Genomic DNA, 288,358 nt, shown 5'->3' with positions numbered 1-288,358 from the left:
GATTCCTCAAAAATTTTTAAATAGAGATACCATATGATCTAGAAATTCCACTGCTGAATATTTATCCAAATCCTAAAAACACACTTTGAAAAGATATTTATACTCCTGTTTATTGTAGCAATATTTACTATAGCCAAGATAGGGAGGCAACCCAAGTGTCCATCGATAGATGAATGAAAAAAGAAGAAGAAGATATTGGATATATATATATATTGGATATATATATATATTACCAAGAAGATATTGGATATTGGATACATATATATTACCGAGCCATAAAAAAGAATAAAATCTTGCCATTTGCAACAACATGGGTGTACCCTGAGGGTATTATGCTAATTGAAATAAGTCAGACAGGGAAAGACTAAGGCCATGTGATTGCATTAATATGTGGAATCTAAAAAATGAAACAAATGAACAACAGCAGAAGAATTCTAAATACAGAGCACAACGGGTGGTTGCCAGAGGGGAGGTAAGGACGGAGATTAGCAAATGGAGGGAATTACGAGGTACAAACTTCCAGTTATAAAAGGAAGAAGGCACAGAGATGAACAGTACACCATAGGGAATGTGGTTTATATTTGTTAACAACATTGTATGGTGACAAATGGTGACTACACTTACCAGAGTGAGCACTGAATAATGTATAGAATTTTCAAATAAATATTTTTTACACCTGAAACTAATATATTGCGTGTCAATTATACTTCAATGAAAAAAGTTTGCTCAAAATTGAGAGTCCTGTTATTCTGTTCTGTTCTCTCATGGCTGCATGTTATGGCTGCTAAAAATAGGAAATCTTGATTTGCAATGCAAACTTCAGTTTTTTTTTTAAATGCCCCAAGTTAACCAATGTATGACAAAAAATCACCCAGGTCAAGCAGTGCAATTGTCTGATGCAAGATGTAGACTGCAGTAGGACATGTGCTAGAAGTCAAGGACCAACAGAACTGCTTGTGAAACAGTAGTTTGTCATGTCTTATGTTTGGGAATTTTGCCTTATCCCTGACCAAAAAGCTAATACCAAAGAAAGCTGTACTATCTTATGATTTTGCCATGGCATATCTCTTAAAAATTTCATAAATGTACATGTACATGCATACACATTCATATGTATTTTACCAAATGCATACCCATGTTGCTGTTGAGACTGGGTCAGGGTAGGTGCAACTTCATATGGTCACTTGGGCCCTAGTATTTGATGCCTGATCCTTTGCCAAAGTTTTCCTCTCCTCCATGGTAAATTTCCCTAGGTAGGGATTTGGTGGGTATTGTTAACCTTGCCTAGTAGCTGGCTTTAATCAGGACTGTTTAATTATACGAGACATGATTCAATGTTCATCTCTGAAGGTAGAAATCTGGATTTCAGAAGCTTTGGTTCCAGAAGAACCTGGATTCATTAACTAGTTTTACTCACACTTTCCCAGAGAATTTTTTGTGCCATGCACTACACATATTTATGTGTGAGTAATGGAAGAAGAGGAATCACCATTTTTACATGCATATATAAAAATGCTATTACTGGCTGAGTCAAAATGACTTGTTTGTCATCAAATTTCCATTCTGATGACCTAGCTAAAACAAATAAAATATGTTCCAATGTGACTGGATGTCCCTAATGGCTAACATTTAAATAAAATTTCCCATCACTAGGACCTGTATAAACACATTCACTCACACACACACACACACACACACACACACACACTGATTTTAAATTACATCTTATTGTACTCTAAGCTCCACTGAGGACAACGATTTGCACATTGCTGCATTCTGACCTCTAACACAGTTTCTAGTACATTGTATATATTCAGTAAAAGTTTGTTAAATTAATAAATTAAATATGCTTAGGATAATATAAAAAATAATTCATAGATATATTCTGAAGCAGTGCCTACATAAAATTTTGTTGGAAAAAAGACTTGGCCATTCATTGATACATGGTCTATAGTCACTTTCTCATTATAACAGCAGGTTCCAGCACTTGCAACACAGACAGAATGGCCCTCAAAGCCTAATGAATCTACTATTGGGCCCTTTAAAGAAACCCATATCCCAGAGGCATACTCTTTATATTTACATGAATAAACATAAATTAAATAAATATTGTTATTGACTACTATTTTTTTCATTTCTGGCAGTACAGTAATACCAGACACAGATTAAAAACAAATAGAAAGATGCAGAACAAGATAAAATTATGGGAAGATATTATATTTATTTGAAAGGCAAAAATTAATTATAAAATAATTACAATTATAAAATAGTTTATTGATAGTGACCTAATTAATTAATTAATTTGAAATATGTTTTTGAGTTCATACTGTTCACCAGACTTTGTACTTGGTAGTACATATTTTTTTAAAGCTTATAAAAGATCACAATTTGTCTTTTTACCTTCTTTCCATCATCTTCTTTAGCCTACACAATTGCAACCACTCTTCAAGTACCTCTGATTGTATCCTTGTTCGGAGCATACACTTTACAACTAACCAGGTCATTTCCCTGCCTTTTGGTGGTTACCCCTTTTACTTGGAATAAAACCCACCATCCTCACTGTGCTTTGAACAGTCTTTTACAATGTTGTCTCAGTCCAAGATTCTCTCAAAGTATATGTCCAGTGGTAAGGGTCATGGGCTCTAAACTCACCCAGTTTGTACTCAAATCTTGACTCCACCTCTAAACAAACTATATAAATTTGGACATGTTACTTGTTCCTTCTCTGTCTTCATTTCTTCATCTATAAAATGGGAATAGAAATTATGCTTATGTAATCAGTTGTTGAAAATCAAATAAGATAATTTATGTAATGTGTAGAGAAAATTTCTTGAAACACAGTGAGCACTCAATAAAATTAGTCTGTGATTAACAACAATTTCAAGTCTTCCTAATTCATATCCCCCACCCCAGGTTTGCTTCTGTAATACTGAACAAACTAAGCCTATGAACAGGATAGCTCTTTCCTTAAAATGCTCCCTTTGGCATCCCCACTCCTGTCCCACTGTGGCTTGGCTATGTCCTACTTTGACTTCAGGTATCTGTCCAGCATTCTAAAGGATCTGATATGTAACTCTGTAAGTTAACCAGTTAGCCTGCCCCAGTTTCATGGTTGCTGGCAGAAGACATGAGATTCCTATATCAGAACAAAAGACTTTATTACTCATGGTAATAGAGGAAACAGTTTTAGTATTTGCTCCGGTTCTCTGAGCCCAATTCTCACAAGATGATGCAAAGAGGGTCTAATGACACATGCAATATGTAGATCACCTTACAGGACAGCAACCTTGAGCTTAGAGAAGCTGCCTTTTATAATGGTCAGTAAGCATGTCTGTCTTTGCTAGCAAAAGAGACTATATGTTCCAAGACTGTAAACAAATCTGCAGTTTGCTCTGGAATGAAACACTGTATCTCTATCTTCCAAGGCTATTTACTGTACAACATCAGTGAAAAGATAGTTGCGAACAAAGGCAGTCACTGCCTCTACTAGCAAGAAGTTTAGAAATGCAAGAGAGCCAAGGGACAGTTGTGTTCTGACAGTCTCAATAGAACTATTCTGTTTTTCCTCAAGATAGTTATTGACCCATGTTGACCATCAACTACTTGAAGACAGATTCTCTATATTTTCCACCACTTATCCCAGTGCCTAGCATAGTCCCTTGCACATAGGAGGCATTCAAAAATGTTTTTGAGCAAATTAGAGAGTCTAGTGTAAATGACGTTATTTTTATTCCTACCATTACTACCATAACCAGTAGGAGAATAAAATTTAAAAATACATCTCATTCATATGAGCAACAACTTATAAATACTTCAGCATTGTGCATACTTCATGAAAAATGTGCACTAAGTATATATAGAAATCTACAAAATGACTTTAGTGAGATAAAGATTTTGGTATATAAAGCTACATGCATAAAGATAGAGCAGCACAGGCTCTGAATTGCAATGAGAAAACATGTATTTTATTTGCATCTTTGCAACTTAAAAAGATACATGCTCTCAGATTAAAAGGGGAAATCTTCACAACTTTTTATGCATCTATTCAACAATAATTTATTGATGCCTTAAATGAGTGCCAGGCCTTTTTCCAATAGGTATTGTCCCTATTAACCAACTCCCATTGTTAAGAGTATCTCCTTACAGCAAACTTGAAATTGATAAAATAAAAGCAATTTTTATTTCTAAGCTTGGTGACCATATAGGAAAAATGTTCATGTCTTCATAATAATGTATTTCTACATAATAATGTATATATTGTGTATTGTGTGATATAAGCTATCCTATATATTATATGAATAGTATCTTATTCACATAATTAAATACCATTTTACTCTTGAAAAGAAAGGGCAATCCAAAATATAAAAATTTGATATTTGTTCTCAAAGCTACCCAAACCAGATAGAAAGCTCAAAAATGGTACAAGTTTGAATTATCACAATAAAGGTAAGAGCTATACACACCATTTTTTCCCTCAGTATGGATAGAGCTTCCTTGGGGAAAAATGTGACTAATTAATTATTTTACACCACACAACTAAACGATAATGTTCGGTATTGGTGTAATAACCAGACCCCTGGACAAGACAGTCTCATTATCACTCCCAATAAAATAGCACTTCAGTATTCTGCAAGACTTCCATTACTGTCAAGGATCGTTGGGTGGTGTTTACAAATAGTTAACCAGCCTTCCTCACAGCTGTTCAAAATTGAGGGCTCATGAACACTTATGCAAGCAGAGTAAAATCTTATAAGCACAGATGAGCAGGAAGAGCGGTGGTACACCGAATGCATAACAAATAAGAATTTTAATTCATCTCATCATGAAAACAATAAGAGATGAAGAAAGAGAGGACAGAGGCCTTGGATGCCCAGAATTAGAGACTTAACTCGGATCAACAGTGCCTGTCATACTTAATGAAGATTGTTTATAAACATAAATTTGGCATATTTTAGAGCTGAATGTAAGGAATAACTATTCAAGTGCTATTCTAGTTGTGTGGCTAATGTTCAGGGATATTTTTAATTTAATCATCACTTTGACAATGGGGAATCTAGGCCACAAGGCATTCAGATACTTGTATAATTAAAGTTTCTATGGGATACTTCCCCTGCCATGTTTTAGAAGATGTTTAATACTCTCCTAAGATTTGGTTACTCAATTTAAATTTGTATGTGAAATATACTGGCCCAAATCCTTAGGTAATGGTATGTTTCTATTTTAATCCATTGTAAAAAGAATGAAGTAGCAAAATCTCAATTATTATTTTGTGATTTTTAAGACTAAGTCCAACTTCCTCACTTTAGAGAAAACAGACATGTGGCAGTTCAGGTCTTCTGAAACTTAGTCTAGAGTTATTTCTACCATTCATCATTCTTTCAAAGTGAGGTCATTCTATAAGTGAGAATGTCACATTCTAGGAAATTAAATTTATCAACAGATACAGCATAAACAAACCCAATCTGCAGATGCTGCTTCTGAAAAGCAATGGACCTTGATATTTCTAAATTCTCAGTTTCTTTCCCTATTCTCATTTAATGGCGATGGCACATTCATACTGAGGAAGACTTAGCTAGATGAGATGGGATACTAAAATTTCATGTAGACCTTTGTTTTCAGACATGTGATTTAGAATTTAGTTTCTCTCTACCTAATAAGCAAATTTAGATTTGTTTCAAAATACAAACTTGCATTTTTATATATCTTCTTAGTTAAGTGTACATTGATCAGTGGCTTCCAAAGTAGTGACATAAAATAATAATTTGGGAGAGTTTCAAGCAACTATATTTTCATTCAAATATGAGCTCTATTTTGCAGATTTTTTTCAGTAACTGCATTTATTTTCTGTAATCCCATTGATGGTAAAATGGTAAGAATTAATAGGATATTTTTATAATTAAATTTATTTAAATTTTATTAGCCAGCAAAAATTCAATGAACCTCTCTATGATCCTCAGGTAAGCCTTGCAGTGTATGTAAACTATATAATCATTTTCTACTTTGAAATCTTCTTTATAGTTTATGCTGATCGCAAAGTTAACTCTAACCTGTTTAATACACTGAATTGGTGTAGCACCAGTTTTAATACCTCACATGTGGTCACTATTTTAATACCTTAAGAGTCTGAGTTCATGAAAATATTATTTGTCTTTACATTTCCTACAAAGTTTAAATTTATAATACATCTTTTTAGAGTGCCTGGGTGGCTCAGTCGCTTGGGCGTCCAACTTCAGCTCAGGTCATCATCTCACAGCACATGGGTTCAAGCCCCGCATTGGGCTCTGTGCTAACAGCTCAGAGCCTGGAGCCTGCTTTGGATTCTGTGTCTCCCTCTCTCTCTGCCCCTCTCCCTCCCTCTCTCTCTCTCTCAAAAATAAATAAAAACATTACAAAAATTTTTTAAAGAAATCTTTTTAACTGTTCATGCTTTTGCCTCACATATTCCTTGCCATTCTCCAGCAAAAAAATTCTGTTCCATACAGGCAAGTCGTTCTATTAACTCCTCACATTTAGATCATGCATTTGTCCAACAGATACTTATTGAAACAACATTGCTATGTATAACGTGACAACTATAGTAACAACTAAGTTATGAAAAATAACTTAGCAATCAACTAAACAAATATAAAAATACTAGTACATTATGATAGCATGTTAAGTACAGTATACACAAGTTATTTAATGGACACTGTGGGAAATGCATGAGTATGATATAATCACTGCCTGAAATAATGTTAATGCCCAGTGAAAATATTAACCACATTAGAATCATAAATAAATATAAAAATGTAGTTAAATTAATGGCTTGTTATTATTTATTTTTCTAAAGGTATAGCCTTTTCTTCTAACCCTTACTCCCATCTCTAGTTGCAGAGTTCTCAATGTATATAATGCTAACACTAATTCAAAGAAAACTGAAGTAGCTGTATAATTCCAGACAATGCAGACTTAGAATAAGGATTATTATAGCACTGCATAATGAAAAGGAATCAATTCTCCAGGAAGATATAACAATGCTAAAGGTATATGCACCTAACCACAGACCATCAAAATATATGAAGCAAAAACAGAACCACAAGAAGAAATTTAAAAATCCACTAGTGTATTGGAGATTTCAATGCCTTTCTGTAAGTAATTGTTGGGCCAACCAAAAGTTAATACACAAGCAGACAGAAAATCAGCAAAGTTATAGATTACCAGAGCAGCACTATTAATCAACTTGATCTAATTAATATTTATAGAATACTCCATCAAACAACAGCAAAATACATACTCTTTTGAAGCTCTCAGGAAACATTCACCAAGACAGAGTATATTCTGGGCCATAGAACAGATCTTAGCATATAAAGAGGAATAGAAATCATACAAAATTTGTTTTCATATAATAGAATCAAACTAGAAGTCAATAACAAAAAGATATCTGGAAAGTCCTCAAATACTAACCCAGTTCTCAATAACATACGGGTCAAAGAGAAAGCTCAAGAGAAATTTTATAAAAATATTTGAAGTAAATGTAAATGAAAGAACAACCTATACAAATTTGTGGGATGTAGTAAAAGCAGTGTGGAGAGGGAAATTTATACATTAGACATATACATGAGAAAAAAGTAAGGATCTAAAATCAATACTGAAGCTTCCATCTTAGTAAAAAAGAGAAATAAGTACAATGTATGTATGCCTAAGTCAACAAGAAGAAAAAATAATGATTAGAGCAGAAATATGTGAAATTGAAAGACAAAAATGATAGGGAAAATGAAATTAAAAGCTGAATATTTAAAAATATCAATAAAACTGATAAGGTCTAGCTTGATTAACCAACAAAGAGTGAGAAATAAAAACTATGTGCATAGAAAATGAGAAAATAAATCACTACTGATCCCGTGTACATTAAAAGTATAATGAGGGAATACTATGAACTCTATGTTCACAAATTTGATAATTTAGGTGAAACAGATAAATTCCTTGAAAGACACAAAATATAAAATTCACACAAGAAAATAATCCAATTAACCTATGTCTACTACATAAATTAAATCAATAATTAATAACCTTCCAAAAAAGAAAGCACCAGGTCCAGAGGATTTCACAGGGGAATTCTACCACACATTTATGGAATAAATAATATCATTTTTTTTCACAATTTCTTCCAGAAAATAGAAGCTATAGAGAATCCTTCCATACTTATTCTGAATCCAGCATTATTCTAATACTAAAGCCGGCAAAAACATTATAAGAAAACAAAACTACACAATAATATCTCATGAACATAGACATAACAATTTTCGACAAAATATTAGTAAATAGAAGCCAATAAAGAACTACACACAAGAAATGAGGATTCATTCCAGGTATTCAATGCTGGTGCAATATTTAAAAATCAAGCAATAGGAGGGGCGTCTGGGTGGCTCAGCTGGTTCAACATCTGACTCTTGGTTTTGGCTCAGGTCATGATCTCAAGGTTCATGGGTTCAAGCCCTGTGTCAGGCTCCACACTGTCAGTGCTTGGGATTCTCTCTTTCTCTTCCTCTCTCTGCCCCTTCCCCACTTGCTGTCTCTCTCTCTTACAATAAATAAGTAAACTTTAAAAAAGTCAATCAATAGAAAAAAGAAGAAAAATCCTATGTTCTATCCATTTTGGCAGGAAAAGTTGTGAAAATACAGCACCAATTCATAATAAAAACTCTCAATAAACCAGGAATAGAGAGGACTTCTTCAGCCTGATAAAGAACATCTAAAAAAAAAAAAAAAAAAAAAAAAACTAAAGCCAATATCCTACTTAATATAAAAACCTGGATTTGTTTTTACTTAAGATTGGACATAGCAAGGATGTTTTCTCTCACTACTCCTATTCAACATGGTATTGGAAGTCCTAGCTTTTGTGGTAAGACATGAACAGAAAGTGAAAGGCAAATAGACTTGAGAAGAAAAAAAGAACTGTCCTTATTTTCAGATAACATGATTGTCCATGTAGAAACCCCCCAAAAAATCTGAAAATAAATTCCTGGAATTAATAAGCAAGTATAATGAGGTAACAGAATAGAAGTTGATAAGCAGAAGACAATTTATTTTGTGTATAGGGGAAATGAACAATTGGAATTTGAATTTTTTTAAAAAAGCACCACTTACAACAGCACCAAAAATATGAAATCATTCAGTATAATAAAATATGTACATATTTATATCCATAAAAATATAAAACACTAATCATAGAAATTTTGAAATATACAAATGGGAAGATACTAGCCTTTCCTTAGATATTATACTTTCCAATTCATTTTTCTAAGGAAAATGTAATACTAGATTTTATAGGGCTAGGACTACAAATGAATTGGGGAATGATCCCAACACCATATGAGTAGATAATTCCTTGAAGAACAGTTCTTCATTTAGTGGGTGCTCTAGGCTAAGAGAAAGAAAGAAAGAAAGAAAGAAAGAAAGAAAGAAAGAAAGAAAGAAAGAAAAAGAGAGAAAGAAAGAGAGAAAGAAAGAAAGAAAGAAAGAAAGAAAGAAAGAAAGAAAGAAAGAAAGAAAGAGAAAGAAAGAGACAAAGAAAGAAAGAAAAGAATAGTGGTGATGGTTGTACAATTTTGTGCATATAGTAGGAAGCACTTATAAAAAAGTCAACATCAGATACTTGGAGAATAGACTTATCTACATGAATCTTAGGATAGAGGCACTGCTATGTATTTTTTCTGCTTTTTTAAAGTTTTCATTTTAATTCCAATTACTTAATATACAGTGTTATGTTAGTTTCAAGTGTACATTGTTTTTCTTAGTTTTTCTCATGATATATGTTTGAATATTTAAATTTTAATTGCAATTATTTACTCCAAGGACTAATTTTTAAGTTTATAGAGTGAGCTACTCTTTGTAGAAAAAAATTGGGAGATATTTCATGTTTCATGAATTAAAACTTTCAGTATTGTTAAGATGTTAATTACTCTCACCTTGAGCTATGGATTCAATATGCTAATCAAAATCTCAGCATGTATTTTGTAGATACTGACAAACTGATACTAAAAAGTTATGTGGAAATCAGAGGACATACAATAGCCAACACAACACTAAACAAGAACAAAGTTGGGGAATTATTGTTACCCAATTTCAAGAATCGCTATTAACCTATAATGGTTAAGGCAACGTGGCATTGGTGAAAGAAGAGCCACACGGATCAATGGAACAGAAAACAGGACCCAGATACAGCCCATACAAAGGTAACCAACTGAATTTTGACAAAGGTGCAAAGGCAATTCAATGAAGAGAGAATAGTTTTTTCAACAAGTGGTTCTGGAACAATTAGTCATACAAATACAAAACAAACAAACTAACAAACAAACCCTAGACACAGATCTTACACATATCAAAAATAAAAACTAAATGAATCACAGACCTAAATGTAAAATGGAAATTATAAACCTTATGGAATAAACCAGAGTAGAAAATCTAGGTGACTTAGGTTTTTGTGATGAGTTTTTAGATACTCATTACCAAAGCATGAGCCATGAAAAGAACATTACAGGTTTGACTTTATTAAAGTAAAAAGCTTCTTCCCTGAAAAAGACGCTATTAAGAAAATGCAGAGACAAGCCACAGAGTGGGAGAAAATATTTGAAAACATATATTTAATAAAGACTTGTATCTAAAAACATACAAAGAACTCTTAAAAATCAGCAAAAGGAAAACAAACCACCCAGTTCAGAAATGAGATTTGAACATACACCTCACCAAAGAAGATATCCAGATGGCAAATAAGCATATAAAAGGAGCCTCAACTTCATTTGTCATTGGGAAGAAAGGGTGGAATATATGAGGCACAGAATATTTTTATGGTGGTCAAACTATTCTGTATGATACTAAATAATGGTGAATATAAAACATGAGGCATGTGTCGAAACTCACAGAACTTTATTGCATAAAACCTACAACTTAACGTATGTAAATTAAAAAAAAAAACTAAGAAGTTGAAGAATTCCAAGATGGAATGCATACTGTGACAAAAAAAAATCTAAATGTATTACAACTGTGTGAAATAACCTCACTCAATGGGGTGGGGGAATAAATTGCTGCCCTAAACAATTTTAGAAATGAGTTCAGTCTGTAAGACTAAAGTCAAAAAAATATATAATCTAGTTGATAAAATTGTTTCATACAGGGGTTTGAGCTAACAATTCTGAAGCCACTATACATGTACACTAGAATTTGACAAGCAAGTAAGTGAATGGAAGAAGGTGGGCGCTAAGTTTCTCACTGTTGGAATGAGGTTTCAAATAGGCAAAGGGAAAGGCCAGAATAATCCACATGGCAATGAATTAGACAGAAATATCAGTATAAATCATGTTTAGCTTGATATATATATATATATATATATATATGTAGATATATATATATATGTAGATAGATATACATGAAAATATTTATAGATATGTGTATGTACATGAGGTAGTATGCACACATATATTTCTAGCTCTTGCAGATGAGAGAGCCTGGAAGCAACAACACCTCATTAATAGCAAGTACACCAAGTACTCTGCTCTTGATTTCTAATACCATTATCAATCAAAGGAACCAGGGATCCTTGGAGAAAGAACTCACTCTAGGACTGGAGCAGAAAAGTTACAAGATGAACATTTTCTACTGCATGGAAACAAGGAAATGCTAACACACGCTAACACATGCAAACACACACACACACACACACACACACACACACACACACACAGAGTTATGTTAAAGGGACATAAAAGCCAAGTAAGAGAGCTCCCAATGATCAAAAGGAGAAAAATGTAACCATCAAAATAGTGTTGGATTATAACTCAAAGTATAAAATAAACACCAATGAGTACTCTTTGGGACTGAGTATGTGTCTTCCCAAAATTCATATGTTGAAGCCTTGCCTCTCAATGTTATGATGTTTGGAAACGGGGATTGGGGAGATAACTAGCACTAGATGAGGTCATAAAGGTGGGGCCCTCGGAAGATGGGATTAGTGTTTTTATAAGCAGAGACACCAGAGAGCTCTACCCCTGTGTCCACCCAAAGAAGAGGTCATGTGAGCACACAGCAAGAAGGTGGTCACTTAAAGCCAAGAGAAGAGCTCTTAGAATGAAACCTACATTGTCAACATCTTGATTAATATTAATTATATTAATTAAACATATTATATGAATAAACACATACAAATAAACATATTAATTCAATACATGGCTGAAAGAATAAATGAATTAAAAAATTAGACAAATCTTCCCCACATAAAAATTAAAAATATGCATGTAAATACTCCCCCTCAAAGAAGTAAAGCATATTTCCCTACTCCTTAAATGTAAATTCTGTAGAGTGACTTCTTTATAAAGTATAAGACCGGGAAAAATTGTTCCCTTATAGGAGAAATATGACAAACATCACCTTAGCCAGATGATCAAGATTAACATCAATAGTGATGAGTCATATTGATAGTATCTATCCTTGATATGATGTGATGAGAATAACACTTTACCTCTGTGGTCCTCCTCCCCAAAGCCCATAACCTCAATCTAATCATGAGAAAAATGTCAGAGAAATCCTAATTGAATAGCATTCTACAAAATACCTGACTAGTACTTCTCAAAACTGTCAAAATCTTCAAAAATAAGAAAAGCCTGAGAAACTGTCACAGTAAAAGAGCCTAAGGAGACATGACAACTAAATGTAATATGATATCCTACATGGAGTCCTAGAACAGTAAATGGATATTAGGTAAAAACTATGAATATCTTAATAAAATGTGGACTTTAGTTAATAATAATATATTGATACTGATTCACTAATTGTGAAAATAAACTATACTAACGTAAGATATTAATAATGTAAATCTAAAACTATACTAAATTTAAAAAGTTTATTTAGGGGTGCCTGAGTGGCTCAGTTGGTTCAGCAACCAAGTCTTGATTTCAGCTCAGGTCACGAATTCACAGTTCATGGGTTCAAGCCTGGTGTTGCGCCCTGAGCTGACAGCATGGAGCCTGCTGGGGATTCTCTGTCTCCCTCTCTCTGACCCTCCCCTGCTCTCTCTCTCTCTCTCTCTCTCTCTCTCTCTCTCAAAAATAAATAAATAAACATTAAACATTTTTATTTAAAAATAATTTGGTAACACTGTCAATAGTCTGAGACTTCCCATTTATCTCTGTATCCTCTCTGTGATAAGAGTATACTTCTTGAACCACTGATGTTATAACCTGCTTTGGCTAATCAGACATGAGGGAAAGTAGTTAGGGACCCTATGACAAAACTCCTACAGAAAGCATCTATTGTTATGTATTTATCTTGCATGAAAATATCAATATCCCAAATAGAGACTCTTCTTTCAGCCTGGGTCCCAGAATGAATATATCTCATAGAACCGAGCTATAACTGATTCAATCTATATGTATCACTTGATGAGAATGAGAGATACGCCTTAATTGTAATAAGCTACTAAGATTCTCTCATGCTGTAGTATAACCTAGCAAAGATGACCAATTAAGAAACCTGAACTTGTGAATAGTATTCTGCTGAAACAAGCACACCAATATATGTGCCACTGGGTTTGGACTGGGAAGATGGTGAGAAAGTATTTACCGTTGATTAGACAGATGGCAACCCATTGTGCATGTGCACAGGTGAAACGTTACATAACCATTGCCTCTCATAACTTAGAGGATAGGTAATGTACTGGATGAGTTTTGTGGGTGAATAATTTGGAAAACAGAAAGCTGCACATGTGCTTGGCTGCATGTGATAAGGTACTTTAAGAAAGAGAGGAACTCAAAAATAATTGGCCAATTTACTAACAGGGATGAATGATGTAATTTTTTCTTAATTTCTCTCAGTAAAATATAATATTAGGAGATTTTAATGACAGAGGCCAATTAAAACTCAGACTCATGGCAAAGACTAATTTGGGGGGAGCTAAAACCTGTTGCTAAAACTCAGAAGTCATTAATGTGGCACTCAGTAAATCCCTCCACTTGGGTTAAATGTCTCAAGAAAAAAAGAGTGAGACTTTCCCATGGAATCCTGGCAAGTTTAAACTATTGGCAGTTAAATCTAGAGAGAAGGGCATCTTACAAGGAAGGGAAAAATAGTATATCCATAGACACTGGAAACTGACTGTAATCAAATAGTTAAAAATCTTAGTATGTTTTTGAAACAGTTGTGCCAGCACCCTAAATTAAATACTTTCCTTTGAGACTTGAGATTACCTTTGTGTACTTGTGTTGCCAGAGTTAGTAAATAAAAATACGAGATGCCTAGTTAAATTTGAATTTAGATAAAAAATATTTTTTTAGTATAACCATGTCCTCTACAATATTTGCAACATACTTATATTAAGATATTTATGGTTTATCAAAATTCAAATTTAACCAAGAGTCCATATTTTATCTGTTAACCCTATTTGGGGATCAAAACATCTATAGGCATAAAACAGACTGAAAAAATTTCTGAGCTCTCAAGGAGGGAATATTCTTTAATATCTTCTTTAGATGTAGCCAAGGAATAAAATGAAATACTGTCCTTGCACAGCCATCCAAGAGCCATCACAAATAAATGACTGAGGAGCTATTCCCAGGAAATAACACCCCATCAAGAAATGTCCTAATTCCCTCTGTTGCTATGTGATCTACACTAGCAGTGAGAGGATGGATTCACCCCATTGAGGCAAGTTTGCAATGTGACTGACTTTGATCAGTGACATGTGATTGCAAGCAACTTGTGACATTGATAAGCAGCAACCTAAAGCATAATCACTGGATGTGGAATTGCTCGTTTCCCTCTGCCACAAGATCAGCAACATTCCAGCAAGGAGCCTCTCCTTTAGCCTGGATTCCATGACAGAGGAAACACATGGAGCTAACATGGAATATAAACAACAAACTGATATTTTGGGGGAGGAAGAAGCAAGTCACTAGATTTTGGTTTTAGGGTTAATCTAACACAGGTACAAATGCATTCTGGGAAAGCATTCATTCATCTTCTTTCCTTCCTTCCTTCTTTTCTTCCTTTCTTCCTTTTCCTTTCATCCTCCCTCCATCTTCCTTTCTCTCTCTCTCCCTTTTTTTTCCTTCCTTCCTTCCTTCCTTCCTTCCTTCCTTCCTTCCTTCCTTCCTTCCTTCCTTCCTTCCTTTCCTCCCTTCCTTCCTTCCTTCCTTTCCTCCCTTCCTTCCTTTCCTCCCTCCCTTCCTTCCTTCCTTCCTTCCTTCCTTCCTTCCTTCCTTCCTTCCTTTTTTTTTCTCTTTCTTTCTTTCTTTTCTTTCTTTCTTTCTTTCTTTCTTTCTTTCTTTCTTTCTTTCTTTCTTTCTTTCTCTTTCTCCTTCCTTCCAGTCACAATGGACCTGTAGTTTATTACAGCTATAACAGTTAAATGGTTAACTAAATCCAGATTAAATGGTTTGTCCAAGATCATAGAGTAAGACAAAACTCAGATTCAGTTATTTATTTGGCTCTTAATGTGGGCTTGTTGCTGGTCAAGGCTCTACATATAAGAAAGTAAAATAGTCCCTGACTTCAAAAAACTGATCACTTTACTAGGAAGATAAGTTTTATGTGTATGTGTACATGCACACACAAACACACATAAACATACACACTCTCCATGTTGCTTGAGTTATTGCCCTCACATGGTTCATTACCCACCCCACTCCCTCAAGTGGCTGTGTCTGCTGTCGCTCATGCAAGCATGTCTTGGATGTCTCTTCTTTCACACTTAAACACCATCAGTATATTTTCTTTCTTCCCAAAAGAAGCTCTGCCACCTGTTTTATAGTAACCTATTTGTCATTTCTAATACAAAATAATGTGCCATGTTACAGTTTTATAAATGTAACTTGGGCCTGATATTACTAAGATTTTTGGCAAGATGCATCAATTTATCAAATAAAAGTGCAACAAAAAATAAAGTTTGTTCTAATCAAATCATTTTAGTTGTAAAAAAAAAATAAACATCCCTTGCAACAACACATTCCAATGAAAAGAAATGGGAAGTTTTTTAAAGGATTGAGAAAAAGTGGACTCATGGAAACTAACACATCTTCAAACAGCTACATTAGCCACATGTCTTTCTGATCCAGAAGGTCTTTTATTTCTGAGCATCCGTTGTTTGTTTGTTTGTTTTTTTTTTTTTTTTTTTTTTTTTTTTTTTTTTTTTTTTGTCTGCAGTTGAGATTTTTCCTTCCTACTCATTGTTGATTCATAATTTTGGAGGTGGTATAAATTTGCTATGATGCTGGTTCTAGCAAAAAAAAATGCGTAACTTGTTTAATCCAGAGCTCTTTGTCTTCTGACTAGTTTCTGTGACTCTTATTTCAGATGACTGAGGGGGAAACTGATTGACTACTGATTAGATTCCCTTAAATGGGATATCCACTCCATTCTATTACCTATAGCCATGGAGGCGGGGTCATCTTATACGTTGGATATCTCTTCAAAGAATTTAAAGAAGACAAGGTATGTTAGTAGAAAATAGGTATGGCAGGCAAATTAAACTGACATATCCAACACAAAGACATGGCTTCTGAAAGTAAAACACACATACACATGCATACATCAGGAGACAAAGTGACAAATGGATCATATTTTGGCTTTACTCTGCTTAACATACGTTCTAATATTGATTTTTTTATTAATTTAAATTTCACATGAGAGTCACTTGTGGAAATTTAGGAGGTAGTTGATGCAATTAGAGGCATTTTACTTATTACTTTTGCTTTGATCTGTTGGTGATTTGAAAATTCTTAATTTCTGCGTGGATTATGAGATAATTTTACTGCTTGAGTTTATCTATTTCTGTATAATTAGGATATAGGAATTTAGTTTATATCTTTCTGTTTAATTGAGTTAACAATGTCTGCTGAAAATACAATACTATTAGGTGATTTGAAGGAAAATCTATAATTAACTTTCTTATTAGGACTGATTGGATAAGAGTGACTTTTATCAGAGGCCTCTTGTCTTCTGAATTTCAGAATGAAATACTATCAATGAATTTAAAAAATGCACTGAAAAGAGTCTGCATTCATTGACAAAACCCCAAGGGTCTAATGAATACATTTAAATTAATGGTGAGCTTAAAAAGATAAAATTTATATGTATAACATTTTAAGAAATATTTTGCTTGTGAATAATGTGCATTTAAGAATAGGAATGCTGGAGCGCCTGGGTGGCTTAGTTGCTTAAGTGTCCAACTAGGAATTTTTAGGAAAAATTCTCAATTACTATAAAATGACCAGCAGATCAAAATGCTAGAGATAGGACAAACAAGTTTATGAGAAACTTGAAAATAATGATGTTCTCCTAAAGAAAAACTATTTTTGAGGACTTTGTTTTTCCTTTTTCTTTCTTATAAATCTCCAAGGTTTCCATTGAAATTTATATCATGTCAGAAGTGAAAAACAAAATGGAATAGCTATTTTTTCCACCTCATAACTTTCATGAGTAAAACATTCATCTTTCCTGCTAAAGAAAGGGAAGAAAAAAGACACTACCTTCATAATAATTCTTAACTTTTTCTTCATGGTACTTTGCATCAGAGAAGACAATAGATGGACTCTAATAGAAAAGATTAAGATAAGGGTTTCAAATATTTTGATATGTGATGAGAATAATCATTTATTCAAGTTTTATCACCCAACCCTAGGTAAACACAAAATACGTCAAGGCATAGTGCTGAGTTTGCTAAGTTTTCATTCTTGTTCCAAATGAATGGAAATCATAGAAAACATTTACAATATTGTCTCTTAGTCATAGATCTGTAGATAAAGCATACCAGAAAATATTTGTAGTTGGATGTTGTAATAGTAGACTACTGTAAATAAGCATATAAATAACACTATTTAAATGGCAAAAATATTCTATGAGCCAATTGGTTTGAGTCATTTAAATACCTTACACTGTGCCTGCTTCTTGGTAATTATACCAATTAGATTGGAGAATCATTTATCAGGGTGCCAATTAAGTGAATTCTACACTTCCTGGGACTTTAAAAAAAATCTAAATTAGACATACTAACAACTCCTATGTTTATGGGTACTTTAGTTGACTCTTGATCATGTAACATGGCGATAATGTAACCAGTGTTTCTTCTTACTCCATTTACTAAGGATATAGTTAGTTAGTTGGGGGCATACTTTATTCATTCAGTTCACTCTGCTGTTCGAATATCAAAGTGAAAAACTTTAACCAAAAAATATTGGCTTGGAATCTTACTATTAATTTTATTTAAAAACTTATTTCAATGAACATTTTCCTTTTATCTGAAACTTGAATTTAAAGGTTAATTAATTTAATGATTCCTGGATTAGTAGACATGTAATTATTGTTGATTGCAAATGTGTGATTTTTTTTAGTGACACATTTTTCAGAAGATGCAGAAGACTGAGTTAAGAATTAACTAACATTCAATAACAATAGAAAGGAACTTTTAAAATACTTATAATAAAATTATTGGTAAAGTCCTTTTAGCCAATAAAGACTCTATACTATTTTTTAAATTATGAAAGTTAAAGAACATTTCTAAAGTCTTTTCTACCATTTAATAGAGAAGGGAGATGTTACCCTATGAGTGGTTCTCTCTAATCAACCATTCAATATTAGGCAGGGTACAGCAAAAAATGTGGTAGGGTGCCGGGCCTTTAACAAATCACTTCTCCATTTATTTTTTAGAACATTTATAACATTTTAATTATATAATAATAAAAACATGAGAGATAAACAGTTCTGAGACAGAACCGTTTTTTGCTAAAATATCTCCAATCTATTTTTCTGTGGCTAGTATCCATATACATAAATGTTTTCACTAAGTCATATGAAATGTTAATGGTGGCCAAAGAAATACTAAAAAGTGTTTTAAGTGAAATATTTGTTGTGATGCTAAGTAACCAATTAAATGATTATCTTGTACATCAACTAGCTCTTTTTACAATCATGTAGATCAACACTATGAATGTCAATGTAGTAGGTTTTTTTGAGAGCATTATATTGTTAAAATGTATTCTGATAGTGTAGAGGAGTTCTTATACATTTGTTCAATAAATAAGACAGTATTCACAGGTTGGGGAGAAGTGAGAAGAAGAATTAAAATCTTGACTGAATTTGCAGAAGCATAAATGATGAGCAGGTAAGACAGATACCCTTTGAGTAGTAAGTGTTACATTAACTGAAAAATCATGTTTTATAAACCTTGTTGAAAGATCATGCTTCATAACTGATGGAATATCACAAAAAATAACTGTGGCACAGAGCCAGAATAATCAAATAAATTTCATATCTTGAAGTTAAGGTGTCAATAAACCAAGTCTAAATTATATATAAGCAAATTAGTTTACTTGCAAAAGTCAGAGATAACCTATAATTCTTAATTACAGTCCTTGTAACATTTCTTTTTATACATTTACTCTTATGAGTTGTGCCAACAAGAAAACACTTCGAAATTAATATACCTAATATCCATAAAGAAAGAAGACTTAGTATTTGATCAATTTAATGCAATGCACTTGAGGATCTACTATGTGTGAAATATTATCCTGAGGACTTTAGGAAGTGTAAATATGAACATAAAATACTTCCTACTCATGCAGTTTAAAACCCAAGAACTAGGATAGAAAAAGTTCACAGGTGAATGATTTATATTATAGAATGAGTATCACAGTACAAAACAGTTCAAGAGTTTACCGAATGCAACAATAATCTTAGGTTGTTAGAAGTAATCAAGAAAAATGCCCAAAGGAAGTGGGTCTCTGCTTATTCATCCATTTGTTCATAGCCAAGAGTAATTTGGAACATGATGAGAAATGCCTATGGTCCAGAATTGTCAAAGTGTAGTGCAAGTGGAGATAGATAGAAATGGGAAATAAGAAACGAAAGATTGAAGCTAACTTGGAGAACTCTGAAACTATGTTGAGAAGCACTAGCCAGAAAAAGCGACATTTCTTCTTCCACCATGGAATAGATTACAGGAGATATTTCTATGAGAGCAGACAATTCTTACGTTGAGAGAGGATATAGAAAACATGATGCAATCTTTAAGGAATTGATTAATCATCAGTCACTCACTGAAGGCCAATAATATGTCCGTTCTGTTGTAATTCTGAAATTTGTGTCCTCCACGGCAGCTACAGAAATGAAAAGTAAAGTCTTGGCCCTCAAACAGTACAAAAATGAGTGATAAAGACAAACAAGTGAGGAGACAGTTAAAATGTAGTATAAACAGTATTAGGATATGATCAGGAAACATGATGGTGTTTTGGTTATCTACTTCTGCATAAGAAGAAACCCCCAAATAATGATGTTGTGGAATAAATTGTTACTACCCCCAAATTCAAATGCTGAATTACTGATTCCCCAAATCTCAGAATGTGACTATGTTTGGAGATAGGGCCTCTAAGAGGCATTAATTAATTCATTAATTAATTAATTTAACTTAAGCTAAGTCATAAGGGGGGGCTCTAATGCAACAAAACAAGAGTCTTTATAAAAAGACATTAGGATACAGATCAACAGAGCAAAGACCATGTGAAGACACAGAGAAAGGTCATGGACAGAGGCCTTGGAAGAAACCAACCCTGCCGACAATTTGATGTCAGATTTCTAGTCTCCAAAACTGTAAGAAAATAAATTCCTGTCATTTAAACCACATAGTCTGTGTTACTTGGTTTTATGTCAGTCCCAGAAAACTAGTACACGTGGCTTTAAGACAGTAACATTCATTTAATTTGCTCTTGAATCTAGGGATGATCTCATCTAGGGATGAGATCAACTAGAAAGTTCTACCTTGTGACTTCTCATGTGGTTGTAGTCATATGGCTCCTCCCTCTTCCCACTCTCCCTAACTTCTCTCTCTCCCTCTTTCCCCCTTTTTTCCTCTCCCTGTGGTCTTTTCATGTGGTACTCTAAGAGTAGCCAGATTCCACCATGGCAGCTGAAGATTTCCATAGCAAGTGTCCTCCGAGAAACCAAAGCCGCATGGCCTTTTGTAACCTAGCCTCAGAAGTCACACAGATTCACTTCACTGAGATGTGTTTGTATAGGCAGTATGTGCAGATGTGTTTTAAAACTGCTTCTGTCTGTACTTTGACTAAAAAATGCTTACAGTGTTCTCACATGCAAAATACACTTACTCTTTCCCCGAATCCCACAGAAATCTCATCCATTATGGCATCGGGTTTGGGCTTGAGGTCCAGGATTTCACCATTCAAATCAGGTGTGAGTGTGGATGAGGTCTGTGAGCCAGTTCCTTGGTTATACAGCTCCTTGAAAACATTTCTGCTCAATCTGAAGCCATATGAAGTAAAGAGACAACTTATCTGTACCTTCCACTGTATATCTAACATATCATAATGGGGAGACAAGGACAAGATAATTGCAACCAATCTAAGAGTGGAAAAAGCAAAGGACACACACCAGTTACTGGTTCTCAGCCAATTCTGTAACCCAGCTTGGTTTATGCTGCCAGTTTCTTGATTAGGTCTCTGTCCTGTGTGGGGCTAACTCTCCATGGCTCTTGGGTCTGCCTTATAAGCTCGTAGTTCTACTTTCTGAATTCTCTTTACTCTTCCATAATATGTAGGCTTGTTTGGAGCCCAGTTGTTTTCTCAGCGTGCTTCTTGCTTGAATAAGTTTAGGGGTCAAGACGTGCCGTTTTCATTTTATTTATTTATTTTTATTTTAGAGAGAGAGAGAGCACATGCAAGTGGGGAAGAGGAACATGAGGAGAGAGGAGGAGGGGGGAGAGAGGGAGGGAGGGAGGGAGGGAGAGGGAGAGGGAGAGAGAGAGAGAGAGAGAGAGAGAGAGTCAGTCTCAAGCAGGCTCCCCATTCAGCACAAAGCCCGACACAAGGCTGTATCCCACCACCCTGGGATCATGACCTGAGCAGAAATCAAGAGTCAGATTCTCATTTCGCTAAGCCACCCAGACACCCCATACCTTTTTCATTTTTTAATCTCTCTCCACTTAGAGTCCAAACTGGCAGTGTTAGTCCATGTATAAATCTCTTCAAACTATTGGGTTTTCACCATTACACTACACAAAACCCACATTCAAAGTAAAGTATTGAATGGGTTGGCGCATCTGAAAGCTGAAATATCTGCTTCCAAGATGGGTCATTCACATAGCTGTTAAGGTGGTGCTGTATCAGCCAGAAATCTCAGCCATGACTGAGGGTTGGCAGCCTTGGGTTTCTCTCAACGTGGGCTAGTCTGTGTGGCCTGGACTTCCTTTGTTCAGTTTCAAGTGTGATAATTTCAAGAGGGAGAGAGCCAGATGAATGTTCTATCAGTCTTTATCACCTAATCTTAGAAGTCTCATAGCTTTGCTTCTGCCATATTCTATTAGTTGAGATAGTCAGAGAGTGCCACTCAGGTTCAGGGGGAAAGACACAGATAAATAATAAATTTAATAAGTAATAAATTATTAATTAATCTCAAACATTCTAAGGAGAGTTTTAGGCTTCATCTCATTTAATGTTAGCAACAATCCAAAGTGGTAGATATTATCTTTCTTTTTCATTGATGAAGTAACTGAGCCTTAGAAATACTATTTAATTACTAAAGTTCACACTATTATAGTAATTTCTAGGGTATGTTCAAATACTGATGGAACTAATCCTCTACAGATAGGGTGGTAAATGTGTTCTAGAAAAGATAAATAACTCCAGAAATTAAATTCCTGAGTTGGCAAAAGGGGATGTGGCCCACTACATAATCAGAGAGTCTGGCCATATTAACAAAGTTCAACAGTTTTAATAGGTGAGAAGACAATATATATGGGCATAGATAGAAATAACTGGTTAGATTTGGTTGTGATGAGATGAAGTATTTCATTTTATGATTGCTTCCATTTTCTGAGTGAAATAAGAAGCAACACCTTCAGCTGACGCATGGCTTTTGAAGTCTGATCATTGAACTACTATGAAACAATCAAGTTTAAGAATGCAGAATGGGGCTGGTAGGAGCATAGTTAGAGAGTCAGTGCATAGGATCCACTTGAGATTTACAGTATGAATTTATCTGAGAGTACTCAGCAGAGTTGAAGGTTTTTCTCCAGCCAAAGTTCACTATTAGGTTTAGATGCCAAACTGGAGGGGAATTGAGGTTTAACCAGGGTTTAAATTTCCCAGATAAGCATAAAGAAAGGAAAGGAGAAAAAAGACACTGGGGATATGTGTAAATAAATAATTTTAGTGACTGACCTCACAATTAAACTAAGGTAAAATGGGTACTAAAACATGAGATATGATTGACAGGAAAGAAGTGAAGGTCTGTGTGTAGTAGAATAATGTGTGGTAAAATAAACTCCAAGGTAAAATAAACACAGTAATTCAGCTTACCAAAGAGATCAATGAGTATCTGTAATGTCAGTTCCTGAACCTTTTTCCTTCCCTTATAATCCCTTTGCCCCTACTTCCAAATGAAAGAAAAAACTAATAAATATATTTGGCTTGAGCACTCTTGTTTCCTCTGTAGGCTAAAAGTATGATGGAATTAACATCCTGATGAGCAGACCTCAAACAAAGACTGATGGTAAATAGTATATAAATACTCCAAATCCCTCTCCCCTTGAGTGAGATAATTCTGAGACATGTTCTGCACCATTTTCCAGATTCCCCCAGTTGGATTAAGCCTCAGTTACCCAGGTGGGAAATTGCATGATAATACACATTTAATTGACTCTACTCCTTCCGTGTCTTACTTCCTCACTGTCCTGGTATTTCTTAGAATCATCTCTCAAACGAACTAATTAATCTCAAAATCTTGTCTCAAGGCATGCTTCTGGGGGTACCATACTAAGAAAACCCCTGTTATGCAGAAAATCTTTATTGAACACTCCCTTTAAGCCCCTAGAGCTCCTATCATAACACTTATCAAAATATTTTTGTCTTATTTGTCCTTTTCCACACTAGACTGTTGCCCCAAAACAGAAAGGTCTCCATCTCTGTAGAGCCTTTTCGTTGTACAGCTCTTTTTACCTAATAGGATTGAGCTACTTTTTAGTAAAGATAACTGAATGCTCAATAAAAACTGATAGTTCTGCTGACCAATGATTTGAAATATCTTTTTAATCCATAAAGACAAAATTAGATCAGGTTCAGTATATCATGAATGTTAATTATACCATGTTTTTGGCATTATAATTCTTTGAAAATTGATAACTCACAGTACTTCGAAGGTCAAATATTAAATTCTGACTAGCCAGAATATATCGTTACTTTTAGATTGTTACATTTGAAAAAGTTGAATAATATAATATCATCTCTTCAGATATATATATTTAACAAAGTTAGGGTGCTGTGACACTGAACATTTATCACTTCTCTCAAATCACTTTATTCTAGGAATTACTTTAATTTCAGCAACAAAGAAACAACCATAGGAAAATGTTTATTTTTTTACCTCATAAATACCTAATGTACAGGGTGCTGAATAAATATATATAGGAAAACTATTTTTGAGACAAGAAATTATCATTGTAAAATAAATTATTGTTGGAACTATATTAAAATGATTTTTAATTTGGGAAATAAAAGCACAGTAATAAGCTCTTTACTTTTTTTTTAATTGTGATTTGACTATCACTTAAGTAACTGCTATTTATACACCTGTTTGCTACTACTAATTACTTTATAGAAGTTCAATTACTATAATGGCTAAATATCACAATTATTGTGTAACTCCACAGAAAGCCACAGTAGCTGTGATAGGGATACATTTGTGAGGAATCTTATTTGTATTTGTAGATCTCAACAACTGCTCAAGTATCTGCTTTCTAGCAATTAGGCAGCTGCTACTTAAAATCAATAGTGGCAAACTCTGGTTGTGTTTGGTTTGAAAACTGAGTATGTTGTGTGGCATTCTGGTACTTTGCAGTGTATTAATGAAGCCACTTTGCTTCACACTGTCTCATCACCACTGCTTAACATCCTTTCTTCCTCAGCTGGCTATTACATTACTTCATCTGTTTTCATCTTTTGTCTTATTCACAGGCTTTAATTTTAAAGTTGTGAATTTTCCCTCTAAAGAGTTAATTCAACGCCTTAATAATGTATAGCTATGGAGTCTGACTTGGGTGAAAACATGTTAGGTAATTTAATACCAAAAGCTTTGTGTGAGATATTTGGAAGTTCTGTTTGCATTTCCTGAATAGTTGGGGGAATTAGTTTCATGGAGGACACAAGGCATACATGGTGAAAACTGGCAGGCAAGTGGATGTTAATTGAGAAGATAACTGCAACTGTAGTGGCTTCTGCACACGAAAAACAATCTATTTTGAGTAGTGACTTAAAACTTACTGTGTGCTAATAAATGAAATACATAAAAATAACCATTCATATCAAGTCTGCCATATTTATCACCTTTGAGATTTTATGGTTCATACTTAATGCCAGTCTTTTTTTTTTTTTTGCCTTGTTATGGTTTGTATGTAAGATTCCTTAGACTAGAGATGTGTTTTAGAAGTATAAGAAAAATTGGCTGAAAAACATAAATTTTGAAGTTAAACTAAATGCTAATGGAATACTGCTCTGAAGTTTCTAAAGATACCTTGCTGCTTCATAACTCCCCTCCCCACCATCCCCTGCCTCTCACCCACCCCAGAAAATTCTGCATTTCTTTCTAGTCCCTGCAAAAATCTCACCTCAACCTCCCAGGCAAAGTGGGATAGTCTACCCATCCTCTTTGATCCCACTGTATTTGGCCCATGGAATTATTTATGTTCTAAGGGGCTTCAGAAGGATGATAAACGCTCAATCTCATAACTTCCTATTTTTGTTAAGTATATATCTAAGGACATGATATTGTATTTCCATACCAATCCTCACTATTTTACATAGTTAAATTAAGTAAACAAATATTTTTAAGTGCAATGCTTTACACATATGTCTCATAAAACCTCCTATTTCATTTCACTTTAATTCAGGATGTTACATTGCTATGTTGCTGTACAGACTTTGGGCTGTATCCTCTTAGATCATTCTTGTCACTCTTTTTCTCTGTCACCTGAAGTTTCATTGTTCTGGATCTTCACTCCTGTCCCTAAGAAGCCCCCTTAAAAATGGGGAAAACTGGTGCACCTGGGTGGCTCGGTCCATTAAGCATCTGACTCTTCATTTCAGGTCATATCTCATAGTTTGGGAGTTCCAGCCCCACATCAGGCTCCATGTTGACACTGCAGAGCCTGCTTGAAATTCTCTCCCTCTCTTTCTGCCCCCACCCCAGTTGCACGCATGGGTGCATGTGCTCTCTCTCCCTCAAAATAAATAAACTTAAAAAAGAAAGTGAGAATTGTAATGAGAGGCAGAGAGCAATTTATTTCCTGTTATAAGCCCTGGAAGTACCCACTGTTGAAGTAGTTTGAGTTGACGCTATTTCAAAACCACAATCTTAAAGCCCAGTACAGCTTAGTGAGATGTCATCTGCTGATAGAAAAACCTTTAAAAACATACAGAATGTACAGACCCATCCTGTATTTCATTATGTCAATGTCTATAGTTTCCTTCTCTAATTCAAAATCAATAGGACATCAATAAAAGATGCTATTTGTTTGCTTCTCATTGTGTAAGAAATTACATTACAGTGGCCATTGTAAAACTAAATTTTATTTTACTGAGTCTAATAGTTACCTTGGCATTGGAAAGTTTAATGCTTTACAGGCATAGTCTACTCAAAATATGCTAATTCTTTACATCAATTTTAAAGGTGGAAATGCATACTTATCTTGGAGCAATGACTGTAATAAAAAAAATTGGTCATTCTAAATATTCTCCTATGCTCAAACTGTAGATCTGTGAAAAATATAGACTTGATTGACTAATATTGTATATTGTCCTTTAAAGGTCAATAGACTTGAGTTGAGTTGGACTAAGAAGGTTTCTGAGTTCAAAGATTAAAAGCCTTCCACTAACAATGTCATGATGATTAAACCAAAACACTTAAATCTGGGTTGTACATAGAAATAATTCAAATAGACAACCATAGAAATGAGAAGTAACTTTCAGGTGTTGGTTACCCAAACTGTCTCTACTCCCTACATTTATCAATAGTTGTACTTTGGAAAGTCTGTAATTTAGAAATGTGTCTATTTTTGTAATCAGCTTTTCCATGATGAAAAAAGAAAAGGCACAGACTGGTTTGCTAAGGTCCTTGAGTGCTGAGTGCTGTCATTCAAAAATGTGAATGTGAGCTTACCTCAGGTTGTGAGAAGCCCTAGGCACAAAACAATGACTCCCACTAGAAGATAAGCTGAAGCCTTCAGGAACTGGGGACTTGGTTTCAAAAAGTCAGAAAAACAAGGAAGGAAGCAGAATTACCATTCCAACTCAAGGTGTATTTATCCAGCTTGTCGGAAGTCATAGCTAGTCTCCTTATGACTTTAAAGAAAGTGAATATCCTCAAAAGTTTAAAATATTCCAAAAGTGTAAAGCATTAACTTTTACTTGTCTTGGTGTACACATGCACATGTCTTGGTGTGTGTGTGTGTGTGTGTGTGTGTGTGTGTGTGTGTGTGTGTGAATCTGATCTTACTGGAATGTAGATGGGTGTTTAGCTCTACTTTAACAGACCCTGACACCTGCTATTCTGATGAACTTTCCCTTTATCTCAATCCTTCACAGCATTAGGTTTCTTTGAAGTCTATGAACCTGGTTTGCAAGATGATGCTAGTTTGGGGGAGCTTCACATAATTGGGACACGAAGTTGGAGACAGAAGTTAAGCATTTAGTTAGAGATAGGTTGACAAAAATAAGAAATTGTCTGAGGAATAGCAGTGATTATTTCAGGGCCAATTTTTATTATGTGAATTTAAGTCTTGAACTGACTGTTAAGGATTGTGAGAACAGACTCATTCATTCATTCATTCATTCATTCACTCATTCATTCAACATTTGCTAAATATTAGGCACAGTGCTAGTCATCAGCAGTAGAAAGAAGAATAAGCTAGAATTCTATTCTCTAGAGGTCGAGAGCCAAGACTTGGTGGAGGTGGTTGGGTAAGGATGGAGAAAAAAACAATACCCAAACTTTTTATTGCACTTTTGTATTTTCATGCATATGATGAGGTAAGAAAAAAAACACCTTTTAAAAGATGTGGTCTGGCTAGACTAACATGTACACTGTGAAAATATCAGCAAGGTTAGCAACGGGAGTTTCTTGATAGAGGGAAGAGGATTAAAGGAATGAAGTCATGGAAGTTTTACATAATCTGGTGTATCTAGGAGTACCTACTACTAATTACTATGGTTGAAGCTTGGGAGGTTACAGTAATAGATAACACTGGACAGCTAAGTTCCTGCACACACGTGCTATACCTCCAAGTATGAGTGTATAGGCCTTCCCTGATACAAAAGGATCTTGTAGAAGTTACTATACCTCCCCTATTTCTTCATCTTCTAAATGTTTTGGACCATCGAAAGGTACTGGAGAATAAACATGCCAAATGATCCATATGAAAGACAAGTCTTGGGGCATGAGTGCCATCTTCCTGAATGAACCACACATGGCATGCTATTGATGGGAGGGCAGACAGGGCAAAAAGGAACAGCCAGTATGGAGGTAAGCACCAAAATAAGATATTGGTTTGGATTCCACCATTGTCATGGCTCCCATCCAATGACCTCATGTACCCCCTAGGCTAGCACCCGAAATATCCCTTGAGTTCTCTTGATGCTGCCCTCTCACTGCTCTTAGTCACAACTCATGCCTCTTCTCCAGGGTGCCAATATTCTAGAAGATCACTTCTCATTCTTCCACACTGTCCTCAGCCTTGGTGATATTCTTCGCCTTATCTCTCCTAGAGTGGGGGCTGGATTTCAGCGTAAAAAACTCTGATTCCTTCAGATTTCCCAATTTGGTTTTCAATCCCTAATTACTGACTATTTTCTTTCACTTAATTTCAGTCTTACCATCTCTGGGTTGCGAATGCTGTTAAATTACCCTTAAGTAAAACTAACAGTAAATTACTTAGCAGGCTAAAGGAAAGCATGATGATTAATATGCAAGATATTATATAGCTATCCTAGTAATGGAACACATTTATCCTGAAGATAATGATGACCCATTGAAATATTTAAAGAAGGAGGGGGGAAAAGCCAATGATTTGCTTCTTAGAAAGTTCCCTTTGCCTAAAGTGTAAAGGGTTAAGGGTAGATGGCAGTAAAGCCAGATTAGAGACTAAGAAATGTGGGCAAACTATTGCTCAGACCAAGGACAGAGTAGATAAGGTCCAAAATGAGAGCCGGAGCTGAAAGGATGGAGAGGAGGTTTACACTAAAGAGATGTTAAAGGAACTTGGAGACCTATTTTCTGAGAAATAAAAGGGAATGAATAACAATAACACACAAACGAATTAAGATGATGGCCCTCAGTCAGACATGGAATACAGAAAAAAAAAAGCCTATTTGAGCAAAAATTATTATGAGTTCAGTTTTGGACAAATTGAGCTTGTCCAGGAGAAGATAAATATATATTTATAGTTCAGCAGAGGAAATTCATATTTCGACATCATCTAAAATCATATAATAGTCAGTGCTCTGGGTGAGAATGAGATAAAGAATAGAAAACTTACAGATTAAGCAGCAAGCCAGTGACAGAACTTTTCCTCTTTCTTCTCTTACCTCCTATACAGAATTAGGAATGACATTAATGAAATCAACTTTTCCTTTCTTCCTCGATCTACTCCACTGGGATTTAGGAGGAAGATATTTTCTTGATCCAGTGGTATCTGTGAGGGATTCTAACTGAACACTTGCCAGATGGCTTAAAAAAAGAAATGTGATCAAATAAAATGTGGGGTTTGACCCGAATTCAAACTTTTATAGATCTATTGAGGTAGTCAAATATAAATTGACAATGTTAGGAGAGCTTCTATCAAAATAGAATATTTCTGCCTACTCTACCTATAATTTTATTCCCATTTGCAGTAGCGAAATGCCCAGGAATAATGCCAATGAAACATGTGTAGTGTATATTTGAAGAAAGTTATCAAAAAGAGAATTGAAGCAGAATTAAGAAATTAAAAAATACCAAGCTTTAGATAAAAGTGATTCATAAAGATAAATTCTCATTCATAATTACTTTATTTACTGTAATTTCATTTCAAATTTAAAAATATAATTTTTAGGAAATAGACATTATAATTTTAAATTTTATATATTAAAACCATGTATAAAATTAAAGGGATGTGCAAGACCTGTCAGATATTATATATTTACAAAACCATAATATTTAAATGATCATAACACAATTAGATGGACATAGATAAGTAATACAGAATATACACACATCATAGAAACACCACAAACCACTGAGCAAAGGAAGAATGATTTATTAAAATGGCTTTGGTAATCAGTTTGCTACTTAGAAAGTGAGGATTTCATCAACTTTATTTATTAACCAAAAATTCAAAGATGACTTTGGGGAGAAATAAATATAGTAATTCATTAAACCTGTTCAGCTAATAAGATTTTTATAAATGTAAATGTGTTATCATAATAAAAATAGATTTGAGGTACATATAACTAGAACCTTATTTTAAAGAAATGCAGAATGAAATAATATAACTTAAAAAGTCATAATAAGAGAGTATTAACATTATTAATATGTAGGGATCTCACAAATTAATTTAAGATGTCCTGTAATCTAACTAGATAAGCAGCCAATGGATATGACCTGATCTTTAACAAAAGAGGGCATACATATGGGAAATGTTCTACCATATCAGTGTTCAAAAGGCAAATAAAATCAAATATAAATTTTACTTCTCTGTAAATTAAACACATATGTAAAATTATAGTATAGAATGATAAATGTGTGGCCAAGTATAATGTAATAAAAAATTATCTCAGAAACAAGTCAGGACTATTGTGAAAATTTTAAATACTTAATGCAATTTGATCTGATAATTTCACTCCTGGGAATCTATTTTAAGAAATTATTCATAAATTCTAAAATAAAACAAAACAAAAAAATTGGCACAAATACTGATGACAGAATTGTTCTTAATAATGAGAAGTATAGCAGCTTGTGGTAGTTAACTTTATATCAACTTGACTGAGCCATGGGGTGCCCAGATATTTGATGAAACATTATTTCTGGGTGCGTCTGTGAAAGTGTTTCAAGATGAGATTAGCATTGAATCAGTAGACTGAGTAAAGCAGACTGTCCTTCCCAATTTGAGTGAACATCATCCAAACTGCTTAGGGCCTCACTAGAACTAAACTGGAGAGGAAGAAAGAATTCTTTCTCTGCCTGACTGAGCTGGGACATCAATCTTCTCCTTCCCTTGGACCAAGACTTATGCCATCAGTGTTCCTGGTTCTTGGACTTACAGATTTTGGACTAGAACTTACACAATTAGTTCTTCTGCTTTCTGGCCTTTGGTCTTGAACTCAAACCACTCCATCAGCTCTCTTGGGTTTCCAGCTTGCCAACCACAGACTGTGGGATTCTCAGCTTCCATAATCATGTGAGCCAATTCCTTATAATAAATGATCTATCTACCTACCTACCTACCTATCATCTATCATCCATCTATCTCTATTATCTATCCCATTGCTTCTGTTTCTCTGGAGAACCCTGATTAACATACAATCTAAATGTGTAAGATAGGATTATGATTAAATAATGCATAGTATATGTACTCTGTGAGCTCTTATGAAACCATTAAGTATTGTTTAAGAGGTATCAGCTCCTGGAAAAACCCTATTTCATTTTCATAAGTGAAAAGGAAAGATTTAAGGTTGCATATTCACTATAAAAAGAAAACACATAAATATAAAAAACAGGCAAGTGAAAATATGGTGGTGAAAATATGGGTAGTTTATTTGTTTTTTTTTCTTTTTCTTTTTTTAAAGATGTTTATTTATTTTTGAGAGAGAGAGAGAGAGAGAGAGAGAGAGAGCAAGCAGGGGAGGAGCACAGAGAGAGGTAGACAAGAAACAGAATCCCAAGCAGGCTCCATGCTGTCAGAGCAGAGCCCAACACAGGGCTTGAATTCACAGTGAGATCATGACGTGAGCTGAAATCAAAAGTCGGACGCTTAACCAACTGAGCCACCCAGGTGCCCTATGGTTAGTTTTTTTTTTTTTAATTAAAAAATTATTTCCAGATTCCCCAGTATGAGTGTATATTAATTTTAAAATGGAAAAAAATTAACCTTAACAGAGGAGATTTATTAACCAGGTAAAATTATTAAGTAAACTTGATCAAACACATATTTTTATGCCCTGAAGAGAACACTGGAATACACAGTGGGACTCACACATAAGTACACACACACATACTCTGTCTACTATCCCGATACACTCACTGAAAAAGAGAAAGTATTGGCCTATTTGACTGCTAATGCTTTCACAAGTTCTGTACTTAAACTTCATTTAAATGCAGCCACTTAAAGCAGGATGGGGAACATTTAAAGCTCAAATGACAAGAAATCACTTCTCTTGGCATAAAGTGGCTTCCAGGCAAGAAACACCCCAAAAGGGACCACTATGGCTCGTTATACACATTTCTTACTAGAATGTGCCCCAATTTGCTCCTTTGGTGAAAAATGGCGACATCCTTCCAAACAAACACTTACATTCCCATCCACACATAATTTTTCTCTCAAGCAAATAGATGTATTAAATATTACTAAGAAAATTTTTTTTAAAAGTGAGGGTTTTAGGATAAAAATAAAGTGGAAAAGCTATGGATATTTTTTGAGCATCATTCTGATCAGGAAAAGAAAAATCAATATGCAATATTCACCTATAAAATTTATATTACAAAATTAATTACTTTTCTAAGAAATATCAGTAATTTGTTTTATTGCATATTTATTATAAACAACCTCTAATGACTGAAACTGACTCCTTTCTCATTAATGTAGAACATGGGAATATGATTTTAAGATATTAATATGTGATTAACTTGTATGAATGCAGGTCTATATTACAATTTTCATAAAAATTATAGATAACGCAAAATACAAACCAGTTTGCCATTCTAGCTTTGTTACATTTGAATAACTACATATGTTTTCCCTCTATTGTTTAATGCTGGCACCAAGCCTCTGCTGTGCCAGAATCGTATCATCCCCATTGCCTCTAGGGAACCCAAATCGAGAGTAGTATCTCCTCATCAACCCTGGCTTATGAAGGACATTATGTTGGTACCATCCTCACTAGCTCATCTCCTATCGATTTACCAAATGGAGAGTCATTTAGGCTCTCTTTGGGAAAATAGGTTAGACAGTGAATAAATTCATTCTAGCATGCCCACCGCTCTAAATATTTTTATGTCTTCCACACTGTTCCTACAAGGAAGTTCCAATATCTCCATCCACTTACTAGAGGCCAACATTTTCTAAGCTTTTAGGAAGCCATGCCAGTGGCAAGTTAGGACAAGCTCTAGTTATCCTTGCCAGTATGTTAAATCTGAAGTCAACAGATTGTAGCCCATATTTACAAACTTTCCTCTGTACAGCCTTACATCCTTCATGCCACCAACACTCCCTTCCATTCATCTACCACCCTCAAAATCCATTCTTGGGACCTGTCAGTGCATATTTTCAAAATCTTAGAGCTCTTTTGGGAGAGTAATACCTTTCCTCCCAGAGGAGTTACAGTAGTTTATTGAATTTTATACTAGCTATTAGTCTAGAAGTGTTGAGGGGAGGTGGAGGGAAATCTTGAAGAAGGCACTTATCATCTTGGGAGGCACCTATCTTAGTACAGGCCTCTGCAAGGTCTCCAGGCAAGGGAAGGCTGTTATTATCTAGAAAGGAACATGGGCTACTTCTGTAGCCTTGGAGCATTCAAGAGTATCTGTAGATACAAGATTCTCAAGTGTATCCACACAAGTGTTCCCATCTCAGTTAGCTGGGGCCCATTCCTTTTGCACCTTTGTACCCATTCTTCAGCATAGGAGACATATCAATACTGGGAATCATGCCTTCTCTGTAATTCGGCTACTCTCACAATTAGATCCTGGGTCTGGTATTGGCCTGGTTTGCCCTCCAGTTGCAGGAAATGAGAGTCCCTTTAAACACCATGAAAGATACCCTTTGGCCTTTCCTCTCTGCAGAAGCTATCTGTGAGTCTCAAAGCTGTCTTTGAGTTCAGATGCTGAAGTGAGTTTGTCAATTTTATTTAGCACATCAGTGAAGTTTTAAAATAACTAAATACTGTCACAGTTTTTATAATTACCATAGCCATCATATATCTCAAATGTCAAAGACACTGCATATATCAGCACATCTTCTTCCATAGATATTTCATTTCAGTTTACCATTGGTGAGAGACTTATCAATGGTTATGCTACAGAACACCAAGGATTATCACCATCCCACCTATCACCAGTAATGCAGTCTTTCTGCTATTTGGCTAGCCAAGGACCCAACCATACAGTTCTGTCTGGAGATCCGTTTCCTAGAACCATTTATAACTCCCCTAGCAGGGTTCCTCTTGGAATCTGACTCTGAGAGGAAGACTTTGCATTCTTAGTTTGAGAGGTGCAAGAAAAACAAAGGAGTATAAAGATAACGTAGTGAACAAAACACAGCTTGTCAAGTTGTTACTAAGCACTAAGCATAATCTCCAGGGAATATCTAGGAAAAAGGTACTAAACACATTCTTCAGAATTATTCTGACCACTAAGTGAAGGAGCTAGAATATTTACATTCTTGAAGCCATCGGTAAAGGGCTGCTCTCAAGGAATTGTTAATTCCCAGACATTTCTGATCATCTGTGCACTGGCAAAAAAGGCTCTGGCAACAGAAGGTAGCCTTCCAACAAAGATGGCAAGGTTAATGATGAGAAGTCAGCTTGGTACTCACAGAAGAAATAAGGGATTTAAAAGGATCTGGGCAGAGGATTGACAATAATAAAAAATAAGTTTGATGTGGTTTTTAAAAATACTACGCTAAACATAGTCTTTAGTTTCTGAGTAAAATACACATTCTTTTGTAAACAAATCAGACAATTCTGCTACATTACTTCATATATCACTGATAGACCACAGTAATCACTATATATCAAATGGAAATACAAAAAAGGAGCAGAACACCCACATAGCCAGTTGTTGCAATAATTTATTTATTTAAAAGTATTTATTAAATGCTTTTCTAAGAGCTGTGTATACACAGGTGCACAACACAATCTACACTATCAGGTATATAATAGGTGATCAATTAGTGCAAACTCATTATTATTGATATAAATAAAGTACTTAGTATTAAGGTATTTTAAAGAAATTCTTTCAGATTAATGATTTTTCCCCCATGGGCTAATACTTAACCAATTATAACTAAATCAGTAATAATACTTAAATGCAACAATTAGGAAAACTTTAGTGTGGACATTCGCCATAAACTGACCCACAATTCAGAATATCCCATCACTGTAATGTTACTGGTGGTATTTAAACCAATACAAAATACCTGTATTCAATCTTTTAATAATTTAACAAAGCATTTGTCAGGAACATACTATGTGTTGGGCACAGATCCAGACACTGGGGAGACAGCAGTGAATAAAGTAGTGGAAAAAATCTTTGCCTTTCTAAACTTGAAGTTAGAAAGTTGTAGTTTCCTGGTGATTATACCTAAGTGCTCAAGTATCTGATGATTTCATTTTGTCTTCTAGTGTTGTTCTGAGCATTAATATAGAGAAATAATGATTTTATTATATTTTGCCTTTATTCTTCATTTATCCTAAATTTAAGGCGCAGCATTAAAAATATATGTGTATAGGTATTATCTTTGAATTTAATTTCAGGATAGTAGAGGGAACATTTCATAGTATTATATAAGGAGACATTAAATCTGATTGAGTTGATAACAACCTCATTAAATTACTCCCATTCTTAAAGTCAGGAAAGTGATAAGATCCTTGGGATCTATTATATGGATAGCATCCTGAAAGTTCCTGAAGATTCTAGAGTAAGTATCCTTGTATCTTCAAAAAGATGTAATGTCCACTAAAAATAAATAAGCTTTACTTTTAAAGTCATTTTGTCACCAGAGGGAAAAATATAGTATAAACATCTATAAAGTTTTTCAACTAGAAAATATCTATTCTCTCAGTTACACTTCAGAAATATCAATTCTCCATAGCTGTACAGTGTTGAAAGTATACAATGCTACATTTCCAATTCTTCCATTCTCCTTCTTCAGTTACAAAGAGAGTTTGGCACTTCCCAAGTCTCTCCCTATGGTCCAGTTCCCTTACATATGTCAAGATCCACACATATATTCCACAAATGGAGATCCCCATTTGTATATCCTGCAGTCATCCTGAATCCCAAACTGAATTCATTTCTAATTTCCATTCCCAAATTTACTTTATCTTTGTGGTAATGTGAATGGCGTGAGGACATCTACCAGGTGAACAGTGAGAAACTGAATAATCATCTAAGATATCTTCCTCTCACTCATGCTCAATCCATCTATATCCTAATCCCCTCTGAACTTCTCAGTCTATTCTAACTGATACTAACCTATTTTAGAGAGGCATCATTTCTAGCCTACATGAGAAAAGCCTCATGAGTTGTCTATCTGCCTTAGCACCATCTGATTTTTTACTATTTATTTCCTGTCCATTGTCCTCTCTCTAGTACCCAGATAATCAATCTAGAAAGCAACTCTGAATACGTCCACATTAAAATCTTCTCAATACCATCACATCACTCTTTGGATAGAGTTCAAAATGTAAAACAGTATCAGATTTAATTCTCCAGCCTCTGTTTTCTCGAACTCCAATTCTCTACTCATAAACCCCTACTTATCATTCAGGTTTCCTTTAAGGTGTCACTTGTATCATGTAATCCTCTCTGATCAGTTCTAGGACAGACACCCTTTGTATGTGTTCCCAAAGAATCCTATCCTACAGTCTTCATTGTACTCATCATAATACACAGCCATTAACAGTTTTTCTCTCTAGCTCTCTGTCTGGTATACCTCTGTCTCCTTCCTAATCACAAATATAGTTTTGGTTATAGTAGGTGCCCAAATATGTTAGTTTACTTAATAGATACAAAGAGAAAGAGAAGGAGTAAAGAGAGTAAAATTTTTAATTAAAAACTTTTTTATTGAGAAGTTTTAGGCTTACAGAAAAATTGAGCAGGGAGTATAAAGAATTGACATTTAGCCCCTCACGTTCATCCCACTTTCCCTTATTATTAATATCTTGCATTTATGTAGTACATTTGTTACAGTTGAGCTAAAATTGATGTATTATTATCAACTAAAGTGCATAGTTTACATTATGATTTATTTAATTTTATATTTTTCTTTGTTTCTGGTATTTCAGAATAAATTAGAAAATGGCATTATGTATTTTATAAATGTAAACTGAAATTTCTATAGATTTGAGCTAAAACATGGGCAAACACTGAAGTGTATCTAATATACTTAATTCATTAAGTATTTATTAAGTACCACAAATATGTAAACTACTGTGCTACATACTAATGACTCAAAGCTAAATAATATGTGGGCCCTTCCTTTACTGAACTCCCAGTTGTAAAAGAGAACATGAGTGCATAACCTAATAATCAGGTGGCAGGACATTAGGTGCTATGGTGACATACCTAGAATGCCACTTCAGTAAAGGAGAGTTTTAAAAATTAGACTTTTGGTGGAGAAAGTGATTAGGAAAGTTATCATAGAGAATATGATAATTTGATCTTAATGTTGAAATTCGATAGGATTTATCAGAAAAAAATTAAAGAAGTAAAAGCATCCAATTTGAAAAACAGCGTGTGTGGATTCATGAAGCCTCAACCCATAGGACATGTTTTGGTGGCTAAAGAAATGTAGAACAGATGTTACAAAGAAAGAAAGAGAGGAATAAATCAGTTAATGAAGGGCCTTTGTTTCTTTACTTTTTTTAAACATATATATATGTGTATATATATATATATATATATATATATATATATATATAAAGTTTTATTTATTTATTTGAGAGAGCAGGGGAGGGGCAGAGAGAGAGAGGGAAGGAGAGAATCCCAAGCAGGCTCTGCACTGTCAGCACAGAGCCTGATACAGGGCTCAAACTCACAAACTATGGGATTGTGACCTGAGCTGAAATCAAGAATCAGACTCTTAACCAACTGAGTCACTGAGGTGCCCTGAAGGGCCATTGTTTCTAAGCTAAAGTGCCTGACTTATCTTCAGAAATAGGAAGCTAGAATAGGATGTGGAGAAATGAGATTATCAGTTTTGTTTTATTAAAAAGTTCATTCTGTATTGCTAGAGTAAAATATGTTTAAAATATGAATTCATATAAATGTATGCATGCGACCAAAATGTTAAGGTAGTAGAATAAATATAAGATATATAAATCTCAAATCACTAGAGAACCAAAGACTAAAGAAACTTGGAGTAATTTAGCAAAAGCAGTGAGCTGGGGATAGAAGAATAGCGTGAAAGCTAAAGAGCATAAAATACACCATAAAACACAAGATTAATGTGTTAAACCTCACTACTTGAAAACTTTTAGATTGCAAAACAAAAGGCAACCAAAACACATGAAGACCTAAAACTCAAAAATACAGACAAAATAAAAATAATATACAAAAAATTAAAAGTAAAATCAATTTTATGTCAATGTTATGCAAATGATCATCATTACCACTTCCATTATTATAATCATCATTGAAATCCTTATTTATCATGTTGTCATATATTATTAACTTATCTGTTTTTAAAAGTTTATTTATTTGAGACAGAGTGTGCACAAGCAAGCAGGGGAGGGGCAGACGGGGAGGGGGAGAGAGAATCCCAAGCAGGCTCCATGCTGTCAGCGGAGAGCCTGATATGGGGCTCCATCTCAGGAACCATGAGATCCTGACTTGAGCCAAAATCAAGAGTCAGACAGTTACCTGACTAAGCCACCCAGGCGCCTCAGATATTATTTAAAGATGTATATTTCAAGATAATATAACATGGGTAGTCACCAAAAACATTTAGGAATCAAATAATGTATCACTGTTTTGTAGTGTAGCATATAATCTATCCAAGAGAATGTTCCATGTGTGCTTAAGAATATGTATTCTGCTGCTGCTGGATAGAATATTCTATAAATGTCTGTTATGTTCATCTGGTCTAATGTGTAGTTAAAGTCCAATGTATGTTTCCTTATTGATGTTCTGTCTGGCTGATGTATCTATTGATGAAAGTAGGGTATTTAAGTGCTCTATTATTATTGTTTTGCTGTCAAATTCTCTCTTTATGTCTGTTAATATTTGCTTTACATATTTAGGTGCTTCTACATTGGGCACATAAATATTTACAAACATTATAACCTCTTGTTGGATTAACCCCTTTATCATTATATAATGCCCCTCTTTGTCTCTTTTTGTAGTCTTTTTTTAAATCAATTTTGTTCGATATAAGGATAGTCACCTCAACTTTCTTTTGGTTTCCATTTGCATGCTATATATATTTTTTCATCCCCTTCACTTTTAGTCTATATGTATCCTTAACTCCTAAGTCTCTTGTACATATTAGAGTTGAATCTTGCTTTTTAACCATTCAGCCTCTCTGATACCTTTTGATTAAAGAATTTAGTCCACTGACATTTAAAGTATTGATAGGTATGAACTTACTATTACATTTTCATTAATTTTTTCTTGCTATGTTGCAATTTATTTGTTTTTTTTTCCTCTTTGTCTCTTTGTGTTTGATGATCTTCTATTTTAGTATGCTTAGATTCTTTTGTCTTTATCTTTTTGCATATCTACTATAGGTTTTTGCTTTGCAGTTATAGTAGGCATACATAAAATATATTTATAAAAGTCTACTTTAAGTTGATAAGAACTTCAGTTTGAACACACACTAAAGCTCTATATTTTTAGTCTCTTCCACAATAGGTTATTTTTTATTGTCACAGTTAACATTTTTTTTACCTTGCATACCATTAACAAATTATTGTAGTTATTTTTATGACTTTTGTCTTTTAATCTTCACACTAAATTTATAAGTGATTTTCCCAACCACCATTACAACATTAGATTATTCAGAATTTAACTATATATTTACCCTTCATACTTTCATATGTTTTCTTATTACTAATTACTAATTATCACCCTTTCATTTCAGCTTCAAAAGCTCTCTTTAACATTTCCTGTAAGACTGGTCTGGTGGTGATGAACTGCTTCAGCTTTTGATTGTCTGGAAAACTCCTTACCTTACCTTTAGTTCTGAAGGACAGCCTGGCCAAATAGAAAATTCTTGGTTGGCAGCTTTTTGTTTCATTTTTTTTTCTTTCAGCACTTTGAATACACCATGCCACTCCTTTATGGCCTGCAAAGTTTTTGCTGAAAGATTTATTAATGGTCATTTGGGGGTTCGCTTGTATGTAACAAGTTGTTTTTCTCACGTTGCTTTTAAGATTCTTTGTCTTTAATTACTGACAATTCATGTCAATATAATGTGTATCAGTGTGTAGGTCTCTTTGTATTCCTTTCATTTGGAACTCTCTGGGATTCCTGGATATGGATGTCTGTTTCTTTCCCCAGGTTAGTAAAGTTTTCACCCATTATTATTATTATTATTATTATTATTATTATTATTATTTATTACCATCATCATCTTAATAACCTTCCTGATCCTTTTCTCTCTCTCTTCTCTTTTAGAGGACCCTCCAATGTGAATACTGGTTCACTTGACGACATACCAGTATCCCCAAAGTCCCTTAAGATACATTCATGCTTTTTCATTCCTTTTAATTCCCCTTTCTGATTGGATGAATTCTACTTCCCTGTCTTCAAGTTTGCCGAACTGTCTTATGCTTGATTTAGTCTGCTGTTGAATCCCTCAGAGAATTTTTTAGTTCAATTACTATTTTACTCTGGTATGTGATTTCTTGATACTTTCTTATATTTTCTGTCTCTTTGTTGAAATCTCACTTTGTCTATGCAATATCCTCCTAACCTTGGTAAGCATCACTATCACCATTAATTTGAATTCCTTATCAAGTAAATCACTTATCATCATTTTATTAAGTTCTATTACTGGACTTTTATCTTGTTACTTTTTTAGAACATATTCCCGCTTCTACATGTCCTGTGACTTTTTGTGTTAGTTTCTGTGCATTATATAAAATAGTTCCCTCTTCCAGACCTGCAGGAGTGGTCTTGTGCAGGAGATGAACCTTATAGTACATAATGGCCCTAGCTCTTGGTTGTCTCTCAAACCTGTGTGATTGTCCAAGAAGACTTTTTGTTACTTAATGGCTCTCAGTAGTTGAGGGTGTGTCAAGACCTGTCAGTGTCACAAAGGGAAGGATCTCAGTCAGTCCTTAGATGCACATTGATAGAAAGGTGCATGTTCAGGCAGAAGGTTTTAGAGTGTGCAAGTAGATCTCTTTCAGGGAAAGATTGGAGCTGGCGTTTTTCTACTCCCTCTGCACTGAGGCCTGGGAAGATAGCCAATTAAGAACTGATTCTTTGTTTGCTATTGTCCCATGGGACTTGCAAAAGAAGCTCCTCTGGCCAAGAAGCCAGAGGATGAAGGGGTGTGCCCTTTGGCATTAGTTGCAAAAGCCAGTGTGCAGACATATATGTACAAACTTGTTTGAGACTGAAAGATGGCTGCTTCTGTCTGTTGCCTCTGCACTGAGCCCTAAAGAGACAGCACCCCAAACAGTCCTTGCAAGCCCATTAAAACTGCTTCTTTGTTTACTATGGTCTTGTGGATCTTGTGGACACAAGCGCCATTAGCTTTCAGAGTTATGCATTTTCAGATGTCATCCTTCAGGTGAAAGTCTTAAAAATCTGGACACTAGATACTGGGTGCAAACCCTTCACGCCTTAGGGAGAAGCCAGAAGTTGTGAGTTTTCCCCTGATTATATGTCATTATGCCAGGGATGAGGTTTATGGCAACAGTATGTCACAGCCTTTCTTACCTGTTTCAATGTGGATTTTTTTTCTTATTATTTTTAAAAACATCACAGTAAATTTAGAAAGATTGAAACCATATAAAAGCATCTTTTGATTGAAATCATATCAAGCATCTTTTCTCACCACAGTAGTATGAAACCATAAATCAGTATGAAGAAGAAAATGTAAAATTCACAAATATGTGGAGATGAAACAACTTGCTACTGAACAACCAGTAGGTCAAACAGGAGATCGAAAGATTACTACAAAATTGACATAAATGAAAACAGAAATACAACATATCAAAACTTAAGAGATGTAGCAAAAGTAGTTCTAAGAGGAACTATCATAGCAGTATATAGCTACATTAGAAAAAAGACCTCAAACAATCTACTTAACTCTACACAGACCAACAAAGTCCAAAAATAGTAGAAGGAAAGAAAGAAAGTTCAGAGCAGAAATAAATGAAATAGAGACAAAAAAGACAATATAAAAGATCAATCTTTATTGAAAATGATGAACTGTTTTTTTAATCATAAACAAAATAGAGAAATTTTTAGCTAGACTCAACAAAAAAAAAAACCAACAAACAAACAAACAAAGAAGAGAGAGAGAAGACTCAGATACTTAAACTTTATTAATGAAAGTGGAGTGCCTGGGTGGCTCAGTTGGTTAAGCATCTGACTTCAGCTCAGGTCATGATCTCATGGTTCATGAGTTCGAGCCCCACATCAGACTCTGTGCTGACAGCTCAGAGCCTGTAGCCTCCTTCAGATTCTGTGTCTGCCTCTCCCTCTTTGTCCTCTCCTGCTCATGCTCTTTCTTTCTCAAAAACAAATAAACATTAAAAAAAATTTTTTTTAAATCATTCATGAAAGAGGTGACATTACAACTGATACCACAGAAATACAAGGAATCATAAGAGACTGCTATGAACAATTATATACCAATATTTGAAAACCTAGGAGAAATTGATAAATTTCTAGAAACATACACCTACCAAGAAAAATCATTAAGAAAAACAGAACATGAATAGACCAATAAATAGTAAGATTGAATCAGTAATCAAAAACCTCCCCAAACACAAAGTCTAGGACCAGATGGCTTCACTGGTGAATTCTACCAAACATTCAAATAAATTTAATATCTATCCTTCTTAAATTCTTCCAAAAATTGAAGAAGAGGAAATATTTCTAAATTCATTTTTCGAGACCAGTATTACCCTCATGTCAAAACCAGACAAGGACACTATAATAAAATAAAATTATAAACCAATATACCTGATGAACACAGATGCAAAAATCCTCAATGAAATACTACCAAACCAAATTCAAGAATACATTTAAAAAGTCACACACCATGATCAAATGGCATTTATTCCAGGGATATAAGTGTGGTTTAACAACTGTAAATCAACCAACGTGATACACAACATTAACAAAATGAACAATAAAATTCATATGATCATCTCAATAAATGTAGAAAAAGCATTTGACAAAATTTACCATCCATTCATGATAAAAACTCAGTGAAGTGAGTATAGAGGGAACAGATCTCAACATAATAAAGCCATATATGACAAGCCCACAGCTATCATCATACTCAATGGTGTAAAACTGAAACTTTTTTCCTTTAAAATCAGGAATAAGAAAAAGATGCTCACTTTTATCACTTTTATTCAACACAATACTGGAAGTCTTAGCCAGAAGAATTAAGCAAATCAAATAAATAAAAGTCAACCAAATCAGAAAGAAGGAAAACGATCTCCATTTTAAGATGGCATGATATTATATATAGAAAACCCTGAAGACTACACACACACACACACACACACACACACACACACACACACACAAATTATTAGAACTAATAAGTGAATTCAGTAAAGTTTTAAGTTGCAAAATCAATACACAAAAGTTACTTGAGTTTCTATATACTAACAGTTAACTATCAGAAATAAAAAATTAAGAAAATAATCCCATTTACAATCACATGAAAAAGGATAAAATACCTAGGAATAAATTTAAGCAAAGAAGTGAAAAATCTTTATGCCCAAACTATAAGATCTTGATGAAAGAAACTAATGAAGTCACAAATAAATGGAAATATATCCTGTGTTCATGGATTGGAAGAATTAATATTGTTAAAATGTCCACACTACCAAAACAATCTACAGATTCAACACAATCCCTATAAAGATTCTGAAGATATTTTACAAAGAAATAGAAAAAAAAATTAATTTCTATGAAACTACAAAAGACCCCAAAGAGAATAATCTTGAGAATGAAGGATAAATCAGGAAGCATTTGCTTCCTGATTTCAAAATATATTACAAAGCTATATTATCAAAATATTGTTGTATTTGAATAAAAACAGACACACAGATCAATGGAACAGAATCAAAGTCTAGAAATAAACCTTTCCATATAGGGTAAATTAATTTATAACAAAGGAGCCAACAATATACAATGGGGAAGGAATAGTCTTTTAAAAGTTGTTGAGGGAAAATGGATACACACATGCAGAAGAATGTGACTGGACCCTATCTCACACCATACATAAAAAGTCAACTTAAAATGGATTAGACTTGAACATAAAATTTGAAACCATAAAACTCATAGAAGAAAACATAAGGAGTAAGCTCCTTAGTGTTGGTCTTGGCAATGATTTGTTTTGGATTGGATACTAAAGGCAAAGGTGAGAACACCTAAAATAAACAACCAGGACTGCATCATACTAAAAAGTTTCTGCACAGCAAAGGAAACCATCAACAAAATGAAAAAGCAAGCTAAATAATGGGAAAATTTTTTGAAAATAATATATCTAATAAAGGTTAAATATCCAAAATATATTTAAAAAACTCATATGGCTATTGTTGAGAGTGTTGCTATAAACATTGGGGTACAAGTGCCACTGTGCATCAGTACTCCTGTATCCCTTGGGTAAATTCCTAGCAGTGCTACTGCTGGGTCATAGGGTAGGTCTATTTTTAATTTTTTGAGGAACCTCCACACGGTTTTCCAGAGTGGCTGCACCCATATGTTTTCACTCTTATGTGGATCCTGAGAAACTTAACAGAAACCCATGGGGGAGGGGAAGAAAAAAAAAAGAGGTTAGAGTGGGAGAGAGCCAAAGCATAAGAAACTCTTAAAAACTGGGAACAAGCTGAGGGTTGATGGGAGGTGGGAGGGTGGGGAGGGTAGGTGATGGGCATTGAAGAGGGCATCTTTTGGGATGAGCACTGGGTGTTGTATGGAAACCAATTTGACAATAAATTTCATATAAAAAAAAAACTCATATGACTGAAAACCAAAAAAAATCTGATTAAAAAATTAATATAAGGATTGAACAGACATTATTCCAGAGAAGATGTACACATACAAATGGCCAACAGGTACATAAAAAGGTGCTTAAGACTCTTAAATAGAGGACAAACTGAAGGCTGCTAGAGAGGAGGTGGATGGGGGGATGGGTTAAATGGTGATGCGCATTAAGGTGGACACTTTTCGAGATATGCGCTGGGTATCGTTTGTAAAAGATGAATCACTGGGTTCTACTCCTGAAGCCAAGACTACACTGTATGTTAACTAACTTTAATTTCAATGAAAAAAAAAGGTGCTTGACATTACTAATCATCAGGGAAATGTAAATCAAATCCATAATGAAATATCACTCCACATCTGTTAGAATGTCTGTCATTACAAAGATAAGAGATAGTAAATGTTGGTGAGGATGTGCAGAAAGAGAACTGCCGTGCACTGTTGGTAGGAATGTAAATTGGTATAGCCACAGTGTGGAAACATACTTTCACAGTATGAAACAGTATGGAAGTTTCTCAAAAAATTAAATATAGAGCTACCAAATGATCCATCAATTTCACTATTGGGTTTATAACCAAAGGAAACAGTATCACTATCCCGAAGAGATATCTTCACCCCCATGTATACCACAGTATCATTTACCATAGCCAAGACATGGAAAAAACCCAAGTATCCACTGCCAGATGAATGAGTGAAGAAATATATATTATATGTTATATAAATGTTTATACAATATATAAATATTATTCAGCCATAATAAGGAAATACTGACATTTGCACCAGCATGGATGAAAATTAATAGCATTAGACGAAGTCAGAAAGAGAAAGACAAATAAAGTATGATCTCACTTATATGTGAGATCTAAAACAAAAACAAAAACAAAAACAACTCATAGTTAACAGAGAATAATAGATCAATGGTTGCCAGAGGTGGGAGGTGGGGGGGGGGGGGGGGAGGGGGTGGTGGGAGAAGTGGGTAAATGATGTCAAAAGTTTCAAACTTCTAGTTATAAGATAAATAAGTTTAGGGGATAGAATGTACAGCATGCTGATTACAAAGAAAGAAAAAAAATAATGTATCACTCAACTATAATAAAAAAGCATTAAAAATAAAAAAGATAAATGGGAAAACAATTATTTTTTGAGATTTTTCTCTATGATGATCAAATAATCCAAAATCAAATAAGGAAATTGAGAAAATGAATATAATTAATATTGTAGCTCCTAGGCAGAAAATAGATACTTTTTAAATATTCATAAGGCATATATAAATATTGATCATATCTTGAATCTCAAAAAATTCCCAAATGGAAAAGAATAAATCATACCAATTCTCTTTATCTCATTTCAGTGAAATAAAGATTCACTTTAATAATAAAAGCATTACTTAAAAAGTACATTAAACCACAAAAGAATCAAAAAATAGTAACTAACTTGAGTCAAAGAGGATATCAGCTTCTCAAGTCCGAATATACTAAAAAGCAGAGGATACAGACAAACATGTACTCCAGAGAAATTATACCTGCAGAGTAGGAAAAATAATAAGTGAACAAAGTGTTCTACTCATAGGAGTGTGGCAGTCAATTCTATGTGACTCTCTGGTAAATATATGCCTTTTCCCCGTTATTCAGTCAAATACCTGTTTAGATGCTGCTATCATTTTGTAAATGTAATTAAGGTCTCAGATCAGTGGACTTTAATATAGGAAAATATTCTGATTTGTCTGGCTTAATCACATGACCTCTTTAAATCTGATACAGAGGACAGGGACAATAGGTAAAGTTCCAAAGAATGGGGAAGGATTTAACACACTGGTGCAGATCTGAAGACATAAGGCCACATGGACAACCTCTATTAGTTGAGTGCAGCCACTAAGTGACAACCAAAAAGGACATAGTCCTATAACAGCAACGAACTGAATTCTGAAGATATAACAAGAATGAGCTTGGAAGCAGATTTTTTTTTTCTACCTTAGAGCCTCTAGGAAAAGACAGCCTGGCTGACATCTTGACTTTTGCCTCATGATACACTGAACAGAGAACACAGCAATATCATGCTAAACTTTTGATGTGCAGTGAGCTAATAAATGGGTATTATTTTAAGTTGTAAAGTTTGCTGTAATTTGTTCTACAGCAATAAATACTAATATGGTGATAGTAAAAGTACATTGAGATAATCCCTAAGAACCAGTAGAAAAGTTATAAAGATGAAAACATAACTTAATAAATAAAAAAATTAGAAACAAAGACATGTCTAAAGCTAGTTATTTGAAAACTATAATGAAATAAGTAAACCTGTAATGGATACCGCTGGAAAAGTGTGAGAACAGCAATTCGTAACATTACTCATGAAAAGAGAACCCCAGACACAGAAAAATTCTTTTTTAGATTACGTACATGAAATCATGCTCATGGAATTTAAACACTCAATGAAATAGCAAATTTTTGTTATAAAGTTAAATTATTATATAGACTAAAGAAATTTCTCTGTTTCATAACCCAGATAGTTTCATAGATGAGTTTGTATAAAATTTTAAGAATACACAATTTATTTGTTTATCAATTTCTTCCAAGGTACAGAGAAATAAGAGAAATTACCCAATTCATTTTATGAAGATAATATAATGTTGCTTCCCACTCCTAACAAATAGTAAATAAGCAGAGCAAAGCAGAAGTGACACAGATAAGTGGGCAAAGTTATTTTGTGGATATAAATACAAAAAGGACACATAGCGGTATCTCAAATTTAACAGAATATTAAATTAATAAAGTACTATTATTAAGAGAAACTTTCTGTGGGAATTCAAGGGCTTTACATTACTAGAAAATAGACTACCATAACCAATCATATTACATGGGCAAAGGGGAAAAAATTCAATGACCTTTATGACAGATGCCAAAAGACCTTCGATCAATTGCATCCAATTTCTGATAGAAAAGAAACATTTCCTTATTAAATACTACCATGATTTTTTTTTTCCTTTGACAAGGTAAAAGGGCAAACATTTAAGCTAACACCAATTGGAGTTGAACCAGTGAAGTCTTAGAAGATTTCCCCATTTTGAAAACAGTAAGAATAAAAATGACGTATAGGGGAACTTGGGTGGCTTAGTCGGTTAGGCGACTGACTTCGGCTCAGGTCATGATCTCATGGTTTGTGGGTTCGAGCCCCACGTTGGGCTCTATGCTGACAGCTCTGAGCCTGGAGCCTGCTTCGGATTCTGTGTCTCCCTCTTTCTCTGTTCCTACCCTGCTCATTCTCTGTCTCTCTCTGTCTCTCAAAAATAAATAAATGTTAAACAAAAATTTTTTAAAAATGATATATAGAGTAAATAGTGTCAAAAGGTGTATGGTTCAAACAGTAGCAGGAATATGATAAAATAATAACTTCTTTTAGTTTATAATTAGTACAAGATGAGTTATGTAATCTCTAGGGTAGTCATTACAAAATAGTTATAGAATATAACTATTCTTTATATATCAATTATTATATTAAATGTAAATAACCAAATTCATCAAGTAAAAGACTAAGATAAGATAGTCATAGTAAAAAATAACTGTCAACTATATATTGCTTATAAGAGACACACTTTATGTATAAGAACACAAAACAGTTGAAAGGAAGGTGATAGCATGAAACACTGACCAAGAGAAAGCTGGTGTTGGTATATTAATATAAGGCAAAATAGACTTCAAAGAAAAAGATAAGAAGGCCATATTAATATATAAAGGAGCGGGGAGACTGGGTGACTCAGTAGGTTGTGTCTGACTTTGGCTCAGGTCATGATCTCATGATTTGTGAGTTCAAGCCTCACATGGGCTCTCCACTATCAGTGTGGAGTCTGCTTGGGATCCTCTGTCTCCCACCACCTCTCTCTCTCTACCCTTCCCCCACTTGCATGCACACATGCAAACTCACACTCTCTCTCAAAAAAATAAACATTTAAAATATAAAGGAGTCAATACAAAATGGATATGTCACAATATCAAATCTATAATCATCTAATATCATAGATTCATAGATTCATATTGCACAACAAAAAGAAATCCACAAATAATATACTTCCCACTATAACTGATAGAATTGAGCAAAAAAAATCAGAAGGTATGAAAAATTAATTTTTTAAACATAAACTAATTAACATGTAGAGACTATTTCACCCAAGAACAACAATATTTATTCTTAAGTATTCATGTATAAAATTTACCCATATGCTAGGCCAAAACTAAAGCTACAACAAAACCTAAAAATTGAAATTATTCAGTTATGTTCTTTGATGAGAGTGAAATTAACCTAGAAATCAGTAATAAAAGTGAAATTAGAAAAAAACCTAACTTCATGATATCAAATAATGCATTTCTAAATACTTCAACATGCAAATGGAAAATAAAAGCAGAAATTGGACAATATTTTGAAGTGAACAGCAATGAATATATAACAAGACAGTATGTGCGTGGTATAATACGTCCACTTCTAGCCAAGCTGATATAACACCACCCTCTCTTCTTTAACAACTAGGAAATGGGGAGACAATATGAAGCAAATATTTTCAAACACTGGACAACAGATAGCGCAGGAATGTGATCCAAGAGAGGATTACAAACAAGGTGAGCCCTAAAATTACAGAAACCAACTACTCAGAAGCAGTTTCCAGCCTGCGGCAAAGAAGAAACCCAGATTTAAGGGCTTCCTGAATCAAGGAGCCAGTGAAGGGAGGTGGGGAGGCCCCATCAGTAATTTGTAGGGGGGGCACCTGGGTGGCACAGTCGGTTAAGCGTCCGACCTCAGCCAGGTCACGATCTCGCGGTCCGTGAGTTCGAGCCCCGTGTCGGGCTCTGGGCTGATGGCTCAGAGCCTGGAGCCTGTTTCCGATTCTGTGTCTCCCTCTCTCTCTGCCCCTCCCCCGTTCATGCTCTGTCTCTCTCTGTCCCAAAAAAATAAATAAATGTTGAAAAAAAAATAAAAAAAAAAAGAATTTGTAGGGAAGTTATATTCTCTTATTATATTTTAATTGTTATTGTTACTATACTGAAATAAATACAGATATAGAAATCAACATTTAGAAATTTATCCATGTATTTACTTTAGATACATGAGAAAGTAAAAAACAAACCCATTTGTTACACTAAAACTTTACTGATTTGCATGGTCTTGGTTCAAATGTGTGAAAAAAGTATTTGAGTTGGATATCATTTTTTACACATAAGTTTTTGTTCAGTTACAATTGAATAAAGTCAAAGATTGAGTATAATACTAATTGTCTATACTAATAAGCTATATGGATATACATTTTAAAAGAACAATTTACAGAAATTTGTATTTCCTTTTTCTGTATAATATTTCTTGTTATATTTATTGAAATGTAATTTTATGTATATTAAATATAAAAATAAATAATTTTAACTTGTGGATGTCTTTTCTCATTTTAGTTTTGTAGTAATTTACTTTTTTTTAACAAAAATATTGGTACCTGAGGTACCTGGCAGTGGGGGAAAACAACCAAAAACTTGGTTCTTCACCACAGAGACTTTGAAATGCACTGTCTTGGAAAGGGAATACATTTCTCTTGACCAAACTTTCTTAGTATTGTTTTATATCTAAAAATTATTTCACTACAGTAAATTCGTATTTCTGGTTGAGACTTTAGGGTGAACTTCCAAATTAATCATACTGAAGAATTTAAATATCAATGATGATATCAATATAAATCATTTAAATCAAAACTGTTTACTTAGAGTATGCTTTCAAAAAAAAATCTCTTCCACAAAACCAATGAAATCAATTGATTGTTTTGAATTATGGACAAGGCTACTGTTATGAAGAAGAGAATTTTTTGGATTTAATTTCCCAGTTGTTAAACTCAGTCATTCTCCTATCTTTGTTAGTAGACATAAATGACATACATGGAGAAAAATAGACACATAAAACTCGAAGAATACTGAAGCATTTGAGTATCTGGCTCATATGCTTCAAACCAGTGAGTGGCACTGCACTTGACTTTCCTATTCCCCTAACTACGTTAGTTCAGCCAATAACTCTCTTTGTCCTAGCTGATCTAAGGTATGTCTGTGACACATATAAACAGCCTTGAGAAATACAATAGACATGTTTTCCCCTTAGTCGTTCAGACACAAAGCATATTTTTTTCTTGTTCATATATTCACATATTCAGATAAAGTCTTTGGTTCTTCTATCTCCACTGCATAATGTTTACTGTTGAAAGGAAACTATGACGTAAGTCTGGAGTTCATTAATAAAATCAAGTTATATTCCATCTAAATCCCTATAGTTACCCCCCCAAAATACTAGTATAGAGTCAGGTTTTTTCTAGTTTTTCCAAATAGTCTTAGTAATGTTTTATGTCTAAATTTCAAAGAGTATTCTTGGAATTCTTCTATAAATGTTTATAGATTGGAGGGATGCATGGTTAATATCTGTTCTGAAAACTTTCATGATAGTAAGCTGATCTGTTCCTCAGTAAACTATAGGTCCCTCATTCTTCTCAGTAATCAGAATATGGCAGTTCTGACATCTGACAAAAATGCATTTGTTTCTTTTTTGGATTGTATAAACTCATTGGTTGTTGCCTAAATATAGATAATTCTTCATTCACTCTCTCACTTAGTAACATTTTGCTTGTGCCGTATTGGAATAAAGCATAACTTTCTCCCCAAGAGAGATCCCAGTATTCATCTGCAAAACACTGTGATGATTTCTTCAAAGAGGTAGTGTAGCATATTGGCTTTAGAGTCTGGTTCAGGAGCCAGACTCCCTAGGGTTGAATCCTGACTCTTCCACTTGCTTGCTGGGTGACACTGGGCTAGAAATATTACTACTATTACTACTACTACTATTACTAACACTACCACTAATAATGTTTACCACTACAGAGTAATTGTGCGCTAACAGAAGACAATATATGTAAAAAGTCTTAGTGCCTGGTACACAGTAAGCACTCAATACATGTTAACTTTTTATGCCAAATAGGATAAAGAAAGAAATGATCACATCTGCTCAACTGGTGTATATTGTGAGAGATGGACAGTTGGAAAAGGCTTAATGGAATCAGAGACCCTTGATTTTTTTTTCACTCAAGTACTAAGAGGATAATCCGTGCCACACGCTATTTTAAGCACTGGGGATACAGCACAGCAGATAGACTAAAAGTTGTCATGCTCTGAGCATATTCTAGTCCAGGAGATGGACAATAAAACGTAAAAAAACTAAATGATATAATATCAATAAGTAGAAAGTGTTATGAAGAAACTAAACAGGCTAAAGTTATAGAAAGTGAAGTGGTTATCAACTACTTTATAGACAGAATCATAAGGAAGACCTCTCTGGGGAGATGACATTGAGCAGAAACTTAAATGATATGATTAAAGCTTGTCAAGTTCTAGTAAGAGATTTTTCCAGATAGAAGAATAGAATTTGGCATGTTCAAGAAACAGCATGGAGTGGATTTGGAGGGATAGTGAGGGGCTAGATGACAGTCTATTTGGTGCTAGTAAAGACTGCATTTCATTCTGTGTTAGAAGTTCCTGAAGGGAGGGGGATGCAGTTTAAACAGTTGTGTGATATCATGAAAAGATCCATCTGGCTACCATGTGGAAAAGATGACAACAGAGAAAGAGCGAAAGCAGAGAAACCACTTAGGTGGGGTATTCCAGTAGTCCAGGACAGAGGAGATGATGCTTTGCACTTCAATGCAAAGATAGGGAGAATTTGCTCACAGCATGGATGCTCAAGGTGAGGAATGGAAAAGTCTTCCAGAATAGAAACAGCAAGTACAAATATATGGATACTAGAAATAACATAGTTATTCTGGAAAATTATATGTTAAAATCTTGCACACTTTAAATAATTGTCTTCTACACATCTTACGATAGAGTCCCTATAGGAAAATGTGATTTGTTCCTGTTTTTAACGTAGGAAAATATTGCTAGAATTTTTCTTACAGCTCTCTATGTCTAGACTTAACACCACACTGACAGTTTCTTAATGGAAACACTAATCAGCTGTGAGATCGGTGAGGATTTTATAATAATGCTTAATTAGAAGGAACAAAATTGGAACGAATATTCACATGCTTTGGGGAGGATAGTTTAGCCCCAGGAAGATTCTCTTTCTTTGCCTTGCAAAATATTCATGGAAATAAGTCATCCTTCCAAAAAGCTTGCCCAATAGTTTATTTTAGAAATGGGAATATAGGAAATAAAAGTAGATAGGAATAAGATCTTTCTTACCAAAAAAGATGCCTGATTATTGTACAAAAGCACACTTACTTGTAGGATTGATTGTTGTATCTAGAAGATCAATGTTTTAATTATTATTTTTTTTATTTTTCCAGGATTTTGAAGTTCTGATTTAAAATAAAGCAAACAAATTTTCAATGTAGGAAAAATTAGCAATAAAGTCATAAGCATTTCACACCATTCTTCATGCAAAAAATTTAACACCTCCCACTGGTATAAAATGTAGAAATATTTTCCCAATGTGAAGAAAATATTAGATGTGTTTTAAAATTACAATATGTGACCTTCTGGTTATTGTCAGGATTTGATTTGGCAAGGTCTCTCTATGTTCATAAACATGTTACCTGCACTCATTAAATAATTTATATTTTTATGGTAAATTTCCAAAAATAAGAAAAACTCCCAAATAAGAGTAACTCACTGAATATATATTATCATTTTCCCACTTGAAATATTTCATTAAAACATTATTAAAATAACCATTTTTGTGATACATTTTTTGAAAATAACATTTAGAAATTTTTTTAAATAAAAATACTACTTGATCTTTCATAAGCAACATTTCTTTGTTTAAAAAGAAACAGCTTTTAATATTTTATTGTAAAAGTACATTTCATATGTCGATTAGGACTACATTTATACAGATTAATCTTGAGTAAAAAGTAAACCACTTGCACATATTCTGAGAGCTGACTTTCATTACTAGATCCAGATGGAATAATTTAGATATTAACATAATAAAACAGGGTTTATAAATAACTCCACATGATTCACAAAAGGTCAAGTTTTTCAACTTACTAAGTCAATTATAATAAAGCCAGAACTTTTGTGTCCTTTGCTTTTATGATAGAGGCAAATTGATTAATATAAAACAAGTATAGAAAGGTATTTAATAATTTAAAAAATACCTTTTGGGTTATATCCAAGGGTCATTCAGTACAATCTACTCTCTCTTCTAAATTTATATCTCTATTTCTCATAATGAAAATTGATTATCAAAGTGATAACCATAAGCATCACAGTATTTTGAATCATCAGAAGAGGTTATATAATGTCCACTATCATTGTGTTTACTGAGACAGCAAAAAACACTAAGAGTTTAGTAAATATATTCTACAGCAGTGACTGAAATTTTACAAAGGGTCTGGTTAACCACAATATTTACTTTATTAGAATGGTATATTACCTAAGGATCCTAATTGAGCCGAATTTTATTAAACTCTTTCTGTAGAGTACTTGAAAGATGAAATGCACCATTAGAATGGTAACATATTACTTATCTTTTGTTTCAGACCTTGAAAGAAAAGTAATTCTCATAAAAATCACTCCTAACATGATAGTTTTTATCCTCCCCTCCTTAACCTGAGAAATTAGCATCAGATTCCACAATTTTCTGCAAATACTGATGACTACAACATTTTGAAAAAAATCTGTGCCTTCCCACACTTTCCTCAAAATACTGTGGCCTTCATTTTAAGCATTTTAGTGACTTAGCAAGCACACTTGTTCATCAAGGTGTTATCATCATTGTTCTACATTAATAAATACTTTATTATTAATTAATAATAATTTATTAATAAATAATAAATATTAATCTATTCAATCGGTGTTCATTAAAAGGCTTCCACTTACTTGACACTTTAGTAAACATTCACTAAGCAAGCTTAAACAGAAACATATATGATCTCATGGAGCTTATATTCCAGCGAGGACAACAAATGTCCATCAATGAATGATGCATAAACAATTATACAATTGCAACTCTGACAATGGTTACAAAGGAGAGGTGCTCAATGGTACAAAATTCTATTATAGGAAGATTTGATGTAGCCAGGAAATCCAGTAAGACTTCCCTAAAAAATAGTATACAAGATTTAGGTGAGAGATGAATAGAGGTAAACTTGACTAACGGGAAGAAAAAACATTCTTGGTAGAGATAATTGCATATGCAAAATCCTCATGGTGGGAGGGAGCATGACTAATCAAGAAATTGAAAGAAGTCCATGGTGATGGCTCTGCGGAAGAAGGTAAGGTGAGAGAAGGCTTGGAGAAGTGGATAGAGTTCATATTACTTACAACCTTAGGTCATTTTACCCCTCTATCATGAGGTTCTTTAATGAAAGGTCATACACTTAAGAGAAATGGAAAGCTACTGAAGGGTCTTAAACAGCAAGTGGGGATTATACAAGCAGATCAGCATTTCAAAAATATCCTTCTGCTATAGGGTGGAGAATGAACAACTCTCATGCCATTTCCCTCATCACCTTCCTAAACTTATAGTTATCTAGAGGCCTTTCAGCTCTGAGAAGCACAAAGAATTTTCAGTAACATCTCTTGTTAAATCTGAGAGATCTACTTCTACTGAAATGGTTGGGTATTATTGGACATTAAGGACACATTCCTCACCACCTAGAATTCATGTTCTAGAAGACTCATTTCTGTCATCTTGTCCATGGTCTAACCTAAGACATATTATTTCAAAGCTCAACCTATTTCTACCACAAATTTCTTCTGTTTTCCTGGCCCTCTACTGTAATTCACTGTCCATATCCTAGTACTGTCTGCATGAATACCCTTTTTTCTCTCTTATTTATAAAGCATTTGGTCCATATAATCATGTGGCTTTCTTGCCTTTCATCATGCCTTTCACGTACCTAGGATGCTGATACATTTAACAGAATTTATTTTATTTGCTTTATGTTTATTTTTATGCTACATTGCTGGTCTCAGACCATAAGCTCCTAGAGGGAAGGTTATATGAAACCCAGAGAATGTTTTGTGGTGTAAAATTAAAAGCTTAGAATTAAAAGCTTAGATGATAAACTATTTAATATGGGTAATATCATGTATATTATTATCTATATATTTATTAGAAAGAGAAAACTATGTCACCATTTATTGTATATCTCAACTTTACTGTTTTCTTCTTTATTTATCTGTGGTTTTACTAACTTCTACTTCTGCTTCTCCTTCTCCTCTTCCTCCTCCTCCTCTTTCTCCTTCTCCTTCTTCTCCAGCAGGAATATATTATTTCAGCTTTTCACGGCTTTTTCTATAACAAGAATGGCATCTTCAATGGTATGTAATCCTTCTAGACTTTCATAATGTTCTATCTGGGTTCTTTTCCACAACACTAATAATTCTTTCCATAGACTACCATGTGTATTGAGCCTGAAAGGTCCTTATAATACCCTAATCTAGAGACTGAATTAGAGACATTGTGTTTAGGTGCAAACAAACCACTTCAACACCATTGTTGTTAAACTCACAGGGTTCTGGGTGGCTAAGGGCATTGTCTAATATCAAAAACAAAAACAAAAATTTTAAAAGACAGTTCCTTACTGGCAAGGTACTTCTCACTTCAGGGACAAAGCACTAATGGAAGCAATCCAGAAAAAGGGTTCTCATTGTTCAGGCCACTATTTTCTTCTTGATTTACCTTATTTGCCCAGGCCTAGATAAAAGATGAACTTCCTCTCTTTCAATAGATTATAATCTCATTTGTGACTGACAACTTTATATCCTACATCAGTTAGTATAGTTTAAATTATGCCGCAGTAACAAACAACCTCCAAATCTTGGTTTTTGTTCATATTTAATGCAGCTGGGTCAGAGTTCTTTGTCTCAAATCACCAGGTTAATAAATGTTCTAACATTTTTTGAAAATCCCATCTCAGCATCAGTCATAAAGGTTTGCCATGGCAGGAGAGAAGAGAATCGAATAATAGATCACAAATAAACAAATGCTTTTTTCTAGAAGACACCTCCACTTACATTTTATTATTCAGAATTAATCGAATATCTATACCTAGCTTCAAGTGGGCAAGTAAGCACAGTCCTCTGTGTACTGAGAAATGGGGGGAAAATTCATTAATCAACATTATTTAGTATGTTCTGATGATATCATTTGCCTACTAGTGGGGATACAGTAATTACCTTTTTTACTCTATTTAAAAAATTCTTTGGCAACAGAAAGTATGTTCAATTTTTAAACACAGCAATTCTTTCTCTGTATAACCTCTATATTCTGTAATTTTTGTCCTTTTGATAATTAAAATTGTTAGTGCTTTCACTTTAATCAATTATTATAGGGAAAAAGCTTTTAAATTAGTTACCTTTTGTAAGTCATAATATTAATATTCTTACCTTACAGTTGAAAACATTTATGTTTTGAAAGACTAAACAATTTTACCAAGAGCTTACAGCTTAGGATTGAACCCAAGCCTATTTAATGTTTAAATAGTAAATAATGTAGGTTCTTTAGTTTAAATTTTAAGCCATATTCTAAAGTTCAGATCAAGTTTCATCTCTTCTATAAGGTTTCCTAAACCTTTAATCCCCAATGATCAGTCTTTTCCCTCAGCTTTTCAAACACCTGTCTATTTACACATTTTATGTATGCCAGCATATTTGCACTAAATTTTATCAAACTGAACTCAACCCAATAGTGGGGTGAATACGTTAATTAAATTAATTATAAATTAAGTTCATGTCTCTGTTTCAAGCTTGCATCTCGTTGCTCACTTATTGTAGAAAGGCCATCATTCCTGTTTTCAGTAAGAACTCAATTCTCTCTATGGTTACTTGTAGCAAGACTACCAGCCAAAGTCTTCTATATACAACTCCCTGTGTATGTAAACACAAACACCGGGATACAGATATTAATATAAATATACTCTGTACCCCAACAGCATCTGAGTTCCAAGTGAGATCTCAACATGAACACTGGGAAAATGGAACTGCAACACTGACTTGAGCTGCTAGCACCTCTCTTCCAAGGACACTCACCCCAACTACACTTTGGCCCACAGCCACCCATGCACCTGTCACCACCATGATTTGTCCACGGTTGGATTCATAAACTTAAATACCTCACTCTGAGCACAACCTCCTACCCATCCAGATCTCTTGCAGTTACTCTCCCTGCCCACACTTGTCCATGTAACTGAGTGAAATTTCCAGAACCCAACCCCTTTCCTTTCTCCCTATCACTACCTTCCTATTTTCACTTTCTTCCCATCCGGCCTGCATTCCATGTTCCGCTGTTTCCATCTGCATTAAATACATGTATATCTCATAGAAAATGTTAACTCAACAGGTTCACAACTGAAATCATCTCTACCACCAAGACTCACTCCTCTTCCTACGTCCCAACAAATGGCACCACTATTCATTCTGTTGTCCTGGTCAGAAACTAAGCACCATCCCTAAATATTCCCTCTCCTCCACTTCACACAGCAAGTCCTTTACTCAGCTGATTCTGTCTCTTAAGTATCTTTCAAATCCATCTTTCCCTTCTTCCTGCTACTATTCCAGCTGAGCCCTGGATCATAACCTATGTGGATTGCTGCAACAGATTTTTAAGTGGTTTCCCTATTTTCAGTCTTGTCTAGCTCCAGGCAATTCTCCAGACTGCAGCAAGACTGACCTTTCAAAAATACAAATCTGATGATGTTAAATTCCTATGCAAAACCCTACATGACTTCCCATTGCCCTTCCAACAAATTTGAAATTCTTTAGCATGTGAGCCCTTTCAAGATCCTCCATGGCTTACTTCACAGGCTAGTGTCCTTCTAATCCATATCACCCATTTAATTTCCAGGCTTTAGTTCTATTGAACTTTCAGACTCTCCAAATGGTCACAATTAAAAAAAATCCAGGGCCATACCATCTTCAGTTGTTTCTTGGGATGAAACATTTCCTTTTTCCTGTCCTTTCCACCTTCATGTCCTTAATTCTTTCTCCTTCTTAAGAATCTAACATAGGTTTGTTTCCTTTTCTGTAGACCCTTAAATCTGATTTAGAGGTTCCTTTCATATGTTTTAATGAACATTAAATCTCCCCAAGGACTTCACATGGAATTATATTTGCTGATTTTCCTGATCACCCCCTACACAACTCACCCTGGAAATGGTCCCAGCTGACTTGCCATGCATCTATTCCAATAAAATTTCCATTAAACCATCTTCATCTATTTTTGTATTTCTAGATGAAATTCCTTGTGCTACCTCCAAAACCATTTTCTCAAATAATGTTTAAAGAGTGCTTTAAATATTTTAGATCCCATAGGAAATATATTATATAAATTTGGAAAGTATATATAAAGCTCATCTTTGAAGTATACTTCTTCTGCAAAAATACTTGAATGACAGAATCATAAAATAAGGTAGAGTTCTCTCTTCCTCCAATTAAAGGTATCCAATTATGTTGTAAAATTGCAAGTGCTGTTAAGGTACAAAATATGCATTTTGATAAGAAGGGGTTAACAGGATATTTTTATACTAAGTTACAAAGTCACCTAGAAGGACAATATTTTAAGTTTCTGTTTTACTGTCAGTGACATCCATTTCAATTTTGCTTAGCTTACAAATTGAAACAAAAAGAAAGTTTTTTTTTTTTCCTAATTGCTCACATTGCAAAGTTTGGAATATGAAAAATCAAGCTGTGTTCTCTCTGGTTCAATATCACCTCAAGTAATAAAGTTTCTGCAATTAGCACTTTACTGACAGTTTGGTTGATGATGCATGAGGCAGAATGGAAGCCAGCTCACTCTTCCATAGCTGTAATATCGTAGCATAGCTAAGGGAAGTGTAAATTTTGAAAGAAAAGCCAGCGGATATGTCTTGAAGACACCCAGGGAGCTAATATGCTGAATAAGAAGGTGACATTTTTTATGTAGTTAACTTTTCTGAGTACATCCAAACCACAACTGCAACTCATGGTTATCAGCATTTTATTCTTAGTAAATGGAGCTTGAATCTTTTGGGTTCTTATAACTCTTCAAATCTTTACAGTATACATTTTATGACTTGTAATTTGTATATGCTTTATAATTGTTTCCAAATTAACCTGGATCAATGTAACTAAAATTAAAATATTTCCAAAAGTCTGTACCACCCTTATGAAACTGGGCCATTGCAAAACAAATTGTTTCCTTTTCCATCCTTTAATGGAGACAAAAAAAATAATAATCTATGTTTACAAAACCATTGCAGCAGAATATATCCTTAGATGTAAACTAGAAAGCTCTGTGAAAAATTATTGAAATTGACTATTTTTTCTCATGTCTTTCTGACCTAATTTTATTTTATTTTTCATTTTTTTAATGTTTATTTTTGAGACAAGGGAAGACAGAGCGTGAGTGGGGGAAGGGCAGTGACAGAGGGAGACACAGAATCTGAAGCAGGCTCCAGGCTCTGAGCCATCAGCACAGAGCCTGATGCGGGGCTCGAACCCACAAGCTGTGAGAGCATGACCTGAGCTGAAGTTGGACGCTCAACCAACTGAGCTACCCAGGTGCCCCTTCCTGACCTAATTTTAAATCTATATACATTATCATAGAACTACATGAAGAATTCACTCGAAAACATATGGCACAGTCCCTTAACCCTTCTCCAACTTATTCTTACTCTAAATTAAAATTGCCATTTGTTTATCTGCCCATAACAATTTATAGTAACAAATACCTCACTGACATACAGGTGGTCCTAAAATTTCATTTGACTTTCAAAGTGTCCTCTCTTTCTTCATTAGATAACAACTGCCAAACTGGCTTTCGCACTACAAAGAAGGACTTTCATGCAAAGTGGAGCCATGATGAATTTGAAACATCACATGGAGGCACTGCCTGCCCATCAATGATTCAGTTGGCTCCTTTTGAGTTTCATTTATGCAGAAGGACAGAGCTTCACTGTTACATAGTATTCCAGAGAAAATATATAATGTTAATCCAGTTTATTATTTCTCCTTACTATAAAATTTAGAATTATATGCCTATCAGTAAAAGAAATTCTCCAGAATTAAGAAAAACTTTTGTGGAAAAGGTGGACATGTCATGCTAAAGAACTGGGTGCAGAGCAGAGCATACCAGAGTTACAAGAAAGCCACTTTCAGTTGGTTTGGCAATCTTTAGCACTTTACTGTCCAAGGGTTTTTTAAACACAAATGCCAATATGTTTTCTCCTTTTGAGCCAGAGAAATAAGTCAGGCTTAAAAAGCTGTGAAAAGTATTTGAAAACTGACCATTTTTACTCATTCTTTGCTGATCTATTTTTAATTTACATTCATGATCATAAGAAGTCTGTTCTACAAATCAGTGATTTATAATTCAATATAAAGATATTTACTCCAATAATTTAGCTCATTTCTGTCTCTTTGTCTAGTTATCATTTAAGAGAGCCTGCCAAGTCACTTATCAATGCTATGTCCTACTGGCCAACATGTGCATCATAGTAGGAAAACACTTACATTTGAAACTTCAATATATCTAACATAAGTCTGTGCACTGCTTTATCAATTTCTGAAAGTTCAATTGCAAATAAAATTATTTGACTTATAAGTTTTCTCCCTGCCTGCCCCCCACCATCTCTACTAAATTTTTCAGGCATATATCTCAGAAGGAATTATAAATAGAAGTTTAATTTTGATAACATTTTCCAAGACTTAGGTTGGTAAATTTATTTTTACATTATTTATTTATACAGGTATAGCATACTCTAATATAAGACAATGTTTTGAAAAAAATTTTACTGAAAGCAAGGGTTATATCCATACACAACACTCTGAATAATACTGAAGCAAAGATTTGGAGAGAGATTTTTCTATTCTTTCTATTTAAGTTACAAAACTATTCTTATAATACTTTTGTTTCTAAGTCAATTAAAAATTGCTTTATAGTAGTGTTGCTTCTCATGGGGTCACTTAACTTACAGGTATTTTTTGCATTACTTGGTTACATAATGGAGGCTGGGTTATGCACAGATCTTTCTAATGGTTATATATAAAGCACTTGAAGTCTATTATTTTATAATAGGCAATACCTAGATGAATAATGAATTGGACTCATCTTTCTTATGTGACTCTAAAGGTCAAACCACACCACCTGAATATTTTTATCCTCTATGAATATTTCCATTTAAGAGTTTATTTAAAAGAATTTTTAAATCTTCTCATTATGTCTTAACAGCATGATATCATACTCTACTTTTTGACTTCTCCATTTGATACGGAATAAAATTGCATCATATGGCCAAAGCACATTCACTTAAAGTCTTCAATTTAGAAACTTTCCAGAATCAAACTGAGTCAATCTATGCTTTAAAAGTCCCTCACAAAAAGAATCCTACATAAATTACTGTGTGTTTAAAGGTTTCTGATTTTAATCTAATAACTGAAATATCAAAACTACATTTTAATTCAGGCATTTGTGCATCACTAACAGGTGTTCTCATCAGATTTAGGAACCCTGCAGCAAGATTTATCAGTGTCAAAATGCTAAAATCCTAAATTTAGTGCAAGAATCCCTTTCAAATGGCATTTATATTTTGATATCTTAACCTACTTTGAATCCCCTGAGCATCTTGTCTATTTTTATTAGATTTTGCTGATTTTTTTAAACTTTTCAAAGGCTCTTTAAATTATCTTAAAGTCATATATTTACCAGGAGAAAGCAGGTGTCTTTTTAGAGTGTAGATGCTTAAGTCGCTCATAAAATTAATTTCCTCAGGTTGGAAGAAGGTTTTTAAACTCTAATTTGAAAACCCTAATCTGGCATTCTGAAAACACTGTATCAGCATTCAGATATAATAAAAATGGAAACATAACAGCATAATAAATTTAATTTGTTCTAGTATAGCACAAGTGTAGGGCATTTTTGCATAATAAACTAGAGAGTTTTTAGAGTCATACACAGAACAGTGCCTTTGTTTTGGGGGACCTATTGCTACAATATGCCTTAAGGATGCTATCTTGCTCATCAATTCAGTTTCATTTCATGCTATCACCTGTTCTGTATATTGTGGACTATGTTCTAGACAGAGGTACTTGACATTCAATGGATGACCTCAATAAATGCTTTTATTAATTTATTTATTTTAAATAAACAGCTTATAAAATAAACAAATAAATTTAAAATTGAGATTGTCCCAGAAACTGGAATGCATTTTTTCTGTACCCATAGCATTTGAGATTTTCTCACTTTTATGTAATTAGAATGCAATATCATATACTGAACAATAAAATTATACTGTACATAATTTAATCTTTGGTGATTCAGAAGGCACTTTAAGCTATTACAGTTTCTCAAACTCCACATTGGGTACTTTATAATTTTTTATTGCACTGGTAAAACAGAGATATTGATTAATAGAGATTTCCAGTACATATGATGTTTTATAAACTGATTTTACTATATCTTTTCTTAACATAGACATGATCAGAACACAGATAAATTCCAGGTATCTCACTTTAATATTTCCAAAAATAAATTGAGCACTTTGCCCTTCAATCTCCTCCTCCTCCTCCTTCATTTTGACCTCAGCTTATATCTCCAAATACCTGGTCTCCAAACCTCAAAATATCAGGGTCATCCTTATTTGCTCTTCTTTTCTCATTCTCTGAACCCAAATGGTTACCAAAAGCTATTCCTGCTACCACTTAAAAGTCATTTGCATTTTCTTTTTTATTGGATTGCCCACCATCTCTCATCAACGTTTACTTCAACTAGAAATGATAAGAGTTGAGAGCACTACATGTGCAATACTTGCCAGACTTTAGGCTAAATCCTGAACATTCATCATTTATTTAAAATTTTAAAGTAACGGCAATTTTTATTCTCCCTTAAGAGATGAGTCTATCAAGGATTAGGCAAGTTTGGTATCTTGCCCAATTTCAGAGAGCTAGATATTGATAGAGTTGGTGGCTGCTTATAACTTCTACATTCTACTGCAACAACCACCAAACTGTGACCTTCTCATTCAGAGTAAAATCCTGACCTTTGGAATGGTACCTAAACTCTTTCATGAAAATTCTCCTTTCTCATCTCAACTCCCATACTCCATTCCATGTGTCTGATACACCTGTAACATGAACTTTTCTCCAAATCCAGAAAATATCACCAACTTACAGTGCTGTACTACTTCACAGGGTGTTCTTTCCAATTCCTTTTGTCAAAATTCTACTTATTTCTCAACACTCAGTTGAAATATGAAGTCCAACATTGTAACCTCCAGACTGTAGAAGGCATGATTTAAGTGTTCACTAGAGAGCAGCATATAGCATAGTGACTTGTGAGCCAGACTTTCTGGGTTTGAACTCTCTCTAGAGTATTAACCAGTGTTTTCACCTGGGGAAAATTACTGAATATATATACTTGTTCCCTTATATGTAAAATAAGGCCTATTATAGTACCTACTTCATAAGGTTGTTATTAGCATTCAATCAATTAATATATGTGAAAAACAGAATAGTACCTGACACATTGTAAGCAATGTCTACAAGTTTGCTGCTACCATTGATTCATTTCCACACCTCATTCCCAAAGTAATTTGGAGGGTATACAAAATTTACGTGTGGTATAATGAGAGAAAACACCATGGATTGTGACTTAAATAAAAATTATAAACACATGTGAAACACAAGTATTTACAAAATTAAGAAACTATGAAAGGAAAGATTAATGCAATTAGCGACATATAAATTTTAACTGTTTTTATACTAAAAGTCAACACAAACAAAACTATAATGCACGTGACAAACCAGAAGAGTATATTTACACCATATATCATAGATAAGGATTCAAAACCCACATCAAAAAAGAGCTCCTACCAGTAAATACAATTTAAAAGTAAATTAATAAAATAACGAGCAAAAATAAATAATTTGCAAATATCCAATAAACATTTAAAATATGTATTTAAATAACCTCTGATAATACTGCCCCTTAAATGAGGTAAATTTATAAAGATCAATATTGATTTTATTTTAGCAAGGGTTATAAAAGTGGCCAATCTTATTTTTAATGACAGTATAAACTGGAATATTATTGAAGGACATACAGAGTCTATTAAAACTTCCTGGAAATGGATATATCTTTTGTGTGTTTCATACACACACACACACACACACACACACACACACACACACACACTTCATACATTTGAATCAGAATCCTAGCTACTGCTCTAACCTCATGTACCTTCCTATTATTCTTCCCCTCTCTCTCTTATGCTATCCTACTTGCTGTCATTTAAGCACACACAATGCTTTATTTTCTCAGGGTCTTTATATTTGCTATTACTTTATCTAGAATTCTGTTCCTTCAGTTACTTGCAAAATTCACTTCATTTCATTCAGGTACTTTATTCAACTATGACTTTCTCTATGATGTCTTCCCCAAATACCCTGTGTAAAATAATACCCCTGTTATTCTTTATCTCCCTCTTCTGGTTCATTTTCATTTACAGCTCTCATTAGTAACTGATATTAATATTATCTAGTTGTTTATTTGTTCTCTGTTGCCTTTATTTGAATGTAAGTTTCATAAGGTAAAGACTGTGCTTTGGTCAGAGCTGAATCCTTAGCATCTATAACAATGTATGTTATGTAGTAGGTATTCAATGAATATTTGTTAATTGAGTGAGCAAATCCCTAGGCTTCCTTGCTTCCACTGACTGGGGTCAAGAAAGAGCATCAAATATCCATACTCCCTACTAACCATGCTTACAGACGTGTTACCATCATGTGCCTAGAATCCGCCAGAATTAATTTCTTCTATATTTTATCTTTACATAGTTTCCAAGGCATCTCTCACTTCCCAAACCCAAATCCTCATAATGCTCTGTACACCCCACAGTCATACCCCTCTATACCTTTCCATCTTCAGATAGTCTTCCATTGTGTTCTCTGGAATTCACAGTTGATCCTTAGAAAAATTCCTTACATCTACAACCACTTTTCTATTGTTTAATTTGCTCTCTTTGTCTAATGAAAACGTGGCTCTCTCCCAAAGGTTCTGGTTTCCCTGCAAATCTGTCAGATGATGGCTCTTTTACTCCTACAACCTTTCTCTTATTGGAGCTGGAGTTGGAGTAGGTGCATTTTATTCTTCCTCGTTACTCCTTTCAAAGCAGTCTCTTTGTCCTCTTCCCCCAAATTTCCTATTTTTGAACCTCATGTCATCTAGTGCTATCATTTAGTATCCCTCATTGTTACTTTGCCTTACATTCCTAGACCTATCTGATTTGGTTTGACTTTGAGATCCTATTTGACTTTGAGATCCTGGCTTCTTTTCTCTTTTACCCGAGCCTTGTTTCAATTACAATTTCAATATTTCAGGTAGGTCATTCTGACACCTTAAATTCTCTGATCCTTGAATTCCATCTTCCAATGATCTGGTCCTCCACCTGCTTTAAGTACCCTGTTATGTTCATTATCAAAAACTACAACCCCTCCACAATTTCTGTTACATGTGTCCCTCTCTGATCACCATCTTTCATTTTCTTTTCTTTTTTTTTTTTTTTAAAGTAATCTCCATGCCCAACGTGGGGCTTGAACTCACAACCTTGAGATCAAGAGTTGGCATGCTCCACTAACCGAGCCAGTCCAGGTGCCACTCTGATCACCATCTTTCTAATTTGTTTTCTCTAGTTCCAAACACCAAAAGCTCTGATTCCACTGGAAAATCTAATCAATTGATTCAACTAACTTTTTACTGCCCCTTATCCCTTTGATGTTCTCATCCTTCCCTTTATCCAACTTAAATTCTATGGGTAATCCTTATAATCACTTCCTGATCTACACCCTTAACTGCCTACCCGAGTTTCATTATTTTTACTTGTTTGGCAAGACCACAAGACAAAACTTGTTTGGTTAAATCCAGATCACCATTCTCTATGCCTACAACTCTGCACGTAAATGTGTAGAGAAAAATATACAACCATACTTACTCATCTCAAATTTAAAATCATAACCACAAATCTAATGGGATCTCTTAATGCTATTCAGGCAATCATGAAATTTCCAATTCCCTTAATTTTTCCACTCTCTTATTTCAATTTTCACATTTGCTCTTCCTGTATATTTACAACACCTCCTCCCCTATCTTCACTCTGAGCTGATGACTGTATATACAATTTCATGAAGAAAACTTAAATGATAAAGAGACTATCATAGATTCCCACCAACACATCTACCCACTTACTATATATGAACCCACATTCTCTGCTGCTCATCTTGTTGCCAGAGGAGAATTACCTGTACCACAATCTAAAGCCAATTCTTCCACATGTATTCTAGATTCCAGCAGCTCCTCTCTACCCCCAAATTTTCCAGCAATACCCCTTCTCTCTTGCAACATCATTTCTCCCATCTCTACTGGATCATTGTACACCAGCATACAAATAGTCTATTAGTTGTCCTCCAATCTGACCACATTTTCCCTCTTTTATTTCCACTGCTCTGGTCTGGACTCCATTATCTCTTCCCAAGTTATTGTAAGGGCCTCCTCACTGGTTTCTCTGCATCCACCCGCTCCTTGTCCCCAGAATGATCTATTCTCACCATAACGGTCAGAGAAAACCTTATCAAAAAGAAGTCAGGTCATATGCCTCCTCTTCTAACACCCTCCTTGGATCCCCATCCCACCCGAAGTAAACTCTCAAGTGGTCACATGTCCTACAAGGTCTTATGCAATATACACCCTTTTCTTCCCAAAAAACACTTTGACCATCTTGCCTAGTGCTCTCCTCATTTACCACTCTGCACCATCCATGACAGTTTATTGTTCTTCCTTCCATATGTCTGTTTCCTTCCCTCACAGGGGCTTTCCTACTTGTTATCCCCATGCTAGAAGTGATCACTTACCAATGGTTAGCTTCCCCACTCATTCATGTCTTTGTCCAAGTGTCACTTTTTCAATGAGCTCTACCCTAATCATTTTATTTAGAATCCATACTCCCACTCCTTATACTTCTACACTACTTATCCTGCTCTGCTTTCCTTTTTCTGTAAGATTGGTCACTTTGTAACACACTGTATAACTTACTTTTTTCTATTTATATTTTTTACTTAGCTGTCTCCACCATTAAATTTTAAGCTGCAGAAGGGCAAGAATCTTTGACTCTCTTGCTCACTGATGAATCACAAAAAAATAAGAAGAAAAAGGAAAGAAAATGAAACAAAAAAACCCTAAAATTATCAGCCTGATAGTTTCCATCAATTAATACTTATTACTGAAAAAATGTATATTTCACTAAAAATATATGTATAAGGACATTGGGTGTACCCTTGTTTTAATAGGAAAAATGGGAAAATATCAATAGAGGAATGGTTAAAGGAGGTTTTATTTATTACATGAACATAACATCATTTAAAAAGGTGGGTGGTAAAGTTCCCAGACATACAAATTTTAAAAATAAAATAAAACATATACTAAAATCCTGTTAACACATTAAAATTATACATTTATATTTTTCTCTATGTATAAATAGATCTAGAAAGAAACACCAAAGTGGTTTGTAACCATGAATACAGTTAGGCAGACTAGAGATTTGATAAGGTAAAAAGAGAAGGGTGAACATGGAATTTTTAATTAATTTTAAATTGTTTGAATTTCTATACTGAAATTTACTCATTTTAAATTTTAATTTTTATAAAATTTATGGTGCTCATAAATTTAAAAATGAAAAAATTAGGGCAAAGAAAAAATAATACAGGAAAAGCAAGATGAAATCAAAAGTGAAATTAATACCCAAATATGCATATAAAATTCTCTACACTTTATAAACTCAGGTCATAAATTCTACTCTGATCTTTTCTGTCAACAATGATCAGTTAAATCATGGTGTCAACATGCTTAAAAACAAACTACTTATTCAGGAGATACACACTACTCCTGGGATCAGTACCTGAAAAAAAGATACTATCCTGAATTTCTACTGAGTGATATGTGAACAGCAACTTTAACAATATCTTTATAGAAACTTCAGTGCATTTTGCAGATCTTTTTCTTTTTAAATGTTTTTTTAATGTTTATTTATATATTTTGAGAAAGAGAGAGAGAGAGAGAGAACAAGCAGGGGATGGGCAGAGAAGGAGAATCCCAAGCAGGCCCTGCACCTTCATTGCAGAGCCTGACCCAGGTCTCGATCTCACCAACCATGAGATCGTGATCTGTACCAAAATCAAGAGTCAGAGGCTAAACTGACTGAGCCACCCAGGCACCCCTCTTTTTAAATGTTTTATGGAGACTGCTAAAGTGTAGCTCAGTAATACCAATCTTACAGGTCTTGAGGGCATGTAGGAGGAGGCTGGCAATGGGCCACCAAGTAATGTGATCAAGAAACATGGTTCTGATATCTTGCTTATTCCAAGACCTCTATTTAAGTAGGAGAGAGAGGGAAATCGGGAAATGTCGGTCAAAGGGACAAAGTTTCAGCTACATAAGATGAATGATTCTGGAAATCCAATGTACAGCATGGTGACCATAGTTAATGATACTTTATTATATACTTAAAATTTGCTGGGGCGCCTGGGTGGTGCAGTCGGTTGAGCGTCCGACTTCAGCCAGGTCACGATCTTGCGGTCCGGGAGTTCGGGCCCCGCGTCGGGCTCTGGGCTGATGATGGCTCAGAGCCTGGAGCCTGTTTCCGATTCTGTGTCTCCCTCTCTCTCTGCCCCTCCCCCGTTCATGCTCTGTCTCTCTCTGTCCCCCAAAAAAAAAAAAAAAAAATTTGCTAAGAGGGTAGATCTTAAGTGTTCCCACCACATGTACACATACATGCAAAAAGAGCTATATTTAGAGTACCTTAACCTATGGTTCATTATTTTGTATTCTGCAAAAGTAGATTCCTTGGTCAAATATTTGAAAGAAAATCGATATCAAACCAGGTTAAATATGTTTCTTTACATTAGGGGCTTCCTAGAGTCTTTACTATGCACATATGCATTATAAATCTTTTAGAAGGAGACAGAAAATATTGTTTGCCGATCAAAATTATGTTTTTAAGAATCCACACTGTCTTTAAGAGCATCTCCCAGGGCGTTGGTCCCACACAGCACACTTTGGGTGAGCAATATGAACAGAAGGCCCCTCATGTTAAGCAAGTCTCCACAAATAGGGTTTTGTTGTCCTTGTTCTTTATTTATTTTCCTTCAATGAGGCTACTGAGCGATAGACCTTCTCTTGATCCCATATTTGATTATAGCTCTATTACTATACTTTCTATTTTGCTGAATTAGACTTTTCTTCGTGTTCTCTACCACTTGGGAAGTTTATCAAGAATAGTTTGTGTTATTCAGTACCTAACAATGCCAGCGCCTAGCACAGTGTTTATCAAATATTTATTGAAAGAAAATCCTAAAAAAATATGTTCACATGAAGAGCAAAAACCCATGGAACATTATTTATAGTTCTAAGGTATTTTCCATACTTCAAAGCTTTCTACGTATAGAGAGTCAAATGACACATTTCTTTTTCTTTTTTTTTTTCCTGAAATGATACCAACCCAATGTGTCAAAGATCATGCCAGTCAGAAACTCTGATTTGCAGCTGTACATTTATTTAATAATTGGGGGAAATGATAAATATAGTTTGCTTAATAAACAAATTTTTTTTAAATATGAGATCTGACCCAGATAATTAAAATATTTCATGGTGAAAAAAAAAGTTGAAAAACTAGTCCAGCTCTCTCGCTTTACAGGAGAGGAAATTAAGGCCAATGAGGTGAAAGAGGTTTGTCCACTATCCCATGAAGGCTTTAGAGCAGTGTAGGCATTAAAGTCTACCTCTCCCGACTTCCATGAAGCAGGGTCTTTTCTTTTTTCTGCCTCTTTTCTAGATCTGTTTTCAGGTTTCATTGTAACATTTCTTTCTCCTTCGCTTATCATTTTTCTTTCATTTGCATAACATGTGACATTCTCTTGCACATATCAAGGACTCTTGCCATCTCAGAGCCGGGAGGCCCCGCGAGGTGGCAGTTGAGGAAGCTGCATTTCTGCTCATTTATTGATGGGAAGCACTACTTCTGACAGAGCGGATGCACAGTGACGGGGCAGACTGGCTGAAAACTGGTAGGAGGATTTGGCAACAGCTCTGGGGCCAAACCGAGGCCACAGGCCATATGTCTGGCTCCTCTGTCATAAACGGACGACCAAGTGTACACATTCCCAGGGGTAATGTCACTGGGACCTTATTTGCAAACATATAAACGTATGACATTCAATTATGTTCAGAGGCAATGTTGTCAAAACCACCAAGGAAACAATTTACTGCTTTTACACAGTATGTGACTCAGAGTGCATTAGCAAGTTCTCACTACTTAGTTGTGCAAGATGCATTTGAAGAGGTTCTTTTGCAGCCTGTTGTAGAAGCATGATCCACACACTTAGATAACAGACATTGATCTGATGAAGTTGAGGGTTATTACAGAATTGGCTCAGGTGAAACAGAGCTTATATATGTACATATACATTAAAATCAGACATTTCTTTGTAGGCACCAGCCAATTAATGGAAGAAAGGTTTTTTACAACTAGGGAAGCTATCTGCTAATACCAGTTGGTGACAAATTGATGAAAGACTTAAAATTTCGGCTCCATGAAATTCCATTCATGCTAAATGGTATAACACTTTCTATAGTAAAAAAGAAGACCCTTAATTTATAGAAAATGTGGTTATAGAACAAACAATAATGTTTTTAACTTTATAAGAAGCCTCATAACAGCCTTATAATATTCTTGAAACAAATGCCATTAAACTGAAAGGGCTGATTCCTAGGTTTCCTTATTGACACTATTACTAGTGCTGATAGAAAACACTCAGAAAATTCAATCAGGGAGGTGAATTAGAGCTTGCTACAATAACAACAACATAATAATAATAACAACAACAACAATGTGCTTGTACATTGGCATTATGTTTTGGGGTATATATAAACATGAATTATGTCCTCTAATTTGTGCGTATTAAATGAAATACAACATTTTGGGGAGGCAGCTCCAAGGGAGCATATCCTCATTGTAATAATTTTTTATCATTCTTATTTCACAGATTACAAAACAGATTCAGAGATATTCAAAGAGTTATCCAAGGTCATACCCCAACAATACTAGAATCAAAAGCAGGTATAGGGTGAGTCTTCAAAATCCTAGGGCAGAGTGTTTTCTCACATGATGCTATCTTTCCCATCAAGATCAAAAGGTCTATTTTGTAGCTGCTGCTGCCATAAGGGTTAGGAAAAAAATCGATCAGGAGAGACAGGAGGTAGCTGAATCATAGAAGTCTAAACCCCTGAAAGATGGGCAGTGTCAAATGACAGAAGAAAAATGAAGGGAATTTGGAGAATGAACAATGATTGACTGATTTAATTAACATTAAGCACTAATAGGCACCAACTAGTGTTCTAGGTACTGTGATTCACTTTTGAGCAAAAAAGACAAGATCCCCAACTTCACGGAGCCTACACTGTAGATGGAATAAGATACACTAAAATAAATAAGCATATTTTTAAAATCAAATGTTAATGTCTATAAAGAAAAAAAAATAAAGTGCATAGAGAGTGGCAGAGGAAAGGAGTGTTTACTCCAAGTGGTCAGGGAGGGCCTCTCCTGAAGATGACCTTTTTAAAAAAAATTTTTTTTAATGTTTATTTTATTTTTGAGAAAGAGAGATGAGTATGAGTGGGGGAAGGGCAGAAAGAGAGGGAGACAGAGAATCTGAAGCAGGCTCCTGGTTCTGAGCTGTCAGCACAGAGCCTGACATGGGGCTCGAACCCACGAACCCTGAGATCATGACCCAAGCCAAAGTTGGACGCTTAACCGACTGAGCCACCTAGACACCCACTGTAGATGAACTTTGAACATACACCCAAATAAGTAATATTTAGTCTTACAAATATCCCTGTGAAGCATTTTTCAATAGATGAGGCTAGTCATAGAGCTGGGGGTCCACTGGGAAGAACCTTATAAATGATGGGGTTCAGGGCAGGCTGCTCCAAATATGCCACCTTGGCATATTAGTTATTTTGAATTAAAGTTATTTAAGAAATAGCCGATATAAGAACATTGTGACTTTCTTCTGTCTTTCAGGAAAGCAGGAAATAAATTTCCCTGTGATGAATACCCTCCCTGCAGGTAGAGGGTAGAATGCATCCTTATCACCACAGATAGGGAATTCAAGGCCAAGAAGGCTGGAGAAACAAACTTTGTTACTTCTTCATTAATTTGCTAACTTAAGCCCAACTTCTTTGTCCTGTCAATTCTTCAAAAATTTGTTTCTTTATTTAAAAGGTATAAAACCTGCCTGCTTTGGTCACTTCTTTAAGTCTCATATTTATATGAGCTCCCATATATATGAAATTAACTTTGTTTTTCTCCTGTTAGCTTGTCCTATATCAATTTAATTACTATACCAGCTAAAGAAGTTAAAAGGGAAGGAAGGAAAAGTTTTCCTCCCCTACATAGGCTACACTTAAAAACAGAGTTTGTTCTTAAGTGTAGTAAGAAGCCATTAAGAGATTCTGATTTGCTTTTTTTTAAAAGATCATTTTTAAGATTTAAAAGATAATTTTGCTTTCCTCACAAAAGTTGAGAGGGTGTAAGGAAAGCACAGGGAAGTAGTCAGCATCGTCCAAGACAGGCACCTGCTCTGTGAAGGCAACGGTGAGCACGGTGCTATATGATCAGTTTGGGTATGTATTCTGAAGGAAAGACAGAGAAAACTAATATTTGGTAGATTGGCTGAAGTAGGAATTTTTTTGTGGGGCAGGGGGAGGGTGAAATGACAGATCAGGCCTACCTCCAAATTTTTGTTTTGACTATTTGAACAAATGAAATGAACAAGACTATAAACATATATAGTCAAGTACATGAGACAGAAAGGTTGTGAGTTCGTGCATGGCTACTAACAGAATATATATGCTGATGAAGTTAAGAAACAACAGTTGACTCCACTTGGAGCTGTGTGTTTAATGCCACTGGGCTATCCTAGACTGCCATTGGACTGTCTTAGACTGCCATTGGACTCTCCTGGGTAGGACCATGAGAAACCATGGGCAGAACTGAAAGAAAGGAGATCTGCAACCCAATTGTACCTTCTTGAGCAATAATCTCATCTCTTTGACACTCATTTTTATTGTCTGTAATAAGAGGTTTAGCCAGATTAGTAATGTTAAATTTATTTCAGTTTCTGGACTACTTTTAGGAACCTAATGATTATTAATGACTCTCCAGGAAAAAAAAAACTACACATATATTCAAAATTTCAACACAGAGACTTAAGGACTCAGCCACTAAACATTAGCAAAGGTTCCTCCCGTTCAAGATGCATGATTCCATACAACATCAAAATAAGTCCCAAATCATACAAAACAATATGTGTCCACTGCAGTGTGGCAGACAGCTTGCAGCAAAATTTGCTCAAGCATGTGAACTAGTAAATGCCCTCATCTTTGTAGCCGTAATGTCGAGGACATTCAGCTTCTCATTCACTGCATATTAGGAGAGAGAATCAAGAGTCACAGGTGAGTTTTTCACTGGAGATGACCCATGTGCCTACTAATCATACTTATTTAGCCCAATTTAATCATCTGGCACCTGACCCCTAGCTGCAAATGGGATAGATGACAGAGGCAAGCACGTTTGGTAGGCATTATATTTTCTTTCATATATGCTTTCTTCTTACACAGAAGTTTTTCTAGCTCATGTAGAAACTTTTGGTTAAATAAGTGTAGACTGAATCTAAACGATGGAATACTATGAAACTGTCAATAAATTCGTAAAGACCTCTAAGGCAAGAAATTATGTGAAAAAGCAAAATACAAAACCGTGTGGACAGTAGGCTGCCACTCATGTAAGAAAGAGAAAATCAGACTTTATGTTTCTGTTTGCATGTACACAGAAAATCTCCAAAGGATAGACTGAAGAAGCTAGCAGAAAGGATTACCTGGTTATGGTGATAAAGATCATGGATGGGAAAGGCAGGTGAGAAAGTGAGACTTTTTATTGGTTACTTTTTTTTTACTATGTTGATTTTTGAACTATATGAGTATATTGCCAACTCAAACCATTAAAAGTTGAAAAAGAGTGGGGAATAAAAACTCATGTTCTCACCCTATGTCTGATCATCTTTATTCTCTATGCTGGCGGGTATCAAGACATGAGTGGCTAATTCCAGAGCTCCCACTCTTATTTATTTGTTTTTTCAGAGCTCCCACTTTAAAAGAAGGACAGTGTCTGATGGAGTAGGACGGTAATGCATCACTCAACAGCTCAAGCATGGCTTCATTACAGAGTAACGTGCATCATGTCTTGTGTTATTGGTTACTTAACAGATCTCTTTCCATAGTATGGATTAACCAAGATAAAGTAGCTAAATACTGCCTGGGATTCCCTGTCTATAGATAAGGCTTCCATTTGTCAGGATAAGGAGTAAAACAAAGCAATAGATTGGCAGATTTCCTGCTCATTTTATCACAATGCTAATATACAAACCTATAAGAATTTCTGAGTCATAGTTTGATATGGGTTTAATCTTACAAAATTACTGACCTGCATGAACAAAGTTCCCCAAGGGAAAATTATTTTTCTTCATAATTTTGTATACTATTCCAATTTGTTATGCATGAAACTCATTATATTTTCATTATTAATGGCTTATAGCTTTCAAAGTAAAAACAATATAAAATTGCAATAAAAAGTATAAGATGCTGAATTAGATATGTATTAAATCCCTACCTCCGGTAGTTGTGTTTCTATGAGCTTTTCACTTACTCTTTCCAGAGTTTTCATTTCTCCACCTGTAAAGTGGGAATAACGTTAACTCCTTTATGTAGTTGTGATAACTGAGGTTTGGTATTTAAAATACTTAGCACAACACCTCATATAAGAAAGCGTGCTCTGTAACTGGTTGCTATCATTAATATTACAAAGTGGCTAACAAATCACAGTGTCCTAAAATTTATTTGAAGTTAATACTACAACAAAATTCAGAAATGAGTCAGATATTACTTCTCTTTCCCAAAGTTATGGTGAGACTTTCAGGGCAGATAACAAGTTCCTTTTACCCCTATGGTAACCTGCCAAGTTAGGAGTGGCCATGCTGGAACAGCATACGGGACAGGAAACAGCATGGACTGCGGGATCAAGAAAAACACTGACATCTGGAAAATGTGGATTGTTGTTCAGATTAATTGAGATAGTTTTGGAAAATCACTTACCACATTGTAAGCTCTTATTAAATAGAAGTTCTTTTTAGCATTTTATGGTAAAACGAGAGGATAGATAATTGAGACCATTAAGTCAAACCATGATTCTAAAAGAGTCTGTCATTTAGGAAATGGTCTATATTTGGGGGAAGTTAGTAGAGAGTAAAAATATTTGAATAATGTGCCATTATGGCTTAATTTTACCATATTATTAAACTTCAGTATTTTGTTTTCTAAAATCTTTTCTCAAAGTTTTGAGCTCTGTAATATTTTAAACATGTTTCTTCTTTATTTTTAAGCCCAGTCTCTCAAGGGAAATTTAATTTGTATGTTTCTGATTCTTTTACACTTAACTCATCCAAAACTTATTTTGTAAGAATTCTTTGATGTCCAGAAAACCTTATCATTTTCTTATAATATATTCAAGATTTCTTCCTTTGGAAAATAGAAATCATGTCTTGCTTAAAGTAAATAAACTAAAACACCCAATTTGGGGAGGGGTATAAAATCCCCCCCCCCACACACACACACCTCATTTCCTTTCTCTTTATAAGCCTTCTCTGTTAGTATCTTGGCTTCCAGCAAGGATCATTCTAATTCAGGAAGGAATTGGAGAGTTTAACCTTCCTTAAGTCAGAAAACTCAATAAATATTTTTTGTTACCTCTGATGTATGGAGAAATATGCAAGTTTCCGTGGGTGATAGCAATGAAAATGAGACAGAAAAATAAAATATAGTGCATAGTCTCATGAAATTTATATTCCAGTGGTAGAGATAGGCACATATTAAGGAAATTATAATATTTGGCTGAACAAAACACTCTGAAAGAGGTAAAAAAAAGTTTTGTCTAAACAGTACAAGAAGAATTGTGAATTCAGTCTGAAGAACTGAGGAAAGATTTTCACATAATAGATAAAATTTAAGCCAGCCATATTAGAATTTCAGAGATTTTTATCATTTCAATGAGTGAAGAAGTTGGGGAAGGTGGCCCTTTCTCAAAGCCACTTGGGCATAACATATAAGCTGAAGCCAAAAACTTGCCGCACTTAAAAAAAAAAAAAACCAAACAGGGTGGGGCACCTGGGTGGCTCAGTCGGTTGAGCATCCAACTTCAGCTCAGGTCATGATCTCACAGTCCGTGAGTTTGAGCCCCGAGTCAGGCTCTGTGCTGACAGCTAGAAGCCTGGAGCCTACTTCAGATTCTGTGTCTCCTTCTCTCTCTGCCCCTCCCCTGCTCATGCTCTGTCTCTCTCTGTCTCAAAAATAAATAAAAACATTTTAAAAAATTTAAAAAAAAACAAAGAGGAAAAGAATCTGAATGTTCTTGAGGAGAACAAGTAATACAAATGCACAAAGATAAAGCTGGGGCACCTAGGTAGCTCAGTTGGTTAAGCATGTGACTCTTGATTTTGGCTCAGGTCATAATCTCACGAGTTCATGAGTATGAGCCTCACATCAGCATGGAGCCTGCTTGGGATTCTCTCTCACTCTCTGTTTGTCTCTCTCTCCTTCTTCCCTCCCTTTATCTCTCTCAAAATTAATAAATAAACTAAAAAAAAAACCAGAAGAAGAAGAAATGAAAAGCTGATGTAAGTATGAAGGGTGAGAAAGAGATTAGAGTCAGAAGGTTCAAAGACCAACTCTACTTGTGACTACTTCAGTAGTTAAAGCAAGGATCAGTGAGGATATCAACTATTGTATGAAGAAAGAAAAGATGAGGAACAAAGAAGGAAGAATCAATAATGGTTCCTGAATTTTTAGTTAAAGTGCACATTAGTTAGAATATAGGCCAAACTGACTACAAAAAAGAAACCTTAAGAAGGAAAGAAAAGAAAGCTAAAAGCAGGGCCGTTCAAACAAGAGAGAATTTGTATTTTCTTCTCCAGTAATAGTACAGAAGTAGGGGCATGATTTAGGATGGAGTGACTATTCCACAAGGTCACACACAGGGTTGCTGAAATAGTGAAAGCTGGCTCTCAACTGTCCCCCCTCCTCCCATCCAATCTCTGGAAAGAGGAAAGAGGAAGCAAGAACTTTCCTTTCACAGAAGTGATCCTGAAATTGTATGCATTGCATCCATTCATATCCCATTAATCATATGACTCCAAGAGAATTTTCTATTCAGAATCTAAAACTTGGCAGAGTTCAAGAGACTGTTTCCCTACATCATATGCTTATATCACTAGTGGAGTTTGAAATTATTTTTTGCTGATAAAAAGTAGTAGACTATAGATCCCATAGATGGCAAGGTGAGTGGAGGCAAAATGGATGGGAGGGAAAAAAAGATAAAAGCCCAGATAAAGCAGTTTATTTTTCTTGGTTTGAGGCCCGTGGCTTGGTCCTGATATGAAGATTCTGAAGCTAAACAATCACCCGGCTACAGGTTCCCTGTGCTAGACTAGACCAGTAGAAGTAGGGATCCAGATAGATCCTATATAAACATCAGACATGAATGATCATCACACTTACCAACAAAGATTTTAAAAACTGTGTAGCTATTGCCTAATGCCTGACACCTGAAAAAGATCATGAGCTCCAGGGGGCAGGGCCTTTATTTTTCTATTCAATACTGAATTATCCCAGTATCTAGGGAAGTACCTGATATATTTTAGAAGCTAGGTATACACACATATTTTTAAAACTGTAACTTGAAAAGTGTCAAATCCACAGTAAAACTGAGAGTACTACAATAAATACAAACGTTCACTAATTGTTAATGTGTGCCACATTTGTATATTCCTTTCTCTTTCTTCATCCCGAATCCACTGAAAGTAAGTTGCAGATGTTATAACACTATTCTTAAATAGTTAAGGAAGGAAGGAAAGAAAGAAAAAAGGAAGGAACAAAGACATACATGCCAGCTATTCTTTTAATTCCTTTACTTTTAAATTTACCAAATCTTTGTGTTTTACCTTTACTCCCAGGATAACTTAGCCAAAGTATTTTCTTGTTTGTTTCATAGATACCTTTTACAGGATAAACTGAAGTCATTTACATGAATACTATTTCTGAATATTCTGCAAAAATATATTCAGTTTAAAGATAATTTAAGAAGCTACTATAAACCAAATGAGTCTTAAAATTAAATTTTTATTTAAATGGATGCATTTTAACCAAAAAATAATTCTTAGTTAAACAAGAAGAGAAAAATTGAAAAAAAGGCCAAAATTGTGATGATCTAGCTTTTCTTCACTTTGACCTCTAGAAACAGTCTTCACTGGGTGCTTTTGCTTTACTTTGAGAAGAGTGACTTAAGAATTGAGGTACTTATAAATAGAGATAAGAAAAAAGTTATCTTCAGAAGTTTCAGTAGATCCTAAAGAATTTCTCTCTGGTAGAGGAGTAAATTATCAACATTTTGATGGCATTCATAGATGGTCCTAGAGGAAGTGATAAAACATCAGTAAATTCAGGACAATACTATAATTAAACTTTAAGAAATTGGTAGCGGAGGAAAAAAATCAAAGGACTTGTAAAAGCATAAAACTGATATGAGGAAAATAAATCTGTTTCTTCAAAAGAATAAAGAACACTGTCATTCATAAAGGACCTACTAACTTTTCAGGGACTCAGATCTAGTAAATGGTAATATAGAGATAAAAGCTTAAATTCATCTGACTACATTTTACTCTACCCTAATATATAGCCTCCCATATACCAAGGAGACTATTTAAAGAACAGAAGAGGAGTCTTGTTTTGGGAAGGTTTATATATTGTTCCTTCAAATTAAATGGAACTACTATATTGTATATGAATATTCAGTATCAGAATATTGGCCAACAGATTTGTTGATGGGGTGCTACAGTGCAAAGCAAATGCTTGCCTTATTTACATTCAGAGCCCAAAAGTTTCATATGTGTGTGTATGTGTATATATATACATATATATATATGAGCTGCATATACATGTTTTAGCTTTTTAGTTACGGGATTTTATTATTACAGTGACCCTGAAAAGGAAGTCATAAAACTACTAGCATTACCATTTCAAGACAAGGTAACTAAGGAACATAAAGATTAAATGATTCATCCAATGTTACTCAGTTTGTTAGGGCTGCTGCAAAGACCACCCATACCCACTGGCTACCCCTTGTACTTTTTTTAATGTTTATTTATCTTTGAGACAGAGAGAAGAGAGAGAGCACAAGAGCGGAGGGCAGAGAGAGAGGGAGACACAGAATCTGAAGGAGGCTCCAGGCTCTGATCTTTTGGCCCAGAGTCCAATGCGGGGCTCAAACCCATGAGCCATGAGATCATGACCTGAGCCCAAGTCGGCCGCTTAACTGACTGAGCCATTCAGGTGCCCCTGGCTACCCCTTGTATTAAGCAGTTTGTTACCTAGGGATTCAGACTTTTCAACATCTTTCTTACTATTGTTAATGGAGAGACTAACTAAGCTCAATTAAAATTACAAACACCTTCCTTGGATGGCAACGAGAGCAGAGTTTGCCATGAAGGCTTTGGGCACCCCACAAAAGTACAAAGTGCTGGGGTGCTGCCTGTCCACCCCCAAATGCCGCATTCTGCCCCTGTATCACATGTGAATCCCTGCACTTCATGCTGTGGCCAAGTCCCGCTTCTCCTACTCTGTGTCTCTCCTGAAGAAGATGAAGAAGTGTTCAGGGCACACTGTCTACCCTGGACAAGTGTTCAAGAAATCCCCCTTGAGGGTGAAGAACTTCAGCATCTGGCTGTGCTATGACTCCCGCAGCAGCATTCACAACATCTGCCAGGAGTACCAGGACCTGACCACTGTAGGTGGTGTCACCCAATGCCATGGTGCCATGGGCGCCCAACACCATGCCCAGGCCCACTGGATCCAGATCATGAAAGTGAAGGAGACTGCAGCCAGGAAGTGCTGCCCACCGGAAGCCAAGCAGTTCCACAGCTCCAAGATCAAGTTCCTGCTGCCCCACCGGGTCCTGTGTCACCAGCACAAGCCACGCTTTACCACCAAGAGACCCAACACCTTCTTTTAGGTGTCGAGCCTCCCTGTCCCCAGGTCTGCCCAAATAAACTCCATGGGAAAACCAAACTATAAAAATAAATAGATAAATAAATAAGTAAAATAATAAAATTACAAATAACTAACCAGATCTACCATTATTAGGAAGTTAATCTAAATGTCACTGATTATATAACCTTTTTCTAAATAAGATTCCTTAATCTGAGATTACACCTGTCTCACTTGCCATTTTCAGCACTGGACAGAGCAGGACTTCTCCCTTACCCTAATGTATAAAGCAAACATCAAGAGAAAGTGGAGGTATGCCTACACCTCAGAGTTATTACAAAGATCTTAACTGTTATCTAGATAAACTTTCTTAGTATTTTTGGAGTCTCTTTAAAAAATCTGATGGAATGCATGGTGGCTGTTTGAGAAAATAAAATAAATAAAACAAAGCAAAACTGAAAAAAAAACAGGAAATAAAAAGTGGGGGCAGATATAGATGGGACAGTTCACTCACTATAGGTTAAGAAACCCTGGTCTGGGAATATGGGATTGAATCAGTGCACTAGCTTTGGAACATAGTAAGAACTGAAAGACTAATAGATGACAGAGTTTTACAGATGAATTCACAATGAGTCACGAAGGAAAAGGAGACCAATGGCAAGGATGTAGAAGAACCTGGGCCAGAAATATGCTATTCCTTCAGTAGCATGACTTAGATAACAATCTGTATCACTCCTTTCATTCCCCATTTCTTATAGAGACTATCTGTGGGCTATTTCACTTACCTGAATATCTAAAATAAACACATTCAAGGGAAAAGCAATAAAGGTTAATAACACAACATAGAAATAAATGAAGAAATCTTAAAAGTACTTTAGATCTCCCCAAAATGAAAAAAGAGAAATGTCTTCAGAGATATCTATACTATAAACAGAACATATTTTTATCATGGTTAGTAGAGTTATAACCAGAAATAAATGGAAGAAGTCATATATGTGCACGCATTTTTGTGAAAATTAGTACACGTGCCTATGCACACAAATTATGTCTGTGTCTTTATGAGCGTGAACGTATAATATACTATTTATTTATCTTTCTGGCTCTTAATATAATTTCTTTGACAATCTCATTGCTAATAGATTCAGGTGCAGTCTCTCAAGGGAAGTGGTGGAAAATATAGCTCTTTTTGAAGAATGATAAAATAGACTAGGTATTTTGTGAGCAGATTGGTGTGTACAATTTCCAAGTAAACTCGAAGGCAGTAAAATATGGAGATTAAAAAAATAATAAAAAATAAGTTGCTAAAAAGGTGATGGAATTTTGGAAACATACCTAACTCACTGAATGAGAATTTCCATATATTCGATTGCTATAAATATGCCTAAAATGTTAGTTATTAATTAAATTGGAGTTATAAAATAAAAAGCCACTCATTTTAGAATTTTGCCAGAGTATCTCAGTAAACATGAACATAGTTCTAACCCATCGTGAGATGAAGAACAGGCTGCCTAGCAACCGTTTTAACTAGTTCCCCAGAGGTTCTCAAGAGAAAAATGGGTGTTTGGAGGGAGAGCATTTGTTTTTGTTTTTGTTCTTATATCAAAGTTGCAGGATCATTTCTAGCTTCTCTAGTCATTTTTCTTCTTGTCCTCATCATCTGAAAGAAATAATGAAAAAGAGGAAGCAAAGAAGGAAGCGAGGGAAGGAGGAAGAGAGGGAGGAATGAAAGATGGATAAAGATCAATATGGGCCGTCTGAAGCACTCACTCAGGAATTCAAACATAATAATGGAAATCGAAGTCAGGTTCTTCTGTTTATCATATACAGGCATATACACCTTTTTGTGGAATGCTCACAAATCAAATTCAAAGTAATGACATTGGCTGGAGAAACTACACATTCATTGAAATGTGTGACAGGAAAGAATATATGTTGGTGGCATTTCTTGACCCAGGATTCAAGGGCAACTTTGAAACTCTATGCCTACTTCATGAAGCCATAGATCATAAGGAAGATGTTCTCATAAAGAAAATGTGGCAGGTTAGGTCACTCTCCTCCTTCCAGACTTCCTGGTTAAGTAAAAGCACACTCATAAAACATTCACAGCATATTTTCATAGGATGTCCTATCATGTAGGTCCCTGACAGGGGAGGGAAGAGAAAGTGTTTGATGCTGATTCCAGAAACAGTAGCTTTAAGTGTTTGTTTTGAGATAGGGAGAGAGAGAGAGAGAGAGAGAGAGAGAGAGAGATGCACCCAGTTTTTACTATGTACCTTTCATATAGCCTTTATGAGTTTGGGAGGGAAGAACAAAGATGATTTCAGGTCAAATTCCAGAGTTAATGATGTGTTCATGAAAATGTAGAGAGCAAAAATTATGAGTTAAAAAGGTTATCATCTCAGGCAAAGCTGAAGCAGTGGTGGATCTGGAGCAGGATGGGTAAGTTATATACATGAGATGCTTAGGAATATAAAGTACCTATATTCTTATTTTATGCAATTGTTTTTATGGCTTTTGACTCCATTTTAAGACTCTGTGGCCAGTTGGGTTTAGTGAACATCATTTTGCAAGCCAACAATGCAAAAGTGCTTCAATGATAAAAACTGGGCTTTATAATCATTGTAATATAGAAACAGTGTTCCTTCTAGAACTTACTCTGAGCCCTGGGTTCATTTGTAGTTCTATTATTGACCCCATATGAAACATGGAATTTATTTGCTGTTTAGTACTTTCCTGAAGAACAGAAGAGAAAGTGGTTCCATTGTTTTGAATTACCTGAGAAAATTGCCATAATTTGCCATTTCCCAATGCAAAGCTGGATTTCAAAAGTTAGATTCTGACCTCAATGATGAATGTAAGTGCCAAGACTGTATTTTAACTATGCTGAGGCATAAGACTTACGTGTAACTCCATTTGTTTAGGTTATAATGAAGATTTATTTTGACACATTATTCTATGTATTTCAGCATCTTATCACCGATTGGGACATTATCAAAACAAAACCTTTTGTGAGGTAGGGAGGCTTTTTCCATTTTCATATTTTTTTATATTCTAGTTCTTCATGTTTCCTAAAGGTAAATAATGCATGAGAAAACCTGCAGTACCCTGACTAGCATTTTTCTTTAAATATTAAATACTGCTTTTGAAAATGTTTGAACTATGAATAGTTGTGCCCAATAATTTTCCACTTAGAAATAAAGCTTGATATTTATCCATTCTCCCTTTGATGTCGTAGCACACTAATGCTATGCAGCGTGGTTGACTACTGAATTCCTCCCAAAAGTTATGAAACTTACAATTTCATGAAAAAACAAGGATACAGACACTCTTTGAAGGAGTGGTTTACATGTTTAGCAGAAGATTGTTATTTTTTTTTTTTTTTTGGCAGTGGCTTTGGTTTCTTATTGATGTTGTTTTCACAGCCAAGGATATGTTCGATTTTATTTTTTTTTTCAATAAATGTCATGACAACCCTAAATTAAGTCCACTAATGTATAAAGGAAACGATTCCATGGATAATACCAGAGAGTACTTCACTTCAATTGCTGTAAACCTTCCAAAGGACAGTTTAAATTGCTCCTACCTAAGGTAAGTATCTTATTTGAAAAAGTCTACAGCTTAGTCATCCAGGTTTCCTGCAAAGATCGAGAAAAATCCTCAATTTATGCAGTTGAGGATTTTTATAATGAGGAAAAAAATTACAGTTGTTTACAAATAAGCTAAAATAGGTGGTGCAGTGGCAGCTATTGAAGTAAGACATGAGTTGTATTCTAAAAACTTCCCAAATCATTCAGAATACTTAGTACAAAGTCCTCTTTCCTTCCTTACTTAGGGTGAAGGTGTTCTCATAAGGTCTCCCCACTGGGGACATCTTTACATGATTCACAGATCTCATATATAGCACAGGAAGAGTTGTAACAGGATAATGGTAATATACACGCATGCTGGAGTCAAACTACCAAACTTACTGACCATCTGACCTGGGAAAACTGTTCAATCTTTCTGTACCTCAGTTTCCTCATCTTCAAATGAAGATAATAATAGTACCCACCTCTAGAACCACTGAGCAGTAAATGAGTTAATATCTGCCAAGAATCAACAAGTGTCTATCTGAAACATTGTATTATGGCATGACAGCATGGCAAACATTATCTAATGTTGACAAAATACTTCATCAGCCTTATAATTTATTGCTTTGGGGTTTGACCAAATATAGATTTTAATAGGTGAGGGGGGAGAGGCCATCATTCGATACCTATCATTCCTTTACCAAATATTTATTGATGATGCACATTTCAGTTGTGAGGTGGTTAGAAGGATCAAGTCCTTGAAACTACTAATATTACTAAAGAACCAGAAGTACAGTGAAAGGAACCTATCACTGTTGTCCATGTCCCAGAACAATCAATTAGGATGTGTGCATCTGTTAGAGTTTTGTTGTTTTCATTTTTTTACATTCATTTGTTTTGTGAAAGACAGCAGGAGTGGGGGAAGGGCAGAGAGAGAGAGGCTCCCCTCTGTCAGCGCAGAGCCCCAGGCGGCTCGAACTCACAAAACGGTGGTGAGATCACGACCTGAGCCAAAATCAAGAGTGAAAAGCTCCATGCTCGACAGACGGGGCCACCCAGGCTACGTTAGACAGAGTTAAATGCCTTTTGTGGGGAACTGTCTTTTGGGGTAGGAAATGGACACAGCTTTAAAGGCATTTTATAAACAGTCAAATCGTAGCCAGGGTGCCCCTTTAATAATTTACCCAATTAGAATATTAACAATTTATCCAATCTCAGCCTCTAAAGATACAATCTGAAATAATATTTTAATTGCCTAGGATAAGTAATGCACTTATTAGGAAATTCGCTGGATATTCTATCTTATGTGCTTTTGATAAGCCCAACAAGAGCCCATTCTGCGTTGACCTCTTTACTGAGGGCTATTCATCCGGTGATGACCAAGACTGGTTCCTCCTGGCAAGATGCTCACAATTTCACAAGTGCATACAGGTGAATGTGAAACGAACTTTCATACAAAATATCTGCCATAGTGCAGCGTTGGTGGTACAGTGGTGAGCATAGCTGCCTTCCAAAATTACTGCTATACTTTTATAAGGAAGTGTTTTGGATTGCACAAAGAGCAGTGAAAGTCTAGTTGGCTTAAGCAAGGGGGTAGGTCAAGAAAACTTGAAAAGTTTACCGTGTGTTGGGCAGATGAGCATTCTAACAGAATATTCAAAATCCTTCTTAACCATCTTAAAAAATCTTTAAGGCCCAATAGGATATACTCAGTCATATCCCTTAATTTGCCAAAGACCAATGATCTCCAAACAGCCGACACTGAACCTGGTAAATTAAGTTTCCCACATGTACAAATTCAACTGCTACATTACGATGCCACACAATGAGGCCTAACTGGATAGAAAGAGGAGGGGGGGCTGAAAGAAATCACAAGAGCAAGCAAAGTGCGGCCCAAAGGCTGGGACTGAACAAACGGGCTTACCGGTTAGAGGAGGCAATGCGGTGAAACCTCGAGGCTGTGCCGGATCTGCTCGATGCAATGCACCCTCTTCCATGCCCGGGTCGCGCGCTGAGCAGGAGAGACCGAGGACAGGCGGAGGAACCGAGTCACGAGTCCCTCAAAGGTGCTGCTGAAGAAGCGCGCCAGAAAAATCGGACCTTGGGATGTGGAAGGTGACTTCTCGCCAACCTCATAGGGCAGGAAAAGAAACCAACACAAAGGAACACGGACGACGCGAGGAGAGGGGGCAGGCATCCTGAGGGTGCGGGGTTTACAAGGAGACTGCACAGGGGAGGTGCTCAAGCGCAGGCGCAGGCGCAGGCGCAGGCGCAACGCGGGTCCCTGGGAAGCCCAGGCCCCCCAGCCCTCTGCCGAGCGCATCAGCTTCGCAGAAGGGCGGGAGACCACGAGGGACACGCCGGACTCCAGAAAGAAAAAAAGGTAGGTCACTTAATTTGCAGCAGCAAGAGAAACCACAGTGGAGGAAAACTCCTTGAGAGGAGTGGAGCAGTGAGGAGCTTCAGGAGGGTTTAGGATTTTGCAGAATGATTTAAGGAGGGATTTCAGAAATGGAGCTAGCTCTGGAGTTTCCATCAAAAGGAGGGGGCAGTTCACTAATTGGACACATTGGCTATCTGTTCAGGAGGTGAGATGAGCTAACCTAGAAGCAATTTCCGTGTGCCCTTGGGCATGTCCTTTTGGAAACTGTTGTCTTTTGATCTTGCCAGTGACCTGTTGGAGACGTGGTTGATGTTTGTTAATAGGAGGGTTCCATACCTAATTGTGCTGGTTTTCATTTCCTGGAGTGTGAGATCCTTGGAAAGGACAGGGCTTCAAGATCTTAAAATGAGTAGAGGGACAACGGATTAGAGTTCCAGTCTGAATTTTTGCGCGCGCGTGCGCGCGTGTGTGTGTGTGTGCGTGTGTGTGTGTGGGTGTGAGATACTAGTCTGGCTGGTGAGACCAAGAAACTTGCAGATTTTATGTCACCAGTTTGAGCAGAGTTGTAGTGGAGAGCACGGTATGAGGAGCCTTGGAAAAAAATACATTTTTTGATCTTTCAAAACAATGTCCACCAACTATATGGACATTCTGAAAAAGGCAAAACCGTGGGGATAGCAAAAACATCAGCGGTTGCCAAGAGTTAGAGTGGGGGGAAGGGATGAATAGGTGGAGCACAGAGGATATTTAGGGCAGTGAAACTACTCTGTATGATACAGTTGGGGAGGCAGAACTTTATCTTTACCCTCTTTGGTTTTTTCTTCTGGGCCTGAGAATTGAACTAACATAAAACAGATTAACAGGGGGAAAATACGGATTTATGCAAGTTTACATGGCACGGGAGTTCTCATAAGGAATGAATACCCAAAGAAATGGCAGACTTACATGCCTTTATCACTGGGCTGTGCAAAGAGAGACAATTATGGAAGAGTAACTAAACTATACAGGGAAGCTAAGGGAGATAAGAATTGTTATTGTTTTAACAAAGTTTGTTTTTACAGAATTCTTTTGACTTTGATTCCCCCACTGAAGATGGTTTCTTCTAGTACAGAGAGGCCATTTTTCACATGGGAATTTGTATTTCCTATTTTTTTTAATGTTTATTTTATTTTTGAGAGAGAAAGAGATAGAGCAGGGGACTGCTACTTGTTAAGAACTTAAACATTTGCCAGTGAACAAATATTACATGACTTTTAAATGTATGTGAAAATGGATTTTTGAACACTCGGCTGACCAAACTACTAGTGGGGCAATGTGATAATTTAATGCTGTCTTAAAAAGTTATACCTTTGCATTTCAAAAACAACCTTATCTCCTTCCCAAAGTTCCACATATTAACCGTTCGTACGAAAATAAATAAATAAAATAAAATAAAATAAAATTAGATAAGTACTGTAATCAAGCATAACCTGTTTTCCTGTCTGACATATATTTTTTTTATATTTCATCTTTACTGAGGCATAGTGAAAACATGACTGCTTAAATCAATTGTGTGATAACCTGTTTCTGGGGAGAAATGGCTAAAAGTAGGAATTAAAAGGTAGGAAGGTCAGACCTTTTAAGTACCCTAGTCAAATCTCATATTCTAAAAACGTTCTGTGATACTAATGAGAACAAAGAAAACATCCTTTCAGTTTTGTTTCTTAAAAACATTTTTGCCATTCTGTATTATGTTTGGTTATTTCTGTAATTCTCCTTCAGTAGTTTGGCATTTCCTCAAGGATTGGACAATATCTTTATATCTTTTTTTTTTTTTTTCAAGAAATACACTTCAACATTAGTTTCAGTCTTTTATGTTGGAATTGTGCAATCAGTGTTGCTGAATTTATTTCTGCATTGCTAAGTTGCAATTTGCTGGAAATATGGTCTTTAGTATAAAAGGACTTCCTTGTTGCTTTCCATGTTCATTTGAGTGTGATTATCTTACCTCTTTCCTGCATACATATTTACTTCTTCCTGCACTTCATGCACCAACTCCCCCAACTTCCCACATGCATATTTAATCATATTTTTTATCAGAAAATCTTGCAAACTCCTTCAATTTAATAATAAAATCTAGTTATGAAAATTACTCAGTCCAAGAATGCATTGACATTGGATTCTCCTCCAATGTGAATCTTGTCGGTTTTCTTCTTTAGACATCAGTGTGCATTTTCACTTTAAACATGAGAGCACGCTGCAGTTCCCTTTGATTTGGTTGCATATTTACAAAATTAAATGTAAAGCAAATGTAGCTTTGTAAAAATCACCTCTCCCATAAAACAAGATAATGTGAGAGGGGAAGAAACAACATAACAATTAGAAGCAAACTGTCTTAGCAAGGTGATGGATTCTTTGTACAGTAGAAATGTATAATCATCAAAGAGTTTTATCTCCGTCTGAATGCTACATCACATAGGCATGTGTAAATGCCAACACACCTGCCTGAACATTGAGAAAAACACAAAGGCTCCATCATTCATTCTTATACTGGGCTCAGTTTTTACCCTGAGGTGCTGTAGGCACTCATGTAGCACCGCATATTTTAAGACATTGAACACCTTGCATGAGTGTTCCTGCGCCAGAGCAGATTATTCAAAATAATAGCCTGGAGTGGTGCCTGTACACTTCAGAGGACTGCCTAACCCGTTGTTTGTTTCAAAAGAGAGGCAGGTCCCTGAGAATAGATATTGCCTATCACATTTCAATGTTGTACCAAGTCCTCTAAGGAAACCAGAAGGTTGAGAGAAGGGTAAGCATTTTCCTGCTTGGAACTGCATTAAGCATTCTAACCTAGAAAAGGCAGAACCAGCAATAAATAAATTATCCATAGACTTGGAAAAGAGCATATTGATAATCCAAGAAATCAGAGGGAAGAAAAATATTTCTGCAAACCTAAGTTTTGATTGAAAGAAGAAAGCAATGACAGAAAAGAAAGAAGAGAGAATGTTTTCCTCCAAGATGTTATAACAGAAAATCTCTATGAGAAATGTCCTCCTTCAGATTGTTTTGCTTCAATTTAAAAGCCTTTGTTTAATATTGTTTTTCTTGTGATCAAGTTTGAAGAACACAGTAGATGATGTTTTGGGGTGATGGTGCAGTTGAACGTAAGCATCTTAGAAGTCTGGCCTTCCACATCTGAAAAGATATATCAACCTCACTAGACTAGTACGACTGTAAATCAGTATTACTACTCCTTTCCTCCTGGAAATTATACACAAACAACAGTGAAAATATGTAAAACTCATTTTCAAAGAACCTGGGAAGTGTGCAGTCTACTGGTTTCTAAATAGATGTAGGGCTCCTAAAAGCAGCTAAAGAGCTAAATGTATGTGGGGCTGTTAGAAATAGAGAAGCTTAGAAAATGGCAAACGGGCTCAGTGGTGACAGATTTCAGAATGTACTGGTAAAACTCTGCTTTAACAGGTTAAGGACTCACCGGAAGTTCTAGCCATGAACCCGGTTTGAAATACGAAGTGAGGAAGCAAGTGTGAGCAGAATTTGTAATGAAAACCCTCCTGGAATTGATTTGTATGGAAGAAAGGGAGGCATCAGGAATCGTACAGTAAGGCCATGTTTGTGGGTAGCTAAGTATCTCTGGACAACAGAGTTACCATCCTTGGAAGTTACAACCAACCAGAGTTACAAACCCTGGAAGGCTACCCTGCCTCCTTTTCTTTTCGCAAGAATGAAGTCCAAATAACCAGTCTAGGAAAATTCACAACATTCTATAAGAATTAGTAAAAGACGTATGGTAACTGGCACAAATTGATACAAAGATACTATAAGAAAAATGGAAGAAAATGGCAGCAACATATAGTAACAAAGGAGAGTCATCAGAAACAGTACAAGACTACAGTTTTTAGTAGAAAAGACATGAGGTAATACTGTTTCTGTAACCTGTTCTTGAGAAAATTACTAGTGTTCAAATTTTCAATCAACCAAGAGATTCTATAGCTGGAAGTACTATAGCAGTTGAATAATAAGAATTGAATATATTTGAATGAAAAACTAGTATTAAAACAAATTTGGAGAATACTGGCAAAATTAATGTAAATAGTACATAATTGATGATAATTCGGTGATAAAACAACTTCTATACAAATTGGGAGGGCAACAAAGAAAGAAGGTAGAGGTAGAGTAAGTTTTCTGTTTGTCTCTTTTGTAATAACTGGAATATTATTTTTTCCATTGTTTGTTAGGATATAATTTTTTTTCACACAGTTCTACATTTTGATACATGCATGCAGTGGTATAAAGACCACAGTATCAAAATATGGAGCAGTTCCAACACACACACACACACACACACACACACACACGCACACACGCACACACAATCCCCATTTTGTAGTAACCATTCCTCCCAACTCCAGTCCTTGGAAGCCACTGATGTTTTGTGTCCCTATAAACTGTGTTTTTTCCAGAATGTCATTAAATGGAATAATAGAGTGTGTGGTGTTTTGAATCTGGCTATTTTCATTTAGCATAAGCCATTTGAGATCCATCCATGTTATTTTGTATGTCAACAACAAATTCTTTTTAATTACTAAATAGTATTCCTTTATATGATTCTCTCCCAGTTTATCTTGTTACCCTAATTGAGGAAAATCTCCATTGTCTCCAATTATTGGCAATAACAATAAAATTGCTATAAAACAATTCATGTACAGATTTGTGTTTGAACATATATATATTTTTTTCATTTCACTTAAATAACTACAAGTGAAATTTCTCGGTCACATGTTATGTATATCTTTATAAAATCCCAGACTTTTCCCCAAAGTTTCTGAACCATTTTGCTTTGCCACCAGAAATGAACGAGATGTGGGTGCCTGGGTGGTTCAGTTGGTTAAGTGACTGATGCTTGATTTTAGCTCAGATTGTGATCTCAAGGTCCATGAGTTCAAGTGCCACATTGGGATCTGCACTGCCAACACAGAGCCTACTTGAGATTCTCTGTCTCCCTCTCTCTCTGCCCCATGCATGTGTTCTTTCTCTCTCTCTCCCAAAAATAAATAAATAAACAAACTTAAAAAAAGAAAACAATTAAAAAAAAAAGAAATGCATGAGAGTTTCAGGAGCTCCACACCCCCATCAACACTTGGTGTTGTTTCTTTTTTGTTTTATTTTAAGTCACTCTAGTATGTGTGCAGTAATATTCCATGTTTACATTTCCCCATTTCCTAATGATATTGAGCATCTTTTCATGTGTTCGTTTGCCATCTTTAAAGTGTTTATTCAAGTTATTTATCCATTTTTTTGACTGGGTTGTTTCGTTACTGAGATTTTAGAGCACTTAATAAAGTATGGTTACAAATCTTTTATCATAAAAATAATTTGCAAATTTTCTCTCCTAATCTTTTTGTCTTTTTAGGTTCTTAGTAGTGCCCTTCAAAGAACATAAGTTAGCACTTTTAAGGAGTTCATCTTATCAATTTCTTTCTGTATAAAGAATTGTGAAAAAAACAGAATTGTGGTTTTTGTGTTATCAAAAAAAATCTTTAACTCAAGACCACATAGGCATTGCTTCATTTTTTTAATAATTATTTTAACGTTTATCTATTTTTGAGAGAGACAGAACATGTGTGAGGTGGAGGAGGAGCAGAGAGGATGAGACAGAGGATCCAAAGTGGGCTTTGTGCTGACTGGCAGAGCTGCCTGATATGGGGCTCAAACTCATGAACCATGAGATCATGACCCGAGCAGACGTCAGATGCTTAACCAACTGAGCCATGCCCCAGGCATTGTTTCATTTATCTTCCGATAGTTTCATAGTTTCAGGTTTTAGAGTTAGGTGCACAATCCATTTTGAGTTATGCTATATAACATATTGACAAAAGTTTATTTCATGCATGTGGATATCCAAATTTTCAGTGTCTTTGTTGAACAGTGTCTGCACTTTTGTTGAAAATCAATTGACTTTATATGTTTGAGTGTATTTCTGTATTCCCTATTCTCTTCAAAGACAAGAGTTACTTGGTTACTCTATGTTACTGTAGCTTTATAATAAATCCTTAAATTAGATGATATGAATCCTTCCACTTTGTTCTTCTAGTTCAAAATCATTTTGGTTCTTTTGTCTTTCCACAAACATTTTAAAATTGGCTTCTAATTCCTGAGTTGGAATTCATGTGTATAATTTTATTTTTTTTAAGATTTGTTTTGTGGCTCATGATATGATCTATCATATATTCATATTATATCATATCATATTCATATAATATGTTCATATGATCGTATTCTATGTGAATGTTCCTTTTGTACATGAAAGTGATGTATACTCTGAAATGGGTTTTATAAATGTCCATTAGGTTACTCAGTTGATACTGTTTCTCTGCTCTTTTATATTTTTACTAATTTTCTGTCTTCTTATTCTATCAATTCTTAAGAAAGGAGTGTTGAAGTCTCCAAATACAAGTGTAGATCTGTTTATGTCTTTCAATTCTATCGGTTTTCGATTTGCATATTTTGAAGTTATGCTATAGGTGGATATATGTTTAGGATTATTATTTCTTCTTGATTAATTTATCTATTTATCATTATATAATAATAATACTGTCTAATATTAATATAGCTATTCCAGCTTGACTAGTGTTTGCATGATATCACTGTTTCCCATCCTTTTACATTTAACCTATTTATGTCTTAGTTTCAAAGTCGGTTTTGTGTAGACAGCTTACAGTTGAATTTTGCTCTTTTATCTAATCTGATTATCTTTTAATGGATTTGTATAATTTATATTTATTTATTTAACTTTATTCATTTTGAGAAGGAGAGAGAGAGAACACAAACAGGGGAGGGGCAGAGAGAAAGACATAATCTCGAGCAGACGACATGGGACTCGAACCCAGGAACTCTAGAGATCATGACCTGAGCTGAAATCAAGAGTCAGACGTTTAACCCACTGAGCCATCCAGGCACCCCTGCAATATATGTTTAATTAATTAATATGTCTGCCTTTAAAGACTATTACTCTACTTTATATGTAGTTAAAGATCATATAGATACATACTTCCAGTCCATTCCTTTCATCTGTTTTGCTAATGTTGTCATGCAATGTAGTTCCTTGCTACTCTTTTGCTTTAGGTAGCCTGTTATCTTTTAGAGCAATTAGAAATAAGGGGGAAAAAACCACATTCATATGTTTACCTTTATTATGCCATTTCTGTTACTCTTTTTTTTTTTTAAATACAGGTGCCAGAATCTCATTCCCAGAGATTTTTTTCTTATTTATTTAGTGAGTTAGTTTTATTGGGTTATAATTGGCCTAGAGCATTATATTCTATTACTGTTGATTTTTTTAATTTGTTTACTTAAATCCAAGTTTATGACTAATGTCATTTTTTTTTCCTGCCAGAAACGATCCTAAAATATATCTTGTTTGCTGGTCTGCTGACAATAAAACTCTCTTTTTTTGTGTTTCTAAAGATTTTTTAATTTTCTCTTTTTTTAAAAAAAGATATTTTCTGTAGCTATTGAGTTTACTGAGTTTTGGGTTGACAGTTATTTTCTTTCACACTTTAATGGTATAACTCCATCTTTCCCTTGGACTGCATGTAAGAGGTCTTCTGTAATTTTTTTCTCTGTTCCTTTGTATGGAACATATTATTATTTTTAACCTAGCTACCTGGAAGAAATATATCTATGTGTTCAGTTTTCAGAAGTTTCAAGAAAATATATTTATGTGTTTCTGTTTTTGTTGTTGTTTCATTCTATTTATCTTGCTTGAAGTTCTCTGAATGTTCTGGATCAGTGGTTTTGTATATTCCATTAAATTAAAACATATTTGAACCCTACCACTTAAAATATTTCTTCATCATTCTCTCTTTCTTCTTCTATGGGATGCTGCTTATATACTTTAAGTCATTTCTTATTATCCCACAGTTCTTGAATAGTCTGTTCCTTCCGTTTTTTGGGTTTTTTTTTTTACATTTTTCCTGTGTTTCTTTTTGCTTATTTTTTTTTAACCTTTTGCATGTTCATGGATACTTTTCACAGCTGTTTCAAGTCTATTATGAGCCTTTTAAAGGCATTCTCCTCTGCTATTATGTCTTTCGTGTCTAACATTTCCCATTAAATTACCTCTTAAAGTTTCAACTCTCTGTTGAAGTTACTTATCCAATAATGCATTTTGTTCCCCTTTTCCACTCAAGACTTAAGCATATTGATCATAGTTGTTTTTAATTCTGTTTGATAGTTCCATTATCATTGTCATATCCAAGTTTGGTTTTATTAATTTTTTTTTTTTTTTTGTCTCTTGAGAGCATGTTGTTTTTTCCTCCCTTTTTCTCTTTCTCACAACTTCTTTTTGAGAGCTAGACATACTGTATAGGGTGATAGACTGTGATAGATAGTATTTATGCCTGAAGAATGGAACCACTTCATCCTGTATTGTGACATGAGGAGGTTGTTCCCTGTTGTCCTTGTTTAGCCTCAGCACCAGGCATGTACTATGGCACTGACATCAGTGACTGGGGCCTTCTAAATAATGTTTTCTCTTCCCTATAGGAGACCTCTAATAGTCTGAGCTTACAATGTATTTTTATTTCTCCCCATGAGTACAGTTTTTGTCTGTTCCCTTCCTCCAGATGCAGTGGGTCCTTCTCTAGGTTTGATACCCTTCTCCAGCAGGTTAACGCTTTTGTTCTATGAATGTGATCCAGAAGTAGAATCTTGGCAGGACTAATGCCTTTTCTACTATAGCTCCTCTTATTTTCCCTTCACCCTGAAACCCAGTGGAGGCATTCTCTTACCCTGCCCCAAATATTCCTCATGGTCTCCCAACTCTGGTCTTCATGAGAGAGAACTTCCTAGTGGTTGAAAATTATCCTATGTGCAGCCCGCAGCAATTTGGTACTTTCATAATAACCCACTTTTACATTAGCCTTGAGGAATTTACTAAAAATTTGTATCTGAATTCTTACATATTTATATGGCGTCTGGTTTCTAACTCAGGGAAATAAGCCCTTTCATGCTGTCTCTCGTTGAAGATCTTTTCCTCAAATTTGTTGAATTTTTATTTGTGGTAGTCTATAATCAATAAATTTCTACATGTAGATGTAACACTGACCAACATTCCCTCACCACAATGCAGGCTGTAAATTTCAAAGTCTATAACAATTCTTGATTCAAAAGGAAATATAAAATAAAATAATTAAATTAAAAAATGAATATATTATATATTCAAATGTATGTAATACAATGTATGCTACTACTAAAAGTGCTTCCAGAGGAAAACTCATAGCCATAAAAACTAACATCAATGAAAACAGAAATGGAAACAAAATAATCTAACATTCGACTAAAAGTATTGAAAATAACAATAAAACAAAGAAAACATTGGAGAATGAATATCATGGCAGGCAGAATTCCAAAATGGCCTTCTAAGATTTTCCCACCCTAAACCCTGAGGCTGTGAAAATAAGTGCTCTTACTCTGATTTATGTTATATTACATGTGAAGAGATTATTTTGTTTTGTTTTGTAGATGTACTTAGAGGAATAATCAATTAACTTTTAGTTAATCAAAAGAGAAGATTATCTGTGTGTGCCTATCCTAATTCCATGAGACCTTTAAAAGCACTTTCCTTTATCTGATAGCAGAAGGGGAATTCAGAGAGTCAAGGCATACAAACAATTTGATGTGCTCTTACCACCTTTAAAGATGGAGAGAACTACCCAGGATGGACTTTTGAGTGTCCTCTAGGAGCTGAGAATGACCTCTGGCCAATAAAACATGAGCAAACAGGGACCTTCTACAACCCCAAGGAACTGAATTCTGCTAACAACATGAATATTTTTAGGAAGTGATTCTGTCCCAGAGCCTCTGGAAAACAACCCAGTCCAGCTGAGCTGATTCCTTGACTTCAGCTAGTGACTATGAAATAATAAATAATTTTTGCTGTAAGCTGCTAAATTTCTTGTAATTGATTTGTTACACAGCAATAGAAAAGTAATTGAAAGAACAGAATTTAATGAGTTAGACAACAGAAAAGTAGTAAAATAATAAATAAATAAGCTAGTTCTTAAAATATGTTTTAAATTTTTTGTAATGCTTATTCATTATTTGAGAGAGACAGAGCACGAGTGGGGGAGGGGCAGAGAGAGAGGGAGACACAGAATCCAAAGCAGGCTTCAGGCTCTTGAGCTATCAGCACAGAGCCCGATGTGGGGCTCGAACCCATGAATCATGAGCTCATGACCTGAGCCGAAGTTGGACCATTTAACCTACTGAGCCACCCAGGCACCCCTAAGCTAGTTCTTAAAAAAAAAATTGTAATATAGGTAAATCATTCATAAACTAAGCAAGAGGGAAAAAAAAGGAGGAATATCAAATATACGTTATCTTACTTGGGGGAAAAAATAACAGATATGGGGGAAATCAAAAGAAACAGAAACTATTACTTTGCAGAACAGAGAAAAGATAAGATATATTTATATTTTATTGTATATGCTTAAATAAATTCTGGAAGAACACAGAAGTTATTCACTAAATTAAAGCAGAGTGGGGGTGGAGCTGAAAACAGAATCAATGACAGACAGTTGTGGGAGGTAATGTACATTTTTACAGATCTGTGTATTTTGTTCTTAAACTATGAGGGTTTATTTCCTTCTCAAAAAAGCATTAATTATAAAAGAAATAAACACATAAATAAATCTTACAACATTACTAGATTACATTTTGACCTATACCACTGTTGGTGTTATTTAATTACATATATTTCAATTGGTCTTATTTAAAACAAATATAATTCTTGTATATAATTTTCATTACATTAAAGTAAATATATGACAGGCAATTGTCAAAGCCTACATACCTTCAAACCCCTGGGGAGTGTTTTTTTTGACAATACTCTTTTAATTAAACAAGGTGTCCTTTGGAACAGCTAAGATAGAAACATTCGGAAATCTCTTTTCACTCCTCTGTGGAAAGTGTGGGAAATGAATAATGGACATAGGTAATTAAAATGAGAGTTTCTGAATTACCTAAGATGACATTCAGCAGTACCAAGAGGACATCCTTGGGAACATGCAGAAAAATCAAAAGTCTTCTTAATAGGTATGGAAAACAGGAGAAGAACAAGAAGGACTCTTTTATTTAGACATGATGATAATGGTATTCCTTCTAGATTTGGTTCCTTGGTAGGAAAGAAGAGCTTCTTGTTATGTGGAAAAGGAAATTATTCTGATAAGATTAATATAGCAGGATGATAAAAATAAGAAAGGAATGTGATTGTCATTGCTTTTGTAACTTTTTATCCTGAAATATATCATGAAGAGAAAAGAGAGGAGGATGTAAATGTCTTTATAATGAATATATGCAGAGACCATATGGTAAAATTGTAGCTTCCAAATGGCATCAATTTCTAGATGGTGCTTTAATTTGGAATATTACTTATAACCTAATTTTGGATCCCTTTCAAATCCATCATTGTGTTTATGTCCAAAAGAATCAGGAGACTACATTTTTGGGAGAAAAAAATTTTTTTAAAAAATCAAACTTCACTCTGGTGATTTTTAAATGCATTTAAGAAAAATAAGCAAATGATTCAAGTTACAATAGTGTGTAAGGACACATGGTATGAGGAAAAAATGATACGTGGAATAGGAAGAGATGATGGATGAGAGACCATACTGATACATGTTATTTTTTTTTAATCTTGTTTTTCTTAAATGAGGACTGTTTTTGAGCAAATATTTAGATCATGGGATAATCAGAAGTAGTGAGTTCTTGCAGAGTACATGTGTGTACCATGCACACACACACACACACACACGCACACATACACACATACACTATGAGATTTTTTTTTATTATCATAGCCAAAGATGGACGCAGGTAATAAAAAGCCAACTCATCTCTACTTACAATAAAGCCCTAAAATAAAGAACAAACCTTATTATAAGGACATGAAATTTCAAATGAAAGTATAATTGGCTTGCTGCATTTTAAGACTGCATTACTGAGCTACAACATTATTGTTGTAACTTTATTACATACATTTAAAATTGAGCTTATTCTAAAGCAGTTTGGATTCTCTGTCTCTTTCTGGCTGTTTCATCATTCAGCCCGCCTCTGCCACAATCCCTGAAGAACAAATATCTTTGCTGATTTCTCAGGATGTATGGGTCAGAGTTTACTCTCAATTTCTAAACAGTGTCACATGGTTTCTCTAAGATTTTCAGTCATAATCATTGCGATATATCATATATGGACCCTCAAAATCCTGAAAATGTTCTAATTTTGTTAAGTATCAATTCTCAGCTAATGATGTCATGAAGAAGACATCTCCCTGTCATGACTGTTTAGAATCTTGAACACATTCAAGAATAGAACTGTTCAAAGTCTTTTTGCTTTGTTTAGAAATGGCCAGAATCAGTCAGGAAAAACAAGTTTTACCAAACTAATATATACATTTTTTTTACCATTAAAATTTGTCATGATCATAGAACAGCTTAGTCATTTTTATTTTAGTTCTAGCCTCGTGAAAGATGACCGAAGTAAAATAGTTCTACTTGGGGAAAAAATGTGTTTCATTATAAGTGTAAAAGCTATCGTTAAACAAAATTCATATTTTAAACAAACACAAAACTTGGGGATGAGCAATTTATGAGTCCACCATGGAAGTTTAGGATAATCCATGTTGTGGATTCAGACTGCCTAGTCCCAAATTTTGATCCACTCTGTGACCTTCAGCAATTTCTGAACTATAACATGAAAAAAAGGAAAAGAAAAAGAAAAACACTTCATAAGATTGTTATGAAGATTAAAGCAGATAATACTTGAGAAGTGTTTTGCACAGTGCCTGGAAAATTAATTAGCACACACTTAATGATAGTATGATTATTTTATAAACATAAGAGTCATCTAGGACAGACCTGAACCACCCTGTTACCTTCAACAACATTTTATCTTCCATTTTTATATGAAATGGGAAAGGCAGGGAGTGAAGGTGAGGAGAAAAAATAAGACAAAGGAAATTGCATGTACAAGAGGCCAGAGACTTTTCATCGTTAAAGGCTTTGACTATACAGCTCTTACTATAATCTCAACACATTCTGGTCCCATGAAAACTCAAGAGAAGCTTACACAATTAAAACAATCAACCAAACAAGCATAACCTTTCTCTCCTGCCATTGCCTCTTTGCAGTTACACATCTTTAAATAATAGAACCTAGAGGCCACATTGATTTGCTTGGGGTCTTAATGCTCCACCTGTGACAGAAAGGCTGTAACCAAAATGTTCTCCCTATATGCCATTAAATTTCTTGGGCATATTTCAGTCTTTCTCCTCCTTCAACCTACTTGTTACCTATCTATCCTTATTTTAGTTGAGACCTATCTCTTGTAATATCATTTGATGTAGTAGACCATGCCCTCTTACTTGACTTCCGTGGCCTTGCCTATTTTTTCTCCTACCTTTCTGAGCTCTCTCTCCTTCCCTTTGCAATCTTTGCAATCTCCTTAACTGGTGATGTTCTTTTAGCTATGTCTAAGCCTTCTCTTTCTACCTGATATATAAGGGAAACCTTATTCACTTCCACATCTCCAAGATCTGCATTTTCTACCTGGACTATCTCCTGAGCTCCTGACAAATCTACCCCATAGCCTTCTGAAATAGCCACTCAAATGTCACAAAATACCTCAAAGGTCAGTGGTTTTAAACTGAACTCTTTCACCATCCCTTGACCCTTGAAACTGCTCCTCTTTTAAACTTCTCCAGCTCATTAAGTGTTCACCAGTGTCTGGTTGCTCAGGCAAGAGACTGAGGAAGCATCTGTGACTCCTTCCTATACCTTAGAACCAACATCCAATGAGATGCCTGGGTGGCTCACTTGGTGAAGTGTCTGACTTTGGCTCAGGTCATGATCTTGCAGTTTGTGAGTTCGAGCACTGCATTGGGCTGTTTGCTGTCAACACAGAGCCTACTTTGGGTCCTGTCTCCCTCTCTCTTTGCCCCTCCATTGCTCTCTTTTCTTTCTCTCTCTCTCAAAATAAGAAATAAGAAAAAGAAAAAAAAAGAACCAACATCCAATCATCAATCAGTAAGCCATATCTCTTATATCTCATATTGCCTGTATCTAATCAGCTACATTCCTAGGACTCTCATCATAGTCTAGCTACCAGCATTCTACCTGAATTACTATACAGCCACACGCTTTCCAGGCTTTTCCCATTCGTTTCCCACCCTTATTCAAATATCTACTCTTTAAAAATGAAAATCTTTGAAGGTTTTCCCTAGTACAAGCTCTTTTATGTCTCTCTGAGTTCCAAGACGTAGACCAAAGTCATTTTGCAATTTGGCTCTTGCTTACATTTTTCCAGGGGATTCCTTTGCCACTTTCTTATGTCAATCTTAACATTTGCTTTTCTGTTCATGTAATTGCCTGTTCTATTGTCTCAGGTTTTTTTTTAATAGGTTATTTTTCTTGTCTGCAACTCTCAGACTCCTCCAATCTCTAATCATCAGACACTACCGTTGTCTCTCTTAGGTTTAATGTCACTTCTTTGGAGCAGGATAGGGATTTTCCTCTCACTAAGGTATGTCATACCCCTCTATCTCAGCTACCAACTGGATGTTCCCATTGTAGTTCGTTGCACAGACTACTGTTTTTTCCACCAATATTCATTATTAGTGGGTGTGTTTTAATTAGTAGAACTCTCATGTTCTAGCTACAAACATGACAATCCAACTTAAGACGACATTTCCAGCCTTCCATTCAACTCAGGGAAACCACATAATTAAGTTTTACCTATGAGTTGTAAACAGAATTGATGCATGGTACTTCCCATTTGTGCCCTTAAAATAGAATGTGGATCCATGCCTCTGCCTTTTTCCCTCCTTCCTTCTGAAGGCAAGATAATGAGATCTGAAGCAGCCAGCAGACTCAGAGACAGAGGACACATATTGTTCCATGAGCCCCGGACAACTGGTCTCCCCACATTTGTATGTGGCTTGTATCAATGTATTTTCAAGTCTTGTCATAGCAGCTTAGCCTGCACTTAATTCATACTATAGTTCCTTTATTGTAACCTATGTTACTCTGTATTGTGATTTATTTATTTATTTATTTATTTATTTATTTATTTATTTATTTAAAAAATACTTAATGTTTATTCTTGAGAGAGAGAGAGAGAGAGAGAGAATGAGCAGGGGAGGCACAGAGAGAGAGGGAAACATGGAATCCAAAGCAGGCTCCAGGCTCTGAGCTGTCAGCCCAGAGCCCAACGTGGGGCTCAAACTCATGAACTGTATAAGATCATGACCTGAGCTGAAGTCGGACACTTAACTGACAGAGCCACCCAGGTGCCCCTTGTGATTTATTTTTTAATATTTGTTTAATATCATACTCCATATGCGAATCACCATGATGTCCTTAGCTCCTAACACAGAGTCCTGATAAAGATGAATGAATGAATCAATCAAAGGAAATCTATAAGGTAAAGTTGGGGAGGTGGTAGAATTAAACCTTAACAATCTCCTGATTCTTAGTCCATTGTTCTTTGCATTCCATAATATTATTCCTCACAAATAAGTGCCCCAGCTATAACTTGAACCCATGACATCACTTCTTCCACCATATACACTGATATCAAGCACCTTGTGCTGAGTGGAAGTTCCAAATATTTCCTCACAGATATTGAATGATCTGAGCAGTAGAGCCCCTTAAATCAAGGTTCAGAATGGGCCATTTCTTGCTGACATGCTACATTTCCTTTTTGCTTAGAGTGAGATTATACAGCACACTGAAATGATACCTTCAGTACTGAATGATTTGGCATTCAAGAGAATTAAAAAAGGCTTTCCTTTATGGTTAAAAGTAAATTACAAAAAAAGGGATACTGGCAGGCAATTACTCTATAAGCTATAGAAATGAAAGGGATTTCACAATGTGAGTAGTTTAGATTCATATAATGTGAAGAGCTGTTGGCAAGTGGGAAATCACTCAGCAATCTAAAGGAGAGCACTGAGGCTATGAATGCAATCTCTCTCTCTCTCTCTCTCTCTCTCTCTCTCTCTCTCTCTCTCTCATGCACACTCATACACACTCACAACCCACACGCACTAAATGCAGATGTTCCCAGGTAAGGATGAAAAGTTTTATCTCAAAATGTATTATATTTCAAAACAGCTGAAAATATATATATTGTGACTATTTGGTATGCAAGAAGGTAAGTTACAGAACTAGAGCTAAAATAAGATCATCTGCATTCTGTTGATATTATGCAACAAAATTTAAAATGTAGAATTAATAAATATGATGGCCTTGGAATACCCTGTTATGGATTGAATTATAATTCCTCAAAATTCATATGTTGAAGTCCTAACCCCCATTACCTCAGAATGTGACCTTATTTGCAAATAGAGCCTTTGCAGATGATCAAGTTAAGATGAGGTCATTGGGGGTGGAGGGGCAAATCCAGTATGAACTATGTCCTTATGGAAAGGGGAATTTGGGATACAGGGATGCACCAGCAGAAAATACCATGTGAAGATGAAGGCAGAGATCAGGATGATGCATCTACAAGCTAAGGAATGCCAAAGTAGGCCAGCAAACAACCAGTAGCGAAGAGAGAGGCCTGGAACAGATGCCGCCTCTCACCCTTGGAAAGAATCAGCCCTACTGAGACCTGGCACTCAAATTCCAGCCTTCAGAACAGTGAGACCATGGATTTCTGTTGTTTAAGCCACTCAGTTTGTGGTCCTCTTTACAACAGCCCTAGCAAACTAACACAAACCCCGATGATCTTATGATTCTTCAAATTCCATCTTTAATTTTTTAGTGTCTGAAAGATTCATGGTCAGCTGAGCAAAGCCTGCAAATGCTATATGTAGCATTACTACCGAAGAGAGAGCATCAAGAAGAGGCAAATGTCAGGGTACCTGGGTGGCTCAGTCAGTTAAGCATCTGACTTTGGCTCAGGTCATGATCTCGCAGTTTGTGAGTTCAAGCCCCAGGTCAGGCTGTGTACTGACAGCTGGAGCCTGGAGCCTGCTCTGGATTCTGTGTCTCCCTCTCTCTCACTCTGCCTCTCCCTTGCTTATGCTCTGTTTCTCTCAAAAATAAAATAAACATTTGAAAAAAGAGAGCTAAATGTTTAAACTCTGTGCTGGAGGGGTCCAGGTCCTAAAGTGCAACAGTCAAGAAACCTAAGAATTATTTTCCAGGGTTGTGACATATCATTGTGCAGTCTGAGCACTGCATAACCGTAGAGCTCACCATTCAGACTGTAACACTACAGATTTGTACATTTACTAAAATAAGTTTCTGAAAGATGATGTCAATGTCTCATATCCCAACACAATCAGTGCATTGTAATTTTTTTTTTTTAATTTAAAAAAGTTAGTTAACATATAATGTAATCCAAGTCAGTTAACATATAGTGTAATAATGGTTTTAGGAGTACAGCTTAGTGATTCATCACTTACACTGAGAAGAAAAGCTAGTAAAAGCAAAATAAAAGGGGCAAGACAGATGTCCGAGGCTGGATATACTCCCCTTGTATACTTTCGGCTTCTGTAATCTTTCCTTGCTCCTGTGTCCACCAACTGCCCACATAGCACCACTGATAAGTGCCCCCTTCCCTTTTCCTTTTGTCCCTCAACCCCCTACCATCCCAGCCATAAAAGGAGGCCGATGCCAATGTTTGGGGCTCAGCCTTTGGAGGTGACTCTGCTGGGACAGCACCAGTGCACAATAAACAGTCTTTTCCTGATTCCTCAAGTGCGTGTGGTTTGTCTCTTCCTAGGTGCCAAATATTTGCTGTAACAACATGTAACACCCAGTGCTCATCCCAACAAGTGTCCTCCTTAATGCCCATCACCCATTTTGCCCATCACCCCTCCCTGTACCCCTCCAGCAATCCTCAGTTCGTTCTCTGTATTTAAGAGTCTCTTAAAGTTTGCCTCCGTCTCTGTTTTTGTCTTATTTTTCCTTGCCTTCCCCTATGTTCATCTGTTTTGTTTCTTAAGTTCCACTTACGAGTGAAATCGTGTGATATTTATCTTTCTCTGACTTATTTCGCTTAGCATGATGCACTCTAGTTCCATCCACATTGTTGCAAATGGCAAGATTTCATTCTTTTTGATTGCAGAGTAATATTCCATTGTATATGTATACCACATCTTCTTTATCCATTCGCCAGTCAATGGATATTTGGACCCTGTCCATAATTTGGCCATTGTCAATAATGCTGCTATAAACATTGGGGTGCATGTGTCCCTTCAAATCAGCATTTTTGTAGTCTTTGGATAAATACCTAGTAGTGCAATTGCTGGGTCCTAGGGTAATTCTATTTTTAATTTTTTGAGGAACCTCCATACTGTTTTCCAGACTGGCTGCACCGGTTGGCATTCCCACCAGCAGTGCAGAAGGGTACCTTTTCTCCACATCCTTGCCAACACCTGTTGTTTCCTCAGTTGTTAATTTTAGCCATTCTGACAGCTGTGAGGTGGTATCTCATTGTGGTTTTGATTTGTATTTCTCTGATGATGAGTGATGTTGAACATCTTTTCATGTGTCTGTTAGCCATCTTGATATCTTCTTTGGAAAAGTGCCCATTCATATCATCTGCCCATTTCCTCACTGGGTTATTTGTTTTTTGTTTGTTGAGTTTGATAAGTTTTTTATAGATTTTGGATACCAACCCTTTCTCTGATATGTCATTTGCAAGTATCTTTTCCCATTCCATCCGTTGCCTTTTAGTTTTGTTGGTTGTAATGCATAGTAATCTTCTGACACATGGAAGTAAAATTCCTTGAGCAACAGGCATCATTTTCTAATTTGTATGAAGGTTATAGGCAAGCACTTGTCCTGGTATGTCCATTCAAAACTGTTGCTTTCAAGTAATATTAATGACATCTAAAGTGGTTATTATTTTGTTCTTTAAGTTAAAGAAGTTGTAAATTGTCAGCTTAAGAGTCACATATGGCTTGCAGATAATCATTTTATTTTGCATTGCTTCCCATTTTAAACATTTGAGCCAAAGTATAAAAATTGGATAATTTATGGTAAAACCTAGATGTTTGGCTTCTTTTAAAAAGCAATCAGGACATTTTGCCACGTGGGTTTACATTCCTGCCTAAACTGGTGGGGCGAAGAGGTCAGATTGGGTGTGTGCTCACCCCAGCCTCATCACAGTCCTAGACACCAAGGCTGATTACCAGGTCATAAGGCATCAAGTTGTACTTTTGTGTATCTTACAGTAAAATAAGCAAACAAACATATTTCTTTGGCCACAGGTCTTGGCTGAAGTGGGAAAGTACAATAGGCTGACATTTCAAAGATCATGAAAGATTAGCACAAGTGCCAGGTCACTTCACTCTTGTTAGTGTCTCACTGGATCCTCAGGAGTTTTAGCTTGAGACCCCCCACCTTGAGGCATTATTCTGCTTAACTGCAGACACTCCTGGGAGGAGCTATTTAGCCTTATCAGTCATTAGCAACTCCCTGGGAATGTGCTAATCAGATATCCTTCGGCCCCTCAGGCTGGTGGTGAGAGCAGGTTTGTTGAAAGAGAGAAGGAAGGAAAAAGCATCCAGATAGGTATCTGGAGAAGGCCATCCCGGGCTTGACTCCAGATCATGACATTCTTGTAATAATTTTATCTTAAAATTGGAATTATTTCCTGTTCAGTATATTGAAAATAAAAAAAATCATTTAGTGTTTTTACTGGTTTCAAGATTTCACCCTTACCTAGCACATACTCTTTTTTTTCCTTCTATTTTATTTATTTAAATTTAATTGAGTTAGTATTGTTGTAGTATTGGTTTCAGGAGTTAGCATATGTTCTTAAATAAACATTAGATTTGATTCAGGAATATCATAGTCTTTGTACCTGAAATTTTATCTTTGTTTGTGACATTAGTCTCTATAAATTGTTCCATAGGAACTCATGTATTTGTTCCAATGCACAGAGGGCATTGGAACAAATATGTTTAAGGAACGTATAAAGATACTTATTATTGGGGCGCCTGGCTGGCGCAGTCAGTTAAGTGTCCTACTTCAGCCAGGTCACGATCTCGTGGTCCGTGAGTTCGAGCCCCGCGTCGGGCTCTGGGCTGATGGCTCAGAGCCTGGAGCCTGTTTCCGATTCTGTGTCTCCCTCTCTCTCTGCCCCTCGCCCGTTCATGCTCTGTCTCTCTCTGTCCCAAAAATAAATAAACGTTGAAAAAAAAATTAAAAAAAAATAAAAAATAAAGATACTTATTATGAAATTGTAAGCATCTGAGTTATCAGTATATTGATCCAAATGTGAAACAGCAGGAAAACTAGACCCCAGAATCAAATGACTTAATATGCAACGTACTATTTGTGTGGGTTTGGTCAAGTTATTTAACTCTCTCAGCCTCAGTTTATCCCTTCTTGAATCCCTGCTTATATCCCAGTCTTGAGATGAGCATCAAGAATAGCAGATGACATCATCAAGACAGCATGGTATTGGCACAAAAACAGACACATAGACCAATGGAACAGAATAGAAACCCCAGAACTAGACCCACAAACGTATGGCCAACTCATCTTTGACAAAGCAGGAAAGAACATCCAGTGGAAAAAAGACAGCCTCTTTAACAAATGGTGCTGGGAGAACTGGACAGCAACATGCAGAAGGTTGAAACTAGACCACTCTCTCACACCATTCACAAAAATAAACTCAAAATGGATAAAGGACCTGAATGTGAGACAGGAAACCATCAAAACCTTAGAGGAGAAAGCAGGAAAAGACCTCTCTGACCTCAGCCGTAGCAATCTCTTACTCGACACATCCCCAAAGGCAAGGGAATTAAAAGCAAAAGTGAATTACTGGGACCTTATGAAGATAAAAAGCTTCTGCACAGCAAAAGAAACAACCAACAAAACTAAAAGGCAACCAACGGAATGGGAAAAGATATTTGCAAATGACATATCGGACAAAGGGCTAGTATCCAAAATCTATAAAGAGCTCACCAAACTCCACACCCGAAAAACAAATAACCCAGTGAAGAAATGGGCAGAAAACATGAATAGACACTTCTCTAAAGAAGACATCCGGATGGCCAACAGGCACATGAAAAGATGTTCAGCGTCACTCCTTATCAGGGAAATACAAATCAAAACCACACTCAGGTATCACCTCACGCCAGTCAGAGTGGCCAAAATGAACAAATCAGGAGACTATAGATGCTGGAGAGGATGTGGAGAAACGGGAACCCTCTTGCACTGTTGGTGGGAATGCAAGTTGGTGCAGCCGCTCTGGAAAGCAGTGTGGAGGTTCCTCAGAAAATTAAAAATAGACCTACCCTATGACCCAGCAATAGCACTGCTAGGAATTTACCCAAGGAATACAGGAGTACTGATGCATAGGGCCACTTGTACCCCAATGTTCATAGCAGCACTCTCAACAATAGCCAAATTATGGAAAGAGCCTAAATGTCCATCAACTGATGAATGGATAAAGAAATTGTGGTTTATATACACAATGGAATATTACGTGGCAATGAGAAAAAATGAAATATGGCCTTTTGTAGCAACGTGGATGGAACTGGAGAGTGTGATGCTAAGTGAAATAAGCCATACAGAGAAAGACAGATACCATATGGTTTCACTCTTATGTGGATCCTGAGAAACTTAACAGGAACCCATGGGGGAGGGGAAGGAAAAAAAAAAAAAAGAGGTTAGAGTGGGAGAGAGCCAAAGCATAAGAGACTGTTAAAAACTGAGAACAAACTGAGGGTTGATGGGGGGTGGGAGGGAGGAGAGGGTGGGTGATGGGTATTGAGGAGGGCACCTTTTGGGATGAGCACTGGGTGTTGTATGGAAACCAATTTGTCAATAAATTTCATATAAAAAAAAAATAAAATGTGAAAAAAAAAAGAATAGCGGATGACAAATGTTTTGTAAATGATGAAGTATGGTTCTGTAAATACAAAGCATCATTACCAAATCAAATTTACTGCAATTAGAAAACTTCCATGTGGATAGTCTTCATGTATGAGTGTATGGGGGTGCACGCATTCACATGTGAAATAGTTCAACATTATGAGGCAAATTTTAATCTCCTATGTTTATGGTGAAGCTGAGAGCAAAGAAATTTACACAGTTACATGGTTAATAAGAGAAGTCTCAGGCTCCAAATCCAATTCCAAACAAATTGTCAACACACCGAAACTATAAAGTTCCAGTGATTCTCATTTTCCACAGTAGTACTTATGAAGGCTAAATAATGAAGAATATCAGAATATATCTGCCACCCCACAATACGCTATTTTGACAAATGGGGTATTTTGAGCTGAAAGCAACTGAGAAGTAACAGATGTAGAAAGAAGCCTTCTTGGTTTGGGGAGCCTGGGTGGCTCAGTCAGTTAAGTGTCTGACTTTGGCTCAGGCCATGATCTTGTGGTTTGTGAGTTTGAGCACCGCGTTGGGCTCTGTGCTGACAGCTCGGAGTCTGGAGCCTGCTTCTGATTCTGTGTCTCCCTCTCTCTCTGCCCCTCCTTCACTAGTGCTCTGTCTCTCAAAAATGAATAAACATTAAAAAAAAAAAAAGAAGCCTTATCTGACTAAAAACAGAAACTTTTAAGAAAGGAAGACTAACTTAGGGTGCCTGTGTGGCTCAGTTAAGCGTTCTTTGATTCTTTGATTCTCAGGTTATGATCTCGCTGTTCCTGAGATCGAGCCCCACGTAGGGCTCTGTCTGCTGTCAGCACAGAGTCTACTTCAGATCCTGTCTCCCTTTCTTTCTGCCCCTCCCCCCTCCTCTCTCTCTCTCTCTCTCTCTCTCTCTGTCTGTCTCAAAATAAACAAATAAACATTAAAAAAAAAAAGGAAAGAAAGAAAGGAGGACTAAGAATTCTCCTCTCCAGAACAGTTTCATTGTCACAAATAAAAAGTTGGCATCCAAATGAGTCTACACAGACAAATCTTACTAAAGTAACCTTTATCTTCCATTAGTTTTCCCAAACATTTGCCTTCTCATAATTTACCATCCATAGAAGTCCCAACCACCTTTCTTTTGTTTAGTCACTTCTCTATAAATTATTGTCAGTTGTTAAAATGGCATATAAGCTTCCAAGTTAATTGCTCTTTGGGTTGACTATTCTCTTCTGGGTTAGCCTCTGTGCACGTAAAATTAAAATCATCAATTAAATTTACGTGACTTTTTCTTTTGTTATTCTAATTTTTCTTGTTATTGTCTTGTTTGCTAGTTTGATTCAGAGTCCCTGGAAATAGAACTTAAGAAGGTAGGGGAAACATTTTTCCTCTTGTACAATGGCATTGTATAGCATTTGATATAATTATATTTTTAGAAATATTATTGTTCTTTTTTTATGAACATTTTCATTGTCTTGATTTTGACTCGAATTTGACCTTTACATATACTTTTAAGAACGCTGGGTCAGGGGCACCTGGTGGCTCAGTTGTTTAAGCCTTAAGCATCATGGTCTCGCAGTCTGTGAGTTCGAGCCCTGTGTCGTGCTGACAGCTCAGAGCCTGGAGCCTGCTTCGGATTCTGAGTCCCTCTCTCTCTCTCTCTCTCTCTCTCTCTCTCTCTCTCTCTTTCTCTCTCTCTCTCTCTCTCTCTCTCTCTCTCAAAAATAAATAAAACAAAATTTTCAAAAAAAGAACACTTGGTCAAAAATGGGCAATACACAACAAACATGTAGAAGCTTACTTAACCTCAATATAAGTCAAAAAATGTAAATTAAGCCATGATAAAATCTTTAAAGCCATCAGATTGACAAAAATACGGAACATTCAAATTTCTCAAGGATGTAGGAAAACAGGATTAAATATATTTTTATTGAAGATTAAATGGAAATCATTTTAGAAATTGGTCAATGTCAATTATAACAAAAAAATCTATCCTTTGTCTAAGCAGTTCCACTTTGGAGAATCAACCCTACAGAAATAACAACAAAATCAAACTCCTATCTATACATATACTATAAGGAAATGTATATGAAGTTGTAAACTGTTAGTGTTTTTTTTTAATATGGATCAAACAAAATAGAAACACCTGAGCACCTACCAACTGGGAAATCAGTTGAAAAATATAATCTAGGGGCGCCTGGGTGGCTCAGTCGGTTGAGCGCCCGACTTCGGCTCAGGTCATGATCTCGCGGTCAGTGGGTTCGAGCCCGGCGTCGGGCTCTGTGCTAAAAGCTCAGAGCCTGGAGCCTGTTTCAGATTCTGTGTCTCCCTCTTTCTCTGACCCTCCCCTGTTCATGCTCCCTCTCTGTCTCAAAAATAAATAAATGTTAAAAAATAAAATTTTAAAAAGAGAAAAAAAAAATATAATCTATAGATCTGTATAATATCATACAGCTATTTAAAATCTATTGACTTGGACAGTGTTTACAAACTTAAATGAAAAGGCAAAATAAAAAATAATGCTTTTCATAATCTTATCTGTATAACAAACTAAAATAAGAAAACACCTTTTGTACCCTGTCTTAGTATATGTGTGTGTGTGCGTGTGTGCATGCGCATATAGGCAAGAGTAAAAAATCATCAAGTACCTTTTTTTTTTTTTTTTCAACGTTTATTTATTTTTGGGACAGAGAGAGACAGAGCATGAACGGGCGAGGGGCAGAGAGAGAGGGAGATACAGAATCGGAAACAGGCTCCAGGCTCTGAGCCATCAGCCCAGAGCCTGACGCGGGGCTCGAACTCACGGACTGCGAGATCGTGACCTGGCTGAAGTCGGACACTTAACCGACTGCGCCACCCAGGCGCCCCAAGTACCTTTTTTAAAAATTTTTTTAATGTTTTATTTCACTTTAGATAGTGGGGGAGGAGGGACAGAGAGAGAGGGAAACACAGAATCTAAAGCAGGCTACAGGCTCCAAGCTGTCAGCATAGAGCCCAACACAGGGCTCCAACCCACAAACCGCAAGATCGTGACCTGAGCCAAAGTCAAATGCCCAACCAACTGAGCCACTCAGGTGCCCCTGTCATCAGGTACTTGTAAATTGAGGTAAGGCATTGAAGAAATGATAGAGATTTTTTCCATAAAAGTGTTTATTTTTGGGAGAGTGCAGTAGGGGAGGGGCGGAGAGAGACAGGGACAGAGGAACCAGAAGTGTCACTGTGCTGACAGGCTGACAGCATCGAGTCCACTCTTTGTGGGGTTCAAACTCAGAAACAGCGAGATCATGATGCTCAACCAACTGAGCCACCCAGGTGCCCCTAAAAGTCCTTATTTTTAACATTTGTTTTGTGACTTATAATGAAATTAGTAGAGTTTTGAAGAAAATGACTAGCTTAGAGTTTCCAGTCTTCTTTGGTGAATGGAAAATTTGAGACAGCCAAACAAATAAACAATCTAGACCCCTTTTGGGAAATGATAAAAAAATAAATTAGAAGCGTCTTCTTGGATGTGTCCTTAGGTAAGGAAGGCAATACAGTTAGTAATACCACAGCTTAAAAATGGTATTCTTCTCACTACCTGTGAAGGTTAGTTTTATGTGTCAACTTGGTTAGGTCATAGTACCCTTATGTAATCAAACGCTAATCTAAATATTGTTGTGAAGGTATTTGTATATATGGTTAGCATCTATAATCAGTTGATTTAAGTAAAGGAAATTACTCAATAATGTGAATGGGCTTCTTCCAATCAGCTAAAGAGCAGAAACTGAGGTTTCCTGTAAAACAAATTCTACCTCACAATTGCAGCATTAACTTCTGCCTGAGTTTCAGTCCTGCTGCCCTCCTTACAAGTTTTGGACTTGCCAGCCTTTGCAATCATGTGAACCTATTCCTTAATGTGTGTGTGTGTGTGTGTGTGTGTGTGTGTGTGTGTGTGTGTGTGTAATATACTATTGTTTTTGTTCCTTTGGAGAACACTGACTGATACATTACCCAACTTTAAAATGTTGCCTGCCTTTTATAAAATTATTACTCTAAACAAATTTCAAACATTTTTTTAAAAATATGCTTTAGTAGTGAACATTAAATCAGTACAAATGGACCAAAGTTTTGATTGCTTTCTGTAGTTTCCATGTAAAGGCTTATATCGAAACTAATGCTGTTTATAGCTGTGACACCATCAGTAGGCCCTCAAATAATCTCCTGGTTCTTCAAAGAAGAGATACACATCTGTTAACAGAAACTTTCTGGGTCTCCCCAGAAATATCAAATTATGTTTTAATAAAGATAATTTCTTATGAGATTCTCAAAGTGCCCATAAGTAAACAGTGACCTAAAAGTGAAGATAAGCAACCAAACGAACAAACAAAAACTTCATGGTGAGTCCATTTTAAAAGGATTAAGATGACATTCATAAAAAGTATCATAAAGTAATAGTTAAATATGGGACTAATACTCTAATACTTTTATGTAATTAGTTTTATATTTCAACAAATGAGTAAATAAAATAACATAATTGTGAGTCAGCTTTTCATCAAGTACAGAAATTCCTCTAAGCAAAGATTGAACTAGACAGATAAGATTTTAAATTCTTGCAATTTCAGTGAAGATTGCAATTTTTTTTCGTGTACTCAAAAAGGCCTTAAGCACATAGACCATTATAAATAGTGAATCAGAAAGATTGTTTGACATAGGGTTATCTCCTTTTCATTTATCTCCCTAGACCCATCTCCTCATGCTAGTGCCCTCTGGCCTTATTTCCATTGGTAATAATCTGTAATTTCTGCTATTTTCTCTTTTCAATACCACTAAGAGTCAGATTTTCCTTAGGACATATTATCTATTTATAGCCATTTAGAACATTTTACACCAATTGGCACTCTGGAGCTGTATCTGGCGGTGTAACTAGCATTTACAGGGTTTCTGTAGACTTTTATTACATGGTGTGACATTAGATTGATGGACTGTCTCAATCTTATTCTCTGTCAATTGTACACTGATCCATGACAGCATAATGGATATGTGACAGTGTTTGGAAGGGTGAGAACGACTACAATAACATTTTGGGGAGGATGGATATCAGAGTTCCTTTTAATACTCTTCTTAATTTTCCGCTCATACTAAAATTTTAAAAATCTGCCAACATAGGATATGCCAATTTTCTTTATTAGAAAAAAAAAAGTGGTACCTGTTTTAGACAAACAGTATTAAGTATGATGGCAAAATAGCTGTCGATCACGCTGAACAGGGCTATTAGGCATTCCCTGTAGCAAGGAGACTTCCAAGGACCCTCTCAGAAGGGAATCATGTTATGCTCCAGTCTGGGTCAAAGGGTATTACATCTAGGAAGATAGTCTCTACTGAGGGAGGAGAAGAAGGGCTTACTGCTCTCACAGCGGAGAATTACCCACGACTTGCCTGAGGAGATAGTTGAACCTTTCCCTAAGCAGGCATTTGGAGGCTGTGCCAAGGAACATGCTTCTGTGACTAGCCAAAGAGCCTCTGAACACGCGAGAATTTCAAATTTATTTACTGTTTCAAAGTTCCACCAATGTCCTCTCTTGAGGGGTAGGAAAGAGAGCAGACGTGTTTTCAGCCCTTTTCTCCCTTCTGAAATGTCATAAATAATACCCTTAAGCCTGTGCTTCTTGATTTTGTTGGTGAGACAGGTGCCAGGACGCTTCAGGGAAATGGCAGAGAGAGGACAAGTTAGTTGAGGAGTTAGTAGTAAGTGAAAGGCAGTGAAGGGGAAAAGCTGTGACCTACCCTTGGCTTTGTTTCAGCAGGAACAGGAGTCCTGGTTAACAGAGCTCAAACAGGCAGGGTGGCAGCCTGCAGTATGTGATGTAGTAATGGATAGAAGACACAGAGCCTGGGAAAGATGCTCAGCTAGCAAGAAATAACCAGTAAGGGGAGCATGCACTCTGTCCTTTGTCCAGAGAAGCTCAACTGAAGGTTTGCAAACTGTGAATCAGTCTTCCTCACTTAAACTTTGCTGGGAGCCATATGATGCTTTTATTTTTGGAGCAGATGGGTATTCTGAAATTTTTATTCGTGGCAAATGTATGTCTCTTTCATTGCAGTGGGTCAATGCTAAACATGGACACACACACACACACAAACACACACACACACACCTGCTCAAGGTTCTCTCAGTCTTAAAAGAAGTGAGAACAGTACATAGAACACAAAGATAACAAAGGCCCTGAATGTGCCAGTGGATTGGGCCAGAGAACAGGAAAATTCAGGACTCAAAGTCCTTGTCAACAGAGGCAGGAGAAGGCATCAGTCTTAACCCAAGCTGTTGAAAACTGAGTGTCCAGCTACAGAAGGGTTAAGACAATTGCAATCACGATCATGGCATTCTCCTGCTCACCAGGAGTTATTTCCACTCACAAACGTATAACTTGACCCTCATTCACATACGTATAATTCCCTGTGACTCCAAACCCAGTGGAAATGATCAGCATGACTCTGATTCAGGCAGATAATAGAATACCCAACACAAAATACCGTAAGCAATTAAGAATTGATTTATGTGGGGGTGTCTGGGTGGCTCAGTCGGTTGAGCGTCTGACTTCGGCTCAGGTCATGATCTCGCGGTCCGTGAGTTCGAGCCCCACGTCAGGCTCTGTGCTGACCACTCGGAGCCTGGAGCCTGTTTCGGATTCTGTGTCTCCCTCTCTCTGACCCTCCCCTGTTCATGCTCTGTCTCTCTCTGTCTCAAAAATAAATAAACGTTAAAAAAAATTAAAAAAGAATTGATTTATGTGATCAAAAAAGTTCAAAGGAGGGCTGGCTTTAGAGAGGCTACTCTAACAATGTGACCAGATCCTTTCCTGCTCTACTTCTCCAGGATTCTCTTCAAGATGGCTGCCAGTGGCTGGTTAGACTCAGGCTTTCTCTTTCACATCCGATGAAGTGTGGGATGGAGTGGGCAACATGTAGATGTCATGGGAAAGGATGGATTTTTTAAAAATTTTCTATCAAAAAGAAGAGGAATGGGTACTGGGGTACAAAAAATAACGAATGTCAACTGCTGATCCTGTCATTATGCTTCCTCCCTCCCATTTTACCTTTTGAGCTTAATTCTCCTTCATATCAATGATTAATTGGCCAGTCTTTCATTTAGCCAATTAATCAGTCTGCAAACAATTATTGAGGGTCTGTGTAATAGGCTTGTGTAATATGGCTTGTGTAATATACTAAGGGTACAATAATGCATTTCTACTTAAGGAACTCTCACTGTAGTGAGAAAAATACTAAGTTTAAGTTAAAATATTATGCATAAATGCTGGTTATGGGGATATGTACAAAATACTGTGTCTGTGAAGGAAGATGTCAGAAGAAGGTTTCATAGAAGCTGGATTTAGACTTTGAGCCCAATAGGAGCTCTTCAAGCCAGAGACCAGTTATGGGCAGAAGGAATAGTGTGTGCACAGGAAGGAGTTGGAGTGATAAAATACCCTGTGTTTCTGAGGAATAGTGAATGCTATGTAGTAGCTGGAGGAGAGATTGTAAAGATAGGAGTCCTAGAATTTAAACCTACAGAAATGGGCAGAATCCTGCAACTTTCAGTCATACCAGTTGACTGCTCTGAGTCTCTACTCACTCCAGTCATCCTAGACACGGGCAGTCACAGGGAACTGTTTGATGGTGATCCGCAATGGGGCCAATCTGATCTGGGATTGTTCAGCAAATGTTTGCCAAATGTCTGCTATGTGCAAAGCCCTGGACTACCACAATGTGGCTTAAACGGAGCCCTCCCACCAATAGGAAGTACTCTGAATCATCTCTCTAAACCATGTCTTCTGTCTTTAAGCCTGTGTCTACTTCCTTTGCTCATTTTCTTTTAAGATGATCTTTCCTTTTTAAATGACTAAAGATATTCACACCATATAGGAATTTTTGTATTGATCTTAGTCTTCAGTATGTGTCTCCCTTTATATATTTTTTTTCAAACTCTAGCATACAATTTCTGATAATATTTTTCTCCTCCTCTTCCCTGGTTCCCAGCTGTCAGGCCCCCCACAGGGAATGCTCAGCACTTCCTGATGAAAGATGCTCAGCCAATGTACTCACTGGTTATTTCAGTGTTAAATATGCTCACGATTCTGCCTGAAGGAGTCCGATATGGTGAGACCCTTCCATCTTCTCTTGCCTCCCTGGTGCTTTGCTCCATCATTTATTACTTCCTGCTCTTATTATCTTCCTCTCCACTGACTCCAGCCCGTTGACATTCAGAGATGCTCAGATAATTCATCCTCCCCAAACAAAGGAACATTAAAAAGTATATATTGATTCTAGTCTCCTTTCAAAATCCTTCTTTATATGAGAGTAGTTTATCCTTGTCCTTTTTGCATCTTAACTATCCACTCGTTCCTTAAACTATTGAAATGAACTTTCTAAATAGAACTGGCCATATGATTTGTGGGGCCCAGTACAAGAGGAAATTATAGGGCCCTTTGTTCACAATGCAGGAGAAAGATTTCTTCTTCTCTAATTCAAGGTATCTTTCTTAACCTGTCATAAAGATGTTTATTTGTCTTTTAATGTCAAACTTTCTTGGGCACAGGGATACTCAGAGAATGAGTGCAGATCCTCACAGGTGCCCAGGGTTCCATCTTGAGACTCAGTTCACAGGGCGTGTGCCCAGCCTCAACCTTCCCCACTCATGTCTGCCCCCAGGAAACCTCTGGGGTGAGGGGCAACAGGGACAGCACAGTATTCAGGCAAAAACCCCAGTTAAAGGTGTCATCAGCTCTCCCCTAATTATTGCAATAGCTTTCTCCACATTTCTCTGCACTGCCTCCCCAGAATATTTCCAACACAATTATTGGAGTCATCTTTTTAAACATGTTTAAAGCCATCCCATCTCTCTGCATAGAATTCTCCAATGACTGATTTCCCTCTCACTTCAGGTGAAAGCCAAATTCCTTAGAAAGATTCTAAGACGATGTGATTGGCCCCTTGCTCTCTCTCTTTCCTCACCTCCTGGTTCTTCTTGCCTCACAAACCACAGTGGCCTCTCTGCGATTCCTCAGCCATCCAAACATGTTCCTACTTCATGGACTTTGCATTTGCTGTTTATGCAAAAAAGGAATTTTATAGTCTTACATATGTTGAAGGTTCCAGGTTAAACAACCATCAAAAAAGGCTCAATCTCGGCATCAAGTAACAGGGTGAGGAACCTGACTTTCAGTGCTGTGTCCTCAGTGATGGCTCCATTCTTGCCTCTCACAGAAACCCAAGCCTGATCAGTTTAGGAACACCAACAGATAGAGTGTCTGTCTCCAGTAGGGCCAGAAAATGTGCGTGAGAGTTCATATTGAAACTTTAGGGGCTACATGCCCACCTCAAAAAAAAAAAAAACTGACTAAAGTATTTGATACTTTGACCAGACCTGAATTATGTGCTCACACCTGGAGTCCTGGGAAAGGAAAAAGAGTAAGAGACAAGTGCTTCCTGAAAGGAAAATATCTTATTTCTCAACATAAAACATATGTCAAATGCAGCTATTTAATGGAATATAGTGTTACCATTAAGACTGGTTTTTTGAAGAATGTTATATTTAATGACATAAAAGTCTCATGATATAATGTTAAATTTAAAAGTAGGATATTAAATTATTAAGAGTGAGAGAAAAAGAATGTGCATTCTAGTAAAGAATAAATGAGATATTAAGAGAATAATCTTTGTAGGATTTAGGCAGGATTTCATTTTTATATCTTATTTCCTTGTGTTATTAGTATTTTCTTTTTTTCTTTATTGGAATATCTTTATTAGGTGTTAGCATTATTATTATTTTTTCCTTCCAATATTTTATTTAAATTCAAGTTAGATAACATTGGTTATTGATAACATTGGTTATTGATAGTATTGGTTGCAGGAGTAGAAGTTAGTGATTTATCACCTACTTATCACCCAGTGCTCACCTTATGTTATTAATATTTTATACTGTGATCATGTATTTCACAAAAACAGGAATCTTCTTAGATGCTTAGATAAACACATGAGGATAATCTAACGTACAGTGGGGCAAAGCGTTCCTGAGCATAGCTTTTGGAGTCTTGGCTTTGTGTGCTAACCCTGGATTCACCAATGACTATATGTGTAACCTTGTACAAGTGACTTTGCTTTTCATACCTTAATTTCTTTACCTGTAAGGTGCAGATGATAGTGCCCAGTTCACACTGTTGTGACAAGGAATAAATGATGTCTATAAAGTGCAGCACTTGGCCCCATAATAAGTGATGAGGTTTGGGAGTGGTGGAGTTTTGCTGATGGCAAGGAAAGAATTGTTGAAGACGTCTTTAGTGCAAAAAGGTGATTGTATTAAAGCACAGGGACAGGACCACAGGACCCGTGGGCAGAAAGAGCTACACTGCGGTTGTGAAGAGTGACTGGTTATATACTATGGAGTTGGGGGAAGTAAAGGCAAAAGTGGGGCCTCCTGAAGGACTTTGATATGCTAAAGAGGACTCAAGTTAAGGTTAAGATAGTCAGGAGTTCTGGAGAAATGTTATACTCTGCCTTTGCCTCACATGTTTATCACTGGGCTGCAGGTTATAAAGAAATTTGATTTTGCCTGTCATTTCCTTCTTGCTTTTGTTTCCCACATCCCTATGGAGAGGAAGGTGATAGTAGGGCTCCAGGAAACTGAGTCCATAGGTTTCTGGAGAGTAGGCTATTGATAAGATTGCCTTTTTCTTGTAACTTACTAAGACAGTTATAAACTGATGGAGACCCATGTCCTGTATGACTGTGATCTCTATCAGTTAACAATTTGTTTTCTTTCCTTTCCTCTGTTCTTGGGCAGCCAGGAGTGCCTGAGGAATATCACACACATCCCATGTTCAGGGGGGCAGGGCGGGGGAGCTAGCTTTTGCTTTGCCCTCAACTTGCCTTATGGTCCCTCATCAGTAAGAACTCAAAAATATTATCATCACTAAGGGCAGACCTGGGTAAAGGTGGGCAAAAAAGCAGAGACGTACTTCACCATTTTATGTGAGATTATCCATTCTTACAGGATGATCATCTTATAACTTTTTAAAAAGTAACATTTCGGTTTACTTTTATAACCAGTGGCCGTCTAGATTGAACCAGGGCAATAAGAACCCCTCAGCCACGTGAGAAAAAGAAAACCCCATGGCTTAATTTTACTTTTTTTTGCCAAGAATTAATCTGGGGTCCTTATTCAAACACTAAGAATATCAGATTGCTGTCATCATGTCAGTCATCAGGGGATCAAGAGGGAGATAATGTAGTGATTTAAGCCATTGCTGTGGGCACCCTTCAGGTAATTCTGCAAAACTCTTCATTCCAGCAAGAATCTCCTCCCACCCCCATGCCCCCTTTTCTTTTTATTTGCTTCACAGTGAAATTTTTGTGGCCCTTGTGTCAACTGCCCCATCCATGAAGTAGGCACCTAATTTTTTAAAGAAAACAATTTTTAACTTGTGCCTATCAGATGAGACAACAAGAGAGAAAAATGTCACTGGCTGCTGCCTATCAAATAATTGGAGTCCTCGTGAAGAGGCCCTAGATGACACAGCAGTGTTAAATAAAAGATAAAATGGAAACAAGACTCTTTGAATAATACTGCCTGAAAGCAATTTCCTTCTTGAACTAGGGCGCTGTGGATCTGAAAGCCACAAATTTTAGAGAATCATGCAGGGCCTGAGACTTTGATTGTATAGTTAATAAAGGATAAAAAAAAAATCTTCATCTCATGCAGTTGATGACATGCAAAACAAATTCAAGATGTTCGGCGACAGAGTTGCAAGAATTCCAAATAAAAAATGAAACAGGAGCTAAGGCTGTTCTTTTAACTGTTCACAAACTTAGACCTATAGACTCAGATGAATTTTTTTAACCACTGTATTGAAGTTTGGGGACAGAGACTTATTTTAGATATTAATTCTCAAGATGCCTGTGTCATCTTTATTCCGCCAGAGATTTGACAACAAAAATGAAAGGCCTAAGGACTTTTTACTGTATCAAAAAAAAAAAAAATGTTCTTCAACTGAGAGTGTGTTTTAGGAACACCTCTCCTTCCTTTCTTCCACTTGTTCTCTAGAATCATTGCCACTGTGTGAAGGAAGCCAGTATATTTGACTTTTAGCTCAAGCCAGTTAGCCCAAGGCTCCCTGATAGCTCATGTTCTTTCCCAGAATCATTAAGTTTGAACTTGAGAGAAAATAAATATGTTTTACATTTTTAAATGTAGTCGATCCGTTATAAGCACATTCTTCTGCCAATATTGATGATATTAAAAGGTTAACGACCAAAATATAAGGAATGAGCCAGCCAGTAAGACTCCAGGCAGAAAGAGGATTGTCTGGCCAGATGATATAATTCCAAAAAGATAAAAGGGGTTAAGACTCCATTTAGTCAAGTACAGCAACAGGATACCAAAGTTCTGAAAATTAAGTTTGATGGATGTAAGCAAGAGAGGAACATACCATCATTTTTAAGAAACGAAAGAGGAAATTTCAGAGATAGGGCACAGAGGTGAACAATGGGATGAATCGTGCCTTGGTGGCAAGATCTGTGGCCCTTCCTGCCAGATTGTCTGTAATTGTCATAATCATTTTAGAAAAATATCTTGAAAACATTCTCTTAATGTATATAATTTTGCTTCTTTTTGCAAATTCTGGGAATATCTTTAGATGTGGTAAAGGTCACCGAACTTTTTTATTTCTATTTAATGAAACTCTTTTTTTATGTTAAGTTCCTATCAATGTGAATATTATTTCATGCTTTTAGCAATCACAGAGTGTTTATGTTCTGCTCATTGCATCTTCTTAATGAAGAGAACTTTGCTATAGTCGTGACCTCTTTTTCCCCCCAGGCTATTTTCAACCAGGGTAGGCCAATTGAACTTGAATCTGTTTCTCCTCCGTGCTTGATCAAATCTGTAATGGGGGCCAGGGGTTGGGAAGGGGAGAATAGAGGCCTGTGCTGTGAAAAATGGTAAATGAGTTTAAAGGTGGTGTCCTCACAACCCTTTTAATCTTGTCAAGTCATTGTTCTTTTTGTTTTCCCCCTTTAGGAATTATTTATGGGTGGAAATGGAGATTTTATTCTACTAACATAATCAGGGTGTTCAGGGACAAAAAGCAAGATTCTTGGCCCTTGGGCAATGATCTTCTTTGACTGATATTATCATCTGATCTTCCCTGTGGAAGTAAATAAAGAAATCTAAAATTTCGTTGCTTAATTTTCCTTGTAAAGAGAAATATGACTGAATGTCTAGCAGCTGATAAGAACTAATGCTGCCATGGGGAAAGTTGATGGCTGGTATATTTTAGTTTTATTATGAAATTACTTAGACTTAATGGTAATAGGGCTTCAGGTATATATTCAATCGTATACACACACATTAAAATTTCATATTTTAATATGTAATTAAATCAGTCTTTCATTTGATAAATTCTAAGTTTTTTTTCAAAGTTTTATAAGGAACTTATTTTGTATGACAGAATGAGGGAATCTATCTTTTCTGTGAATATCGTAAGTGAGAAGCAGTTTTAGAACCTTCTGAATTTGTATCTGTAAGTATGAGAGAATTTCCTCCTTTAAGAATGACTCAGTATAAAAGATCTAGTGAGGAATCACTGAGCAGAATACAATGCAGCAGTTACCAACCTCAGGAGAAGACTCTGAATGCTTCAGTCCACTGCATCTTGGTATTGGCATTGCCAAAGAAAACACAACTCAGTCAGACATTGAGTGTGACAAGGCTTTGATCACATACAGAAGAGAGAGCAAGGTCAGCTTCCATAGTGGTTATTGGTTCCCGTTGGCCAGTAGGTTTCTTTCAGCAGCCCATCCAGGACAACTCACCTAGGCTCACCCCTCTTGTGCTGCAGTGGAAGGACTCCATGTTCTCCACATGGAGAATAGATATAGCAGTGGGATTGGTCAGGTCCATATAATGCACATGCGTAAACAGAGCAAAAGGGTACATGCTGAACATGAAATAGCAAAAGATATTCCCACTCAACATGATAAACCTGGCACAGGCTATGTAGGCCCTTATCGCTTGGTAAGGGAGTATTCTAGGCCCAAGGTCCATTCTTATATGCCTGAGTGGGGGGGCAAAAGACACGAGACTGCCTTTTCCAACAAGGATGAACACAGATGTTGGTCCGTATTTGGCTGCAAGGATAGTTGTCCTCCTGGTTGGTAAGTTTTGGTTATAATTGTGAGGAAATGGAACCGTTTAGAAGAGATGTGTTATGGTCAGAGTCATACCTTAACTATGTTGTGTATTCTGATTGACAGGACCATTTTCTCATCCAAAGATCAAGACACTTTCTGTATTCTGGGCTAGATTTATTATCAATTTCTTTTCTATCCGTGGGCACCAGGATGACTTTTGTGGTTCTTGTCCTGAAGGAAGGCTTAGTTATATGTGACACAGATTGGAAAGGAGGCCCAGATCCATGCCACTCAGAATCAGGGTCAGGAGAAGGATGGATGCTAATACACAGGGAAAAGTTAAGTATCAGATTATTTAGGGCTTTCTAAAGAATATTTTATCCAGTTTCCAGTTGAATTCAAGATTTAGGCCACCAAATATTCATGAGAAAAGCAATCTACAGGAAACTATAAGTAGATGATAGACCGTGGGCAGGTGCAAAAGAAGAATAAGATTTCATAACCAGAGATTAGAATTTAGTAGTAGAACAGTTACTCCTGGTATTCCTTTCTTTCTTTCTTTTTTTTTTTCTTTACACAATTGGGATTTATTCTGAAAAAAAAAAAAAAAAAAAAAAAAAACAACAAGTCAAAAGCCGAATCACCAAAAAATTAGGGCATTTAAGACCTGAGTAGAACCAGACATAAAGCTGATCATGTTTCATCAGTGATTTAGAGTCATTTAAATTATCCATTTTGGGGGCCAGGATTGATTGTAGAACTTGAGATAAAGAAATGCAGAGAACATATCAAAAGGGAAAGGTGAATGAACTAGGCATACCAAAATGGTCAAGCAAAATCAGTGTGTGTATGTGTTAATTCTTCCAAAAATTGCCATCCCCACCAAATCTTATTTGGCTTAGTTGAGTTATATAGATAGGTCCCACATTTTTCTTAATCCTAGAAGCCCAACAGGTGCTGAGACTAAGAAAATAGTAGACTGAGGTTAGGAATTCTCCCACAGCATCCTTAATCCTAAATGGTCTGTTCTTGATTTAGAGAGACAGTCATCCATTGCCTAACTCATCGATTAACGAATTCCACAAGCAAACCATTATCTCCACTGAGAGGCCAAATCAGCAGCATCCCCTTTTTTCTCTGAAGTTGGAGTCAAAATCCTAATAAAGGTCTTACCACAGGACATGGGTTGAGTTCTCTGAGTAGGAGACTGAGAAGAATCAAAACTTATAGAAGGGGGTGGGGGGAGCCAGCAGGATCCAGCAGTAGTTGAGTTTTAATCTTGGCCTGATGACAACTTCTACCAATGACCAACCCCACGGAAAAACTCTGGAGCTAGAGCAACCCATTAATGTTGTTGTGCATTGGATAGACTAAAATGACCTGGCATTTGTATAAACCTCTCATCAGTCCCATGATGGCATGACCTTGAGCAAGGAAGTTCTCTGCAGCTGAAGCCTTCCCTGAAGGTGCTGCCAACTGAAGGAGATCTAGAGACAGCACTACCATGGGTTCCCTTTCTGTTGTAATAATGCTGTGTTGAGTTAAAAAAAAAAAAGTGCATGTAAGAGTGGGTCTCTGGTTACATGTAAGAATTCATTAAATATATCATTTCCAACTTATAACTAATATATTTTCTCCCTTCATAAAGTAAGGTTTTCTAGGCATTGTTCTCTAAGTAGTGGTGGCAAAGTGCCTTGATCATAGAATATATCAGTTTATGGTTATGGACTTGTTTTTTGCAAGGGCGGGGGTGGTTATTTGTTTTTTTAATGCGGGAGCTGTCAGTTGGGAAAACTTATAATCAAGAGAGACTCAGGGAAACTAAGTGTTAGAGCAACAATATGCACATTCATAGTGTATAAATGCACAGCAGTGTAGTAAAACTTCATGGTTCAAAATCCATTTAAGGTTTTAACAGTTTTAAGGAAAGCAGTTTCAAGACCCACAATAAGAAGGGAGTGTCTCTAATATTCTATATTTCTAGCCTATCTGATAAAGGTTCTACCCCCTAAAAGACCATTTTTTTAATTTTTTTAATTAGTGAAATATTATATTTCCTTACAACCTAAGATCAGAGCTGACTTAATATTTCCCAAGTAAAACACCATCAAGTGTAAATATTACAAAGGATCTGTGAGTTTTCTTAAGTGGTCTACATCATGTTGTGCAATTTAAATATATACAATTTATGCAAATAAAAGAGAACCATTCACTTTAAATAGACTATTCTGAGCACTCTTGTACTCATGCAGTAGTTGTAGCCAAGGATCCCAGTTGGAGAATAGCTCTGCAGAAACCCTCTTAAGAATAAAAACCTGTCTCCCTGGCCGCTGACATGGAATGTAAGCGTAGAAAAGTAGGTAGGTCCCCTGAACTGAGCTCCTTCACAGAGTTCTCCTGCACCCGTGGGGACCACAGGTGAGTCTACACTGCCTAATCCTAGGATCCACATCTGGGAGAACAGACCAAGTTAATTTCACCCAGGACAACTGACTTTTCTCTTTATTAATTCCTTATTTAGCTGAAGTATAAATATTATTAAACATTTGCTTATGAACTGCCAGAGCACCATGCTGTTCAACAGATGAGGTTGGTGTGTTTTAATTGTATACACTCTGAACATGCTTAGTTTATTCCCCCTCTGCATTCCACATTTTCCTAAATTCCAGTTATTGGAAAGATCTTTTTCCTTGCAACTCAAGGCACAGATTTTCTTAATTTTTTTCTGTTGGTGGGAGGTGGAGGGTTGGTTTGGGGGCATGTGTAAGAACAGGGGGATTATGGGGGTGGAGTGGGTTATGACACATTTTCATTTGCAGCTGCTACGACTCCCCTGTCTTAATCCAGCCCAGATCTCAGTGGAAACCTAACACCACTCTAGTGACCCTGGAACTGCACCAGTGCCTCACATCACCAAATAAGGTAAGTCATTTGTTATCTGAGCCATAAATATTTACATCCACTAGTGACAAATGTATAAAGAGTGTGGAGTGACTGTGTAATTTCAGCTGCTGTCCTCAAGCCTGTCAATAGTTTCTCTTATCTCCTGAAAGCCCTAATGACCGATGTGTGCTAGTTGAATAAGAATGTGCTCCCCAGCTTGTTACCCTCCTCTGATTGTTCATTATGACCACATTAGTCACCTAGGAAGTTTTTATTTATCTTTTTAAATTTAGGGTCTGTTAAATGAAATTGTTCAGACTGGCAGACATTTGGCAGCCTCCTGATCTCCCTCGTTCCTTCATATGCTCCATCCCCACTGATGCCCTAAACCATTTTTTTTCACCACCACCTTTTTTTCTTTCTCACTTTACTAACATAATAGTGACAAAACAAGTCCTTTTTTCCCCCCATATTTTTCTTGCATATTGATGACTTGGGAAGTTAAGTCTTAGTTCTGTGTCTAAGCAGTGCTTAGACGTACCCATAATTTTCTAAATCTAACAGGTGACCACACCGCAGAGTGGTTAGGACATGAAAGTGGTTTCAAGCAAGCACAGTGAAAACTCTTTCAAATATTAACTGGCCTGAAACTGAGCATACTAAGGGCAAAGTGAACCTTGTTTTATTCTTCTATTAAGAGCTGGAGTAGTAAGAAAAATGGAAAATCAGTAAGATCATGCTGTTGGTCTTCTCAACCAGAGAAGATGCAGAGCTTCTATTTTCATATAATTTTATATAATTACCAGATAAAGAGCTCCAAAGGTTAGACAGGGTGATAAAAAGATATATTCAATTTGAAAGATGAGAGCTAATAATGTCTAAAAATTTGGAGAATTCAACTTTAAAAGACCGGAGACGTTGTTGAAAGGAAGAGTGGACTGGTACTGACTGACTGAACATACACCTCCATCATAAGCATAACCTTTGAGGAAAATGGCTACAGATTTCCCTTAAAACACTGTGGTGGCTTGATGGCTTAAATTCAAAGGCCAAATGATGGATAGATCAGCTTCTATAGGATTTTTCCTGTAAATAGAATATGGACTTAGTACGAACTTTAGCAGACCCCCAGAAACAGTAGAGTTGATAACTTACAGAATCATACCTGTAAAGAAGACTCAATTCACAATGCTTTGCCCATAATTTTAGTGTAAAAAAAAAATACTAGTTGAATGAATGAATGAATGCAAAAAGTTGAGAAAAACAAAAAAGAATGGATCTTAAGAGATAGAGTGATAGATCTTTAAAAATCTTCATTGGAAAACGTATCAGGAACTTACCTCTTCGTGTGTGTGTGTGTGTGTGTGTGTGTGTGTGTGTGTGTGTGTGTTGTGTTTGCATAGCAGTGACTGATTAGGATAACACCGGTTTTCATGAGTCAGTGATTTATAGAAGATTAAGCTAGAATGGACTGCAGAGATGGAGTTCACTTAGGGAAATTTACATCTATAGCCTTACAAATTATTTGGAATTCAGTTGCCTGAATTAACAGCCATGTGCTCAAGATAATTTTCAGTAACACATTGGAGGCTATTCAGGCTCAGGGGCATAACTTGCCTCTAGGATGCAACTACCTTTTCACACACTGCTCTGCCTTCTACTTTCTAAATATTCAGTGCCCTCAATATTTCCTAGCTGAACAGAGTTCTTCCCTTCCCACCAGGGCTTTATATTCTCCATGCTTTCAAATTATCTTTTACTCCCTGCCCAGCAAAGCTTCCTGAATTACTTCTTTTCAGCTTGATATTCATGTGATTATTAAAATAATTGTCACTATGACTTACAGATTTCATCTCCCCAGGATATTTGCTTTTAAAAAGAGGAGTTTGCTAATCCAAATTAATTTCTAATTGTTCAAATATTTATATGAGAAGAGATGGAAATGTTTTAATTAGAAAGACTTCTGGTGGCTCATGTCTACTCATCCTTCTCTGGGCTGGGCATCTACTCCAACACTTACTCAAGACCTCCACCAACTAGTACAGTATACAGATCAACACTGTTCAGTTTCATGTGGTCATACTCTCCTATGTTCTTTAGCAAGTGTCTTTTTACCACAAAATCCCCAGTGGAAGGAGAATTATAGCCAGACAGATGCAATAAGGCTTAAAGGAGTTATTCATTCAGAATAGGAGTTACAATGGGGAAGGGTATCCAGTGTTGGAGATACTGCTCCATGGAAGCAGACCACCTGAGATCGAGATATATGACCTTGGGGCACTCATTTGATTGCTTACTTTTCTTATCTGCAAAATGGGAATAAATGCTGTTGCTCTGTGGATCTAGGAAGAATATATGTGATCACAGCGAGTAAAATAAACATCTTAAATATAAACCATTGTTGTTATCAACCAACAAAGAGTTTAAGAATACTTAAGATATAATCACTACTCTTCAGCCACATCTTCTCCTTTAAAGAATGAGTCATCTGAAAAGAAAGTATGATCAGTATTTCATTGTTTTAATTATTTTCTGTCCTTAAAATAAAATTCAGTGTTGAGGTTTCAAAATAAAGAAGCGAATCACTGTTTTTCTTATTCTTATTCTGTTTCCCAGGCTTTTTTCTTCTTTTTTTAAGTTTAGGAATGAATACTGTGATATAGCATGTATAGTATGTGGGGAGACCTAATAAATAGATTGGAGCACAGAACTCACAAATAGTGATCAGAAGCCCTCAAAACTAGCCTTAATGGTAGTCTTTCAACAACAGACTTTGGGAATGTCACCGAATCTCACTGAGCCTTGGTGTTCTTATTGTTTAAAAGGAGATAAGTCAGGGGCACCTGGGTGGCTCAGTCAGTTAAGCATCTGACTTTGGCTCAGGTCATGATCTCATGGTTCGTGAGTTCAAGCCCCATGTTGGGCTCTGTGCTTACAGCTCAGAGCCTGGAGCCTGTTTCGTATTCTGTGTCTCCCTCTCTTTCTGCCCTACCCCTGCTTGCACTCTGTCTCTTTCTCTCAAAAGTCAATAAATGTTAAAAAAAAAAATTAAGAATAAAAGGACATAATTCAGCCATTTATTCAAGAAATACCTTACACATATTCTAAGGCATCAGTGATGGAAATATAATTTAAATCTTGCCCTTGCCCCTGAGAGCTCACCTTCCCTACCTACCTCATAACAATTTTTTGAGTATCAAATCAGATGTATAACAATGTGCCTTGGCAACTGTAAACTTGGCTATAAATAGATAAAGTCTTTTACATGCAGAGAGCTACTTTTAAGAATATTAAATAGAGATTTTTAATCTTTAGTGAACATATAACTAAAGGCATAGGTATTTGCATATTCTAATAGGGCTTCCCAGAAGGTCTGTGGAGATTTTATTTTTTTCAAATCAACAAAAGACTTAAATGCCCAAAAAAGGGGAAGGGTGAGATAAACACTTGAATACTTCCTTTTTCCTTTCTGTGATCCTATAAAAAGCAAATGTCAGCAACAATAGCTGGACAATATTTGAATAACAATGCTAACTTTTTTAAAATTTTATTTGAATGTGCTCTAAACAGAGCCATCTTAAGTGGTCACCTGCAACTTAGATAAATCCAATTTCAGTTAACTTCTTTGGAACTTACAAATCATGAGCTAGTCATTCATAATGACAAAATCCTCTAAAACTTAATTTAAATGATTCATTAGTAAACTAAGTTATATAATAATATATTTTTATAGCCTCAAGTTTAAAATCAAGGACTTGGAATTATATATTAAATCTCAGAGAAAATTATAGCTAGACAAGTGAGTGAGCTAGACATGTCTTGATGCCTTCTGGTCTGAGTCACATGTTTAATGATGAAAATAGGTTGTGTGTCTGATTGGTTGGCAAGAGTTCTTTGTTGCCCCATTTGGAAGGAGGCTGATTTTTTTCAACCAATATTCTTACTTTCACTATTGCCTTTGAAAGTCCCCCACAGTTCTAGTTACATGTGTGCGTGTAATATTTCTACTTTGAATTGATTCATTATAGTCTAACGCTTATTTCAGACAAGATTTCTACCTGCTTTAATACAATGGAAATACGTTCTATGTGATTCAAAAAACAAAAATAAAATGAGACAAAACAAAACAAAAAAAGAACTGTGGATCAGAGTGTCATGAAGAAAACATATTGCAGATCCTGAAACACCTAATCAGGTTGCAGCTAGAAGGGTTCTCAAAAATATCAGTGACACGAGAAACGTCTTTGGGAAGATCTTCATTTTATATATATGTGGGGTTTTTTTTTTTGTTTTTTTGGTTTTTTTTCTTGTTTTTTTTGCAAAGTGCTTCATTATTCATATATTATGAACTGTTCATAGGACTTGGCATAGATCCTCTCCTCCAGGCACTTTGGTCTCCAGTGACCTGTTAAAATGGTCTTAGCACGTTCACAAAGCTTTTCATTGCAGTCCAGCCTGTTTGTAAAAACGATCCATCAATATCATGTTCAGATGACAGTCTATGTAGAACCTGCCTTTGCTTAACCAGCCTGTCTAATGCTGAGAGCATAGAATTCTATCCAGGAATGACATCTTGAATAAGTTTGGGTTGGGGCATATTGCATTCTTCTTCAAGACTATTTTTTTTCCTTCCCTTCAGACATTTCCTTGCTTTTACAAGTCTATAAAAATAGGAACACATTTTTCTTTCCTTTGAAATTATGTTGGCCCCAGTTTTCTTCTTCTCTGGGGTACAAGATAATTAAATCTGTGTGCAAAGAAGGAAATGTTTACAAAGCCATGATTTTGATGTCATGTGCTGTATTCAGCCCCAATATCTATGACAGCCCATCCAACTTCTGCTTGTTGACATCAGCTGAATTATCTGGGCTGACATTTATGGAGGCTATCATTTATAGGGCTTTATGGTTGTCTTCCAAAATAATATGCAAAGGAGTTCTCTAAAGGTAGTTTCACAATTGTTACCCATAGTCTGACTGATTCCTGTACTTGCAGGAGAAGACATGACTAATTAGACTGAATTAAAAATAGCCCAGAAAGCTGTCAGTGACGGATATGCATTACATACACTAGCTCTAGTCCAGATGCTGGAGATACAGCATACTCTCCTCCTTTTAGCAGCCCTTAATTGAGCTTCGAGTTGGTTTTGTGTATTTTTGAAAAGTTTTAATGGTTCCAAAAAGAAAAGAAAAAAGGACTCACTTTTTGTTCTCTTTAACATTGCTACTCCATTAGTAATCTTTTCCTCTCCCAGGGTGGGCTGGCTGACACGCAGCATGTGCCTCTTCCCTAGATGTGATGCTGTTGAAAGGGGTCCCCACCACTTCCTTTCTGCCTTCAGCACTCTTCACTGCATGCCCTAAGTCAGCTTATGTTCTTAATGGTAAAAATGCAAACAGACCCCAAAAGGTATGAGTTCATGTGCCAGGGAATTGAAAGGAGGAAGAAATCCAAGAAGAATATAAAAATACTGTTTGCCACACATCTTTGTAGTCTGCAGTAACCCAACCTTTTACTCTAGAGGGTAGAAGGCTGAAAACAGCTTACTTATTTGTCATGCTTAGAAAGAAGTGATACCATACTTGGATCCCTTCTTTGTGGCTTGCCCAAGAGTGCATTACCATAGCTGCATCTAACTTAATGAACATAGATGCCAAGCCTTGCATTAGATACATTTAGAATATCACCTTATTGTTAATCCTTTCAACAACCTTGTGAGGAATATACTATTATTATCCTCACTCTACAATCATTGAAAGTGAGGCTTAAAGTGATTAAACATTTTTTCCCTAAGGTAAGAGAGCTAAAAACATGGAAGAAAGAAGACTCTGGGCCTGTTATGTTTGCCCCCAAAGGTCCATGATCTTAACTGTTTTATTATATTGTATTCCTGGAGTCACAGAGTAGAGGAAAAGTCCATTTTAATACCATTCTTTTATGAATGATGAGAGTAAGGTGTGCCATTTTTGTCTTGTTTAGTGACAAAACTAGAATGCCAGTGTGCAAGTCAACAAACTTGAGTCCACATTTTGGGCGATAAGCTTTCTCGTAATAACAACACCTCCTTGAAATAATCCTGTTAAAATACACTATCCAGATTAAACTTAGGTTTTACATCTGTTTACCATTTTAAACCTAATAAGTAATAGGTATTCAACATTGCCCACATGTTAAGATACAGAATTCTGACATTTAAGACTGTAAAAATCATGGCCCCACTTCACCTTGAGGCATGTGTCCTAGTGCATCTCTGCATAAACACTCCTCTCTGTCATATGGCTTTACTCTTACCTCTCTGAAAATTTCATGTGCATATTTCATTGTGTTATTAACTCTGTTTGAAATGTTTCCCCATTTCCTCTTCCCACTCTTACAAGGTATCATTATCATCATGTTCCAAAGGAAGAACTGAGGTTCGGAGAGGTAGAGTAAAAGTCGCTTGGCTTATTTAAATTGTAACTTCCTTAAGAGAAGGCAGCATGGTGCTGTATGAGATCAGAGGTTTCCGCATAAGAGAGACCTAAAGTTGGTCTCTGCGTTTTGAAAAGCTTGAGTTATGCAAATTTAGTTAATTACCTCCACCTCTCCAAACCACAGTTTCCTCATTTGAAAAATTGGGGTAATAATACCTAGCTCATTGAATCGCAAGACTCAGAAGTGACAATGTTAGAAAAGCACTCAATACATGGTTAGACTCTCAAAAATGTTTCATTCCTTCTATTTTATATTCCATACAAATACCCAAGAAATGTTTGTTGTCAGCCATAAAGCTTTGACTCAAGAGTTCATTAACATAGAAAACAGCCTGAGTAAACCACTGTTTCCCCAGCACTTAAAAATGCTGAGTATCCATTTGGGAATATGGATTCAAAATGGAATGAAAGAGCCTGGCAGGAAGATCTCTTTTCACAGTTGCTTCCAGCCTTATTGAGAAAGCAGGCAGACTAAACCATTCCCCAATTTCTTCACAAAGGAATATAAGTCTGGAATGTACAATGGTCAGGAAAGAAGAAAAAAGAAGATTAGGGAGATACCTGATGAAAGGGTTAATTTCCACTTGACTTATGACCATAGGAAATCTGGGCTAAGTTATTGGGTTCAGGCCCACATGCTTTTTTAAAGCATCATCCATAGATACAGCTTCCTCAAACACACTATTTCATCAGATGATACTAGGAATTGGATTCAGATTATAGAATTGTTTATATTCAACTACAGTTTTTAACACCCATATAAGATAAAAATTCAAATGGATAGTATTTGACAGAAAGATAGGAGGAAAAATATCTAAATCACATATGAACTCCCATATATTAAAGCTGTGACTGATATATTCCCTTACACCTGCCTCCCAGCCAACAACATTAATAATAGCAATGAACTCTTACAGCCTTCTTACAGTGAGTACCATTATCCCTTTCATAGAAGAAGAAACTGAGATTGAGGGGAGTGCACTGTGTTTCATGGTCTCAGTCAATGGACTAAATTGTGCCAAACACTAGAAAACATGTTTCCTTTCTTTTCTGAATCAAAACATCATTCTGGTTATGTGATGATTGTGTTTTTAACTACAACCTTTGCTCCCTAGTCTTGAAAACCACAGAAAAAAGATGAAATTAGAACTTTTTATTTTTTGCTCTCTATATGAAACCAATTTAAATTTCTTCTTAAAATCCATATATAAACTTTTTTGTTAAGTAAACTTTCTCGTGTAGGATACATAGGAATATTCAGAATTCATTTTCTAAAGAATTCTGTCACCAGTAATTTGTAGGAGTGGCTGGATTGCTAAAGTATATTTAGGACATTACTAAAAATTATGTTGTCTTGAAAAAATTAGTTAAGTGGAAAATTGCTCCCTATCCAGCTCCATTTGGTCAGGTCATCAACTGTATAGTTTCTCCACGGCCAAGTTTTCCCCCTGACCCCAAAATCTTATGATGTACATTGAGCTTCAAAGGTGACTGGAAAATTTATTAAGTGAGATCTAAGTCAAGTCTTCCCAAATAGAGGGTGGCTTGTGCATCCATTAGAATAGGCTGTGTTATGCTGTGGTAACAAATAACTGCAAAAACTCAGTGTTCTCAAATGATACATATTCCACTTAGGCTACATGAGCAAAGCTGATCAGCAGGAAGGCTCTGCTTATCACAGTCATTCAAGGGACCTCGGCTCACAGATGCTGCATCTCAACATACATTGCCACAGTCGCTGTGGTAATGGGAAGGGAACATGGCACATGACACACTGGCTCTTGAAGCTTGTGCGTAGGGGAGACACCCTTCACTTCTCATATTTTATCGGCTAAAGTGAGCCTGTGGTATTCCAGGTATTCCACCCTCCCTTGGCTGCTGGTTTGGTGCCATTTGCCTTGCTGTCCCTCTCACAAGGAAAGGTCAAGATACCTACTTCAGAAGAGGCTAAACACCTTTTTGCCAGCCCATAGGTGGCTGGCCTTCAGGTTATGGCAAGATGATATGCTTATTTTGCCATGCCTAGGATATGAACTTACTTTACATCTTTGACCAAGTCCACGGTGACAAAGCAACTTATTTTATGTATTAAGAGAAAAATTTGAAGATAATTTTTTAAATGCTTAGGTAAATGTCAGTCACTTGGGCCTCATAAATTCACCTTTATTCTATCCACAGCACTTAATTTTGACTAGCTTACAAGTAATGGGATAAGCATAAAGACCAGAGTTAGTTTTTACATTGAGGAAAATATGAAAGTACAATCCAGTAATAATTACTTCAGTTTGTAACAAACAATTACTAGAATAATTCTCCAAATTTAAGTAGAGCAAATAATTGTGTTTTTCAATGTAAAAAAAAATACCCTGTTTTAACACAGGAACTTGACTGTAAGATAAAATTCAAGGTAGATTAAGAGAGGTATATTGGTCAAATTGTGTGATAGCACACACACGTAGTGGAATATAAATAAAAAGATTTGAAGGTATAAATATACTTAAAGAAGGATAAGTATAAAGTTAACATTTAATATTTTTAACTTTTTACTACTGTTACTTTAAAAAAGGGAAATAAAACTTATAACCTTTATCTCAGGAAAAATGTGCTTATTTTTGTTCAGACTTCATATTACATTGTCTTCTGGTTCCAAGGCACCCTCATGTCAGGAACACAAAATAAGGACCTTTAATTGCTGCATATGAACGCCTAAGGTAACGAAGTGAGAGTTAATGACAAAATAGCTAGGTCCCCATGAGAAGCTTCTATTTCTGTTGTTCCCAAAATAATAATATTGAATGTCATGTAATAGTTTTACTCTTACTCTATAACACATGTGATTATGTGACAATAACATACTCTTATGTCTAAGGTAGCCTACCCCTTTTTGGATGCAATCCAAGACAAATTTGTGCTATTCTAATATATATATATATATATATGTGTATATATATATATACATATATATATGTGTGTGTATATATATATGTATATATATATATACACACATATATATATGTATATATATATATATATATATATATATATGTATACACACACACACACACACACACACACACATATTGTACAGCTTTTAGTAAAGCATTTAAAGATTGATATTTAGATGATGTTTGGCCCAGAAGGAGTTGGAATACTTTGATACTCTTAAAATCATCATCATTACACCACAAGGGAACTATATTCACAAAAAGAAATATGCGCCAAAGACAAATCTTGTGAGTTTAATATTACTCCAAGACTATGGCCCCAAATCATAATATAGAATTTCTGTGAAGTAGACATCCACATGTGTGGACATGATTTTTCCTAGATACGAATCATTCTCAAACTGGATTAAAAGCAAATTCAGCTCTCAGCTCTTTTCTTTTTCTCACTAAAACTATGCTCTAATAATAAAAGGGGAAAAAAAATAAAGGTAGGTATCTCTGATTTAGGTAGGCCTTTGGGAGTGGTAGACATTGAGAGTCCAGAGGAGTACCCTTAGGACTTGCTTACCTCACTGTTCTGACATCCCAAGAGAAGAAATGAACTATGATGTATGTTTATCATATGTCTCTTTGGTTAACCTTTAGGGTGGAATGGGATTAACCAATTGTGAGGGTAGTGTAGCTGAGCTGTGGATAGAGAAGGAATATGCTGTGATTATTCTGCACTTCTTAAAATAATTACATTATAAATAGGCATTTATTTATAAGGGCTAGAAAAGAATGGTTATACATTCAAGTGTATGACCAACAGTGCCTTCTACATTACACACACTTAAAAACTTTGCCTTGATTTATTTAAATTAAAAAACAATGTTTAGAGAATAGCTTATTTGCAATTCCAGTTTTGTAGATTCAAGAGTATACCAAATCTTTGCAGAAATTAACCATGTACCCGTTGCCTACTAATTGCCAACCATGAGTTGACCTTTTAATTATTGCCTAAAGCATATGTGTTGAAGTCACATGACAATAAAATATTTTGTCCTTGATGCTTGTAGCGGTCTTAATTTAAGCATACCAAATGGCATCACTTTTCACCTCCCCCCCCCCGACATCTACATTTATTAGTCCCAGTGGAGTTATCTTTGATAAATCCAGTATCTGGGGTGTGTTTCAGGCCTAAATGGTAAGAAATAATTACAAATGTTAGATATCCAAATCACATCTTCCAATTTAGAAGACCTATTGTTGTAGAGGACCTTGGTAAGTTTATTTAACTAACTATTGAGAACTATTTATATGTTAGGGACTGGAATTAGTTACTTAAATATATGGTATTGCCCATACTCAAAACTGCCCTAATAAATACATAAACTTATCAGTATTTTATTTTATTTTGTTTTTTAGGAGATGTATCTTATTTTATTTTTTTTAATACATGAAATTTATTGTCAAATTGGTTTCCATACAACACCCAGTGCTCATCCCAAAAGGTGCCCTCCTCAATACCCATCACCCACCCTACTCTACCTCCCACCCCCCATCAACCCTCAGTTTGTTCTCAGTTTTTAAGAGTCTCTTATGCTTTGGCTCTCTCCCACCCTAACCTCTTTTTTTTTTTTTTCCTTCCCCTCCCCCATGGGTTTCTGTTAAGTTTCTCAGAATCCACATAAGAGTGAAACCATATGGTATCTGTCTTTCTCTGTATGGCTTATTTCACTTAGCATCACACTCTCCAGTTCCATTCATGTTTCTACAGAGGGCCATATTTCATTCTTTCTCATTGCCACGTAGTACTCCATTGTGTATATAAAACACAATGTCTTTATCCATTCATCAGTTGATGGACATTTAGGCTCTTTCCATAATTTGGCTATTGTTGAGAGTGCTGCTATAAACATTGGGGTACAAGTGCCCCTATGCATCAGTACTCCTGTATCCCTTGGGTAAATTCCTAGCAGTGCTATTGCTGGGTCATAGGGTAGGTCTATTTTTAATTTTTTGAGGAACGGCCACACTCTTTTCCAGAGCGGCTGCACCAATTTGCATTCCCACCAACAGTGCAAGAGGGTTTCCGTTTCTCCACATCCTCTCCAGCATCTGTAGTCTCCTGATTTGTTCTCTGACTGGCGTGAGGTGATATCTGAGTGTGGTTTTGATTTGTATTTCCCTGATGAGGAGCGACATTGAGCATCTTTTCATGTGCCTGTTGGCCCTCCGGATGTCTTCTTTAGAGAAGTGTCTATTCATGTTTTCTGCCCATTTCTTCACTGGGTTATTTGTTTTTTGGGTGTGGAGTTTGGTGAGCTCTTTATAGATTTTGGATACTAGCCCTTTGTCCGATATGTCATTTGCAAATATCTTTTCCCATTCTGTTGGTTGCCTTTTAGTTTTGTTGGTTGTTTCCTTTGCTGTGCAGAAGCTTTTTATATTCATAAGGTCCCAGTAGTTCATTTTTGCTTTTAATTCCCTTGCCTTTGGGGATGTGTCACGTAAGAAATTGCTACGGCTGAGGTCAGAGAGGTCTTTTCCTGCTTTCTCCTCTAGGGTTTTGATGGTTTCCTGTCTCACATTCAGGTCCTTTATCCATTTTGAGTTTATTTTTGTGAATGGTGTGAGAAAGTGGTCTAGTTTCAATCTTCTGCATGTTGCTGTCCAGTTCTCCCAGCACCATTTGTTAAAGAGACTGTCTTTTTTCCATTGGATGTTCTTTCCTGCTTTGTCAAAGATTAGTTGGCCATACGTTTGTGGGTCTAGTTCTGGGGTTTCTATTCTATTCCATTGGTCTATGTGTCTGTTTTTGTGCCAATACCATGCTGTCTTGATGGTTACAGCTTTGTAGTAGAGGCTAAAGTCTGGGATTGTGATGCCTCCTGCTTTGGTCTTCTTCTTCAAAATTACTTTGGCTATTCGGGGCCTTTTGTGGTTCCATATGAATTTTAGGATTGCTTGTTCTAGTTTTGAGAAGAATGCTGGTGCAATTTTGATTGGGATTGCATTGAATGTGTAGATAGCTTTGGGTAGTATTGACATTTTGACAATATTTATTCTTCCAATCCATGAGCAGGGAATGTCTTTCCATTTCTTTATATCTTCTTCAATTACCTTCATAAGCTTTCTGTAGTTTTCAGCATACAGATCTTTTACATCTTTGGTTAGATTTATCCCTAGGTATTTTATGCTTCTTGGTGCAATTGTGAATGAGGTCAGTTTCTTTATTTGTCTTTCTGTTGCTTCATTATTAGTGTATAAGAATGCAACTGATTTCTGTACATTGACTTTGTATCCTGAAACTTTGCTGAATTCATGTATCAGTTCTAGCAGACTTTTGGTGGAGTCTATTGGATTTTCCATGTATAGTATCATGTCATCTGCAAAAAGTGAAAGCTTGACATCATATTTGCCAATTTTGATGCCTTTGATTTCCTTTTGTTGTGTGATTGCTGATGCTAGAACTTCCAACACTATGTTAAACAACAGCAGTGAGAATGGACATCCCTGTCTTGTTCCTGATCTCAGGGAAAAAGCTCTCAGTTTTTCCCCATTGAGGATGATGTTAGCTGTGGGCTTTTCATAAATGCTTTTTATGATGTTTAAGTATGTTCCTTCTATCCCAAATTTCTGAAGGGTTTTTATTAAGAAAGGGTTCTGAATTTTGTCAAATGCCTTTTCTGCATCGATTGACAGGATCATATGGTTCTTATCTTTTCTTTTATTAATGTGATGTATCACATTGATTGATTTGCGAATGTTGAACCAGCCCTGCATCCCAGGAATAAATCCCACTTGATCATGGTGAATAATTCTTTTTATATGCCGTTGAATTCGATTTGCTAGTATCTTATTGAGAATTTTTGCATCCATATTCATCAGGGATATTGGCCTGTAGTTCTCTTTTTTTACTGGGTCTCTGTCTGGTTTAGGAATCAAAGTAATACTGACTTCATAGAATGAGTCTGGAAGTTTTCCTTCCCTTTCTATTTCTTGGAATAGCTTGAGAAGGATAGGTATTATCTCTGCTTTAAACGTCTGGTAGAACTCCCCTGGGAAGCCATCTGGTCCTGGACTCTTATTTGTTGGGAGATTTTTGATAACCGATTCAATTTCTTCGCTGGTTATGGGTCTGTTCAAGCTTTCTATTTCCTCCTGATTGAGTTTTGGAAGCGTGTGGGTGTTCAGGAATTTGTCCATTTCTTCCAGGTTGTCCAATTTGTTGGCATATAATTTTTCATAGTATTCCCTGATAATTGCTTGTATTTCTGAGGGATTGGTTGTAATAATTCCATTTTCATTCATGATTTTATCTATTTGGGTCATCTCCCTTTTCTTTTTGAGAAGCCTGGCTAGAGGTTTATCAATTTTGTTTATTTTTTCAAAAAACCAACTCTTGGTTTCGTTGATCTGCTCTACAGTTTTTTTAGATTCTATATTGTTTATTTCTGCTCTGATCTTTATTATTTCTCTTCTTCTGCTGGGTTTAGGCTCTCTTTGCTGTTCCACTTCTATTTCCTTTAGGTGTGCTGTTAGATTTTGTATTTGGGATTTTTCTTGTTTCTTGAGATAGGCCTGGATTGCAATGTATTTTCCTCTCAGGACTGCCTTCACTGCATCCCAAAGCATTTGGATTGTTGTATTTTCATTTTCGTTTGTTTCCATATATTTTTTAATTTCTTCTCTAATTGCCTGGTTGACCCATTCATTCTTTAGTAGGGTGTTCTTTAACCTCCATGCTTTTGGAAGTTTTCCAGACTTTTTCCTGTGGTTGATTTCAAGCTTCATAGCATTGTGGTCTGAAAGTATGCAGGGTATGATTTCAATTCTTGTCTACTTATGAAGGGCTGTTTTGTGACCCAGTGTGTGATCTATCTTGGAGAATGTTCCATGTGCACTCGAGAAGAAAGTATATTCTGTTGCTTTGGGATGCAGGGTTCTAAATATATCTGTCAAGTCCATCTGACCCAACGTATCATTCAGGGCCCTTGTTTCTTTATTGACCGTGTGTCTAGATGATCTATCCATTTCTGTAAGTGGAGTGTTAAAGTCCCCTGCAAATACCACATTCTTATCAATAAGGTGCTTATGTTTATGAGTAATTGTTTTATATATTTTGGGGCTCCCGATTTCAGCACATAGACATTTATAATTGTTAGCTCTTCTTGATGGATAGACCCTGTGATTATTATATAATGCCCTTCTTCATCTCTTGTTACAGCCTTTAATTTAAAGTCTAGTTTGTCTGATATAAGTATGAACTTACCAGTATTTTAAAGTGAGGATTCTGAAACTGGAAAAGTAACCAATTTGATGAGTCAAAATGCAAGACAGCAATGAGATTAGAATCTAATCCCAGGCCAGCAAAATTACATAACTGCAGTCCCCACTTTCTTATCTGTCAAATGGAGATTATGGTGTATATTCATATGGGTAGCATGAGGATTGTGCTAAATGCTATATCTGAACAAACCCAAGGGCTAAAATCTTCAACAAGGACTTATAGTCATGTTGCCAGCTAACACCCCTTACAAGTTGGTGATCCTGGGCACTATAAGTTTACATTCTCTGTTGTTGGTGGTTTTTTTTTCATCTGCAGAATAGGCAAAATAATAGTACTTTTTCCATAAGTTTTTTTTTTGTAAAGATAAAGTGAGATTAGATATGTCAACTGTCTAGAATTAGATCTAGAATAAGAGTAGTAGGAGCTTAAGTAAATATTTGTTAATAAGTATTTGTAAATGTTAAAATATTTACTATCACTTGATCTAATATTAATAATACTTAATTAGGGATGAGGATGAATTTGCTTAGGGTTTCACAGAGTTCAAAGTCTTATTTAGAAGTTTGGATATTTCTCCTTATTTTTATTTCCTCATTTTGATTTGAGATGGGAAGAGTGATTTTATCTGCGGGCTTTTGCTAAGACATGCTAGCCTTCTTGATGTAATTTCCTATACATCAATCAGTGTATCATTGGATAATGTGCTGAGGAGTATAGTAACAGCATCTCAAGAGACATTGCACACTCTGAGCACTCACAGGGGATCTCATTTTGTCATACTCTTTAAAAATAATCTCTACACTTAATTCTCCGCTGCCATCCATTCTATCAGTTCGGGTTGCAAGTGACACTAGGTGACTAAAATTTTTTAAGTTCTGTTTTTTTTTATTCTAATTTCAAAAAACTGATATATATGTGATAAAATGTATGTGTTAGCCTTACTTATTTGAGCCAGCTGGTCCAACATGGTGTTTTTGTGAAGATTTTAAAATACTAAGCTTAATAAATTCTTTAACTATTTTTTTTTTTTTGCATTGCATTAAATTACACTTGGAAGTGCTTGATTAGCCACTTCACAGAGACAGTGAAGTTAAAGTTATTAAAATATCTTCAATGCCTTGGAGGAAGTGTGTTATTTAGAGAAATAACAAAAACTGAATTGCTTATAATTTTACTCAATGAATGTTGTATCTCCCCCTGCCTCCCCTCCCTGAAATGCCTTCGTAAGTACAAAGAGTCTGGGTATTCAGGAAGATTTTGTTTCTTATTCTTGTATATTTTTAAAAATGCTAATGGACCACATTTAAATGTAATTTTAAGTGTTCTGAGAATATGTACTTAAAATTAATTTAAAAATATAGCATATAGCATATCTCTGTTCTTTGGCATGTTTAGACATGAGAGATATATACACACCAATGTGTATTATCAATTTTCAAAAAATTAGAACAGAAAAAAACTCAAGCTTTAGATTTCACATAATACAACCTCTCTTTAATGATTCAGAAAGCATTTAAAGACTGAAATGCCATGGTCAATATTATGAACATAATTTATCTCTAGAATGCTTCTTGACTACAGATTTTTAGAGGTGCCAAATGAATAGCATACTCCAGCTAATCAACTATTATATCCTTCCTTTTAAGAATTCTAATTTACAGCAGTGATTCTCAGAGTGTCCCCAGACCTGCAACATCAGTATCATCAGAGAGCTTTGGGCCTTTTCCCCAGACCTACTGAATCAGAAATCCTAGGGATCATACCCAGCAATCTGTTTATCAAGCCCTCTGGGTGATTCAGATACAGCTAAATTTGAGAACCACTGAATGAGAGATTCGCTATGGAGTAAAAGAAACATGTGCTTACGACTTTGATCCTTTGGGTTATTGACATTGGAGAAACAATGTCAGGCATTAGGCAGCCCCTTTAAAGTGTGGGTCTTAAGCAGCAATAAATTTGGAAGGAGAAATTCTGTTTCTAGTAGAGGCAGTAGATAGTTACAAGGTTTGAAGAGCCTCATGAGGAATGTTACCCTAGATTAAAATTTTTATGAACATATAACCACCTAACATTCCCTTCACCTCAACTTGGCCTGAGTTTTAGGGCATCCCAGAAAGGTGGGAGTAATTATAGGCCTTGGTGGTTACAGATTTCACTTGTTGCCTTAGGAGATTCACTTAGATTTCTCCTCTTTCTTTAGCATGAAATAAAGAATGAGGAGCTATCTAAGGTTTTTTTTAAAATTAGAACTGAGGACAACTCAAGTGACTATAAAATAAACTAAATTTCAGGTGTAGGAAAAATAAAAGAACATTAATTGAATGCAGGGTTGCCAGATAAAACAAGATGCTAGGTTAAATTGAAATTTTAGATAGCCCCCAAATGAGTTCAGGCATATCCCATGCAATATTTGGAGGCATATTTTTACTAAAAATGCATTTGTTATTCATTTGAAATTTAAAGTTAAGATAATAATCCTGTCCTTTTATTTGCTAAATACAGCAACCTTAACGTTGTGCCTCCATTTCTAATTAATCCTCCCAGTAGTCTTTTGGTAGTGTCATACTTACTGTATTTAGTCAAACTGGATATTTGCTGTTGTGTTGCTAGGCTAATTCACAGTTTTGTTTTGTTTTCTATTACCTGTCAAATATATCAATAATATGCAGGGTTTTAAAATATTTACTTGGTAGAGGAAAACGAAGTGTATATCTAGACAATAATTACATATTTTTGTGTGAATTATCTTCCCCTACAAAACTCTCTTGTATCGTGTGTGATTTTATTTGGTATGCAAACTAAATATGATTCCATTTATCTTCCTAGTTTGTAAGAAAAAAAGTAGCAAACATTTATTTTTAAAAATCTAACATTATTTCAAATAAATTCTGGAGATTTAATATTTGCAGTATAGGTGGTGAACAGTTTCTAAAAGTGAGAATCTTACATTTGGATGATAACAAGAACACTTTTCATTTATACACTATTATAGTAGACAAAACCCTTTTATACATATTATGTCTTTGATTCTTCCCATTTTGATTTGTGAGACTTGGTATAAGAGAATATATTACATGAATTATGTTTACCAGTAAGGAAATCGAGGTGGTGAAATGCTAAGAGATTTTCCTAAGATCGTATTCTGGAAAAACTATTCTTTTTTTAAAAATGTATATATTTATTTTGTCATTTTTTTTAAGTTTTAATTTTAATTCCAGTCACCCAGTGCTCATCAGGACATGTGCAGTCTTTAATACCCATCACCTATTTCACCCATCAACCACCCTCTTTCCCTCTGGTAACCATCAGTTTGTTCTCTATAGTTAAGAGTCTCTTTCTTGGTTCCTCTCTCTCTCTCCTCTTTTCCCTCTGCTCATTTGTTTTGTTTATTAAATTCCACAGAGTGAAGTCATATGGCATTTGTCTTTCTCTAACTTATTTCACTTAGCATTATACTCTTTAGCTCCACCCATGTTTTTGCAATGGGAAAACGATTCTTAATATATGTGTGATAAAAAATAATATTGTGTACTTTTCCTGAGATTAGCATTTCTGCATGCTTACTTACATCATTGACTTCTCTTAGACACCCAGTGTGAAAAAGGAGAAAATTATACTTTGCCCCTTTACAAATAAATAACTGTAGGCTCAGAAAAATAACTTGCCCAAGATTATAAGATCATCCCATAATAAATGAGGGAGCAGTGACATAAGTATAGTGCTCTATCAACCATGCAAAAGTAGAACCCTTTTGAAGCATAAATAATGAATCCTTTATCAATTTTCTGAAGTTCAGGAGTTGTTTTATTTTTAGAAACTATAAACCAAGATTGTCTTAAATGTTTTTTTTTTTCCTTCTGTAGTGAACTATCACAATTCATTTAAAGCTTAGGAGGAAATAAAATATAACATAGGACCCTGATTAATAATAAATTCTCTCTGTGACAGCATGGAGTCAGATGACAAAAGTCTAAAATTGGTCTTTAAATAAAGATCCACAAATTCATAAGACCAGAATTAAAGTCTTACCAAAAATCCATTTAAGTTCTTGCTTCTGCTTAAGATGTAGGACGCTAAAAAGAACATTGCCGCCACCTTTACAACAAGAAAGAGCTAGACAATCTATAAAATTATAAGTTTTTATAGACCCATTAGACAGTTTAAGATGTAGGACAATCAACTAGCCTGAAATCTAAAAAAAGACAGACTCCTCCAAGGAGATAGGACGTGGGGATTGGCTTATCTGGAGTAAGTAAGTAGCCTAGGAGGAGGATGGAACCATCGTAAAAGGAGGTCATGATTTTGTGTAAAATATTTAACTAATTGTTAATGTCAGAGTATGAGCTAGCATGAAAGTATAGAATTCCTTGCAGTTGTAGACACAAGAAGAGTTGGCAACCAGTCATAGACCCTTCTCCATAGACCTAACCATATACTCACAAGAAAGGATGGGGGCTGGGTGGATAACAGAGACAGCTTCCTTTGGTGGTGATGGCCTTGGAAAAGGGAGCAGTGTGCAGGAGAGGAATGATGCCAAGACTGGATAATTTTCTCCTATTTTCCCTATGCAGCAAAAGTTTTACATCATTGAAGGAAGGGCAACAAGCTCTCTTTGGGTCTATACAGGTGAAAAAGCATTGAGTCCAGGGGAAGGGAACAGCAAAAAAGCCCTCTAAAATGGTGGAAAGGCAGGCAATAAACTAGGGACCAGACCTGTTAGAGATGGTCTCACCAGAGGGAAAATAGCAGTAGAAAACTCTCTTCTATCCAAGACCTGTTAAAGATACAAGGCAGAGTCTGACTGCCATGGGGAGGAAGGACAGTATCACTAAGAGAGCCTCACCCCAAGGATATAAAGACACAGGGCTGGACTAAGACAGAATCGGAATGGGAACAGCAGAGTAAACCCCCTGAAAATCCCCGCTAGGCTAGCAAGCATGAGAAAACAAGTAAATGTAGTCTACTGCTACAGGAGATGGAATAACTTGGAGCTCTCTTTGAGATACATACCATATGAGAAAGTCTAATGTTGATCATAGAACAGAAACATTGAGTAAAATGTTCTGGCAGTCCAAACTCCAACCCAAATACAAGTAACACAAAAGGGATTTGATGCCTGCAGTATGCTGAAGCTAATCATAGGAACAATGACAACAAAAACAGCAACAATAAAATCTAGCTCATTTCCTAGATTAACCAGATTAACTCAATCTGCCCACAATAAAGACTAAGCAAAAGAAAATGCGTGTTCATTTTCTTAGCCTCAGCTATCCTGTGTGATGTGTCTAGTTTGATAAAAAATCACATGTCATGTGAAAACAAAAAGCACTGTTAAAAGACAACGCATCAACCCGGTCAGACTCAGATAATAGCCCAGATTTTGGAATTATCAAACAATTTTAATATATGTACAAACAACCTCAAAAAGATAGTCCAGAGCAAAGGACAGTCATCTCTCTGCTTGCAAGACACGTAAAAAAATGGACACCAGAGAATTGCCAACAATATACATTACCCATTTCTATACTTTCTTGGCTTCTAGAGAGATTTTTCTTGAGTGTGCCATTCTGTTGGCCACTGACTATTCTGCCTGACAGAAGCTAAGAAGACCAACTCCATTCAACTTGTATCATAGAGCAATTAAGGTTGATACATATAGGACTCTGAGCAGAAGTGTGAGTCTAACTAGTATTATTAGACTTAGGGACGTCCCCAGGCTCCTGGAATGAACCAGCTGGTTTTTCTTAGAAAGCCAGATGGCTTTATCCTTAAGTTTCTATATTAACTTGCCCCCTTGGCCTGAAGCATTAATTCAGGTACAGCAGGGTGTATTAGTGGTTACACTAATTCCATATTGGTCCACAAGGAGAAAATCTAAAGCAATTCTGTATCCATACAAACCCTAAACAATAAGTTGAGACTGAACTAAATGCTTTTCAGGATTGAGGTAATGTCTTTGATTACTTCCTTCAATTAAGGGACAATTTCCTTCCCACCTTTTCTTTTCTTTTTTTTTTTTTAATTTTTTTTTTCAACGTTTATTTATTTTTTGGGACAGAGAGAGACAGAGCGTGAACGGGGGAGGGGCAGAGAGAGAGGGAGACACAGAATCGGAAACAGGCTCCAGGCTCCGAGCCATCAGCCCAGAGCCTGACACGGGGCTCGAACTCACGGACCGCGAGATCGTGACCTGGCTGAAGTCGGGCGCTTAACCGACTGTGCCACCCAGGCGCCCCTCCTTCCCACCTTTTCTAACCAGATGACATCATCATAGAGTTAAATACCTAATTGATTGTCATAAATTAAGAGTTATATATCCTTCTAGGAAGTCCTCCTAAGTAACCAAGGATAGTCTCAGTTTGGGGAGATCTTTGCAATCTGCTATATGTGCAATCTGCTGGCTTTGCTTCTTTAAACATTTCAAGGTCTCTTATAACCATCCTTGAGGTATAAGTCATAATGTCTTGGGGGAAGGATGTCTGCCTTCCATACCAGAAGTAGAGTCCCTGTGATAAAATGATGTTCGCAATTATTGGGCACCCCAAGTGGGACTTTCCTCAGTAGGAAGACACAATTTGACATTGCTTCCTAGTTATCCTCCTGACTGGCTGGCTCAAAACCTTAGAATTCCCAGATCAACTGAAAAAATTGAAGCTTAGTCCTTTTGTTTATTTGTTTGTTGGTTTATTTGTTTATTTAATTAATTTATTTTTATTTTCTGGAGGGCCTGTCTGAGGGCAATAAGTCTAACTGTTCATGTTTATCTGCAGGACCAGCCAGTTGGCATTTATCCACCCTGCAGAATTACTGAGTGATGGCAATAATAATGAAGATGAGAAAGATACCAGGAATTTTGATAAATGTTTTGTGTTGGAAATGTAAGGACTGGAGCCAATTCCTAGGGTTTCCAATACTTAGTAAGGTTAAGGGAGCTGGTGGTTACATTGCGTCAGAGCCATGTGGCAGGGAATGGCAGACCCAGCAGTCAATTACGTTTAAGGTGCTTGCGGAGGCCTCATCAGGGCCTTTTCCTTCATGAGTTAATCTTCAAAGGTGATTTTGAAAGACAGAAGTCATTAATATCATTCCCTCCCATCTACTTCCTGGGGTCTGAGTTGTTCTGTCTACAGATACCAAGGCTTTGCTTTCCATGTTTCACCCCAAAATTTGTTCCTTTTCTGACAGTCAAAAATTTATCTTTTTTTGCAGTCAGCCTCTGTTTCACCCAGACCTTTTTTTTTTTTTCCAGAAGGAACAAGTATAAGCAGGATTGGACATTTTTATAAAACTGACAAAAAATATATCATGTCCCCCATTTTTTGGACATATGGGCTGCTGTAGGGTCATTTGGAGAGAAATGTCATTGACAGTATGGCCATTATCTATGGATAATAATATAAGATCATGCCAATCCATAAGAGAATCTAAGTACCTGAATCCAAATTATTTGAATTATCTACACCTTCTTTTGGCCAGGTTGACACTCAGAAAGTATAGCAAATAAGCTTGTATGTCAGGGAAAAGAAGGAAGAATCATGCCCAGGAATGGTTAGGACAAATATCAAATTTTCAAAATAAATCTTTGTTTTCACATCCTGATTATTACTCAGGAAGTGACTAGGGGGATGATCCTTTCCTGGAGACAGCCACATTCTATGACTAAACCAGTTTCCAAAGGAAGAGTTAAGGAAAGTTGAGTCAGAAATATTTCTAAGTTAATTTTTGAGGAGGCTCTGTCAGTGCTCAAACTTGCCAGGTACCTGAGAATGATGCAGAGCATGCAAATCCATCCACTTTGCTGTGTGGATCATCCAACTGCAACCGATTCAGAGAGCCACAAACATGACACAGGTTAGGATCAGGGACCACAGTGGTGTGGCCAGAGTTGGCTGATTAGACTGGAAGAGCAACATGGTGACCTGGAAAAGTGAAGTCAATGGTGAGGCATCACTGGTAGCCCAGAAAAGAGGGGAAAGGTCTGACTTAGTCATTTGTCAGGAATGAATGAACATCCCCCCTGAGATGTGGCCTCACTCACCACGAGAATACAGGTCAACTTGATGAGGAGTCACAACTTCTGGCATGCACTGGTAATTTCTGCATCAGAGACAACCCTTTCTTTTGTTCCAGTCTACAATGATGGATATGTAGCAGTATCTAGTAGCACAATGGATCTGGGCAGCCATGGTAGCAATTTGGGGTGTGAAGTTTTGATTCCCCTAGATCTCATCAGAGAATGGGATCTTATCATGGACAGGAGAGACCTATACAGTTTGACCTGTAGCAGTTATTTCTTTCTTTTTTTTTTTTTAATTTTTTTTCAACGTTTATTTATTTTTGGGACAGAGAGAGACAGAGCATGAACGGGGGAGGGGCAGAGAGAGAGGGAGACACAGAATCGGAAGCAGGCTCCAGGCTCCGAGCCATCAGCCCAGAGCCCGACGCGGGGCTCGAACTCACGGACCGCGAGATCGTGACCTGGCTGAAGTCGGACGCTTAACCAGCTGCGCCACCCAGGCACCCCAAGCAGTTATTTATTTCTGTAGTTCACAGCTTTAAAAAAGAAGCGGGGGGGGGGGGGGGGGGTGGGTGGGGGTGGTGATGTGTCATTTGTGAGTTTCGAGCTTTCTGTAACAGCTGGACCATTAGCAACAGTCCGTAAAAATGTTGCAAAGTTCTTTAAAGGAAATAGTGACCAGAGCTGTGAGAATGGCTTTGAATTCGGTCCACAAAGTGGTGCAAGCACACGCATTATTGATTCTGCATAGCTGACCCTGCAGTTGAATGGCTGCAGCAGCCCAGGGGACAACATCAGGTTTCGGCCTAGCTGAACCATCAGTGAACCCTGCCCAGACTTTTAGGGAGCCTCTGTGAATTGAGAGCCCCCTGGAGCCAATAGCTTTTCTTCACGTGGAGGAATGGAGTATAAAGTTTCTCACAGAGGAATAGCTATCACTATTCTTATAAAGCCAAGATGCCTCTGAGACCAGCTGTGTTTTAAATATACCATTTACAATGCAAAGCTGGTTGGGCCTTCCCACCTTGTTAGTTGAGTCCAAGTTGATATATACTCAAATGGAAATATCAAGAAAGAGTGTCACAAGGGTTCCATGGGTCAGGAGTTCAGTTTTGACAAGAGCCCAGTAGCGAGCTAACAGTTGCTTTTCAGGAAGGGTAGTAGCTGTGTCAAGGAGGCGATAAGTCCAAACCCTAAAACAGCTCCCTTGAGTGGAAGCTGCCTTTCTTTGACAGAAACCTGTAATTGGCAGAGTCATTAGTCACAGAGACTTGCAACTCAAAGGGGTCATTAGGGGAGTGGAGCCCCAAATGTACAGAGTGTGCCACAGCTTCCTGGACCACTTCCAACACAGCCTGTTGTTTGGGGCCCACTTAAACCAGGCTGATCTGTGGCTTAGCCAATACAAAGAACCAAGTAGAATGCCCAGAGGGGGCACATACTGTCTCTGATCCCCAGGCAGTCCAGTAAGGGGTTTGGCCTCATTTTGGTGGTGGGAAACTGAAGTAACATTTTTTTTTTTCTTGACTGCCGAGGGGTTGACATTATGAATCTGCCCATATCGTTTCAAGAAACTTGACTTGGTGACTCATATCATGCCTTATCATTGTTCCTGTGGGAAACACTCAATCTTCCAAAGCTGCTTGCTATGCAAACATGCTTGAAAGATAGCCTGGAAGAAAGGGCAGTCAGTGTCTCTGCTCGCAAGAAATGCAGAAACACGAGAACCCATGGAGAATTGCTTCTCAGCACTGTACACTAAAAAGGATGAATTTTATTTCATGTAAATTATATCTGATTTTTTAAAAATTTATTTAAACTTTCATTCAAGAAATCAGGGAGGATGGGAGTATGAGGTAATCTGGAAATTGTGTCTCCTTCAGTGTCGTCAAAAGATTTATATCCTATGTGAGTTTTTTAAAACACATAATTGAATTGGAAACAAAACAGAAAACAAACAAAAAAACATGCACATTCTTAAGTGAAAGGACCTAACAGGATGCCAAGTACTCAAATGCCATTAACACTAATTTATTAAATTGAGCTCAGTCAGCTCTATGTACCTTGAGAAATCTACTGAGATGAATGAATACATATCCCTTGATATTGCAACTACTGATTATTCTCAAAAAGGGCAAAATTTATGATGATGCATTTGTTAGTAGTCCACTGGATCTTATATAATCAGGAAGAAATAAATCTTGAAGAATTCCATGAGAAGAATAGAAGTTTGTAATTTATTACTCTGAAACTCAATATTTTAGTAATATAAACATCAGTTATTCTAGATTATTTCACATACAAAGGCTTTTGGGTCTTTGGCTCATATCAGTGGTTCTCAACTCTGTTTGCACATAAGAATTATCTGGGGTGCTTTACAAGTAATGATGCCAGATTTCATGCCTACAGATTCTGATTTAATTGGTCTGGGGTGGGGCTCGTGCCTTGGTGGTGTTTTTTTTGTTGTTTGTTTGTTTGTTTGTTTGTTTAATTCCCCTAAGTTATTCCAGGGTTATGATGAGACTTGAGAACCACTGGCCAATGCAATGGAATATGCTACCATGCGATTCTCTTTAGTTCTTTGAGCTGTGAGAAAACTTCTAACACAGACCCTTAGTGTTATTTAACTGTCTGAAAAATGAAAGCACACAGAACAATTTTATTTTATTTTTTTATTGTTTTAATGTTTACTTTTGAGAGAGAGACAGAGTGCGAGCAGGAGAGGGGCAGAAAGAGGGAGACCCTGAATCTTGAAACAGGCTCCGACCTGTCAACACAGAGCCTGATGCAGGGCTTGAACTCATAAGCCGCGAGATCTGACCTGGGCCAAAGTTGGACACTTAACCCACTGAGCCACCCAGGTGCCCCAAAGCACACCGAACAATTTTAAAATTTTATGGCTTTGATTTTAAAATTCAAGATGAAAAGTGAGTCTCAAAATATTAATTCATTTTAGCATTCCTTAATTTTGGAGGTGGAGGTGGCAAATCAGAACCATCTGGATCACACTTTCAAATTAAAATAGCCATGTTCCCACTAGGACATTCAAATATTTGGAAAGGGATACGAGTGGAGGAGGGGGAAAATAAATGATAAGAGTTCTCTACGTGATTCGGATCTTCACTATGGTTACCTCTTCTCTTGTGGAGTACCACCGATTTATCTCTTTGGTTTCTAACTTGCCAGAGTAGTTGGATATGTGCTAAAAGCATTGGTGGTCAACCCCAACTCTCTAGTCTCTTGTTATGTAATCAGATTAATTATTTGGGAAACCTCAAAATACAAATCTGACAAGAGGAGTACTATTGGTTAAGAGAGAGACTACAAATTAAAGCATTTTAGGCATAGAAATAGCCAAATGCTTCTCCACTCTAAAAAATATATGTAACATTATTCTAGGAACAATCACAAACTTGTGCTTACCCTTAAATGTAAAATTTATACAATGAAAAGAAATGATCGTATTAGTAAATTAAAAGTATCATATTCTGGAACCCAGATTTCTCAAAAAAGTTTCTAAACTAATGCAGATGAAGCCACCAAGAAAAAAAAAACACTTTTATTACTTTGAAACCCAAAGAATAATAATAGTTTCAAAACTTCCTTTCTATGTATACACTATGCTTGTGCCTTGCTTCAAGAGAGAAAGTGATCTCTGGAGTCTCTTAACCCCATGCTGTTCCAAGTATGCTTTAGCAGCATCCTGTCACCTGCACTTTTCTTGCTAGAAATCCAGAATCTCAGGCTCCACCCCAGGGCAGCTGAAGCAGAATCTGCATCTCAGCAGTATCTGTAAGTGGTTCATACGGACATTAAAACTGAAGAAGGGCTGTTCCATCCCATTGTTTTAAGATGGTCATCTAAACACGTACACACAAACCCCAGTGCCCATCAATGTCTGTAAAACAAGTAGCACAAAAAACATCCATTTTAACAGAATTATTTTAAAAAGACAAGCATAAGACATTTAAAAACCTCTTTAGTTCTTTTCTTAAACCATTGAATAAGATGCCTACTACATAACACGGTGGGATTTTCATCTTTTGCTTTGAATGCAGTCCATAGATGCTAGAGCTGAAGTTAGCTTGCTGGTGAGGATGGTAGTGTTGGCATTTTGTGTTTTGTTGTTATTCTTTTTATCTCGGTTTCCCGTTCCTATTTCAGAAAGTGAACACAACAGGCTGCAATTTGCTAACAAGCAGAAGTGCAGAATGCTCTTGGGAAAAAAAAAAGAACAAAACACAACCGTAGCCTCCACCTGTTCTTTTTATTTCATATCAATGCTACATAATGTTATTTGTCCAGATAACAAACATCAAGGGGAAGGAGTGGGAGAGAAAACTCCAAACTTAGTTGTGTCATCTTAAATAGAGAAATGGCCTTATATTTTCCACTATAGTAATTAAAATCAAGCTAATTTCCAAAAGCAGCCCTGAACTTAAACAATAACAGTAATTGTAATAAAACAGTAACAACAATAGCAAAAGTATGTAAAAGCATTTTTCATTCTTTCTGGTACATCTGAACATTTCATCATGTGCGTTTACCCACTTTTATTAGCGTGTTCTATATCCCCTTCAGTTCATACTGTGACCTCCAGGTGAGAATGCTTTCATATAATTTTTCTCACCCCGTTAAGTTATGAATATTATCATGAGAGTAAAACTCTAGACTTTATGTTAAGATTTGCACAGTTAGTATTTTGAACTGGAGACCATGATGTCATGTACATAATATTTTCACAAGCTGGCAGCCAGAGAATTTTTTTTCTTTTCATAATACATAAAACACAGAATTTAAAATCTTCCAACTTATATAATTTGGTCTTGGTGGGTAATTATGTCACTAATAAACACCATGCCTTAGAGTAACATAGAGAAAATGCATTCAGTAAAGCCCTTGGAAAGCTGTGCCAGTATGTGGACCATGTATGATGTAAAGGGCCAAGCCCTAATAAAGACCATTCCTTAGAAAGAATGCAGTGTGGATTGGCCTGATATACACAGAAACAAGTCTGCCCTCTCAAAGTAACACCTTGTGCCAAAATTCATAACATGAGATGCTTGGCTCAATGCCACTCTAGTAGATTCTACCTATAACTTGTATTTCTGCAATGGCTTTAGGCCAATCTCCTAATCTCCATAAATAAGTGATTGAAAAGGCAAACTATGAAAAGAGAAATTAGAATAGCATGTAATTAAATCACTAGTTTGCCTTGTTTGCTTATTTTTACCTCTTATGATCACCTTCCTTTTTCTTGTTTCAGGGGAGCACTTTTGCATTATGGGTTGAGAAAAGAAAAAAAAAACAGCTGGACTTTCCATATGTTTTAAATTAATGATCTATTTTCCTAAGTCTGTCCCAGTCTGATTTTTGGTTTCATGTCGTTATCAGTGGCAGGAGAAATGAAAATTTAAGAAAGCTACTCTTTTGGGAAATGGTAGGGGGCTGGGATGAGTCCATCATTACAAAAGGAAATTTAAATTGAATTGAGATCTGGGAAGTTATTGGTCTGAGGTTTACTATATAAGGCAAAATTAGATTATTCAGAAAAAGATGGGTGTCAAATTACAGATAGAAAGTTTAGGCTGCAATAAAAAAATTAAGAGAGGGCAAAGGAAAGTATTTCTGATAGTGCCTAACACAGTGTGTAACACCTATCATTTATTGATCAAATGAACAAGAATTGCAGTATTCCATCATTTTGCATTGAATTAAAGACAGCCAGTTAGATATCCTCGGAAAAGATGTGTTAAATTTTAACTTACATTCCAATTGTGCTGACTAATAAAAATAAATTACAATCGGATGGAAATATCTTTGTTTTGTCGTATGTTACTTTCTGTCAACTTTTGACAGTGAACCACATGCTTCTTCCAATGCTGTCCTCTTTTGGAATCCATAGTCCCATGGTTTCCTTTTTTTTTTCTTTCTTTCTTTCTTTTTTTTTCTTTCTTTTTTTTTTCTTTCTTTTTTTTCTTTTTTTCTTTCTTTTTTTCTTTCTTTTTTTCTTTCTTTTTTTTCTTTCTTTTTTCTTTTTTTTCTTTTTTTTTCTTTTTCTTTTTTTTTTTTTACTTTACTAGCTGTTCTCAATGCTTTTAGCAAACATTTACTCTTCTACTCTGTCACTAAATGGTGGAGGCCCTCTGAAAAAAATCCAAATTTATGTCTTCAGCCAAGCTCAAGTCTGATGCAGCCAAAAGCTCAGTTGTCTTACTAACTCGGAGTCTCATTGGCTCATAGGTAATAAAATTCACATATTTAGGAGGACAGTAAAAATTAATCCTCCAGACTTTTCTATCTCACAAAGTGGGGCCATCATACACCCAATTATTTCAGCTGAAAACCTAGGTAGAAACCTGTGCTCGATTTCTGCCTTTCTTTACCCCCTCGCCAATATATAATCCATCAGCAATCACTATGACTTTTAGCTTCATATCTTAAAGCTGTGTATGTTTCTCCATCTCTACCATCAGCCCCAAACCTTCATCATCTTGCTGCTGGCTTACTGCCAAACCTGTGTTTGCATGTCCACTCTTCCACTTCCAGTCCACACTCTCCAAGCAACCAGAGTGGTTATAATTTTCACTAACTTCCCTAAAGCAGTTCTATGGCTTCCCATTAAAGTCAGGAAAAATAAGTTCAACTCCTGGACCTCTGAGATCTTGCACATACTGCCTCCTTCCACCTCTCCAACCCCATCTCATGTCACTTTCCCCCTTGCTCCCCAGGTGGCAGCCACTCTGGCTTCCTTTCATGTTGCATGTGCCAAAATATTTCTTTTTCAGGGCCTTTCATTTCCTTTTCTCTTTGTCTGTGATGTTTCTCCCTCTACTCTTGCTCTTGGCATGGCTGGCTCCTTCCTATACTGAGGTCCCAGATTAACCTCCTTGCCTTCTCTGACTACTCTGCCTATAGTTTCGTGGTGGCTTTTTTTTTTTTCTTTAATTGCCATGGCTTTTCAACTGATTTGCTTTAAAATATTTATCACAACCCATAAATACCTCTCCCTTCCTATTCTTCTTTCTTTTTTCCTCCCTCTTCCCTCCCTTCTTTCCTTCCTTCCCTCTTTTTTCCACTTAAATGTAATCTCCATGAGGATAAGAAGCTTGTCTGTCTTATTTACTGTCCTATGTCCTATGCTTTATAGATTGCAAATGTTCAGTAAAGAATTTCTTCATAAATAAACGAGGCTGCGAAAGAGTACTTCTCAATAGTATTTTATTAATTTCACAAATTAGAATTCATTTTTTCTGACATCTCAAAAGATAGCAGAATTAACCGTGTTCTTTCTTTTCTTTCTAATTTCTTTCTTTTTTTCTTTTTAATTTTTTTCTTTCTTTCTTCTTTCTTTCTTCTCTCTTTCTCTCTTTCTCTTTCTTTCTTCCTTCTTTCTTTATTTTAAATTGTACCGTGTCTAAAAAATTTATATTGTGTGAACTTATAAGGAACTACTTTCTGCTCTTTGGGATAAATGGTGGTAGTAATGGTTAGGAATGATTACTTTAGAATTTTCATGTTTTTAGTTAGTTAATTTATTTTTGAGAGAGAGAGAGAGAGCACATTTGAGTGGGAAAGAGGCATACAGAGAGGAAGAGAGAAAATCCCAAGCAGGCTCCATGCTGTCAGTGCAGCTTGATCCCATGAACCATGAGATTATGGCCCGAGCCAAGTTGAAGTGTCAGACATTTAGCCAAGTGAGCCACCCAGGTGACCCAGGAATGATTGCTTTAATCATATAGTTTAGATTGTTTAAATATGGAAGTGCTTAAATTAAACATTGCTGACACCCCTTAATTTTGGGGTTCAGGTTTGTTATACCTCAAAAACGAACTGCATAGTAATAAATTATAGTAATACAATTAATTATTATTATTTGCCATTTGTTGAATTCAGATAGTGAAGTTAGGTCTGTAGAGAACTGTTTAGAAAAAACATAGGACTTGCTACAAAAAAGGTATAGATGATTCAAGGTTTGCCTTTCTACTCCTCCCATATTTCTGTTTTTTCATTTCCTTTTCTTTCCTTCATATCCTTGTAAGGCTAAGATATTCTGAGCATTCTCAGTGCTCTGTTCAGCAGATGTTAGCATGCATATGCTAATTCAACATACTTCCTTCCTACTCATCCCTAAATTCACAACATCTTCAGTGTTCCTAAACAAAATCACTCGAACTATCCAGATCAAAAAAAAAATATATATATATACACACACACACACACACACACACACACACATATATATACACACACATATATATACATATATATGGAATATATATATGGAATATATATATAAATACATATATATGGAATATATATATATACACACACATATGTATATATATATATGGAAAAAAACTTAGCTACAAGGTTTTTGTTTTGGTTTTTTTTTCCCCCTTACAAGTTTTGAATTTCCTATAAAATTGCTGCAGGTCTAAGTGAGTTTTCTCAGAGTTTTCATCCTCAGTGTGTGGGTATCAAGAAAGGACAAGGTTTATATCTGATAAGAAAATAAAACAATATGTGTTTTTACATAATTACTTAAAACTATTCCTTCATGTGGAGAATAACTCAAGTGATTAAGAATATACCCAAACAAGTGAATAAAACAACATGAAGCTGTGCCCTTTTGAAAAACCAGCCTTGAAATACTTCTCAAAATTAGCCAGTTTTTCAGAACGTGTTTTTATCATTTTACTTTCCATGTCCTGAATTTTCATATTTGTTTATTCATCTGTCTATTAGTTCAACATTTATTAAATACCTGCTTTGTGTAATAAAGGATATATTTTGTAAAGTACAATGACTCAAGAGCTCTCTTCAAGGAACTTGTATTTCAGGTAAATAGACCATTCACAGTTAAACAGGGCCATTAAGAAATGTAGAAATAAAATTATTTGTTTCGATCTTCCGGAAGTAATAAGATCTGATGGATATTTGGCATTAAGAGACAGGAGAAATATGAGTAAAGTTGGTGATGAAGAACCAAGAGAAATTGTGCTCAGAAATAAATAGAATAGTTGTGTGGACATAAATTGGAGAAAAGAGAATAATACAAATAAAATAATAAAACTATATATTGAAACCAACTTAAGAAAGACCATTAATGTCAGCAAACTTGTGTGTTTTATTCTATAGGAAATAAAGAATCATTGATAATGTTTAGGTAGGAAAAATGCTTGACTACATGTGTTTTATAGGATTAAGATGACAGACAAGATGGTTATGGGGAAGTTACTTAGAGACAAAGAGATCAAATAAGTAACAAAGTATAACAGACAACTGAGATGGTAATTAGGAAGTCAACTGTTAAATGAATACAAGAGAATAGATGAGATAAATATTACAGATGTAGAATGGATTTGGAAATGAATTAGACATGGATGTAAAGGAAATGGAGATTTTGAACTTGAATGCATATGTTGATGTGTTCCTATAAATGATATCTGACAACTGAAAAGAAATACAAGTATGAGGGGGAAGATAATAAAATCATTCAAGGCACGTTATGTATGTAAATATATCCAGTTGACAGATGGTAATGTTGGACTCAAACTGGGATGGTAATTGTGGGAATAGGAGACTAGAAATAGAATTGTTAGTTTTTCTGAGCTCACTTTAGTTTCAGGAGTGTGCCTCTAAGTGATTTAACTTCCACAGAGCTTTTTGGTATTCAAGGTTTGCTGGAGGTTATTTGGCCCAGTTACCCACGAACTAGGAAAGTGTCATTCCTCCTTTTTTTTTTCTTTTTTTCACTTCCCTAGTCAATAGGAAACCCTTTGTATATCATAATTATCATAAGAAACTCGTAAGATGAATACTAATATCAACATTTTACAATTGAGGAAATAGAGTCGTAACATAACTAGGTAAGTTACTAGTGAAAGGTAGATCTAGAATTCCCACTCAAAATCTTTAGTCTAGGGGCACCTGAGAGGCTCAGTCGGTTAAGTGTCCAACTTTGGCTCAGGTCATGATCTCAGAGTCGTGAGTTCGTGCCCCATGTCAGCTCTGTGCTGACTGCTCAGAGCTTGGAGCCTGCTTCGGATTCTGTGTCTCCATCTCTCTCTCTGCCCCCCCCCCCCAGATGCTCTGTCTATCCTCAATAAATAAATGTTAAATTTTTTTTTTTTTAAAGAAGAAGAAAATCTTCAGTCTACAGTTAAATCCCACCCAGAATCTTGACTCTTCTCAAAACCAAGATTGTCAGGAATTGTTCATGCCTTGGAATTAGTCTCATGGCTCTAAACCAATTACTACATTCTTGGAGGGTGTGTCATTGATTTTCACGTGTCTACTGAGTTTCAGCCTTCACCATCAACTCTGTTAAGTTTATTTTGTAAGGCTCAGTTTGCTTTGTGGCATTGGGGCCCTGCCTCATTCTCTTGGTTGGAATCTCACTTATCCTGGTGTAGTTTTTTTCTGCCTCCTCACACAGTAGGTCAGATCTTGATCTTCATAACTCCAGTCAATAGCTTGAGATTTTCTTCATCTGAGATTAATGATGCTGGAAGGATAGTCTATAATTCAACTCACTTTGCTTAGAAATTCTGTACCTCTCTCACCAGAGAAAAATCCTGTTAAAAACAAGTAACTAAAAGAGAGCTGAGTTGCCACCTCCTCCCTTGAGGCCACTTCTCCAGGCCTGCTGAGGAGTACAATTAATCTGGCATTATACTGGGTATGCCATTATAAAAGTAAGGTTGATACAGTCAGGAGTGTGTTTAATGGTCTTCTCCAAGAAATCCCATGATGGGCATGTTTCTGCTTAATAAGGGTAAGCAGATACTAAACAGCTCAGATATTAAACAATAAGTATACTTTTCTCTCAAAGAAGCATTCTCATTAGAGTCTTCCCATTGCTACAGCACAAGGCAGAATGCAAAGAAAGATGACTGAAGGACCCATGGGATGGTGTGAGAAGATAAGGTAGCTTAGTAGACGGGAAATGGACATTGAAACTCGTTTTATGACCCTATCCAAGCAAATTTCTCCTGTCAGTCTACTTAAATGTAAAGTGAAAATAACTATTTTATTTGTTTTTGTGAGACTTAAATGAGATAATTCTTATAAAACACCAAGTATCATTCTTAGGGCTTGTGGAGTCTAAATAAATGGCAGCCATTATCATCCTCATCATTACTTTTATTATGAGGCAGAGGTTCAGTCCATGAAAAGAGAAGCTATTTATCAGTGATAAGAACTAGCATCTGGCAATTTCAAAACCATTTGGGAAGGAAACAACCTTGTATATAGATTATAATCATTAAACTTGAAGTTCACTTTAAGCAATTTTAAATGGAGAGATGCAGAATTTTCTGCAAATAGGAAAAAAGAAAGAAAGCAGTGACATACTGGCATAGAAACTTAGAGGAAAAAATAACATGTGAAGAATTCCTATAGAACTTGAATAATGAAAGGCTGAGAGAAATCTAGGTTGTATTAACAAATGAACAAACAAACAAAACAACCACAAACTAGTGAGAAATGGAACTTAATATCAGAACCTCACTGCACCATATTCTAGTTGACATGATTATGCTTTAGATACCTTTACATTTATCTCTGTGCACTTTTCATTCTCTAGTATGGATTGTTTTATTAATTGCCATGATGTCTTCATGAAGTGCATAGGTTGTTACCTGGACAAGATAAACGTTATTCGCTCATTCTGATTAAAATTTTCATGCTCCTACTGAAGTAAGTGGCTGCACCCTTGTAGAATGGGCTGTTGTTAATCAGTCAGCCCTTCAGAAGACACACACTGTTAATAACATTGGGCCACCTAGTCGCTTCTTGAAAAAACAATGATAAAACCTCTTTTGACTTGTGGAAAGTACCGATAAGTATAGGATAGGTTAGGCTGAGTAACAAACAACTCTAAAATTGTGTTGGCTTACAATAATAAAAGTGGTTTCATTTTCACCCATATTACATGTCAGTTGAGAAGTAGCTGTAGCCCTCTCCATGTGATTTTTCACTCCAGGATCCTGGCTAACAGTGTCGATAATCAAACAAGGAAAAGGAAAAGAGATTTGGGGTAACCACATACTGGTTCTTCTTTTTTTTTTTTATAATTCACACACAATGTTGTATTAGTTTCAAATGTACAATGTGGTGACTCAATATCTCAATACAATATGCTGTGCTCACAAATGTAGGTACCATCTGTCTCCATATCACACTACTATACCATGATTGACCATGTTCCCCATGCCATGCCTTTGATTCCCATGACTTTTTCATGCCCTAACTGGAAACCTGTATCTCCCACTCCCCTTCACCATTTTGCCCATTCCACACCCCTTCCCTCTGGCAACCATCAGCTTATTCTCTGTATTTATAGATTTGATTCTGCTTTTTGATTGCTTATTTATTGTTTTGTTTTTCAGATTTGACATATGAGTGAAATCGTACGGTTTTTTGCTTTTCTCAGTCTGACTTACTTCACTTAGCATGTACTGCTTCTTACATCTTCACAGATCTTAACATTTTATTGGCCAAAGCAAATCATGTGGCCTAGCCTGACATCAGTGGAAATGGGATGTGTAATACTTTCAAAGAGAGTGAAAACAAACATTTTTTAACAATAATTCGATCTATCACAGGAAGTTAGCCTTTGTCCCACTGAAGTGTGTATTTTAAACTCTTCTTCCTAGGCATACTTTCTCATGTCCCTATAAACATGTAACATTTTAGTATTATTTTCCTTTAAGCTGTATAGTTGAGAACCACAACCTAACCGTTATTTTTCATATTAAATGATTTTATTTATATCACAGCTACTTTACTTTTTAGGAAGCCTAGAGTCACAGGAGCTGAAGCATAATATCTAATACTGTTTTCTATGCATCACAAATCATGGGTGAACCATTTATGGATCAGATTTTCATTCTATGTGAAAACTTGGTAATTTTACCACATACCTTCGGAAGGGTAACTGTCATAATTCAGCAGAAGACAGTGTTAATTTTAAGGAAGTGAGGAACAGATGGCACTTCGGAGCCTTATTTTTAATGGAGTTACGTAATAAAAAACACATACCAGCAATTTAATAATGCCAGTCAATGTTAAAATTAAGTAACAAAAGATAGTTACTTTTAGGAACTTAAATATTTTCTCCTGTAAGCAGACACTTTTATTAAGTCAGGTCTAACCCTCTGACATGTCTGCTGGTCTTATGTGGAATCTTCTCATTCTTTTTTTTTTTTTTTTTTCAACGTTTATTTATTTTGGGGACAGAGAGAGACAGAGCATGAACGGGGGAGGGGCAGAGAGAGAGGGAGACACAGAATCGGAAACAGGCCCCAGGCTCTGAGCCATCAGCCCAGAGCCTGACGCGGGGCTCGAACTCAGGGACCGCGAGATCGTGACCTGGCTGAAGTCGGACGCTTAACCGACTGCACCACCCAGGCGCCCCTGGAATCTTCTCATTCTAACTATGGTAGATATTCCTAGAGGCAAGAACAGGAAAGAAAGAAGTGAAATACAGGAAACTATGTCACCAAAGAATAATGTCAAAATAGACTTTCTTCTAACTCTTCCAGATCTGTCGTATATATTTGCAGAGTGAGGTCTTGGCAGGGAGTGGTTTGTACAGGAAAGGGAAAACTATATTGGAGTAAGGAATTTGTGGGTCCATATGGTAAACTTCTATTTTATTTCTTATTAATGGTAGATACTGAGTCTTGCTCATCCATATAAATGAGGAGTAGAGTCAGTGGAGATTGATTACAGGCCAAGTGTATTAACACACATATATACACACATGCAAGGTTCTGTTAAGAAAGTGTAGAGCAGCACTCTGAAAACAATCCCTCACACCAGTGGGGTCCTCTACCAGTTTTTATATGGCTACCAAATTAAGATTGTATTTTATATATTTAAGTGATTGAAAATTAAGAGAAAAATTTAATTTAATATAATGTGAAAATGATATGAAATTCAAATTTCAGTATCCATAAATAAAGCTTTATTGACACCTGTACTCTTGTTTATTCCTGCTTTGATGGAGACCATATGGCCCACAAAGCCTAAAATATTTGCTATATGGTCCTATGCAGAAAAAGGTTGCTCACCTCTGACTTAGAGTCATTCTTAAATTAAAATTGCAAATGGTTGGCAGATAGCTTCCATTTATGTTTGGACAAAATATGAAAGATGTCAACAGTCTAGTAGTTTTATTTTCTAAGAAATTCAGTAATTGACTAATTGTGTCCTCTGCTACTAAATGGGAAAGGTTACTTAAGTTAATGATTAGGTTAGGAATTTTGGAAAATGAATAATTTAAATGTTTGTTTTCTTCTATTGAAACAGACTCCTTGTACCATTTATTTTAGAAAATTCTTCATTATTTTCTGAAATTCAGCAATTTAGTTATCATTACCTTCATACTGACATTTAGTAAATGGTACTTCTGTTGTCCTTTTCCTAATAACTCCCTGGGGTTTTTAGCAAGATCTTTCTACCATGAACATCTTAGTGTCATAGTTCAGTGAGTGAGTTTCATAAGTTATTTCCTGAGTGTGCTGTAATGAAATGTTAGATTCTGTGAATCTAAATAAAGTTAGTATAATATAAAAGGTGAGATGATAAAAAAAAACTATTAAAATGTAAAAGTATTTACCGGTTTTGCCTGCATTCCAGCATATTATAGGTTTCAGAGGAAGATGTCATAACAATTATAGGTGTATAGTTTTCTGAAAAAAATTTGTATAATTTGTGTGATATAAAAAAAAATACATATTTGGTCTCTGCTCTTGATTCCTGACACAGAGCTACTAAATTTTTTGGGATTTCCTGAGCATTAGAAGCATCTTTTGTTCTAATGAAACAACTCTTTCTGGGCTCCTAGGTCACTTCATGATGGTGGCTGGTCACCAGAAAGACCAGGTCATGATTAGACACTATGAACTTTCAGCCTCACCCCCATCCTGTAGGGAAGGTGGAGGTGCTGGAGATTGAGTTAATAGTCAATCATGCTTGTGTGATGAAGCCTCCATAAAAATCTGTAAACGGTGGGGTTTGGAGAGGATCCAGTCTGATGAACACATGGAGGTACTGAAATGATGGCATGCCTGTAGGGTGTTGGAAGCTTTGCATCCCTTCTTCATACCCTCTGTGTACTTCTTCATGTGGCTGTTCATCTTTATCTTTCATAATATCCTTTACAATAAACTGGTAAATGTCAGTAAATGTCTCTCTGGGATTTGTGAGCCTTTCTACATAATTTTAAATGTGGGGAGGGGGCTATCAGAACCCTGATTTATAACTGGTCAGTCAGAAGTGCAGGTAACAATCTGGGACTTGTGATTGGTTTCTGAAGTGAAGGGCAGTTTAAAGGATAATTTAGCTGGGTATAGAATTCTAATTTTTTATATATATATATAATATATTACATATATTATATATATTATTTATATATGTATTTTATATATATAATATATATGTATTTAGATATATATAAAATATATATAAAATATATATGAAATATATATGTATTTTACTTTCAACACTTGAAGTATTTCACTCCAGTGTTTTCTTGCTTACACTATTTCTTATGAGAAGTCCATTGTAATTCTTAACCCTTGATCTCCTAAGGAAAGTGTTCCCTTTCCCTTAGACTCCTTTCAAGATTTTCTTTTTGACTTTAGTTTTCTGTTGTTTGAATATAACGTAGCAAAGTGTAGATTTTTTGATATTTATTCTACTTGTTATATTTTGAGCTTCCTGGCTGGATCTATGACTTGGTGTATGCCATTAATTTTGGAAAATTTTAACCATTATTACTTGAAATATTCTTCAGTTCTCTTTTTTCCTTAGTATTATAATCACACATACATTACATTGTTTGAAATTGTCCCACAAATCTTGAATATTCTCTTCTGTTTTCTGTTTTATTTTGTTTTTAAGTTTATTCATTTTTCTTTTTGTTTTTCTCTTTGGGAAGTTTCTATTGACGTACTTTCAAGCACACTAGTTCTTTCCTAGGCCATTTCTAGTCTTCTGATGAGCCTATCAAAAACTCTTTATTTGTATGACAGTGTTTTTGGTATCTAACATTTTCTTTTGATTCTTTTTTAGATTTTTTTGGTCTCTGTTGCTTACATTACTCTTGTTTCTTCTGACTTATCAACTTTTTCTATTAGAGCCCTTAACTTACTAATTATAGTTATTTTAAATACCCTCCCTATTAATTCCAAAGCCTATGTCATATCTGAGGCTGATCCTAATGTTCCCTTTGTGTCTTCAGATAGTTCCCACCTATTGCTTTTTAGAATACTTAATTATTTATTGAAAGCCAGACATGCCATATTAAATAATAGGACACAAAGTATATAGTAACTTAATGTGAGGATTTATGTTAATCTGAGTAGGAACAAACATGAAAGTTTGCTGTATCTGTAAGTTCCAGAGGCTTCAGATTTCTCTAGTGTTCTATTTTTATCTCCCTCTTGTCTTCAGTTTTCTTGAGTACTCCTTCTTAGTGAAAATCTGCATCTTGACGCTTTTTCAGCTATAATCCATTGTACTACTCTTGGTGTAGTGTGAAGGTAAGTATTCTACAATCTGATGATTAAATGTCAGTCTTTTAAAGCTTCTGCATCTCTGGCCTGTGACCTTCACGTGTATTTTTCCAGTTGAATAGCTTTTTTCCTTCTTCCATGAAATATAAAGGCTGGTCAGATAGAATGGGTGGAATGAACTTCCCCCAGTTGAAATAAGACTCTGGTAAAGTCCTTTTGCCTTGAGAGTAGACCTTTGATACGGAGAAATCTCTAGTTGTATTTCACAAAAGATTAATCGTCTTCCCCTGCCAGAGGCAAGAAAATGTCTTTCTGGAATTTTCACTGTGAAAATCTTACGGGATTCCTGGTGGTAAAATCCATGAGAGTGCCCTTCCTCCTCCCAACACTACAGTCTCCAATAGTGTCTCTGTCAAGCCAGTCCACATTCAGACTCCGGCCAATTGTCATAATTACCATTTAAATGTTCATACCCATTTATGGCTCTAGTGGCTTCTGCTGCAGTTGGATCTTGCTTGTTATTTTCTGGCTTTAAGTCTCCCCTGATTTGGGGTGTCTGTCTGCCTTGCACCCTCAGTTCTCTGATGAGTCTAAGAAAAGTTATTGATTTTTAGTCCCTCTTTTTTTGTTGTTGCCGTAAGGAAAGAAGTGACAACTTCCACACCCTTTATACATCAGTGATGAAAACAAAAGTATCCCATTCTATTTTTTTATTTTAATTTTTGTTTTTGTTTTGTTTTTGTTTTTATTTGTTTGTGGTTTTTTTGTTTTGTTTGTTTTTTGCATGGCTTTTTCTTTAAGATCTCAAATGGCACGTATTTACAATTATCTTTCTGTCTAAAATAGATACCTTCTAAGATTACTCTCTATATAGCACAGGGGTGCCTGGATGGCTCATTGGTTAAGCATTGGACTCTTTATTTTGGTTCAGGTCATGATCTCATGGTGATGAGATAGAGCCCCTCTTCAGGCCCCATATGGGACATGGAGCCTGCTTAAGATTCTTTCTCTCCTTCTACTCCTTCCTCACTCATGCATGCACTCATGTGCTCTCTTGCTCACTCTCTTTTCCTGTCTTAAAAAAAAAAAACAGATTCCTTTGTAGCACATCACTTTAACAATTAAAAATTCTGTCAATTTTGCAGTGCCTGGGTGGCTCAGTCAGTTAAACGTCCAACTTCAGCTCAGGTCATGATCTCATTGTTTATGGGCTTGAGCCCCACATTAGGCTTTGTGCTAATAGCTTAGAGCCTGGAGCTTGCTTCAGATTCTGTGCCTCCCTCTTTTTCTGCCCCTCCCCTGCTTGTGCTCTGTGTGTCTCTCTCTCTCGAAAATAAATAAATGTTAATTTTTTTTTTTTAAATTCTGTCATTTTTAGGTTTGGCCTAATTGGTAGGAGTAGTCTCCTCTCCACACTAATATTTGAAATCACAAAGTTCCAGAAAAGCCACTACTCTGGAATTGAGATTTACAAGATTAAGAAATAAACATTTATTGTGTAAAGCCACAAACATTTCAAAGAAGACAATTTTTGTATGGCTAATGTGTATGAACTATGTTTCTCAGAAGCACCAGCCAGCTTCTAACAGGTTATATGCTTAGCATATGTTTTTTGTTTTTTGTGTTTTTTTTTTTTTTTTTACTTAAATAGCTATAATAGAGTAGATGTCAGAGGTAGAAAAGAGAAAAGATAAGAGGAGATGTGTCTGAACATGATTGACCGTTACCAGCATCCCATGGAATCCCTGTGTCTTTGCACTCTATAATCCTAGCATAAGGTAAATGAACGGGTTTTTAAAAGTAGAAACTTGTTTGGAAGTAGGGTGGATAATCAAAGATTAGCTGTACATCCCAGATAACTACTCCTACTCCCGTAATTATGGAGGTAATCAAAGATTAATATTCCCTTCATGAAAAATGGAGATGGAAAGAACATGTTGGCATAAATCTTGTGTATAAACCAACAGGAGTTCAACAGTCTTAAAAAGCAATTTAAACTAAAGCACTTCTGAGCTTTGATTTACATTATATAGGCAGCCTGACTATAAAGTTGGCAGTTCTCTTATTACAAATGTAACTCTACCACGGTTCAATGAAACATTTTCTTACTTCTAAACCTAAGTCTCTTTTTAGAAATAAATTAACACTTTGGTTCTTTATACTGTATTTTAGATGCTTTACTTTAGAAGCAATATAATATGTTTCATTACTCCTCAAACGCTATAGAGAGCTAAATTTATGTTTATTAAATTTTGTATAATCATTAATATAAGCTGCAGCAGCCAAGAACGTCAATTTGGATTATTGGCAATTACTTGAAACACTGTAGATAGGATAACAGAAGTAAGACTTTCCCTTGGTGACCCTTTTTAATTCAAAGGACTGGTGCTCACAGTCTGAGACTTACCACTTCAAAAGACAACAGAGACAATTAGAATCAAATTACCCAAATGCTGTGTTTCCTCACCACCTTTTTTGAAGCAAATTTTGATAACAAATATGGCACCGTGGTTAAGAACATGGCTTTCATTGTCAGCTGGAACTGGGCTTGAATCCCTGACCCTGCTACTTCCTAACTGGTCTTAGAGAATATAGAAGTCTTTTCCTCTTGAAGCCTTAGTGTACTTTCTCCTAAGATATATAATATTAGTACTTACCTCACAGGAGTGTTTTAAGTACAGAAAAAGATAAAACCATCAGTGTGCTATTGGGACTAGAACAGAGTAAGAATTCAAAAAATATTAACGTTATTTTAATATTGTTGTAGACAGAAGCCCTAAAATTTGTAATTTTCTTGCAAACAAACATTTCTGGGGGAAATGGTCATCAAAAACAAAGTTGGATTCATTCAGTTATTCAGGAAAAAATTATCTAGTGAAGTGATTCTTTAAATTTTGGTCTGTGACATTTTATCATGCTGCTGGTATGTGTGTGTGTGTGTGCATGTGGGTTTCATTTTTGGCATGATAGCCTCCATTCCTGCTACCATGGATACTCTCCTGTGTTCATGGGATCAGTGTGCAAGCACAATATAGCCCAATATAGCTAAGGACAGAAGCTAGCTGACACTCACTGCTTGAATCATTTTGTCCAGTGGTTGTCCAGCATCTCCTCTAAAGAGGCACTGTGGGCATTGATGCAAAACAGAAAAATATATACACTTAGTGCCCATTCCTGTAAGTCCCTGTCTCTGAATCTCTATCCCCTTCCTCTGTCCTTTGCCAACATGATTCTTACATTCAGTGTTGCTTATTGTGAGCTATCTGTCTCTAAGCTTCAAGGAGCCTTTATAGGCCTTTGTGAGGACACTGGATTCTGAATCACAGGAGATTGCCCTATTTTTTATAAATCTCCCCTGTTTTGCCTTATATTCTGAACCCTTCTCAGTGCAACACTCTAAGGACATTTTCATAAATAAACTCTTAATTTCTGCCACTATGTATTATAAAAGTTCTTAAGAATTTTGGCGAATAGTCCATACGAAGGATGGACCTTGCCCATTTATGCCAGGGGAGGACTTGATCCTAACTATTGATCTGGCAGTACTGGGAGAGAGGCAAGTATAGAGCCTGAGGAGGCAAAACATTCTCTGTCAGGCACTGACCTCACGTGAGACCTTTAAATGGTGTCCAAGCAAGTAACAATGCTTTCTTTCCTCTGGCAATGATGAGGGGAGAGGTAGGCATTGAAAGTTCTTAAGCTCATTTACCCATTAAATGTCTCATTCAAGGTCTTGATGCCTCACTTCTCTCCTATCCTGGCCCTGACTTTGGCATAGAAGATTTTCTGGGGCTATGAATTTAGATTCAATTGAAATTACATCTCTCCTATGATCAGATGATAGACCTAAATGTCAGCCTGTTCTGCACATCAGCTGCAGAAAAGGATCTCAAACACTGCCATGAAAGTGTTCTGCCTTTACAGCTTGGGATTGATAGTTGGCTGACCTAAGGCTGCCATTCTTTTTTTCAAGGCTTTTATGTCAGTTATAAAAAGTCAATCTGCTCCAGTCTTATATTTATTCTCATTTCTTTCAAGTTCTAGAGCATTATCTCAAACTTTGCACTACATTAGAATTCTTGGAGAGCTTTTCAAAACACAGATTTGGGGATCCCAATTCCTGAGTTTCTGTTTCAGTAAGTCTGGGAAAGGGCAAGTGCCCACATGATACTAACACTGGTGGTGCAGGGACCACACTCTGGGGACCAGTGTGCTAGACCTATTGAAAGTCAGAGCTTTCTCTTCCTTATTCTCTTCCTAATCTACCATATGTAAGGATGTATGTAACTATGATACTACATAATGACTGAATTATAACATTCCATTTTCCGTCAGAAGTGTGGTTCTAATGTCTCTCTGGTCAGCAGGCAATTCAATTCTAGATTCTTATCCTGAGAACCTGCTTTCTAATGTGTCTACTATAATGAAGAATTTCAGCATGGATTCCCTCAAGCATACCCTGAGACAGAGATTTGGGTACAAGTAGTTTATTTGGGAGGTATATGGGTCTGTATCCAATCAGGACTCAAAACTCACACAGATATTTAAACATGGAAGGTTTTATATAAAGAAGTGTTAACTATATGATGAGATTGGAGTAACAGAGATGAGCTAATAAGGAGTAAAGACAACTGTGAAGAATATAGACATAACAGATACAAGGAGTCGCCTTTATCCCCCCAAGCTGAGATAGAGTGCCAAAGGAAGAACCTCTGATAGAGGGTCTCCATCACTCCACCACACACCCACACCCCCCCCCCCCCCCCAACCACACACACACATTCTCTCTCTGTCTCTGTCTCTCTTTCTCCGGATGGCCAATATCCAGACCGTTTTGAATGGGATGCAGCTTGGATCCATGAGTTCACTGAGGCTGTAAAGATGCCTAAGGGGTGCCAAGGAAAGCCATCCATGGGGAGATAATGTACTAATGCCACTTCACTGCAAAGCAGCTCTAGGAGCTGCCATGGAAAATTATTCATAGGAGATGCTGGGCTTGAGTCACTTTGCTGCAAAACCGTCAGAGAGGTATGCCAGGAGAAGCTGTTTATGGAGAGTTGACTGCCAGATACTGTGGAAGCTTCATGTGCTGCTGCAGCTTACCTAGTGGAACATACTGGAATCGGGGAGAAAACTTCCTTCCCCTCCATTGTGTCTCTCCAGCACCCTCTACTGAAACTGCTTAATGTTATTACAACTGGCAGGGGAGAAATTCTAAAGGCGTCATCTCTATTATCGCAGAGTCAGAGATAAAGGTAGATTGGGGGTGAATGAACTGATTGATACGTGGCACAGGAAGCAACGTGTGGGAGTGAGGAAGTTATAATGAGAAAAGAGAAAATTCATAAAACCTTAATTTATGAGCAGGTTACCCTTTTGGGAAACTGGAGTCCATACCTACTGGGGGTCATCTGATAGGATTTATAGAACACAACTCAGAGTTGCCTCATAAAAGAGGAAGAAGCTGGGGTTCTTGCTTACAAATTCCCTTTTCTCATTAGTCGAAGTGACTCCTAAGGGTGCTTCTTGGCTTGTACTTCTGGTCTACTTGCACAAACCAAGGTCACATCTATAGCCTAAACATGATCCCAGGCAAAGATACAGTTAGAAGTAGGCTCACATGGAAACTTTGTGAGGTCACGGTTTTCGTAGCCCAAGCAGACATGGGCAAGCACGGCATCAAGGGCATTAACTGCATCATCATGAAATCCTGAAAAAAAACAAGACCTACCTCACTCAGAACTAGAATAAAGTGGAAAACAAAAAAAGCAATATCCAGAATTCATGTTAAATAAAACTGTGTAGGCATTTCAAATGGTCTGTATAAATTCTACAACTTCTACCCAAGGTCTAAGACCTTCTGATTATGATAATGGTCATTAACACACATCGAATACTTAGCATATTCCAGGCACTGTGCCAACTAATTTGCTTACCTCATTTCTTACTCACAGTAAAAGAAAAAGTTAGGTACTATTATTATTATCATCACATTACAGCTAAGGAAACCTTGGTTTAGAAAGTTTAAATAAGTTGGCTAAGTCTCCAACATCAGTAATTGCTGACTCTTACTTACCTCTGATCCTTAGATTCCTAATCCCACATTCCTGACTGGCTATGCTCAATTTGTGTTTGCTTTGTACATTGTACTCACTCAGAAAATGTTAATCAATAATGATGGTCTTCAAAATGAGAATTCTGGAATTCAATCATCTAAGAAATATTAAGTGACAATCTCAGATACCATGAAAACTGCCAGATTTGCCTCCTTGCTTCTCATCTCTTCAAATTCAAAACATTCTCTATACTCAGTCTGAATACTGAATACTCTGTATTCTCAATATTTTTTGAAATACTTGCTTCTTTTATATCTTCTCTCTGATACATACAAATCAATGTATTCTGACTCAATTTTGTGAATCTATTCCAATCCAAAATATTTATTTTATCTTTTAAGCCATATAGTGCTCTTTTATTTCTAGCTAGTTACATACTTCCTTACATTATTGTCTTATTTTTATATTAATGTTATATTTTGTGAATCTTTTAATCTACCAGATAATAAACTCATTAGAGTCAGGAATTCTATATTATGAATCATTCGTATTTGCTACTGTGTCAACCATTGTTGAGTCCATATTAATTCAATAAGGACTATTGGAATAGGCATTATTAAAAGTAGGGATAGCAACAAGAAAACATGGACCTTTTAGTCTTAAAGAGAGAATTAGCAAGAAAATCCCATTATCCAAATTCAAAGTGTTCCATTTAATCAAGGTTCTACTGTACTATGCTCCTTCCCTTTTCTGTGTAATTAAAGCCCTCCCAAGCAGATTAAATAAGCAGAGATAGGGTTTTCCTTAATTTTATTTTCTCTCTTAAATTTAACCAGCATTAAACAAAGAGATGTTCCCATCTCCCAGTAAGAATTAATTTCTTCCTCTTCTAAAACAACTCTTATAGCCTCTGGATTATAATTACTCAGTGAACATCCCAGAGCAAAGCTTACCTTCTGTAAGAGTCATCTATGTACTTACTCGTGTTACTCACTAGATTGTGAGATCCTGGGGTTCAGGAACCCTGTGATTTTAATTTGAATCTACAAGCAGAGGAATTAGTACATGAAGGCACTCAGTAACTATTTGATGTATCTAGTTTTATCTACTGGTATCTGGAAATGTACCTAACAATATAATAGTTGACGTACAAAGCTGTAGAAGTTTTAACATACTTTCCTATTCTTACCTTCTCATCAATATGTAATATAAGTATAGAATTTCCATTTTGACAACGGGGAAACTAAGTCACATAGAGGGTGAAGTTAGGAGTAATGATATTTTGAAACTCCAACCACACATTGTGTCCTTTACTATGTTTTATTTAACCATTAATTTTGTACTAGTAACCAGGCAATAGATGCTCATGGGTATCTTGTACTTAAGTATTATATTTTTATCAGATGAATGGTTAGATACTACCAAGTAAGTCTAAGAAACACATAAAAGGCACGATTCCTGACCTCAAAAAGTTTACAATCTTATTTATGAATGGATTTTGAAGGCCAGTGGAGTTAGGGAAAGGCAGTCCAGGTGATTGTTTTTTTTGTTTTTTGGGTTTTTTCCCCCCTGTAAAACACTTTCTCATCCTAAAGGTCATAATGCTTTTAGAGTAAAGGTCTCAGGTTTTAGTGTGCATAGTGATTACCTGAAGCACTGATTAAAATGGCAGGTTCCTAAACTGCATCCTCCCAGCTTCTACCATCCAAGTTAATAATGATGCAGATCACTTCTTCAGAATCCTGTGGAAAAGCTCAAAAGAGAAGTGACCAGCATTGAGTTCTAAACTGAATGCACAACCAAAACAAAAAGCATGAGTGGATAAATTGGCCTTCCATCTCCCCAGACTCCAATATAAGACAGAAGAAACAGCTCTCAGAAAAACCAAACCAAAACAATAAACAAATAAAAATAATAAAAACCAAAAACACACTTATTTCTTTTGTACAAAGTCAGGCTGTTTCATACCAAGTCACAGAGGCTCCACTTTGCAGCTCTTAGCAGGAAAGGGAGCACCATGAGGGCTTCTGAGAACACTGCGTTGCGGAAGAACTTGTGAGCACCCGGTGAGCATCTCTTCAGACCGTCACCGAGATACCAGCCTTAATTAAAGGAAAACAAGAAAGAAGGCAGGGAGGGAGGCAGAGAGGCAGAAAAGAGGGGGTGTAGGCAAGCCTGAAAGAAGGAACAGGAAGGGAGGGAGGGCAGAGGAGAAAATGAGATGGTGAGTGTCAGAAATTGCAGTAACAGAAAAACAAGAATAGATTTAGAGAAAAAGGGAACGATGCCATGCTCTACTATTATAATCTGGAGAGCCAGAGAGGGCAGTTCTACTGCATGCTTTATTAAACTGACTTCTCCATTTCTCCCCAGGCTGGACTGCACAGAGGAAATTCATTAGCTCCATTTAAATGCACACCCCAGAGCCCACCTTCAGTTTCCAGCACAGCACAACACGTTTCACATTGGATAAACCACTATGACTCTAGAGAATATTTTTTTTTTCTTAAACTTAAATCAACCTTCATGGAACAGTTTGTATTCTTATGATTTTTTCATTATAAGTGAAGAACTACTCTATAGACAAGGACTGGGTAAAGTCATTATACTAAATAATTCATGGTGGAGAATTTTGTTGTAATGAGATCAACAAGGCACTAATGCTCTAGGCCATTGGCCTGGGCTTAGAAATAATTTTATTATTGCAAACTTCTTTCCCCTGTATTGGTTCTTGTTAAAATGGAATTTAACTGTGCAAATAAACTTATATATATTTACAACTCACCAATGAATACCAGTTATCCATAGTCAAAACTTTAGAATTATTTTTAACTGTTCATATATTATACCCACATCCTATAAATGACAAAGTTCTATTGTCTACTGTTGTTTTTTTTTAATTATTATTATTCCTGTTGGATCTTCCAACAGTGTCCTCTCAAACTATCAATCCTTCACTGTCCCTTAAATGTTGATCATCCTTTGAGACTTTTTTCTCTTACTATAGACTCCATTAAATTGTCCATTCTCATGACTATAATTACCATTTATATCTTGATAACTTTCCTAGTTATATTTCTAGACCACCCCACTCTCCTAAGAGTTATTTGTATATTATCAACTGTGTTTTGGTTATTTTATATGGATGTAACACAAACTAATGTCCCAAACCAAATTTATCATAAAACCCCTAAGGCACATTTCTATCTCCCCCTGTAATCATTAACTCAGAGAATGACACTACATCCATCTAATTGGCCATGCCAGATGCTCCTTACTCCATCATCCCTCATTCAAATTACCACCATTTGAGACATTTTTAAAAGGGGAGGGTGATGCCTCCCAACACTGGGATCCACTGACCGAAGAAGATATAGCTTATTATCAATCAGTTATATCAATCAATATAGCTATATTATTCAATGACTTATTGGAGTGACCTCCTTCTAATCCCATCAGCATTAAAGATAGGACAGAAATCAAGTTCAGACCAAACAGCCTTGGGAAATGTGACATTCATGATCCAGGCAGTAAGTTACATTCCTAATAGCTGGCTGACATACTGAACAGATTCTTCCCCATCATACATACTCTCCCATATCAGCAGGGTCCTAGACATTGACCCCAGATACCCACTTCCCCTGAAGAGCTCTATGAAGAAAGAGCTCTACAAAAGAGAAGAGAGTTCTTTCACCACGTATTCACAGGAGATGCCATTCAGTATTAGCTCTGCATCAGTAAGTATTCTTACACCTAAAAAAGAGATGTCAACCATTATTTTTGACACTATAGATCTATAGATTGAGAAATTTTAGGACTAATCTACACTGGTTCTAACTGGGAGCAGACAGCTTGCACAGTGTGAAGCACAAGATGCCGTAATGACTGGCACACCATGCTTCAGTAGACATGTTTCAGGTGAAGAGAATTTCTTTAAGGCAGGTGAATTTTGCAAGCTGTCAGAATTTATGTTAGTGATCGTGTGTGTGTGTGTGTGTGTGTGTGTGTGTGTGTGCGCGCACACATGTGTATGTGTGGGTGGGTGTGTGTTTCTTCTAGTGGAGTAGATGAGTCATTTGCCTGAATGCAATCAAGGCAGTCCGAATCATCATTGATGTTAGAGTCAGAGACCTCTAAAAGAAATGACTTCTGTGCAGCCCCTTACATTGGGAAGGGAATTTTCCCTGGTTCTCCACAAGGGATCAGAGGAATTCAACTTCCCTAATAGTTTTTGTAATAAGAAGTCATCTTACAGATGAAATTTATGAAAAAAATGAGGAAATTTTATTACATACCTTCTGTTTGTTGTTATAGTTCCTGACTCCATAAAGGATGTCCACAGTCATCACTCCCAGGGCCTTGTCACCTTTATTTTAAAGACTTTTCTCTGTGTGATAAACTTACACCCTCTAACAGATAAGGGAAAGTGTCTGTCCAAAGTATTTTTTTTTCTTTCTTTTTTCTGTTAACACAATCATCAGTTTTCAAACATTGTGAAATACCCTATATGCTTTTTACCTTTATATCTTTAGATTTTTCAGACTAGAAAATCATTTCTGCAATCTTGGCCCTGGAGACCAGAGAGCTGGCAGTATTGCAGATGACAGCATTTCTTGGCTGTGACATCCACATCTGACTGCCTGCATTTCTCCTTTTCCTGGGCTTAATGGGAACCTTGAAGCCATAGTCAAAACACAATAAATGCTGTTCTTAGCCCTCCCTCCTGCCCCGTTGATACTTTCCCTGAATATAATATATTTGTTTCTATTTCTTCTTTCATCCTTTTTCCTTTTTTCTTTTGTGATTACCTGGAGAATTATTTCTCCTAGTTTCAGAAGAGCAGCTGCTGCTATAAAAGTCCACTGAATTTTATCCCTGTGACAACGAATCTTACACTGTCATAAAGATACCTTTAGCATCCCTCTGCATCCTTAGGCACAGAGGAAAGGAATGCATCTGGGAACACATAGTTGCAAATAGCCTGAGTGTTGCCAAACATCAGAGAGCCCAGATCTGGCTAGTGGTCAGCTCAGGCCCTGGCATCTTGCCAAGGAATGCTGGGAGACCTGGAGGGGATTTAAAACTATTAATGACTCCAGCCAATGTGTTTTTTGCAGTAAAATTAGAATAGTGGTGTCTAGTCAATATCAACATTACATTTCGGGGTTTATTTTCTTTTGCAAAGCTTTTTGAAAGTCCACCAATCACACAATTGGTAAGCAATGTGATTCCTACAGGTCACCTGGGAATTATTATGCTTACATAAATTAACACAGAAGCAAAATAAATCATCTGTATAATGTTTCTAAACCACCACTTCATTTTGTCAATGTAGATTTGATGTAACTTATTGTAGCATTTATTAAAATGCCAATAATGGTCTACTGAATCCCATATTAAAATGTGTACCGACACTGCTTTTGATTGGCCTCAGTCTGGGAACTAGCAGTCTCAACAACATTCTCAAGTCCCCATATAAAATGTTCCATGTGGCTGGAGATGCTATGCACTCCAGATTAAGGCCCATACCTAGAAACCAGTTGCTACCACATCAGCCTTGACTCAGTGCCCAGCTCTGACAACAGGATATATCTGACTCCCCAGCCCCAGTCTGTTCTATGTGTTGTGTTTTTACAACTGAGCCCCATTTTTTTTTTTTTTAGTTCTGATAAATGTCCTAATAATCATGCCTTCTTTTTAATCAGTGCTGTGGCTTTTTAAAACAACAACAACAACAACATCTTAAACTGGGATGCCTGGGTGGCTCAGTGGGTTAAGCATCTAACTCTTGATTTTGGCTCAGGTCATGATCTCATGGTTCATGAGTTCGAGCCCCACATCAGGCTCTGTGCTGACAGCATGAAGCCTGCTTAGGATTCTGTCTCTCCCTCTGCCTCTCCCCCACTCACTCATGTGCTCTTTCTCTCTCTCTCTCTCTCTCTCTCTCTCTCTCTCTCTCTCTTTCTCTCTCTCTCTCTCTCAAAAAACAAAATTTAAAAAAATTTTAAAAATAAAAATGTCTGAAACTTCATGGGTTTATGGATTCTGCCATTGTGTAAGTCTTGATGAAAGCTGGGTCCCTGATGGACAGCCAAGGAGAAAGAAGATAGGTTCTGTTTTAAAAATAGAAAAAAAGCAGCTAATAGGAACTCACATGTGATTTAAATTTGTCCCATTTGACTCTTCCTGCCAGGGCATTTGAAATAAATGTTCACAGAAGCATGGATGATTCAGAATTCACTTGGGCAGAAGTAGTGCCACATCTTTTATAGACTGATAGTAGCAGCAGTAACCCAGCTTCGTCATTCCCGCCCAAAGGGCTCCAGGTTTAGCTTATTTCAGTTGATTGCAACCGAGAAACAAATCAGAACTTTCTTTGTTTTTGCAGCCTGGATCCCGAAACCCAGCTAGCAAGAAGCTGTTGACTGGGGAGACAGGTCAACTTCCAAGTGTCATTCAGCCAGGAGTCTTCCCACCTACAGAAACCAGCAACTAAAGGAACTATTCCACATTGGACTCCCATTGCCTCTCTACTTTATTCATGTTTAATGCAACTTGTGTCTGATTGAACCCGTACACCTTGTGCCTGCCCTGGATTCATCCTTCTCCAGAAGCACTTGCCACTGGGTCAACTCTTCCAGGACTGATCCTGTTAAAGTGAGTGAGACTTCGTCAGAACGGGGCTTCTCTTGGCCTGTTTCCTGGGGAACAGGATACATTGGCTTCAGAGAATTGACAGTGTGCAAGTGTTGCGATAAATGTGGGAGTGGGGTAAAATAGATCTTACAGGAAGCTCAAAGAAACTGAGCTACTCTAAGCCAGTCGCAGAGTGGTGTTGCTTCAAAATTATAGGGATTGACTTTCAAAATTGTTGAAGAGCAATTGATTTTTATTATGAATTTTATTGGAGAGGCGGCATAAAAATTTCTAAAAATTTGCAGAGTTCTTCCCATAGGAAAACTTCCTAATGCTCCCTTGAAGCCATTTTCTCACTGCAGCTGTTCCTATTCATTCCATCCCCCCACCCCATCCACCAGGCACAGCTCCTTCCCCCTAGTTATACACTCCCAGTCACCAACTCCTCTGAAGGTCTCAGGCAATATGCCCTCCAGGAACCTCTCCACCCAGTTCTTTCACACCTCCTCTCCCATAAATAATAGCCCCTGAGAGGTACAGTCCCTTTCTACTTGGTCTTATTTGGTTTTGCTAAGAGTAGCCAGTTAGGAATTCTGGTTCATCCTAGAAAAAAATACTTGTTGATCACCTATCGTACCCAGCTGTAGATTCATTACACATAGAAATTAGGTTGGGGTGGAAGGAGACCACTGTGGCTTACCTGGGATCAATATCTGTATGAGTTTTGTCCAGTAGAATTTACTGATAGTTCAAAGGATATCACTGTGAATTGAATACATTTCTTGAAAGAGCATTTAAAAAAAAAGTTATAAGAAGAATTTTTTTTTCATTTTGTTTTGTTTTGGGAGATTTAAATTTTAAAAGAAACTTTATTGCAGTGAAATTATACATTAATCTTAGTCTATCCTATTTTTCATCATCCCTGAATTAAGGATTTTATAATATATGATTTCAACAACATCTAGAAATAAGAAAACAGTTCCCTAAATCTGGGTTTGCTTAATTCTTTCTTTCTGAAAATCAATGGGAAATTCATATAGTTTACATCACCATATAAAATTTAATAGGTTATATATGAGGACTGAGAAGCAGGGCCTTGTAGCATGTTCACTGTTGGGGAAATCATTTTAAATGGCTAGAGGAACTGAGGAGTTTCTGACCCTGGAAAATATCTAAAAGCTGCTGAAAGAAGAGAGATAAACATTGACTCTGACACAACTCTTTAGTGGCTAGGAAAAAAAAAAAAACAGTAACAAAAGGTTATTTTACCAACAAAATAGCCAATTTCCTAACTGATCAATATGTGTGTATAAAACACATGGGAGGGTCTGCCACCTCACGGTTCCCTTAACAGCCTTAGTTCCTGCTCTCATAAGCACCCTTGTGAGCCATCTGTTAAAAGAACTCAGTTAACAGAAACTATAGAGGGGTCAACTCACTAATCTAGGTGGAACTGATGAGGGAGCATAAGGCAGGCTGAGGGCAAAGTACAAACTAGCACCCCTTCCCCCCCACCCCCACACCCCAGCCACCAGATGGGATATGTGTGATATTCCTCAGTTACTCCTGGCTGCCCAAGAACAGAGGAAAGGAAAGAAAACAAATGGTTAACTGATAAAGATCACAGTCATATAGGACATGGGTCTCCATCAGTTTACAAATATCTTAGTAAATTACAAGAAAAAAGCAATCTTATCAATAGCCTAATCTCCAGAAACCTGTAAACTAACTTTCCTGGAACCCCAACATCACCCTCCCCTCCATAGCGATGTGGGAACAAAGGCAAGAAGGAAATGGCAGGTAAAATTAAATTTCTTTATGACCTGCAGCCCATGGACAAATACTGAAGCAAATACAGTGTGTAACATTTCTCTAGGAACCCCCTACAGTCCTAATGTTACTGTCTTACTAGAAGAAAAACAACCTTAGCTTGACAATAGCAAGGCTCCTGGCATCTTAAGAGTTCTCTTTAGCATATCAAAGTCCTTCCAGAAACCTCAGTTTTGACTTTACCTCTCCCCCAACTCCATAGTAAATAACCAGTCACTCTACAACCCCAGTGCAGCTCTTTCTGCTCATGGATCCTATCCCCATGTTTTAATAAAATCACCTTTTTGCACCAAAGATGTCTTCAAGAATTCTTTCTTGTCCGTTGGCTCCAAACCCCACCCTCACTCCAAAACTTCATCAGAACTGGTCTGTGGGCCTCCTGAGCACTTCACAGAGGAAGGAACGGGAATCACCAAGTGTATCAGGAAAACCCAGAAGGAGGCATATCTTATTCCATCTTTAAAGTACTCTTGGAGGGGCGCCTGGGTGGCTCAGTTGGTTAAGCATCCGACTTCGGCTCAGGTCATGATCTCGCAGTCCATGAGTTCAAGCCCCACGTCAGGCTCTGTGCTGACTGCTCAGAGCCTGGAGCCTGTTTCAGATTCTGTGTCTCCCTCTCTCTCTGACCCTCCCCCACTCAAGCTCTGTCTCTCTCTGTCTCAAAAATAAATAAACGTTAAAAAAAAATTTTTTTTTTAAAGTACTCTTGGAGCAGTTAACGCTGCCTTGTGGCTACCGGGATTGTCTGTTCTGGCTAAATCCTCAGGATCTGCCTATGAAAAATATGAAGGAAAGCACCTGCATACTTTGCTCTAGGAATGCAGAATTGTGCAAGAGTCTAAAAGACAGGGAAAAAGAAGGTACGTGTCAAGGACTCAGTGGCTGATATAGGAAAAATGAATTGGGAAGAGGCTAAGAGAGAATCTCAAGAGAATCACACCTTGTTAATCAGCCTATGATGAATAAAGGTCAAAATGGCACCGTTATCTGTATAGTAAACATCACAGGGAATGTTATTAAAAGACTATATAACAGAACTGCTTAGAACAAGAAAATAGATTCCAGGGGCTATTCATGGAGAGAAGGGTTGATATGGTTGTGAGCAAAGTAGTTTTTAAACTACCAAGTCAAGGACCGCCAAGCATCCTCTGGCATGGAGTGAACAGTGTATCTTGAAAATTATGCCCTGCTGAAGAATTCTTAGAAATAGGAAACATTCTAGCAAATAATCTGTGAATAACCAAGTGTGCCTCCTGAGTAAATTGTTAACCTTACCATAAGCAAGCCTTCTCAGAGAATTATATTCATCTTACAGAGCCACAAGACTATTCCTGATCCTGGAGATAGAATGATACAGCCTAGAGAATGGATCTTCTCTCATTAGTAAGCGTCTCAAACGATATACATCTAACCTATAGCCAATTCCTTTCTCTTAAGTATGTTCTCTATTACAAGAAAGTTCTTTATGTATTTACTTATGGAATTGTACATTTATTTAAACAATAATTCTCCAAATATCAAGATAGTCATATGAGGATCATAACCCAAACTATTGCATGACTTTGGCAATGTTATCTAACTTCTCTGGGGATCAATTTTCTTATCTATAAAATTTGAAAATACTGTGCTTGCCTTACAGGATTAATCAAGAAAATCCACGTAAAGAATTTTGAGTTTCAGTATCTAGGTATGAGCTCAATAAAATGTTAGGTATTGTTGCAAAATTTGTCAAGATTCTTATCACCACAATTATTTAACTAGAAAGACCAAATGCAACTATGTAAACATATGTTTCTTGTTGTATTTCATTATAAGACCTGAAGAATGTGGAGTTTGGGAAGTGATGACCATGGGCAAATATGCTTTGACATACTTGCCTTTAGTAGAAAATGTGATACATAGTTAGAGATGACAGTTGGTGATTTATGATCACCATTACCAACAAAATGATACTCAATTAGTCCAAGTCGTAGAATTTTGGGCAAAAGGAAAAATAAAGAAGAAAGAAGTGGCAGAGAGGAAGGGATTAAGAGGAAGATACAATAAAGGAGGAAGAAAGGAAGCAAGAAAGGAAAGAAGGAAGGAAGAGGTTATATTGTATTTCTGGTTACTGGAAGAATTCAAGAAAATACAACTGATGATACATATGTTAGAACCTAAAGAGAAGATTGACTTTATCTAACATAATAGGATTGCCATTTGCTATGGTCTGAATGTGTCCACCCAAAATTCATGTTGAAATCCTAACTGCCAAAGTAATGGTATTAGTTGGTGGGGCCTTTCGGAGGGAATTAGGTCATGAGGGTGGAACCCTCATGAATGGGATTAGAGCTCTTACAAAAGAGGTTCCACCTGTGCTCTCCAGGCCCTTCTGCCCTGTGAGGCTTTAACAAGAAGTCTGCAACCTGGAGGAGGGCCCTCACTTGACCATGCTTGTACCATGATCTCAGACTTAACAGCCTCTAGAACTTAGACTAATACATTCATGTTGTTGATCAACTACTCAATCTGTGGTATTTTGTTATAGCAGCCTAAACAGACTAGGACACCACTTCTTTTAGAAACTGGAGATATATGGAGCTGATAATACTATTAGTCTTTCCTTCATAGTTTGCTTTGTTGCTGATCACACAGGCTCTTCTGCTTTCCAAGTTTCCTCCCAGAGTTGGTGGGCTGGCAGCTGGTGAGGAAGAAGTAGGTGGAACTAAGGGCGCTTCAAAGTAGTTATTTTAGGAGACAGCTGCAAGCCACAGAGTTTTATGGACTTGGTCCTCACCTCATGAAAATTCAAGAAAAAATTAAAGGAAAGATAAATGTGGAATTTGTGTTGGGGGGGGGGGTAAGTGGAATCAAAGAAAATCAAAGTTTGTATCAATAGAGTAATAACAGACTAAGTGGGGAAAAATGCAGCTTGCATCTTGAGTACTCCACAGAACCTTGGCTTGTCTTGTTGAGGGAGGGGCAGTGAACAGACTGAGCTAAGCCAGAGAATCATCAATCCAGCCATCATTTGAAATGCATTTTATATTCTTAAAAAAAAATTAGTTTTAGTTAAAGTGAGCATTTATAACAAGTTCTATGGGGGAAAGACAAAACAAAAGTAAAACACAGAAATCCATCTGATCCCAACAGCTGCATCAACAAGAGAACAACATTTAAAACAAATTCTGCAAATGTTAAGAATTTTATTAAAACATTTACCCAGAAACCATGCATAATTTCCTAATGTTGCCCAGAAGTGATTGCCAGACAGATCTCAGAAACCAACAAGAGGAGAGTTTTTGTTTTGTGTGCTGAGCCAAATCAAGTAGTGTTTAGACAGTCATGTTCTAGAACATAGAGTTCAGTAAACACTAGATGAGCACCTAGCAGATGCTGAGCATTGTATGAGAAGAGAAGACAGATGATCTCACAATGAATCTATGAATGTGGCAAATAGCACAACAACCTATAGGGGCCTATGAAATCTGAGTGCCACTGCCTCAATTTCTAGGACATGAAAGAATCAAAAAGAGCTGAACTTTGTGTTTTAGCCACAACTGTATTTAAGCAGATGCAGACATTTCTATTATTCTCCCTATAGACTTAGGGCTGCTCAGCTGTGAATTTTAGAGAATCTCAGTGGAAAGAACCAATATGTTATCAAATAGAAAATACTCTAGATTGCAAGGTACAATATTCAGTGTATCCCTAAAAACAAAAGAGCATGAGAAAAAGTAGGGGAGAGGGAGAGGCACATTTTCTGGGATTCTAATAGCTGATTTCTGCAAAATCCATCCTAAATCCTCATTGCAGAGGTAAATAAGAAACCCAATGTTCAGAAAAGGACAGTTAGGGAAACTTGTATGTTTCAACATTGACACTGGATAGAGGAAGGGAGAAAAATATCTCCCATGAAAATTTGAACTACAATCTTTTGCAGCTATGCAGTCTGAATTCACAATGCTCATGTGGTCCCAAAATCTTTAGTAGAGGATTTAATTTGAAGTGGTCTCAGCTTGATAGTGCCCCCAGGTGACTGGCAAAAACAAACACAAAATCTTCCACAGAAGGAGGAGAAATGAGAGTTCAATCCGGGACAGTAGAAGATGCATCAAATGGGAGGGGCATCCTGATTTCAGAGATATGCAAATGTGAATAAAGTGCATCCTTAATCTGAAGAAATCAGGCAGCTGGTGTGAAATTCTGCTTGGTCAAGCACACTGGTTTTCATACATGCTCAGTTATGCAAAGACCATGTGGAATTTTGTTTGTTTGTTTGGACTTGATTTGAGGCTATTTCTTTGTTCCTAGCTGCTGTTCAGATTTTGGGCATCCTGGAGCTTTGACCTAATACATCTCTATTTGCTTTGATTGCATCCTACTCTTTGCTTCTTTTCTCTGGTTTTATCGTACTTTCCTGAATTTCTACTTTTTCATTAATTCATTCATTCAAGAATATTTATTCAGATGATTCAGAACTTCATGAGACAGGAGGATTCTTGTCTTCATGGAGTTCAAAGACCTACCTAGGGATTTTCAGACTTTAGTAAATATTAAGTTCTTATGAAGACTATTAAGAAGGAAAGTGTTCATGTCCCTCTTTGGGTGGCTCTGATTCAGAAAGTCAGGGACTTGTTCTTAGTAGCTGCATTTTTAACAAAGCTACATTAATCTGATGCACGCTAACGTTTGAGAACTCCAGTGTGTGCACTCCCATCTCACCTCCAAAATCCCAGAGTTGACTGTTTTGTTTCTGCTCCTCACAGTCCTGGGCCTAAAACAATTAGAATTAAAACTTGTCCATGAGAATTCTTTAAGGCAGGTGTGACCCAAGCCAACAGAATCAAATTATTCTATAAAATTAGCTGGATTTGATCAACTTAATGGACTCAGCCATGCAATTCCTACTGTATTGTTTGCTCCCACAGCAGCTGAATTCCTGGAAAATGGCCCTAATCTTCCACTTTGAAGGACTCACCCCCAAAACACAGAGCAGAGCTTTCTGGAATTCCTATTGTGTGGTGAGTTCTCTATGGATGTTTTTTTGAAATGAATGAGTTGGAGTCTCTAGAAGATTCTTCAGTCCCTTCTGAGTGATTAGGGAAAAGTTGCATTAGAAAATGAGTTTTCCGAGGGCATCTGGGTTGTTCAGTCAGTTGAGCATCTGACTCTTGATTTCAGGTCATGATTTCACAGTTTGTGGGATCAAGCCCCACTTAGGATTTTCTCTCTCCCCCTCCCTTGCGCTCTCTCTTGCATGCACTTTTTCTCACTCTCTCTCCATCTCTCAAAAATAAATAGAAAGGAAGGAAGGAAGGAAGGAAGGAAGGAAGGAAGGAAGGAAGGAAGGAAGGAAGGAAGGAAGGAAGGGAGGGAGGGAGGAAGGGAGGGAAAGAAAGGAAAAAAGAAAGAAAATGGGGTGTTTTGCTAATAGCAGAGAATTATGGTCCTGTGAGGTGAATTGTATTCTTATTCCCTGGGGATACATGACTAATTGCTAGTGTGTATAGAAAAATCAGAAAGTCCCATTTTATAATCATGTCACACATTAGACACTTTTCTGTTTTGCTTGTTACAAGCACATTTGCAAAGCATGCCATGTTAAATACCCTGATCATTTTTCAGCTTGATTATTGAGGTAGAAAGAGAGGGAGAATGAGCAAAATTTCAAAGTTCTGATCCTGGCTATGTCACGAGCAATCTTATACTGTGGGCTTCAATAACCACACCTGTAAAATGAGAAGACTGACTTACATGCAGTCAAACCCTCAGGTTTACCGTACAATTCCTGTAAATCACCATGTGACAAACGTGAAATGCAAGGTAGAGCTATCATTACTAATAATGTCATTAGAATGAAGGGAGCAGCTGTTGCAACTTGGTTACTTTCAATAACAGAGATTCAAACTATGACTGGAAGCATATCATAACCTGTTCGCATGCTGAGTAAATACATGCACCTTCATTCACTTAGCACCTCTGTAGGTTTTCAGATTAGGAAATAAACCATGATACAAACTTAAACTTGACATTGCTCCACACCTCTCAATCAGGATTATCTTATATCAGGTTATCAAAAAAGACACACCATCCACTTTCTTGGTGACATCTCCAGTCTTTCCTTTATTTTCACTGTTCGTCGACACACTGTGCTTGTGGCTGCGTTCTCAAAAAGGAATGAAGGAAAGTTCAGCAGCAGGCTGTGTAGCTCTGTTCTAAAGGCAAACAGCCTTTCAGGATATACCACTTTTCTTCTTCTTATTGTATGGACCAGAGAAGTGTGAGTGGGTCCTCAAGGTGATGGCAGATCGTGTGATGACAGATCAGTTGCCCCAGAGAGCACTGTTAGTGACTTTATATTCTTTGACAAGAAGGAGATAGTATAAGTCAATATTTCTAACCATTTCAAAAGTTTCAAATTCTACCTTCAAAAAAATCCAAATCATTTCCTTCGCGCTACTCCAGGTCTTAATGACAAATTTTGCAGTTTGTCACATGCTTTACTATTTGGTTTAGCTACTTAAGTGTTATTATTACTACTCCATCACAGTTACTATTATTAAAAAAAAAAAAACAGTTTCTCTCTTAAGTGAGTAAGAATAACATCCCAAATCTGGATGTTATACAGACTTTCCCATAGGGGCACTGTTCACTGGGAGAAGGGGAAAAGAATATTTCACTGCAGTGTTTATTGGAGAGTTTTTCCAATAATATTAATTTCTTAAAAAAGGGCATCCCATCTTGTGCTGGGGAAATTGGAAGCCTGGCACCACAATCCCATAGGGATTGAAACAGCCATCCATAAATCTGCACAGTGTGTCTGATTCTGCCCCCATTGAGCAACTGTAATAGGAGTTCTATAGACACGGCAGGGGCTGAATCAAGACTACTACCGAGTGAAAGAAGGCTGCTGTCAGCACTGTATATGCATTAAAAGACAGTAGACAGCTGCGCATGCATCCTGGGGTTGTACAGTTTCCGAATGTGCTAAGTCCTAGATTCTAAAACTATTTGTGTTTATTTACCAATACCTTGCTATGCTATTTATTAAGTTTGTCGCTAAACCCTGTTTTGCATACACTGGTACTTGCTCATGCATGCCTTATGAATATAGAAATTAGCATCTCATTAACTTGATAATTAGGCCAATGATAAACAGCTGTTTGGTTGCCGTGTAGGGCAAGATTTCTACCGAAGTTACTTATCTGCCATACACAATAGTGGTGCAATTATTTGTCACACTATCAATTATAGACAAACAACAATAGGAAATAAACTTTTCTTTCACACATTTGCTTTCATTGTAATTAAGATCCAAATTCATGCTCTGCTTTTGGAAAAACAATAATGCAGTGTTGTCTAACAATCTTGATAATGTAAATTTTCAGCTTGGCTTTTATATTTCACACACAGTTCAAACATCTCACATTGTGCATTCTGCTATAAATGACTATTTCCAAGATGTCTGTTTTATTTTTTTAAAGCTCTCCTGTTTCCATTTTATGATGTTGAGAACACTGATCATTGAGAATTTCTCAAGTTGTCTGGTTTTGCTCTAGTTTCTGTCTCCCTCCCCCTCCAAGATTAAAATCTATACTTTGACCTTCTCTTGCTTATAATAGGATTTGTGCGGAGAGAAATCATCTGAGAGACGTCTGGAGTGCAATGAAAGCAATGACAATGTTTTCTCGATTGTTTATGCATAGCTCAATCCACATTATTTCTGGAAGAAAAGAAAAAAAGAAAAAAAAAGAATAAAGAAAAAGAAAACAATGCATTTCCCTTCAATCCACATGGATTTAAAACTGGAGATGTAATTTAAAAAAACAGAAGCAAAAAACAAAAAACAAAACCAGAAACTGGTCTTTCCAACTAATAAAAAAGGAACTCAGTGCTGTGCTCACAGCAAAGTTGTGGAAGATAATTTGAAACTTCAGTTAGCTTCCTGTAGAGAAAAATAACAACCACCAAACTAATGGGTAATCAATGGCCAATTGCCTCAGAAAAGAGGCGCCCCACAGAATTCCCTAGAAATTAATGTGCTGCATAGGAGGCATTGGAAAATATCTTAAGACTATCCTAGTGAGCCCACCTTTCTTAACAAATAAGTAAGGTCTAGGGTGCTATCTTTGCTAATAAAGACCTGGAGACGAAATGCGGTCTTCATTTAAGTTTCCATGTGCTGTTCTCTGAACCACTATATTAAAAACAATCTTCCCCCATGATTTCTAGTGCTGTAGTGGAGTATAGTTTATGTGAAAGTAAATCTGGAAAGATTACCTTTCAAAACTGCCAGATGCTTCGCATTTTCTGGTAGAAATCTGGATTCTAGGTCTGTAATGATATTTCCTGCTGTGCTCAACACTCAATCAGAACGTACGCTTCTTGGAGGGCAATATAAGGATTCCAAGGCTAACTTGGTCGTTTGGCTTTTATATTTTTCCAATCCAGCTGGGGGGTATAAATTTAAATTTTGGGCCTCCCAAGCTAAACTTCAGAAGGGGTCTTTGTTAATTTTAGATCTCCTGCAGTTGAAACCCCTCCTTGCATAAACTTTCCCATGCAGTGCAGTTTATGATTATATTTATACCAATGAATAAAACATACCTTAAAAAAAAAGAAAACTAAATTACGGCATTAATGATACAGGAATGTATGGATTCTCATTGCCCTTGGCTCTCCCATGTTTAGATTCAAGTTCCTTCCTCTACCTAGTTTGAATTACATTAGTGTCCCCTTCCCTCTCTTCCTTCATCCATCTTATACATTCTTTAATAGGGTATCATGGTTCTAAGCACATACTCTGAAGTGTATAAGACCATGGTTAGGATTTTGGCTCTTTCATTTTAAATCTGTTGGACTTTGGGGATGATTAACCTAATTTCTCTGATCAGTGGTGTGCTCGTCTGCAAAATGGGGCTAATAATAGCATCTACTTCTTAGCATTATTGTGAGAATTAAGAGAAATAATATAGAGAGAGCACTTAGCACAGTGCTGCACAGAGCACACGTATCAGTTAATGTTAGCTGCTTTCCCTAACCAGGGGACAGCCTTACAGAGACGCAACATTGCGGGGGTGGGGGGTACTCTTGCACCTGCTTGCCTTGGTTCAAATCCCTGCTTTAGTGCACTCTACATGTGCCACCTTACACAGCTATCAACATCTTTGTGTCTCAGTTCCCTCATTTCAAAAATGAGAATGATAGTAGTACCTATCTCATGAAGCTATTGTGAAGATTAAGCGGATTAATGATTGGTCAATAGTGAGTTCTATATATGTTCATTAAATAAACCTGTTAAATATTTGGTCCAACTCAATTTGGTCCAGACTCTTCCCCACCCTACTGCTATTCATCCATTCCTCACAGTGCTTCTCTTAAAACTCTGGGCATTTACCTAAACAGGCTCGACACCATACAATAGTGTCGCCTGAACCAGAGGTGACTGGTGAGGCAAGCAGGTCATTGAAGGCAAGCAAGCTAGCCTGGAGGTTATGCAGTCACGCACTGTAGGCTGATAAGAGCTGCTTAGCTCTGGGGATTCTTATTTTGTAACACCATTTTTTTCATCCAAGGACCTTCATTGTTTTCCGGGCTCTCATCCTATAAAGTACTGCACATAGAAGGTCTAGATCCCTTACTACTGAAATGCTTCTTGTGGTACTTCCAGCCTAGACACACTGGGCCTCAAAAACCTTGCTGAGGTTTATAAAGGCAAGTCTGGAGCATTGTACTTCTCTGCCATTTCCCTGCTTGTAAATTGCACCTCATATACCTTTGTATATATTTGTATCATATTAGTATCTCTGTCATCTTTGAATGACGGTTGTATCATGATTTGTCTAAATATATGTGTATTATTTTCCTAGTTAGCCAGAGAATTCCTCAGGAATACCTGACATGATGCATGACCTCAAAGCCTGGCACTATCCTTAGACTGTCACAGGTACTCAGTATACTTTTGTGTTTGGATAATCCTGATAAAACCAGTGAGAGTTAAATTTGGTTATAAGTCTCAGAAAAAAAAAATGACCATGGTTTAACTAAGATAATAGATTTCCCTCTTACCCTCAAAAAAGATGTAGACTAAGGTCGGTGTGATGGCCCAGAGTGCCATATTGGTTCCTTCTGTGTCATTCCTTTGACTTCAGATCATGGCTCTAGCTCCTGAGATCATCTCATGGTCCAAGAAACTGTTGAAACCCCAGCCATTGTTTTCCCATCACAGAAAACAGAAAGGTAAAAGGGGAGAATACCTCACTTGAGGAGAACTTGCTGGTAGTTGAACACTAGGCACATTTGTCAGCATTCCATTGGCTAATGGACCACGCATAGCTGCAAGGAAGATGGAGATGAGGAAGTATGGTCTTTGTCCTCGGTGGTGATGAGTCCTGCTAAAAGTCACAATTTGATGACTAAAGAAGAATGGGAGAATAGACACTGGGGATGACCCTCCTGCTCTGCCCTAGCTGCCATGGCTTTTTAGTTCCTGGTTCCAGATCCTTCCCATTTCCCGATCGTTTTGCTTTCTGTTCACAAAAAGAAATCACTTTGATTTCTGTGATTAAATGTAACCAAAGAAGTCTAAGCAGCAAGCAACATATCCACGTAACCATGGACAATTTACCTTATGTTTATTGATTTTTCAGAATTGGCAACATATTACCTAGCCCTTTGCCTATGTTTGCTATGCAGAGTTGTAAAAAGTGGAAAAAAATAATAATACCCAATGCTATATACTAGGGACCCGGAGATACCTATTTTAATCCTTACACCAATCCTATGGAGCAGATTTCATTACTTACATATAAAGATAAAGAAACTGAGGAGGTTAAAGTATGCCTCAGCCATACTGTTGCTGATGAGCATAACTGGGATTGGAGTCCAGGGCATTCCAACGCCTGCATGCACTGTGTAACCTCTTTGCAATGCTTAATAAAAGTTAACTGTTGAACTGTGCCGTAAATCTTGTAGACGTAGTTCTGCATCCTACCCATTTTAATTATCTGATATGTGATTATTTTTCTTGATGACAATTTTACGTATTCTTTGCACAGCACAGCAACATATGGAAATCTGACATGATAACATATACCTTTTAGGAATGAAGGCTTAATAAATCATCTCAAAATTTCTCACAGTTTTGTTGCTCTTACCATTAGAACGTTCTTTATTCAAAGTTTGTGTCTTCTAGATCGTAGAGTGAATTAGAGGCATCCTTTCCCTCTTGATTTTCCTGCTATACTCTAGCATGGTGAGAATGAGCTAGAACAGATCATTTAAGCTCTCAGAGCTATGCTTAGAAGGACCAGAGCACATGGAGCATAATAATTCATTGCCATAGTTGCTTACTCAGCATTTTGTGAGATGCAAATTCTCTTCAAAACTGTTCTCTATTATCACCCTTTGGTGTGACCATGTTAAAAATGAAAAATGAAAATAGTGTTCCAGAGGAGCGGGGGGAAGGCTTGAGTTTCAAAATAAAGGGATATGGAGGGGCATCTGGGTGGCTCAGTTGGTTAAGCATCCGACTTTGGCTTAGGTCATGATATCGCGCTTCATGGGTCCAAGCCCCATATTGGGCTCTGTGCTGACAGCTCTGAGCCTGGAGCCTGCTTCAGATTCTGTGTCTCCCCCTCTCTCTCTCTCTGCCCCTCCCTTGCTCACACACGCTCTCTCTCTCTCTCTCTCTCAAAAATAAATAAACATTAAAAAAAGGGTTATAGAATGCTCCCATCTATATTAATCTCTCTTTCATAGCAATGAAAAATGAAATGCAGAAGACAACTACTGGGGCAAATGCTCACCTCAGTCTCTATCCTTTCAGAACTGCTTGTCACATGTCAACCCATCCTTGAGATCTGATAACAGTGTTTGCCACGTATGACCCCACAGCCCTGGCCATAGGTAACTGGACAGGTGGGGAAGTTCTCCTGCCTAAAACTAGAGCAATCAGATTACCTCTGCCTCAGGAGTTTGTAATAAGGGCTGCGAGGCAGTCAGTCATTTTAGGTTTAGAAATGACTTTTTCTTTCCACTATGCAAAGAGATGGAGAAAGCTGAACTGTAGAGAGTCAAAAGTGAAGCACATGTGTTAAGAAGACCAAAGATATAAGATGGAGAGGTTGAGTGCCCTGCATTCCCTAAGGCTTTTTGCCTCCTGGTTCCCTCATCTCTTTCCCTTTTGCTTGCTTTGGCTTGATTTGATTTCTGTTATTAAATGTAACCCAAAGAACCTTAACTAATTCAGGCGGGAAACAATGTTAAGAAAGGCAGAGCGGGAGAAGTACTTCTAAAATAGGTTGCTACTGCACAGAAATGAGGCAGAAAAACCAAGACCCCCAGAGATCTAAGGCAGCCTTGTTGATCATACCCCCCCCCTTGTCCCCATTCAGAGTGGAGACCAGTTTTCTCACTTGTCAGGCTACTCATGACAGTATCTAATCACGAAAATCTCTTCCAGAAAGGCGTTCCAGGAACTTTGCCCTGAAAAATATTTGAAACTGAACTGTACAAGCTTATAAACAGACTCCTAGTATTCGCAGTGTAATGGAAACAACAGGACTCCCCATGCATATCTTCAGGCAGGGAAATCTCCTAGAAGCTATGAAGCCTGAAACCAAAGATTCTTTGGAATATATTGCATGAAGACGATCTTTTTCTTGGCACTCTTCCACAAGCCTTCAATCACTCTGTGAACTAAATTTCTTTCCATATGTTTTTCATTCATTTACATTTAAGATAAAAATTATTGGCTCTGAGAGCCATTTGATGAGTGGTGATTCAGTGATTCTTTCATTGTGATCTCAGTTCAGTGATGATGCCTATCGTCCACAAGATGTTCCAAAAAAGTGGAATCATTACTGATGCGACTGAAGTCATCACTTAGTAATAATAGACTTGCATAGTTTCTTTTAATCCCCAGCAAAGAAGTCTGAAACAGAATCAATATCTGTTCCGTTGCTCTATTTTGAATTCATTTATTTTGAGTTCATTTATTGAAAACCTAACATTCTAACTAGGACAAAGAGCCATTGTTTAATTTTTGGAAATTGTATGTCTATCTTATACCACTTGCTGCTTCCAAGAACATACTAAGACACAATTAAAACCTGTCCATCTAATTTTGGCACCTCTGGCCTTAGTTTATATTCCAGGGAAACATCGTTATTTGATTTATTTTTCATTATTAAAAGCAATGAAGGGCACCTGGGTGGCTCAGTCGGTTAAGCGTCCAACTTCAGCTCAGGTCATGATCTCACAGTTCATGGGTTTGAGCCCCAAGTCAGGCTCTGTGCCGACAGCTCGGAGCCTAGAGTCTGCTTCAGATTCTGTCTGTCTTTCTCTCTGTCGCTCCTCCACTCTCACTGTGTGTCTCTCTCTCTCAAAAATAAATAAACATTAAAAAATATTTTTTTAATAAATAATTATATAAAAGCAATGAAAAACTTTTTGATATGGTCACATTTATGCTACACTAAGCGATTACTTCATTTCTTCTGCTGACATTGCCAGTATGTATCATAACATTCAAAATATAAGCATTAAAAAAAAAAACTTTAAAAAGCAGCCACTGGTGTAAAACACTTGAGCTGTTCATCCTAGTATCTGCCTTCCCATATCCTCTCTTTGATGAAATGTAATTTCTCTTTTGCCTTCTCTGAAGCTGTATCTATCTACCTGATACCAAATCATTGTGATGAGACAGTCCAAAATCATGACGAACATCCGTTTACCAAGTCCTACAGTGACCCATAGCCCTACATTTTTTCTTGATTGGGATTCTAGATAGGGAAGTTTGTCTAGATGTAAAGATAAAATAGAAGTGGTCTTGGAGAAACTATTTTCATCATTTAAGAAAGAAATATATATTCCTGAGCCTTCACTGGAACTGTCCCACTTGGGTTTTTAGAATGACAAAAGGCATATTTTGCCTCATTTGCCTGCGAAAATATGCCTTTTTGAGTGCATAGAAAACCTATATTATTTGAAGTGCAATTTGATAAGTGTTTCATTTTTATGAACCCCAGGAAAACAAATTTATTCCATTTTTTACAAATAATAAAGGTTTTTTTTTTATTCTTAGAGCCATCTCTTCACTAGAAATTGAGATCATATACTGAGTATTTCCTATGTAGATGGGAATTATTCATAAAAGATAGGAGAATAAATTTTCTTATGACCTTATTAGAGCTAACTTTGAGGGTTTAATAAGTGCCGAGTATTTCACAAATGTTATCTCATTTAATCTTTCATAACTCTAAATGCCCAATTATTAGCCCCATTTTACAAACAAGAAAATGAAACTGTTAAGAGTTTAAATAACTTAACTGTAGTCACATAGCTGGTAAGAGAAAGAGCTGAGACTCAAGCCCAAATTCCAAAAGCTGAAGGTCTGAAGGTATATCTATTATAAATTTTGAAAATCACCATTAAGGAGAAAGAGATACCAGGATGCCAGGGCTACCCTGCCATTTTATTCATAAAGTGGGCTTGAGAAAGGCACGTACTTCTGCATATATTTTTTTGTCTTTCAGTAACACAGGGATAATAATAACTTCTGTGCCCGAGAGGGTCAAAGAAGGTAGTCTTTATAAAAGTACTCTGATTCTGCCAAGTGCTCTTCATAGATATGATGGAACTATTAAGTTCATCTACATCTGCAGTCTTAGAGCTTTGCAGTATGTGTTTGCTCTTTAAGGTCACAGATGAGAACCAATGTACACTGGGCAGCAGGGTTACATATTCTTTTTGAGTGAGGAGTGATTGGCACTGATTGCTCCAGCTTTTCAAGTCATCTGTGGAAATAGAAAATATTGTGTTTTATCTGAGGCAACAAGACACTGTTTTTCAGCATTCACATTCTCATCAATTTCTCTTGAAGAACATATAATTATACAATGGGTGGATCTGAATCCTGAGAGTAAAGAGTAAGAGATGGAATTGCAGAAATCTGTAAGATGTGAGGCATGTGATAGAAGACGCGTATTTGCATCCACTTCCTTCCCGGAAATGATGGTTTCATTTTCTGAAAGAGAAATGGTAATGATAGTTTATGAGAGAAATAGACTATTCTCTGAAACATCCTGAAGAATATTTTTGCTCAGAATAAAAAGTGGTTACAGAACTGTTCATAGATCCTATATATATATATATATATATATATATATATATATATATATATGTATATATATATATATATACACACACACACATATATATACATATATATATGTATATATATTTTTTTGTTTTTGGTCAACTTTAACGTTTAGTAAAGTTCATTGGATGAGCTAATTTTAGTATTGGCATTCTCTCTCATGTATATGTATTTGTATATGTATATGTACATGTATATGTATATGTACATGTACATGTATATGTGTATGTATGTGTATAGTCATATGTATATGTATATGTAAACAAATGAGAAACAAGGTAGCATTGGTATTTGGAAAACCACTTCTTAATTAGCACTTATCATGTACCAGGCAAAGGCCTTCTTTTCCTCTATCTTATTTAATCGTTCCTACAATGTTGTAGGTGTTATATTCAGATGAAAAGCAGAGGCTTGGAGAGGTCAGTGACCTCCACTCTTTACCTCTGCTAATAATTATATTTGAGAGCCTGTTATGTGCCTGACATTTTACATACATTATCTCCAGTCCTCACAACAACAGTACAATGTAACTGACATTGTTCTCATTTGCCATTGCAGACACTAATTCTCAGAAGACTTGAAAAAATACTAGAAGTCATACATCTAGTAAGCCACACAGCTAAGAATCCATGCCATGCTGGACCGACTTCAAAGCCCAAATCCACACTTCATGGTACAGATTATAAATGGTCAATAGGTTCACTAGCAGTTGGCAGAATTCTGTTCCTCAAGGTATCACCTCACCTCTGTTGTGTGGTGCTGTCTACAATATAGCAGTTTGCCTCTCTAAGACCAGCTACAGGGCATCTTTCTTTAGGGTGCTAAAACAGTTCTAAAAAATATAATGTAATAAATAGAATAACATACCATCACCTTTGGCATGTAATGTAACCTCATCAAGAGAGTGACATCTCATCGCCTTTATTATATTCTTTTGGATAGAAATAAGACACAGCTTCTACTTCAAGGAGAGGGGATGATACAAAGATGTGACACATGTCAGGAGGAAGGAGTGACCACTAGCTTCCTGCCACAGCTAGTACACCAAATAATTTTACTTAGATTAGAATTATCATATAACCTAAACCCTATTATTCTGTTTTGTATCATTAAATTTACAAATACTTGAAGGATCAAAAACGGATACAATTTTCTTTATAAAATTATGTAGCCAACATAATACATATTAATGATTTTGTCATCACTATTTCCCCACATATCTAGTTCTTGATAACCATTTTGTACATAAAAGTAAGTGCTCACAAGCATCACTAATTACTACAGTATTTTATTCTTTCAATGATTCTTTCAACATTTATATACTTCAGTTGATTGATATAATTTACCATATAAAACTAAATAGGAAATTTTCTTTCAAGTCATATCTAAAATGCTTCCCTATATTTGAAAGTGAATGTTTGGATATCAACAATAAACGTAAATGATATACTTTGTCCCTATTAACATAGTTACAGTGATTACATACAATCGCAAGCTATTACTTGTGATAGGAAGCTATATAATCACATAAGCACAGATCATGTAGAATTCCAGGCATGTTAGATATAATGTTGAAGTAGGCATGAGGCTATTCAGCTTCTAAAATGCTGAGTTTCAAATTGAACCCAATACCAAGGCAAAAGCCATTAGTGTTGTTTCTACTGATTTTCACTCATGGTAGCTTTAGAATTGCTGTTGTAGCTGTAGTTGCGACCCATTTTTCATTCTTATTTTCATTTACTAGTGCATCCTATCATTTTTTTCTTGATTAATTTCACCAAAGCTTTGCCTGTTGGTTTTATTAAAAATTCCCTTTGGCTTATTTTATTACATTTTTCTATGCCTCAAATTCTCTTCTTGTAAAAGTGGAGATAATAATGGTTCTCCTTAAAATTTGTTTTCTATTTCAATTAATTTATGTTCTTATTATTTTGTGTTTTCTACTATATTTGGGTTTATCCTACTCTTCCCTAAGTTCAATTCTTTACTTTTTTAATTTCTTCATTTTGAATATGAGTATTTAAAACTATATATTCCCCCAGCTATTGCACAAGTTTTGACACACTTTAACTTCATTATCTTTCAGATGTAGTGTTTAAATTTTTTAGTAATATTTATTCTCTGACCCAAGAGTTATTTATAAGTCTGAGTTCCAATTTAACAGATGTTTTGTTTTAATTGACCTTTTCATTGCTTTCCAATTTAATTGCCCTGTGGTCAGAGAAAATGATATGACATTTCTTTTTCTGAAATTCATTGACACTTCCTTTATGGACTGGAATATGGTCAATTTTTTTTAAGTTGCTGAACATTTCAAGAAGATTATATATTATTAAATTGTTTTTATTCGATAACCCATGGAAATCTTAATGAATTAAGATAATAGAAGCTTCTCTCTCACTCAGGTTAAAGTCCAGATATTGGTAGTCACTTCAAACTGTGATTCAGGGTTTAGGCTGCATCCAACTTTAGTTCTGCCATTTTTGAAATGTGATTCTTAAAATGACCCTATAGACTATCTCCATTCTGAGTACACGAGGGGAAAAAGTCATGGAGACCAGCTTGGTCACATGGGTACAAATGACTAAAAAGCAGCTGAAAAATGTAGTCTAGCTCAGAGCCAGGAAGAAGAGCAATAGATTTTGTTGATTAGCTACAGTAATACCTAAGTTCTGATATTTTTTAACTCTATAAATACTTCTATCATTTTTTTAAATACAGAATTACAAATATTTAGATTTTCCTACATGTCTGCACATACCTTTGTTCATCATTTTCTTAATTTGTTTTTTGTTTTTTGATTTTTTATTATTATTTTTTTAAAAAAGGATAGGCAGGCGATACAGTAGGGACCAATTAATACTGAAATCTCATTGGGTTAACCCATAAAAAAATTATTTCTCATTCACACTAAATGTCTGATAAGGTGAGTGGAGCTGTTTCTCCTTAAAATCAGTCAGGGACCTCATCATATCGTGCTGTTGCCTTGGAATTACACGTGCCACCAGTCCTGCATGTCCCTCCCTCTTATGGCTCATTAGTCAGAACCCATGGTATGGCCTCCAGCTGACTGCCATCACCTCATAGCAGAAATTGGGTGGTGAGCACACTGTCTCTGTCACGCTTCCCTCTGGTTTCATTTTCTTCTTTCCTTTAGAAATTTCCTCCTGTGAACTTCTGTTGGTTGTAAACATTCTTATTTTTTGTTTCTCTGAATATGTCCTTATTTATCTCCAATATTTAAATATAGGCAGTTTTGTTAGAATTACAGTTATAGGTTAATTACAACTTTCTCTTGACATTTTGAAAATATTATTCCATTATCTTCTGGCTTCCACTAGGCTTCTAGAAGTAGATGACATTTTACTCTTTTTTTTTCCTGTAACTTTAAAGTTTATAAATTTTTAGCACAACGTATGTGTGTGTATCTTGTTAATGATGTCTGGAACTCAATGGTCTTTTCTTGAATTTCAAGGGTTATTTTCTTCAGTTCAGTGAACTGGTATTCTATTATTTCTTTGCTCATTGTTTCTCATCTGTTCCCTTTTGTCCCCTAGTAATTATATTATTCATACATTAGATATCCCAGATCTCTCCTCCACATCTCATATTATTTTGATCATATTTTCTGTTTCTTTGTGAATTTGTTCTGCATTGATGGTTATTTCTTCAGTTTGATCTTCCAAGATAACTATTATTCAAAATAACTATTTCCTGCCATGTTGTCTTTCTTTGGAACTGTTGTATCTCTTACCTTCTTCTTTTCACTCAGGGTAACCACCATACTTCTCTGAGTACAGAAGCTTCTGGAGAGATCTTCATCTTCCAACTACAAAATCTGCAAGTAACTCTGTTGCACCTGTTTTCTTTGCTTTTGTCCCTATTGCAGTGGTCAAATACACTATCTGTACTATAAATTCTAGTATCTCCCATATTATAATTCTTTTTGTATTATCATTCATTTCTCTATATTTATTTGCTTATATCAGCAAACAACCATACTATAGTAGCAGGGAGTATAACATGGTGCTTCTGAAATCAGACTACGGAGATTTAAAGCTTAACTCTACCAATTTCTAGCCTTGGGGCCCTAGATAATTTAATTGTGTTTGCTTTATATCTCTTTATATGCTTTTATTAAGGGAGGAAATACCAGTATTTGCCTCTTGGTATTATTAAGATGAAATACTTTATGGATTTGAAGTAATTGGCATAGTGCCTGACCCATAGCGCTAAATAAATAGAACTTAATATTTTTAATCTTAAAAAGTAAAAACAGGGATGCCTGGGTGGTGCAGTCGCTTGAGTGTCAGATGCTTGGTTTTGGCTCAGGTCATGATCCCAAGGTCGTGAGATTGAGCTCCAAGTCAGGTTCTGCACTGAGCATGGAGCCTGCTTAATATTTCCTCTCTCTCTTCCTCTGCCCCCCCCCCCACATTTGCTCTCTCTCTCTCTTAAAAAAAAGTGAAAACAATGTCACTTGACCTACAGAAAGCCCTGATTTCTACCCACTTGTCTGTTCTTTTTCACATAAAAACTGATCTCACAATGTGTCCACAAACTCTCTCTCCTTCTCTGAATCACCCCATGCATTGCTTAACTTGAAATACAATCGGCACGCTGGTAACTCCCAAATATCTCTCTACCTGCCAATCTCCTTTGCATCCTAGACTCATATGTGCTTATTCAGTATCTCTATTTTTATGACTCTTTTGCATCTTACTCTTAACATGGCCAGAAATCAATTCTTGACCTTGCCCCTTCCCCCTCAAATAGTTTATTTTTCCACTCTTTTTGATCTCATTAAATGTCACCACCACATACCCAATTTCTTAAACCAGGCTCTTAAAAATTATCTTCGATCACTGTATTTCCCTTACCAACCACATCAGCATGTATAGTTGGTTTTACCTCCAAAATGTATCTTGCATCTGACATCCTACTACTGTCTCCAAGCCACAACCTTGTCCAATCCAACATCATTGTACACACATTGCATTTTACAATAGCTTCCTAATTACCCTGTCCATTTCCATTCTTGCACCAATAGCCTCTCGACCTATTCTCCAGATAATTGCCAGAATCTCCCTTTAATAATACAAATATCATCATGTTGTGATCCAACCTAAGATTCCTACTTTTTTTTTGTAGCCTAAAAGTTGAACCAGTATATAACTTAACACATCCCTGCCTGATCCTCTCCTACTGCCTATCTCTCCTACTTTATCTTGATAATTCTCCTTACATTCACCATGTTCTAACTACCCTGTACTGATAGTTCATAGAGAATCTGAGCTCCTTCCTGTCTCAGAGATTTCAAGCTTAGTTTCCCATTACAAGAATAATATCCATTTGCCAAATCCCTCCAAGTCTTTGGGACTGTGCTGACACCTACATGGAAAGGATTTTTCTACAACCTCACATACAGTAGTTCAGACCTCTCCCTTTATTCCCTATCTTAGCACTGTTCTTATTGTCTTCACAATATTTCATACAGCCTCTCATTTTCTTATATTGTGGCCTCTTGTTTACTTCCTGTCTCCCCACTTAAAATAAGTTTCATAGGGCAAGGCCACCTGTCTTGTACCCTGTTAAATACACTGTGCCTGGTACATAATAGATTCTGAGTGATTTATTCACTAAATAAATAAATGAAGACTAAATTATTTCTGAACAATATTATTTTGTTAATTTATCTTTCAAATTTTAAAGTAAAATAATATGTCTTATTTTATTTCCAACAATACATTTTTGTGTTTTAATTATCTCTCTTCAAAAAACTGTATTACAGTGGTATTCAAATTTTCCCTTTCTTTCTTTCTTTCTTTCTTTCTTTCTTTCTTTCTTGTTTTCTTTCTTTCCCTCTTTCTTTTCTTTTCTTTCTTTCTTTTTTTATTCCAATAGTTCTACTTGTACAGAACCACCAAGCTGGTTCTTTGGCTTGCTTTCCTTCTTCTGATTTATTGTATCAATATAAATTGATTGTGATGGTTCCTTAGCCGGCCATGTTTGAATTGGCCAGTGGTTGATGTGTCTCAGGCAGTGGTGGACTGGAAGTCAGTGAAGAAAAAGAAGTAAATTCTTTCTCAGTGAGTCAAATGAACTGTAAATCAAATGAATTGTAAATCAGGGAACTCTATTTTAAGTCATGTGTGATGCAACCTCCCTGTTTTTCAGGTGCAGGTACAGACAGACTGTTCTCATCCCAGCACTGCAGAAGGTACTAATGCTTCCTGTATTAAAATGAACAAAAATATTAGTCTTTCCTAAAACAAAGCATCAAAAATTGACCAGAATAGTCTCCTCCCTGTGCTGAGAGGATACTCCTATGTTTGCACTTTTCGTAACCCTCATCAGTCTCCTCCTAGACTTGAAAAGAAAGGTACAGCATATTTCCAAGCTTCCTGGTTCTTAATATTTTCTACCACCTTGATTAATCACACTGTTTAAACAGTTACACGCTGTTCAGGTACCTAATAAATTAAGTCTGGATATCCAGATGTATCAGGACTACCTCCATGGTCAACTATGATAGTATCAAAGGGAAATTAGGAGATACAAAGGGTCAAGAATGGGTTTTCAAACCCCCATTTCCCATCTGTGTTTTATTTTGAAAGCCTGGTTTGAATCAAAAAAGAGCAAATGTTTCTATATGTCCCTATAACATTAAACTTGACTCAGGTATGGAAAGAAATTTAGGTTTGGGATGAGGGCAAGGGTAGTTGAGAAGAGGTAGCATGAAGAGTTAGCTAGAAAATTTAATGACTTTGCAGGTGTTTTTGACAGTGGAAAAAAATGTTTCAATTTATGTCAATTAATTGCCATCTAACGGTTTAAAATGTTTTAAATTTGTTGTGATGCACCTTATAATGTATTATAATGTGTTATGTGTATGATGTATATATGATGTAAATATGTCAAGATCAAACACTTTGGTATTAAGTAGTTTCTGCTGGCTGGTGGATTGCCTTAGATGTTCACCTTAAGCAGATAATATCGGTAAAAATACCTTGGAGAATTTATAAAGAACTCTTCAATTATGATATAATCTGGACCTCAAAGAATAAGTTTGATGTTTATCTTGAGGTTTTTTCAGTGACAAGAGGTAGCAAAAGCTAGACCATAAGACAGTTAATATACAAACAATGTGATTAAAAGAACTAGCATAGTTCAATTAATAGTATACTTCCCTGCCATTTTTTGCAGTTACTTCTCTCTTGATCTACTGTAATTCCAGTACTTAGCACAAAGTGTGGGACACAGAAAACACTCACTGGGTAGAATGAGTGACCTATGTTCTAGAATGGAGAATTTAGTCTATGATTTAATCATTACGGATTCTATTCTTCATTATAAAATGTAGCAGTCAGAAAGAAAATTATGCCAGGGGTGCCTGCATGGCTCAGTCAGTTAAGCATCCGACTTCAGCTCAGATCATGATCTAGTGGTTCGTGGTTTCAAGCCCTGTGCCAGGCTCTGTGCTGACAGGTCAGAGCCTGGAGCCCGCTTCAGATTCTGTGTGTGTCTCTCTCTCCCTCCTTGGCTCATACTCTCTCCCTCTCAAAATAAATAAATTTTTTAAAAAATTAATTTTTTTTTAAAAAGAAAAAATTATGCCAATGCTCACAAATAGTATTGGTTTTATAAAAGTAATAAAATATATAATAAAATAATTACAGGGAGGAGAAAGAAGAATACAGATTTTCAGAAAGTCAAAAATCAAACTAAAAATCCAAAAGTCAAGAAAGAACCAGAAAAAATAAAACTCTGAAGAAAAAAGTATGTTATAGAAAGCAAACTGTAAAAAACAGAAATATTAGAATATTTCCCTCTTCTATATAAAAGGTCTATCTATGCAGGTATTTTCATTTAATAAAACTAATCAAAGGAATGTGTCCAGGTAATATGACATTGATATGAGCTCCCACAGTTGGAGAAGTCATTGTTTTAAGGCAATTGGTCTCGCTCTCATTTTTCTGTTACTATTAAACTAATCCAGAAATAATAATTTAAGGGAAGAATGAAAACTAGGAGGTCTGTCTGGATGGAAGCCTTTACTTTTTCTGAGCCTGGATTACTATTGGAACCAGTTTCTTTTTTAATATACTTCTCAAAAACAAAAAAGGCCTTTTATGGGAATATTGGCAAGTTTATCCTTTTAGTATCCTGATAATTGGGTTTATTGACACTTGAATTTTGGAACAAGCCCACAAATAAATTTTGATGAAGGGGTACAGACTACATGGGTGGCAAAGGATGACACATTTACCCTTAGTTTGTTTCTATTTAGAGAGGATGATTTTTCTTGGCTGAATTTCTGCTGAGTAGAGTAATTTCTGGACTAAAATGCAATGCTTTAGAAGTATTCCTAGCATTTGGAAAGGGCTCAAGAGCTGGTACATTATCTTAAATGTTATTTTGATGGCATAATGGTATTTAGATTGATGTGAAAATGCCTCCTCCTGCATCCTTTGTGGGAAGGCACTGTGGGAATGTGCATTTGGAATCATCCCATGACCTCTTGCATGTTTATAGTGATAGCTGCTTTAGAACAATGAGAATCTGAAGTTTATGGAATATTCTAATTGATCTGATAAGGTACAAAACCCACTGTCTAGAGATGAACATGATCATATATGTCTGAGACATAGCAGCTAAGCCAGAGAATTCTAGAACAGAAGAATTAATAAACTAAGAATGCCGGGTATTGGCATATACGGGGTTGGAAACATTCAATTTTTGCTAAGGCAAAAGGAATAAATATATTGTTCCTTATGGTGTTACTAGGGAAAAGATGGCTGGATTTAAAAAGAAAATCAAAATGACAATAATAATAGCTAAGGTATGTTGAGTACTTAACTAACATGTTCAACCAGCACTTTGTGGTCAGCACTTCACAAGCAATAAGTCATTTCATTGTCTCAAAAACCTAATGAGGCAGAAATTGTATTATCCCTATTTTAAAGATGAGAAGACTGAAGCTCAGGGAGATTTAATGACTTACTCAAGATGACATAGATATAGACATAATGCAGCTGGACTTTTAACCCTTGAGTCTCTGATTCCAAGATGCTTACAATATGCATGTATTAATCTGTATAAGATCCAAACACCTGCCTATTCTTCTAAATTGAATTGTCTTCTGATGTCTACAAAGAGCAGCACTTTTGAATCTAGAACAAAAAGCTGCCTTTTCATTTTGGCTTAACTATGGGTTGTAAAATTTTAATTACCTTTTGTTTAGAAAGTGCTATAGAACCTGAACTTGTAATCAGTGCTGGAAGTAGGCACACCAAGGGGTTGTTGATTTCCCTAGTGAATTTGAGTATCATTTATGGAAATGTAATTACAGTGGAATCCTGTTATAACGATCAATTTGGGCAACCCCCATTTGATCATTACATCCAAATGATTACCACACACAGACCATAAAACAGCGAGCCTCTCAAACCAGACAGGCTCAACAGTAAAATATCCATCTTGCAAAAACAGTATTATTACCACTAAGTACTTCAGAACCAGCACAGGTCAGTCGAATTATAGGCTGTAATTAGCCCTTCTAAAGGCTATAACATTCTTTAGCTAAATCATAACAGCTTATATGAAAGGTTTGAAACTCAACTAAGACAACAAGTATTTATTATGTACCTGCTGTGTACCCCCACAGGAGTGAGGCACTGAGGAGAATGTAAAATAAATAGGAATTTCTTTTTGCAGCTCACCATCCACTTAGGAAACAAGTTGCATAAACTCCTCGAACAATCTTGTTTAAAATGAATGGGTACTCACAAACCCCCATATTACACTATTGGTTGGTTTCAGAGGTGAAAACATTGGCACCAGTAGAAAATAGTTTGGAGAGTAATCTTTTGTCACAGAACTGACTACAAAAAGAAATGGGATGGGAAACGGAAATAAGTAGTTCCTACCTGCAAAACCAGCACCTTAAGTCAGAGACAGCAAAGGGGAATCATCTCACATTCTAATTTCAATGAAGTGTTACCTAAATCTGGGAGAGCAAGAAGATTTTATCTCTCATATCAGTATTGATGAACTGCTAATGGATGACTGAATTGTTGGACTGAGAATGATCTTGAGGCCAAATCAAGACTCATGGGAAGGTGTATTTATATGGATGAGTAACTCCAGGCATGGGGATTACAGGTGGAAGTCATAGGTGAAATACTGAGCATTGTCCTATCTTGGACTTCTTTAATTTCAAGATCTCTGAATTGACATGCCTAGTATCTAACTACACTCCTAGAATCATAGCACAGAAAACACTGTACTGTGTATTGCACATAGTAGGTGATTTTTTTGCCTTTTCTACTTTTCCTTCCTTTTTACTTTCCTTTGCACTCACACTCTGTTGTAGGAATTAAACAGAATCCAAATTGCTACTCTGTCCACATCAATAATCCCCAACTGACGACTCTTATTTCTGTACTCAACCCGGATACTGTAATCCACCACTTAAACATTGCTCTAGGGGCTCCTGGGTGGCTGTCAGTTGAGCATCCAACTTTGGCTCAGGTCATGATCTGACAGTTTGTGGGTTCAAGCCCCGCGTCGGGCTCTGTACTGACAGATCAGAGCCTGGAGCCTGCTTCAGATTCTGTGTCTTCCTCTCTCTCTCTCTGTGTCTTCCCCTCCCCTGCTCACACTCTGTCAATCTCTCTCAAAAAATAAATAAACATTAAAAAAAAAAACATTGCTCTAAGAACATAACATACCTTATGTCCTAAGCCCTTGATAGTCAATATTTTTCTGAAAGCCTGTGACTCAAGCCAGTAAACATGTAGAGCCCAGCAGAAAACCTCACCACTCTATCCAGGCAGATACTTTCTCTCTCTTCTCACTTTTAGGAAACCACAATTTATGCAAGCAGTGGTATCTGTCTACTTAAACTGCTATCTTTCCCTGTAACTACATGTTTCTAAACACTTGCCTATTCCTTAGGGTAGACGGCAGTTGCCTTGTATTTTGATTGTTTCCAACACCCTTCTTATTTCCCTTTCCTCTCCAGAGAATCCACTACAGAATATTCCCTGATGATTCTCCAATGTATTATATTCCTGAACTTCAGTCCCAATTCACATATGTTGTATTTTAGCATGCAACGTGTATTCTGTGAAGCTTCCCTTAACCTCTCAATCTTTTGTATAACCATTATATCTTGAAATGTGATAATATGGTATCAGTATAGAATATTATGATGATATCTTTTCACGTCTGTCTTTCTCACACAACTCTGAGCTATGTCTTTTCATTTTGGGGTCCTTATCCCCGGGAAAAATTTCAGACAGCTATTAATTTTCCCAGGGTACTTTTCTAAAGCTCTTTGGGCGTTTTAAGAAGGAAGACATAACCAGGCTTCTTGGCCATCATTGTTTTTGATTTTTAACACATACTTTGGAGAAAAGAAATATGGCACCCACACATTCAACAGCCTTCTAGACTAAACTAAGAAAACCTGTTGAGAATGCTTACCTTATGGAGCTGACCACTGATATTTGACCTACCCATCAATTATCCCCATTACTATAGCAATCAGAGATAGATTTCCCTTAACTCTCTGATAAGGGTAAAACCATACATGAGGACTAATTATGTACTGAGCCATAACAAAACAGGGACAAGGATTGCATTTGTCCCAGCAGCTTTCATGATTATTAAGGTTTCTTGGTCATAGCAGTCATGGTTTTTTCAGCATATAGGGACCCTTCTGCCCAGACCGGCAGCTCTGGAGGATAAAACTCGTAGTGTAACATGTAGTGTGTGTTTGCTCTGAGGGTGGGGCAGTAGTAAGGCAGGAGGTAAAATTAAGGAATAACTTGTTAAAGTTCAGAAGAAGTGAAACAGCCATTTTTTAAAAATAACTAGTGAAGAGGAGATCAGTAAATTTCATACAGACAAGAGAACAGAGAAGGCTAAGACGGTAGCAGTCAAAATAAATGTGTATCATCTTGGCAGGCCTATGGGCTGGAAGGGACAGCCCAGAGAGCCTGCACTGAAGCTAGCATTTTAAGAAGTGTATTTTGTAATCGTATTCCCTCTCTCAGAAGCCCTAAGACAAGGTGGGGGCAGGGGGAGGGGGGAGACAGATTGGGATCTATTGAAACTAGGACTTCCTCCAATACTAATAGTAACTATGGTAAAACTAACCCATCCCATTTTTGATTGTGACTTTTCCCATATATCGTTTTCAGAGACACAGAAAGTTTTTCCACTTTTACAGATCCTGGAATGCAAATAAGCCCTTCTACTCATTTTTGCTGATTTTCTATTAGAGTGGTTAAACCTGAGGGTATGGGCTGCAAACTGCTTGGGTGGTAACTGTAGTCCTAAACAATTAAAAGAAGCACAAGGGTGTGGGAAGGTTTAGCATAGGCGAGCTTTGAGCTCAGCCTCAAAAGGACAAGAGAAAGACATGACAGCTTCCCCATCATCTAGCCTCTCACTGAAGTAGGACAGCAGGCTTGGAACCGAAGCCCAGTCAAGAAAAGGCACTGGGCATTTGGTTGGAGTGTTCTCTTTGTTGTACTTCTTAACCTAGGAACAGTAGTTAGAGATTGTTTTCTGTATTGAGCACTTGGCAGACACATGATCCTAACATGATTTCCAAGTTTAGTAATTAGTGAGTGAACTTTCTGAATTAAATAGGCACAGAAAAAAACCACTGACTAGGTCAGATTTGTTGCAGATCAAAATGGTCAAGTGGCAGCAAAATTTTAGATTGGGGGAAAAGCAGGAAGATAGGATGGGGGTGATGGAGGGAGTTTTTAAAAATGTTTATTTATTTTGACAGAGAGAGTACATGTGTGTGAGCACAAGTCAGGGAGGAGCAGAGAGAGAAGGAGAAAGAATCCCAAATAGGCTTTGTGCTGTCAGCACAGAGCCCAGCGTGGGGCTCGATCTCATGAACGACAAGGTCATGACCTGAGCAGAAATCAAGAGTCATACTTTTAAGTGGCTGAGCCCCCCAGGCACCCCTGAGAGATTTCTTGAGTACACATTTTCCCATCCAGTGCAGATTGTCTGCCTACTGTATACAGCAAAAAGCAGGTTGAATGATACACTTCAAATGGTAATTATAGATCTTCCATGGAACCTTGTGGCCAATTTTTGAACTTCTGAATGATAAAAATAGGCCAAATAGTGCTTTCCTACCAGAGTTGTAAGGACCCAGTGAGACAGAGCAAAATGCTCGGTAGAGAGCTTGGTGTGTATGTAGCCATTCATGCACGCTGTTTCCTTCCTCCTCTTCATTTCCCTCCATTTTTATTAGGTTATGCAGAATTAATCTTGAATATTCTTACGAGTTTGGTTTGAGTTCCCAGAGCTGCTATATCAGTAATCAAGGAATCCCGGGGGCCAGCACCCCTTCCTTTGCCACCACTTGCACTGCAGGGTTTGATCCTTTCAGTCAGCCTGTGAACCTGTGTTTCCAATGTAGGTTGTTTGTTTCCTTCTCTGGTTTTCATGAGAGCAAGAAGATAAGAGCCCTGAATTTGTGGAAGCTCTTGTGAGACTAAGGCCAAGCACATGATTTCTGCAAGTGCTGGCCCCTCCTTGAGTGAACCAACTTAGCTTTAAGCAGAGTTATTATGTGTGTCATTTGGTGCCATTGCTATATCCAAGACGAATATGAGATATCAACCTCAATATTGTGAAGATTGTGGAATGCAGACATTGATGGATGACAAAGACTCATTCAATTACAATTAGGACAAAACAAACAGCTTTTTGAAATGAAGCTCATGGTGGGAAGGGAGGGGGAGAAATTCCTATCCTGTTGTACTGATAGGTTTCCTTTTCTAAATGAGCATGGCAGCAGACAGGTTATACAGAAATGCCTCTGGCAGTAGAGATGACAGTGACATTAACAGCATTTGGGAAAGAAAACAAATTGGCATCATCAAAGTACAGCATGCACCTTGTAAATTTATTTCGTTATTATTTCTTTTACAACTTGCATAGCATACATATGTATCTATAATAGCTGTTGAATGTAGTAACTGTGTAGTACAGAATATTCAAGAACTGCGTATAGATATGTAGTTCAGTGCACTAATTATGGCATTAAGTATTGCCTCTTTAAATAGAGGATTTGGCATAGTAAGGGTCAATTAAAGCAAAAGACAAAAACCAAAAAACCAAAAAAGAGGCAATAGTATGAGTTTTAGAGTGACTCAGACCTGGGCTCAAATTTCTGCCTCTACCTCATCGTAACTATATGCCTTTTCCAAGTTTCATTTTTTTCCCACTGGAAAATGAGAATATTAACACCTATCATGCGAGGTAGTTTCTCTTAAAGAACTGTAATGAACACTGGCTGTCTTGTGTTTTCCTAGTTAATTCCTACTCTCTTTATAAACTAAAATACGAACTTGGACATCCATCCCTAAGCCCACCAGAGAATTAAGTGGCCCTTAATTTGCGACGTTTACCTCAACTACTCTGAATTATAAATGCCTGTTGATTTTGCTGTCTCCTGCAACTAGACTGGGAATTTTTTGAGAAAAGGACCCAATACATATTTTCTGTAAACATAAATTAGTGCCTGAATACTTTAATTAAACAATCAAAAATTAGGCTCCTCCTGCTTCTTATCAAACACTATCAACTCCCTGACATTCAGTGTTAAAAGAGGTAACCTGAAATGGTATCTACTAAATCATTTCTCCAGTGAGCCATCAGGGAAAATCAGCTACCAATGTAACTTTAGCTGACCTTCATGCTTAATTCACCCTCAGATGGATGGGCATAATATGAAATAGGTTTTCATATTTATTTTGAATTTAGAAACAAGATCAGAATCTGGAATTGGAAAGTTTCAACATTTTCATGAATAACCACTTTTTTTCCAGAATTGTTTGTCTCATTTATATAGATAAATAATAGTATATCTTTATGTGTGACTTATCTTTATAAATCCAAGTGCTATGTATTGGAGATTAGAAAAAGACAAGTAATTATTCATTAAAAATTTTTTCTACTAAAGACTCTGAAAAACTAGTTCTATAAACACAAAATGTGAGATAATAATCCAAATAGTGCTATATACTTTTAGGAAGGGAATAAACAAGTGACCAGATGGCTGTTAGCAAAATTTTACTTGGGCCTGAAAGCAAAGGTCTTTGCATAGTTTATGGAAAATTTTCAAGCTTATAAAAACATTAAAATATTATATATGTGTGCATATATAAAATATGTAATGTATGCATATTATATATGCATATAACATGTGTATAATACATACACATATATATATATTTTTTTTCAACGTTTATTTATTTTTTGGGACAGAGAGAGACAGAGCATGAACGGGGGAGGGGCAGAGAGAGTGGGAGACACAGAATCAGAAACAGGCTCCAGGCTCCAAGCCATCAGCCCAGAGCCCAACGCGGGGCTTGAACTCCCGGACCGCGAGATCGTGACCTGGCTGAAGTCGGACGCTTAACCGACTGCGCCACCCAGGCGCCCCCATACACATATATTTTAATGTTAAAATATTTTTATGTGTATGATGTATATATGCATATACACAAATTTACATGTGGTAGGGTTATGACCATGCAGTTCTCAAAGGAGATAATTATGGTACCATTCCATTCATGACACAAATGTTTTCCCCAGTAACATCAGTATGGCATATAAAGGTAGATATTGGGAACAGAGGTGCTTTTTTTTTTCAATGAAATTACATTTTTTCCATAGCTTAGATTAGATTATTTTCAAAGGGTTAATCAAACGTATTCTTAGAAAACCAAGAGAGAATAAGATACACACACAAATCATAACAAAATTTCAGGATGAAAAATGCTGCTCAACTTGGTCTTCCTCACCAAATGCTGCACCACTTAACGGTGTTTTGTCCCACTCAACTAATGGTTTTCCACTCTAGGCTCTCCACATCTTAGAGAAATCAGAGGCTAAGAAGACAGTTTGCAAAGGTTTTTCTTGACCCTGTGAACTGCCTTCTTTGTGGCCCCTGCCAACCCCCATCCCTGGATCAGCATTCACCGTGTTGAGAATGAATGGCACTGATAACATTGTGCATTCCATTTTCTTCCTCTTAGACTTGTGTTATTTAGATGCACTGAACCCATACAATGTTATGAGGTAAAAGCTACACTCATGACCTGTAAAAATAAATGTCACTTTCTGAGATATTAGGGTAGGGCTGTGCCCTGGGAGAATGTGCTGCCCTCCCTAACTGCAATGCATGCATCACTGTGATGCTCAGAAAGTAACAACGTTCTCTCTTCCCAAAGAAGAATGGAACATATGTGAAGCAGTCATTTTACTCACAACAAGGTCAGAGAACAAAGCGCTGCGAAACCAAATGAGGAAATTGGGGCGTGAAGATAATTATTTTAGAATATTTCTGGAAATATGTTAACCAGTCAAGACGGCATTTATTCTAAAGTGTGGCATTATAATTTTGCATGGGAATTTTTTTATGAGCATTTTTTGTCACTTTCAGAGAGATGTATTATGATATGTAGTGCTGAAGGGAACATGTTGACATGTCTGAGAGCTAAAACAAACGTGAAGAATGAAGCTGAAAATAGCAGGCTGTGAAGAAAGCATTAAAAAGCACTGGGTGGCACTCAGCATTGTACATCTAGAATTCAGAGATGTGTTAGGAGAAGGCGTTAACATGGCACTCGTAGCACGCTTTTCTGAGAAGGAATTAAGAAGGGCACATCATTTGCTATTATAGACTAAGGTAATTGGTGTCTACATCTCTATGCTCTTCAGTTGCCAATAGGGAAGCCCATGAAAAAGATGCAGTGCCTCTCTCCCTGCATAGTGCATTCCTGAAAGCTCTACGCAAATCATATCCCATTATAAAACCAGAAATGGCTATTATTTTCTGATTAGTCTTCAATAGAAATCGCTCCTAATATTCAACCTTTAGGATCCTTTGCCTAAGCCACATGAGGTTCAACTCCCTTTTCTATGGTAGCAGTTCCTAAATATTAGTTCTTTTTTTTATTATTGAGATATAATTGACATAAAACATTGTTAGTTTCAGACATAGAACATAATGATTCAATATTTGTATACATTGTGGAATGATCACCTATAAGTCTATTATACAAAGTTACAGAATATGCAACATAATATTACTGACTAGTCACCATGTTGTACATTACATCCCCATGACTTACTTATTTTATGAATGGAAGTTTGTGTGTATTGTTATCCATTTTCCATTTTGCCCATCTCTAAGCCCCCTCCCATCCAGCAACCATCAATCTGTTCTCTGTACCTATGGATTTTGTTTTCTCATTTGTTTTTTGGATTCCACATATGAGTTAAATACTATGATATTTGTCGTTCCCTCTCTGCCTTATCTTACTTAACATAATACCCGCAAGGTCCATCCATGTTGTCATAAATGGCAAAATTGTATTCATTTATATGGCTTAGTAGTATTCCTTCTTTATCCATTTATCTGTCAGTGGATGTTTTGATTGTGCTCATATCTTGGCTATTTTGAATAATGCTGCAGTAAACATAGTGGTGTATGTATCTTTTCAAAATAGTGTTGCTGTTTTCTTTGGATAAATACCTAGAAGTAGAATGGCTGTGTAATATGTTAGTTATTTTTTAATTTGTTGAGAAATGTCTGTACTGTTTTCCACAGCGGCTGCGCCAATTCGTATTTCTACCAGCTATGAACAAGGGTTCCCTTTTCTCCACATCCTTGCCAATACTTGTAATTTCTTGTCTTTTTGATAATAGTCATTATGACAGGTGTGAGGTTTTGTGTGTGGTTTTGACTTGCATTTCCCTGATGATTAGTGATGTTGAGCATCTTTTCATGTGCCTGTTGGCATGTGTATATCTTCCTTGAAAAATTATCTATTCACAATGTCTGCCCATTTTTTAATTCGGATTTCTCGGAATTTTGTTGTTGTTGCTGTTATTGGCTTCGTATGAGTTCTTTACACATTTTGGGTATTAGCCTCTTGTCAGATATATCATTTGCAAATGTCTTCTTCTAGTCAATAAGTTGCCTTTTCGTTTTGTTGATGGTTTCCTTTGTTGATGGTGCAGAGCCTTTAAGTTTGATGCAGTGTCATTTGTTTATTTTTGCTTTTGTTGTCAATGCCTTGGGAGTCAGAGCCAAGAAATTATCTCTGAGAGCAATATCAAGGAGCTCACCACCTATGTTTTCTTCTAGAAGTTTCATGGTTTCTGGGCTTATGTTCAAATCTATAATCCATTTTGAATTATTTTTTGTGTATGGAGTACCAGAGTGACTCAATCTCCTTTTGCATGTGGCTATCCAGTTTTCCAACATCATTTATTGAAGAGATATCCTTTCCCCAATGTATGTTCTTGGATCCTTAGTCATAAGTTAATTGGCCATATATGTACGGGTTTATTTCTGTGCTCTCTATTCTGTTCTACTGGTCTGTGTGTGTCTGTTTTTATGCCAATACAATATTGCATTTTGATTACAGCTTTGTAATATAATTTGAAACAAAGGAGTGTGTTACCTCTAGCTTTGTTCTTCTTTCTCAAGATTGCTTTAGTTATTTAGAGTCTTAGGTGATTCCATACACATTTTAGGATTGTTTGTTCCATTTCTGTGAAAAAAAATGTCATTGGAAGTTTGATAAGAATTGCACTGAATCTATAGGATGGATGCCTTGTGTAATACGGACATTTCAACAATATTAATTCTTCCAGTCCATGAGCATGGAATAGCTTTACATTTCTTTGTATATTCTTCAAATTCTTTCATTAGTGCCTGTCATTTTCAGTGTACAGGTCATACAACTCTTTGGTTAAATGTATTCCTAGGTATTTTATTATTTTTATGCAATTATGAGTAGGATTCTTTTCTTAGTTTTTCTGACAGTTTATTAGTGTAAAAAATGCAACAGATTTTGAGTATTGGTTTTGTGCCCTGAAACTTTACTGTTTTGTTTCTTAGTTCTAACAGTTTTTGATAGTGTCTTCAAGGTTTTCTACATAAAAAATCGTGTCATCCACAAATAGTGTCAGTTTAACTTCTTCCTTTCTAATTAGAGTGCCTCTTATTTCTTGTTCTTGCCTAATTGCTCTGGCTAGGATTTTCAATACTATGTTGAATAAAAGTGTCATGAGTGGGCATCTTTGTCTTGTTCTTGATTTTAGAGGAAAAGCTTTCAGATTTTCACTGTTAAGTGCAATGTTAGCTGTAGATTTGTCATATATGGCTCTTATTGTGTTTTGTTTTCAGAGTTTTTATTATACACATTGTTTTCAGAGTTTTTATTATAAGTGTGTGTTGAATTTTTTCAAATGCTTTTTCTGCATCTGTTGAGAAGATCATATGACTTTTATCCTTAATTTTGTTAATAGTGTATCATGTTGATTAATTTGTGGATGTTGAATCATCCCTGCATCCCAAGAATAAATCTCATTTGATGATGGTGTATGATTTTGTTAAATGTGTTGTTGAATTTTTTTTGCTAATATTTTGTTGAAGATTTTTACATCTATGTTAATCAGAGATATTGGCCTATAATTTTCTTTTTTCTTGGTCTGATTTCAGTATCAGTGTAATACTAGCCTCATAAACTAAGTTTGGAAGTGTTTCCTTCTTTTCAACTTTTTGGAAGAGTTTTTGAGAAATTGATGTTAAATATTCTTTAAATGATTAGTAAAGTTCACCAGTGAAGTCATCTGGTCCTGGACTTTTGTTTGTTGGGACATTTTTGATTACTGATTCAATCTCCTTGCTGATAATTGATCCATTCAGATTTTCTGTTTCTCTGTTGTTCAGTCTTGGAAGATAAGGATTTGTTTCTAGGAATTATCCATTTCTTTTAGGTTGTCTAATTCATTGCTGTATAATTTTTCATAGTTGTCTCATGTTCCTTTGTGTTTTATGGGAAGTTGTAACTTCCCATCTTTCATTTCATGATTTTATTTATTTGAGTTTCCTCTTTTTTTTCTCCTCAGTGAGTATAGCCAAAAGTTTATCAATTTGATCTTTTCAAAGATCCAGCTCTTAGTCGTTGATTTTTTCTATTGTATTTTTAGTCTCTATTTCATTTATTTTTGCTCTGGTCTTTATTATTTCTTTTTTTTCTTTTTTCTTTTTCTTTTTTTTTTTTTTTCTTCTACTAACTTCGGGCTTTGCACTTCTTTTTCTAGTTCCTTTAGGTGTAATATTAAATTGCTTATTTAAGATTTCTCTTGTTTCCTGAGACAAGTCTGTATTGCTTTGAATGTCCTACTTAGAACCGTTTTTGCACATCCAAATTAAATGGCTCTTTTATTCTAAGCTTATGTATTTTTTTTTAACCTTTTGCTGTTAAAACGACAAGACTTTTTTTTTTATGAAATAGTGCTGATAAGAGACATTCATTTTATTGTGTTGCTTGAAATTTTACTAGATCATGAAATCCAAAACTATTTGGACCACAATATACAATCACACAAACAATTTCTTTTTTAAAATTTTTTTTTCAACTTTTATTTATTTTTGGGACAGAGAGAGAGAGAGCATGAACGGGGGAGGGGCAGAGAGAGAGGGAGACACAGAATCAGAAACAGGCTCCAGGCTCTGAGCCATCAGCCCAGAGCCCGACGCGGGGCTCGAACCCACAGACCGCGAGATCGTGACCTGGCTGAAGTCGGACGCTCAACCGACTGCGCCACCCAGGCGCCCCAGCAATTTCAATGAAACCTTCATCAAAAGTTATTGCATGTTTTAACAAACAAATAATTATAAGACCTTCTTTATAGTGAAAATATGCCATGCCTATTTTGTAACACAAAGATAAGTCTTCTGGCATTTCTGGTGTTTAGCATATTCTCTTTTTTTCCCTTTTAGCAAACTCATCTGACTGGTGATAAGAATAATAATAAGGTCTATACACTTGAAATATAGTAATTTAACCATCTTGAAGTTCACATTACATTAGTCAGTGCTCTTAGTTACAAGAAACAGAGTTTTATTTGTTTACTTACTTACTTATTTATTTAGTAGGCTCCATGCTGAGCATGGAGCAAGCCTCAACACTGGGCTTAAACTCACAACCCTGAGATCAAGACCTGAGCTGAGATCAAGAGTTGGGTGCTTCAACGACTGAGCCACTTTGGGGCCCTAACAAAAAAAAAGAATTGGGGTGCCTGCGTGGCTCAGTCAGTTGAGCATCCAACTTCAGCTCAGATCATGATCTCACAGTTCATGAGTTTGAGCCCTGCATTGGACTCTGTGCTGACAGCTCAGAACCTAGAGCCTACTTCAGATTCTGTGTCTCCCTCTCTGTCCCTCTCCTGCTCTGTCTCTGTCTCTCTCAAAAATATATTAAATAAACATTAAAAAAATTTAAAAGGAAACAGATTTTAAATATTCCCTAGCTTTTAAGATCACTTATGAAAATTGAATAAGATATTGCACATAAAACACATAGTCAAAGCTAAAAATGTTATGTATTATCACTTCCCTGAAGAATTATTTGGTGGTGAAAAATGTTAGTTATCTTAGCACAGCCATACTGCTTACAAAAAAAACTCCACACACACAGTAGACTAAAAACACGATGCATGTGGTAGCTGACATACTGATTTTCTGTAAAGAGTCTGTTCTGCCAGAGTTTAACATAGGATGTTGAGTGCTTCTGTTCTTGGTCATGAGTCCTAGTCACCATTTCCCCTCCTCCAAAGGAGATATCCTATTCAGCATCCTATATCATAGTGCACATTTTAGTGGGAATGACAGATATTAATACATCACTGAAATATATCATTATAAATGACAATAAGTGCTGTGGCAAGAAACATACATGGTAAAGTAAAAATGTATGACCAAAGGACTTGATGTGTATCAGCAGCTTCCTTGAGGAAATGACATTTGAACTCAGATTAATAGGATAATTAGAAGTTAATGAAGTATCCCCTGCAAGGGTAATGGTCAGGATCAGGAGCCAGGAGGGAGTAGGGTGAATTAAAGAAATTGAAGGTCAACATGGTTGTAGCATAGTGGGTTAGAAGATGGAAAATGGTGTCATGATAAAGGAAGAGGCAGCTTCTCAAGCAGTATGGTGGGACAGACTTATTTGAACAGACCCCCTTACCCAAAAAGATATAAATGCTTTATATATAATAAAAGGTGATTTTAACTATATTACCAATACCTGAAGGGAGAAAAAGAAATTTCCATAGGCAGAAATAAAGAGATAAATGAAAACTAGAGTGGTTAAGACTTGTACAGTACTGATCCACTAGGTTTTCAGATCAGATATTGACCATTTCTACAGCCCATGTAGAGACAAGGGACATATCAAAGGGCTTTTGTGAGATGTGGAATAGGACCACACTCCCTGCAGAAAATCTGAAGGACTGGAAAACCCTGAGGCTTCCAGCAGAAAAATATTCTGGTATGTTGTGGAAGAAAACATTGACAATCTAGGGTACATGAATACCTCAAAACTTTAACAAATTAAAATTCTACTGAAGATGAATTCCCAATAACAATGACAAACTGAGGGGGGTGCCTGGGTGGCCCAGTCAGTTGAGCATCTGACTTCAGTTCAGGTCATGATCTCATGGTTCAGAGCCCCACATCGGACTCTATAAAGAGAGCTCAAAGCCTGGATCCTGCTTCAGATTCTGTGTCTCCCTCTCTCTGCTCCTCCCCTGCTCATGCTCTGTCTCTTTCTGTCTGTCTCTCAAAAATAAATAAATTTTTTTTAAAAAATGATAGACTGAGGATTGATGGAGGGAGGTGGGTGAGGGATGGGCTAGATGGATGATGGGAAGTAAGGAGGGCACTTGTGCTGAGCATGGGTGTTATATGGAAGTGATGAATCACTGAATTCTTTTCCTGAAGACAGTATTGCACTGTATGTTGGCTAACTAAAATTTAAATTAAAAAAAACATAAGACAAATCATATCATAAAATAAACTACCATGGGGGATGTATGTCTCTTCAAAGATCATGGGAAAGGCCTTGATAATATGTCCTCATGGCTATGTATGACTTTATAAAATTTTCAAGTAAGATATTTTAAGATATTTTAAGTGTAATCAGTTTAAACTGTGTTCATTTTTTGCTGTAATTTCCCCTCCGTCACAGTTCCTCTTGTGTTGAGTGGTAGTAGGGTGACCTTAGAATATTTTGGATCCACCTAAAGGAAATTGAAGTTTACTGGGATATACTCATGTGATTCTCAATCACTTTCTTGTGTAGGTAAGTTATTACTCCCTGACCCAATGTAGGAATGATTTCCAGACATCCTCCCAATGCCCACTGGATCAACTCATCTGATATTGTGCAGGACAAGAAGTTGTATTGCAGAGTTTGTCATCCTATGAAACCAAGCACTCCAGATACGAGGGTAGCAGGAGAAAAAGAGAGACCACAAAGTATTAACAATTAACAAAACGGGGCGCCTGGGTGGCGCAGTCGGTTAAGCGTCTGACTTCAGCCAGGTCACGATCTCGCGGTCCGGGAGTTCGAGCCCCGCGTTGGGCTCTGGGCTGATGGCTCAGAGCCTGGAGCCTGTTTCCGATTCTGTGTCTCCCTCTCTCTCTCTGCCCCTCCCCCGTTCATGCTCTGTCTCTCTCTGTCCCAAAAATAAATAAACGTTGAAAAAAAAATAAAAAAAAAAAAACAATTAACAAAACAAAATGAATGATACATAGGAGTTCATTTTACTATTCTTGTAACATATCCTAGGAAATAAAAATAAAGTATAAAGTTAGAAAACATGAAATTTTAAAAAGTCTTACAATTTATCATCATTTTAAAGAAATATTTACTTTGGCATCTAAATTTGTATTAGTAATTTTATATTGTTCCCTTATAGAAGGCCCTAAAACGTACAAATGTCAGATCTCACAGTACCTGGATGAGCCAGAACAAATAACAACAAAAAAGAATTAAAGCCTAAAGAAATAGAAATAACCCCCGACATGCCCAAGAGAAGAAAAAAAGAACCTGGAGATTATAAAATAAGCATGTTTAACATGCTTAAAGATATTTTTGAAGAAAATTAAATCGTGAAGGGGAAATGGACTATATGAAAACTACAAGGTATCTTGTAAAATAATCAACCAGACTTTATGAAAAAATATATATATATATACATAGTCATTGAAATTAAAAAGCAAATAGATGGGATATATAGACATTTTTAATGTAGAATTAATTAACTGAAAGGTATAAATATGAAGGGATAACTTTGAAGGAAACAGAGAAATGAAGAGATAAAAATTATAAATAGAGTATTAAGATATGTAGGTTATTGAAAGGAAGGTCACAATATATATTTACCCAGTTCCCAGAAGAAGAGAATTTTTAAAATGTTGGGTGAAAAATCTATTCACAGAAAGAATCGGTAAGAATTTTTTTAGAATTATAAGTGATGTTAGTCTTCACGTTGAAAAAGCATGCTGAATTATAAGGAAAAGCAAAAAGAAATACAGACTTGGACACATCATGCTAAAACAGCAGTTCATGAACACAGAGACTATATTAAGTTACTAGAGAGGAAAAATAGTTTATCTGCAAAATAACAAGAATCAGATTGACAGCTGACTTCTCATCAGCAATAATACATGCCAGAAGACAGCTAGAGTAAATAAACTGTGACTATAAAATTCTATAAAGCATTCATTCAAATTTGAGTGTAGGAAAGACACTTGCAAGAAAACAAAGAGGTGTTTTGTTTTGTTTTTCACTCCTCACAGACCCTTACTACAGAACTTCTCAAGAAGAAATAAACTGCATACCAAAAATAATGATGAGGGGGAAAAAGTGTACATATTAGTAAATCTAAGTAAACACTATATAAATTAAGAATCGTAATTAATAGTTTGGGAAAGGTATAAATGAAGGTAGAAATAACTTACTAATACATGAAGAAGAGCTCCTTTGGCTAGAAAGATAGTGATATTGATTCATTTATTTTTTTATTAAGCTAGGTAAGAGCGCTAAATATTAACAATACTTGTAAATAATAAATTTAAATCTTCAAAACCAAATAGAAGAGAAATAGAGGGGAGTGATTAAGAGAACTTACTTACCTAATAGAAGGCAGGGAAAGCAGAAAAAATGAAGAAAGCATGAAAAAGAGAAAACACAAATTGACAGTAATCATTTGTCAAGAATTATATTAATAGAAATGATCATATGTACCCATCTAAAAAATAGGATTCTATGATTAGATGAACAAAATCTCACTCTCAAACTAGATTCAATTTACAAGAAACACATAAAATGTTAAGAGCACAGAAATATTGACAACAAAGGATGGATAATAGTATTACCCAAATAACAACTAAAAGGAAGGTGGCAAAATAACATGTGATAAACTAATGAACATTAACTTATAAACTGTCATTGAATGAAGAATATAATTACTTCATATAAAGGGGAAATGACAGAAAGGTATAATAGTTATGACATTTTATGCCAGAAATATAAATTAAAAATAAACTAAAAAACATTTAACAGAATTATAAGGAAAACATAAATATCAATCATAAATGGACGTTTTGTAATTGAGACATCCATTAGACAAACTATTATTAAAAATAGTAATTTGAACAAAATAATCAACATGATTGATGGATGGATATATATTCCCAAACTCCAATTTGAATGTTTTATTTGTTTGTTTATTTATTTTTGAGAGACAGAAACCGAGACAGAGTGTGAGCAGGGGAAGGGGCAAAGAGAGAGGGAGACACAGAATCCGAAGCAGGCTCCAGGCTCTGAGCTGTCACCACAGAGCCTGAGGCAGGGCTCAAACTTACGAACTGAAAGATCCTGACCTGAGCCGAAGTCAGATGCTTAACTGACTGACCCACCCAGGTGCCCTCCACCAAACTCCAATTTTGATAATGTCTATTTTGTTCAAAGGATCATTTATAGGCATGAATAATTTTTATATATGTTTTCCTGAAAAAATATATTTAAATGAACATATAAAAATATATTTTATAGAGTTCAAACATTTAAAAATAATTGACACACAACTCAGTAGAAAAATTAACAAAAAATGTTACCAGATAATTTTTTAAGCAATTTTATTATTTATTTATTTATTTATTTATTTATTTTTAAAGATTTTATTTTTAAGTAATCTCTACACCCAATGTGGGACTTGAACTTACAACTCCAAGATCAAGAGTCATATGCTCTACTGCCAAAGCCAGCCTGGTATCCCTACTAGACAATTTTTATTTTTAAATTTTTTTTTCAAAGTTTATTTATTTTTGGGACAGAGAGAGACAGAGCATGAACGGGGGAGGAGCAGAGAGAGAGGGAGACACAGAATCGGAAACAGGCTCCAGGCTCTGAGCCATCAGCCCAGAGCCCGATGCGGGGCTCGAACTCCCGGACCGCGAGATCGTGACCTGGCTGAAGTCGGACGCTTAACCGACTGCGCCACCCAGGCGCCCCTAGACAATTTTTAAAACAACTTTTCTGGTCAATAAAAATGTGAAAAGTTGTTTATTCATCAGAAAGTTGCCAATTAAAATGAGGTAAAATCCCCTATTTTTTAGGTTGTCCCAAATATCTTGGGACAATTCTGAGCATGTGCGAGGATTCTGAGCATTGCATAATTGTCTGAGTATCTTAATTGTTGGATAGTAGACAGAGAACCAGAAAATTTAAAGTCAAGAGGAAAAATTGGTGCAACTACTTTGAGAGAAATTGTCAATATCGACAAAATATGAAAATACCTTGTGGTCTAGCAATTGTACTTTGAGTTATAAACTCTGGAACAGCAGCTTCCAAACTTTTTGACAGAAATCCACAGTAAATATACATACATAAGTATTTTACTTTATATGTATGTACATAAATAATAAGTATACAGTTGACCCTTAAACAATATAGATTTGAACTGCACTGGTTCACTTATATGGAGTTTTTTTTATAGCACAGTACTGTAAATTGTATTTTCTCTCCCTTATGATTTTCTTAATAACATTTTCTTTTCTCTAACTTACTTTATTGTAAGAATACAATATATAATACATATACTATACAAAATATGTATTAGTTGACTATGTTATCTGTAAGGTTTTCAATCAACAGTAGACTATTAGTAGTTAAATTTGGGGGGAGTCCAAGGTTATACATGAATTTTCAATTGTGTGTGGGGTAGACCCCCATAACATCTGTGTTCAAGGACCAACTGTATATAAAAAATACATATGTATTTTTCCCAATGCAAATCAGAATATGCATACATACTTATATACATGACAATTGCACAATATAATACTTAGCCTTTTACATCCTATTTGATAGAATCTTTATTCTCTTCTTTCTATTCTATTCTATTCTATTCTATTCTATTCTATTCTATTCCATTCCATTCCATTCCATTCCATCCCATCCCATCCCATCCCATCCCATCCCATCCCATCCCATCCCATTATATCCCATCCCATTATATCCCATCCATTCCACTCCTGTCCTTGAATGGTTACAAGGCATTCAGTTGATTTCAAGACATCAGTTGGTTGTACCCTTCAACTTGAAAATCATCCTGTTAGAAAAATTCTCAAACATGTTCAGAATTGTCCAAAGGTGTTTGTTAAAGTATTATCTATAGTAATGAAATGTGTGATCAATCTAAATGTCAAAGAAGAGATATATAAATAATTATATATAATCATATAGTAGAATTGCTTGGAGCAGTTTAACTCTCCTGATTTACCTGGGGCAGTCTCTGTTTCCCCTGTTATCTCAGTATTCCAGGTAGTTAGCACCTCCTTTTGCTCTCAAATGTGTCAAGTGTATGGTAAGGTCAGGGCCAGATTCATGGGCAGATAACCAGTACACCAACAAAGGATCCCATTCTCAGAAGAGGCCCACACTTCGGGTTTAATAACCTGTAATATTATCTTTGAATTCGAATTTTGGAAGGAGGTTGATGAGGTTGATGACAATGGACAATAGAATATATGTGGGGCAAGAGAGGCTTGGAGACTCAGGTCCTACATGGTTTCACCTCCTCCCACCTCTTCACCTTCCCTGATGCTTTTTGGCTGCCCTTTTCTCTGCCAATTCCCACCCGGGCCCCCACTCCATGCCAATGGCCATTAACTGCTGCCCTTTCTATTGTAGGCTCAAGGAGTCTTAGGATCAGTTGAGTTCTCACAGCATCTTGGGGTGGGATATGGTACATGCAACTCATAAACCTCTTGTCCAGCCCTGGTCCCTATGCCAACAGACAAGTTGCAGTCCTTTAGGGGTGACCCATCTACTACAAGTTGGGGCATCAGGTCTATGAGAAGGGGAGATGCCTAAGAAGAAGACAATTTCCATGCCTGAAGAAAGACATTAAACAGCAAATAACATACACCATGGCAGGTAGAGAAAAAGAATATAGAAGAAAGACACCTTTACATTTTAATATCTTTATGGGATTTTAGCATCCTTTTCCTTGCTGCCTTTTGAACAAGTGGCAAACAAATTTTGTAGCTAAACCTGCATAAAATCTATGATATCTTATTTTATTCTTTCACAGAGCAATGAGAAGCCATCAAATTGTTTTCATCAAGCAAATGGCATGATTAGATTTATATTCTAGAAAGATCACCCTTTAATTCCTGTTCCTGCTGTGAGTTCTTGCGTCCATCTTCCCCACCTGAATGCAGTACACTGATCATCCACTGCTTGAACACTGTTTTTCAATTATTATGAACGTGTTATAATCCTATTATAAACTTGAATCACTGGAAGTCAAAAAAGGAAAGAAAAAGAGCAATCTTCTGCCACTTGTCCTGTCTTCTTCCTACTCCATGTCCACTCCCTTATCAGGTGTTTCTCTTCACTTCTGATTGTCATCCATTTGAGCCCCCCTAATCTGAGTGGAGGGTCCTTTAGCAACACTGCACCTGGAGCACTTAGTGTACATTCTGGTGATTACCTTTGTTGATTAGTTTTGTCAATTCCTCTCATCCTTTCAGCAAATTTAGTTGGGTCACCTTGAGGGTACTTCAGTTTTAATTTGAATACATTTTTTTAACTTGCTTGTGTTCTCTGGCTGTTGCTATCATTCCATTTGCTCTGTGAGATATTCTGTAAGTTTATTCTCTCTGTTTGTTTCCCCTAAGATATACTGAGTTCAAAACCGAAATCATAAAGTAAGACTGAAAGTTGGCTTCCAGAGGTTATCACATCCCTTCCCTCTTCACAAGGACTGCAAGGAAGCCACATCTGAAAAAGGAAGACTTACTCTATTTTCAGAAATTGCTGGAGAAAGAAGAATTCACAGCCACTCTCCATACCCATGCTGGGGCTAGGGAGGCTTGTCAGGGAATTTTTTTCTTATATCTAAACTAAATCTAGCTTAATGTTCCTTTCAGGGCAGGCAAAGTACACTGTGTTCATTTAATACTCAACTAAAGCTTTCTTTTTGCTCTGACGTGCCATGCCCCAAGGTGTTTTAGGACGGTGGTTGAACATGTCAGAGAGAAAATAGGTTTTTTGTTATTTGGTCTGAATCTCCATTAGGTGCCTATTTGTCTGGACAAACAGGCAGGAGTGCCCATCTTTAAATAATGAGCTCAGAGTTACCTAGAGAATTACTTACCAATGAGTGTTACCTTCAGGATGAGAAAAAATAGCTGAGATAAAATCATTACTAAGAGTTATAAAACACCCAGGTGGGTAGTATACGCAGCTTCTGCCTGGATAAATCATGGCTTTCTAATCTAGTTGGAATTTTTGAAAGAGTTAACAAAATTGTGAAGTGTAGAGAAGTAGTGGGCATTAAATATTTAGACATTCAAAAGGCTTTTGATCAAGTCCCTAACCAGAAGACATTTAGGATCCATTTCAGCCTTAGGTAGGACCCGAGAGGTGAGAGGTAAAATTTTGTCTTGTAAAACCTTGATGTTAAAAAAAAATGGATAACAATGAAAATGAAAGGTAGAAATAAATGATGTTGTTAGCCTGAAAGGAGGTTAATAGAAAGGTGCCCCAGGGAATGGTATTGGAACCAGATTTCTTATGTATGTTAACACCAATCAATCTGGAGAGCCTTCTGAATAATGAGGTTGCAAAATGTGTTGGTAACAGAGAATTATTTAGCTAGTTAGGAGTGGGGAATATTTTGAGGAACTCCAGAAGGAAGCACAAAAAGTGGGTAGTTGAATAATCCTTTGTCAGATACAATTGAGCCAAGACAAGAAAACGGTACTTTATATTATGAGGCATAATTTAAGCTACTGATGCACACTGATAGATTTTGAATTACAGTGTAACCTCTCAGGAAAAAGGTCTAACAGTCATTATGAACATCTCAAAAGAGGTATCTGCTCACAGCAGAAAGACTGTAGGAAAGGTCTACAGAAGTGCAAGCAAAATGATTAGATGCACATGAGAAAAGATGAAGAAGGTCAAGATTATTTCATTTGGAGAGGAGAGCAAGCAAGAAGAAATTTGTTAGAAGAGGGTAAAAGTTGAAATCTTAAAACAAAAAGTTCAGCTGAGCACTCCTATTCACTTCTTTCCCATAATACTAGGAATTCAGTGAAATTAGATAATAGAAAATTTAAATGAGAATGGAGGAAAATGTTTATGTAATTCATAGTTAACATTAAGAGCTCCCTGCATGGAATGTCATTGAGCTGGATACCAACTACTGAGCAAGGTATCAAATGGGTTACACATTCACAGGGGTGGGCTGAGATTAAACTCTTTCCAGAAGATCCTATTAGAGATGGTGTATGAATGTGTATTCAGTCTCATATTTGAGTTGATTTATGTCTCTTATCCAGTTATAAACTCCTAGAAAGCAGAAATTTTTGTCTTACACAGCTTTGTATCCTTTCCTCTCTCCTCTTCAGTGTCTAGTAATATGCTTTGCGTCTACAAAGTACTCAATAAATATTTGCAGATTTAGAGCATGTGTGGCTTGGGATTGAGAAGTGAAAGAGAGGATTTTCTTCCTTGAGTCTGTCTGTCCCACCGTTGCCACTAAGTGTCTGTTTAACTCATACAGCAGCCATCAAAGAGCAATGAAATGAGATGACATCAGAAAAAGGAAAGGAAATAGGAAGTAGGATTGGAAGCCATTAATCATAATTAACAATCTGTATGTGCCAAGCACTTTGCTATGCATGTTGATGCATGCCTTATCAACACCTTAAAAAAAAAAAACAACAGTTGAAGTAAGGAACAGTCACCACTTATTTGGCAAGGAAATGGTCCTAAATTTTTTCCCTGTGCTTGGTCCACTCCTGAAAATATAAAAGAGCTCAGAGAGTTGTCTTTTTTAGAAGTTATTTACCTTAAATGAAAAGCACATAATATTGAACCAATAGGGGGTGTGTGTGTGTGTGTGTGTGTGTGTGTGTGTGTGTGTGGTAGATTTTAAGGAACTTAGACTTTAAAGAATTGGCTCATCTGCTGGTGGAGGCTTGGCAAGTCCAAAGTCTTCCAGGTCGGCTGGCAGGCTGGAGACCCAGAGAAGAGTTGAAGTTTGAATCCAAAAGCCATCTACTGGCAAAATTTGTGCTTTCTCCAGAGAGATCAGTATTTTTTCTGTAAGCGTTCAGCTGATTATATCAGGCCCACTCATATCCTGGAGCATAATCTTCTTTACTCAAAATCTATTTATTTAAATGTTAATTTTATCTGAAACATACATTCATAGAAACATTTGGAATTATGTTGGACCAAATATCTGTTTAAGTTGACACATAAAACTGACTATCACAGTACAGCTATTATAGTCAGTCGTTGTTAGGGAGCAACTTATAGGAAATGCAGCCTTGGCTTGATGCAGTGGTAGATGGGTGCAGGGTAGCAGCAGCTGAGGCTGTCAGTCAGTTATGCTCTCTTTGGGAGATCTGAGCATGGCCATCATACACACTAAAGCAGTGATTAAGGCAGGATCAAAAGTGCTGTCCAATATGTAGCTATAAGCAAATGCTATAGAGTTGAAGAAAATCAGTGGACAGACAAATAAGACCAGGCAAGTGTATATAAAACAAGCTAAATGGGTAGCCACAAACGGGGCAATACTTTGAAGCTGAAAAGAAAGCAGAAGATCCAGAAGTGGCAGTGTGAGCAACACCATTGTATAACAGGCACTATGCTAAGTGTAAGCTCATCCAATTCTCTCCCAAACACAATTAAGCATAAAGTAATATCATTGTGGAGAGAAGAGACGTTGGCTCAGAGAGTCTATGTAACTTGGCCAGACTCATCTGGCCAATAGTAATGAAGCCAGATGTAGAATTTGTCTTCCTGATCCTGTATCCCATCTCTTTCGACTCTATTACACTGCCTTTCTCATCAGTCTCAGGACCAAGAGAACTATTAAGGGAAGAGATAGGTATGGGGCAGCAGAAGCAAAACATCTTTGGTATGAAGCACATCATCTGCTTCAACCGAGCAGCATCTTAATTTATTTCCTACGGAGGCAACTTCCAGTCCCTGGGGAAGTCCAGGTTCAGGCCTGCACGTGAAAGCAAGAAAGTAAGTGGATGCAGTCGGTGGAAGCAGTGGGGATGAGGGCAGAGGCATGAGCTGATCCCGACATATCTTTGTGAAATGGGAATGAACTATCAGAAACAGAAGGCAGTTTTCCTTTGAAAGTCTGTCACATTCACAATGAGAGTGATGAAAGACTTTGCTTCCTTGCCTTTTAGGTGACTTCAATATGGCCAGACTTTGAAATCTAATACTGTACTGAATTTTGTATTGAATGTGGTGGTGCGATATTGAACTATAAAGCAGGGGCTGGAACAGTACTTTTCAAATACTTGCTGCTCAGAATCCCTTTGCCCTTTTCCACTTACAGGTATGATCTTATCTATTGATATTTTCTGTCTGAAAAGACCCTCTGTCTATTCTATCAGGTTGCCCTATTTTTCATTGTGTAATAGGCTGCATTTTGAAAATGAATAGCCCAAACAACTTCGATATATTGCTATTACTGTGCTGGTCTTTTGAAGAAATTCTTCACTTGGCATTTGCACTTTAATCAGACTTCAAGCTGCTATGATAGCAGCGTCCCTCCATTGCCAGACCCCACCACCACCCAGGCACTGACTCCTTTGTAAATCTCAATGACTTCTGTCATCCTTAACGCTGAGAGTGCCCCTCCTGACATCCTGAGTTGGTGAGGCGCAGCTGGGGGCTTTCTTCCCACTTCTTCCCAGCAATGCCCACTGCTGCCACTCTGCAGCAATCAGCACATGCACTGTGTGGCTTCCTTTATTCTTCTCACTGCCCTGTTCTGCCCACCTTTGCTCTTGATGCCCACTTGAGATCCTTATGCATCGCATGTGCAGGTCCTCATGGGCACTAGATCTAAAGTGAACATGCCAGAAAGAGCTATGGGCAGGCCACAAGTCTGTGAAAAGCTATTTGTGTTCTAGAAGCATACTGAAGAGTGAGCCCACTTAGGTAAACACCGAGCACATTGACATGGTGGTATTCTAGCTGCAGTTGGGAGAATTTCTAAATACGACTGGTCTGGGTAAAGAATATAATTATACAGATATGAATAGTCTCGCCAAGCTGTGGTCCAAGTCATGGAAGACACAAAGCTAACAATATAGTGTGGTGAGCATGACTCCTTGACTGCGATGGTTGAAGACAGAGACTGAAAGTCCCAGCACTCTGAGCATTCAAATCCCTTGCTGGCACGATGGATACTCGGTCAGTGTGTATTTATCAGAACTGAACTTAAAAAGCAAAAAAAAAAAAAATTGTAGTTCTTAAGCTTATTTGTGTGCAATGTGTTTCAGAGTTTGGGACGATCGGGTGAAAGTTAAGAGGCCTCCCTCCAGAAACATACACACACAAAAATTTGCATCAAATTTTAAGTTGTTCTGTTACCCACCTAAGATGCTGCCATGAAGCTCATTTGAGGTTTTCATATACTCAAGAGTCTAATGTAAAAAATGCAAAAATTAGAGGAAGACCCATGAAGTATCAATAACCGGAGTTACATCCTCTTCTGGCAAAAGGTCGATGATCTGACATTTAAATACAACCCTGAAGTTCACTGTTTATATGAAAACATTTCTTAACCTACCTAAATCTCATCTGCAAAATAGGGATAAAGCATTATTTTTTTCCTTCTGTATGCTATTGTGGCATTTAATGTGATAATTTATGTGAAATAGTTATGCAACCTGTCCACAAATGGTATTATTATTGAGAAAATCTAAGCTGCCTATTATTGAGAAAATCTAAGCTGCTGTCTGCTTGTTTCTTTTCATCCTCTTGTCTTTCTTCTTCTTCTCCTTCTTCTATTCCTCCTTTTCCTCATCTTCCTCTTCCTCCGCTGCTCCTCCACATTCTTATTCTTTTTCTTTTGGCTTGATATTTGGTGAAAAATGTTAGTATTTTAATGGTTATACATGAAGAGTCATGAGCAATGAAAATACCTAGATGTCCCGTTAGCATCTAAGAGATAGCTAGTAGCGTGTATTCCTTAGCTTCCATTGTTTATACAAAAAACGTGGGTCCAGACCTTGAAAGATTGTAGATTTGAGTACTTCCTTTCATTTATTTTGGGAAGGCGACTTAACAATCTTTTTGTACATCTGTCCTTGGAAAGCTGGCACTTTGGGAAAATGGGTATAATAATGGTAGGATTTGAGACTTCAAGACTTCATATATACTTAAAAATAATACTTTGCGAGTTGGAAAGCACGCTGCAAGAGTCACTTACCTTTAGGAAATAAAGATGAGAGAGTGTCAGTCCCACCGCTCTTTCACTGTCTGGATGCTATGAGACTGAAGAGGGCATTTATGATTTTGTCTGCCAGCCCCTCTAATGAGATCTGAATTGCTTTTTAGATTCTACCCTGTTCTGTCATGTATGGGAATGAGAACTTCTCTGTACTCTTCCTCCCAGCCGCCATGACTAGTCCTGGGCTGGCTCAATCAGAGAGTTTTCCTAAAATTTTCCAAATTAGAGTTCACAGAAAAGGAGCGTTTCTTTCAAGGAGCCAAGCTGGGAAGTTGTAAGTCTGGAGTTTTAAGTGGCCATGGTTTAGCCTCAAGTGAAAAGGCTGTTTTCAGAGGATAAAGCCACCATACAACAGGGAGCATGGAGAACAGGACAAAATGGATCCTGAAGTGATTTAAATCCCCGACATCCCAGAAGTCACCCCAATCCCAGAAGCCACATTCTTGAGGCTCAAATGTTCTGATGTTCCTTAGTGATATGATATGTTTCTGTTACCACATTTTCAAAAGTTTCTTTGAGGTGGGTTTCTATCATTTGCACACAGAAAAATACCGGCTGACACAGACCCTGCGTGTGCCTTCATAAGGTACAGAATGTAGTTATCAAAACGATGTCTCTGCACACCTAGAGATAAAAACCTGTCTGGCCCCGCTTTGGTCCTAGCCCAATCAAACCCACTTTTCAAGTTTTGCTTCCCAAGGAAAGCAATATGATCGGTATCATCTGCCTAAAAAGCCAGGAAGATGCGTATCCACAATTTACAAAACAGCCTGTTCCTTAGCCCAGATCTCATGTGAGAAAGTACTGGGCATCTTGTGAATTCATCATGTTTCTTGCAGCCAGAGTATGTCTTTAAGAAGCCCAGCTGGGGGAGATGGCGTGAATAGGGCAATTTGGATTGATTGGAGAGGAGACAAGCATGAGGGGGGGACAACAGCAGGAAAGAAATGATTTCTGAGCAAGAGTAGATTGCCTCTGTTTGGCTCTTTTAGCCCATGGGACCCAATAATAATTTCCCCCAAGTTTCAAATTTTCTTCCAAGCCAGTCCTATAATCACATGTGTAGCAAGGTCTGAATTACTTTGCTAGTCAAAGAGGAGTGTTGCTTATAAGTGGCGAGCTAACATACCTCTCTGCCCTCAAGTCAGGTGAAGACAGATCCTTCAGAATAGAAATAAGCAAATACCTAAAAACTCCCACTTAATGTTAAAACAATCTGGAATTTTTCATTATTCCAAAAACTGATCAGAATATTTTGTTTTAGGCCTTGCAATAATTAATCCTGCCATCCTTTTACATTTGAACTGTGACAAACCAATATATTTTATTTAAAAAAAAAAGCCATCAACTTGCAATTGCTTGTGTAAACCTATCTATAGAATGTGTCCCTCTCAAAACACAAGATACAGAAACTAGGGACAAACATTAAAATAGGCTTGCTAACTTTCTCTAAAGCCTGGGAACCCTTTCAAAATTCCACACAATAAAATACTACATCATTTCTTGGGCCTATGTAGTGGGAATCTTTTATAGGAATTCCTAAAAGTGATAGTCCTCCATTCCCTCTTTTAGTACCTACTCCTGATTCCTACCCTTGTCTACTTCTCTGTTGTTACTATATTAGTGTTTCCTGTGTTCGATATTCCAGAACTTTCTCTATGCTTAAGGAACCAGCTAGTCTAAGGGTTTTTGCTTGTTTGTTCCTACCTTTAGGTATTTAAAAAGCATTTTGTTATGTTAGCCCCTTCTAAGTTTCAAGACTCTCTGAAAGGAAATGAATTTATAGAAATAGTTGCTAATTCTTACTGTTGTACTCATTTTTCTCTAGGTGTTATTGTACATACGTCTAGAATTAATCTTTAAGGTAATTAACTTTATCACTTGCATACCTCTTACATCCTCACATACTCGTTAAAAACACCTTGATATTTTAACATTTAGTTTTGAACTTCGTCTTATAGAAAACAAGCATTTTTTTTCCTTCACTTGTCTAATTTTCTAGTCTTTATATGACACACTTTCCTGGTAACCCCAATCTACTAAAGATAGATTTATAAATGTCAGAACAAACAACTGTGCCATTATGTGTATCATTTAATAGATTTTTATTTCTTTCTTTCAATATTCCCTAGGTCCACTCAATTTTTGTTTTAGACAATTGGATTTTAAACATTATCCTTCAGGTTTCCAAACTATATTGATCTAAATATTATTCATGTTGTCAATTGAGTTTTTAAAAATGTATCGGCCTGTATTCACACATAATTCAAGATGTGTATAGTTTTCTAGTCTTTTGCCCTTTTGCCCTGCATAATGTATAGTAAATCTGTAAGTACAAGTAGCTTATGTCAGGGTGAATTATTGAACTAAAAGTTTAATATATGATCTGGGTAAAATACAACATTTTCACTGAAGACAAACCATAAATCTCTTTGGGGCAATTCACATGGACTCCTTAGATGCTTATTTCAAGTTTATTTTTTAAGACATGCAGTTATATACTTATATCTTTATATTTATGAATGTATTTCATTTTGTTGTTAATAAACAATAACAATAGAAAATGTTAAAGAAGACATTTATGTTTCTATAGAAACTTTAAAATATATTGGAGTGCAAATGAGTGACGCAACAAATCGGGTGCTTATGTTGACTCACGTATGATTTGCTTTCATGTTTTCCAAACATTTTTTCCACAATGTAATTTTATTTATTATAGAAATGATACACAGCACATTCCTAAATTATAATGAAGTAGAAGCATGTAAGAAACATGTGAATATCCCCTTTTATTCTCCATCCCCCAAACTCACACATGCATATACATGTTTATACATCTCACACACCACTGCTGAGCCCCACTTCCATCTATAGATATGATTGCTTTTGTGGTTTAATGTGCTTCCTTTCAGAATATTTACATATATTTAATTAATTTTAACATTTATTTATTTTTGAGAGACAGAGGGAGAGAGCATGAGCAGGGGATAAGCAGAGAGAGAGGGAGACACAGAATCCCAAGGAGGCTCCAGGTCCTGAGCTGTCAGCACAGAGCCCGATGAGGGGCTCGAACTCACAAACTGAGATCATGACTTGAGCCGAAGTAGGATGCTTAACCGAAGGAGCCCCCCAGCCCTCCACCCCCCCCCCCTTTTTTAATGTTTATTTATTTTTGAGAGACAGAGAGCAGGAGCAGGGGAGAAACAGAGAGAGCTAGAATGTTTTCACATATTTAAATTCACATATGCAATTATTCCCAAATATATTCCAGCTTGCTTTGTTTTGGCTGGCCATGAGCTTCTACCTAACATATAAATGCTTTACATTGCTCTTTCCTCTTCCTGAAATTGTCTTCCCCAAGATGGACAGCAGGCACAGCTCCTTACTTCTTTTATTTCTAACCTCTCCCTTTATTGAGACCTTTCCTAGCTCCCCTGTTAAGAACCGAAACTTCCTCCCTTCCACATATTCTCCATACCATCCTTGTCCCTGACGTATGTGTCATCGTAGTTCTCACCTTATGGCGTCACATAATTTATGTTTTTGCCCACGATGTACCCAATAGAGTGCAAGATCCATCTGAGCAGGTTTTTCATCTGGTTCATTTATTACTATGTTCTCAGCACCTAGAGTGCTTAATGCCAGTAAATATTTAAGGTGTTAATGAATGAAGATTGTGGTCACTAAAAGTGATTTCTTTGGAGCCAGATTGCCTGGATTCAATCCTAGCTCCCACATTCACAAGTTGTGGGATGCTGGAAACTTATTTAAACTCTTTGCTCTTGGAGCCCCTGGGTGACTCAGTTAAGCATCTGACTCTTGGTTTCAGCTCAGGTCATGATCTCATAGTTTGTGGGTTTAAGCCCTGTGTCAGGCTACATGCTGACAGTGAGGAACCTGCCTGGGGTTCTCTTTTTTTCACTCTCTCAAAATAAATAAATAAACTTAAAAAAAAATAAAGAAAATAAACTCTTTGTTCTTTGATTTCTTTTTTAGTGGTAGGAAGATAAGAATAGTGCCTATCATCTGGGTTGTTATAAGGATTAAACAAATTTACTATGTATACGGGGCAGTGCCAAACTTCTATAATCTTCACTAAATGGTTAGCTAGTAAATGTGAAGCAGTAGTAATAATGTCAATAGTAGTAATAATAATAGTAGTAATAATGTGTAACCAGCTCTTTCATTCAACAATGTCTTAGAAACATTTCAGTCATTAAATATAGGTCTACCCACATTTTTATTGCTGCAGAGTATCCCATTGTATGGCCTTCTTTTCAGATATATAACCGCTTCCCTATTGCTGAACATGAAAGTTTCCCACATTTACATGTTACAGAGCAGTTGTAATTGCAAGTGATATTCTTGTACACACTTGTGTTTGTGTACAAATTTATGTGATGCCATTGTTATATGTAGTATATGAATCCCATGGTCAAAGAATATGTCTATTCCAATATTCTCTTTCACTTTTTCTCTTTCAATTGCCTTTGCTTTATAGAAATTTTGAAATGTTAGTCAATTAAACCAAGTACTTTATTTATGGCATCTAGATTTGAAAATTATAAAGTCTTCTATATTTTCTTCAGATGTTTTTATTGTTTAACTGAGCACTTAAATCCATTTGGTAGAGAATGTGTTTATATGTGTAGCAAGAGGTTGGCATCTGATTTAGTTTTTCCTTAAAGGAATGGTTTAATTGTCCCAACATAATGTATTAAAAATTGCTTCCTTTTCTTACATAGTTGATATTTTATCTCATTCAGATATCGTATCCCAAATATATCTGTCTTTCTGCATTCTTTTCATTAATGTCTTTGTATATTCATATGCATGTAGCATATTATTTTATTTATTTATTTATAATATAATTTATTTTCAAACTGGCTAACATACAGTGTGTACAATGTGCTCTTGGTTTTGGGGGTAGAGTCCCATCGTTCATCACTTGCCTACAACACCCAGTGCTCATCCCAACAAGTTCCCTCCTCCTTGCCCATCACCCATTTTCCCCTCTCCCCCACTCCCACATCAACCCTTAGTTTGTTCTCTGTATTTAAGAGTCTCTTATGGTTTCCCTCCCTCCCTCTCTGTTAGTAGCATATTATTTTAATTACTATAGCATTATAGTCTGTTATGAAACCTATTTTCTTGTTTTTGTTTTTAATTTTGAAGATAATGTTTTCATTAAGGTAAATTCCCAGGAATTACTGAAGTCTAAATTAGCTTGAGTAGTATCACAGTCCATATTTTTCCAAAAATATTTTTAATATCAATTTTACTTATTCATATTTGCTAAAAGAATAATTCATATTAACTGTAATACTACTGAAATAACTCAAATTAATTATAATATTATAATATCTTAATGTATTAAGCATTCTCAAATGATCTTCATAAAGAACCACACATGAAAACAAACCTTTTAGGCTACGTTTCTCAACATTGGCATTATTGTCATTTGGACCAGTGAAGTCTTTGTCCTGTCTTGTATGTGTTGCCTACAAGAAACTAACTTCAGCTTTAGGGACACATAGGCTAAAAGTGAAAAGACAGAAAAATATATTCCAAGCAAATAGAAATGAAAAGAGAACAAGGCTATCTATATTTGCATCAGACAAAATAGATGTTAAGTCAACAGCTATAACCAGACACAAAGAATAAAGATAAATGATATAATAATCATATATGCATCCAACATCAGAACACCCAAATATATTAAGTAAATGTTAACAGATGTGAAGGTGGAAATAGATGGCAGTGCAATGAGAGGTGGGGACTTCACTACCGTACTTTCAACAATGGATACATCATCCAGACAGAAAGTTAGTAAGGAAATCATGGACGTGAACACAACTTTAGACCCAATGGACCCAACAGACATACATGGAACATATTACCCAACAGCAGCAGAGATACCAGAGATAATACTTTTTGGCTAACTTCTATCTCTCAGAGTGCCATTTATACAGTAATATATGCTCAAAGACTTTAATGCCTTTTAAACTCCTGTGATACTGTGATGTAATAACAGTAGTAGTTAGCCTTCTTCCCTGGTTCCTGACACAGAGCTACTAAACTTTTAGAACTTTTGTGATAGGGATAGATCATCTTTTGTTATTCATAATGAGCCCTTTCCAACCATACCTGAGTTTGTGTTAATGAGGTAAGTCTTGGAGGATGAGGGCTTGTTGCCAGAGGAACCAAACATGTTGTTAGAAGTGGGAATTGCAGCTACACCCCCAGACCTCTGGGAGCAGGAGAGGGGCAGGAGATTGAATTCAGTCACTAACAACTGATGATTTACTCAATTATGCCTGTGTTGGAACGTCCACAAAAACTCTTAAACACTGGGGTGCAGAGACCATCCGGTTACTGAACACATCAAGTGAGGTTCTGGGAGTGTGGCACATGTGGAGAAAGTGTGGAAATTCTGCATCCCTTCCTCCATACCATGCCCTGTGCATCCCTCCCCTCTTTGTTGTATCCTTTTACAATAAACTGGTAATCCTCTAAGTAAACTGTTTTCCTGAGTTGTCTAGCCTTTCTAGTAAATTATCAAACCTGAGGAGTGGGTCATAGGAACCCCTAATTTATAGCTGCTTCGTCAGCAGTACAGGTGACAACGTGGGGGAGTCTTGTATGACAGCCCTTACTTAGCCTGTGGGGAGTTTGAACTAACTCTGAACAGTTGGTGTTAAAATTGAGTTAAATTGTAGGACACCCAGTCTGTGTCCACTGAGAATTAGAGAACTGTTTAGCATGGAAAAACCCACTACTGGTTTTCCGAGTATTGAGAGTATAGAGAGAAATAGGATAGTTTACCTTTCCCTCCACACTACATGATAGGACATTCTGGGAACAATGAATACTATCAAATATTCTTGAGTATTGCCAAGGCATTTTGAAAGTGCAGAAATCTTTGCTTTTAGTTTAAATTTGGCTCGTTCCTGGAAGCCTGCCTTTGATCCCATTCCAAAATTCCCTTGATTGTTATACAGTACATTCCTCTATAAGAGGATGGGGGTGATCCTTATCAAAAAGAATTTTACTGGCTTAGACCAAGGTATCCAGTGAACTTACCAATATATTCTTTTTGAAAACGGTTTCAATCATATTAACTCTATAAGATGGATTTCCTAAATCTCAATGATATCTTGATAGCATTTGGAATTTTGTTTCAATCAGTGATTTCACAAAACACTTGAATACCAGTTTATTTGATAAATCACTTCTTAAAATCTTAGCAAGAATTCTCAGACAATTCAGCTTGAAAAACTTGAAATAGAACATGATGGTGTTGGCAGTGGAGTGTGGGACAGATGATTTGGATGTATCCTAAGATCAAAGACTATCAAAGAGCAAAATCTTTGACCCCAAGCAGCCGTCACTCGGATTCATCATTTTGTCAAAGAAGAATGAGGATCCAGTGTACCATTATATCACTTATCACAATTTGTTGGTGGAGAAGAGGGTTTTGAAAATGAATAGAAAAGGAAAAAATAAAATAAAATGAATTTATCTTAACATACATGCCCTCTTGCCTGTGAATTAGAAGAATTGCATTTACGTACAAAAAAAGCATTCCTTAACCTGTCTCCAGCCTTGATCTGACAGTAGGGAAAATAGTCTAGTGTTAACATCAGCTGGAACACAGCCCAAACCTTCTGTCTTACTCACAGTTGCTGTTCATGCCTGTAACACCCAGCAGAGAGACCCCTGTGTTCAACTTTAGTAGTAAGTGTGGCCAAGAACAGGGCCATGTGGTAAGCACACATAGGCGTCATGAGTGACAGAATAGGAGTTTCCCTATGGATTCAAGCCAGTTCCCCACAAGTCCATGCTGCCTCTCCTGCAATTTCTAAGCCTAGGCTGGGGTGTAAGAGAGAGAGAGAGAGAGAAATTCCCTAAACTAAGATGTTCTCATTCCAGGCTTTGATCTTTACCTGGAATATACTTTCTTTTAATATATTCAGAAAATTGCTATCACCCTTTAAATCTCAACTTGAGGGGTGCATGGGTGGCTTGGTCAGTTAAGCATTTGGCTCTTGATTTCAGCTCAGATTACGATCCTGCGGTTCATGAGATCAGCCCTGAATTCAGCTTTTCACTGATAGCACCAGGCTCTGTGCTGACAACGTGGAGCCTGCTTGGGATTCTCTCTCTCCCTCTCTCGATGCCTCTCCCCTGCTCATATGCTTGCTCTCTCTCTCTTTCTCTCTCAAAATAAATAAATGAACATGAAAAAAATTTTAAAACCCACAAATCTCAACTCTAGCATCACTTTTATACAGAGATTTTCCTACCTGCCCACTTAGGCAAGAACCATCCTGTGTGTTTCTGTTACGGTCTCTTTTTTTCTGATTTTCTTACCTAGAAAATTTTACTCACACATACAGAAGGATAAAGAAGACTACAAGAAATTGATCCACAATTGAGAATTAATTAATATTTAATTTTCTTTACTTCCAGTGTTTTCTTCTGTATGGAGTTTATTTTGTTTATACCTAGTCCTATTTGCATGTGGCCCTGACCTAAGAGAAATACTATCATGAGCTTGATTTACATACTTCAAATCCACTCCTAATTCTTTTTTTTTATGCTTTTCTTTTTTTTATATGAAATTTATTGACAAATTGGTTTCCATACAACACCCAGTGCTCATCCCAAAAGGTGCCCTCCTCAATACCCATCACCCACCCTCTCCTCCCTCCCACCTCCCATCAACCCTCAGTTTGTTCTCAGTTTTTAACAGTCTCTTATGCTTTGGCTCTCTCCCACTCTAACCTTTTTTTTTTTTTTTCTCCTTCCCCTACCCCATGGGTTCCTGTTAAGTTTCTCAGGATCCACATAAGAGTGAAACCATATGGTATCTGTCTTTCTCTGTATGGCTTATTTCACTTAGCATCACACTCTCCAGTTCCATCCACGTTGCTACAAAAGGCCATATTTCATTTTTTCTCATTGCCACGTAATATTCCATTGTGTATATAAACCACAATTTCTTTATCCATTCATCAGTTGATGGACATTTAGGCTCTTTCCATAATTTGACTATTGTTGAGAGTGCTGCTATGAACATTGGGGTACAAGTGGCCCTATGCATCAGTACTCCTGTATCCCTTGGATAAATTCCTAGCAGTGCTATTGCTGGGTCATAGGGTAGGTCTATTTTTAATTTTCTGAGGAACCTCCACACTGCTTTCCAGAGCAGCTGCACCAATTTGCATTCCCACCAACAGTGCAAGAGGGTTCCCGTTTCTCCACATCCTCGCCAGCATCTATAGTCTCCTGATTTGTTCATTTTGGCCACTCTGACTGGCGTGAGGTGATACCTGAGTGTGGTTTTGATTTGTATTTCCCTGATAAGGAGTGACGCTGAACATCTTTTCATGTGCCTGTTGGCCATCCAGATGTCTTCTTTAGAGAAGTGTCTATTCATGTTTTCTGCCCATTTCTTCACTGGGTTATTTGTTTTTCGGGTGTGGAGTTTGGTGAGCTCTTTATAGATTTTGGATACTAGCCCTTTGTCCGATATGTCATTTGCGAATATCTTTTCCCATTCCGTTGGTTGCCTTTTAGTTTTGTTGGTTGTTGCCTTTGCTGTGCAGAAGCTTTTTATCTTCATAAGGTCCCAGTAATTCACTTTTGCTTTTAATTCCCTTGCCTTTGGGGATGTGTCACGTAAGAAATTGCTACGGCTGAGGTCAGAGAGGTCTTTTCCTGCTTTCTCCTCTAAGGTTTTGATGGTTTCCTGTCTCACATTTAGGTCCTTTATCCATTTTGAGTTTATTTTTGTGAATGGTGTGAGAAAGTGGTCTAGTTTCAACCTTCTGCATGTTGCTGTCCAGTTCTCCCAGCACCATTTGTTAAAGAGGATGTCTTTTTTCCATTGGATGTTCTTTCCTGCTTTGTCAAAGATGAGTTGGCCATACATTTGTGGATCTAGTTCTGGGGTTTCTATTCTATTCCATTGGTCTATGTGTCTGTGTTTGTGCCAATACCATGCTGTCTTGATGATGACAGCTTTGTAGTAGAGGCTAAAGTCTGGGATTGTGATGCCTCCTGCTTTGGTCTTCTTCTTCAAAATTCCTTTGGCTATTCGGGGCCTTTTGTGGTTCCATATGAATTTTAGGATTGCTTGTTCTAGTTTTGAGAAGAATGCTGGTGCAATTTTGATTGGGATTGCATTGAATGTGTAGATAGCTTTGGGTAGTATTGACATTTTGACAATATTTATTTTTCCAATCCATGAGCAGGGAATGTCTTTCCATTTCTTTATATCTTCTTCAATTTCCTTCATAAGCTTTCTATAGTTTTCAGCATACAGATCCTTTACATCTTTGGTTAGATTTATTCCTAGGTATTTTATGCTTCTTGGTGCAATTGTGAATGGGATCAGTTTCTTTATTTGTCTTTCTGTTGCTTCATTGTTAGTGTATAAGAATGCAACTGATTTCTGTACATTGATTTTGTATCCTGCAACTTTGCTAAATTCACATTTCAGTTCTAGCAGACTTTTGGTGGAGTCTATCAGATTTTCCATGTATAATATCATGTCATTTGCAAAAAGTGAAAGCTTGACTTCATCTTTGCCAATTTTGATGCCTTTGATTTCCTTTTGTTGTCTGATTGCTGATGCTAGAACTTCCAGCACTATGTTAAACAACAGCGGTGAGAGTGGGCATCCCTGTCGTGTTCCTGATCTCAGGGAAAAAGCTCTCAGTTTTTCCCCATTGAGGATGATGTTAGCTGTGGGCTTTTCATAAATGCCTTTTATGATGTTTAAGTATGTTCCTTCTATCCCAAATTTCTGAAGGGTTTTTATTAAGAAAGGGTTCTGAATTTTGTCAAATGCCTTTTCTGCATCGATTGACAGGATCATATGGTTCTTATCTTTTCTTTTATTAATGTGATGTATCACATTGATTGATTTGCGAATGTTGAACCAGCCCTGCATCCCAGGAATAAATCCCACTTGATCATGGTGAATAATTCTTTTTACATGCCGTTGAATTCGATTTGCTAGTATCTTATTGAGAATTTTTGCATCCATATTCATCAGGGATATTGGCCTGTAGTTCTCTTTTTTTACTGGGTCTCTGTCTGGTTTAGGAATCAAAGTAATACTGACTTCATAGAATGAGTCTGGAAGTTTTCCTTCCCTTTCTATTTCTTGGAATAGCTTGAGAAGGATAGGTATTATCTCTGCTTTAAACGTCTGGTAGAACTCCCCTGGGAAGCCATCTGGTCCTGGACTCTTATTTGTTGGGAGATTTTTGATAACCGATTCAATTTCTTCGCTGGTTATGGGTCTGTTCAAGCTTTCTATTTCCTCCTGATTGAGTTTTGGAAGAGTGTGGGTGTTCAGGAATTTGTCCATTTCTTCCAGGTTGTCCAATTTGTTGGCATATAATTTTTCATAGTATTCCCTGATAATTGTTTGTATCTCTGAGGGATTGGTTGTAATAATTCCATTTTCATTCATGATTTTATCTATTTGGGTCATCTCCCTTTTCTTTTTGAGAATCCTGGCTGGAGGTTTGTCAATTTTGTTTATTTTTTCAAAAAACCAACTCTTGGTTTCGTTGATCTGCTCTACAGTTTTTTTAGATTCTATATTGTTTATTTCTGCTCTGATCTTTATTATTTCTCTTCTTCTGCTGGGTTTAGGCTGCCTTTGCTGTTCTGCTTCTAGTTCCTTTAGGTGTGCTGTTAGATTTTGTATTTGGGATTTTTCTTGTTTCTTGAGATAGGCCTGGATTGCAATGTATTTTCCTCTCAGGACTGCCTTCGCTGCATCCCAAAGCGTTTGGATTGTTGTATTTTCATTTTCGTTTGTTTCCATATATTTTTTAATTTCTTCTCTAATTGCCTGGTTGACCCACTCATTCGTTAGTAGGTTGTTCTTTAACCTCCATGCTTTTGGAGGTTTTCCAGACTTTTTTCTGTGGTTGATTTCAAGCTTCATAGCATTGTGGTCTGAAAGTATGCATGGTATAATTTCAATTCTTGTAAACTTATGAAGGGCTGTTTTGTGACCCAGTATATGATCTATCTTGGAGAATGTTCCATGTGCACTCGAGAAGAAAGTATATTTGTTGCTTTGTGATGTATAGTTCTAAATATATCTGTCAAGTCCATCTGATCCAATGTCTCATTCAGGGCCCTTGTTTCTTTATTGACCGTGTGTCTAGATGATCTATCCATTTCTGTAAGTGGGGTGTTAAAGTCCCCTGCAATTACCACATTCTTATCAATAAGGTTGCTTATGTTTATGAGTAATTGTTTTATATATTTGGGGGCTCCGGTATTCGGCACATAGACATTTATAATTGTTAGCTCTTCCTGATGGATAGACCCTGTAACTATTATATAATGTCCTTCTTCATCTCTTGTTACAGCCTTTAATTTAAAGTCTAGTTTGTCTGATATAAGTATGGCTACTCCAGCTTTCTTTTGGCTTCTAGTCGCATGATAAATAGTTCTCCATCCTCTCACTCTCAATCTAAAGGTGTCCTCAGGTCTAAAATGAGTCTCTTGTAGACAGCAAATAGATGGGTCTTGTTTTTTTTTATCCATTCTGATACCCTATGTCTTTTGGTTGGCGCATTTAATCCATTTACATTCAGTGTTATTATAGAAAGATACGGGTTTAGAGTCATTGTGATGTCTGTATGTTTTATGCTTGTAGTGATGTCTCTGGGACTTTGTCTCACAGGGTCCCCCTTAGGATCTCTTGTAGGGCTGGTTTAGTGGTTACAAATTCCTTCAGTTTTTGTGTGTTTTGGAAGACCTTTATCTCTCCTTCTATTCTAAATGACAGACTTGCTGGATAAAGGATTCTCGGCTGCATATTTTTTCTGTCTAGCACCCTGAAAATCTCGTGCCAATTCTTTCTGGCCTGCCAAGTTTCAAAAGAGAGATCAGTCACGAGTCTTATAGGTCTCCCTTTATATGTGAGGGCACGTTTACCCCTTGCTGCTTTCAGAATTTTCTCTTTATCCTTGTATTTTGCCAGTTTCACTATGATATGTCGTGCAGAAGATCGATTCAAGTTACGTCTGAAGGGAGTTCTCTGTGCCTCTTGGATTTCAGTGCCTTTTTCCTTCCCCAGTTCAGGGAAGTTCTCAGCTATTATTTCTTCAAGTACCCCTTCAGCACCTTTCCCTCTCTCTTCCTCCTCTGGGATACCACTTATGCGTATATTATTTCTTTTTAGTGTATCACTTAGTTCTCTAATTTTCCCCTCATACTCCTGGATTTTTTTATCTCTTTCTCAGCTTCCTCTTTTTCCATAACTTTATCTTCTAGTTCACCTATTCTCTCCTCTGCCTCTTCAATCCGAGCCGTGGTGGTTTCCATTTTGTTTTGCATTTCATTTAAAGTGTTTTTCAGCTCCTCGTGACTGTTCCTTAGTCCCTTGATCTCTGTAGCAAGAGATTCTCTGCTGTCCTGTATACTGTTTTCAAGCCCAGCGATTAATTTTATGACTATTATTCTAAATTCACTTTCTGTTATATTATTTAAATCCTTTTTGATCGGCTCATTAGCTGTTGTTATTTCCTGGAGATTCTTCTGAGGGGAATTCTTCCGCTTGGTCATTTTGGATAGTCCCTGGCGTGGTGAGGACCTGCAGGGCACTTCCCCTGTGCTGTGGTGTATAACTGGAGTTGGTGGGCGGGGCCGCAGTCCGACCTGATGTCTGCCCCCAGCCCACCGTTGGGGCCACAGTCAGACTGGTGTGTACCTTCTCTTCCCCTCTGCTATGGGCGGGATTCACTGTGGGGTGGCGTGGCCCGTCTGGGCTACTTGCACACTGTCAGGCTTGTGATGCTGGGGATCTGGCGTGTTAGCTGGGGTGGGTAGGCAAGGTGCACAGGGGCAGGAGGGGCAGGCTTAGCTCGCTTTTCCTTAGGTGATCCACTTCAGGAGGGGCCCTGTGTCAGCGGGAGGGAGTCAGATCCGCTGTGGGAGGTTTGGCTCCGCAGAAGCACAGAGTTGGGTGTTTGCGAGGAGCGAGCAAGTTCCCTGGCAGGAACTGGTTCTCTTTGGGATTTTGGCTGGGGGATGGGCGGGGGAGATGGCGCTGGCGAGCGCCTTTGTTCCCCACCAAACTGAGCTCTGTCGTCAGGGGGCTCAGCAGCTCTCCCTCCCTTTGTCCTCCAGCCTTCCCGCTTTCCGAGTAGAGCTGTTCACTTATGACCTCCCAGACGCTAAGTCGCGCTTGCTGTCGGAACACAGTCCATCAGGCCCCTCCGCTTTTGCCAGCCAGCCTCGGGGGCCTCTGCTTGGCCGGCGAGCCGCCCCTCCGCCCGGCTCCCTCCCGCCACTCCGTGGAGCGCGCACCGCCTCGCCGCCCTTCCTACCCTCTTCCGTGGGCCTCTCATCTGCGCTTGGCTCCGGCGACTCCGTTCTGCTAATCCTCTGGCGGTTTTCTGGGTTATTTAGGCAGGTGTAGGTGGAATCTAAGTGATCAGCAGGACGCGCTGTGAGCCCAGCGTCCTCCTACGCCGCCATCTTCTCTTCCTTCCCACTCCTAATTCTTATACACACATACGCATAAAAACACCATTAACAATAATACACAATTGCACTGTATATGTTGTACATTTACCAAAATATATCATTTTTCTGTTGACAACATGTTTTTGAAATATATCTATGTTGATAGTTATAGACATAGTCCTTTCTTCTTCATTGCTATGGCTTATTACATAATTCTTCTTCTGTCTTTCACATGTATGTACTTAATCTTATTGATTATGTCTCAGAAAACTTCATTAAACTATGAACTTTGTTCACCATTTTTCTTTCATTGCATAGCATTGTACCTGCTATTCTACTGACAAACTGTAGAATACTGAATCAAGTTTGCTTTTACATTTACCTTGAAATGAGTATCTATATATACATATATATAGACAGAAAGATAGATAGAGATATAAAGATATATACATACACATACATATATTCTCTCTCTCTCTCTCTCTCTCTCTCTATATATATATATATATATATCAAATACGTATACGTACTAAAGTTTATGGAATCATTCAGAGACAATGTTGATGAAATTTTATTGACTTAACATCTTTGGTCTTAATTTAGAGGGATTTTTGAGAGATTTATTAATGGTATGTATTGCTGGGCACCCAGTAAGCTATGGTAAGCTCACTGAAAATGCCAGCTGAGTGCAGAAGAGCTCCTGAACAGGGCTCAGTCCTGACTTGCATGATTCTGGACATACTACTTCTGCTCTCTCTCCAAATTTCAATTGTATCTGAGACGTGGTGGAAGGTGATAATACCTCACCTTCAGAATTAAAATAACCCATGTAAAGCTGTTACACAGTGTCCAGTATACCATACGAGTACAATGAACACTGGTGGTTACACAGATTACAAACTATTAAATTCTCTACATTCTAAAATGCCGAGCAATGCCATAAATAACTTCTTTTGTGATATAATCTAATCACATTTTCTTGGAAAGACCTTAGAAACTTACCTTTAAAGTTCACAAATAATATTCACAATACCTTTCTACAATTATTATAATACAAAGAGTAGAGGCTTTGGAATCAACCCGACCTGAGTCCAAGGTGCTAATAACTGGTTAGTTGTGTGACATTAGCCACACTATTTCTCCTGTCTGAGACTCAGGTTTTCACCTATGATCACACTTTCTATCAGGGAGTGTCAAACTTCCTTAGTAATCTATTGTCCTTACTCACTCTGCCTCCAGCCTATCACAGAGGAACTCTGATATGAAAGTGAGGAAAAATAGAGTTCTCAAAACACACACAATGATACTGGTGAGGGAAGTTTTTGTGAATTAATTAAAGCCATCACAATAAATCTGACTGATATTTGCTTTTCCTTTCCACTTCTATATTTACTGTGGCTTGTGTGGTTAGGTCGGCAGTAGGGATTTGGGATCACTCCCCCTCCCCCCCCCCCATATCAAAAACAGGAACTGGATTGAAGTCAAATAAAGAATACATGGAGGAGAAATCTTAAGGCAGTCTTAGGATGGAACCTTAAAGAGGGGAGGTGGGTCTTCAAGAACCTTGTGTGGCTCAACCCCTATCAAGGCAGTATGCCAAGGACGGATATGGGGCAGGCACTTGAGCTGTAAATAAAATGTGTGCCCTTACTTCTAGTAAACTTTGCCTGTAGAGCCTTTGGGAATTCAGTAATGCATGGACACTTGGTGGCTAGATCAAACTGTAAGGACTTGGGGTCCACATCTTCACCATTTACTTTTCAATAGACCTCATGTTACCACCAACTTCAGAGATGTTATGAGACCTAAATGAAATGATATACAGGAAGTAATTTGCTTATTCTTTCTTGCTACAAGTTCTCCTTCTTAAGGACCTTGATAGTAGCAAATTCTAAGTAAAATGTCAAAGTGTGTGATGTTGTCTTTGGCATTCTCCCTTCTACTTCTTTGTCCCCTGATGTTTTATCTTCTCTCTGTCCATTTTTGCAGATTCTTTGTCTAACTACACCCAGGAGTAGGGTTTCTAATTTTTTTGTTTCACCTTTGTAAATATGAGACTTTAGGCAGCCCATGAGTAATCAGGAATCTCAGAACCCTTGAGCAAATAATAACATTTAGCAAACGTCTTGCTATCTAACCAGCTAATCATCATGTCTTATCCAAAAATCTGCTTGCTGCAGTTATGATTAAGTATAGACTCCTTAAGAAAGAATTTGCCTCTTCACCCACTCACTCAGAACTACCTATTATGAAAAATAAGCATCTACTAATGACCTTTCACAGATTTTATTTTAAGGGAGGACTCTTGAAGATTAAATAGGATTCAAAGCAATGAGTTGCTATATGGAATTTCAGGTACAGTCCTATGGGAGCAAGTGATTAAGGTTTCTAGGCTATACCAAATGCTCAATGATGAACAAATGAATGAGAGATATTTTGGAAGGGGATACCTTCATAGAATTCCTTAAACCATTTAAAGATGGTACCCCTGGACTCGATGGCTATTTCAGAAACTAAAAACTCTAACCTATCTTCAACATATCCTTGTTTTCTAAGAATGCCCATGGGAGATCTGACAAAATAACGCATACCAGGGTGGTAGAGGGGAATGAGTTGCTGACCTTATGTGATACCTGGAATGCGACCTACAGACTGGAGTACACCTCTCTTTTAAAATATTTCATTCTTACAAAGCTTGTGTGCATTTATGGCTTTAAGGCAGGAATTCTCTCAGGCTTAAGACATAAATTAAAGCCATGCAGTGTCAGCTTCAATAAGGGCCTCTGTTTTTCAAATTTTTTGACTTCCACTTAGAGAGACAACACTGCACTGGGAGGTTACTCTTTTTGATCAGTCTCAACTTTTTTCCAGCCATTCTCAACTCCCCTTCAAAAGAATCTCCCACTAGAGTTACATGAATATTGTGCCCCCAAGGTGAGCACAATGTTTGGAACAACAAAATATTGATTTCCCATTGTGTAACTTCCATTTAATTTAAACCAAAATGCAAGAAGGGGAAAGAGTTGGTAAGAAAGTACACTGATGTAGCCCTTTCCGGTGATCCTTAAAAACTTCACACATTTCCAGTGTTGAATTTTGTTGACAGATACTTCTTTCAGTCACATTTTGGCCTTATATATCTCTTCAGTGTCTGGTTTTGAAAAAATCTAAAATCCTTCTTAAAGTTTGGCTTCTCCAGCCCAAGGTGATTCCAAGAATTGGTATGGTAAACATTAAACTCTAGCTGCCCAGTTAAGCCTAATTCATTATAGTTGGTTTAATTCTTAGGACTTACTCCAAAATAGCCTCTAAATTTATTGGCTATTCCATAAATGTATGAAAAAATCAGATCTAATACCACCTCCAGCAACATGTACTTTGTCTTTGCAACACAGTTCTTCCAGTCTAAGAGTTTTGAAAACCTCTTAAGCAATGTTCTACCATTTTGTATATTCTATTATCTTGCTAAACATTTCCTGATCTGCTTTTCTCCTCATCCCCAAAGATCAGCAGCATTTTCCTATGATATTTTTCTCGGCCTAACATTATTTTATAAAATTATATTAAATAAATTTATCATTGGTTATTATTTTTGGGGCTGTGTCTCTGCTGGATTGCTGAAGTCCTTACATCTGATTGCTTTAGATGGGAGATATACTGGGTATTTTTCTCAGGTTTTAGCATTTTTATCACTTAATGTATAAGGTAGTAATTCTTCTCATCATTAACTTCCAGATTTTGTAATACATTCATTACATTCACTCATTTTAAAGTCATTTAATAATGGGGAAAAAAAAGACAACCTACCTCTACCAGACCATGCTAAAAGCATTTTATTTTATTTTATTTTATTTTATTTTATTTTATTTTATTTATTGTTTTAAATATTTTTTTAACGTTAATTCATTTTTTTTGAGAGCGAGAGAGACAGAGCACGAGTGGGGTAGAGGCAGAGAGAGAGGGAGACAGAATCGGAGGCAGGCTCCAGGCTCTGAGCTATCAGCACAGAGCCCAACGTAGGGTTTGAACCCACAAACTGCGAGATCATGACCTGCACCAAAATCAGATACTTAACCGACTGAGCCACGCAGGTGCCCCTAAAAGCATTTTGTATACACCATTGCATATACTTTTCACAAAAACCTTAAGGAGTTAGTTCTACTATCCTCATTTTACTGATAAAACTGAGGCTCAGAAAACTCAGATAATTTACCCAAATTACAGTGGTAAATAGGAAAAGCAGAATTATAACCAATAACCTTCACTTTCAAAGTCTGAGTTTTAGTCTTCATACTATCCTAAATTTATCAGTGGATCACTATAATGTCTTATAAATAAGACATAATGTTTGCTGGTAAGAAGAGAAAAATAAATTTAGAAAAGATACTGCCTTTTCAAAACTTGCAATAGAAAGAAAACAATCTATATACACCAAAAACTATAATACCTGGTATAAATATGACATAAGCCTGGGAAAGATATAGTTCTTCAAAATAGAGGCTTTTCATAAAATGGAGAAAAAAAAGGTGGGTCAAATTTTTTAGTTCACATAATTGCACAGTTCAAGAGTAGTCAGAGAAGCTTGGTCCTATGTTTCAATGGTATGACCAGACCCATTTTTTTTTTCTCTTCCCTTTCTTTTAGACATTTCTTCAGTATGGGTCCCCTTTCCTCTGTCATTTCAAAGCTTCAAGGTAGCATGCTTTCTGGTTTACATCCAGCAAGAAAGAGAAAACCTCCTTCCTTAATAACTCAATCAAAAGGCATGGAATTTAGGGGATCCTGATTGGCCTCACCTGAGTTGTCTATCTCCTAAACCAATCACTGTTGCCCAGAGGTATGTTAATTGGCTTAATTTAATTAGAGATTGCTGCTGAGTTCTGAATGGGATAAGTTAGGCTTACAAAGCACGCAGCAGAGAAAATCAGGATATTATCAGAAAACGGAAGAGAGTAATGCCAGTCACTAAGGATTTGTGCCCTAAGATTTCATGATTTGTATATGCTACGTCTTCAACAGAAAAAAAAATAGTATTCAATTATTTAAAATTGTGAAGAGATATTCTCAAATGCTATTTACCAATATGCTTTTTTTATTGGGTTTGGTATAGTGTGATTCTTTATAAATTAACAATCCGCTATCATGAGGACATGCCTTATAAGTTTCATCTTCTGATTTTTTTCTTTGCTCGTGCTGTTCCCCTCAACTGAACTACATTCCATCACTCCTCTAAATTCTTAACAAACTAAAGAGCACAACTTAAACCCATCCTTAGAGTGTCTTTCCTGGCCACTTTCCCCCAGAGCACTGTCTAATTCTAGTCATATTTAATATCACTGCTTGTTATGTTAGTTATTTGTCTTTATTTATATGGGTTGTCTCTTCAACCTGATAATAATCTTCCTGAGGTCTCTCACTGAATATGCAGGCTACTTGTATATTAAAAACAAAGGGCGTTTGTCATTGCGATTACAAACACAGTTCATTTTTAGCAGCACAGTGCTTCCCAGCTTGGTGAGATGGAAGAAAACCTAGAAAAACATTAAAATTATTATGTTGTAAAGACACCAATATATCTGATTTTATGCAACTAGATATATTATTTTATGACGTGTTAGTTACCATCCTAAAATTTATGTAGGTAAGTAATAAGAAGCAACAAAAATAGAAGAATAAAAAAATTATGAGAGGAAAAATATAAAAATTCTACTAGTGTGTATGTCTTACTGATATGTTTCTGTTGTGTTTTGCCTTGCTTTGTTTTTGGGTGAAGCAGGGGAAGTATAAGCCTTCTAAACTATTAGTGGTACAATTCCTTGATTTAGTGCACAAGGCCTTGTGCACAAGGAGCTCTATGGGGTCACACTTTGCAAACTTCTGCCACTGTGGCAAAATATATTTATTCGTACATCAACCTGTGAGACAGGTAATGGTGACACATGTCATTAATTGCAATAGAACTCAGACTAGCTCAGTTACACTATTAAGAGCTTTGTCTTAAAATCAAATCTAATCACTAAGTCCAAAGACAGTGTTTTGAAGGCCTTAGTACATCTTGTTTTGATCTTTCAGATATTTGACCCCATATTCCTATTTTTCCAGAACTCTAAGAAAGTATATGGAGAGGTTGAAAACGTAGTAAGCATTTTCAGTACTGTTGTGATCTACCAAGACACTTTTCAATCTTTAATAAACAATGGACAGGAGGTGAGAGAAGGCACCAGTATTTCTTTAGTCCTAATTGTGTGCCAGGTACGTTGTATGACTTAATTTATACATTCATTTACTCATTCTTTAACATACATATTTGAGAGCTGGTAGGCAACCAAAAAAAAAAAAGAGAGTATTACTGTGATAAGCAAAAATAGACTTATTCCCTATATTCATGAAGAGTTTATATTCTGGTGGGAAAGTCATACACTAACTAAACTCATCATTGTAAACAGTATTGGGAAGGAATAAAATGTAATTTTATCTTTAACAATCCTTTAAGGAGGCATGCTGTTCCCTATTCATAAGTGAGGAGATTAAGGAACTTGTCCAAATCTACAAGGTTAGTAAAGGTCAGCAGGCCTGCCAAGAATTGCTGGGCAAGTGTTGTCCTGTACATCTCCTGGGGGTAGGAGCCATCATTCACATCAACTCTAATGTGACTGAAACTCCTAGAGTTTTGTAGTAGACCACCTGCACAACCATATGCATGGCCTTGAGTCAGATGGGATTCGATACTTTGTCCATATTACCCTGGTTAATGTAGATTTTCAGAGTAACCAGATCTAAAATGTGTTAAATTTGTTCATCAAATCCACTGTATATGAAGTTAAGTTTTATGGGACAACATCTAAACAATACCCTGAGATATAATTCCTCATTAAATTAATAAAAGATTGTTTGGATGCCCCAGGTATGTAAAAAAAAAAAAAAAAACACAGGAAAAAGATGTTTCTTGGCCTCACAGAGTTTCTAGTAAACCAGGAAAATAAAAGGAATTGAGATCGGCCATTATGACACAATGTACTTAGAAGGCATGGTATTGTTAGTAAAAGATTCTTGTTTCTCGTAGAGGTTCAAAATACTTATAGGATAGATGTTTGGCAAGGCAACCAGAATGCTTGGATAAAAACTTTGGGTTTTCTTACTCTGGTCAGTAATGGACCACTGCCAATTTGGGGAAATGGGAGTTCAGTGTATTACACCATTAGGGTGGCTACTCTAGCCATGCAGACATATGATGGAAACCAAGTCTCAGGGAATCCAGTTATAAGACTTTAACAAAGGGTCAATTTAATGTGACAAGTTCTTATATTATAATAATGAAAAATTTTTTAAAGGGGCAGGAGGATAAATGCAGAAAAACGTACAATTCAGAAGGAATATTGAAGTCTTGCTTCTTCTTGTTTTCTTAGAGTTCAGCTTTATGTACAAGTAACACTTAGTAAATCTTTCTTACTTTTTCATTGCAATATAAATGAACAATTTTACATAGCTCATTTCTCAGCTCGTTTTAATTAGTATCAGAATAGGAGAATGGGTATCTCAGGCTATTAGTAATTTGATATAGAACTTTTCACCTCCAGGTCAATGGTAAGTGAAACACATTTACATATTTTTAAGTGGATTTATTGCTCTTGAAGGGAGCCCAGTTGTAATCCTTCACTCCAGAACATGTTATTGCCAGAAAGCCCACAGGCGTTGAAACATTGATCAGGAAGTAACAGGGAGAAAGGGTCCAATTTCAACTGCTCTTCAGTGTTTGGCTTGCAAGATCTTCTTAAATTGTTTTAATTAATCCTAATTATGATTCTATTTTTAAAGACTGATGACAAATTGGATATGGACCAATAATCTAGGCCTATTTCAATTTAGAATATGCGCCATGCAGTTACTAAAAAATAATTATCCATACCAGAAAAAGCAAGAAATTTACTAGAGAGCTCACTTTGTGCTAAGGGGGAAAAGAATGAGTGATAGAAATTCTATTACAAATTTCAGTAATAGGAATATGGCTTTTACAATTAGAAGACAATAGCGTCATTTACACTGATCTTGGCATCAAGAGAATTAGAAGTTACTTTTCCTCGATGTGTGTACCCCTAGAAATGGCCATAATGGATTCAACCCTGTCCGGCTTCCCCAGCCTCCAAGGCAACACATCCGTGGCAACAACTAAGCATCATTACAGTTTCTCAACTGTGGAAAAATAACAATTCCTTAACTCACTTTAGCCTATGCTCTTCTTAGCAATATAAAAACAAAACAAAACAAAACAAAACCCAAAATGTCAATTCTATCCTCATTGACAAAGGTATATGCTTTGTCAGACGTGTGATTATGAAATGGGCATATAATTATAAATAAAACATAATACCTGTGTCATAGCTTGAAGTGCAAGGAATGAAGGACTTGAGAAAAGAGTTTGCATGTAGATTATTTATTAGAGACATGATCCCTAAGATCAGGAGTGAGAGACAGTGGAGGAAAACAAGGAAGAAGGGAGAGCCAAATGAAGGATTAATGGATTGGCCAACACCACGGGCAAATGGTGTTCCATCCTGCCAGATTTTCTAAGGAGACTTATGACATGTGTCTCAGAATTTTTCACTTGGAAGACAGAAGAGAGATCATTTTATCCATTGGCTCCTGTTCTCCAGCTGTGAAGTGGGACTTTGTGGACATGAACTTCCCCACATTGCCCACTTGGCACATGTATGACAGACACTGGGGAGCAACCATGCTGCAGCATCAGGGAAGCCTCATGGGGTCTAAGCAAGACACTGTCAGGTTCACCTGAATGAGTCTTCTCAGGGCCTGTGTGCAACTGGACATTGTAGCAGAGACTGGAGAAAGAGATCATCAGAGTGAGAGGATTTAATGTGGTCTGGGACAGGTGTCTAACACACTCTGCCCTTTCAGGACTCAGTATTCAAGGTCTCCCCAAGGAGGCACAACTTCTTTTGAGGGAAAGGAGTTGAAAACAAGGAAAATTTTTAAATCTGTAGAAATGTTTAAAGATAGCATCCTTTTAAATTATTGTAGAAGGGGCGCCCGGGTGGCTCAGTCGGTTAAGCGTCCGACTTCAGCTCAGGTCACAATCTTGCGGTCCGTGGGTTCCAGCTCCGCGTCGGGCTCTGGGCTGATGGCTCGGAGCCTGGAGCCTGCTTCGGATTCTGTGTCTCCCTCTCTCTCTGCCCCTCCCCTGTTCATGTTCTGTCTCTCTCTGTCTCAAAAATAAATAAACGTTAAAAAAATTAAAAAAAAATTACTGTAGAGTGCATGGCTAGAGATTGGATACATGGACTTTGGAGTCAGATGAATTGTGGAGTCAGACGAATACTGTCTCAAATTCTTACTCATTGTGTGGTGCCTATCAACTCATTCAGAATCTCCTGATCAGTATGGTGGGGGAAAGGAGGTAGAGTAGTTTCTATCCCATGTAACAATTGTGAATGTTTTTTTTAACAATTGTGAATATGAAACAAGATTAGGTATGTGTACAGCATAGTCCATTGTCTTGTAGGGGTACCATATCGAAAGAGAGAGAGAGAGAGAGAAATAGCTACTGCACAAGGTAAAGCCTGGCAATCTTCTCATTTCTTATCTCCATTTATATGTCTGCATGAAATGATGCCATGAAGCCTAGTACCTTTTTAATATAACTTGAAGTTTTCTAGGGTAAGAATAAGTCTCCTCAAAACCAAAAAATAGGGAGCTATATTTTGTCTACAGTCTTTCATCAGAGTTCAAACCAGAAGTTGTTTTTACCTTCATTTTCAATTCACAAAGTTTCTTTAAAGTCTACCTTATGAGAAGAAGGTAGCAGATGATTTGGTGTACTAGTTGTTAAACTAACTTTTTAAAGATTTAAGGAAAAACTGACGTTTGGCTGAGCTGCTTCTTGAAACATCAGTGACCCTGAATGCAGTCTTTACAAGCTAAGAATTCCCCAAAGCTCAGTAGGAGAGTTGATATCTTAACCTACACAACAGAACAGCAGGATCAGGCAAGTCGCTGCGCTGAGACACCACTTGGGGCCAGATTTTAATAGCTGACAACTCATAATGGATTGACAAAAGCAAAACATCATTAACTTGAATCTACAAAGTCGACATTTCCATATGCAAATTGGAGCTAGCACATATGTGCCAGTGTACAAGTCTCATTGCTTGTTTAGTTATCTGTATGTCCTTTAGGTTGCCTTCCTTTGTCTTTAAGATCCCAGTGGACGAGAACCACGTCTGGTAACCCACTTTGCAAAACAACAACAGGTGCACAGATTGGGCCTCACTAAATGTTTTTTATGGTAATGATGGTGATATTGTTGACTTTCTTTCTCACACAAGAGTTTAAGATCTACAATGTAATGTCAGCACCCAGGGGTAAAAGGACAGTCGCGAAAAATACGTTTGAGCAGTGTAACATGAAAGTTACTGCCTATTTAATTTTTTTTAATGTTTATTTTTGAGAGAAACTAAAGTGCCAGTGGGGGAGGGTTAGAGAGAGAGGGAGACACAGAATCTGAAGCAGGCTCCAGGCTCTGAGCTGTCAGCACAGAAGCCTGAGGCAGCGCTGGAACTCACGAAATTACCATGAGATCATGACCTGAGCCGAAGTCCGCCACTTAACTGACTGAGCCACCCAGGCGCCCCAAAAGTTACTGTATATTTATATAACAAGTACCACTGAACTGATCCCTAGGGGAATGAGTACTAGAAAGAACACTCATTATAAATTTCTACATCTTATTCTAGGTTCCTAATATGGATCCTTACTAAAGATGTGTCCTACGTTGCAAGCTAGGCAATTCTTTCGTGTTTATCTTTCTGGAAAATCTTGGGGCCGTGCCATTTTACTTTTTAGTATAATTCTTCTTGGTTCAGTGGCATAAAAAAAATTATAGCCAGCCTAATTCTGGCCCATGTTGAAAATGATTTAACCTCTCTGAGCATTAAGTTCTTGAGTTGTTACAACGTATCTTACAGTCTTGTTGGGTGGATGAGTTAAGATCAAGTAAGATAATGTAAAGTGCTATAAAAACTTAAGCTGTTGTTATCCCCCAAAATGCATCCTTTGGGCTGTGCTTATGTGACTTGAGGAAATGGCCAATTATGCTATTTCCTTTCTGAGACTATGATCTTGGACTTATTGTTCAACATGCCTGTATGAACACACCACAAGGCTCAGCAGCCTCTTAAGATTCTTGACTCATTACTTTCTTTCTCCATTTTCCCCAGTGAGCTGTCCTTTCTTGGCTTGTCTTTCCCTTTCTGTTGTGTATACAAATGTTGTGTGTTAAGATCAAGGGGGTGGACACCTGGTTTGCTTCTCTGAGTTCTATCACTCATTCTCATAAAGATTTTGCTTTGGGCATTGCAGCTGGCATTCCTCTCCTTTCTTTTCCTTGCTGCTGAAGAGTTACACAGGAAAGAATCATGAAGGCTTAAATTCTCCAATCCTGCTTCCTATCTACCTCGCATCCTCCCGTTACCAAAGGGGAAACACATGTTTTTCAAACTCAATTTTTGCTGATGAAAATTTTGTTCAATTTCACAGCTTGACTTCAGAATTTTCCCCACTGATGGTAAATTCCATTCCCTTGCCAAACAAGGAAAAATTCTACAACCATGTTTGGAAGGAAAACTTAGAAATCTCCCTCCAGCTCTAGTATCAGATAAATATAAGAAAGAAAAGAATTTGTTATGCTAGCCTGTCTGTCATTCAAAACTCTAACATGTTTGATGATTGTAAATTTGGGGAAAATATTTAACATTGGTGAATGGAATTTGTTGTTACAGAAATGTAAAGTTCGAAGCACAGATATTCATAGCAATGGTAGCATTCGGATGCTGAAAAGACCGAGGTATAAGTGAAGCTTGCAGGTGGCTTGTGTTGAATGCATATTTGTTGAATCAATTACAGTTGGAAAGAATGCTCCGTTAGATTTTCTTCCTCTCGTGCATTCTATTATTTTGCTTAGAATCTTTTTTTTAATAACTTACCTTTCCTTGTGAAAACTTATTTCTCTTGTTCCTTTTATTTACTTGATAGTTACTTAAACCACTATAATTCCAAGTGCTTTTTTCCTTCCTTAGTGTGCCACAGCCCAGATCAAAACTCTTTCGATAGGTCACTTTCATTAAAGGTGTTATAAAAATAAATGGCTTGTAACAGGTAGGGAAAACATGAACCAGGGGAATGGTGCAGAATCTTATTTCCCAGCTGTGCCACAGGAAGCCTTCATGTTCTTTGGGGTTTTATTTCTGTGTTCAGTTCCGGCCAAGTAAAACCCCCTGCCTGGATGTCAAGGGCTAGTACTGAAAGCTACAAAAGGCGGGAGAGACCTTTCTCCCTGAAAGGGGTTTTGGAAGTGAGCTAGTTTATTTAATCCCCAGGCAAACCTGTAGTCAAGCTAATAAGAGTGAGGGAAACAGCTTCCTACATGTGAGCTAGGACTGTGAGAAATTGTTTTTCAGGGTGTTTTATAGCCAAAACCCTTCAAGGGTATGGAAGAGCTCTCCAACCAGGGGCACAAATATTCAAGGAGAGCTTGTTTGTTTTATGGTTATTCTTATCCCACAATAAACAGCTTAAATTTGCAGACTATACTTTTTTGACTATAAAGTGGGTTATTTCTCAAGATGCCGGTGCTTTCCGTAACAGATGGAATAAATAGGAGAAAATGCTGAGAATACACCCCTGAAATTCTGATTTATTCAATCATTAACAAAAAGAAGTGCAATTTCAATGGTAATAGAATGAAAACCCAACTGTTTCTGCTTTCCTTCTGAAAACTTGTTTTCTATGGAGAATGCTGCTCTTAGGCAAACACCTATTTAAACCTCAGCAATGTATAATCTTAACTTCAGGCAGCATGGTTGTATAGGTTCAGTAATTTGTAATACCTCTGCAACTAGGGATAAAATATTAACTTTCAATAACATAAGCACTCTCTGCAGTACAAATAGTGGGGGGAAATACCACACATGCTATTTCCAATATTTCCAAGGAAAGATGTCTCATATATACACGTCATGTATATATCTATATCTATATCTATATCTATATCTATATCTATATCTATATCTATATCTATATATCTAGACACTTTATACTTGGCTTTCAATGTTTATCAAGGCAGTTGCTTTGCAGTTTGTTAGAGGCATCACAGTCCATGCATAACCTTTGGGGAGTTGGCAGTAAGTAAGAACAATTAGTCCATTGTCTCTGTCTCAAGATACAATTAAGAAGGAGGGGAAACAAAAGCCATTTAAGTGCAACAATGCTTACAATAATCATAGTGAGGTCAATTCAAGGTTGGAAACCACACTAAATGCTTCCTGGGACAATTGTTTGAGTATAATAAAGGCAAGTAAAACATTGCAGTAGTCTTATAAGAAAAACAGAATACTTAAAAACTCCATGATACACACTTATGTATAAAAATGTTCATAATACACATACATGCACACACAGAACATTTCTCTGTATTTTCACTGCATATCATAATTAAGCCTGTGGAATATGAAGATTTCAGTATAGGCTTACTTAAACTTTTCTAATATTTTAAAGTTTCTTCATAATCAGTCCTGATCTGGGTGAACCTAACAGAATTCGCCTAGTATGGAACCAGTAACCCAGTTACAGTCTGGCTGTGTTACTAATCCATGGTGTGACCTTGGCTAACTCATTCATTTTTCCTCCTGGGATCCTTTATTTTAGTTTTTTTCTTGAATTTGGTAACTGGGCTCGTAAATGATCTTACAAGACCCCTCTGGTTCTAAAATTGTACCATCTTGGGGCACCTGGATGGCTCAGTAGGTTAAGCCTCCAACTCTTGGTTTCGGCTCAGGTTCTGATCTCAGTTTTGTGAGTTCAAGCCCCGCATCCAGCTTGCCACTGACAGTGTGGAGCCTGCTTGGGATTCTCTCTCTCCCTCTCTCTCTGCCCCTCCCCAACTCGTGCTGTCTGTCTCTCTTAAAATAAATAAACTTAAAAATAAATAAATAAGTGAATAAAATTGTACCATCTTAAGGTTTTCTTTTTATTTGTTGTCAATTGAACATATCCTTCCTTACTTTGAGCTTATTATTAATTAAAAAGAAATCAATGTAAACTTAGATTGGGGTGGTGCAGCCACCTATATTGACAAAAGCGAAAGATGTTTGTGACAAAAACCCTTCAGTTTTGTCCTTTATTAACTTTGGTTGGTATCAGGTGGAAAATTTCTCCTGTGCTAAGATGGCATTTATAATCTATGAAGCTTTGGGGCGCCTGGGTGGCGCAGTCGGTTGAGCGTCCGACTTCAGCCAGGTCACGATCTCGCGGTCCGGGAGTTCGAGCCCCGCGTCAGGCTCTGGGCTGATGGCTCAGAGCCTGGAGCCTGTTTCCGATTCTGTGTCTCCCTCTCTCTCTGCCCCTTGCCCGTTTATGCTCTGTCTCTCTCTGTCCCAAAAAAATAAATAAATGTTGAAAAAAAAATTTATAATCTATGAAGCTTAGAATGAAAATTCCTGAAGTCATTTGATAGGAGACCCAATTAAATAGATTCGCTTCCCCCTTGCTTATCCCTCTCCTTCCCCTTTTATCTCAGCCCTAGCTCAATTCTTAAACTCTTAGAGAACAGACTTTCACAGTAGCCTTTCCAGGAGTTTTCACAAAACTACATATATAAATACAGTCCGGTTAAACATTTTCAATCCACATATTCTGAAAGTCGATGTGGCTTCTCCTGTCCTCATGCTGTGAGCAGAACACAAGATTGTTGCTCAACCTAGCAAAATTTTTAAAAATGTGCTGCCCATTTCCCTTCTTGACCCACCAAATAGTTGCCACTATTTTTTAAAAATCTTTTTAGTACTCTGTGCACACAGAGTATCATGCCTACCTTTTTGTGCAGGTGTGTATTTTGTTGGGGTTTGTTTACGATGGTGGGGCTTGATTGTAAAAGCCCTGTATTATGAATAAACCAATGGCTGAAATGAAGTGGAACCTTGATTTATTTGGGTAGGACTGTTTTCCAGTGCTGTAAATCATATTTTGGTGTTCATTTACCTTTGCATTCTTTTTGAGCCACTGGCACCGAGGCTGACGAATGGGAATCAAATGAAGTGTGCTAAGTGCTTCTGCTGGAGGGTTTCATCTCCCCACATGCCGGGGTGTGATTTATCTCTGCAATACATCACGCAACTTATTTTCCTTTACTTATTTTATTTAGTGTTGTCACGAATAATATCAATTGGCCATTGACTGTGAACTCTAAACAGTAGTAAATTAATGAAATAAGCTACATCTACAGAACTCATCTGTCCCCAATTTGATTAGAGCCACTTTGGTTGCACCAAGCCATTTACTAGAGATGAACCTCATTTATTAAACAAGCAGCTTCATGAGTTCTATGTAAATTGTTATGCATAATATTTGCAGTGATTTTAATGAAACACTTAAAGCTGACTCTTTTATATCTCAATCACTAAGAGTACTTTATGTTTGTGGAATAGGCATTTTCAGTCATCCTGTGACGTTAATCTAAGTAACTCTATCTGAAGTAACTGTCCATTTAGAGAAGGAGATGTTCATTCTTTTTTGTTTCTGGGGAAGACAACAGGAGAAAGGAAGAAGCACAGGGATTTTTAGAGAAAGGGCTTTATGGAGAAAGTGTCACATGAGCATGGTTAATTTTCATCACAACACAGAGAAGGTACTCAGAATCTCTGACCAAGCATTCCAGCATTGGGCTGCACCAGTATATCAAGAATTTCAGACCACAGGAATGCATAATTCCAAGAGTTTGATTTCCCTTGGGATTTGGAAAGGTACGTTTCACAAAAAGAATGGCTTAATAAAAACAATCTTAATAATTCAAATAGATAATGCCTATGTTTTTTTGTAGTGGCTTAAAAGAATGTAGGGAGTCTAAACATGTCCCAGAAAAAGCACGGAGAGGTAGGTAAAAGCTGTAAATCAAAACCAGGGGAGACATAAGCAAGTTCAGTTTGAAACAAGGTGATAGCCTCTGGGCACTAAGGCAACTGTCTACAGAAACAGGAGAAGGGGTGAGGGGTTTAACCGAGGGGAACATATATCCAGAGCTGTCCTGGAATGGGAGGGGCTAACTATACAATTTCAGTGAAGAGTAGAGGAGCAAAATAGAGCAACAAAGAAGTCGCAGTGTATGAGATAAGAACATTCCTGGGAGGTATCTGTATGGGACTAAAGCGGAGTAAAAATTGGAAACATTTGGTAGAGTGTCTTTTTCCAGAACATAAATGAAGGTGGGTGGTGGTGATAGAACGCAGAGTATCCTACACGTTCGCTGAGGACATATGCCCTCCTCATGAATCCCCTTGATGAGATCTACTGCAATCCAGATCTGATTAAAGAGCTGTGAGGCATCACAGTGAAGTTTAGTATTAAAGTTAAAAGCATATTCAATATGCTTGCTTTACTAAAGAATTTGATGCATGCCAGCACCTCAAACCCTCATATATTTTCAAAGAAATTTAGAACCCTAGAATTCTATTTTATTTTTGAGAGACACAGAGACAGAGTGCAGGTGGAGGAGGGGAAGAGAGAGAGACAGAATCCAAAGCAGGCTCCAGGCTCTGAGCTGTCAGCACAGAGCCCGACACGGGGCTCCAACTCATGAATGGCGAGATCATGACCTGAGCCAAAGTCAGATGCTTAATCAACTGAGGCACCCAGGTGCCCCTTAGAACCCTACAATTCTAGAACTTGCAAATTGTAAATGAGGATTTAGATATCTCAGTCCCAAAGATTCTGTTGTCTCCCAAGAGTTATTTCGGATTTTTTCCATATATAGTTATTAATTGAGATCCAATTCACAGATACAAGATCTTTATTTTAAATAGAACTGAAAAGTCCATTGAAACAATCACCTGATTAGAGGGAACATATCGAGGAAGGAAGGAAGAAAGAAGAGAAGAAGGGATGGAGGGCTTGCAGTTGATTTAAGTATATATTTTTCTTATTATTATTACTGAGTGGGTTTTATTTTATACTACATTATGCAACATATAGATAAGATGCAACATTTAGGTTGAGGAAAAAGAAGTTAGAAAATACTGGATAAAATATGTCTAGGGAAGTATGCCCTAAAGTGAGTTTCATAACAAATGTTTACTACTCAAAATATTGGAAAACAACCACAATTATGAATACCTCTTCAATATATACAGTATACATAGTCAAGGTTCTGAAGAATCCTGCAGTAAAGAAAGTTGTTTGAGTTTGTTCTAACTTGCATTTCAAAAACACATTTGAGTAGGGTAACTTTTTTCCATTTAATCCCTACTAACAGCTGTGGCACTGGTGTTCCTTGGAACACATTTTGGGAAATGCTGCTCTCAACACATCTGAAGAACTTACCTACAAAGTCTAACTCTTTCAGAAATTATACATAGGAAAATGTGTCCAAGGGTAGAGTTATCCACAAGAAAATCAAGGTTTATGAAAGGAATTCTTAACTCTGAATTCTTCAGAAGTGACTGATGATGAATGAAAATCTCATTTTGGAAGTTCCCCAATTCCAAATATGTTTTATTTTTCCCATAACAGAACTTGAAGTTACAAGTTTAGTCTTTAGAACTACAGTAGTATCTCCCAAAAACAAAACAAAACAAAACAAACAAAAACAAAAAACACACTTCAAATCAGAGACTCACACTTAGCAACCTTCTTTTCTCCTGTTTTTGAAGTTGTATACATGACTGAAACCCACTTATGAAAATTGCAATTTCTGTGCAACAACTTTCTTTGTTACCTGGAATTCACATCCTCTACAGCAATCATGCTGCTTAAATCTCCTTCTCTCAAATTTGCAATTACTCTCTTCTGATTATTTCTCAGATTCAGCTCCCTTGATATTTCAGACACATTCGATAGTGTTGATCATTATCTTCTCACATGTGTTCTGTCCCAGGTCCTCTGTGCCACTCACTTTCTCTCCTCTCACCTCTCAGATACTCTCCTGGTCACTGTTTGCTAAACCAGTGATTTCACTGCTCCCATGTCACAAAGCCCAGGTTTCAATCAAATGTTCATTTCCCTCCATATTCAGTCTATTAGAGTCCCCGCTTTGTCTCTCTTTTTCAGTTGTCTTTAAAAATATGCCTGCCCAACGTGTTTATCTCTCCCAGCTCAAAAGCCATCTTTGTAGTGTCAAGATTACCAGAATATATTCTCTCAAATACAATTCTGATATATCCAACTTACCAAGTGAACACTAAACTTACCATCTACCCTAAGTCAGTTCCATTTACCAATGATCTTCATGCTCTACGTAGCAACACTGTTTTTCAGTTTAAAATGTAAGTTTTTTTCCAGTGCCTTGTGTACATTTGCTTTCTGCTTGATCGTGAAATTCTATATATCATGCATCAACGGTTTATTAAATCTGTAGAATATTCCACTACAATAGTAGGCATAGATACAAAGTTACTTGACCTTCAGGAAACTCATAATTTAACATGAGAAGTAGGAATATAAACACAGAATTTAAATAAGTCCAATGCTACAAGTGCAAGATATATAGGTTGCTATGGAAGAAAGGTTCCAAAGAGACATGGTGATATGACAGTATTAGAAAACGCTTAAAAAGAAACAACATTTGAGATGGGTCTTGAAGGATGAGTTGAAAGTCACATGAGGCATATGACAAAATGATATTCTATGCTATAAATATTAATAACTTATTTAAATAAATGGCAAAAGGTTTGGTGTGTCTGTGAGGTGGGATAAGGATTCATACAACTTGTTGTGTTTAGAAGGAATGTTAGGAGATGAGACTGGAAAGTTGTTGAGCCTGCTTTACTATGGACTTTGAATAACTTGCTAAAAAGTTTATACTTGACCCTGAAGATGCAGAGATGATCAGAATTTGAGCAGACAAGTGCATAATCATATCTGTATCTTAAAGTTATCATGCTGGTTAAAACAAAAACTAAAACTAAGACAAGAATGGGAAATAGAAGATGGGGTAGAGGACATCAAAATAGTCTCCCACCTAGCTTCTTTATTCTCAGCTCTTTACTTAATTCCAATCCTCCTTGGATGACTCTATGGTACTTTATTGCACAAATATAAACAAAAATATTTCAGCAGTATTTACCTCTTTATTGTTACGTCAAAATTAAGCTCTCTGCCTGACTTTTATCGTTTACTATAGACCAAATGTTTGTGCCCCACAAAACTGTTACGTTGAAACAGTCTCCAATGTGATGGTATTTGGAGGTGGGGCCTTAGGAAGGTGATTAGACCTTGAGGGCAGAGTCCTCACGAATGGGGTTTGTGCCCTTGTAAAAGAGACCCCAGAGAGTCTCCCCACCTCCTCCACCATGTGAGGACGCAGTGAGAAGATGGCTATCTTTGAACCAGGAAGGTGTTCTCACAGGACACTGAATCTGCTGGTGCCTTTATCACAGACCTCCCAGCCTCCAGAATTGTGAGGAAATGAATTTCTGTTGTTTAGAGGCCATCTAGTCTATGGAATGGGCTAAGACAGTGTCCTTTATGTTTATTCAAGGACTTGTTATCCTGCATACGGCAAGTTTATTCCTCTTCTAATGCTCACCTTCCCTCCCCCCCCCGCCAATCAACATTTTCCTTGCCTTTACAACCCAGTACTCCAGCTGAATGTGTTGCCTTTTTCCTCTCCCATGAGATATTCTTCTTCATGGACTCAGATCAGGCCTATTCTCCAGTATCAAATTCAAATCCCTTCTTTTCCCACAGTCTTTCTGGAAACTTTACCTGTCTCTTGCCCTTGATGTCACTGTTTTTTGTTTTGTTTTGTTTTTGTTTTATTTTCTAAGTGCCTTGGTATATGCTGGATCTCACAATTCATGCTTTGTCTTCACTATTTGCTACATTTATATTTGAGTGTAATTTCAAATAATTTTTTGTTCATTGAAGACAAGATTGATGTACTTATTATACTTCTGAGTTTTTTACTTTTTTATTGGACAAATTACAAATTATCAGCATCCTAAAAGAAATCTACAGGGTTCCTGTTAGCATGTTGTTTTCAATGCAAGAATCTGTGATAAAATCAATGTCTAAATTTATTGAGCACTTATTATATGCAAAGCACTGTGCTAGGTGGATCTATCGTAAGCCTTAAAACCACTATGTTGTAAGTATTATTATTATTGTTATTGTTATTAATATCATCATATTATCACCATAACCACATAAGGAAAGTGAGTTAGAGATACATTAAGCAATTGCACAAGATCACTAATTCATTCAATCTATCAATACATTTTTATTGAGTTTTTAATAACGTCCCAGGCATGATTCTAAACATCACAGAAGGAACATTGAGCAAAGCAAAACTTTTTTTTAAGTTTATTTATTTTTGAGAGAGAGAGAGAGAGCACACAAGCAAGGGAAGGGCAGAAGGAGAGAGGGAGACACAGAATCTGAAGCAGGATCCAGGCTCTGGGCTGTCAGCTCAGAGCCTGATGTGGGCCTCAAGTGCACGAACTGTGAGGTCATGACCTGAGCCAAAGTAGGACAGTTAACTAATTGAGCCACCCAGGCGCTCCTGAGCAAAGCAAAATTTGTCCTGAAAGCAGGGCATTTTGCTTGGGGAATAGACTAGTAGAAATTTAAACATTTTAAGGGGCGCCTGGGTGGCGCAGTCGGTTAAGCGTCCGACTTCAGCCAGGTCACGATCTCGCACTCCGTGAGTTCGAGCCCCGCGTCGGGCTCTGGGCTGATGGCTCAGAGCCTGGAGCCTGTTTCCGATTCTGTGTCTCCCTCTCTCTCTGCCCCTCCCCCGTTCATGCTCTGTCTCTCTCTGTCCCAAAAAAATAAATAAACGTTGAAAAAAATTTTTTTAAATAAAAAAAAATAAACATTTTAAGAAAATAGTTCAAGCAAATGGTCTTCTAACAATATCTGGTGGAATGATGCATGCTATAAAAAATCAAGCAAGGCAAGAGCATGGAGTACAATGAGTACTAAATCATCCAGCCAGCATGGGAAGGCAGGCTGTCCAACTCTATGTCCTCTGTAATAAGTCCCCTATTATTTATCAGCCTCAGGTACAACTTCATTACTAGCATCTGAAGCCTGCAGTAATCTCTTTCCACACACATATTCTAATGTAACTCAAGTCTCATCAACATCAGATCTACATTCTAATGGGACAAGTACTACTATCTTCACTTAAAATGTACTCACCATGGCTTTTGTGTTTCCCCCAGCTATTCTTTTAGCACATGAACACACACACACACACACACACACACACACACACACACACACCTTTTTTTCTTTTAACACAGATTTAATTTACTTATCCTCTAAAACTGTTTTGTCTATTAGAACAGGAGTTGCATCTTCAATTTTGTTAGCAATCTCCATCATTTGTACTGTTATTCTAGGCAGTTTATAAATATGTGTTGGCGTGACAGAATTTTTCTGAGTTCTAGTTCCTGAAAATTATGAAAAGAAAACAATTATGTCAATATGTGAAAAAGTGAAGAATTATAACTTTGGATCTAACTTTCTGTAGTGTCTGCATCAACAATTAGTTTTAAAATTAAGGTGTAAAGTCTTAAAGTTTCTTTGACATAATGGACCTTCTGATTAAGGAAAAACATTGAGGATAAATACATATATGATATGTGTTATGTTAGACTTTGAAGCATTTAAAAAACATTACATTCACAGTAACCCGTAAATCCTTGTATATTACTATTATTTAAATTTTATGTCCTCTAATTCTGAAGAAAATATGAGAACTTAATTAAAATGGTTATTTATGTCATTTCAGCCATTAAATGTTTAAACACATTTAAAAGTTGTCACTCAGTCGCAGTGAAGAGAATGGTTCCTTTCTGAAAAAAAATGAAGCAGGTGTATTTATAGCTAAATAGGAGAAAACCTGTTTGAGAAAAAGCAGAATGCTGAGAATGCATATGGTATTTGCATCATCTCAAACTAATGCTCAAGTGACCTTGCCAACAGTATTTATTCTGAACAACCACATAAGCAACTATCTTCTCAATATAAAAAAAGTACTCATTGTTCTTTTTTTTTAATATTTCTAACACTAATAAAGAGTCAGAAATAGGCCTTGGCTAAACTGTGATTGCTGTTCCTGCTTTCCATACTTTTCTAACTTTAAAATATCATTTAAAATACAATTTGTGTATCTTTGTAAGCAAAACAGAGCTTTCACTGTACTCATTAGCAGCTAGCATGTGTTGTTAAATTTGACAGATTCAACCAGAGGAAGAAACACAAGTAGCACGTATAAAGTCCGAACAAAGTTGCCATTATAAATACCACACCCATTTGTTAGGGCTGCTGTGGCAAAATTGAAAACTGTTTGAAATTTATTGACTCACAGTTCTGGAGGCTCAAAGTCAGCTATCAAGGTGTTGGGAGAATTGGTTCCTTCACAAGTCGGTGAGGGAAGGTCTGCTCCAGGCCTCTGTCTGTATCTTATAGTTGGCCATTTTTATGTTCACATGCTGTTCTCCCTGTATATGTGTCTATCCAAAATTTCCGCTTATGAATTTTCAGTATGGGTCCACATTAATGGCCTCATTTTAATTTCATTATCTCTTTATAGGTCTATCTCCGAATAAGATCACATTAGAAGGTATGGGGTTTAGGATTTCAACATATGAATATTGGGGAGGGGCACAATTCAGCACATAACTGACACTTTCCTCATTTTTCTTTGAAATGTCATTTAAATTTTTATTTATTTCTTGCCTATAATCGAATGGATTATATAACACATGTATTAGAAATAGTATTTGGTGACTCTTGAAAACTACTTTGATTTTCCAAATTAGGAAGGAAGAAGTTAAATTACCTTTGTTTGCATATGGCATGATCTTATATATAGAAAACCTTAAAAACTCCACAAAAAAATATTAGAAATAACAAATAAATTCAGTTAAGTTGCACGATTCAAAATCAATACGCAAAAATCAATTGCAGTTTGATACACTAGTAATGAACTATCCAAAAAAGAAGTTAATGAAACAATCCCATTTATAATAGCATCAAAAACAATAAGATACTTAGGAATAAACTTAACCAAGAAGGTGAAACATCTGTACACTGAAACTATAAAACACTGCTAAAAGAAATTGAGCAAAACAAAAATTAATGGAAAGATATATCCTATATTCATGCTTTGGAAGAATTACTATTATTTAAATGTCCATATTACCAAATCTATAGATTCAATCAAATCCTCATAATAATTCCAATGGCATTTGCCAAAGAAATAGAAAAAAAATCCTAAAATTCATATGAAATCACAAAATACCTTCAATAGCCACAGCAATCTTGAGAAAAAGAACAAAACTAGAGGCATAACACTTCCTGATTTCAAACCATACTATAAAATTTCAGTAACCAAGGGGCATGTGGGTGACTCCATTGCTTAAGCATCGAACTCTTGATTTTAGCTCAGGTCATGATCTCACAGTTCATGAATTTGAGCCCCACATGGGGCTCTGTGCTAACAGCGCAGAGCCTGCTTGGGATTTTCTGTCTCCCTCTCTCTCTTCACCCCCCTCTCAAAATAAATAAACATTTTTATAAAAACAACTACCATAACCAAAACAGTACTATATTGGCCCCAAAACAGATACAGAGACCAATGGAAGAGAATACAGCCCAGAAACAAACCCATGTATGTACAATCATCTAACCTTTGACAAGGCAGCCAAGAATACACAATGGGGAAATGATGGTCTCTTCAAAAATTATGTTAGGGGACGCGTGGGTGGCTCAGTTGGTTAAGCTTTGGACTTTGGCTCATGTCATGCTCCTGCAGTTCAATGAGTTCAAGCCCCTCCTTGGGCTCTGTGTTAATAGCTCGGAGCCTGGAGCCTGCTTCAGATCCTGTGTCTCCCTCTCTCTGCCCCTCCCCTGCTCACTCTCTGTCTCTCTGTCTCTCTCTCAAAAATAAATAAACAATAAAAGCGGTGTTAGGAAAGCTGGATATCTACATGCAAAAGAATAAAAATTGACTCTTACCTTACACCATTTATAAATGTTAGCTCAAAATAAGTTAAAGACTTAAATGTAAGACTTGAAACTGTAAAACTCCTAAAAGCAGAGAGGGAAAAGCTCCTTGACATTGATCTTGGCAATGATTTTTTTAGATATGACACCAAAAGCACAAGCAACAAAAGAAACAATAAACAAGTAGGACTACATCAAACTAAAAAGCTCTGGTCAGCAAAGGGAACAATCAATGAAATGAAATGGCAATCTATGGAATGGGAGACAGTATTTACAAATAATGTATCTGATAAGGGGTTAATATCCAAAGCATATGTGTCACTCCTTGTAGTCATTTTCACGATGCATGCATATATTAAATCATGACATGGCACATCTTTGAAAAATCACACTATACAACCTAAATATATGCAATTTTTCTTTGTCAATCATACCTCAATAAAGTTAAAAATAAGATAAATAAAATCAAATGAAAAAATAAAAATCTGAAAAAAATGTATAGATTTGAAATAATAAGTAAAATACTTAGAGTTTATGGTTGTTTGTTATAATTTTGACACATTCCAAGTTCAAATGAGCTGTGAATCAAAAAGTGACTGAACATGGCTATTCAGGTTCATAAGCTAAATAGACAGATGCCTATCATTTGAGATGCACTTGAGGTCCTAGAAGTTGTACTTCCAAAATATGTGCATTGTCCCTGTCTGGTTAATATCTTATAATGGATTAAAGATTGTCTCACAATGAAATGAACATATTTCAGCAGTGGTAGATCAAGCCACTCATCAATCAGAAAAATTGTGCTGAGAATAACTGTAATGAATTTCTTCCAAGCAGTAGCTCTTCTTTCCCATCCAATAACACAAAGTCCTGTTTCTTCCCCAACCAAGCATCTCTATCATATGTCTGAGATTCTCTACACTGTCAACTTCCAGTCCAACATACTGATGCCTCTTGCCTGAAATAAGGTCTTAATTGGATGAATATCTTAATTCCTTTATTCAGCAATAAATTATGAGGTTTACACCATGTACCAAGCACTTGTCATAGATGCTTGACTACCTCTGTGTGGGGTTTATCTAGGTGGGTATGGAAATGCCTTTTGTTTCTGTTTTTTGATCTCCTTCCAATTTGTTATCCACACAATACCCAGAGTGATCATTTGAAAGGGAACTCTGACCCTGTAACTCCCTACTTAAAGCCTTTTCATAATTTCCAATTGCTTTTAATTAAAACCTGAAAGCTTTGGTATAGACTTCAAGGCCCTGTGTAATCTAGTTTCTATTGCATTTGCACCTCATTCCATCTGGCGCTCTCCCTCACCCACTCTGTCTGGTCACACTGGTCTTCTATCTAATGGTGTCTATAACTAAATCTCTACCATCTCAGAGCATTTGCATACTTGCTTTTTTTCAGAATCTCTCTTGCTCTTCACGTCTCCATTTACTACTCTTCCTTCCTGTCTCAGCAGAAACATCACTTCTTCATGGATGGCTCCCTAACTCACCAAATTTACCCAGTATTCCTGTGTCGCCTACTTAGATCTTCTCATGTATACCAATTGTGAATAATTATATATATAATGTTTATCTCTCTAATTGAATTGAATCCAATTAGGACAAAGGCCACGTGGGTTCACAATTTCTTTCTATAGTTAGCACAGTACTGGATAAATAGAAAGTACTTAATACATTTCTATTGAATATAAGAGGAATGAAGAGAAGAGGAAAGAAGAAAGAGGAAAGAGAAAGAATATCCTGAATGCTGATAAGGCCTACATGAAAGTGGAATGAGCTTGAAGTGAGATGAACACTAACTTAAGGGGTAAAAGTTTGGATTCTGGGCAAAAAACTTCAGAGTAAACAACTATTTTAGCCCACATTTTCCAAGTACATTTAATGGCAGACCAGTCTCACAAAATGCTTCTCAAAGGCATAATACCATGGTCAAAGTAGTGTGCACAATATTTTCAGATTCTCGAGATTCCCAACACATATTATCAGCTACTCTTAAGAGCTCCAAGAAGACTCCTTGTGGAAAAAAAAATGTGTTTAACAACCCCCTATCTAGAATAGCTAGCAATGCTCAGAAGCACTTGCTGGGAAATATGATTGTGAGATTTAACATGCCTTTTCCACTCCCTTGCTTATTCCCTCATAATTAAAGGGATTTATATGGAAAACCTCATTCTGTATTTTCCCTTGTCCCAAAAGACAGCCTTGGATGACTTATCTTCAGAGGTTTTGTTTTTACTTATTGATTACTAATGTATAGCATCAGGAGTCTTGGCCCCTCTTTACAATATAGGATTTACATAATTTTGGATAATTGGTGTATCCATACATATGGATTTATAGTATTATAATAATGGTCATATGCTTTCCACCTAAAATTTCTTCAGCTTAATAATATTATAGACCAGGAGTCCTCAAACATTTTTCAGTGCAAATTTCTAGTACTTGTATATTTATTTATATATGATAATATAAATGTACCACTATATCTACATATTATTTACTTTATAACACATACCCCAAAATAAAAGCTTTAAATAATGAGGTGAAAAAATATATAATGAGAGGCCCTAATATATTCTTTTCACTACTCCACGGGTCATTTTGCATGGTCCCTATATTACATGCATGTACCTTACTTTAGAGGTAGCTTTTATAAACTCTAACAGGGTTAGAGCTCACCAGGAAATAATGGGACCTATGACTGTTGTTCAAGAATAAGTGACAATGTATTATAAGGCTTATAGTTGTTATTTACCCTGAAAATGACTCAGCTGCTATTTATTGGATGTAGCTTGTTTAGGTGGGTAAAAGGAACTGGATCTTTAGGGAAGATAATGGAATGTGGACAAAGAATACATCTTTATAAAGTTTATGTCAATATTGAGATGTTGCATAATTTACTACCATAATGTTACCAGATAGAGCCCTGTCTTCTTTACCTTGGCTTGGAATGTCAGGAGGCCATAGTTGCAAAGGCACATGGCCCTCCTGGATGACCAAACTACAAAGGCAGTCTGATCCTTTAGATAATGAATCGACCAGGGGTTCAATATACAGAAAACAGAAGTTGTGAGGATGGAGTCTAAGATTTAGCCTAATGATTTTTACTCAGGGAGAGTCCCAAAGAGTAATTTCCAAGTTAGTCAACCTGGAGAACCCTAACAATAGTGCCTGGCCAGATATACTTATCTTATTGTACAAGCAACTTAGTTTAATCCTCTATCCTGGGAGAGACTGCATTCAGAGAAGCTCTTAAAGGGGATTCATTACAGACTTATGAGTTTAAGGGCTCCTTGAGTTCCAGAGTTATTTATCATTAGATAAAAGCATCATAATCATTTGTAAGTAGTATTACAGAATGATTAGGAATGCAGGCTTTGAAGGGAGATGAGTCTGGTGTGAATTTCTACTTTAAACAACTTGAAGGCTGTATGATCTGGGATAAAATATTTCATCTCTCTGACCTACCGTAAAGTGTGAATAGCTATAGTTCCTCAAATCCCACCTTAAATTAAAACACTTAGCACAATGGTGCTATAATTAATACTCACTAAAAGATAGTAAAAATAGTTCTTATATTTTTCTTCTCCTCTTTCTTCTTCCTCTTTCCATCTTCTTCTTCTTCCTCCCCCTCCTCCCTCTCCTTCCCCCATTCCCTTCTTCTTCAGTACTATTTTCAGTTCCATGAAGGAAATGAGAATTGTCCATGATCCAAACTGTTTTCCAGATATGTAACTGAACCCTAAATTTGTTGTTTCCATTTCATATAGATGCACTTGACTACATTAAACCTAGTGACCATATGTAAGCTGACAACTTTGATTAAGAAATTTTCTATTTAAACTTGACTTAATCTTTAGTTTAAGTGGAAAATCTGGTGGTAAGACTTTCTCTCCTCTGAAGTTTTGTTAAACACTGTGATCCATGGAGACAGAATGGGGAATTAAGCCAAGGAAGCATGGCATAAGTAAAAAATTGTGGAATTGAACCCAGAAGCAATTATGAAATAACTGCAGAAAAAAATACATAATCAATACTGCAAAGCCAAATGACTACTGTATCTTGTATTGGGTGAATTTGAGGGTGAAATAACTTTCACAAAATGAAATTCTTAATGACAATGAGCTACAAATAACATACTCATTAATCTTGATTTTGAATGGTGTTCTAGAACAACATTTGAGTTCTAACACATTTGTAACAATTGTCAAAGTTCTCCACTGAAGACTGGGTTAAAAATTAATTAGCAATAAGTTTTATGTGTCATATTAGTCTAATCAGCTACTAACCCTGCAGAGATAAGTTGTCACATGAAGTAAATTGGAAGTAGAAATGATCGATTTTTCCTTTCCTCAAAGACAAGATAGATCTTTAAAAAGTAATTTTTCCTTTTACGAAAAAGGACTCAGGCTTCAACATGATAGGTTGAAGTAGGCTCATTGATTGCTCTTTAAGGACCTGGAACAGTTCATGAAGCAATCACAGAATGGAACAGAATAGCTTCAGCAGAGAACTGATGTTCCAATTCATGCTCTTTAGAATTACAAATGGCAATGCTTTCCATTATGATACATTTCCCTCTACACATCTGCAAAGAATTGTTCAATATGTTTGTAAAAATAATTTTCATTGTGATTTTATTTTCGGGGGATTTTAGATTTCTTAACTCTTTATTATACTGAAATAATCAAGGCTAAGATGATCTCCTGAAGAAATTATTTTCTTAACATAAAAGTACAGCTAATGGAGAACACATGTAAAACTTTAAACTTTTGCAAACCAACATAACATCCCATGCATGCAGCAAAAATTGACCATCATCAAACACCTTTTTTTTTTTTTTCCCTTTGGACAAGTTAAAAAATAGTGCACAGTGGGCTTGTACCACTAGAACAGGGCCATCTTTACCAGGGTAAGCATTGGATTCATTAGCCTAACACCCTCAAGGCAAAACTGTAATGACCTTTGGATCATAACAAGATGGAGGTCACAGGAGAGCCATTTAACTCCTAACATAAAGTTATTTATGAAAAAAAAAGACACAACTGAATTGTTTTTTGCATGAATGCTATAAAATATTTTTTATTAAAATAAAAATAGTGATACAAAAAACAGAAGAGAAAATACCCCAAGCAACCAAACATATTTAATAAAGATGAAGCCCATTCTATTTCCCTGGAGAGAAAATGTGTGGTTTAACATATGAGAAGGATATTTCAGTTGGTGTATGTTACCCATCATAGCTGTACCAGCAGGAGCAGCTAAAGAGAACGGTCCATTAGTTTTTCCATAATAAACTCTTTTTTCACTGGAACACTCTAGGGATTCTTTGACATTACTTCAGTGTAGTTATTGGTGGATGGCTTCAATAATTGGAACTCTCACAATCTGAAATTAACATTTTCCATGTCACTCTAGTATACGTTAAATATTATGAAACTTGATTTTAAAGGCATCTTCTCCAATATATGTGATTCCAAAGGCAAGGTTGTAAATGCAAAATGCTCTCTAAATTTTTGCATTTCACATTTGCATTTTTTTCTCAAATTAACATGTCAAGACACCTATTCAATATAACTTTATCATGCTCAAGGAAGGACTAATGAATGAGAGCTAACAGCTCCCAGTTGGAGTCTCCAATGTGTCTAACTTATACCTAAGGCAACAGCGTCCACACAAGGGAGTTCTCTGAAAAATATGTGCCCTAAAATGTACAAGCATAAATGAAAATTGGATAGAAGTCTTCATTGAGGTTAAAAAAAATTCAGCACCTAATTTTGCCAAGTGCCAGGAAGAAGACATGGTTCTTATGCTAAAAAGAAATCATAGTCTAATACAGAAGTCAGGCATTTAAGCAACATAGTGAGATAGATTCAGCTGGAGAAATATACAACCATTTAAAGAAGAACACAGAAAGGATGTGATTTATGCATACAAAAACACTCCTTGGAAATTTTTCTTAAAGCTACAAAGAATGTGAGACTTCATCAATTTGACTTTAGGTCCTCTCTAAATATCATGGATAAGATTGAAGCCTAAAGATGTATAATGACTCAAGCAGGGACCCACAGCTCACTGACCTCACATCTCCAAATTCCAAATTGAAAGTCCTATTGACTAGCGCATACACCTCTTTGGAAATACATGGTAGCACATCCCTAATTCACAAAACCAATTTGCACATTACTGCTCTCTTCTTAAGACTACAGTGAAGTGGGGAGGATGTGGCCTGAGGGACACAACGAATTTCCTACTTACTTTTCCCTTCAATTGTGCTGTTTAATAAATTGCTGAGAGACTAGGAACTTAAAAATGAAGTCTAACTGAAAGTCTGAGAGAATAAGCAAAAAAGAAAAATAGTCGGGGCGCCTGGTGGCTCAGTCGGTTAAGCAGCCAACATTGGCCCAGGTCATGATCTCGCGGTTTGTGAGTTCGAGCCCCGCATCAGGCTCTGTGCTGACAGCTCAGAGCCTGGAGCCTGCTTTAGGTTCTGTGTCTCCCTCTCTCTCTGCCCCTCCCCTTCTCACGCTCTGTCTCTCTGTCTTTCAATAATAAATAAATGTCAAAAAAAATTTTTTTTTAAGAAGAAAAATAGTTATTGTATTAGATCCCATGGAGTAAGAGATGACAGGTTCAGCATTTAAAAACAACAATAACAAAACGTAACATCTCTTAGAGAAAAAAATTTTTGAGAAGAAAATAAAAGGAAAGAAACAATAATCAGGAAAATTCAACCAGCTTAGGTAATGTCATCTAAGAAATATTTATTGAACATTTATGTTCATGCACAATGCTGGATACTAAGTGTTGCACAAGAGATGTCAAAATTACTGTTTCTAGAAAGTTATTAGTTTAGTGGGAAATTAATTGAATAATCACATTAATAATTCAACCCAAATCAAATGCTCTGTGACAGGAACATGGTTCTTATGAGGGGTTATAACAAAGAATTCTGACATAGCCAGGAAGGTCAAAGAAGTTTTACTGTACAAACTTATATTTGAGCTGAGATGAAGGATGAATGAGAATTAACTAGGCTAAAAGAATGAAGCAAAGGAAGCAATATCTAAGCAGTTAGTGGAAGAGAACTGGGTGACATGGGTCTGTGAGCCAGAGACCATGTGAAGAATGTAGGTCTTTATAGTAGATTGATTGCATTAATGGTCTCACTCTATCACACCTCCCTAAATCCATGCCCTTCTTTTATTGCCTCCTCATGATGACTCTGAACTTGCCATGTAGCTCACTTTGGCCAGTAGGACAATAGCAAACCAGACTTAAATAGACTTGAAAAAGCACTTTCGTGTTGCTATTTCCTTTTGCTCCACCATGGGAAGATCATGCTTGGGCTTGCCTGCTGAATGAGGAAATGGAGCTGAGTTGCTCATTGTCTCTGCTGAGGCCCACCCAGACCACCTGACCTCCAGCTAAACACCTGCGAGAGCCGAGCCAAGGTAAGCAGAGCAGCCTTGCTTACTGGTAACCAGTGAATGAATTCTGCTAAGCCCTGCTCACATCAGCAAAGCTCCCCAGAAGAGCCCCAAAGAACAACTCAATCAATGCACAGATTTGTGAACTAAATAAATATTTAATGTCTTAAGCCACTGGGATTTGTGGTTGTTAGGCAGCATCAGTATAGCTATAGATAGCTGGCAGAATGTTAAATGTAAAAAAGAGATAAGTAGTGGTACAGGTATATGGTGTGCATAAGAGTGGAATGATTTTAAGCTGTTATAGTAAATGATAATGGCAACTTGGACTAAGTAATAGTGAAGATGAAAACAAGACTACAAAAGGCAATTTGGTTTAATTCTCTAGAAAATGGTAAACTACTAAAGGCTTTTAAACAGACAGATTGTGACAGGAACAAACCTCCACTAATTTAGGAAAATTAAATTGATCAGGTTTTCATAAATACCGAGTAGAGGAACAGAACACTAGAACAAAAAATTTAAAGAAAAAAAAAGTTAAAAGCCAGGAAAGTTTCTCTTCACAACATGAACTTTAATGAACAGCCTCATACAATGAAACCATTCATTCTGAGGCTCATATGTAAGAATAGATTCTCACTCTTCAAAAGATATTCTTTCTAGATGTTAGTAGTTTCATTAAAGGCCCCTTTGACAGCCCAACCTCAATTACTAGAGTCTCTAAAGGGGAATGGACTTCATGGATTTAAAAAATGATAAGCTAGTTCCAAGACCTTTTCCATTCAGTGTTTTTTGTAGATAAGTAATTAAGGTATAAACAGTTTATAGGATAGGGAGTTTGTTTTAATGTCCACTTTCATATTATTGGCAAGGAATCACTAGAGATTAAGAACTTAATATGTTAACAAGTTACTCCTTTCTGACCTTCTAAAATTTTCTCACCCCCATCCTCACAACCATAATAGAAATCATATCTCATAATATAGAGACATATATTCTCTCAGTGAGTGTTTAACCACTCTAGAATATTCATGGGTGCAATATGGACTAGAAACAGTTTAGGAGACTAAACAATGGATTGTAATCTTGTCCCTGTTTGAAGCCAATACTTCCAATGGTAGATAAATCCCATTTCCTCTTGTTTGTTTAAGGACATCATTCCAGAAATTCCTTGAACAGCCTAACTCCAGCCATTCTTCCTCATTCTTCCTCCTAGGTCAATATTTGTCTCTTTCTCCTCTATAAATGAAATCAGTGCACACATATATAGATATATCTAAATTGTTAAATAATTCTCTTGCTTCATCTTCCTTGTCACTTTGTCTATCATTAGGTTGTATTTATTGAAAAATTCTAAGGAAGTAATCTATTTTTGTAGTTTCTAATTCTCTCCTCCCATTCTCTCCCAACTCACCTTTGGCTTTTGCCCCCATCATCCCATCAAAACTACTCTCACCATATTTACCACTGATTTCTGCATTGACAAGCCAATGACCACTGTCAACATCAACAGCACACCCACTTCCTTGATAGATTTTCCCCATTTGCACTTCATCCCATCCACTCCCTTGCTTTTCATTCTTCACTGTTTTTCCTTAGTCTTGCTTGTTGGATTTTTTTTCTCTCCAACCTCTCTTTTTTTTTAATATTTACTTATTTTTGAAGGCGAGAGAGAGCTGGGGAGGAGCAGAGAGAGAGGGAGACACAGAATCCAAAGTGGGCTCCTGCCTCTGAGCTGTCAGCACAGAGCCTGACGCTGGGCTCAAACTCACAAGCTGTGAGATCATGACCTGAGCTGAAGTCAGATGCTTGACCAACTGAGCCATCCAGGTGCTCCTCTCTCCAACCTCTTAATGTTGGAAGACCCTACAGCCTTGGTCTTCTCTTCACTGTCTCCGTTCATGTCTTTGGTGATCTCATCCAACCACATGGATTTAAATATATCTTATATGTCAACTGCTCACAAATTTGTATCTCTAGCCCATCCCTCTATCCCAAATAATAAATTTGTATCTTTATCTACTTAACTATCCACTTAAATGTCTAATAAACATTTCAAAATCCATATGCCCTAAAATAAACATGAGGCTAGTCCACCTGCAACCTTCCACATATCAAATGATAGAAATTCCATCCGTCTAATTGCTCAGGAGGAAAAATTATATACATACACATATATCCTTAACTCTTCTTTTTTTTTTCATACCCCACATCAATCCTATCAGTAAATTCTAATATATATCCAGAACCTTATCACTTCTCTTCATCCCCACTGCTAGCATCCTTGTGTGTGTGGGCTACCATCATCTGTCCCTTGAATTACTATGATATCTTCCTGACTGGTTTCCACTATTGTCTTCTGCCAGTGTATTCTTTTTTTTTTTTTTTAACGTGTATTTATTTTTGAGACAGAGACAGAGCATGAATGGGAGAGGGTCAGAGAGAGAGGGAGACACAGAATCCGAAACAGGCTCCAGGCTCTGAGCGGTCAGCACAGAGCCCGACGTGGGGCTTGAACTCACGGACCGCGAGATCTTGACCTGAGCTGAAGTCGGACGCTTAACCGACTGAGCCACCCAGGCGCCCCTGCCAGTGTATTCTTAATACAGTAGCCAGAGAAATGTTTTTCACATTTGAGAGAAATCATGTAATTCCTCTATTGAAAAAAGTTTAATGGCTTCATTTTAATGTGGACTGAAAGCCCAAATTATTTACAAATATTAAATGGCCCCTACTCCTGTACCTGAATTCAGTTATCTTTTAATTCAGCTCCCAATGTTCTCCCCTCAGTAGAGCTGTGAGATCTCCTTACTTTTCCTTAAACATGATGAACCTAGTCTCACATTGAGGAGTTTTCTCTAGTCGTGCTCTCTGCTTAGAATATTCTCCCTGTACATTTACACATCACAAATTCTCTAACTTTCTTTTAATGCCATCTTCTCAATGATGCTACCCTAACCTCAATGTAACATTCTAACTCCCTTCCCTAAGCCCTGGCACTGTTGTTTCCCTTTGTCCTATTCTACTGTTTTCTTTTTTTTTCCTGTAACACTTATAACCTATGAACACACTAAATAATTTTCTTATTGTTTATATGTTTATTGGTTTTTTTCTGTCTCCTTTCTCTTGAACAAAAGAAATCTGAGGTCAACATCCTTTTTCTGTTCAGTGAAATATCCCCAAGAACACATAGAAAAAACTAAATTATGTACTGAATGAATGAATGAACAAAGTGATATTTTGATGTATTTGAAAGGACGTATCCCACTCCCAAGTAAGCTCTATGTGTGGGTTATAAAATGTTTTTGTGGTTGAAATGAATGCTTTTTTCTGTTGGCTGATATAATCAGAATAATGTTTTAATGTGAATTAAGGCATCCTTCCCTCACTTTTCTCCTTTTTGTAATTTAATTGCCTACCATTACCACCACTTTGTATGCAATGTGGAGGCCCTGCCCTTACTGAATATAAAATGTAGGACTAACTGACAGTACTGAGTGACTTGTGGGTTTGGGGAGTGTGCAATGACAAATAGGAGTCAAAACCCCTGAGAGATAGATAGGACAGAAACCTAGTCGAGTGATTTACCCAGTTACACAGTGAATCACCAATGGAAATGCAAGAATGTGGGTTTCCTATTTTCTGGTGGAGGTTATTTTCACTCGAACTTACCACTTAGAGTCTAATGCAGAGTTCTAAAGTTAGTGGCTTGCTTCCTCCAGGATCAGACCCCTCAGGCTACAAGCTCTAGGTGATGTTCATCACAGGCCCGTGTTGAACAATCCCCATGGTTGACCTTTGTCATCCCCTTTGCTCTCTTACGTTATGTTTAAGTTGAGGGCCCAAGGTGTTTAAGTCCATGTATTTCCTAGAGTACTTTTATAACAATTATTTGGTATTTGTGTGTGTCATGCATACAACACGGCCCACGTAAAGCTGAAAATTCAAAGAAATCAGAAATGGTGAGGGATTGTCTATGGTAAAAAATGAACAGTATCATGCTGACTTTAGCAAAAAGCACACTTCAACTCTGCTGTTCTACCTTTCTTATATCTATCATGTATGAGTGCAAGTCCTTATATTTTATTTACATTCTCTCTGAATTTTGCTTGAGTTGTTCTATGCTTCGACAGTGAACCCTCACAGAGACTCACCTGTTAGATTGCAGAATATTTCAGCGTCTCATGCTCCGACTCCTGATTCTCATCCAGACATGGCATTGATTGCTATAAATGCGAAATTAAGGATGGAAAGAAAACCATAAAATAAATACAAACGAATGAATAGATTCGTATGTATGATTAAGTACTGGGCAATTCTCTTCATTAAACAATACCAAATAAATGGTAGCTAATGTATAAAACCAAATGGTGGGAAGTTTATCTTTCTTACAGTAGCTTATTTCAAGATTTTGGTATTCAGCACTTTAATGGCTTTTGAACTATGATCTGTTCTCATATTCGTATGCAATCACCTGCCCAGTAGATACTTATTTTATGCAGAATAGTAGATTCTGTTGAGGCTTAGCGAACTATGTACTTCAAAGGATGACATTTGTAGAACCAGTATTTGAAACCTCTTCACTACAGTGATTCTAAATTTTCCACCACATGTATCCAAATGATGTGGTTCCTTATGCTCACAACTTCTCGAGGACCATGTCATTTCTTTTCTTTATCCATTTTCCAGTAAATTATCCTCTGTAACACATGTTATTTACCTCTTCCCAGTTTCCCTCAATGATCCTATCCTCTGGTCCAGAATCTTCATGCATTACCTGTGCTAGAAAAATAATTATATGGGTTACCCTTCACTTACTCATATTGTAACTAATTTATTTAAATTTCGTATTTGTTCAAAGCTTGTCTCAAATGCCCACCCACATCACTATTTTTATAAAGACAATAAATTTCTGTGAGTGAAAGAGCATGCTAACTGATTTGTATACAGTAATGGCACTCTTTATGCAAATAAATACAAAACATTTTGATAGTGATAATAGTGATTATAGTAGATTCTCAAATTCACTTTAATAATGTTGCCTTAACCAGCCACAAATCAACTATGAGGCGTTCTATAGCATAGGAATATAAAAAAGAGGGCTGAAAGTTGGCATTTTTTGATGATGCCTACATCACCAGATCAGTGTGAGGCTGCCTCTCTCCTCCTGAAATGTAGTTTGATGCTGGTAGTCCTGTGCTGGTGGGCTTGAGGGAACTTAGAAAGTAAGTTTCTTCCTCACTTTTTCTTTTTTTTTTTTTTAATGTTTATTTATTTCTGAGACAGAGTGAGACAGAGCATGAATGGGGGAGGGGCAGAGAGAGTGGGAGACACAGAATCGGAAGCAGGCTCCAGGCTCTGAGCTGTCAGCATAGAGCCCGATGCAGGGCTCGAACTCACAGACCGTGATCATGACCTGAGCCGAAGTCGGTCGCTCAACCGAATGAGCCACCCAGGCGCCCCTCTTCCTCACTTTTTCATTAACTCATCCTGCAACTGAAGTGGCGTCTTACTGTCATTTGTCTTTTTTCATCATTTGTTTTAACTTTACAGTGATTATAGCAGTACTTTTCAATAACTGTGGCCAGATACTAAGTAAATAAATAATAACAGCCATTTTAAAATACAATGCTATAATAGTAGAGTGCTTAAAAATCTCATTTTTCCCCCCAGATAGGAAGCTGACTTAACTGATGCCCTATTTGGAAAGAATTCTACAAAAGAACTCTGTAATCCATTCTACAATCCATTTATCCAAATGCTATCTCCAACATGAACACAATTCCAAGTGTGGTTTTGTTTTCTCTTTTTGGTCTAGAAAGAAAAGAGGTGGCTTTTTAATACATTTTAAGTGTAGGTTTCTAGGCACAGATAACAGCTATGTGGTATTTTAAAGAATTGCTTAGGTCCACAATGAATACTTTCAAACAAGGGACAGACTTCCATGAAGGAAGAAAGAAGATAGAAGCATGGCTCTCTGACAAAACAGGTTCTGTGAGTGACTTAGAGAACATGTTTGTAGGTGCAATGGAAGATAAAAATGTCAATATAAAAGGCAAAACTGAGGAAGCCAGAGAGTGATGGCGGAGCAAGACTTAGGACACTTAACAATGGGGCAGAATCTAGATAAAATTTAAAGTCAGGGAGAGAACTGGAAGAGTTGAGTCCAACTCAAGCACATGTACAGGTAGAGTGAGGGAAAATTTAGGGGCTGTGCGTTAAATAACTTTTCTGTGAAAGAGGAAGAAGCAAAATAATCTGTTATGAGTGAAAGGATAAAGATTCTAGGGAGAATGCTATTTGGATGCTACAACAAAAGAATAAAATGATTATCAACAGGCTAATATAAAGCAGTATAACTTACTTTTGTAATAAGACCACTTTTCTAATATGTCTAGAATATCTTGTTTTCTTATTAGCTATTTGATTAATACTGAGATATTCTGTTGATATTATCATTCAATGTTTAGACATTGTGGGGAAACTGTCATGCACAATAACTAGGATGGTTTGAATTACAGAGCCCTCCACCCAGTGCAGGTCACATATCAGGAATATTGTGCCCAGTTCTAGATGTCTTATTTAAGGGCCACTGACAAACTAAAAGCATCCACAGAGAGTTAGTAGCATGTGAGGGCTCTGGCCAAGCCATCTGAGAAACAATTTAGAAAAAGAAAGCTCTTCTTCCTAGAGAATCAAAGAATTGGAAAGACTCCTAAAGGTCATTGAGTCCAACTGCTTGCTGTGAGAACTTTCAGATTCTTCTGCAGATGCAACACAGAAGTTTTTACTGTCCTTGCTGAGACTAAGCCTTCCAATGAAATTCTTTTTCCTTCTTTTCCTAGAAAGAAAGGATCTGAAGTAGAGACAGCTAGATATGGAATATAATTCCCTCTTTCTTTCTCTAAAACTATGATGGTGAAATTTTGTTATATAACAATTATCTCTCTGTTCTTTGAAACATAGAGTGTCTTTTGCCTAGTTTTCAAGATCCTCACGTTTTGCCCTACACTATATATATCCTAATTTTATTTCTCTTCACAGTAGTCAGGCTAATCTCCTCATTCCATTTTCTATCTTCCATAGGCAGATTGTTCTCATTCTATTTTAGTGGCTATTTTGGGTTACTATTGCTGTGTAATAAACCACTGCAGAATTTAGTGGCTTAAAACAGCATCTTTATGTTTTATTCTCAAGATTCGGTAGATCAGGAATTCAGGAAGGATTCAAGTGGGATGTTTTCGGTTTCAATTGGCCTCATTAAAGTTCATTCATTTTGTAGTCATCTTTCAGTGTTACAAATAAAGAGTACTTTTTTTTTAGTATGGCTTTATTGCATTATCTTTTAGGAAGGTATAAACGTATTTACCCTGATGAGTATTCAGATTATTCTTAATTTTTTCACTATTACTGCCATTGCTGTAATTAATGCCCTTTGATGACTCATTTGGTTTTCTATTGGATACATTTATGCAAGGGGAATTGCTGAATAAAAATATAAGTTCATATAAATTTTAGTATAAATGGATAAACCAACCAATAAAAGGTAGTTCAACGTGGACCAGGATGACCACTTTTCCATCTCATTTCCATTCTGATAGTGAACTGTATTGCTGTTATTTGCATTTCTTTGAACGTTAGTGAGGTTGAACATATTTTTTCTTATGTTTAATGATTATTTGTAGTTTTTTCTGAATTTTCTTTTCATAATATTTCTTCATTTTTATTAGGATGTTTTATTGTTTGTTTTGTTTTATATCTGTAAGCAGTGGGATATAATAAAGATATTAAGCATTTGAGGACTATAATAAATAATCTTCCACAAATAAATTCTCTATAACTTTTTCATAACGTACTTTTCCCATAAAAAAGTATTTAACATGTTTAGAGTAAAATTTGGGTTTTTTTTTTTGTTCTTTTCTAATTCTTGGTTTGGTTTCATACTCTTTCTTTTAAATATTACACAAATATTTGCCTAAATTTTGTTTCAGTGTTTTTGCTTTATATTTTATATAAATATTCCATCTATCTGGAATTTATTTGTATGTATGTTCTGGAAATTTTCAGATAGCTAATCCACTATCATTTATTTAATAATGCATCCTTTCTCAACTAAGTTGGAAAATAAAATTCACTGTATCTTGACCCTATTCTGTATCCCAATTGCTTTACTTCTTCATGCACAAATAATGAGCTGCTTTAATTTCTCTAGCTGTAGAGTATGTTTTAATATCAGTGACACAAGTCCCTATATAATTGTCGAAATTTCTGGGTATTCATGTAAATGCATTCTTCTAAATGACACTTAAGAAAATGTTTACAGTTGTGTCATATAGTAGCACATAGCTTCTTACTGAGTTAAATTTCTAGATTAATTTGGGGAAAATATAAATTTTTACAATATTGAATCTCGTCATCAAAAAAACCCCCGATATATTATGATTGCTTTATTTTACATTTATATAAATACTTCTTTATAGTCCTAAGTTTTATGGAGTTATTTTATATAGTTATTTTCTTTTTATGCTGCAATAAAATTTTTTCTTATTATATTTTCCTATTATCCTTTCTCTTTTGCTATTAGTAGTATATAAGAAAACTATCGCTGTTTTTACATTGTCAAAATTTTGTGCAATATCAAATTTTTACATTAAACAAATATTGGACCACTTCATTGACTTAACTATTCCTTTTTTTAATTATGTTTTTAAACATTTATTCGTTTTTGAGAGACAGCGTGAGCAAGGGAGGGGCAGAGGGAGAGAAGGAGAAGGAGACCCAGAATCTGAAGCAGTCTCCAGGTCTGAGCTGTCAGCATAGAGCCCGACACAGGGCTTGAAACCATGAACCATGATATCATGACCTGAGCCAAAGTCAGTCACTTAACTGACTGAGCCACCAGGCACCTCTCAACTATTTCTTTCAACTTGTCAGTTGACTAATAAATTTTTTAGGTAAAATAAATTTTTTATGTTATGCTTAAATAATAATCTTTTGGGATCTGCTTTTAAATTAACAATGTTATTTATTTATTTATTATGGTTTCAGTGTTTATCACATTGGTTACATTTGCTTGAATAAGGTTAAAAAACTTTAATTTGATACTTATGAAAGTGTATTTCTTAAAAAGAATTAAATTTTGTTAAGTGAGTTTATGACATGGTGCCAGGCACTGTAATGATTACCATTGTGTGGAATGAAAATTGAGAATAGCTGGCTATATTTCTTCCAAGGTGCAATGCATGTAGCAGTAGTTCAGGAACTCATAAGACTGAGAAAAAGGAGCACTGACTTCTTTGGAACAATAAATGGTTCAATTTGAGATTTGAGGATTACAATTTTTTTTCGTTTTGATTTTGATTATTTGTTTTTGTTTCTCCCGGTTGAAAAGTGGTGTTTGGAAGGAAAATAGAGGAAACAGAATAGTAGGCAAGGCAAGAACTGAGATTGATGAGGCAGCCACAGATAGAACTTGAATGGATTCATGGGTGATTATCGAATAATAAGCAAAGATGGAGAAAAAAAATGTGTAACTTGAAGGAATGGGCCATGTCTCTCTTGTTCTACTATTTAATTCTAGCAACGGACAGTATCACCAGCACATAGAAAGTGCTTCATAGATACTGTTACATGAATGAATGAATGAATGAATGAATGAAGAATCAGTACAACTATATGGACTAAGTGCCCGTCTTTGACCCAAATGGCCAGTCTGTACACATACAAATTATTCCCACAGGTGCATTAAGATCTAGCGTTAACATCCTCACTCCCAATCCTAGTGAATATATGAATCAGTAGCCTCTTCTCCATAACCGAGGACTCTAACTCACCTTTTAGGGCTGTGTCTGGTGAGAGGGGGAGATTCAGGGCAAGACAAGAGAGAGAATTATTTAGTTAAACTGAATAGGTTCTTGGTGTTCCAAGACATCTTTCTCCTCCTAAGTCCTTTTAAAGAAAATAGGAGAGTAGAAAATTATGCAAGTAGATAGTAAGGGGAATAGCAAACTATCTACCATTGGTTCAAAGTTGCCTGTGATCCATAATAATACAATACTTTAAAGAAACGGGGGAAAATGCATACATCATGTAAATCCCAGGACCCTTTCTCTGAAGCAAGACTACAGAACTATTCATGTGAAAAAAATTGTGTAAGGAAAGTTACTACCCATATCACACCACCAGAGAAAGCTTTATTCAGGACCTAAAGACATGTGAGTGTCTAAGATCTCTGAATTGAAAAGCACATTTCTAAGCCTCAGTAACTTGGTAAAGGCTAAATACAGACTTTCTGACCAGGAAGGTTAGGAGCCAGAAATGCACTGATGATTCCTCCAAGCTTTAGGGTACTCGTTTCAAATGCCACAGTATTATACTTCCACGTAAGCAGAGAAGCAACATCAAAAAATATTAATTACAACAAAAAGTTCTGAAAACAAAAAACAAAATCCTGTGGCAACAAAAACTGTATAAGGAGATTTCACATGCTCTGATTTACTCATAGCTGTGGGCTTCTTTAATGCTTTTCATATGGTGCATTAGTTCAAACATCCCAGATTACCAAAATGCATATTACTGATTTAAGTAAACTTCTGTATAGACTTTTTTGTACTTTCTGCTAAATTGTATCATATGTTGGAAGGAACGTGGAGATAGGAAAACTAGATTCTACACTTAGCTCTGATTAGCTCAGTGCTTGTTGCACATGTGATTCATGTAGCCTAATTTCTCTAGGATTTAAATATGAAATGAACTAGCTTATCTCCAAAGCTGGTCCTAAAAGACCTTCCTCATCTAGGTACGGCCAAGTGGGAGTGGGCTTGATATGTCTGAATATTGAAAATTGAACTTAGTAGGGGGTAATTGAACTCACAGTTGTGAAATCCACTAAATTTTTAATCAAGCAATCTAACCAGAAAATCCAGATTAAAAAGAAGAATGGAGTAGGTCATAAACTGATATGGTAATGTGGTTAGGAAAAAAGATGAGACATTATTTGAGCCAGGGAAAATGTATGTTTGCTCTACTTAACAGGTCAATTCAGGGCATTCCAAGCGACTTCATGTGGGGATATGCTTGGAGGGCCGAGTGGGAGAGAGTTGTAGGTAAAAACACTATATCCATCCTAAAAAATCTGGTATACCCCTCGCCTATAACTTTTATGCCTAGCTGTCAAGCCTACAATCCTCAGCAACATCTGAAAAGACTCCAGATCACAGGTTGTATTAGCTGGGTTTGGCTGGGCTGGATAAGCTTCCAACCTGCTCTGCGGTGGGCTGCTGTGATGTAATTGCAAGAGAAGCAGAAGCGACCATGTATAATGACGCCCACCGGCTTTATCTATATGACCAGGCACAACAAAACAACCCTAAAATGGACTCTGCCCAGCCAACTCTGTTTCCTTGGTCGCATCCACTGCCTGTTTGGATTGTGGGTACAATCAAAACTCCGCTGGAGGGTAACTGTTGAGAAGTTCTGAATCAGCTATGCCAGGGTGATTTGTTCTGTACTGTCAATGTGGTCATTATCCTCACTTCAAACTCTGTGGCAAAACTGTTGAATGTGGAAAACTCAAGTAGGGGGAAAAGGCTCTTAGTACAATCTGGATTGGGCTATTGATTATGCCTGGGGTTGCTGGGAGGCCAGAAGATTAATAGAAAACGCTCACTTAGAACTCAGTGGAAGATTTCCCAATCACCCTGCAGAAAGGTCTATATTTCACTTTCACATTTGCCCACTTGGGATATAGGAAAGAGGAGATGGAGGAAACAAAGCCAGGAGTAGAAGGGCAAGGGTTCAATATATGTAAATGTTTCTACATAAGTTGATATAAAACACATGACTCTGAATGACTTCCAAAATGCTTGAATCCTATAAGACACACAAAAAAATGAATGATCCGAACACCATCTGTTTGTCCTTTTGGTACATGTGGTAATGGTCACTTATCTGACTACCTGTGGATATGGAAATGCATTTGAAATAATGAAGGACCCTCTGCTCTATTATAATGACAACTACCAGTGACATTTGTAACCTTAGCAGCGGGTTAGAAACTATTTATGTCCACTCCCATTAAGAATTTTACCTCTTTTGACACATCCATTTGGTTCTGTTTGAAAGAGAAAATCATTAGTCTGACCTAAAACCACAAATGAAGACCAACTACTCTCAAGTAATTTGCATATGCTTAACTATTTATGAGTTCCCTGCTGAGCATCAAAAGTGGTTATCAATCTACCTACACCCCAAACTACTATAGAACATTCAGTTTCTGTTAAGAGTATGCTCAATTCCCTATGAAATGAAACTTGAGGTCAGAAGCATAACAGACAGGACTTTCTTTTCTTTGGGGAGCATTTTGGCATTTTCTGCAATGAATAAAGTTTATCCATTCATCCAGCAGATATTTATTAAGTAGCTACGATATGCCGAGCACATAGTCTAATTTTGGAACATGTTTAGATCTTCAAAAGAGTAGTGTATTAAAATTGATCTTATTTATAACCATCTTTTCTTTGACC

General features: G+C 36.6%; 1 long non-coding RNA gene and 1 pseudogene across 3 annotated transcripts; both read left to right on the top strand.

The window, feature by feature from the left end:
• The first annotated feature begins 80,863 nt into the window (after positions 1-80,863).
• On the top strand, positions 80,864-81,391 carry LOC101094865 (annotated as a pseudogene).
• A 5,718-nt stretch (positions 81,392-87,109) lies between these two features.
• Positions 87,110-199,450, top strand: LOC109503106. 3 transcript variants are annotated; one of them, XR_006584438.1, is made up of 7 exons: positions 87,110-87,318; positions 126,194-126,296; positions 177,941-178,209; positions 180,720-180,878; positions 181,334-181,401; positions 184,929-185,021; positions 198,933-199,450. It is a non-coding gene; the product is annotated as an uncharacterized LOC109503106 (long non-coding RNA). The 3 variants fall into 3 exon arrangements; XR_006584437.1 differs by lacking the exon at positions 198,933-199,450 and adding an exon at positions 187,623-191,574; XR_006584439.1 differs by lacking the exons at positions 180,720-180,878; positions 198,933-199,450 and adding an exon at positions 187,623-191,575.
• Positions 199,451-288,358: the final 88,908 nt, after the last annotated feature.

The sequence above is a fragment of the Felis catus genome, chromosome C1 (genome assembly GCF_018350175.1).
Source record: "Felis catus isolate Fca126 chromosome C1, F.catus_Fca126_mat1.0, whole genome shotgun sequence".
In the NCBI taxonomy this organism is placed as follows: domain Eukaryota; kingdom Metazoa; phylum Chordata; class Mammalia; order Carnivora; family Felidae; genus Felis; species Felis catus.
The sequence above is the reverse complement of the archived record's forward strand: the minus strand, read 5'-3'. Positions and strand labels throughout refer to the sequence as shown.